At 46.8% G+C, this 286302-nt stretch overlaps 5 protein-coding genes, 1 long non-coding RNA gene, 1 other non-coding gene and 1 pseudogene across 21 annotated transcripts; 3 read left to right on the top strand and 5 right to left on the bottom strand.

The window, feature by feature from the left end:
- Window positions 1-25631: 25631 nt before the first annotated feature.
- On the top strand, window positions 25632-64940 carry Gna13 (G protein subunit alpha 13). The gene is made up of 4 exons (XM_075990275.1): window positions 25632-26089; window positions 28412-28638; window positions 56041-56091; window positions 59830-64940. Exons 1-4 carry the CDS (start codon window positions 25807-25809, stop codon window positions 60400-60402), a joined length of 1134 nt encoding a protein of 377 aa, XP_075846390.1. The 5' UTR covers window positions 25632-25806; the 3' UTR covers window positions 60403-64940.
- Window positions 64941-98519: 33579 nt separating this feature from the next.
- Amz2 (archaelysin family metallopeptidase 2) lies at window positions 98520-109499 on the top strand. Of its 6 annotated transcripts, XM_075990268.1 has the most exons (9): window positions 98554-98606; window positions 98987-99080; window positions 99353-99435; window positions 100114-100396; window positions 101043-101216; window positions 101299-101427; window positions 105450-105613; window positions 106578-106754; window positions 109093-109499. In XM_075990268.1, the coding sequence occupies exons 4-9, from the start codon at window positions 100114-100116 to the stop codon at window positions 109243-109245; spliced, it is 1080 nt and encodes a 359-aa protein (XP_075846383.1). In that variant the 5' UTR covers window positions 98554-98606; window positions 98987-99080; window positions 99353-99435; the 3' UTR covers window positions 109246-109499. The 6 variants fall into 6 exon arrangements, with proteins under 6 accessions (XP_075846384.1, XP_075846386.1, XP_075846383.1 ...); XM_075990269.1 differs by lacking the exon at window positions 98987-99080 and having other exon boundaries at window positions 98520-98606; XM_075990271.1 differs by lacking the exon at window positions 98987-99080 and having other exon boundaries at window positions 98528-98606; window positions 100097-100396.
- Window positions 109500-113088: 3589 nt separating this feature from the next.
- Arsg (arylsulfatase G) lies at window positions 113089-244754 on the top strand. Of its 5 annotated transcripts, none has more exons than XM_075990259.1 (12): window positions 113089-113317; window positions 163054-163950; window positions 188522-188709; window positions 192963-193010; window positions 196688-196799; window positions 199197-199334; window positions 204668-204864; window positions 206109-206189; window positions 217384-217492; window positions 231588-231708; window positions 238638-238728; window positions 243345-244754. In XM_075990259.1, the coding sequence occupies exons 2-12, from the start codon at window positions 163733-163735 to the stop codon at window positions 243617-243619; spliced, it is 1578 nt and encodes a 525-aa protein (XP_075846374.1). In that variant the 5' UTR covers window positions 113089-113317; window positions 163054-163732; the 3' UTR covers window positions 243620-244754. The 5 variants fall into 5 exon arrangements, with proteins under 5 accessions (XP_075846374.1, XP_075846376.1, XP_075846375.1 ...); XM_075990260.1 differs by lacking the exon at window positions 113089-113317 and adding an exon at window positions 146666-146835; XM_075990261.1 differs by lacking the exons at window positions 188522-188709; window positions 192963-193010; window positions 196688-196799.
- On the bottom strand, window positions 125445-147188 carry Slc16a6 (solute carrier family 16 member 6). 4 transcript variants are annotated; one of them, XM_075990255.1, is made up of 6 exons: window positions 146659-147188; window positions 138065-138303; window positions 134631-134774; window positions 133341-133469; window positions 129311-130123; window positions 125445-127978 (listed from the first exon to the last, which is right to left on the bottom strand). In XM_075990255.1, exons 1-6 carry the CDS (start codon window positions 146904-146906, stop codon window positions 127728-127730), a joined length of 1824 nt encoding a protein of 607 aa, XP_075846370.1. In that variant the 5' UTR covers window positions 146907-147188; the 3' UTR covers window positions 125445-127727. The 4 variants fall into 4 exon arrangements, with proteins under 4 accessions (XP_075846370.1, XP_075846373.1, XP_075846372.1 ...); XM_075990258.1 differs by lacking the exon at window positions 146659-147188 and adding an exon at window positions 146351-146561; XM_075990257.1 differs by lacking the exon at window positions 146659-147188 and adding an exon at window positions 145910-146344.
- On the bottom strand, window positions 137286-137383 carry LOC142832025 (U6 spliceosomal RNA; annotated as a pseudogene).
- On the bottom strand, window positions 174081-174187 carry LOC142832023 (U6 spliceosomal RNA). Its single transcript, XR_012907118.1, has one exon. It is a non-coding gene; the product is annotated as a U6 spliceosomal RNA (small nuclear RNA).
- LOC142859831 (uncharacterized) lies at window positions 194586-201191 on the bottom strand. Of its 2 annotated transcripts, none has more exons than XR_012912264.1 (3): window positions 200616-201191; window positions 197653-199041; window positions 194586-195630 (listed from the first exon to the last, which is right to left on the bottom strand). It is a non-coding gene; the product is annotated as an uncharacterized LOC142859831 (long non-coding RNA). The 2 variants fall into 2 exon arrangements; XR_012912263.1 differs by having other exon boundaries at window positions 200767-201191.
- Wipi1 (WD repeat domain, phosphoinositide interacting 1) lies at window positions 244709-285324 on the bottom strand. Of its 2 annotated transcripts, XM_075990265.1 has the most exons (13): window positions 285126-285324; window positions 278066-278148; window positions 276708-276877; window positions 269798-269894; window positions 256976-257073; window positions 255985-256077; window positions 255277-255347; window positions 254571-254678; window positions 251374-251538; window positions 249965-250072; window positions 249201-249319; window positions 248252-248352; window positions 244709-245246 (listed from the first exon to the last, which is right to left on the bottom strand). In XM_075990265.1, exons 1-13 carry the CDS (start codon window positions 285203-285205, stop codon window positions 245199-245201), a joined length of 1341 nt encoding a protein of 446 aa, XP_075846380.1. In that variant the 5' UTR covers window positions 285206-285324; the 3' UTR covers window positions 244709-245198. The 2 variants fall into 2 exon arrangements, with proteins under 2 accessions (XP_075846380.1, XP_075846381.1); XM_075990266.1 differs by lacking the exon at window positions 254571-254678.
- Window positions 285325-286302: the final 978 nt, after the last annotated feature.

Raw genomic sequence — 286302 nt, 5'->3', positions numbered from 1 at the left:
TAATTAAAAATAACACAAACTGTAAACAAGAAGAAAGGAACCGATCAAATGTACATGCTGATTCAGCATTTCTGGGCTAACCTCCAGTGGTAGGGGATTTCCAACTATTATTAAACATTGTTATTAAGACCCGTTTTGAGAAAAAAAAAAGAAAGAAAGAAAGAAAGAAAAAATTGGAAAAGAAAACTTATTTGACCCAAAACTTCTATCAAAACTATTCATTCTTTCTATTATAGGAGAATTTTGTTCAAAATTAAGTATCAAGGGTGGAGAAGATGGTTCTGTGAGTTAAGGCACCAGGCCCGAAGACAGGAGCTGTATACCTTGGATCCACACGGCATTAGGAAGGTTCCTCATGTTGTGGTGACCCCTAACCATAAAATTATTTTGTTGCTACTTCACAACTGTCATTTTGCTCCTGTTATGAATTGTAATGTAAATATCTGATATGTGAGATCTCTGGCATGTGACCTCTGTGAAGGGGTCCTTCCACCCTCAAAGGAGCCGTGACCCCTAAGTTGAGAGCCACTCCCCTCAATTGATTAGCACTGCATAGCAGAATGTGAAGGTCTTGGTGCTGCAAAACCCCCCTGCACCTCCATCATGTCCAGGAGCAGGGAAGACACCGAGTGGGCAACAGGACTTCGAAGGTTCCTTGAAGAATTAGCTAACCTAAGACCTCTGACCACTCCCTATAAGAAGGGCTGCTTTGTTCTAAGTAGTGGAGTGTCTGACGTGAGGCCAGGGCATAGCTGGCCAAGAAATGCTGGTTAGGAAGTACCAAAGGCAGACATGGTCATACTTTCTACCATGTTACAGGTTGCCTCCTTAAGCAACAGCCACATGGATATTACTCAGTAATGCTGAATATGTCTCTGCTTTGGCAAGTTTCCTGTGCCCTCTACAAATGCTAAGTATGTTTCCTACGAAAATCTAGAAAATAGATACAAGCAGGTGTTAAAGGCTAATAGTATCCGCTGTGGGAAATGGAGCTGAAACCCTTGTCTTTGGGCAGTTAATGGGAAAGGAGAAATGAGAGCCAGAGACTTGGAGTATTGTTTTGTCTGTTCTACAGCCGTCCGGGACGTCCTTGATGGTGGTTACTTAGACGTGAAAGGAAAGGTTAGACCAGCCATTGCCACTCTGCTGGCACGCTGGGCTCACAGCGTGGTTAAAGCCTGTCATGGTGCTGCACGCCTCTCACCCCAGCACTCAAGAAGCAGAGGCACGTGAATCTTGATGAGTTCTAGGCCAGCCTGGTCTACATAGTGAGTTCAGGACAGCCAAGCCTACACAGGGACACTTTGTCTCATAAAAAAGAAAAGAAAAGGGAAGGAAGGAAGGACGGACGGAAGAAAGGAAGGAAGGAAGAAAAGAAAGAAATAGCCAGGTGGTGGTGGTGCACACCTTTAATTCCAGGATTTAGGAGGCAGAGGCGGGTGGATTTTTTGTGAGTTTGATGCCAGCCTGATCTACAAAGTGAGTCCCATGACAGGTAGGGCTGTTACACAGAGAAACTTTGTCTCAAGGAAAAAAAAATACCAGCAACAAACAACAACAAAACCCATCATGGTTAAGAGGGAGATAGCAGCTAAGCCTAGCATTCACTATATAATCTAGGATGGCCTTAAATCTGTGAATTCTCCTCAGTCCCTCAAGCACCTGGATTATAAGCTTGTACCACCACACCCAGATTTTTTGTTGCTATTGTTTTGAGAATGGGTCTTGCTCAGTAGCCCAGGCTGGTCTCAAACTCACAGTCCTACTGCCTCTGACTCCTGAGTGCAGGAATTATGTGTGTGCCATTTTTGAGTTGTTTGATCACGGTAAATTTCACAGCTTATCTATGTTTTAGTGTCCCCAATCTTTAAGCTAATATGATCTCAACTCTCACAAACTGATGGGTGCTATTGTCACCACCTCAGTTGTGGCCTAGCCTACCTTTCCAGCTACAGCTCATGTCACATGCAATGTGTCTTCTGAGAGGCACATGTCCGCCGTTGACACTCAGCAACATCATGATGTCATATGTCATCTGGAATCTCAACCTTGTGATGTCCAAAATGGAGTGGGAAATCTCGGTATACATCCAACCTCCTGCCTCCTTCACTGTTCCCTGTCACATAAATAGGACAAACACCTGCTTGTTCATGCCACAACCTAGAGGTTGACCAGATACCTCTTTCTCCTTTGCTCCTAAACTAAGCAATCACCAAATTGCTATGTTTTTTGATGGTTAGTTTGTTGTCTTGTTTCATTTTGTTTGTTTGAGAAAGGATCTGGCCTTGCCTATTCTTCCTGCCTCCACCTCTCAAATACTAAGACTACAGGCATGCACCAGCCTGATTTGTTTTATTTACTACATCTGTTTCCAGGAAGAATTTCCAATGACTTATAGTTGTGCCTCAGATAAACCTCACTGGCTATGATACTTCCTCTGCACAAAGCTATGGTCCCTTCTCTCTCTTATCTCTTTTCTCTTTTCTTTGAGTAGTGCCGAGAGTCTTGCACATGCCTGGCAAGCATTTTCTCTTTGAGCTCCATCCCCAGCTCCTTCTGCTACCCACACTGTTACCAGCTTAATTCAACCAACCAGCACCTCCTGCCTAGGTAACTATCGTAGTACCTCACTGGGCTCTCTCTGCTCTTCACTCTTGCCCTACATCCCTTTCCAGAATCAAACCATTCTTCCCACTGTGGCTAGGATGCTTTGTTTTTTTAATGATAGACTTTAGGAACTGTCAAGATGGTTTAACTGTTAAAGTTCCTTCCATGCGGGCCTCTGAGTTTGAATCTCCCACAGCCACATAAAATAATGTCTATAGTAAGGTGTGTGTGTGTGTGTGTGTGTGTGTGTGTGTGTGTGTGTGTGTATAGAGCAGACAGATCTTTGGAATTCATTGACCAGTCAGCCTAGCTGAATCAATGAACTCCAAGTTCAATGCCAAATCCTGTTTCAAAATAAATAAATAGACAGGTATAATGCCATAAACCTTTAATCCCAGCACTCAGGAGGCAGAGGCAGGAGGCTCTCTATGAGTTCAAGGCCAGTCTGATCTATATAGCAAGCTCCAGGGCAGCCAGAGCTGCCTATAGATAGGTAGATAGATAGATAGATAGATAGATAGATAGATAGATAGATAGATAGATAGATAGATAGATAAGTGGAGAGTGACAGACACCGGACATCCACCTCTGGCCTCCATAGACATGCACAACCACACACACCCATGCTTCTCTCTCTCTCTCTCTCTCTCTCTCTCTCTCTCTCTCTCTCTCTCTCTCTCTCTGCCTGTGCGCTCTCTCTCTCTCTCTCTCTCTCTCTCTCTCTCTCTCTCTCTCTCTCTCTTGCTCTCTCTCTGACAGAAAGAGAGACGTGAACCTCTATATTTAGACATTCACTCTTCTGCCAACTGCTCTCTCATTGTCTACCGTAACTCTTAGGGGAAGCCCGTTTGTAACTGGTCTACCATCAGCGCCATCAGCAAGGGTGCAGCCCGCCCTGAAATCTCACCCATGTCCTTCTCGGCCTTAGTCATATGATTCCCCTTCCCAGGGCTGAACTAACCCGGCACTCTTATAGCCTCAAGATGTCATGTGTGATGGACACTCATCCTCACGCTTACATTTAACTCAGCTGATTTCTCATCCTCTCATTTCCGGAAGAGAGAAGGAAAAGCGTTGCTTCCCCCCAGGGAAGCTATCTGAGATCTTTCCATTTTGCCTCTTTTGAGGTTGTCTTTCCTTGACTGAAAGGAAAAGGTTTGTGCACCCAAGTTCACGGCAGCTCTTCACACTAGGACAACTGCGGAAGCAGCAGCAAGGTCCATCATGACTGACAGAATAAGCAATATGTGCCATCCATCATACAGTGAAGCATCATTCCGCCTTCGAAGAGAACCCTGGTGGAGAACTCTGCCGCGGTGAGCTTCGTTACAATGGGTTGTCACTGTGTTCTCTTCTCCACTGTCCATGGCCTCCTGAGAGGCCAGGCATTTGATTCCCTTTGGGCATGTCTTCTCAGGATCTGGCTCTGTGCCTGGGATAGGACAGTCTCTCAGTATAGAGGAGAAGGGAATCTTGGAAGATGGAGGGAGCTCAGATTAGGGTCAAGTGGCTCCAGGAGCCTGGGTTTCGGCCGGTTTAGTGCTGGCCCCTGAGAAGCACAGCTGTCTCTCCTCTTTGTTGCCTAACCCAACACAGACTTAGGATTAAGATTCCTTTACTTACTGTGCCCTGAGCCTTCCTTTGTCTGGAGGGCTGTGACTCTGGCTTCTCCTTCCTCAAACCCTCCTTGAAGTCTTTTGGACAATCATAGCACACACTCTTAGAGCCAACCTTCTGAGCTAGTCTCTGCTTTAAGAGTGTTTAGAGACCCCATACAATCTGCATTTCAGTTTCTAGAGTCGATCGGGTTGTTCAACGGGAAACCTGAAGCCTTCTTGGGGGACGTTGTACTGAACTGGAAGATAGTCAAGTTCAGATTCAAATGGAGGCCACCTGGTTTCAAAGTTCAACCACCGGAGCTAGGAGCTACCGCTGCTTGCCATGCCCCTGGGTAAGCATCACCTAAGGGCTTGTGACTAAAGACAGAAGAGGCTTGGTGGAGCTGAGCACACCCACTCCTGGCCAGCTGTGAGCCTCCAGCTGTTGCCTCCCGGAGGGGGGACTGACTCACCTGTTTAGCAGATTTGGAAAATTTGCTTTCCTCTCAGGCTCTGAGCTACCTGAAGCTGCATCGGCTAGTCACTACCCACCCTGAAACTCTCTATCCTGGGCCCATCGTGGGTCCATCAGTCCAACCTGGAAGAAAGGCGTTCTCTTGGCTGACGGATCAGAGGCTCTAGAACTTTCTGAGAGGCCTGATATTCAAAGCAGCGGAGTACATGCAGTTCTAGGCTCCTTTGACCGAAGGCAGCCCAGGCTCAATTCCTAGTAGTGTCTACCCAAAATAAGCCCCCCTTCTATCCTTGTGAGACCTCCATGTCAAGACATGCCTCCCCTTGAGTTGAAAGTGTAGCTCAATGGTCAAGTATTCTCATATACGTGTGTGTGTGTGTGTGTGTGTGTGTGTGTGTGTCCTGCGCGTACGCAACTAAGAGCCACCCCCAGGACTGTCACTCACTTTCCAAGTAAAGCGGGGCCTGGCAATGCTCCCAGAGTAAGTTTCAACATCTGAGCCATAAAAACCAGCTTGTCTCAGCTGCTGCTGTCTTGAGCCCAGCAGGTCTCACTGCATACAAGCTGATGCTGTGGGAGGACAACACCCTTTCACCTGAGTGTGCTGAGCCCCCTCACCCTTTCCAACTCATTGACTTCTCACAGCACCCCCATGGGGGAGCTACAATTAGGAGTCACAGAGTTGGAATCCTTTGCCCCAGGATCTTAGCCTTGAAGGGAAGGCAGAAGGACTGAGAATCTAGTCCCAGGTTGGCTGGTTCAAAAGTCACTCTAAGCTCAAATGGGGACCGGCTGAGGGCCATCTCAGGCTTCAGTGCCCTGGTATTCTAATGACAATGCCCACATCCTCCACATGACCCAAGTAAAGAGGCTCTTGGGGCAGTGCCAGGCTGGAGCCCAGCATAAACTCAAGCCACACCACCAACCCTGGCTGGTTTCAACCACAGCTACCTTGTACCCAAGGCTTCCCTGCTATCAGGTCTCCTATGGACTCATGGGTAGGACTCGGACTTCCAGAACTCCCAGCCCCCTCTGTTGCTCTCTTGCAAGTACAGAACAGAAGTAGGTCAAGTGTGTCCAACCTTGACCTTCCAAAGTGAGGGACTTTCCAAAGCTCCTGGCCCACTCCCTTCAGCTCTGGTTTCCTGAGAATAGGAAGGTACAAAAAGATGCCATTCAGGAGAAAACAAAGACATGACCATCTGGTAAGACTTTGCTGAATGTCCCCAAGTTCCACTTTTTTATTTAGACTGAGAGTTTGGAATTCCATCTCATTCAGTCTTGGAGTTCTCCCACTCTGGTGACTCTGATGACTCACCCCCAAGTCCCCTACAGCTACAATCACTCTAGAACAACCCCAAGGCTTACCAAGATCTGATAGGAGTCCTCAGGCTAGGCACCCCGTTTTGGAATTCTGGCTGTTCTCACATTATCTTTCTTCTCAAGTCCACAACCCAACCTCCATCCCTACCCCATCCTTGGCCAACAGGCAACAAAGCATGGTGTCTCCTGGGCTTGGCAGGTAGCCCCGACCTGAAACACACACACACACACACACACACACACACACAGAGAGAGAGAGAGAGAGAGAGAGAGAGAGAGAGAGAGAGAGAGATTGAGCTTCATCTGGTTATGTATGTTCCTGTCCAGGGCATCACCCTCTCCAGTTGTGGGTGTGCACTTGAAATGCTGATATCTCTCTCTCTCTCTCTCTTCCTCCCTCCCTATTTCTCCCTCTCCCCCTTTCCTTCTCTCTCCCCTTCCTGTCTCCCCTTTCTATCTTTCCTTCTCTCCCCCTGCTTTCCTTCCTCCCCTCAATTTTCTACCTCTCTCTCACCTTCCTTCTTTCCTTTCCTCTCTCCTTCTTTACCTCATTTCTATCTCTTTTTTTTAAAAAAAATGTGGATCTTCCTCCTTTCAACTGCTTTTCTATCCTTCCTGGCCCTTCCTTCTGGGCTTTCCCCTCCCATCTTCTTACTAACTTCCTGCTGTATGAGCTTGCCCCTGACCACTTCAACTGCTTAAAGCTAATTCCAAGCCATATATTCTTTCTCTCTCTCTCTCTCTCTCTCTCTCTCTCTCTCTCTCTCTCTCTCTCTCTCTCTTCCTCCTCCTCCTCCTCCTCCTCCTCCTCCTCCTCCTCCCTCCCTCCCTCCCTCCCCCCTCTCTCTGTCTGTCTCTCTGTCTCTGTCTCTCTCTCTCTCGTACCCCAGGCTGGCCTTAGACTCACTACATAGCTAAAAGGATCCTGAACTTCTAATCTCCCTGCCTTTGCGTCCTGAGTGATGGTGTCACAGGCCTCTGGCACCGTGCCTGCTTTATGTAGTGCTGGGATTGAACCCAGGGCCTCATGCATGCCAAGCAAGCATTTTACCAACTGAGTTCCATCTCCTGATCATTTCGCATCTTTCATACCACTCCTCTTTCCCTTCCTGAGGGCCCCTCCTTGCTTTCTGGGTCATGGCACTATTTGGCTACTTATCTTTTATCTCACAAGAACTTCTTGGTTTCCTTTGAGAATTCAGCAATCTGTCCAGTCGGTGTATATGCTTTGTAAAGAGTCCGTATTGACTCTACTTTCCTCTTCATTCCCTATTCATTGGGCAGCTCGTCAATGGCCATCTCCAGTTCCAAGAGATCCAATGACGTCTGGCCTCCACAGACACCCACATACACTCACACAGACACGCACACATAAATAAAAATACATCTTTTAAAATGTGTTCCTGGTGTTTTACATGGCTCAGGTTTGGGTGCTCTGGTATGGCAGTCCTGGGAATCACAGGCAGCAGCAGAGGCTGTGGACCCTGAGAATGGCTTAAATACCTCCTTACTGGGACAAGAGTGTCTTGGAAGACTGAGTGAATTGCTAGTCCCCAGGGGCTCTGTTGAGAATGCTCAGTAGACACTGACCCTTCTTGATTCAAACTTGTTCTTACCTTTAGACTGCAGCACTCCAGGTGCTTGCGACGCGTGGTGCTTTGTAAACCTGTGATGCCCTGAGGACCTACTGGAAAGGGTGCTCAGACCTCCAGCTCCTAGCTCAGGTTCTAACCCCCCCCTCCGGCTTCCACTGCTGGACATCCAATTGAAGGGTTCAACTAAGGCAGTGGGTATCCAGGGAGGGCTTGGGGTTCCCGGGGGAGTCTATGAGCCTGGCATGGTTTCTGTACACATGCACACGGACTAGCTCCTGGGACTCCTATGACATCCGTGGTCTCATGGTGTGGTCAGGACACCCTGGTAGGTTCTTTGTCTCTTTCCCAACAGTGACTCACTGCTCCATGCAGAGAAGCAAGCTGGAATTCAACAGCCTCTGTTTCTTCTTTCTACTGTCTTTCCAGGAAGCACTTGGAACAGGATATAACGGCAGCATTTTCCACCCAGCCTGACATCCTGCGTCCAGATGCAGTCTGAGTGGGCACGAGCCCTGCAGCAGCTGCGAGCAGGGAGCTTGAGGTTCCGATGTGAAAATCTGAGCCTGGCAGCTTCCAGCTAGACCCTCAGTTTGTCTTCATTCTCCCCTTTCCTGACCCTCAAATGATCAGAATAAAGTATTTCACTCTGTAGTGATTTGCCTTCGAAATGTCCCCCATGGGGTCTGGCATTCGAACGCTTGGTGTGGTCCCCACTTGGTGGCACTGTCTGGGGAGGCTATATCACAGTCTACTCTTAAACCTTCATTCAGCTCCCTGAAGTTAGCGGTGTCTGGTATCACTAACAGGAAATTTGCAGAAATAACAAATTCAGCAGTGTCTTCATTGACTAGAGTATATGATTATAATTGTTCTATTTATTATTAGATATTGTTAATGCCTAATTTGTGACTCTAACCTTACAGTTACAGTGTCCATATTGGGAAATAAACATTGTACAGCTGAGATTCAGAACTGGCTACAATTTTAGGCATCCTTGGAGCATCCTGGCCCATGTCTCTCTGGATAAGGGAGGGTCACTGCACATCAAATGGGAATGATGGCAGTCTCAGCCCCTGTGTCATGGGACATGATACCTAACTGTGTGCTGGGAACTGACTCAGGTCCTCTGCAAGTTTTGTATGCAGTCTTAACCACTGAGCCATCTCTCCAGCTGAAAAGTGTATGTTGCTTCGTTTGGTTTTCTTTTGAGAGAGGGTCTCATGCCCCTATCTCCCAGGCTGGCTCTGGTTAGCTGAGATGACCTTGCACTTCTGATCCTCTTGCCTCCCCGTCCCAAGTGCTGAGATCATAGGCATGCGCCACCACGCTCCGGTTTATGTGGTGCTGGGAATGGAACCCAGGGCTTCCTGCAAGTGAGGCAAGCCTGGTACCAACTGAACTACACGTCTAGTCCTCAAAGTGCATCTCTACCGTATTCTAGACTTCTCAGAAAGTGCTTTTAACGTAACAATAAACATTACTTAAATAGTTCTAGCAGCTCCAGAATTTGGAAGCGATTCAGCTTCATGGTTCCACCCAGGATCCCTTATGGGGTTATAGACATTGCTACCTGCTTAGGGGTTGTCCGCAATGGTTCTCAACCTTCCTAATGCTGCAACCCTTTGTTCAGTTCCTCGTGTTGTGGTGACCCCCAACCATAAAATTATTTTGTTGCTACTCATAACTGTAATTTTGCTACTATTGTGAATTGTAATGTAAATATCTGATATTCAAGATATTTAATATGCGACCCCCAAATGGGTCACATCCCACAGGTTGAGAAGCCCTGGACTAGAGTCTGTTTTTGAGGCAGGTCACTCATGTGGCCTTGCTGAGGGACAATGATGTTGTACCCTGGAAAGATTTATCAGATGTATTGCATTAATAAAATGCTGATTGGCCAGTAGCCAGGCAGGAAGTATTTGGTGGGGCGACAAGAACAGGAGAATTCTGGGAAGAGGAAAGGCTGAGTCTGCGGTCGTCACAAAGGAAGCAAGATGAGGACGCCTCACTGATAAGAGGTACCAAGCCACGTGGCTAACACAGACAAGAATTATGAGTTAAGATGCAGAAATCAGTTAACAAGAAGCCTGAGCTAATAGACCAAGCAGTTCATAATTAATGTAGACCTCTGTGTGTTTCTTTGGGGCTGAACAGCTGCGGGACTGGGCGGGACAGAAACTTCTGCCAACATGGCCTCTATATCAGTGTTGGCTGTAAGCAAGAGGCCTCTTCACCACCACACAGTCTCCTTCAGAGGGCCAAGAATGTGAGGAGACTCAATGTTACCTTGCGTCTGTAGTCAGGAAGCTGAGAACAGACAGGAAGCAGGGATACCAGGCTACAAAACCTCAAGGTCAGGACCCCCAGTGACTGTCTTCCTCCAGTGAGGCTCCACCTCCTAAAGGTCCCACAATCTTCCCAAACAGTGCCACCAGCTGGGGCCCAAGCATTTGAATGGGGGACATTTCACAAGCAAACTGCATCACAAAAGGGGTGGCCAGGCTGAAGTGCTAGCCTGTGTCAGATGGGAGGGGGAGTAAAGAAAGAGAGCTGGGGAGCACCAGATCCTTTTTAGTTCCAGTTTGGTGATATCCTTTGTCTTGCCTTTCCCCCACATTCTTTCCTTCTATCTGAGGTGAGGACTGGGACTGTCATCATGGGAAGGGCATGCGGGAAGGCAGAGAAGAGTGAGATGTTTACCCAGGCAAGCAGAACCTTCATGAGGTTGGGGGATGAGCGAGTTCCAGTTAAATGCTGGCTGAGTTTGGATTGCCAGAACCCACTCCAGGCTGAACAGGGTAGCATGCCTATAGTCCCTATACTCCTAAGGCAAGATGTGGAGCAGAGACAGGAGAATCCATGGAGGCTGAAAGGCCGGTTAGCCTGGTGTTCACTGCAATGAACAAAAGACCTTATCTCAAACATGGAAGAAAGTAAGGACAGACACCCGGAATTGCCCTCTGACCTCCATGTGCTCACCACAGCGTTCAAGCCTATACTCTTATCCATTAATACAAACACACGCATACACACACGTGCACATGCACACACATGCACACACACTTGCACACGCCTGCACACACACACATGCACATGCGCACACACACACAATTTTTATTTTAAAACAACTACGTGAGGGACTGAGAAGAGCTCGGCAGACACTGAGTAGGGAAAATGTTTATAAACATGGGTGGAAGAGGCAGAGGGACAGTTTAAAGAATCAAGCAAACACATTTAAGCCAGCCGGAGTAAGACAGTGAACATCAGGGCATAGGGTTTGGCTAAAACATGTTCAAAGTTCCTGCAGGCTTGTTTGATGTGGGGATTTGAGGAGTGCGAAGAAAAAAAAAATCCCCTTCAAGGGAAATTTCAGGAGCTTGTCCCAGTAGGGTCAAGGCAATACCAGGAAACGGACTTTAATAGCTTCCTTATATCAGGGTAGGAAACTGAAGTTGATAAGGAGTTGGAAGAGAGTCTCCCAGTTGAAGGAGCTTCCCCAGAAGGAAACTTTGGAGAGGGAGATAGTCTGTGTTTACACAGCATGCCTTCGAGGTCTGCAGTTTACACAAGCTGTATCCTAGGGCCAGGCCGAAGATAGAACCGCCTGACCTAGAAAAGCCTAAGTCTGGGCATCGCGCCCAACCAGCACTGGGAGGGACCTTCTGCCCAGCCCCGCCCAGCCCAGGGGCTCAGCATGGGGGTGGGGATTCCCTGTGCACTGTAGACCCTACACTGGATGAATTCAGGACCTAAGCAAAGCCGTGACAATTCAACGCTTCTCATTCAGGCTAGGGATGTAGTAACTCAGTGGTAGTACCATGCTTGCACAGCGCACTAGAAGTCCTAGAACCAAGGCCCAGCACCACTAAGACAGTGAACAGGGAGGGAGACTCTTCTAGGTCATTCCTGTTAGCAACAGGGAAAGTAAGCACAAGCCCCTAGTGTCTGACACCTGTCCGCCACTCAATAATAAAATTAACAAAGATTAGTGTAGTTTCCCTAAATGCTCCCAATGGTATGTTTGGAGCATTCCCAAAAGGACCGTCCATGGTCTGGAGGTCGGTGGGCTTGTTCAAAGAGATGGGTGAGGAGTTTCATGATTTGAACCCACACCCCCCTTGAAGCTGACCTTGGACAGCTGCACTGTAGGGCTGGGAGTCTCTGTGCTCATGCAGGACATGAGAAGACTTATCAGACCCTTGGACAGTGCCTAGCACACAGCAAGAGATCAGGAAAACAGAACCCACCAGAGCTGGCATGATGGCATCTGCCTGTAATGCCACATTCGGGAGGCTGAGTAGAAGAATCGTTCATGAGCTCACTGGGCTCCATAGTGAGTCCTAGACCGGTGTGGGCTATATAAACAGTCGTAGCCTGTCTCCGAAATCAAGCCAGGCTTCCTGGGTTCAGATGCCAAGTGACCGGCTGCCTTCTACTCCTTCCTTTACACCTTCCCCTCCACGATGGACTCTAGCCTTGAACTGAAAACTGACATGACATTTTAATGGAGTTCTAAATGAAGAAAATACCATGAGAAATGACCTCATGATAGAGAAAACTCGACAGCTTTGAAAGAGACACACTTTTCAAGTAGTTTATTACATGACCCACAGTGGACTCCCTGGGAGACTGGGGGTCAGGGGTGGGGAGAGTTGGCTGTTGCAGAAGGTGACCACAAAAGGAATAAGACATATGTGAAATAAACTACCACAAGGAAGACTGAGCAGCTGCAATAACAAGAGAATTAATATCTTAGGAACAGAAGTAGAACAAAACAATCTAAAAGGAATCCGAACATTTTTTTCATGAAATAAAAAAAAAGATTTTTAAAAATTTGCCAATGGGTTGGGCAGTGGTGGCACATACCTTTAATCCCAGCACTTGGGAGGCAGAAGCAGGTGGATCTCTGTGAGTTCGAGGCTAGCCTGGTCTACAGAGTGAGTTCCAGGACAGCCAGGACTGTTTCACAGTCTCAAAAAACAAAACAAGAGAACAAAACAAAAATTTGCTAATGGATTTTAAAGGGGGTGCTGGAGAGATGCTTAATGGGTAAGAGCCCTTGCTATACAAGCATAAGGACCTGAGACTGAATCCCCAGCGCTCAGGAAAAAGCAAAGTGACCACATGTGCCTACAGCGCTGTAGGGGATAAGGACAGAAAAATCATGGGCTCTTATTTTGCATACACAGAGAAAAAGAGATTTAAAAACTTTTGAAATAAAGAAAAATAAAACCCCAAAAGACAAACAAAAAAGGGGGGCTATCCTCACGGACTAAAGCAATCAGTCCATTATCATTCCATGCCTTCACCCACTGTGACGCCACAGCCCAGGAGACTTATACCCACCTCCTAGAAGGTTCAGATTTTCTAACTCTCATTGCCCAGGCAGTTGTCCCTGATGCCCCTATGGCATAGGACACTAAGCACAGCAATGGCAGGTTGGTCTGTCTACCATGCACACTTTAAACTCCTCATACTCTCTGCCCCACTGGTACAACATCTCACTCGGGGCAGGCACGCCTCACACTTCTGGACATTGGCATCTTGGAGTTCGCACTTAGGTGGGGTAGCAGGAAGCACAGTCTGTGGGTTGATCCCCGACTGTGCCAGCAGCCCCAGCCACTTGCCGCTGATTTGGATCACACATATAGGAAGATAGGATTGCAGGAACTCAGGGCAGAAGGGGGAACAGGGAGGTTGAGGGGAACCCCGGAAGGGTTCCTTCCCTTTCATTGTAACAAAACTTGAACTCATCTGAGGAGCGAAGCTTCTCCCTGGGAGGAAGGGAAGAGGGTCAGCTAGGCAGGAAGCAGGGGGCTTTCCGCTGCCCTGGCTTCTGAGAACAAAGGGCCCTTACTTCTGTTCCAGGCTGGACCCAGCACTCCAAGTTCCAAGGACTAAGGAGTGTCTCTCGCAATCTCAGACACAGGGTAAAGTCCAGGGTCACCCTTGTGATTCAGAGGGTGGGGCTGGAGCAAGAACTTGCACCTTTGTTTTAAATAAAAAAAAAAAAAACCAGACTCCACTGAAGGCTGTAGTTCAGCTGTCCGTACTAGGGTTAAATTTTCAGTCAAGCCACTTCCCGGGCAAAGTCCCCCAAACCATGCCCACCCCTTTCCTCACCCACCCTAAAAAGTCAGGCTGGTTTCTAAGTGCTGTTGACGCTGACTTGGTAAAGACCTCAAAGGGTTCTGGTCTCTCATCCACAGCCAGGCACTGCCTCAGCACCCCTTGCACCTCTGACTGGTGTCTCCCTGTTCTCCACAGTCTCTTGGCACCGGCCACATGATTTCACCTGGTGTACTGGTGATTCTTGTTGTAACAAAGTAGCCACAAAGAAGGACCCTGAGGTCTTGCTTCGGGATCCAAACTTGTCCCTCTGGAATAAACTCATAGCTCTCCAGCCTCAGTTACTCCGTTTTGAGCAAACCGTTCTGCTTGGCACACGCTGGTTCTCAGACTCTTGCACCTGCCTAAAATGCCCTGCCGTCTAGCCAGTCACTTGCAGCACCTGTTGTCCACTTTCTAATCACTGGCCTGGGAAACGGCCACCAGCTGCACACAGCTACTAGCGTGAAATGTGACAGAGAGTAACTGAACTTTCAATCTTATTTAACGTGACAACATCGTAACATAAAGACGCTACCCGCAGTTAGTAGAAAACATTTAAATACATTTCTTTGAAACTTGGTTTCTGGGATCCAATTTGCCAACTATAAGTTTTACAGTGTCTAAACAAGGCATGATGCTGCTGTATCTCAACCGTCCAATCCCATCGCAAAAATGCATGTATGTGCTTTTCATTACCTGAGCACCCACAATGTGGCCATCCTAAACTGGCATAGCATATAGCAAGATTGGGACCCTGGGTTTGACAAATGAGTCTGAACCAAAAGCTATGCCCCACCCTAAATCATTTCCTGGGACTCAATATTCCTGGTGTCAGGTCCCAGAGAAACGGAGGACTTTGCTCACCTGTGGCTCCTCCCATGCCCCCTACTCTAAACATCTCCAGCCCAGCTTCTCACTCCTATGAAAACCTGCCATTTTGGTCATGCTTTCTCTTGATCCTCTGCTCTTGGCTCCTGGTCCCCTCTTTTGCCCCTCTCTTCTCTTCCTCCCCACCCCTCCTCTCATGCCCCAGTTCAGTCTGGACTCATGTTCTCTGGACTCAGGCTGTTCTCTCCTTCATATCTACGATAAAATCCTTCTTCTCAACCATACCCGGAAGCAGTCATGTCTTCCTTTACACTGCCCTGGTGCTCCCCAAACCCAGCTAATACCCTCAGAAGGGCTAGCAAAGAGCAGACTGTGGCCAATGACATAGCCAACTTGGATACGTGCTCACCTACTGAGACTTTCTCATATGCCAGAACCTCAGAAGCCAGGCACCTTGTTCATCCTGGGGTAGGATGGAAACCAAAGTGGGGAGAGCTTTGTTTATTTTCCAGTGCTAATAGCCATACTAGTGGTATGGCCAAGGAAGGTTTGATGATACACTCCTATAATCCCAGGTGGTTGGGGGCAGAGGGAGCTTGTAGTAATATGGGGCGCGGCGGGGCTATGTCCCCAAAATCCCAGCCGCCTGCTCTGCCCGGCTAGCTTATGCCCCGAAATAATTACACAGACACTGTATTCTTTTAAACACTGCTTGACCCATCTCTATCTAGCCTCTTCTAGGCTAACTCTCGCACCTGGACTAGCCCATTTCTTATCATCTGTGTAGCACCGGTCTTACCGGGAAGATTCTAGCCTAAGTCCATCTTGGGTCGGAGCTTCAGAGCTTCATCGCGTGTGTCTGCCCAGGAGCCGGGAGCATGGCGGACGTCTGCTCCCGAGAAGAGCGCTGTGGAGTCTGAGCTCACTTCCTCTTCCTCCCAGCGTTCTGTTCTGTCTACTCCTCCCACCTATCTTCTAACCAATGAGATGGGCCAAGGCAGTTCCTTTATTGCTTAGCCAATGAAATCAACAGATTGACATATGACACTCCCACATCAGGAGCTGTTAAGGCAAGAGGACTCTTAGCCAGTTGAAAACCCTGTCTCAAAAACAAAACCAGCTGGGCGATGGTGGTGTGCGCCTTTAATCCCAGCACTCAGGAGGCAGAGACAAGCAGATGTCTGTCACTTCCAGGACAGCCTGGTCTACAGTGAGTTCCAGGACAGCCAAGACTGTTACACAGAGAAACTCGGAAAACAAAACAAAACCAAGGGCTGGAGGGATGGCTCAGTGGTTAGGGGAGCTTGCTGCTCTTGCAGAGGACCTGGATTCAGTTCCCAACATCCTCATCAGGAGACTCACAACTACCTACATGTGAGATAGTTTGTGTCAGTATGACCCGAGCTAGAGTCATCTAAAAGGAGGGACCCTCAATTGAGAAAATGCCCCCATAAGATCCTGCCATAGGGCATTTTCTTAATTAGTGGTTGAAGGCGGAGGTCCCAGCCCATTGTGAGTGGTGCCGTCTCTGCGCTGGTCCTGGGTTCTATAAGAAAGCAGGCTGAGCAAGCCATGAAAAGCAAGCCAGGAAGCAACTCCCATCCATGACCTCTGCATCAGCTCCTGCCTCCATTTAAGTTTCTGTCCTGACTTCCTTCGATGATGAATAGTGATATGGAAGTGTAAGCCAAATGAACCTTCTCCTCCCCAACTAGCCTTTTGGTCATGGTGTTTCATCACAGCAATAGAAACCGCAACCAAGATAACTTGGAACTCCAACTCCAGGGTATCCGATGCTCTCTGGTCTCTATAGGTATTTACAGGTTTGTGGGCACATAAAGTCAGGCTTTTAAAACAATATATATTGAATACATATTATAACAACATATATAACATATGCTGTATATATTAAAGCAAACAGTATATATTAAATATATTCTAACAGTATATATAACATATACTATATATATATACATATTAAAGCAACACACAAACTGAAAAAGGAACTGCTGAAAAGGGGGGAAAGATTAACCAAGAGAGCAATTTACTACAGAAATGTCTCTTCAAGGACATGTTGCTACTCTCCCAGAAGACTTGCTAGGCTCCGGCAGGATAGCGTTGTAGAAACACCACATGGATCCTAGTTATTAACAAAGTTCCCCGTTTATTGGGATTTCATCATTCTCGCTAGGGCATGGAGGAACAAATCTTTCTGGAAACAGGTCTAAGTTGAAGGCACATGGTTTTAGCCTTGCCTTTGGAATTTGCTGTGTTTCCCCTGGCAAATTTATCCTGACATCTCTCTGTCCCAATCGGGGTTAAATGGCATCCCCACTCCCAGTCCCTTAACTGTTCAAACAAATGAGTCAGGAGTTCCGGTGACCCGTTCATTTCTTAGAAAGAAAACCAGGACAGTATCTTTTTTTTTTTAATTCCTTTTTAACTTTAAGTACTTTGTTCTTTTTATCCCCACCTCTTGACCTGTCCCTTCCCTGGAGATCAAACCCAGGCGCTGCCACATGCCGGGCAAGCGCTCTACCATTGAGTACACCCCCAGCTCCCCGCTTTTCATTTCATAGGTCGTTCAGCAGAGGAGGGCAAGTTTTATGGGTGTTCCGCCCTGCCTCTGGCTGCGCCCCTGAGAAGAAGCGAAGCTACCTCTTCTTGAAGTGTGTTTAACTCTTGGGATTTTTATCTTGAGCAGAGAACCAGGGTGATCAGATAACTGAGGGTTAGTTAAAAAATAATTTATATTATGCTCCTGCTTCTTCCATAAATTGTTTCTTTGGCTTGCTGCCCGGGGTGACCTTGGGAAGGGCAGGACTAACCAGAGCCTCTCCAGACTCCCGTGGGAAGGGCACTCAGCCCCTAGTTGAGGATCAGCTCACAAATGACTGTGATGGAGGGACTGGGCTGAGATCCACTTCCAGAGCCTGGGAACTCGGAAGCTGCTGAAGTCTAGTCTGGCCTCTGGGAGAGGGGCATCTTTCCAGCCAGCAGCACCTTTCACTCCAGGCAAGAGAGGCCTCCAGTGGACCTTGACTCCTAAGGTCCATTCTCGCTGTCCCCTGTATGGGCCACGGTGAAGAAACCCATCAGGACCTTCCACACCAAGCTGCTGATACCAAGACCCCAGACTACTTTATTCAATCAGGCCGTGTCTGCTTCCCTGAGTACTAGAGTTGGCCCCCAAGGCACTCAACTCTAGCCTGAGGGCAGTGTAGTGGTGGCTGTTGAACTCGTGAATGTAGGATGAAGAAACATGTGTCCTTATTACCCATGACCTTGATGACGATGCCAGTTCATCAGTTGAACTGTACCAACAGATCCAAGTGTCTGCCCTGCCATCTTGTGAACTGCTACAGGAGTTTTGTGAGGATACTAACCAGGCAGAATGGATGGGAACACTCCCTCCCTCCCTACTTCTTCCCTCTCTTCCTTTCTTTTGAGACAAAGTTTCACTAGCTAAGTAAACCAGGCTGGCCTCAAACTTTCAGTGACCCTCCTTCTTCATAGACGTGTGCTACTATGCTGGCAAAAGTCCAAGCCCTTAATGTACCATTCCAAAAACTCCACTTACATCTGTTTTGGTTGATGAGACAATTCTTAGGCTTCTGGTGGAGATTTGCCTGTTTTTCGTTTGTTTGTTTGTTTTTTTTACTTCTTGTACCAGGCCCTTGCAACCAGAAATGGATCCTACTGGGAACTCATCAGCAGCTGTGGGTAAACCTGAGCATGGGAAAGAGGAAAATAAACAAATAACCATGTTTAAAACACCGATAGGAAAGCTTAGGAAGGATCCAAGAACATTCTTGTTCTTTTAATTTTTTTTATTACATGTATGTCTTTTGTGTTCCTATGTGGGCATGCCTGTGAGTCACGGTGTAACTATGAAGGCCAAAGGACAACTTGGTGAGAATTAGTTCTCACCGTCAACTGTGTGGTTCCTGTGTGGTCATCTGGTTTGGTGGTAGGTGCCTTTAACCACTGAGCTGTCTCTCTGGCCCCCACGAAGAACATTCTGACAGTGACAATACTGCTAAGTTTCCTAAGGCTTTCCAAACCATTGGCTTACTTCTTCTCTGGTAGTCTAAAATCACACCTCCCATTTATAGAAAAGACACTGAGCACGTATGTTTATTATTTAATCTTCATCACTCTTTACATGTGATGACTCCCGTTTTACAGATAAGAAGGGAACCACCAATGAATTTCTTACCAAGTTCCCCCCAGTGTAGTCAGAGCCTTCTCTGAATTAGAAAATGAATAGCCAGCAATCTACTATGAGTCACACTGGTTCAGATAGCAGCAGTGGCTGAGCTCTCTACCTAAAGGAGTTCCTATGTCAGCTCAAACAGTCACAAGCACAAAATTCCTGGTCACATCTTGAGCCACTTCCCCTGGCTTCTGCTGCCTCCTGTCCTCTCCCTGTTGGATCCTGGCAGGGCCGCGGAAGGCTAACACTGAAGCAGAGAAACCTGGCTTGACAGTGTCTCTTCTAAGCTTTCCAACACCACCATTCTGACTCAGCAGCTGCTGCCTTCCCCTGAATCCTTTCTTCCTCACCGTTTCCCTGAGCAGCTGACGCCGGAGTCTGAAGGGTGAGCTGATGAGATTATTTGCTCCAGGAGCCTTGTTACAGGCAGACAAAAGCCACGTGAACCACTTCTAAGCACCCCTGGATGGGCCTTTATGGCTGTGTGACAAACAGCCAGCTGACGTAGTCCTTCTCGGCATTTTTCAGTGAGGCAAAGGCCAGATTAGCAGGCTGTGACATGTGACAATACCTGAAAACTGAGCCTGCCAGCCAGCCACGGGAGAGTGGCTGCCAGGTGTGGCAGGTCCGAGCCTGCTAACCCAGGGTTCCATGGGAAAGCTGCTGCCACCCAATGGGGAGCAGATTCAAAGTTCCCTCGGGAAGCAGAACTGGTGTTTAAATGATTTTTGTTTCTGTCCAGAAAACAAGAACCTCCCATCTTTCAAAGTGACAGGAGAAGCAGGCATGGAGGCACACACCTAGTGCACACTCAGGTGGCGGACGTGGGAGAATTGATTTCAAGTATGGGCTCCAGAGTGAGACCCTGTTTCAAGGAGGGGAAAGTGGGGGATGGTTGGGGAGATGGCTCCGCGAGCAGGAGTGTTTGCTCTGCAAGAATGAGTTTCAGTCTATAGCACCCATGTCAAAAAAGCTGGGCATCACTGAGTTGCCGATAACCCTCAGGGGACGAAGAGAGTGGCTGTCTGGGTCTCAGTCTAGATGAAATGGGGAACTTCTGCTTCAGTGAGAACTTGTCTTGACACCCTTCTCCGGCCTCTGTTTGCTTATCCCGGGGGGGGGGTGCCTGTACCCCTCCATACGTACACACACAAAGTGGTGGGGGAACATAAATGAGACAGAGCGAGTGGCATGTTTGGGGGACTCTGGAAAGAGTATCAGATGTGTGCACAGGGCTGTGTGTGGTGCTGTATGAACCGGTAGCCTGTACATGGCTGTGTCTGTGGACACGGATACAGGCCTTTGAATAGTACCGGCCCCCGATGGAGGATGAGCTGAGGTTTCAGCTGGTCATCAGCAGCTCATGGATGTTTCTTTGGAGGCTGAGAAAAATACACCCAAGCATTAAAGTCATGTTTTCCATTATTAACAACAACAAACAAAATCACCCACCATTCAATTCCACATGTCTAGTTTCATATGAGTCTTTCCACATGAGAGGCTTATTCTGGGAAGGGCCACATCAAATTGCATTACCGAAACAGAAACATTGCCTTTTTAGATCTAGCTCACGCTGAGTGAATAACATATGGGGTTTACATCCCAGGTAAATATTGCCATAAGCTCTGCTTCCCTTCCTCCCCCCATCCCCTACCAGCCACCTGGAACATTTTACAACCAGAGCCTGAGCTCAAAGTAGGGAACGCTTTACTAGAATCAGTCTAACAGCTGGAGAAGTTCAAGATGGCAGCCAGCCTGGAAGGGGCTGGAAAAACAGACAGACCGACCCACAAACAAAACTAGAGAACACCACAGTGCCTCAAAGCTAAACACAGTTGACTTCTTGTCTTTAGGCTTGAGCTTCACACAGCCAGGGATTCCGAGCGTTAGGATTGTCTGGTTGTACCGGAGAGCACTGTGATAAGAGTCAAAATAGGGCCTACACATAGCGGCTCATATGTGTGACCCCAGCTTTCAAGGGTAAAGAGTTCAAGACCAGAGGCTGGGGAGATGGCTCAGTGGGGGGGGGGGAGTCCTCACTGTACAAGCATGAGGACCAGAGTTTGAGTCCCCAGCACCCACGTTAAAAAGTAGGGGTTTGCTGGCTGGTAGCCTAGCTCCAGGCTCAGTAGGAGACCCTGTCTCAAGGGATCAAGGGAATAAGGTGGAGAGCTAGGGAACAAAACAGCCAAAGCCCTCCTCTGGCCTTTACATAAGCAAGCACAGCTGTGCACACCTGTACATGTGTGTGAGTGCAATACAGACAATGGAAGGCATTCAAAACCATCCTCGGCTACACACAGGGTTCAAGACCAGCCTGTGCTACCTCACATGAAACCCTGTCTCAGAATACACATATAAGGAGGTGGAGATGGTGCAGCAGTTAAGAGCCCCTCTTGCTCTTGGAGAGGACCCAGGTTCAGTTCCCAGCACCCACATGGTGGTTCATGACCACGTATAACTCCAGTTCCAGAGGATCCAATGACCTTTCTGGCCTCCTCAGGCACCAGGCACACACGTACAGCATGTACGCACACGCAGGCAAAGCACTCATACATATACAAGCGATTAAAAGTTTATTTTAATCAATTAGTCAAAACAATAACAACAACAACAACAAAAAAGCTCAAGATCAGCTTGTGCTGCAAGAGACCCTGTCTCACGCCCTCCCTTCCCCCTCCAATCAAAATAGGGTGCCTCCAGTTCTGGCAGGCTCTGCCATTGGCTGCAGAAGTTTAAGGGAGTCCTTTAAGCTTTTCCTCCTGGCAGCTCGGTGCAGTGGCCAAAGAGCGTGAGGCTGGGGCCGGGTGTTCCTAGTCAGGCCATTGTGAGGAGTGAATGAGATAAAGTAGGTCAGAGTGCTTGCAGGCATTTTAAACACTGCACACTGCAAGGCTTGTGTTATTGGGCCGGTGGGGAGGGGAGCATACTTAGGAATTCCCTATTCCTCTCCCTTCCTGGAAGGGAGAAGGATACAGAAGAGAACTCACGCCTGCTTTATCTGTAAGGAAAGATTATAATCCATCTATTTTAGACTAAGGGTGAGATGGCAGAGTCGAGAAAGGCGAGTGCTGGATGTGTCATTGTCCCCATTAGAAAATTAACTCAAGGTCTAACTACCCGGTGATGTGACTGATTTTTAAATAAACACTTCTAAATGGGTGTTGCCCCACTTTGACTAGTAAGTAGTCACCTTGGCAGGCAATGCATTTATTTAAATTATATTTCCCATCATTCAAATGAAAGACCTTTCTTCTTTTTTTTTTTAACTGCTCTTTGGAACTGGTCCTGGAGCCTCTGGCACATTCTTTTGAATATGTCTGAGGGTGACACATTTTTTGTCCTTTGGGGATAATCCTGATTTTTGTAAACAGGCCAAAGTTATTTGGCACAAAGACTGGTAAATAAGCTAAGTAATACCGTTTTTTAAAAATTAAAAATAAACCAGGACTACAAAACAGGAGCTTTTCAGCTCCTAGAGAAAGACTACGCGTCGATTCGAGGAAGACAGCAGGCGGGGAAGGGCTCCTTCATCTTGCCTCTAAACTTTGACCTTCCAGAAAGAACACCACAACTGCTCAAGGGTTCCTATCACCGCAACCCAGCTTGGGGGGCAGGGCTGGCCTAAACCATAAACCACTCTTTTGCATATGGATTAACTGGCTGGCCACGATGGCAACCTTTCCAGCAAATTAACATTTGGACCTGTTAGAGACAGCATCCAGCGGGGTCAGTTCACACAGGGAGACTTGGCCCTCCCTTAGAAGCTAGGCTATTTTATTTTTCTTTAGGAAAAAACTTAACTGAAAATACCACCAATGCCATGTCAGTGAAGTGGGGGCAGCCGCGTCTGCTGTCAATCTCTTAAGCTGTATTTAAACGCAATGGCACCTCCATTCACGACAGGTTGCACCCCGTAGCATTTTCATTCATTAGAGGTTACACAATGGCCCTTTCATTCATGAATGTTACACACGAGGGCACTTTCATAACTTCAGTGTCAAATGATGCCAGATAACATTTACATAAAATAGCTCTTTCTTGGTTTGCTTTTTCTTCTCCTTCTGTGGTGAGCAAGATTCGCCTAACATATAGAACCATCATTCGGCTGTCTTCACATATGCAGTTCAGCCCTGGGTTCATTCCCAGTGTTCTGTCACCAACGCCATTATCTGGTTTCCAAACACTTCCATCACCCTCAAAGGAAACAATCTATTTAAGCACTCCCTCCCTTTCTTCCCTGCCTCGCAACCCCCCCGACAGCTACTGCTATGCTGTTTCTGTAGGTTTGCCTCGTCTGGACATTTCACAGAAACCAGGCGATACAGTATGAGCCTCCCACGCTAATGTTTTCAAAGTCATTCTTGTAACATATGTCAGTGTCGTTGTGTTCCCCTCCTCCCCCACACCGTGTGTGCATGGGAACATGTGTGTGCATGTGAGTGTACTTTATTCCTCGAGGCAGGTTCTCTCACTTGGCCCCAGAGCATGCTGATTTGACACGTCTAGCTAGCCAGCTTGCTCTGGAATCCTGTCTCTGGCTTCCAAGCCACCATGCCCACCTGGCATTTTCATGGGCTCTGGGGGATTGGAACTACAGGCCTCGTGATTGGACAACGGGCACTTTAAACCCTGAGCCACCTCCCAGACCCTTCTATCAATACTGTCACCCTGTTTAGCACTGCACAATCTATTGCTTGAATGGATCCCCATTTTGTTTGTCCATTCATTCACCAAGGGGCATTTGGGTCGCTTAAATTTCATTCATTAATTTTGTTGTTATTCTTAATAGCGCTGCTATGAACACGGCTGCCCAAGTTTTTGCCTGAGCCGCGTTCAGGCATACCCTAAGATACACACATACCTAGGATACATACCTAGGCGTGGAACTACTGGATCACGTGGCAATTCTATGTTTAACTTTTGAAGAACCACTAAATGGACTCACTTTCATGTTTATGATTTACAAAGTATCTTGATCACCAGTTACGAGCAGCAGCCAAACCCCAAGCTGGGCTTTAAGGATTTCTTTTCAGAAACGCTGGTTAGAGCAGCCAGGCTCAACATGAGCCAAATTTGTTCCAAGGCAAGGTTCCACTTGGGACTGTGAACAGCTTCTCTGCTGTACTTACATGTCCCAACAAGAACTGGCTGGGCCGGAATCCCTTCCTGCCTCCTAGGCATCCTTGCTTTTCCATTATGTTGTGCACACCTCAGGAAAATGAAGATGGTTAATCTAACAGACATATTTCCCTTCTCGGTTTTTGCAAAAGACTTCATATTTGAAGCTGGAGGTAACTCGGGGGCTTCGCACTACCTGCCTGTTCCTGGGTGGAAGCTACTTTTTTTCCCCCTGGCTCTAGAACAGGGCGTCCCTAACGGTGGTCAAGGCTTTATAGCCATTATTCATTCATGACAGGCTATTGTCTCACTTTAGGCCTGACCCTAGCAATTCGTGGATGCTAGACGTGCGCTGAGGCCCCTTTGCAGATGCTCTACTCCGTAGGTTCAGGGTCACTCTCTAGTTTGGGTGGGTGTAGCCGGAGATAAGTCCACTCCAGGTATTGTTTACTGCAGCCGGTGTCCTGAGTCATGAGCTTCTCTGTCACCAACCCAAATGACAGTAACTGATTGACTTCGTTTTTAAGTTTAAACTTGCGCTCAGGCCTCTCACTGAGCTGACCTCTTACCCCTGGCTCCCTAACACACAGGAAGTTTGCCAGCTGCACGAGGCCAAAACCAGGAGCAAAAAAATATCGAGACAAAACCAGACAGACATCCACCGCCTTTCCCCTTTGAAACTGACAGAGAAAGAAGAAGCTGGCTTCCGAGGGCCTTGCTACACCGTCTCTCAGGCAACGCAGCTGTCATTTGTCACGTGTGTCTTCAGGAGTCTTTTCAGGTGTCCTGGCCCGATCTGCTGTTACGACAGAAAAAGAGCGTCTCTTGCTAGTCATATCCTCTGTAATCGGGCAGGAAACCTAAAATGTGCCTGCTGCAGTCCGAGGCCGCTCGCTTATCTGCTTCCTTGGGAAGAACGTGCATCACAGTGTCCGGTTTAGGGGGATTTTTCAACATGACCTCACCCTTTCCACCATCCACTGACCTCAGCCGGCATGACCCAAGCCATAAATGCGCTCGAGTGGGATCCGCATTAGTGAGCCAGCCACCAGCGCACTTCCTAACACATCTGTCACATGAACATCAGCCCCAACTCTCCTCAGACCAGGACAGGAATCAAAACGCCCTGAATCGCTAGAGAGGGGTGTTGATCCATAAGACATCTGACATCTAGTTAGCCTTCTAGACTCGGGATGGTAGAATGACGAGGGAGTCGCTACCAATTAAATGCGTCAGTTTGGATTAAAGCGCTTGCCTGAAATCCCAGCAGTGGAGAGGGAGGCTGAGGCAGGAGGATTGCCACAAGTTTAAGCCAGTCTTTGCTCTAGGATGAGATCCTGTCTCAAGAGTTTAAAAAAAGGGGCGGGGGGGGATCAAAATGTAAGAGGCACTGAGGAACCTTCCAGGCTTGAGCTGGTCGTTGCGGCAATGTCCCAGCCAATGGTCTCAAAACGGGGCGCCTAGAGGTGACAGCACCGGCTTTACTCGCCTCGAGGGGCGCGGGAAGCGACTGCACTAAAGGGAAACAGAAACTCGGGATTCGCAGGCGCGCGCCCAGCCCGGCCCACGTGACTCCGGGCTTCCCGGCTCCCCGCGCGCGCCCCCGGCCGCAGCCTCCTCCGCCAGCGCGTGACGCGCGCCGGCCTCCCCAGCGCTGCGTGCCCGGCGTGCGCGTGTCCGGCAGGCAGCGGGCGCGCGCACGCCCGGGAGGGCCGCCGCCCCTCCCTGGGCCCGCCTTCCCACCCTCCCACCCTCCCCCGGCCGGCGCGGCCCGCCCTGGCGAGTCAGTCCTCGGGTTCCCTCCCTCCCCGGGCGCGCTCGGGCCGCCGCTGCGCTCCCCGCCCTCCAGCCGCCTTGCCGGAGCCACCCGCTGCCGGAGGAGGAGGTGGAGGAGCCGCAGGGGCCCGCCGAGGCGGCGGCGGCGGCAAGATGGCGGACTTCCTGCCGTCGCGCTCCGTGCTGTCCGTGTGCTTCCCGGGCTGCGTGTTGACGAACGGCGAGGCCGAGCAGCAGCGCAAGTCCAAGGAGATCGACAAATGCCTGTCGCGGGAGAAGACCTACGTGAAGCGGCTGGTGAAGATCCTGCTGCTGGGTGCGGGCGAGAGCGGCAAGTCCACCTTCCTGAAGCAGATGCGGATCATCCACGGCCAGGACTTCGACCAGCGCGCGCGCGAGGAGTTCCGCCCCACCATCTACAGCAACGTGATCAAAGGTGCGGGGACGCGGCGGGGCTCGGGGACCCGGGGACCCCTGGGGAGCGGGGGCCGGGCACCGCCCTCACCCGCCAGTCCCGAGTCTGTGGAGGCTGGACCGGACCAGATCGGTCGGGCGAGCGAGCGGGTGGGCGCGCCTCGGGCACCGTCCTGTGCGCCGCTGTGCCCTGGTTCTTCCGATCCGGGACGCCCCGCTGTCCCCCCATGCTACCCCAGCGTGGGTCACGGTCGGCCCCGCACCCCGCCGCTGGCCTCGCCCCCTCCGAGAGGGAAGTGCGGCGATCAGGGTGACTCCGGGCAGCAGGGCGACTTGTGTCCTCCCTGCACACCGGACTTGCCCATCCATCAGCAGTCCCAGGTCCTACACTCCCATTCCTTCCCTCATCTCCCGTCCCTGGTGGGTGACCCTAGTAACCGGGTCGGATACCCTTCCAGCTCTAGGCTTCCTAGGCCACCTCTTGAGTTAAGCAAGTTCTGGAACGGTCGCAGTGAGGAAACTTTTTTTTTTTTGCCCTGAGACTCTTGTCAAGGGCATAGAGTGACAGCCTCTGGGGCCTTTTGGGGCAAGAGTATGAAACTTAAGGGTGCTGCGTTTACTGAACTGGCATCAGGAAAGCCTTTTTTTAAAAAAAAAAAAATTTATCAGCGCGAGTGGTTTTATTCCCCCCCCTCCAGTGATACAGGATGTTTGTAATCACAGTTCAACATGTTGCACACTTTCTACCTTTTTTTTTTGCTTAATAACTTGGGACAAGAGAAAAAAACGGCATCATTTCTAATACTTAAATGAGTGTGAGTTTAACTGCAAAGACTCTGGCTTAAAAGTCGTAGGAGACCATACAGGAGGTAGTGAATATGGGTAGTGTTGAATCATGGACTTTACAAATTCTATTTGACAGTATTTTAAAATTAAAATATTGTTCCTCTTTGTAAAAGACACGAAGTCTTTTTTATCATTCAACGAAGCCATGGAGGTGGCTTTTATTTTGTCATTTAAAATGTCACCTTTCGTATATTTTCTTTGGTGTCAAGTATCTTCTACATAAAAGACATCGGCAAAGTTGAGGTACAGTGCCTGATGTTTTGTGTGATTAAGGAGTCACCCTGTTTTATCTGGGACTTGGAAACAAACTTTAACATTGTAGGTCTTTTCAGGTTGTTATGTGGCTGCTTTTTTTTTTTAAGTGGGTTTTTGTTGTTCAGGAAGTACATAAAGCAAGCCCCTTCATGTCCTAACTCCTTCAGGATTTCGATTGGGGGGGAAAACTAGAGAGGGGGGCATTGTAGGGCAATGAGGGGAGAAGGCTGGACCAGGAGCTCACAGTCCGTGGCTCTTTGCCATGTATCTCTGCAGTTAAACTGTAAAGGATGGTTGGGTTGTATTTAGTCTGCCTTAATGTTTAGCACAAAACTAATTAAGGTCTCTTCTAAGGCTGTAAACTGTACCTTGCTAGTCCATAATTGAAGGTACCTTTGTATCCTGCTGCAGTTGAACTTAAAGAATTATGTTAATGAATGGACTCAGGTATTCACTGTGGGTAAGGTAAAACACCTGGTTTTTGATAGACACTGGGCCTAAGAACTACTTTGAGCATTATTGTGTGATCAAGTTTAAGTCTAGCTAGGCATCTTATTTTCTTGAGCTGGTTATGGTCAGAAAACTGAAAGCAAAACAGTTTGGTTTCTTTTTTTTTTCAGTATCCAAAGAAATGACTTCCTAATAGACTAAGACAGAAGTAACAGTTTAGTGATAGTATTGAGTGCGAACTGACCTGAGTAAGTGGAAGCCCCTGTTTGTGTATCATCTTGCGATTGGTTTTCCTATTAGACTCCTGTAAAGCCAGCAGATGGCTGTACTGATTTGAGGCATGGTCGTGGGAGGCTCTAAGTGTGTCGTAGAAGACCGTGTGGGTAGGAGCTGCAGGACCCTGTCTGCACAGCGAATAGTTCTTCGCCTGTGCCGGGCTGTCTTGAGCCTGGACTTGGGGCTAGGCCGCGTTATTTACTTTTCCGTCTCTGATTTTGACTGTCTTCCACTCCAGAAGTGGTTTTATGATTGCAGTGTATTAAAATCCTTCCGAAAGAGTGATTTTTGTTAGTGATATTACTTTCCAAGGCTTCTAATTTTAAGACAGCAAACAAACATTTTTTAAACTTCTGAGAAGATAAAGGTTCTGTTTCTGGTCTCCATTTTGGAAGTGGGGGTTCTGTAATAGCTAAAAAATATTTAAGGAACCAATACTGAATAACGCAGGGGTCAAAGATCCTGATGGTATCTTAATGACTCTTCCTCATTTGTCTTTTTCTCTTTTTAAACAAAGGTATGAGGGTGCTGGTAGATGCCCGAGAGAAGCTTCATATTCCCTGGGGAGATAACAAAAACCAGCTCCATGGCGACAAGTTGATGGCATTTGATACCCGTGCCCCCATGGCTGCCCAGGGGATGGTGGAAACTCGAGTTTTCCTGCAGTACCTTCCCGCTATAAAAGCCCTGTGGGAAGACAGTGGCATACAGAATGCCTACGACCGGCGCCGGGAGTTCCAGCTGGTAAGGCATGCCCTTCCCTAAAATGTATCTATTTCTGTTTTGTGTGTGTGTGTGTGTGTGTGTGTGTATTTATGTGGGGGAGGGCATCTGCATGCCATCGTACACATGTAGATGTCAGAGGACAACCTGTGGAGTTGGTTCTCCTCTAGCGTGTAGGTTATGGGCATAAAACTCAGGTTCTCAGGCTTGGTGACAGATGCCTCTACCTGCTGAGCCACCCTCGCTCTGAAGGGTACTTTTATTAAATGACTTTTAGTAATGTCTGGTTTAGCACCTCTTACAGACTTCCACAGTGTAATCTATTAGGTAAATGATGTAGCCTCAAATGTTGGTTTGCTGTGTGTGCTTTTTACTAAGCAAGATTAAAAACTATGGTCCACTCTATAGATTTAATGAAGCTATTATACTGGCTAGGACGTAAAGTCATAATGACTTTCTGGTGACCTTTCTTTTTAAAATAAGTCCTGTGAGTGAGTCTAGTTGTTTGTATGTGCCATTTAGCCTCTGAGGTTCTTATTTTATAACAGAGATAAGTTTGATATAAAGAGATGAGAACCTTTTTTCCTCTTTGCTTTGTAGACCGAGCTGGCCTTAAACTTACAGTGACTCTCATTTCTCTGGCTCCTAAGTGCTAGGATTACGGGCATGAGTCCCCATGCCCAGCTGAGAGACTAAACTTTTAACAGTAAATACTCTATAAAATATTTTATAAGAAAGGAAATACTGTTGCTGTGCTCTTGTTTTACATGGGAAATAATTTCCATTTATTTTTCCTTCTTTATCTTAAAACAGATTATGAAATACTTCATAGCTTTTATGCACTATTGAAGGGTAGGAAAGAAGGATCTAAGCCAAAGTTAAAGATACAGCATGTTTAGGGATGGCTCATACCTATGTTCTTAGCTCTTTGTAAACGAGAAGCAGAAGAATCATAAGCTCCAGGCCAGCCTGGGTGACACAGCAAGGCCCTGACTTCAAAAACACAAAACCAAGAATTGAGACAAAATTTTTAACCAAATGTTTTATAATTTAATTGTGAGCACTTTGATCGTATTTGGTTCTGTTTGCCAAATTCCATCGGCAGTAGCCAGTGCACAGTTTAGAGATAGTTCAGATCTGAAGTGCTTTTCTGTAATATAATTAAAGTGACAGTTAAAAGTAAAACTGCCTAGGAAATTGTTTGAGGATGTGTGTCGCTGACGTTTGAGTGACTCCCAAGGGTGTGACCAGGCAAGGATGCACAGCAACAGTCTTCCTTGTTACAGTCCAGGCTAGTCTAGAAAAGTTATAAGAAAGGTTTATGATACCTTTTTTACAAAACCCATGTCTTACATCCTTAGTGTAGCATATGCTATGTGCTGGCTAGGACAGTTCATTCCTGTATACATCATTTCTAATTCATGTATTGAGCATCCAGCAGCATTATACATCAAAAAGGATGAATTCCTCAAGTCACCAGATTTCTGGTATTTTTGACCTTTGGTCCCTGTTGTCATTGTATTTTCTGTAGACTTGGTTGCTCTCCACATATTCTTTCTCATTGCTCCCTTCTACCACCCTCCTGTTTAAGGGCAGCTTATTATCCTTCTTGGTTTATTTTCTCAATAGACACACTTTCCACTGTTTTCTCAGATGTTTATCTTCCCAAGGCCAGGGAAGAAGCAGCCAGCTCCACAGTAAGCAGTCAGTACACCCTGAATGAATAAAGGAGCAACAGTGTATCTGTTCTTCCCCTCTCGATTGTCCGAGGCCTATCTAATGGAAGGAAGTTGGGATGTCACAGTTTCAGAGTCTGTGCTCTCACATCTTATTATCATATCAGGGTCTGTGTCATTGTTGAGAAAGGCACATGTATGTGTTTTATTTATCGAAGAGCAAACAGAACCACTCAGAATGAAGACCTCTGTATTCTTGACTTGACCCAGCTAATGTTTCAGTAGAAGAATGCTATCAACAACAGGGAAAGGCGGGTTCCAAAAATACTTTTTTCTCTGATAAAGAGTAGAGGCACAAGAAATGAGAATAAAGCGAGATCTACTAGTAAGCTGGAGGCAAGGATCTCTCACCTGAGTGTATTTTCAGCACTGTCAGTAGTATCTGGCCCGTGGTAGGCACTTGATAATTGTATTGTTTTAGTGGGCTGTGGTGTCTGGCACTAAGAAAGCATGCTGCTAATTTAAACTCTTCCACCATCCTGCCGACCCCTGGGTGCTGTCTTCTCATCTGTAACTTATGATGTACTCGCCCCCGCTTTCTTCCTGCGCTGTCCGTTATTCCTCTCAGACTCTGATAGTTCCTCTGCTGTTAGAACATGCCTGTTGTGGGTAAAGGCTCCAGCTAGCTTCACTGTGATTTCAACAGTATAATTGATAGGCAGCAGGACATACCCTATAACCTCTTGATTCCCATGTGTCCTGATTTTCCACTTCCCTAGCTCTCTTTATATTGTTCTTCTGCCAGGATTTTTCTGGGTCATGTGTGTTCATTAGCTGTTCCTTCAGTTGGAGCAATGGTATAATCAGATTTTAAAATATTTTTAATTGAAAATTTTTAATTTTTTTATTATTATTATTTTATGTGTGTTTTGCCTGCATATGTGCTTAGTGCCTATGGCGGTCAGAAGAGGATATTGAACTTCCTAGAACCAGAGTTATGGATGATTGTGAGCCACCATACTTGCACTGTTCCCCTCCTCGACAAATAATTAAATAAAGATCTTTTAAAGGTTTTTCATTTTAGCCATTGGTTGATTGTATTAGACTTCTTACTGCAAATTGAAATGAGAAAAATTACTGACATTTTTAGAGATCCTTTCATATCTTACATTTTGCTTAAGCTGAGTGAGTACCTCTTGGTTTTCAGACAAGGAAAACGGTAGCAATGCTGCAGCAGACCGCTCATTTATTAGTTGTAATTTTGGGTGCTAATAGGATTTTTTTTTCCCAAAATTCTCACGTCAAGCATTTCCTTTTCTGGTTAGTTTCCATTGTGGGTAAACTAAATAGCTTATGTGGAAAAGAATCACATTGTTGTCCAGATGTCAGGTGCTAACACATCGAGGGCAGTATGTTGGAAGAAGTGGTCTCTTAGCTACTTACACTGAACCTTGGCTGTCAGTTCATGGTCGCCTATCGCTGTGCTTGTGACATATCTTGTCCTTTGAAACACTTCTACAATGACAGTGGCTAGGGCACTTGGTAATGTGGATGACAGCCTAGGTGAGTTGGCTGGGTGGAGGACTGGCTGGGTATGGTACAGCTGACAAACTGCCTGGAGTCACCGCCCGCTGGTCTCTTAGTTCAGCTTGCAGTTACAGTTAGGCAGTGTAAGCAGCACCGGCCATAGAGGACAGGACCGGGTGTGTGACAGTGGGAGGAGCAGGAGACAGCTTCCTAGTTTCTGTAAACAGTTTAGCTTTGTCAGCATTAGTACAGTTTCCTGTAATGGCCAGTCTGCCCTTGCCGCTCTTGAAATCAAAACTGTTCTTGTTAATCATTCATTGTCCCTTCAGGGGGGCTTGAGTTTTCTTGCTCAGATGGTACAGTTTGTTACTTCTCTAAGCTGATACGGTTATTGATGGAGACAAATTGTCCTGCAGTCCATTTGCTAGATGAGTGGTCTGTAAAAAGGAGCTGAATGTCACTTAGTCAACTAAGTAAAGCTTAGAAACTTGTGTTTTGGTTGGTAAAATATTTTTGCTTGCACTGCAGCACTTATTAGACACAGAATACCATCTGAGTCTTTTGTTTATTGTTTATTCTTTAACACAAATTTGGATTTGCTTTAAAAGGTGATTGAGGCCAGGCTGAAGCAGGAGGATCTTGATTTGAAAACCAGTGTAGGCTGTATAGAGAGTTCAAGGGTTCTATTGGAGACCCTGGACAGGGCCAGGGGAAAAGAACCAGAGACCCCAGGGTATGCCTGGGCCCTTGACACTTTAAAGGGTAGTACTGTGCCTTCACTATCACTCTGACAGAAAGCAGTTACTGCTAAGTAGTTGGTGCTGCTGCTAATGTGTTTATTAAATAGGAAAGTCTCGCTATGACTAGTTTAGTTATAATTGGGCTTTAGTTTCAGAATTGTGCTTCGTGGTGGACCTAATCCAAGACAAAAGTTTATGAGCTCACTTTAAAGAAAACACAGTTCAGGCACTTCCTGGGTGGACTGTTCCCGTTCTTCTTTACAAATCGGCTTCAGCGTAAACAAGCTGGGGGTGGCTATTAATTTTCTAGAGAGTTAATTGTTTAGTACCTTAATGTTTGGGACAGTCGGTTGGTAGTTTTCAAATCACTGTTGCATAATTATCCCCTGATTCCTCAGTAGCAGACAGTGATGAGATACTTGCCCTTGTTCTCAGCTCATAGATGGAAAAAGTCTGAGGCCTCTGCATAGGTTCCTTGATACTTTGGTTCCCGGACCTAGTAAATGATAGTAGACTGCGAAGTGGGAGTCCTGTCTGCTCATCCCTGCTCCATCACTCCTTGCCCTGTCACTGAACCCTTCGGCAAGCACTCAAGCATTATGTCCCTGGAACAGTTGTCTTTCCACTCATTTCCAGCCTTTTTTGGATTCCCTTTGCCCCAAATGACCAGCATGCTTCTGTTGAGTTCTAGTGCATTGCTTTGAGTATGTGGAAGGTTTGTTTATGTTTGGCTTTGCAGTGATATTCACGTCCTTTTTTACACTCTGAGTGTTCATAATGTTTTGTTAACTAACTTAGAGTTAGGACAGATGTACTTTTACCTGACATTGATAGTAAGCTTGCCTACTTGGAGTGGTTCATTAACTGCATAAATGATCTTGGGGCAGTTTGAGGCTTCCCTTCCTTAAAGCTCATTGCGGTAAGAATCCTCATCCAAGGTGGTGTCTTTTCTGGAGACGCCACTGAAGACTGCCTGACTTGTATCTGTTTCCCGGATTTGCTTTTGCTTTGGGGAGAAGAGTATCAGGACAGGCTCTTATTGACGTGCTTCTCATATAGAGACGTCATGTGACCATACTGTGTGTGTATGAGCATCCCAGCCAGATTGCTGCTTGTCACAGATCTGTGTTTTGATCAGAAATGACCTAATTTTAAAAATTGTATTTCTGGATTTATAGTCACTTTCGTTTCCTTGCTTGAACATACTTCATTCTTAGTTCTAGCCTTGTGATACCGTTTATCTCTGTCTGTATTAGGCCTGCATTTTTACAAGATGCTGCTTTTCAGAAGACTTTACAGCCACAGGAGCAAAGCTGCATTAGCGTGGTTGACAGATCAAGGAAATAGTTTTGAGGACTGGACTTTACTGGACTTGACTAAAGTTGGAGATATATCATAGTGATGGTAGTTAATCTTTCACATTTAATTGGTCTTCGTTTGGAAAACTGCATCCAAGTTTTTGTTTATTTGTTTGGGGTACCCTGTGATACTCTTGCTCAGACTCCTGAGTGCAGGGAATACAGGCTTATTGCACCATGCCTAATTCAAGATTTCTGAATCAGTGCAGTGGATGAACTTTCTCATCCTTATTGTGTCTCTAACGGGCACAGATCCCTTGGGCAGAATTTCTCTGTTGTTTTACTTTGCTTTGTGGTCCAAGCACTCCGGCCCATGTACTTCGTTATGCTTTTCTTTCCCATACTCGTTAAAAAGTTAACCACTTTCAAAGAATGAAACCTTTTTACATAGGCCTTAATGTGATCCCTTACTTTTTGAGGTGGCTTCTGACTGGTGGGCTAAATGTAGAGCAAGATAGCTTGTCAACAAGAATCTTCCCTGACTGTCAGTCTAGGTGTGAGCTAGGGCAAGTTCCTCAGTCTCTCTCAATCGGTTTCATGACTATGGAATACAGATGACTATGGGATGTATTATCTGTTGTGAGGATTACATGGGGGATGAGCCATGTAAGATGATAGCATGGTACCTGGCTGAATATAAATGACAGTGTTATTAATATTAGCCATTAATATTCCTTATATGCCATGTGCACATAAGTAGCTGTCAAAAGAAGTACTGTAAGCTTTGATTGGTCTTACTATTCTGAACTGGATTGCTAACATAACAGTCCTGAATCTGAATAAAGTAGAATGTATGACTTACATTCTTGGTACATCATGTTATTTATTTCCACAAGGACCACACATCCAAAGGAACTGAGGTGCTCTTTGGCACATTGGCTCTTGCTGCCTTTTAATAGAACTTTGCTTGGTTTTCAGATAAAATATTTATGTGTGCCTGTGTGGGTTTATGTATAAATTGTATAGACCATGTCCAAGTAGGTGCCCACAGACATCGGAAGAGGTCATTGGATCCCCTGAAACTCAAGTTATAGGCAGTTCTGAACTGTCATTGGGTGCATATTTGTAAATGGTTTTAAGAATAAATTCTTTAATTCTAAAGAACCAAGTGTAATTCAGGTCTAATATCCCTTGTCTGAAATTATTGAGGTCAGACATGTTGGGGTTTTAGATTTTCCATCTTTTTTATTAGCATACATATAGTAAGGGTGAAAGCCAAGCCTACATGTGAAACTTCACCTGTACTTCCTACACACTTTGCCTGCATAGCTGAAGGTAACTATATAGTTTTTTAGAAGTGTGCCTGTGTTTTGACTGGAACTTGTCACATGATGCTAGACATGGAAATTTCCACTTGTGGCATCATGTCAGTACTTTAAAAGTTTGTATTTTGGAGGGTTTCAGATTTTAGGTAATCAGCCATTAATGAAAATAAAAATGACTTTCTTAGCATTGTATAGACTTTTGATGAACGGAGTCACCATGATCTCATTTTCACAATGGAATTTCTAGCCAGAGTTAAGTAGTTTGGAAACCATTTTCCCGAGAGCTTTAGCTGGGTAGGGAGAAGGGCTCAAATCCCTGTTCCTGCTGGGAGTGTGCTAACAGGTGCCAGTGCCCTGCTTGCCATCCCACTGAATGCTTTCTTTCTCTTCCCTTTCCCCTTTGTCTCTGTCCCCTCTCTATGACTGTCCACACACAGAGAAGTGTACCCTTTCCTGCTCTGTCATTTCCTCTGCTTGGCAGAGGTCCCACGAGTTCCCAGGTTACAGAGGGTAATTAACCTTCATTTCCAAGGTTAAAAAAAAAATTCCTACATTCCTATTTTTTAAATACTCTGTTAAAAATGGTTTTAAGTGTTAGGGATTTTTGTGAGATAAACAGCGTTTTGTACAAAAATAACTATAAAAAACCCAATTAGTTTAATTGAGAATTTCTACTTTGTCTTGATAAAGAAAAACAGATTTCACATTTGTTCTCCCTAAACAAAAAGAAAATAGCTCTTGATGACAGCGTTTAAAGACAGTATTGATGCCTGGGTGATGTGGTGCACACCTTTAATCCCAGCACTCAGGAGGCAGAGCCAAGCAGATCTCTGAGTTCGAGGCCAGCCTGGTCTACAGAGATAGCCAGGTCTATGCAGACAATCTGTGTCTCAAAAAAAAAAAGTATTAATAAACAAAAGCTGTCTTATTAATAAATTATCCTGTCTTTACATCCTCAAAGGTTTTGGGTTCTTTGAACCAGAAAAATATATTTATTAAGACCTTTTTTTTTTCTTTGAGACAGGGTTTCTCTGTAGCTTTGGGGCCTGCCCTGGAACTAGCTCTCGTAGACCAGGCTGGCCTCAAACTCATAGAGATCCACCTGCCTCTGCTTCCCGAGTGCTGGGATTAAAGGTGTGCACCACCACCACCTGACTAGAACATTTCTTTTTTAAGAAGAAAAAGAGCTAAAATGAATAAGTAGAGTCTGGGACTTTCGTTTTTTAACACCCTGGGGTACTATTTTCTAGTCTTTGAGTAACTTTTAAAAATACGAGTGTCTTGCCTGCATGTATGTTTGTGCCCACTTACATGCAGTGTACACGGAGGCCAAAATAGGGTGTCAGATCTCCTGGGATAGGAGCTCTGGATGGTTATTAATCGCCATGTGGGTGCTGGAGATTGAACCTGGGAGAGCCGCCAGTGCTTTTAACTGCGGAGCCATCTTTCCAGTCCAAAATAACTAAAATTTTTCTTCTGAATTTCTTCCATCTCTACCTCCTTCCTGTTTGTTTTCAGGTAGGGGCTAGTATAACTCAGTCTGACCTTGAACTGTGTAGCCAAGGGTGTTCTTGAACTAATCCTCCTGACTCCACATCTCAAGTGATGGGAATATAGATATGTACCACCACAGCTGATATTTATCTACTCATTCATATGGAGGGTTTGCCTGCATGTATGTCTTTGTAGCACATGCTTGCCTGATGCCCTTGGAGGCCAGAAAAGGGTATAGGAATGGAGTTACAGATGGTTGTGAGCCAATTTGTGTTGCTGGGAATCAAACCTGGGTCTTCAGGAAGAGCAGCCAATGCTCTTGATTGCTGTACCATCTCTCCAACCCTTTTCTACCTCTATCTGTTGTCTGTCTGCCTGCCTGCCTCTGGTTGTCTGTCTGTCTATCTATCAATCATTTGTCTATCTATCATCTGTCAGTCTATCTGTCTGTCTGCCTGCCTGCCTCTGTCTGTCTGTCTGTCATCTGTTATGGTGGTAGGGCTTGAGCCGAAGCATCTAGCACAATGGACAAAGTGCTCTACCCCCGAAATACATGCTCAGTGTCTGTCTGTCTGTTTTTTTGGAGAGAGGCTCTCACTGGCTTACCTGGCCTAGAACTTGTAAACCTCCTTTCTCAGCTACTGTGCCTGACTCCCAAGTGCTTTTTATTCTACATTCTACTTTGAGACAGAATCTCACTACATTTCTTTTTGAGACAGGGTCTTACTCTACAGTGCAGACTTGACTGGAGCTCACTAGGCAGCTCAGGTTGGCCTCTGTCCTCCTACCTCAGTCTCCCCGGTGTTGGATTACAGGTGCAAGTCATCCCTCACGCGATGCTTAATTTGTTTCTAAGTTCAAACGGCCTTGACCTTAGAATCCTCCTGCTTCAGTCTCCAGGAATTGGGACTGTAGGTGTGCTCTCCCAACTTAAAAATGTTTTTGTGTGTTAAGTAGGGTAGAAATTATAGGGAGAATTTGTCACCTTCTATTATTATGTGATTTTTGCTTAGCCTTCAGCCTGAAGGATGTGTAGTTTGTTATCCATTCGCTATTAAGAAAAAGAGTTGTGGCTAATACTAGTAATGAGCAGCTGCCCACGGTTCCCACATCGCTGGGGGCGGTTTGCTTGTGGTTGCCCAGCTAACTGCTGCAGTAGACCTGACAAGTGAGGCAGTGGGCATTTACATGATGTTTATTCCAAATAATTAAATTCTCTATGTTCGCAAAGGCACAAAATACTAACTATCCTAATCAAAAATGTTGAACAATGGGCTGGAGATATCATACATTTGCCTGGTATGAGTAAGGTCCTGAGTTCAACGCCACATACTTAAATCTAAGATGAATGATGGGATTTAGCCAATTCAGTTATAAATCTTGCTATACAAATGATTGGCTACTTTTGACTATTGCTAATTTGCCATGTTTGCAAGTAAAACTTATTTCCTTCAGCTTTAACCTTAATATATGATCTCTTAATCTGATTTAAAAGTTTTATTTCATAACAATTAAATTTTTATAGGAATATGTTTATGTCTGATGTTTTATGCGGTGTGTATGTGTGTGCACATGTTCGCTCAGGTATTAAGGTATGGAGTTATTACTTTTAATTGTCTAGTTTCATTATAGTCTGTTTTCTTTCCTCAAATGTGGAGCATAAAAAGTAAATGTAAAGAAGATGATGAGGGTAGGAAAGCCCGGGGCAAGAGAAAAGCGGGTTGTAGGGTTCCTAACAGTTCTGTGGGCACACCTGGCAGGCTTACAGTCACATGCCGCTGCACAGGCATCGATGGGGCAGCTACCAGTCACACACCATTGCACACCCATTGATGAGGCAGGTATCTTTTTGCAGGCTTATTTGCGAGGGGACCAAGTAAAAATAATCTCTTTGTTGGTCACAGATGTTAATTGGAGTTAATTATGGTAAGTAGGCAAACATATATATTTATACGTACGATCAGTACTCCAAATGAAACCATTAGGAAGGAAGAAGAGACACCAAGAATTTGGTTCAAAAAAGGTGCTTTTTTTTTTCTCTCTCTATAGCTTTAGAGCCTGACTGTCCTGGAACTAGTAGACCAGGCTGACCTCAGACTCACAGACATCCACCTGCCTCTGCCTCCCGAGTGCTGGGATTAAAGGCATGTGCCACTACCGCTGGTTTAAGGAGGTGACATTTATTTAAGACTTCATGGATGAGAGGCATATCAGCCAGGCATGGGGGAAGCTGGAAGAGTTCCTCAGGCAGAAGGAGGAGTCCTTGTGTGAAGTTGGAAAAGCTAGTTGCTCATCAGAAAACTTGTTCACCGTTGTGGAGCGCAGAGCATGCAGGGGGCCTGACCAGGTGCAGGAGGCTGGTGGCTGCTGGTTACTGTCTGGCTGTAGTTTGAAGTTGGGGATTACTGAATGCAGTGGGAAGCCACCAGAGGACCTTGGCAAGACAGGGAGGCTGTTGTGTGGAGAGCCCTGCTGGGCCTGTGCTGGGTGTAGCAGTCTGACTGGGGGAGCTACAGGAGGAGCAGTGCCTCTAGGTGGGTGAGACACTTCGGAGTTTGACACACGAGTCTGGAGTCCAGGGTAGAGTTTGGGACTGGAGAAGTTTGTGAACTTTTTGTTTGCATTGTACGTGATTTATCAGAATATAAGGTGTACAAGCAGAGGGCTACCCTAAGGAACCTTGGCGTCTTTTGAGAATGTTCAGAGGCAGAAGTCATATGAAAAGGAGAAGTGTCCTGAAGTGTAGTAGCACAGCACTTGGGAGGTCGAGGCAGGAGGATTGCCTGTTGTGAAGTCACCTAGTTACATAGTGAGACTAAACAAACTAAACACTTTTTTTAAAGAGAAGAGTTGCTGCAGGGATTGGGAAGTGTTTGCACAGAACAGCGGGAAGCTGGTAGCAGGAAGACTCTGGCTGGCAGGTGACGTGGGGAGGGAAGGGGAGGCCAGACTGGACGTGCCTGGGGAGGGAAGGGAGGTGAGGAAGTGGAGAAGACTCACTTCAAGCCGGGCTGACTGCTCTCATTTCCCTTTTGCAGCACTTTCAAACACCTGGCTTAGCAAGTTGTGGTTTTTCAGAGCTTTTTAAAGTTCAAGCACATTGTGCTTGCATTAACCAATATCTTTGAATTGCACTCAAAGAGTTAAAAATGTATTAATAGGCCAGATAAGGGTTCTGGGTGTAGCTTAGTTGGTAGAGAACTTACCAAGTATGCCCAAAGCCTAGGCTTTGATTCCCAGGACCACATAAGCTGGGCACGGTAGTCCCATACCCATAATCCTGACACTTACACATGGGAGAACATGATCTCAAAAAATACAGAAGAGTTTCTCATTTTTACAGCTGTTCCTTCATGTCCTTAGGAGTCTGGTAACCATCTCAGATAGGAAAATCTTAATGTGCAGTCTCTGGTATAAAATGGTGTAATATTTGCATATAACCGAAGTACAACTTGCCATGTGCTTTAAATTGCCTCTGGCATAATAATGCTGCATACAGTGTAATACTGTGGAAGCAGCTATTGCACGTTGTTGTTTTAGGAATAATGACAAGAAGAAAAGAGTGTTTTCAGTGCACATGGAATTCTTGCTTTGCCATGTAGTCTAGGCTGGCCTCTTAATTTGCAGTCCTGTGTACCACCATGCATGGCTCCAGATGGAAACCTTTTTCCTGGCATTTTAGACTTGGGTTGGTTGGGTCTGTAGATATGGAACCTATGAATGAAACTGTACTGGAGTGTTTTACATGGGACCCCTCCCACTTAGAGAAGTGAGGGCAGCAATGTGGTCAGTGTATACCTGATGCCCTTCAGTTCTTCATGAAGCATGCTTTGAGTACTTGCTGTAGCTAGTGTGTTGCGGGCCCAGAACTCAGGTGGATTGCTAGTTTGCTGTGCTGGAGTTCTCAGTACTAATGAAGAGGAAGGAGTACAAGTTGGCCAGATTCGTGCTGTTATTCACTGCTCTGTTTGTAACTGGGTTTAGCTTAGAAAGGACCTCAGAGAAAGCAGTTTTGTTCATGATTCAAACCCAAGGCTGTGGAGCTCCATAGCCCATTTGTGATTGGTTCTCAGTTCCATGCTTTTCTGCTTCTCATGCTAACAGAATTGGCCAGATCGTGATTTAGAGACAGGAACTGATGTGATCAGATACGTTTTGAGCTAATTTGCACATTCGGCAGTATTTGAAATATTTTCAAGTCGCCTTGCTTTGCTGTCTGATAGGATTCAGGGATGAGACAAATAGACTGGGTGGAACTTCACTGTTGGCAAGAAAGCTTAGGAATATGGAGCTCAACTAGGAGCGAAGCCGTCTGGGTTTTACTGTCACCTGCTTCTCATTTATTAGTTAATGTTAATTATTCTGAAGTGTTTGAGTTTGGGGTTTGTAGCATATCCTTGATGAGCCAAACTTCCCATAGGGTCTGTGGGGTATCAGGAAGCCTCTGACCACTGTCCCCGTGGAAACCACAGGAGATTGACCCAGGGTGGGGGATGTTGGAAAGTTGCATGTTTCCCCCTTTCTCCCCTTTCTTCCTGCTTGCTTGCCAGCAGTGGAAGGCATTGATTTTTGGAAAATGGCAAAAAGAAAAAAAAGTGTAGTACCAAAGACTTCTAGTTGTGGCAAAGTGTGATTTTTTTTCCTATGTGTGTGTGTACGTGTGTGCATGCACGTATTAGAGAGCATTTACACAAACATGTGTTTGTGAAAAGAGGTCTGTGAGCATTTGTGTGGGGGGCACTTGTATGGAGGTCAGAGGAGAACTCGTAAAGTTGATTCTGCCCTACTGTGTAGGCATGGGCTGTGCTCTGGTCGGCAGGCTTTGACACACTAGTGCCTTTACCCACTGTCCTTTGCTTCTGTATTGCTGTGATAGGACACGTAGGGGACGACAGGGTTTACTTTAGCGTGCAGGGTATAGCCAGTCCCTGAGGGAAGGAAGCTGGAGACAGGAGCAGAATGAAGCGGGCCATGGGTTGCCCAGTTTGCTCTCCTGTACTACCCAGGATAGCCTTTCCAGGGTGGCACTGCCTCTAGTGGGCTGGGCCCTCCTAGACTAATCAAGAAATATTCCACACATTTGTCTACAGGTTATCTGGTGACGGTAATTCCTCGGGTAAGGGGCCTCTTCCCAGATGATCCTAGCTTGTGCCAAGTTGACAAAACAGAACACTAACCAACACATGCACTGAGCTGTCTGTTCTTTATATGGTTTTCAGGTTGTGTATGATTGGCTCTTTTCAAAAGTTTAACATTGAAGCATTTTTCAAGGCTCAGAACTTTAACCTTTATTGTATTGAATGTATTACATGAAAACTGGAGAGTAGGAAAGTTGTTCGCTTCTTGGAGAAGATGACTTAAATTTTATTTTAAGGTTTATTATTTTTTCCTTGTGTGTGTCTGAATGTACACGTGATGCATCGTGTGCACACGCACCCAGGGAGGCCAGAACAGGGTGCGAGACCCTGAAAATGTCACAGGCAGCGGTGGCATTCTAAACTATTCATGCTCTCTAGGGGTAAAAAAAAAAACACACAGTGATGCTCTATACCATCTGAGACATCCTTGTTGACATTGGTTTTCTTCCGCTGGTATTTGAATACATACTGGGTTCTGAGATAAACTCTTTGGTACTCTGTCCAGCTTCATATCCTGCCCTTTATGGTTGCAGCATTAGCATCTCCTGGAGGTTATTTTTCTCCATACCAGTAGATTCTTTAGATATGGTGTGAACTTTTTGCTTCAGTGGGAGATTCTTAGGAAGCCAAAGTAGTGATTCTAAACAGTACCGTATGGGATAAATCTTACCATACTGCCATCCTGTTGGTCAGAGCTATCCCACATCTGCAGCGTGAATGTCCTTCCCATGTAAAGTGGGTTTTACTTTCATGAGATACTGGCAGAATTGAGCACCTTTGTAGGACACACATTTATAAACGCAAGTAGGGATGATTGGATATCTGTTCTTCCAGGGTAAATAAAGCATTTTAATAAAGTAAGGTATTTTCTTTTTATGACTTCTGTAGCAGGGGAATTACTTTTAGTAGATAAATTACATCAATTAAGATTACTAGCCGCGTCTGAGCAGTGGTGGCACACGCCTTTAATCCCAGTGCTGGGGAGGCAGAGGCAGGCTAGTCACCTCTGAGTTCAAGGCCAGCCTGGTGGTCTACAAGAGCTAGTTCCAGGACAGGCACCAAAGCTACAGAGAAATCTTGTCTTGAAAAAAACAAAACAAAACAAAAACAAATAAATAAAAAGATTACTATTCACAAATGATTTTGGTGGTAAATCTAAAACATTTGACATAAAGCACTTACTAACTGAGAGTCATGGCAAGTTAGCAGCCTGCATAATAAAGTTGATGGCGTGGCTCTTTCCACGGGTGTCTCTCACACGCTGCTTGTTATTACAGTCTGTGCGGTAGAAGAAGTAGACTAAACTTGGGTTTAAATAAGCCAAAGGTATTATTCTTAAGGAAATTTTTTTAATATTTATTTATTTGTTATGTATACAATATTCTATCTGTGTGTATCCCTGCAGGCCAGAAGAGGGCACCAGACCTTATTACAGATTGCTATGAGCCACCATGTGGTTGCTGGGAATTGAACTCAGGACCTTTGGAAGAGCAGGCAATGCTCTTAACCACTGAGCCATCTCTCCAGCCCCCTTGAGGAAATTTTTGCTTTGTTATAAACTATCTTAGATTGGTTTAGGAAGATTTATTTTGAAAAACAATTCAAATACTGAGAATTAATGTAACTGACTAATTTTGACTCTTAGAATTGTTAAATGTGATATGGAAAATGCTAGAAAGAAATTTGAAATTTCATTAACTTAGAGAGTAGTTGGTTTGGTATACTGACAGAGTTAATCTAACTAACTTAGAAGGTAGTTGGTTTGTATACTGACAGAGTTAATCTCACTAACTTAGAGGGTAGTTGGTTTGGTATACTGACAGAGCAAAGGGGAGATTGCAGTTTCTTTTGCTATCAGTAAATATTGTTGTGTTCCTGTGATGGGAGGTGCTTTACATACACTTACAGAGGTGACACTAGTGTACTGTTTGTATAACATCAAATATTTTTCTCCAGAGAAAAGCGAGATGAAAACTAAAAATAAAACTTCAGAGATATGGATCAATAAAAGAAGTTCCTTGAAACCAGGCAGGAGGAGCTGTTAGAAGGGCAGAAGTGAAACAGACCAGGATTAACAGGCATACTGTCCTCCCCAGTCTCTTGAGTTAGGATCTTGCTCTGTAGCCCAGCCTAGCCTTCATTCTAGAACCCTCCTGCCTCAACTCCCCAGGCTTCTAAGAAGCTGCAATTACAGGCCTATGCCAGTAGGCCCTGCAAAGTGAATAATGATTGATTAATGATTGATTGATTACAGACCTATACTACCATTCCCCACAAAGTGAATATTGATGAATGGATAGATTTTTCTTTTGAATTTTGATATTTTTTAATGATTTTTGACAGAAGATCAAAATCTTATTAGATGATGGCATAACAACTGAAAGAGGCTCAGAAAGAAAAAAATGTGACCCTTTAAAAATCTTTTTAATGCTTTTCAGTGAAAACTTTTTCTCATTTAAAAGCATACCTAATTACCTTGCATTTAAGTTTTTCACATTTTATGAGATGAAGCAATGATGGTTTGTCTGAGTAGATGTTTTATTCCCCCAGTGCTGGGGATTAGGTTTGCTAACTAAACACTGAAGCACAGAGCTAATTCCCAGTGTACAAACAATCAGATTTTAGTTCGCCTTCTGACTCTCCTCATAAAGTCTGGTACGGTGAAGTTAAGACATATATAATACATGCTACCTACAGTTCTTATTGGAATTTGACATCTGTCCAATGTCCTTGTGTGTGTATTTAGAATGTCTGCTTGTGACAAGAACCTTCCACATTCCATATGATCTGTGGCTCCCCCTAATCCTGCAGACGGAGACCTGAGCTAGGCCCTACCCTGCCTGGCTATTGGTTAGAAGACAATTATTCAGAAACCTAACTATCCGTACAGGTTTCACCATCATCCAGTCCCTTCAGTCCTGTTGGAAAGCCAATGAGCTGACGCAGTGGGTAAAGGAAGTGCTTGCTGCCGAGTCTGACAGCATAGCTTTAGTCCCAGTACCCATGTTGTAGAAGGAGTTGTTCTCTGACCTCCACACATGCGCCACAGCTTGTGTATGTGCACATGCATGCACACACACACATGAATAAATGTGATTTTAAAATTCTACTTGTATATTCTCTTTTGTAGCCCTCATCACTTTTCTTATGTGTCTTTTTGTTTGGCAGTAACATTTAATGATTGCCCTTACACTGAAGATCTTTGAGTTTTGTCTTTATATCATCTTGATACTGTAACTTCCAATAATGTTTTTCATGAAATCAAGACATACTAAAAATAAATAAATGGACTTTTGCTTTGGAAGAACTTAGCCATATACACTTAAGTTCACCTCTTGTTTTTCTGTGTTCTGTGCTTATCTTTATAAGCAGATAATAAAACTTAGTATTCATACTCTAAAAACCATCATTCCATATGTTACAGTCTCAGTGACTGGCGTTTGTGGACATACAAGATAGAAACAGGATGTCAAAAAGGGGAAGTTACAATACAAAGCATCCAGCAGATGTTCTTCTAGCTGTTGCTATGTACAAGATAATAACCCCATTCTGGAATACAGAGAGCAAAAGTTTAAGTCTAGGTGTTTCCATAGGAGACCATTTATCAAACGAAGGTACTCTGGGATGCACAAACCCTCAGTGCAAACAACAGAAGGGTATGATTCCTAAGGGCGGGCAGGGCAGCTGGGAGAAATGTAGTCAGTGGAAAGAAAGAGTAAAAATGAGTGTATCTTAAATTCATGTTTCTTCAAGAACTGATTCTTACTGGGGAAAAACCAAGAATTTGAATCTTGCCTCTAAAATAGTTTTCTTTCAATCTCTGCTCCTTAAATTAGTCTTGGATAAACCATACATAGCTTCTGTCCTTCAGATTTTTAAGTTCTATAAATTGGGCAAGTCTAGCTGCTCTGCAGACTCTTCAGCTTGGATTCTCTCCTCTCCCAAGAAAAGTAAGGTCTTTGGGTAGAGACTGGAAGGATTTGTGTCTGACACTAGTGTGGGTACAGAGGAAGGAAGCAAAAGCACAGGTTGAACCTCCAGCTTTTCTTTTTCCTGGGTTGGCCTGATAGTCGTGTAGTCCAGGCTGTCCTTGAACTCATGGCATCTTTCCTGTCTCAGCCTCAAGTGCTGGGATTTACAGGCATTTGCCACCATGTCTAGCTTTGGGGCTCATTCTTAAAATAAAAACAGGAGATAGTATAATCCCTTGGTGTTCAAACTAGTAATTCTGGCCCACTGGGTCAGTATTTATCACTGAGAACAATGTCTTCTTCTTGTTCTAGGCGATTCCTAATAAATAGGGATTTGGTTGGGTTTGGGTTTGTTTTTTTTTTTTTTTCTGTTGTTGTTATTGACAAGGTCTTGCCAGCTGGCTTTAAACTCACAGACCCTCCTGTTTCAGGTTTGGAGCTTACAGGTGTGGCTCACCACAGTTGCCTGGTAGATTTTAACCAAGCAACATAAGTAGATTGGATCTTTGGTCCTTCTCTATTCCCAGAGTTTTCTTCAAAATCATTCCCTTACCAATCCCAGTCAGATGAGCTTCTCGATAGTAAACCTGTGTCTAGCCCTATCCTCGAGCCTCCATTCAATCTTCATTCATTCGTTCTTTCATTTTAGACCAGGCTGTCCCTAAACTCAAGTGGAGCCTTGATTTTTGTGTGAGTCTGCGTACATGTGTGACTTAATTGAATTATGAAGAATATGCAGTGTTGCTTAAAACCTACTCTTGTAATAAAATGAAAGTAAATTAAATTTCTAACCTAGAGTCTTAGTGGCTTGGCATTTTTAATCACACCTTTTTATTATTATTTAATTTTATGTGTATGTGTATTTTGCTGCATGTATGCCTAAATCACTTGAGTGCCTAGTGTATTTGGAGACTAAAAGGGCTTCAGATCCCTTGGAACTAGGATTACAGATGGTTGTTAGCTGCCTCATGGATGCTGGGAATTGAACCTGGGTCTTCCGGAACGTAGTGCTCTTAACCACTGAGCAATCTCTAGCCCTTTTTATCAGGCTTTCAAAGCTTTGTTTTTTATAGTTTTTAACTTAGTTAAATTTAATGAGTGTGTACACGCATGTGACTTGTGCAAGCGCCTGTGGAGACTAGAGGCATTGGGTCTTCTGGAGCTGGAGTTACAGGCATTTGTAAGTTGCCTGATATAGATGCTGGGAACTAAACTTAGGTCCTCTGGAAGAGCATCAAGTGCTTTTAACCCCTGAACCATCTCTCTAACCCTTACCAGGCTTTTTAAACGTTCATTTTGTATAATCACAAAAGATGAAGTTATTTTTAAAATGTATGTGGAGATGTGAAGTGATGCCAAGGATGACTGCATCTGAATCTCTTCTCTTGCAGCTTCTAAGATTTTGGCATGACAAATTTTTAGTAGACCGGAGAACCTGTGTTATGTTAATAAGCACGTCAAACAGTTCTGGTCTGTACCAGTAAGGACCATTTACCTAAGCTGGGTGTGGTTGCACCAGCTATGTAGTCCTTAGGCTGAAGCAGAAGGATCACTTAAGCTCAGGCATTCGGGCTTCCGGGCAACATAGCATGACTCACCTCAAAACAAAATAGGTGTTTGACATGCTACCACACACCTTTAATCCCAGCACTTCCGAGTCAGAGGCAAACGGGTCTCTGAGTTTGAAGCCAGCCTGGTTTACATAGTGAGTTCGAGGACAGTTTGGTTTACATACTTACACACTATGTCTCAAAATAAACAAAATAAATTTCTAGAACACATTTACTAAAGGGCCAAATAATGTAGTTGAAACTTCTCATGCCAAGATATAAGATGAAAAGCATTACTGTGCTAGTCATACCTAAGTATTATAAGAGAATACAAGTTTCTGCAAACTTCCGTAGCAGTACAATTCAAAATGCAATAAAATTATGTATAGCTTTTTGTAAGAGTGGCTTTACTGACCAGAAGAATCAAGTTGTTTTTGCCTGTTCAGGCTCAATGCTTACTGTTACCTTCAAAATCCGTTGTAAATATTCACCCATTAATGATGATGTGTAATAATATTTTACACATCTGACCCTTGAAAATGTCTTTGGTTAGGGATGTAGCTCAGTATGTACCTAGCATGTGTGAGAACCTACTCTCCATCCTCAGAGCAGCAAGTGCAGACAGACATTGCCACGTGAGCATGCGATCTCATTGAGTGCAGTTAATTCTTCAAAAAAAATTGCAGGTTTTTCCCACTGAGCTTCCTAGCGTGCTGTCATTGCATGCTAACCTCTTCGGCTAGAAGGCTGGGAGAAGCTTTAGTTTGCAGTTAAATGGATTTTGTGCCTGTATTAGGATCTGAAGGATGCTTCAGGAATTGAAGTTGGAGTTTGGAACTGGACATGCGTCGTAAATTTATGTGACAATGGGGATTCACTTCCTTTTTACCACAGCGAGTGTATAAAAACAGTTTGACGTTGCTAGAGATTCAGTCATAATGCCAGTTGTTGAGATGGATTTACCAGAGTATAAGCGTCTCTAAAATAGACTGCTTTGCCTTATAATTTTAGGTTGAACTCCTTCAAGAATAGAATCTACTCTTCCCAAAGCTAATTTCAAAAACCAGTGTTCAGCAGCAGTGGTTAAGGGTAGTGTTTGTCTAGAAGAAGAAAGTCCATTTCAAACCCATGCTCAGAAAATTTAGTAAAATGTCTCCACTCTTGGGCCACTGAACTTGTAGTTTGGTTGTGAGCCTCGCCTTTAGTGGCTGAGCCATCTCTCAGCCCACGGCACTGAACTTGCCAAGGGTGCATCAGAATACTCATTTCACCCTCCCTTCATCTTTTCTCTGTTAACACTGGGTCACATGTTGTTCATTTTGGCCTCAAACTTGCTATCAAGCAGAGGATGATCTTGAACTTTGGTTCTCCTGCCTCCTTCCAAGTGCTGAGGTTACAGGTGTGTGCCACTGCACCTTGGTGCTGAGGGTCAGACCCAGGGTTTCATGCATGCTAGGCAAAGTGTTCTACCAACTGAGCTATGTTTCCAGAATACTGACTGTCTATTTCTGACAAAATTCCTGGATGTAGTGATGGCCAAGTTTGCAAGAGTAAATTAAATTCCTCATTGGCACTGTTGGACTTAATGTGTTTCCCACCTGGTACCTGTTGACGAGGAATTCAGTGCCTCGCTCTTTTCGTGGCTTCGTGTTTATCCCTCCACTCCCTTCCCTGCTCCACCCATACTTTCCCACCATCAGAGTCCAGTGCATCTGCACTGATGTGCTGTTGTCTCCGTTCTTCGGCTACTTAAAGTTACTTAAAACTTGACATGACTGACTGAGCACTATTGATAATAAATTCAGCAAGAATGGAGGAAAGTTCTAGAAATCATTAGTCTGTTTGTTATTGCTTCTAATTTTGTTTTGAAACAGGGTCCTGCTCTGTAGCCCTGGCTGGCCTGGAACGTGATATGTATGTAGACCAGATTGGCCTCGAACTCACAGAGATCCACCTAGTGTTTAGGTTATTCCTACTGTGCTCAACCTTGAGTTCTCACTGAAAGGCTAAGTCTGTCATCTTTGGACATGCTTGTTTGGCTGCTGCAATCAAACATGACTTAATCAGCTCTCCAGCAGTAAATGACACTCCTTGCTTGGAAAACAGTGAACCACATGGAAACTTTGGAAATAGGTGGAGATGTTTAGTCTGTAAGTGCTGACCCACACTGTATTCTTATAGTTAGCTACAGTGGCATTACATAGTAAACATGGTGCTTTACCATCTAGCGTAATCACTATGCAAGTACTGATGTTGTGGTGCATATTAAAAGCCTGGCATTCAAAATCCTCTTTTGTCTTTTTATTGTGCATATGAACTTGTCAGTGTAGCTGGCGGAGGGGGTGGGCGGAGTACCGTGGCAGTACTGGTGCTGTTTGAAGCATCCTCATCTTAAAACTTGCTCACCATCACCCTCAGTGCCCTGTGCAGTGGTACACAAAGAGGAGAGTGAGCATGGGCTTCCTCTGTTGCCCCCTTCTGCTGCAGGGTGTGGAAGCAGAGATGAGTGTGGCTGTGCATCAATATAGTTTTATTTTTAGACTCTAAAATTTGATTTCACACCATTTCACATGTTAAAAATACTCTTCATGTTTTTCCCAATCATTGAGAAATGAGCCTTAAAAGAAGCAGTGGGCTGGATTTGGCCTGAGGAGTACTGTCGTTTGTGGGTAGACAGCTGAGCTTCAGTCTGGATAAATAAAAATGATCCAGTGGTTCTCTATCGTGGCTGAAGTTGCAGATTCTTTCCAGTATCACTCCACAGACAGTCTTTGTTAAAGGCATTGCTACATTTTCCCCGATTTCATTCTAGAGTAAAATATTTGTGTCTGCATCATGTGGAACACACAGAGCTGGAAGAGGGTATTGGATTCCCTGAAGCTAGAATTATAGATGTGAGCCACCTGACTTGGGTTCTGGGATCTGAACTTGGGTCCCTGGAAGAGCAACAAGTGTTCTGAACCACTGAACCCTCACTAAGGCTTTTAAACCTCTACTTCTTAACTACCTCAAATAAAGTTGCCTTTTCCCTATTGGCATAAAGCTGTCAGTAGTTTTGATTGTTTTCCCTCAAAGAATAGGTGATTTCTTCTTGTATATTCTTGGACTATCCAGCTGAAGTGTGATATTCTTCAGAAAGGAACACACAGTCTTTGGCTAGTTCAGGTTGTAGAAGAGCACTTGGAATTAGCATCTGAGGCAGTAGGTGTCAAGTGTACTGGGTCTCTCAGTCTATTTGCTTTTAGAAATTACTTTCTAGCATAGGTTCTTAGCTTTTGGATTAACTTCTGGCCCATGTCTTTACAAACAAAGAAAGTACGTTTATAACATGATTCTCGGGAATGGGGGACAATGTAGCTATCTGTTTCTAGCTTAGCTACAACTTGAAGGTTTGTGGAGTCTCTCAGGTGATGTGCATTGACTTGGCCAACAGGATGTTTGAGGCTGGAATCAGGTCTACAGGCTACAGTGCCGTTGTCTACACGTTTACATGGATCCTAAGTGTCCATAGCCAAAAAGTTACCTCCCTGCTTTGCAGAGGAAAAAGAATTAGAAGTGACACTATGAGGTTTTAAGTCTGAACCAGGAAATGGATTTTTTTGTGAAATTTGATTTTAAATTTCTTTTGGTAGTAGAGACTGGACCAAGAAAAGCTAACTCAATTTCAAGTTAGGATCAACAAGTCTTTATAGTGTTCCTTATGCACCCCATGAAGTCCTCTGTTGTATTTATAGAGACACTAAGCTGCATGACTTGGATAATGAGACAGTAAAAGCAAAATTCAGGTTAATATCATGACCTATACTGAAAAGAGAATCCAACTTTGTTTTGAGACTGGTCTCATTCTTTCTGTGACTAGCCTGGTACTCTACGCGTAGATCAGGCTGGTCTTGAACTTATATATCTCCCTGCTTCTGTTTCTTTGTTTATTACTTCTTTCTGTTTGTTTGTTTGTTTTTTGTTTCGTTTTGTTTTTTGAGACAGGGTTTCTTCTTGTAGTCTTGGCTGTCCTGGAACTTGATCTGTAGACCAAGCTAGCCTTGAACTCACAGAGATCCTCCAGCTTCTGCCTCCCAAGTGCTGGGATTAAAGGTGTGTGCCATCATGGTCCAACATGAGAATCTAACTTTAAGTCAGTGTACTTTGTACAGTGAAGAATTGATTATTGAGCCTCTGAATTCTGTCCACTGTTGGGGAAATAGGGACCTAGGAAAGTTTGGAAACTTGGTCAAATCACTCACTCAGGGTTAAAGAAAGAACTCCAATTCCCTTCTATTTCTTCACACCAGCACTAGTAAACTAGAAGACATGAGTACTGAAATTGTTAAGAAAAAGTTAGTTAGGGAGCCTTCTCCCAGCCCTTCCTCCTTGGTTCACACATGCTCTTGAAGGTGAACATGTCAGGCAGCCAGCATTGGACACAAACAACAGGGACCATCAGAAGCCTGGGGTCAGAAACCATGCTGTGTGTTCATAGCCTTCAGGGGTACACTGTAGATTATAAACAGTTTGTGCTTTTTTAGTTTTGTTTGTTTGCTTGTTTATTTGCTTTTGAGATTGTAAGAAGAGTTTTCTCCATGGTTTTACTTCTCTTCAATGCATTTAAAAGCTACTGGTTTTTAGAACTCAGGAGGTGTCAACAGGAGTATCTTGAATTCAAGGTCAGCATAGGCAAGACCTTGTTAAGAAAGAGAGTGGTGGGGGGGGGAGACCAGATTGCCTCGCCTCTCCAGCCCCAACATAACTGTTTTGATTTGAGACAGTTTTAACCAAGATGTGTTTTCCACAGAAATAACATAGAATGTATTATGTCCTTGAGTAGATACGGCTGAGATAGGAAAGAAGGCAAGACGGGAATAGTCGAAGTCCATCATATGCTTAAATGTGGGGAGTGTAAATTATTTTAATTTCCAAGTCCCGAATGCACTCTCATTTAGTGTCTGTAGAAGCCAAGGTTTGATAGCAATTGCACCATGACTTTTTTCTTTTTCCTTCATTCTGAGACAGGATGTCACTATACGGCCCTGACCTGTTTGTCTGTATTACATGACTTTACTGTGATCGTTACCACTTATTTGGTTTTCATGAAATTTTGAATTTCTAATAAGTTAGGAACTAATCTGAGCCCACAAAATTTCAGATGAACCCTTCAGTCAGGTGTGGGAAGCATTCTGCTGAAGTCCCAGCACTGAGAGACAGGCACAGAGGTGGTGGAAAGTGTGTAGTAGCTTTGGTTTTAGGATGTGCCTTTATTGGGGCTAGACAGATGTCTCTTAGGTTAAGAGCCCTGGTGCTCTTGCAGAGGACACCCATGTGGTCAGTTTCCCGTACTCACATGGTAGTTTACAACCATGTAGAATTCCAGTTCCAGGGCATCTGACATGTCTGGCTTCTGTGGGTACTGCAGGCACATGGTGCACTAACATACATGCAGACAAACACTTGTACACATAAAAGTAAATCTTTTTTAAGATTTATTTTTAATTATGTATGTGTGTATATGTGCAACAAGTGCAGGTGCCCACAGAGGCTAGAAGAGGGTGTCCGATCCCCTGAAGCTAGAGTCACAGGTGATTGTGAGTACAGGTAAGTGGCTGTTGACTGCTGGGAACCAAATATAAGGCCTCGAGAAGAGCTGTATGCACTCTGAACTGTTTAAAGTATTTGTAGTTCTAAAATTGCCATGATTTCTTCTTCTTTCCTCCACCCTCCTTTTTCTTCTCCTTTTTCCTCCTATTCTCTCTTCTTGCTCTGGGTCTTATTGGATATCCTAAGCTTACTTGGAATTTACCCTGTAAGGAAAACTGGCCATGAACTCATGGCAATCCCCCAGCTTCAGCCTTTCTAGATTATAGGCTATACTTACCTACAATGCTGCAGTTACCTTTACCCATATTTTAAAGAGTTAATATACAACTGAGCTAAGTCTCACAGCTCTTTGAATCAACATGTGCTGCTATAGAATTAAGATCTTTTTAACAATAGCAAGGTAAGTCCAAGCACATACGAACAATGGGGATGGGTTTTTTCCTGAAACGTTTGTATAGTTTAGCCGTGTATGATAAAGGACTAAAGAGCCTGACATAAACACGGGTTGGACTTTGCCACTATGTGAGTATTGTGCCACATTTGCAGGAACAAAAGTTAAAGAACGCCTTGCAGGTCAAGGTTGTAGGCTTTGACTTTATGACTATGAAGTATGACTACTTCAGTTTAGCATTTACTAGCACAAGTATTTTATACGTGGCGGTGATCTCAAATATTTATATTTGATAACACAATATTTTAGGTTTAAGTATACCTGGATTCATTACATTTCTTTCCTAATTCTGTGCGGAAAAATAATGTTCCAAATTTTATTGTTGTAATTGGCACTGAATCAATGACATTTTATTTATTTATTCCTTTTGGAGTGGCTCTAAAGCTGTTGCTATTGTGAACTCCTGATCTCTGGTGTGGGCCATCACTCCCAGCTTAAATGTCCTTTGGTGTGCATCCTTTGTTCATGCCGAGTAAGTTCTTGGGGCAGACCAAAGGCCATTAGAGATTTTATGGGGCGTAGTGTTCCTAACTTTCTAAGAGTTTTGTGTGTGTTTGTAATGCCTCTGGGATGTGTACTGTTTTCTGTAAACCTCAAACAATAGGGTGGTGTAAGTATTTACTTGGAAGGGAAGGAAGGATGCTGCTTCAGATAGTACTCACGTCCTCGTGGTGAAGGCATTCTCACTTTCATGTATCTTACCTTTGTAAGATTACTAGTCTTAATGCTTTTTATGTAGTTGAAGTTTTACTGTCGACTCGTACATGGGTTTCTTTTCTTTTATTGTTGTTGTTCTTTGAGGCAAGGCTCACATAATCCAGACTGCACCTCTGATTCCCAAGTGCCAGGATCTCAGGCTGTGCCACCAGTAGGCTTCTTTTATCTTTGTCTAGATTCTCTATTGAAGAATGAACTCAATGTTTCCCCTGTATGGGAAGGAGGAACCAGGAGAGCTTAGCAGTTAAAAATGTTTAACTCTGTCCAAAGGATCACTGTGGATATAAATGGAAAGGTACCGAAAGCTGTGTACTCAAAGTTGGTATTGAAACGCCACACAGTAGCTCATTCCTTTAATGTCAGCACCCAGGAGGCCTCAAAGTCCTGCTGTAAGTTCAAAGCCAATTCTGGTTATTCACTGGAACTCTGCCTCAAAAGAAAGAAGGGGGGAGTATTAAAACTATTTGTTAAAAAGTGAGAAACCCTACCTCAAGAAGAAGAGGAAGGAGGGAGGGAGGGAGGGAGGGAGGGAGGGAGGGAGGGAAGGAAGGAAGGAAGGAAGGAAGGAAGGAAGGAAGGAAGGAAGGAAGGAAGGGGAAGGGAAGGGAAAACTTGGGGCTGAAGAGATGGCTCAACACTGTCTGCTCTTCCAGTGGACCCCCTTCTGGCAGCTCACAACCATCTGTGCCTCAGGTAAAGAGAAGCAGATGAGTATGGGAGCCTCCGTCCATATTGCTGTGTTCTTCATCCGCTTGTTTTTGTGGCCAGAAGTGTGTGTGGGCGTGACACAGCCCCAAACCATAGCTGGTTTCCCTGGATGAAGAAAGACTGCCCTAGATTGAACAGTAAAATGGTTACTTATGTTCAGTCTTCACCTTGAGTATCTTTCTGATGACTGTGTGTTGAAACAGAAACTGGACGACTGTCTCAGAAACTGAAGGATGTAGACTTACTTTGAGCTGTTCCAGCCATCATTTTCCAGGCCATGCTGCTTTTGCCTAAAGTAGTGGCTGGCATTTGGACACTTGGCTACCCCGCTATCTCAAGGAAAGTAGTTGAAGTTTTTGTTGCTAGAAGTATAAAGCTTGAGCTTCCAGCTAGTGTTCAAATATAGGAAACCCCGAATCTGCCCGACACTGGGAATGTGACAGCCTTCCACAGACTTGTGATAAGATGGGCATACTTGTTGGCAAATACGGTTTTTAAATGCTGTATAATAAAACATGCCAGTGTTTGAAAGCTTTGTATAACTCAGTTATCTGCTGTGTTCCCATTGTCCAGTGTCAGGTGCTACTAACCTGTGGCCAGATGACGACCCATTCATAATGCGGGGCAGACAGAGCCCTCAGTGTAGCGGGACCTGAGAAGGAAACTCTTTTCTAGGCCCACAGGGACCCAGCCTTCGGGAAACTAGGCCTACCAAATTTGGTGTCATGACAAAAATCTCTACAGTGACTTGGAAACTTTTGCAGTGACAACTTTTGTAATGCAGACATTGTTTTCCTTTATTTCGGTCAAGCTAACCTATTGTCACAGGTCAAGTGCAGGAGCAAATGTCTTGCTGTCATCCATTAAACCATAACAAATGTAGGTGCCTGTTGTGGGCTTCTGGTTGGCTGTGTATTTGTTTAATGTAGTGCTGAGGACTGACCCAGGGCCTAGAAGTGCTTTAAAGTTAGTATTTGTCAAAGTAGTTTCTTTGTTTCCTGATTGCTTTCTTCTTTTTTTCTTCTCTTTTCTTTCTTTCTTTTTTTTTTTTTCCTTTTTTTCTTTTCGAGACAAAAGTCTCCCTTATGTATCCTGACCTGGCCTTACACTTGGTAGTCCTGCTTCAGCTTTCCTGAATGTGACTGAGCAAAGTATGCTTGGACCAAGTGTAGGGCCCCAGAGCACAGCATAAACTGTAGCATCTAAGCCCTTGTAACTTTGTTTTCTTCTTGTTTTCAGGGTGAGTCTGTGAAGTATTTCCTGGATAACTTGGATAAACTTGGAGTACCAGTAAGTTTCAAAGCAATGGTTCTGGTCATTGATGCTTGGAAGCAGTTATCAGGATCGCATTTTCCTTTTTTTAATTGGGGGGCAGCTTGTTAGGGAAGTTAGAGAAAATGCTAAGCATCCTGCCTTTTCCGTTACTTCTGGTGGCAGTGCCATTCATGCTCTTTAAGAAGCTTCGTAGCTACAAACACTGACAGTTTTCCTCGTTTTTCAACATGAAAGAAATTTGTGTTTCAAAATGAGATTGCACATCATCTATTATTTTTCCAATATTGTTGGGGTTTCTGTATCAGAAATAGAGCAAGACTCCTTTGTATTGGAGTCAGGGAAATAGAGCTCTTTCCTCAAGGTCTGCTGAAGAAACTGAGGGAAGAGAGTCACCCTTGGAAGGAGCTTGTTATCTTCCCAGTGTTTACTCCAGAGTCTGACTCAGCTAGGCTGAGGCCTGCTTATGGCTTTCCTGTACCCATGGCAGGCAGGAGCTCCACTGTCTGCTCTCTGCATTGGCGAATACCCAAGAGTCGTTGGAAGTAAGGTTTTCACTGCTTAGAGCTGTTGCCCGAGAGGTAATTTGTTAGTCACAGACTCTAGTGCAGCTGCTTTTGCCTCTTCTTAGATTTCTGTTGTGAGAGCTTCTGGGCGCTGAGGCCTCAGTATTAGCGTGCTGATGAAAAACCCAGAACTAGTCTGCTGCGGGTGGGAGAGTCGCATACCATGTACTTGGGGTGCCAGGACCTGTACTTTTTTCCCCAGCAGGTTCATGTTCACATTTTCCTTATGTTTTTCCTACTGAATTTGCCTGCTGGGTGTGATGTGATGGCACACATCTGCAATTCTAACACTCAGAGGGCTGGGACAGAAGATCTTAAGTTTAAGGCCAACCTGTTTTAAAAACAAACTAAGGTTTAATTACATTTGTTTGCCTTTAAAGGAGTATTTTTTTTTTACTTGCTTTCCCGCATAGATATAAGAACCTCCCAGGACTTGGGTTCTTTCTAACTTACTTTGTGCACACAATGCCTGTAAGCGGAGGAAAGCACTGGGGGATGATGTGTAGGTGGGGATGTGGATGCACGTGTGCACACGCGAGTCGAGGTGCCTGCTTTTGGGGTTGTGTGTCTTCTGGTTGTTTGAGACAAGGTTTCTCCCTGGTACCGTCCTGTCCCCACCTCTCCAACTCTGGGATGTAAGTGGGGCTCTGCTAACACCCACCATTTTGATGTGGGTACTGGGGATCCAGACTCAGGACCTCAGGCCTATGCTGCGTGCATACACTTCACTGAATGAGTTTACCTCCTCCACCCTAAACATTTTTTAAAATGTATTTATTTTTATTTTTTGTGTATAAGTGCTTGTCTATATGTGTATATGTGCACCACTGTGTTTACCTGGTCCCCCAGGAGCCCAGACAAAGATGGTGGTTTTCTTGGAACTGGAGTTACCTCTGCCATGTGGATCCTGGGAACTAAGCCCATGTCCTCTTCAAGACTAGCTCTTATTACACAGCCCTGGAACCTGCTTTTTAGACCAGGCTAGCCTTGAACTCATTGAGATCTGCCTGTGTCTGCCTTCCACCGGAATTAAAGGCATGCACTATCATGTCTGGCTAATGATTTTCTTTTTAAAGAGTGCTTTCTTACAGTTTAAATAGAGCTAATTTGATCTGCTTTTCTGTTTTCAGTTAGGTTTTTCTCTAATCACACCATTCACATACATCTTTTCATTGTTGCTGGGGTTGTATTTTGAGGCAAGGTCTCTTGTAGCTCAGGCTAGAATTGAACTTACTGTGTAGTCAAAGACGACCTTGAACTCCACCGCAGGTCACTTCCATAGCTGTCATCCTTTTCCTGTCTGTATTAGTTAGCCCTTGTTTCTTTGTTGCATGTATCACAGTTGATGGTTACTTTGTCTTTTACCCATTCTTTCATGAGGACCCGGCTTCCATCTTTATAGTAAGAGTTAAGTCCCTGGTGCCTAGTGACAGTGCCTGGCTCAAAGTAGGCAATCAACAAATAGCTTGTAAATAAGTAGCCAGTCCCAGCCATTTATAGTAGGTGCTTAAACTGCTGAACTGAGAAGAGTTCTGAAGCCCAGAGAGCGCAGAGGAGAGCTGTGTGGTCAGCGCATTGTTGGGAAGGGGAGGAGAGTAAAGCTGGCCGGGCTGTGTTGCTCACCCATCCTGTGAACTTAGGACAAGTCACAGAATCCTGTTTGCTTCTCTCCTGTTAAAGCTGCAGAGACCCTACTATGTGTTGAGCCCTGGGAAAGACAAAAATGCAGACAGCTTGTAAAGTCAGTTTTCCATCCTACCTTGACTTTTAAAATATTTTGCCCATGAAGCTAAGTATTAAAACTGCTCCTCTTTGAGTTTTGCCAAAGAGCCATGGGTCTTGTGGAAAAGTACTAGCCTAAGAAAGAAGAACCAGTCAGGGCATGTAAGGAAGTGTGCCACTGGGGTGCAGTTACTCTCCGGCAGCTAGCAGCTGCCTTTGTTCAAGAGCTTGTTTCCATGCTCACAAGGTCTGGAAAGCCCAGGATGGTGGTAGGATCTGCAGTCTTAGAACGTGTAGACTAAGGCAGAAGAGTTGTCAACAAATTCCACGTCAACCAGGACAGCATAGCAATACTCCGCCTTAAACATGAGAGCGTGCACACGCGCCTGTGCAGGCACACACTCACACACTCGCATGTGCATAAATGTGTGATCCTAGCACTGAGGAGGCAGAGGCAAGAGTACAGGTCAGCCTAGTCGTCGTGGCGTAGCCACATGAAGGGTTCGGGAAGAGCTAACCTTCTTGACAGTGATGCTCTTCCAGGACAAGTGTGCGGGTGTGCATGTCCTGTTCCTCAGCAGAGTACTGGTGCTCAGACCCGAATAATAACACAGAAACTATTTTAATTACAACGCTGTTTGGCCAATGGCTAAGGCATATTTCTAGTTAACTCTTACATTTTAAATTAACCCATTCCTATTATTTTGTATTTTACCACGAGGCTCATGGGTTTCCAGTAAGGTTCCAGGGCATCTGTTTCCTTCCGCAGCTATGTGGCCTTTCCTTGACTCTGCTTACTCTCTCTATATATCTTTTCTAGCCTAGTTATAGTCTTCCCTGCTATAGACTGAAGCAGCTTCTTTAGTAACCAGTGGTAATAAAACATATTCATAGCATACAGAGGGGAATCCCACATCAAGTGAGTAAGAGCTGTTTGAACCGTTGCCTGGAAACAGACTAGCCATGCATGCGCACTGATAGTCACTTGTGCTAGGTTAAAGGTTTTTCACACGTATGACAGAATGGGGCTTATTCACCGTCATGAAGGAGGTGTGTACAATGAAGAAGCTTTGTAACAAATTAGAGAGTAGGTCAGAACCAAGCATGGAAAGTGAGCCTCGTGAATTATATTCTCAGATCCTCCTGTTTTTAGAGGGGCGAGGAACAGCATGGAGAAGCGTGGGCCTTGAAATGATTCTGGCCTGACCTAGGAGTGGGTACTAGTGGCGGTGCAGGAGGGTGAAGTCAGCTGGGAATTCCACCTACATGTGAGGTGCGCCGGTGGTGGGGCCTCACACCTGCAATTCTAGCCCCTGGGAGGCTGAGACAGGAGGATTGAAGGATCTCAAGCTAGAGGCCAGCTCAGGCTACTAGTAAGACCTTGTCTTTTTTTTTTTTTAATTATTTAATTTACACATCCATTATTGCTACTTGTGGACTCCTAAGTGTAAACCCTTTTCTCTTCCAGGATTACATTCCATCACAGCAAGATATTCTGCTTGCCAGGAGACCCACCAAAGGCATCCACGAGTACGACTTTGAAATTAAAAATGTTCCTTTCAAAATGGTTGACGTAGGCGGCCAGAGATCAGAACGGAAACGTTGGTTTGAATGCTTTGACAGTGTGACATCAATACTGTTCCTTGTGTCTTCAAGTGAATTTGACCAGGTGCTTATGGAGGATCGCCTGACCAATCGCCTTACAGAATCTCTGAACATCTTTGAAACAATTGTCAATAACCGGGTTTTCAGCAATGTCTCTATAATTCTCTTCCTAAACAAGACAGACTTGCTTGAAGAGAAAGTACAAGTTGTGAGCATCAAAGACTACTTCTTAGACTTTGAAGGGGACCCACACTGCTTAAGAGACGTCCAAAAGTTTCTGGTGGAATGCTTCCGGGGCAAACGCCGGGACCAGCAGCAGAGGCCACTGTACCACCACTTCACCACCGCCATCAACACGGAGAACATCCGCCTCGTGTTCCGCGACGTGAAGGACACAATCCTCCACGACAACCTCAAACAGCTCATGCTCCAGTGATGACAAGACTTGCTATTTTAATACCTTGTTGTGGTTTTGATTGTTTCTGTTTGTCTTGTTTTTGTTTTTTAAATAGCAGTTTACAACAGCGATTAGAAAAGTCTCAGTTCTGTGTCTAACTTCTTAGAGACCTTGTCCTTCTGCGGCCTTCAGTGTGGGACTGAAATCTGCTCTCTTAACACATTGCCAATATCTGCTGGAATCCAGGCTTTGATTGCTTCCACCTCGGCTTCCATTCAAGTCTAGGTGTAACTTCCTGGTCAGCCTCACACTAGGTGAATTTCAGGTTTGAATTCTTCTGCTTGCTAGCCGAGTTTTCCTGCAGTGCCAAGAGTAGGCAGCATCCTTAACTCTTTGTAGGGACGAGACTAGGAATGTTCAACTCTAAGATGAGACCCGAGAGAGAGTGCCTTACACAGCGTGAAGGGGCTGTTAGAGGAAGTTCAGTCTAGGGCCCGGCAGCCTAGGTCTTCGGAGGCTGAGCTGCGCTGTGTCGCACTTGCTTCCACACGCAGCAGTAGTTTTCTCGGTGTCTGTAGCTTCTGAAGGTAATGTCTTAGTGTTTAAGTTTACAGTACGGAATTCGGTCTGATGCTGGTGCGCTCACAAATGGTACATGGACTATATTGATCTAAAATAACCAGTGGCGTGCAGTTTGCCTTTTCCATATTTAAGTAGCAGTAACTTAATATGCTGTGTTAGAAACATTTTTACCATAACAGCAACTAGAAAGGGCATGCACCATAGCTGTTCCAGAGTGCCATGTGTCTGTCTCAATTGGTTTCGTGCCTTGCTGGAGGAAAACTCTGTTGGGTCTTCTTTCTTTTGCCCTCCTGTCTCAATCTCAGCAGCTCTAACTGTGGTGTTTTGGGGGTTCTTTGTCACCAAGAGCTTGGTGGGCAGTATTTTCCTGTGAAATAGCAAGAAGTCATCCTTTGAGTATCCCGTTCATGCTTAGTGTCCCTGTGGACACAGTTTGTATGTGTTGGTGCTGCTGTTGTGTAGGAGATGACAACCTTATTGAGGTACATTTGAATGTCTTAAGAATGCATCTAAGGACAAGTAATTCTTTTGGTCCATACTTAGGAGGTTTGCCTTTCACACACACACATGCGTGCACACACAAACACAAGCACTGCTAAGTTAAACCATGCCCATAAAGTAGCTTTGTGATTAGAGATACCCATAGTGACTAGCATACGAAAGCATTTGTCATGTTCCAGCTGGCCCGTGGAGTTTTCATAGCCTGAGCACACCCCTGCTTTCCCTGGAGAATGCATGAGGACTGTGGTGCCTCTCACGTTACTGTGTGACTCTTTTCAGGCAAGAAATTGGGCCCTCAAAGACTGGTCAACTTGGTGGCTCGCAGGCAGTGGTGTTCCTTAGTCCTTGATGGCCGGTGTGAGAACTGGGCCTCTTAGTGTCCTAACGAGGGATGTGTTCTCAACAGACCTGACTTGTCTTGGATTTGAACTCTTGCTGTCTTTTTATTTATAAATTCCAGTGTTTTCTTGCCTCTGGTAATACATGAGCTTAAGACATGTAGTCCAATATCACAGTGCAGGTGTTGGTAGCATAATTTATGTATGTTTGAAATGTTGTACATCTAGTCCTTTTTGCCAAAAAGAATGTATTATTTAAGTGTATGGGTTAGCATAACTCCAGGGCTGATGGACATTTGAGCACGTGCACGGTAACACTTGGTTTGTTTTGTGTTAATTTAGCAAGCATTACTGTGCATTGGCCACAACTAACTGCAGTGAAGGTAGAAGTCAGTCCCTCCAGAAAGCAGTTATGTCCAGTTACACCTGACTCTGGTGAGAACAGAAACCGTGCCTGTCAGAGCAGATCACTGACTTTCTCCATTGTGACTATTGCCAAGAAAAGACGAGAGCGCCCAGCTAGACACAGCATCCTTCTGGAGCATGCAGACGCTCAGAACCAAATGCAGTCTAGTACATTCTGAAGCAGTGGATTGCTTACTTGCAGTTTATACCGGGTTGTTTAGAATTCAAAGAACTATCAGGCTCAGCCAAAAAGTTCTGGTCCATGTTTGAAAGGAATCTTACAGCTGAAAGTCAGGTCCTTTTGTGAATTGAATTGTGTGAAGAGGAAGGCAAAATTTAGCCAACAGAATTGAGAAGGTGCTCCACCCTCCCTGCGCTGCCTCTGACTCCCCCAGTCCCTAAAGTGAGACTTGGAGTCGAAGCTCCGTGGGGCATTGGACTTTGCATGTCTTGGGCAAGTGGATTGACCCGTGCCTAACTACCCCTTCCTGCATTGCACGATCACACAAGTGTCTTGGTTGACTTTGAAATTTTTTTACATTTTACAGAGTTGCCTTATAAATGAAAGACACCATAGATTTAACCTTAATTGTTTCTAACGGGGAAAGGGCTTCTTATCATCTTGAAGGTGCGTTTCTGCCACTTAAATATGCCTAATCTTCTGAAATGCTGCTTTCTGCCAAATGCTGTCTGTATTAAATTGATGCCTCCATTTCAGTTTTTCTATCTGGAAAGGGTTTTGATAGCCAGAGGGCAGCTGCAGCCAAACAAGCCAGGGCACCCTGAAGAGGAGCACGTTTTCTCTCACAGTGCCCTGGTGGGTCCTTGGGAGGCTCTCCAGCCCAGGCTCTCCAGGGAAATGCCTGCTCAGTTGGTGGCAGCTGTTGATTTCAAGTGAGAGAAAGTAGGACCACATTGGTGCCAGAAATGACAAGTGTTGTCAGATGCAGTGCAGCCTGTACCCTCTAAGTGAACCAACCACCGTCCAGTGTAAGCCCAAATGCTGACGGGATGTGTTCCTCAGCGTTGGTGTTCACATCCGGTTATGCCTCGTTTATATGAAGAATAAAATCTCCCAAGTTATGTGGTTATATCCTGAAACTCAAGCTATTTGGAAATCCCTCAAATTGGTGCTTTCATTATTTAATGATACATTTAGGCAAAACCCAAACAAACCATTTGAAACGTTACTCTGGATCACAGTTTGTAGTGATGTCCTATTTCTCGTTCGAGGAGACCAAGTGTCAGTGTTAATCTGAATTTCCTGTATGAACTCATGCACCCTACCTGTAAAGCCCAGTCAAACCTTTGTAACAAATTCCCAAATAAACCTAGAGAAAGCCGCTCTGCTACCTTTTCATTTCTTTTAATTTTATTAAAAGATGGAGAGTACAGTCTTGCAGGTCCTCTCATTTGGAAATAGGCCTTGGCTGTATCTTCCTGTGGTTTCAGCACATTGAATCCCACGAGCCCAGCGAGCCTGTGCTGTGCTGCTCAGGAGAAAGCTCTTTCTCCTTTCTTTTCTTCCTTTAACGCTGGGATGGCTTTTCAGTCTAGAAAGCATGGGGCACATGATGCCCGTTTGCTTATGGTACGACGTTAGGACTTAGTCAGTTTCCACTAAAGATTGAATTCTGTGTTCAAACCTGATGGTGCCTTCTCAGATGCCATCAGCTGGATACCCCTAGCCTCGCCTGGCAGGCGCTTGCCCGATTCACCAAAGCGGTGTGTGTCCACTATCATTCTTCACCCGCCTGAATGTATATGAGCATTGAATTGACCTGTTCATCCCTATATATAGCGTTCAGGTCTAACCATCCAGTTTTAAGTGCCAGGGAATGGCACAGAACATTGTTTTCCATTTGTTTGTATAGCTGTGTGCTTTAGAGATGGGGTCCCCCTGTCTACTCTTCATCTTGAATTTGAGATCTCCTGACTCCGCCAAGAGCAGAGACTACCGCTTGCCTTTTCAAGCACACGTGCCTGTATCTTGTGGGCTATCAAGAGACTTTTGTGACCTTTGCTGTGTTAACGGTGATGAAACTCCAGATGGATTGAAGCCTACCTGAATGCAGGAAGCATAAACTTCCAATCTGTGACAATCACTGATCCTAAGAAACCACCTTTTTGCTATGTGATTCTGATTTTATTCACAGATACAGCACTGCTAAAAAGAGTGGCGATTTTGGCCCTAACCGTACCCGTTTGATGGTTGCAGGAGTGCCGGGGAGGAAGGAGGCAATGCGTTCTGGTTGAGCGCATAGGGTGATGAAGCAGACTGCACTGTGTAACCTCTCTTTACCTCTTTCTTACTTGAAAGCAGAATCGCAAAATACTAGATGGCTTTTCTCTATTACGTGTGAGCTCGCGGGGCACAAGAAGCCTTATCCGAAGCACTCAGTGCGACCGTGGCAGATACCACTCCTAACGAGACATGGTTTATTTTACCCTGAATAAAAGTATTTGTGGCTTAGATTTTTTTTTCTGTACATCTTTTTATAACTTTCCAGGAACTAGGCACATTGTCTGATACTGTTGTAAATTTCTTTTGGCCAGTGCTTTGGTTCCAGAGTAGCAGTAAATTATTTCTCCAGGAGGTCTGTGAGTGGAAGGAATGGTTTCTTTTTATAAAACGAGTTGCTATTCATTTAGGCTTTTTACTTTTGTACATATTTTTGCAAAAATTTGTTTCCTTACTATTAATATTTGCTTTGTAAAAATTACTGACATTTAATAAACATTTATAAACGATTTGATAGCATGATGTTTCAACTCTGACCCCCGAGTGAGCTTCACATTTGAAAGCAGAAGCTAGCACACCCTGCTGAAGGCACGGGGGTCTACCCGCAGCCTTCACGGAGTCCTCACTCAGGCCTCTACTGTCGTGAAGCAGAAAGGGACACACCTGTCCTGTCCCCCCCCCTCCCCGCGTTTGTGTCTCTCGGAGGCGCTGGGTCTCTGAAGGCTTCTCCACCCCAGTCTTATCCAGTTACAGCAGGATTACTCCTAAGCCTGCTGTCGTCAAATTGGCATTTAAAACGCAACACGTCTCCACTCATTTTTCTCCCTCCAGTAAACGGTTGGGCGGTGGAGGCGTGGGTAGTAAGGTTTCCCAGCATCTCACGTGTTGCTGCTTCCCCGGTGAACACCAGGCATTCTTTGGTGTGTTTGTCACTACTAACGAGCCAATAATAAGCTGAGCTTGGAGTTTACAACTGCTAATCCCGGCTCCAGGAGGGCTATGCCAGGAGGATTGACCCAAGTGCCTGGTCAGGCTGACTGCAGTCTGGTCTAGAACGAGACTGTCACAAAGAGCCGGTACGAAAAGGATGGCTGTATATGAAAACCTCACGTGATACCTCAGTTTCCCCTTGAAGTCCTCTTCTGGAGGCCATGCGGGATCCTGCATTGCATTTGTCCTCTCTTCTCAACTGTTGCTTGTCCCTTGTTCTCCAGACTTTCTTGTTTATGCCAACACTGGCAGTTTTGAGAAACGCTAGCCAGGGATTTTGTGGAATGTTCTATTGGGATTGGCCTGACGCTGGCCCAATACTTTCTCATTAGACTGTAGTATGGGGTTTAGAACCACCAAGTATCCTTTTTACGTTGTCTATTCCCATAAATCTATTTATAAAAATAGATGGTCAGCCCAGAGGCCTTAGACGATAAGAGACAGCCGTTCTCTGCTGGAGAGATGACTCAGTGCCTGCTTCATAAGCACGAGGTCTTTGGCTTGACCTTCAAAACTCGCGTGAAAAGCCAGGCATGGTAGTTCACACCTGTAATGTCAGGGCTGGAGATAGATTCGTGAAGCTCATTGGCCAGCCAGCCAGCCTGGCTTAGTCCATAAGCTCCAGGATTGGTGAAAAACACTGTCGCTAAAAGTTAGAGAGTGATAAAGACCATGATGTCGGCCGCTGGCCTACACATAGAATCACACACTCACAACACACAATATATGCTTGGATACACCCATGTACACACCCATACTCACAAGTACATGCACAGACCACATACAACAATTATCTGTGCTTTCTGATGGCCTAAGGCAACTCCTCCAAAAGGGTTAACTGGCCCAGAGGGTTGACCCCACAGGTGGAGAGCCACTGCCTTCCCGTTTTATAAGGCGCAAGTTAGAAGTCATTAACTTTTTCAAAATCTTTTCCTAAGGGAACCAAGAAACTTATGTAACCCAAGCTGGTCCTGAACTTTCAATCCTCTTGTCTCGGCATCAAGTGTTGGGATTACAGCTATGGCTCACCACCACTGTATATGCCTTTTACTTGCATCTATATGTTTGTGACTTATGTGTTCAGCTGTATGTATGCATGCATGCATCCATGCATGCATGTGCCAGACTCAGTGTTACCATGGGGTGTAGTAGTTATACCTCTCCCCCTTATCGTTGAGGCAGAGTCTCTCTACTGACCCCACAGCTCACCAGTTCATTTCCCACCAGGCCCACCTGGCATTGACATGGGCTCTGGGGACCCCAGCGCCAGTTCTCACACCTGGATACCAGTGCTCCATCCACAAGCGTCCGTCCTCTCCCTCTCCTGCGCCCCCCCCCCCCCCCGAGTCTTGCTAAGTGGCCTTAACTGATGTCTGTCTTCTCCCTAAATGAACTTGGGTTTCTCCCACAGCTGGACCTGCCCAGCAGCTGTAAGTAAATGCCTAGTAGCAATGCTGGCTCCCCAGCCAGTTAGCTCCAGTCCCTGGCAAATAAAAATTCTTTTCTAGGGCCTCGCTTTCACATGATATTTAACTCTGGATCCTGAAAAAAAAAATTATGATATAAAATTTGGACTTTATGTAAATGTTGGAAAACATATTTCAGAGACAAGTTTTTAAAGGCTTTCTGCAAGGTTTAAGAGCTTTGGAAAATGAAACTAATTTGAACATTGGAATTCCCCCTCCAACAAAAAAAAAAACTAAAAAAAGAAAGAGAAAGAAAAAGGCTTTGGTGAGGAGAAGGCCCAGTGGAAGAAGTGCTTGTAGCTCACCTGTGAGGTCCTGAGCCCCGGTCCCCAGCACCTGGCAGGTATGATGGGCACATCTGTCACCCAGCATGGGAGGAGACAGGCTGCCAGCTCACCTCACCAGAACAGCAAGCTTGAGGTTCAGTGATCCTGTCCCCCCAAATTTTCCCCATCCAGATGCATGATAGGAACACAGAAGCAGTAGCAACCTCTTTAAGGTCGGTAATAGGAAGCCAGGCAGTGGTGGTACACGCCTTTGATCCCAGCACTAGGGAGGCAGAAGCAGGTGGGAAGCTAGGGCTGTCCTACAGAGAAACCCTGTCTTGGAAGAAAAAAAGACAAAACTTGGTAGTATGGGTCTGGGCATGTTGGCACAGGCCTTTAATCCTAGCCCTCAGGAAGCAGAAGCAGATGGATTTCTGTGAGTTTGAGGCCAGCCTGGCTTACATAATGAGTTCCAGGTTAGCAAAGGCTACATAGAGAGACCTGTCTCCAAAAAGAAGAGAGAAAAACATAATGGGGGCTCCTAGTTTAATTGCTAGAGTGATTGCCTTAAATCCATGAAGCCCTGGGGTCCGTCCACAGCAAGGCTGTTTGAGCCCAGAGTGGTTGTGTGTGCCTATAATCCTAGTACTTGGGAGGTGGAGACCTGAAGATCAGTCGTTGAGGTCATCCTAAGCTACAAACTGACTTCAAGGCCAGTCTGGGCTACATGAGACCTGGTCTAAAACAAAACAAAATACTTGGTAATTGAGGGCAAGGAATGCAGGTCAGTGATGAAGGCCCCAGGTGGGCTTTGCTGGTTAGCGCTACAAAGAAGGGTGATTTTCTTTGGGGGGATTATCTACTTATAGCTTTTAACAGGCTTATTTTTCTGTCCCTGTCATGTGAAGAAAAGTCAAGTGGGAAAGATGAAGCTGAAGGTCAAATACTGCTGACCAGGAGAAGGACTGGCTGGCTTAGTTCACTTTCCTGTTGCTTTACAGAAAACCCCCAGCGTTAAGGTCCATGAATTTAACTAGTGGGCTTGTTTTCAATTTTGTTTTGTTTTGTTTTGTGGTTGGTTGGTTGGTTGGTTGGGTTGGTTAGTTGGTTGGTTGGTTGGTTGGTTGGTTTGGTTTGTTTTTTTCGAGACAAGGTTTCTCCTTGTAACAGCCCTGTCTGTCCTGGAACTCGCTTTGTAGACCAGGCTGTCCTCGAACTCACTATGCCAGCCTGCTCAAATAATAATCCAAGTGCTGGGATTAAAGGCATGCACCGCCTCCACCCGGCTCCAGAGTGAGTTTAACAAAAGTGAGATATCCTGGGAATGGAGAGAGCACAGTGTTTAAGAGCTCTGGCTGCTTCTCTAGAGGACCTGGGTTTGGTTCCCAGCTCCCACGTGGTGGCTCACAGCCATCTGTCACTCCAGTTCCAGGGCATCTGACACCCTCTTCTGGCTTCCACAGGCACCAGGCATACATGCAGGCAAAACACCTATGCAAATAAAGATTAAAAATTAGCCGCATTTGCGGGAAAAGTGTGTGAGACAGGATATCACTATGTAACCCAGGCTGGCCTAGAATTCAAAATCCTCCTGCCTCAGCCTCTCAGATGCTAGAGTAATAGGCACAAGCCACCATAGCCTGCAGGTTCAGCCTCACAGTATTCTTGTATCCTTCCATTTAGAATTCTGAGGTTTTGTTGTCTTTATTTTCATGTCTCAGTTTGGTTTCACTTTTTTTAAATCTATATTATAGGAAAATTTGTGCTTGCTGCACCATCATTGGGACTGGGGTTCCAGTCCCAGCACCCACATAGCAGGCTGGATATGCCACACACCCATGCTTGTAACCCATCCAAGGGAGGCAGAGACAGTATTGCTGCAACTTGGTGGCTTTCAGGCTACCCCAGGAAATACGAGCCATGTGTAGAAAGAGAGACCCTGCCTGAAAAGGAGAAAATCAGTGAAGGACGACACAGGAGGTCACCTGAAAGTCCACCTCTGTCCCTGGTGTTTGCAGTGGTGGGAGCACCCATACAAATACATAGACATACATTTGCACAGACACATCTATAAAATACATATTTTGAAAAGAAAAATCGAAGAGAGACGAGGATAATAAGCCCACTGTTGTGGGAGCAAAAAAAGTCCCCGGCTACAGTCCACACCTGCCACTCAGCTTCAAGACGCTGGGCGTGGTGATAGGCACCTATAATCCCTGTACCTGGGAGGCTCAAGTAGGAGAGTTGCTGTGAGTTGAAGGCTAGCCTGGACTACCTAGTGGGTTCAAGCCTTGGCAGAACTACACAGCAAGACCCTGTTTCAGAAAACCCAACCTACCAGGCAAAACAACAAAAACTCACTAGTTCGTGGTCAGTCTTGATACCGTCCTCTCTGAATCTTGCCCTACTTCTAATCTGGACTATCTTGAAACAAATCCCAGACTTTGTATCGTGTTAATTATCAGAGACGCTTTTCATTATCTGTCTCTAAAAGACAGGCTACTTTTCTTAGCTTGAAAAAAAAAAGTTTGGAAAGAAAATTTTGAAATGTGGTGTTTTCGATTTCTAAGCATCGCATAAGCAGTTGTGAAGGCAGACTACTCCCAGATCCTTATGTCAGACAACGATGCCAAGAATCAGAAGGGAAACGATTGTCACAGGTCAGCTTGTGGTCGAGCTTTGGCTACCTAGCCCCAGTGGCTGAAGATAACACCTACTTTATTCTTCTTGATCCATGAGTAGATTGAGTGGTTCTTCGGTCTGGGCTGCCCCATGAACTCTGGCCAGTTGAGAGCTTGGCTAGAAGTCAAATGACCAAAGTTGGTGTTATGGGACTGGTGCTTGAGACCTGGGTTCTCATCTCTGGCAGGCTACGTTATTTCAATCATGTTTGCATGAATGTGTGTTTGTATGCATGTACATTCATTTATGTTGGCTTGAGGGTTCCAGACACAGTAGACCCAAGGCCCTGATTTTTGAACACCGTGAAGGCCTCAGCCTGTACTATATCTTTTAAAAAGAGTCCAGTTGGAGATGCGGCGATGGCTCAATGAGTAAACTCTCATAGCACCTACATAAATGGGAGCCTTACATTCGGGGACAGAGTCTGGGGACCCCTGGGGAAAGTTGGCTGGATGAATCTGTGAACTCTGGTTCAAGTGAGAGACCCTGCCTTTGAGACAGAGTTTTACATAGCTTGGGTTGGCCTTGAGCTCATTAAGTGTCCAAGGGTGAATTTGAACTCCTGATCCTTTGGTCTCAACCTCCCAGATACTCAGATGATAGATAGACCTGGGCCACCTAACTGCTGACCAATTTTTTTAAATTACTTTTTATATATTTATTGTGTGTATGAGTGCATGTATGTGCGTGCATGTGTGTGTGCGCGCGCGCGTGCGCGCACGCGTGCATGTGGGGGGAACAGCTTGCAGGAATCAGTTCTCTTCTAACATGTGGATCTCAAAGACCGAACTCTGATTGTTGGGTTAGGCATTAGGTGCTTCTGTCTGCTGAGTCATCTCGTCAGCCCTGCGATTTTGGGAGTGGGTGTAGGGAGGAGATTCCTGCTGTCCTGGAACTCACTCTGTAGACCAGATTGGCCTCAAACTCACAGAGATCCACCTCTCTCTGCTTCCCTGGGTGCTGGGTTGAAAGGTGTGTGCCACCATGCTGAGATGTTTTATTTTTAAAAAGATTTATTTTACTTTCAGCTATGTGTGTATGTGTGTGTCCATCTGAATGTATGGCCCTTGTGTGGGGGTGCCTGTGGAAGCCAGAGGCATCGTAACCCCCTGGAGCTGGAGTCACAGGTGCTTGTGAGTTTCCTGACCTCGGTGCTAAGAGACAAACTCCCTAACTGCTGGGCCATCTCTCCAGACAGGATTTATTTATTTTTATTTTATGTGTATGAATGCTTTGTGTATGTGTATGTATGCACTCCATGTGTGTGCCCAATGCTGTCTGAGTTCAGAAGAGAGTATCCGAGCTTCTAGAGCTAGAATTACATATGGTTGTAAGATGCCATATGGATGTTGGGAACTGAACCTTGGTCCTCTGCAAGGTCTTGTACTGTAGCCTTAGTAAGTGATCTTCATCACTGAGCCATCCCTCAAGCCCATCTGAGATTCTCAACGGGAACAATTTGTAGCCTGTGATGGGTCTATCACTTTGTACTCTTTGTCAGTCAAGTCCGAAGGCAACATTAGGGTCCAGCGCTATTTTCACAACCTTATCGTGGCAGAGAAGCATGCGCCTTAAAAGGCAAATCAACTCCCTGGCTCAGATGCCAGAGGGCTGCTGTGCTTTGAGCCAAGGAAACCATTTCTCTATTAGGGCCACAGGCAGGCGGGATGTCCAGTGACATTCTCTGGCAGTGTCGGGCTTATATTTAAAGATGTCCTCGTGATTGTTTACACAGCTTAGCTCAAGATCATCAGTGAACTGGGTGTCAGGAAGGACACTTGGCCTCCAAAACACAGGCTTCATTTCCTGAAAGTTGAGCCTTACTATTAACACAGTCCTCAAGCAACCGAGATCTGTGCAGTAATGATTCCACAGATGCTGAGATTTCAGCCAGGCGTGCTAGCTCTTGTGTTTAATCCCAGCACTCAGGAGGCAGAAGCAGGTAGATCTCTGTGAGTCTGAGGTTAGCCTGGTCTACATAGTATATTCCAAGCCAGGCAAAGATATGCAGTGAGACCCTGTCTTTAAAAAAAAAAGAAAAAGAAAAAAATTTGAACTTTCAGATGGATGACATATCTATAATCTCAGCATTCAGGAAGCAAAAGCAGGAGGATTGCCATGAGTTTAAGAGTTTAAGACCGGCCTGAGCCGCATACTGAGTTTCAGGTCAGCCTGAATTATATAGTGCCAACATCCTGTTTCAAAACAAAACAAAACAGAGGCAGGTGAGATGGCTCAATGAGTGAAAGGGCTTGCTGTGAGGAAGGATGACCTGAGTTTGATCCCTGGATCAAATGGTGGAGAGAGCTGACTCCCACAGATTGTCCTGCTGTCCTGTGGCCTCTACCTGTGTACTGTGGTACATGTACACACACACACACACACACACACACACACACACACACACACACACACACGAGGGAATAAATAAATACAATAAAATAAAAACAAAAGCAAACAGGAACCTTCAAGGTCAAGATGACTCAGGAGGTAAAGGTCTTTGTTGCACAAGCCTGAGTTCAGTCCCTAAATCTGTGTGGTAGAAGGATGTTAACAGAGGTTTCTGTCTCACCCGGTCCCACAGCCTTTCAGTCCCAAAGAGACACACAGAAGCCTATATTAATTATAAACTGGTTGGCCTATTAGCACTGGCTTTCTTATTAACTAGCTCTTACACCTTAACCCATTGCTCTTGTATGTGTTAGCCATGTGGCTTGGTACCTTTTATCAGTGAGGTATTCTCTCATCTTGCATCCTCTGCATCTGGGTGACGACTTCAGACTGAGCCTTTCCTCTTCCCAGAATTCTCCTATTCCATACACCCTACCTATACTTCCTGCCTGGCTACTGGCCAATCAGCACTTTATTAAATCAGTGCAAGTGACCAATCTTTACAGGGTACAAGACCATTGTCCCACAGCAGAAGGAAAGAACCAACTCTCAGAAATTGTCCTTTCGTGGCATTGCACAAGTGGGGACACGTGAATGCCTATGCACACATACATAAAATAAGCAAATAAAAATGGAGAAAAATTAAAAAAAAAACAAAGCAAACAGAATTTGAACTTTCAGTCAGGTGATAGTGGTGGCCCATGCCTTTAATCCCAGCACTTGGGAGGCAGAGGTAGGCAGATCTCTGTAAGTTCGAGGCTAGCCTTGGTCTACATAACAAGTTATCATCCAGGGCTACATAGTGAGAATCTGTCTCTAAAACAAACAAACATGGGGAGTGGGGAATAATTGGAGGGTTCTATGGGATTCTATTGACATGGAAAGCCCATCCCAATGTGAGTGGTACCACCCCTGGGCTGGTAGTTCTAGGTGGGAGGCTCATCCTCATTCACCATCAAGGCTGTGCAAATCCATCCAACAAGAGCCCACGCCATACCTGCTAGGATGACGATAACCAAAACATGGGTGGGTGGAAGCATCGACAAGAATGGAAAGAACACACAGCCCGAATACTCTGCTGGAGTCTGTGAAATGGCGTGACTCTTTGGAAAACAGTTTGGTAGAGTTTCGAAATATTTCCGTTACTGCCTAATGTTTATGTCAATTTGACACTGGCTAGGGTCGTCTGGGAAGAGCGAAGCTCAACTGAGAAAATGCCTCCATCAGACTGATCCAACTGTGATATAGTTTCTTCATTGATTGATTTGGGTGGTGCCACCCGCAGGTTGGTGGTCCTGGGTTCTATAAGAAAGCAGGCTGAGCAAGCTATGAGGAGCAAGCTACTAATCAGTACTCTTCCATGGCCTCTGCGTCAGTTCCTGCCTCCAGGTTTCTGCCAAGAGTTCCTGCCCTGGCTTCCCTCAGTGACAGAGTGTGAGCTGAGAATCATAAAATGAAACAAACCCCTTCCTCCCCAAGTGGCTTTCGGTCATGGAGTTTTATCACAGCAATAGAAACCCTAACCGAGACAGTTAACCTATGTGGTGGCCATTTTAACCCCAGATGTAGACCCAAGAGAAATGAAAACATTTACATGAAAATGTGTGCGTGAATGTTCATAACAAAATCATCTACGATCATCACAAAGTACCAGGAACCAATCGTTTATGGATAGCTAAATAAATCATGGTGTGTGTATCCACACAACGGACTGCATTCAGGATGCAAAGAGATGAAGGAGTTAGAGATGCTGCAACATGGGCAAGATGCAAAAATGCTACGCAAAGCGAAAGAAGCCAGTTACAAAATGATTCGGTCTTCTAATCAGACCATCAGGTCATATAAAGAGGAAATGTCCAGAATATGCAAATATATAGGCGGCAGTGGAAACAGGTGAACATCAGTGGAGGCAGCTCTGGGGCAGGCAGAGTCATATTGTCATCATGGTTGCGCAACTCCGTAACTTTGCTACAAGCTCCTGAGTGGGTTTTATAGTGTGAATAATATCTCAGTAAGATTACTTAAAAAAAGAATTTGAAAATTAGGCTAACCTCCGTGGTAGAGTGTTCGTTTAGCATGTACAAGACCCTGGGTCCAGTCTGTTTCCCAGCGCTGAACTAGGATGTGGAGAAGGAGGGAAGGTAAAAGCGGAGAAAGGGAAAGAGAAAGAAAAGGAAGAAGGAGAGGGAAAGGGGAAAGGAAGAAGGAAGAGAAGGAGAGGAGAGGGAAATGGAGTAAAGGAGGGGGAAGAAACACAAAAAAAGGAGGAGAAGGAAGGAAGAGAGGAGAAAGAAAGGAGGGGCATGGTGTAGGGGAGAGGGAGGTGTAATTCTTTTCCAGTTAACTTCTAGATCAGGGTTTCCGCTCTCAAAGGACAGAGACTGTTCATCTTCTCAACCAAAGCTCGGAATCTAATAGCTTGCTGAATATATATAGGAGTTCAAAAGTCTGTAGCATGAAACAGAGTTTGCTAAGTGTTTGCTCTGTCATTTATGTGGTGGATACCATGAGTGATAAAATGGTCTTTGTAACAGGCATGGTGGCACATGGCTTTAATTCCAGTAGAGGCAGAAGCAGACAGATCTCTGTGAGTTCCAGGTCAGCCAGTCAGGGCCACGTAGTGAGACCCCAAACAAACAAAACAACCAAAAAGATCAATCAGCTTATGGAATGGAATTTAAGGTACTCATAGTCAGGCTAGAGAAAAAAGGCAGACAGCTACGTCATTAAAGTGAGATGTGTGGTAATTCCTAAGAGACATTTGAAAGGACCAGAAAGCCTTTGCTTCTGCCTAGGTGGATCCAGGAACACTGGATGGAGGAGAAAGCATTGGTGCCAGGCTTTCAGGATGCTTTTAAAGATACCTGGTCATGCCAGATGGGGTGAATCATGCCGCTAAAGCCCAGGGGTAAGAAGGTTGCCACAAATTCAAAGCGGAGCTGGGCTACAGAGTGAAATCCTGTCTCAGAACCCACAGCAGCATCAAACAACCACAACAAAGTTGCTAGGCTGTGAGGAACAGCACAGGATGCATGCCCGTTAGACGGACCAGCGCATCAAGGAGGAAGCTGCGAGCTTACCATGTGTGGAGCTCCGCCTGGGCAGCTGCCTTTGTTTTTAGCAACCTTCTGTAAGGCGCCAAGAACACAGAGGATGGCCCCAGCCTCCCCCAGGGAAGTACGCTGGGTACCCACAAAAGAAAAATACAGCCGGCTGTGGCAAGAGAAGAGAGCGTTACAGATAGGGAGGGAAGTTCTATGGAGACAGGACAGCATGTGTGAGCGGACCGAGGCACCGTGGAGCCTATGAGAGAGAGGTCAGAGCGAGAACTCTAACTGGTTTTTGGAAACTAGGAAGGTGTGGTATTTCTCTCACCGCTGTGACAGTATCTGACAAAAGCCACTTAAGGGAGGAAGGGTCAGTTTAAGAAGGGATACAGTCTTTTGTGGTGGGTGGGGAAGACACGGTGGCAGGAATATGAGGTGACTGGCTACATTGTGTCCACATAATGTAACATGGAGGGGAAAAGGAAGCCCATTTGGGTCACCAACCCTCAAGGCCCCTCCCCAGTGACTCACTTCTTCCAGTGAGAATCGATCCACCCCCACCTCCTCCACAGGTTTTCAGCCTTCCAAAAGAGTGCCACCAGGGGGGCACTGGGTTTTCAAATATGAGAATTTATGATGGACATTTCACATTCAAGGCAGAAGAGAAGGTTATGAAAGTGTGGCAATACGGGGAGCTGGGAAGTGAGCAAGGGGCATGCATTTAGTTTGATCTCTGAGAGTACCCCACATCTAAGCAGTCCAAAGTCTCTTCTGAGTCTAGGGCAATCCCTTTGCTGTGAGCCCTTCCCATATATGTTAGCACAGTAAACATCCCATTCCACGTAGGAGGAACGGGATAGCAGAGATTAGACTCGAAGCCGGGGCAATGGCTCAGTGATGAAGAACACTCACTGCTCTTCTAGACGACCTGAGTTTGGTCCCCAGCACCCGTGTCATGGAGTCCATCACTGCAATAGAAACATTAAGACACCAAAGCAAGACCAAATCCAGCAGGGAAAAATACCGTACCCTATCGTTCCATGTCCAGCATCCTGGGCTCTTGGGGGCATCCTCTGGTCCTCAGTGGGCGTGGCTGTCCATCCACCCTAACTCTAGTTTCATCGTCTTAAGCACAGGGCAGCCTCTGGCTTGGGCTGGCTCCACTCCATGGCTGCTGCTTTCCTCAGCAAATACCCCCATGGTCCTGGATCTCCAACACTGTGGGATCTCTGTTGCATTGTAGGTCTTACCTTCATAGCTTCGCACAGTGGCCTCTCAAGGCCCCCTTAGAGTAAATCCAGTGCCGCCACACATTACCAGGCTTCTGGGGCTTTCCAAAATCTGATACAAGCCCCACAACCCTCTAACTCTTGCATCTCCATGCCTATAAATTCAGTACCAAGTGGATGGTGGTGCTGCTAGTTTAAGACATGGCCTACTCCATTGACCACAGCTGCAATGATCTCTAAGTGTCTGGTTCGAGGCTGAGAAAATGTTTCCCTAGATTTTGTTTTTTAGAACAGGGGTTTTTTAAACCCATTTTCCTTTCAAACGAATTTCTATGCCCTGGAGGCACGAATGGGTGGGGGTCTTGCCCCCAAGGCTCTATGCTGTCTTGAATTCCCTTCACCAAGCAACTTAGCCCATTATTTTTGGGTTCGGTCTCACTCAGTCTTCAGAATGCAGGCTCAATGCCAGCATATAACACACATGACCTCTAGTCCAGTTTTTGATAGGCTCCTGGCTCTCCTCTGAGATCTAGTGAACTCAGTTCCCACTGTCAGCATCTGTGTGTGTGTGTGTGTGTGTGTGTGTGTGTGTGTGTGTGTGGTGTTGTGTGCGCGGGTGTGTTGTGTGTATGTGTGTGTTGTGTGTGCGTGTGTGTGTGGTGTTGTGTGTGTGTGCGGGTATGTTGTGTGTGTGTGTGTGTGGTGTTGTGTGTGCGGGTGTGTGTGTTGTGTGTGTGTGGTGTGTGTGGTGTGTGTGTGTGTGGTGTGTGCGGGTGTGTTGTGTGTGGTGTTGTGTGTGCGGGTGTGTTGTGTGTGTGTGTGTGGTGTTGTGTGTGCGGGTGTGTTGTGTGTGCATGGGTGTGTGTGCTTTCCCATGCAGGCACATATTATGGAGTCTAGGAGTTGGTGGGATATTGTCTAAGTTGCATCTCCGCTGTTTGTTTTGTTTTCATAGAGCGGATCGCTCACAGACCTTAGCAGTTTGGGCTAGACCAGCTAGTGAGAGAGTCCCAGAATCCACTTGTCTCTGCCCCCAAGCACTGTGGTTACAGATGTGTGTGTTCATGTCTGACTTTGACATGGCTTCAGATCCACGTGTTTGAGCGTCTCCCCACCTCCTACGGCCTGCGTTTCCATCAGCATCCTGGTCTTCAAAACATCCAAGAGAATGGCCCACTGAGCTGTTTACAGCATTCCGGGGCTTCTCTAGCTGCACCCTCAAACTTCTATATTCCTTCCCCAAGCCATCTCCAATGGCCTACAAAACACAGGGTCAATTTATTACAGCAGTAGCCACACTGCTCAGTAACAGTTTTTTAGGGTGTGTGTGTGTGTGTATGTGTGTGTGTGTGTGTTTAAAGTTATCACGTAGCCTTGACTGACTTGGAACTCGTGGCATAGATCAGCCTAGCCTCAAACTCATAAAAACCTGCCTGCTTCTGTCTCCCAAATGCTGGGATTGAAGGTACGTGACATTCTGCCCTGCCTCAGCAGCAATTGTCAAAGTTGGCGATTTTGTCATTTCTGCGACAAGAGAAACTTTAACCCATGGGTATGATAGTGGCACAAATGTCATGGGGGTAACCAACCACTTTTCCAAAACATTGGATTTGAGCCCCCACCCCACAGGAGAAAACGCATATCTGCACATGTCTGGCACTGCAAACCTGGCCAAGAATCCCTGCTCAGAAAGCTCACAAGTCCCAGAGGTAAACCTGCTACTATTATTTTGCCAAATATACAGAGCATCAAAATGCCTTTTATCATTTATTTATTTGTTTGTTTGTTTTTGAGATAGGGTTTCTCTGTGTAGCCTTGGCTGTCCTGGAACTAGCTCTGTAGACCAGGCTGACCTCAAACTCACAGAGATCCACCTGACTCTGCCTCCCAAGGACTGGTATTAAAAGCATGCACCACCACCGCCCAGCCCAAATTGCTTTTATTTCCTATCTCTCCACTCACAGATAAATAAGGTTTTCAAAACTCACAGAAGACGTTTCACCATACAGTAGACAGTGGCTAACACGGGAACTCAGAACTGTTCAAAACGTAGAGAGAGTCCGTGTTTCTGGGGTGCACAGCCACAAGTGAGACCGCTCTACCACACCCACTACTCCAAGGCTCTTAGACCATCCAGCAAAGATTCTAAGTCAGAGACTGGGGAGAACCAGCGTGAAGCAGTGTCTTCGGGATAAGACAGAACTGCTGTACCCATGAACGCATAGCCGGCGTGACTGTCTGCACCGCATCTGCACCAGATCAAGCGAGTCAATATTCCGTGTCCTGGTGGAATGGAAAAGACTCATGAATTCCCACCCCTGGCTGAGGAACAACTGATAGCTGATGGCTTCCGGGCAAGAGAGAGTCCATTTTCTTTGAGAGTGTGGTCCCTGCTAGGTTGGTCATGCTCCGGTGGATGGCCCCGAACCCAGAAGTATATGAACAACACAAATTGGAGTTAACGAAATATAAGGTTTTTAAAAAGAGAAAAAGTAGCTACAGGGAGAAAAGGTGATGTGGGATCTCCCTCTGTATGCTGTGATTACCATTAATGACTAAAGAAACTGTCTTGGGCCTGCGCAGGGGATAGAGGTAGGCAGAGAAAGCTAGGCTGAACACTGGGAGAAAAGAGGTGGAATCAGAGAGAAGCCATGGAGCCGCTGCTGGAGACAGATGTGTGAAACTTTGCTGGTAGTCCACGACCTCATGGTGATGCACAGATTAATGGAGATGGGTTAAATTAAGATGTAAGAGTTAGCCAATAAGAAGCTAGAGCTAATGGGCCAAGCAGAGATTTAAATAATACAGTTTTTAGATTGTTATTCAGGGCTAAGCGGCCAGGAACCAACAAGCAGCCTCCTTACAACAGAAAGGTTTGTTTGAGCTCACCACTCAGGGGCGTACACTCCATCGTGGTGGGGAAGCATGGTGGGTGGTGCAGCTCCCGTTCTGCCAACACAAGACAATTTGCTCACGTCTCAGTGGACCAGGAAGTAGAGAAAACAGAATGCCGGTGTCCCAGCCAGTGATTTTTTTTTATTGTTGTTATTTTGAGAAAGAATTTTCTTAATATATCTCATGCTAAATTATTAATTTTTTTTTAACTCATCACATAGCCCAGATTGCCCTCAAACTTCAGATCCTCTTGACTTGGTCTTTTGAGTTCTAGGATTACAGACTTTGCGTTGTCCTGTCTCTTGAAGTCTCTCTTGGCACCAGCTTTTCCACGTGCCGAGTTTCTCCATGCTGATATCTGTACACTCTTCACGTAATGATCCAGGCTTTTTTCCCCTATCTCAAGCCTTGACCTAATCCTTCCCTCCCTCCCTCCCTCCCTCCCTCCCTTCTCCTCCTTTTCCTTCTCCTCCTCCTCCTTCTTCTTCCTCTCTCTCTCTCTCTCTCTCTCTCTCTCTCTCTCTCTCTCTCTCTCTCTCTCTCTCCTCTTTCTCTCTTCATATAGGATTAATATCCACAGGTTCTGGGGATTAGGATATAGACATTTGGTGGGTGACTGATCTTTCCTACCCCATCATATTACGCTTGAAAGAGAATGCCCTATTGACTGCGCTTCTTGACATTATTGCATGTTTGCTGTGGAGACATGTCCTCATGTCTCCAAATTTCCCTAATATTAAACACGTCACCTTCCCCCCTCTTGGCTCAGCAAATCTCTACTTCCTTTCTTTTTTTTTTTTGCCAGACAGACACATCATTTTCTCCATAGCCCCCTTCAGGGCTATCTTTGACCTTACAAGCTCCTTCCTTTCCCTGACACCACCCACGCACCCACCCTTCTCATGAGTCACCAAATCTCAGTCCCACAGTCCCAGAGCAGAAGGGAAACTTCTCGTTTCCCTCCTCACTTCCTAGGGATGAGGCTAAGTCCTAGAGAGGCAGAGATGTGCCCTGGCTGCTCAGGGCAAGGCAGGACAACAGTCCAGGTCCCCGCCACCTACTCCACCTACCACGCTGGCCATGCAGGTGACAGAGGACGACGCTCCCTCCATTGCTAGTGCCAGCTCTGCTGCCCCCTTCAGAACCTTTCCTTGGGCTCTTCTGGGGAAACTACAGAAGCCTCCCAGCTGACTGTCCAGGCTTCCTCCGACCCAGTCCTTCAACTCTCTGCATCTTGACCTCCTTTTGGGAAACGAACTCAGTAGCTCCCATTGACGGAAATGCAGGACCGCCTGTTGGGTGAACCTCTCTTGAGCATGCTGTGCTGTGCTAACTGTTGGGAGATGAACCAGATGCAGGCCTAGCCTTCAGCCACAGCCTGCTGCATCTTCTGCTGAGGCCTGGCATTCATGTTTCTCCCCTGCTTTTCCTGCCACCCACACAAACCCTCTGCAGCCCCACAAGGCCTGCGTCCACCACAACTAAACGTCTCCATTTTTAGGGTGCTGTGCTGGGTAATCAGAATGCCCTGCCCTTCCTAACCCCTAGAACCCTGTGTAGTCTGTCCCTGCCTGGGAGGCCTGTCCTGGCCTCCTCTCTAGGCCCTGAATAGAACCCCTCCTTGTGTGGTCCCCATTCCTCTGCAGCAGAGTGATGTCCTGTTTTCTGTCTTGGGCTGACTGGAGGAAGCTTTAGCAGCTGCCTTTGATACTTTTGGTGTGTGTGTCTGTATCTGTGTGTTTGTGTGTTTCTGTGTGAGTGTCTGTGTGTGTGTGTCTGTGTGTGTCTCTCTCTGTGTCTGTATCCGTGTGTTTGTGTGTGTATGTGTGTGTAAACCTACACTCCCTTCTCTTTCCTTCTACACTAATTTTTTGTCTTTGCTACTTCTCCTAGTTTCTGATTTTCATTCCAACCAGCAAAGCCTTCTAAAGACATACATGTACTTATCTTTAATATTTGTTATTAGTTACTTGAGAATTTAGTACACTACCCCCTTCCCTATTCACCCAACTTTTTTTTTTTCGAGACAGGGTTTCTCTGTAGCTTTGGAACCTGTCCTGGAACTAGCTCTTGTAGACCAGGCTGGCCTCGAACTCACAGAGATCCACCTGCCTCTGCCTCCTGAGTGCTGGGATTAAAGGCGTGCACCACCACCGCCCCACTGTTCTTTATTTAATCCTTTAAAACCAGTTTGTAACAGCTGCCCATATCTTCTTGGCTGTGTAGCCTTCCACTGGAACACAGCTGACTCGTGGGGTGGGGGCACACAAGGCAGGCCTTTCATTTTGCCAGACTTTGCTGCTGAAGTCGCCAGGCCCCGGTCCACACAGGGGATATGTTTGCTATTTTTGTGGAGTATACTTTTTGTACGTGGAATTATCTTGCTTACTATCTTAGTTAGCTTTAAAAATGTTTTTATTGTTTTATTTTTATTTTATTTTGTAAATACTTTATTTACTTTTATTTCATGTGCATTTGTGTTTTTGCCTGCATGTATGTCTGTGTGAAGGTGTTGGATTGCTTGAAACTGAAGTCACAGGACTTCATGAGCTGCCATGTGGGTGCTGAGAATTGAACCCAGGTCCCCTGAAAGAGCAGCCAGTACTCTTACTGCTGATCCATCTTTCCAGCCCCATATTATTTTTAATCATGTGAATATTGTGCGTGAGTGTCTGTGTGTGTGTGTGTGCTTGCGTGCACTCATGCGTGTGTGTGTGTGTGTGTGCTTGCGTGCACTCATGCGTGTGTGTGTGTGTGTGTGTGTGCGTGCATGTGTGTATGTATGTGTGTGTAGGTACCTGAGGAGGTCAAAGGCTTCAGAGTCCCTGGATTACAGATGGCTGAGAGCTACCTGACATGGGTGCTTGGAAACCATGTGGGTCCTCTGGAAGAACAACAGGTGTTCTTAACTGCTGAGCCATCTCTCCAGACCCCTGTCCTCCTTAGCATTAATTGTCAGCTTGACACAGTTTGGAGTCAGCTGACAGGAAAGCCCCAGCTGAGTAATTGCCTAGATCAGATTGGCCTGTGGGTGCGTCTGATGAGAGACTGTCTTGGTTGTTAATGGACACATGAGGGCCTAACCTGCTGTAGACAACACCAAACACCGTCTCTAGGCAAGTGGTCCTGAGCTAGCTGAGGCTGAGGAAGCAGGGTGAGCCTTCAAGTTCCTGCTGTGACTTCCCTCAGCGACGGGCTCTGTGACCTGAAAGTGTAAACCAGATAAATCCTTCCCTCCCTCTCATTGCTTCTGGCCAGAGCATTTTATCATAACAACAGAAAGAGAAGTAGAGCTTGTCAGAAATGTGTGTAGGTTCTGTAGCATCCAGAAGGTCATCACTAAGTCTGAGAAAGGGAAGTAGGCTCGTCAGAACTGTGTGTAGGTTCTGTAGCGTCCAGAAGGTCATCACTACGTCTGAGAATCTGGAAAAAGGAAATAAGACTTCCTTGGTTGTCATGTTTAGCAAGCAAAAGCACGGACACTGGACCAAGAAGTAGCCCAGCAGTGTAGTGTTGCCTTACAGTGCACAATGCCCTGGGTTCCTTCGCTAGTACCATCAAAACGGGAAAAACACGGAAAGTTTATTCCCTTAGAATTTCAGGTGAACAAAATACTTTTTTTTTAGTGCAAGTATATCCTGTGAAATATTTGGAACATGTTGTACCAAGAAATCATTAACTATTCATGTGGAATTCAAACGAAGTGGAGAACCCTGTATTGTATCGGAAAACCCTTAGAAAACCCAACTTTATGGGCTGGAGAGATGGCTCAGAGGTAAAGAGCATTGCCTGCTCTTCCAAAGGTCCTGAGTTCAATTCCCAGCAACCACATGGTGGCTCACAACCATCTGTAATGAGGTCTGGTTCTCTCCAGGCATACACTCAGACAGAAAACCCAACTTTAAAATTATTAGCACACAGGGGTCAGAACAAGGAAGCGGAAGTCACCTTAAGTCAAAACAAGCCCTTCAGCAAGGTCGCATCATAATCATAGCGTAAGAAAAGTACATTTACAAAAACACTTCTAATTTTCTCTTGTATTGTAAGAATGTGTCAATTGGGGTGAACCGGAAGGTCAAAGAGACAAACTAACCCTGGAATAATGGATTTCAGGGCTGGCTCAGCATGGACCTGAGTCTCACTGTCTTTGGGTTGCTATCATAGACTTCCTTTAATTGTGCACCTCGTAAGCTTTTGTGACTTACTGCAGAGGCTGGGAGTCCAAGACTGGAGTGCCAGCATGGTGAAGCCCCTCTTTCCAATGCGAGATAGCCAACTTCTCGCTGTGTTCTTACACAGCGAGTGTCTTTGTTTGGATTTCTGTTGCTGTGAAGAGACACCATGACCTCGTCAACTTTATTTGTTTGTTTGCTGTTTAGACAGGGTTTCTCAGTGTAACACTCCTGGCTGTCCTGGAACCCACTTTGTAGACCAGACTGGCCTCGAACTCATTGAGATCTGCCTTCCTCTGCCTCCCAAGTGCTAGGCTTAAAGGCGTGCGCCACCAGTGCCTGACAACCACAGCAAACAAATCTTATAAGGGAAAACTATTAATTGGGCCTGGCTTACAGTTTCAGAGGTTTGGTCCAATTATCCTTCTAATGGGAAAGATGGTGGCATGCAGGCAGACATGGTACTGAAGAAGGAGCTGAGAAGCTGGAGAAGGAGTTCTGCCTTGTGATCTGTAGGCAGGAGAAAGAGACTCTGTGCCACCCTGGGCATAGCTTGAGCCCTGAAGACCTCAAGCCCCGCCTACAACAGTGACAAACTGCCTCTAACAAGGCCACACCTATTAGGAATATTTCCTAACGCGAGCTCTCTGCCAACGCAAAAATCCCAATCAAGCCAAATCAAAATAAGCCAAATTAAGAAATATCCAGGTTTAATGGGAGTTCTATACTCTCGGGAGGTCCCCCAGGGGGAACCGGGAAGCCGCAGAAACATGACCCCCCCCAAGGGAGACCTTTTGGTGTTCCTCTTTTGGGAGATCACTTAAATACCCTGGGGAGTGGTCCTGACTCCATCCCCAGGGAGGGGTCAGGACCTGGCCTGCTGGGATTTGGAGTCCAGACCAGGCCTGGGGGCCTACGCTCCCAACTTGACAACACCTACTCCAACAAGGCCACACCTCCTAGTAGTGACACTCCCTAAGGGTCCATTATTCAAACCACCACAATGAGGAAAAAGATAAAGAAAGAAACCAATTTTGAATGTTGAGGGCTATAAGGGTTGTCCAGCAAATCCACAGTTTGTGTTTACACAGAACGCGTGCTGCAGTTTGCCTTCCCACGCCTCCTGGGAGCAAAGGGAAAAAAAAAATCTATGAACATTTGTGTTCAGTCCTGGATGTGTATGTATCTATGAACATATGTGTTCAGTCCTGGTATGTGTATGTGGTGGGTGCACAGGGGGCTCAATGGCATTGGGGTCCCCTTCACACCATTTTCTCTGTCAGCTTGGGTAATTACTATGAGCGTAGCCCATGCTTGCTTGCTGAGTCACTGATGGTGACACTCAAAATCAGTTTTATTCCAACTAAATTAACACTTTGAAACATACATGGTGACCTTTAGTCCCAGCACTCAGGAAACAGAAGCAGGGAGATCTCCATGAGCTCAAGGCCAGCCTGGTCTACGTGGTGAGTTCCATACCCTTGGAGTTTCATAGTGAAACCCTGTCTTAAAAGAAAAGGAAGCCAGGCAATGGTGGTGCACACCTTTAATCCCAGCACTTGGGAGGCAGAGGAAGGCAGATCTCAGTGAGTTCGAGGCCAGCCCAGTCTACAGAGCAAGTTTCATGACAGTCAGGACTGTTACACAGAGAAACCTTGTCTCTAAAGACAAAAACAAAAGCGGGGGGGGAGATCACTTTGCATTTTTACATCTCTATTTTAACGAATGGCATTGCCCACTTCTCTGGGGTAGAAGTGAACAGTACAATTTTACCCAGCGCTTCTTGGGGGCTTCTGCTACCTAAGGCAATGCCTGTGGTGGCACCCTGCCCCAGCTCCAGAGGTAAAGACACAGCCTTAGGTTCCATAAGCCCTTTCTCCCAGCCACACAGCCAGGAGGGGACACAGTTGAGACTCGGCTGTGCCTACCTGAGGCCTGCCTGAGCTCTCTCACCACCTTGAAATGTCAACAAATCCTTTGGCAGTGAATAAGCTTGAGACACTCCAGATAAGAAATCCAAATATCGCGGAGGAAAAACTTGACGTCACCACCCCCTTCCCACCCAGATCCTTGCATAGAAACCTAATTAGGGCCAAAGCCACTTCACAGCCGGGGCTGCTCAGGTGAAACAGAACGTTCTCGCATTTGCATTTTGTAGCTCTCTGAATTACCGTTTAAAATATTTTCCCCAGGCTACAGGCCAGGCCCCGGAATCAGAGGTGTGTGTTAAGAGTCCAGACTAACGCTGAAGGAGCCACAGGGGAAGTAGGAGGGAAGCGATTTTTGCCACCTGCCATCAGAGCAGTGGGGGCTCTACAGGCTGGAACTGAAAACTCCCTGGGCGCTTCATTCAAATGTGATTGTCTCAGCTCCTGCCCGGGGAACAGCCCAGGCCTGAGGGCTAACCACCCAGTGACTCACACCCAGAGACTGGCCGTTCAGTCAAAGAGTACTTCTGTAATTAGACTTTGTGACCAATGTGTCCAGCCACGAGGCTAAGTCATGAGGCCTCGTGGCTACTGTTAGCTTCCTGGCTAAAGGGGGCCTCCCTGCTGACCATCAGGGAACCTGGCTTCTGCCATGATGTTATTACGGTAGCTGGACCATCAGCTAATCCACAGCCGTGATATGCTGTTCTCAGGGCTTCTTACTATTTTCATTCAGAAACAAGGACACCAAGTGAGCCACCAAGGACCCAGAAGGGTCTCAGCTTGAACCCAAGCTCCCTCTCGCCGACTTAGTGTTCTCCCCACGGGCGGTGCTGAGGCCTGAGCTCAGGAACACAGGAAAACAGGCTGGTTGACTCCTCACAGCACCCCCATCCAACAAAACCACGGGGAGCCTGCACCTTACTCCCTCAGGGCCCCTGTAGGTACCTGGTTGGTTGGTTGGTTGGTTGGTTGGCTGGCTGGGGAGGATGGTGACCCAGAAAATCCAAAGGCACAGTGTCAAATGGCAGAGCAAATGTGCCAGCAAAGATCCAAGCTGGATTGTGACTTCATGCATTGGGCACCTGCTGTTCCCCCAGTTGCTGCTGCCCTGGGTCAGTCTGTGCCCATCCACAACTCAACCCCAAACATTACTCTGTTCTCACCAACATGGAGTATCATTATTGTTAAGTAAAAAATAAGAAGAAAAGAGGCAGCTCCGCCAGCGCTCGAAATCCAATTAGGTCAAATCAAACCAAATCAAAATGCCCATCGTTTTATTAAGTATGACGTTCTTGGGTGGCCCAGGGCATGGCAGGGAGACAGGAAAGCAGGGAGCCCATGCAGACCCGAAAACCATGTGCTTCTCCTCAGAGAGCACACTTAAATACCCCGTGGGAGTGACCTGACCCAGGGGTCAGGACCTGGCATGCTGGGATTTGGAGTGCAGACCAAAGCAATTCCCAGGTCAGGGAGGCTGGGATGGATGCCAGGGACTAGGGACTACGCTCCCAACTTAACAATTATTGCTTAAAATACAAGAGATAGCCAGTGTTTTATATGTAATTTATTTAGCAAATTAATGTTTTTATTTATAAGCTTTAATCTAATTGCGTAATTTATTATTTATTTATTTTTGGTTTTTCAAGCCCAGGTTTCTACATGTAGCCCAGGCTATTCTGGAACTTGCTCTGTACACCAGGCTAGCCTTGAACTCGGAGATCTGCCTGTCTCTGCCTTCCAAGTGCTAGGATTGAAAGCGTGTGCCACCGCTGCCTGGTGTAACTCCTTTTTTATTTATGGCGCTGAAGATAAAACTCATCAAGGTTGTAACTGGGTCACGGCAGTGGGACCCTCATGAATAGGACCGGTGCCGCCATAAGGACCCGGGACCCCAGAGGGGATGGAGAGATGCGTGGAGTTTAAAAGCCTATAATAGAAAAGACTCAAGTTTGGTTCCCAGCTGCCTTGATTACCTGTGACTCTGGCTCCAGGGGACGCTGCGACATCTCTAGATGCCTCCATGGGCATCTGCAAGCACATACACATTACCCCCCCCCATATACAGAGTTAAAAGTAGAGATTTTAAAAAATTTTAACTTACAATAAATAAATAAAAGACCCCAGAGAGCTAGGCATTACCTATAAACCAGAAAGTAGAGGCTGATCAGACACCAGATACCAAATACCAACACTTGCCCGGCAAACCCTCTAGAACTGAGCTACATTCTAAGAGCCAAAATATGTATATCTACACAGAAAAATATAAAATGGGGTCATGTATGTGTTTTGTAGCCCTCATTTACACTCTCTATATAATGATTATACTTTACATCAGTAAGAACAGATTAGTATAATTGTTTTAATTTTTATTTTTGTTATTTATGTGCGTTAGTGTTTTGCCTGCTTGGATGTCTGTATGAGGGTATCGGGTATCCCAGAACTGGAGTTACAGATAATTGTGAACTGCCCTGTGGGTGCTGGGAATTGAATCTGGATTCTCTGGGAGAACAGCCAATGCTCTTAACCGCTAAGCCATCTCTCAGCCCACTATATAATTTTTTAAAAGTGAATAGGTTTTTGAAAATATGAAACTAATGAATGCTGACTGCAGAAGAAATATAAAATAATAATAAAATACAAATGAAATGCATAGAAATGCCACCTTTTAGACAGATACTTTAGCAAACATGCATCTATATCCATGTTTTTACATACATAGTATCAAAGTTATATAGTGTTCTGAAATTAAAAAATTCTTTTCAAGCCAGACATGGCGGCACATACCTGTAATCCCTTCATTCAGGGAGGCTGAAATCAAAGGGTCCTAACTTATGCCAGCCAGGCTAGATAGCAAGATGCTGTCTCAAATAGCCAAACCAGAACAAAACAAAACTTAGAGACCTTGGGGACAGTTTTCTGTGTGACTGCAGTGTGGAATTAGTCTTTCGAATGTCTGCAGAACCTTTTGTGACATTAGGACTTGATTGGATTTCTTTGCCACGTGATCATTGTCTAGTTCTCAGAATTGTAAACAGGGCTGCAGCGAACATCCTTAATCTCCAGAGCATTGTTCTCTCTGAGGTAAGAAGTAAACTGAAAAAACAAAAGTAAAATGTGTGATTGGTAAAGTCTCATGATGTCCCAATTTTGTTTAAAAAAAAAAAAAGGAAAATTTTTCTGGGCAGACATACCGGGGGGCGATTTTGATTGTTCTTTAACTTGCTTCTGTCCTCTTCTAGAATGCCTTACGGTCTTCCTTCAGGTTGTTGGCTAAAGTAGAGTTTCCTACATTGCACAAGAAATATGCTTTTAAAGCATGCTAATGTCACATCTGGTGACATGCCTTCTGGTTTCCTCTCCATCACGTTTGTTTCCATTCCCTGACCCAGGGTGCTCAGAACCTGCAGCCAGTGTCTGATGTATGTAGCAAAGAGAGACAACCCCCCCTCCCGCCCACGCCCCAGATATTTGATGGGGGTGTTGAAGACTGTCCAGAGAGTGAGTTTGACAAGGTGTGGTGGTTCGTGGCATTAAGACAGCCTCTTCAGATCGTATGGCAAGCAAGGCAGACCCAGGTACCACATCCCTGGGGCTAATTGGTTTTCAGCTTGTGAGGGAGATGGTTTAACGTGCCCTGGGAGGAAGAGGAGAAGGTTGGCGTTCTGCTTCCAGGCAGGTGCTACCGTCTGAACTGGCTCTCCACTCACCTGGCCAACAGGAAGCTAACTGTTGCTGGGCAACAGGTTTCCCCCGCCCCCAAGAGTCCGAAAGGACACGGAGGACGTGTTGTGCCATGTTTCCATAGAGGTCACAGAGAGAGTGGGTGGCTACGTTGTGCTTGCTGAGTGCTAAGACACTTCCTCTTTCATCTGTGCGCCTCGGTCAGGCAAACACCTTCCCATTCCACCTTAGAGACAGCCAAAAAGGGGAACCCAAACAAAACACTGAACATTCAGAGGAGCTGTGTAGTAGGGGACACTGTGCTGTCATCTGAGCCGCAGCTGGGAAAGTCACTGGGGGAACCGTTGGCATCTTCCTGCCGTCACAGGGGAAACTGCGCTGACGCTTGCTGCACCCGCCCATCCATACAACAAACCACTAACTTTTCCTTTCCTTCTGTTCGCTTTGTTTCGGGAGGCAGGTTCTTGTTATACAGCCTAGGCTGGCCTTGAACTTGGTGTGTGTAGCTCAGGCTAAGCTCAAGCTCCTCCTGCCTCAGTCTAGGAGGTGACATTCTGAAAGTAACAATAATGGCTGCCTTCATTCAATTTGGGTTGCTGTATTCATAAACAGTATGTACGTTTATTTTTCCAAATTTATATAGAGATTACAGACTCGTATGTGTATGTGGGTGTGTCTACGTGTGTACATCGGATGGCAACAGGATTTAGAAACTGTCAGAAGCACAGAAAACAAGGCATCAAAGGAGGCCAGGAGGCCACAGCACACAGGGCTCCCGACTGCTTAGCAATCTGAGCTTGCCCGCTGATAAGCATCTATTTTGCTCCAGTAAACAAAAGCTGCAGCAGAACCATAACACTTGTTCCGGGAAACGGTAACTGCAGTCACGTCATAAATAATAAAGGGGAGAAAAAAAACCCTCTTTTAACTTAATGGACTAAAAGATACCTTGCTTTTCATTTTTACTAATGGCCCTTCTCCCCGGGCACTCCCAGGGCTGGCCCATTATGGAAGAATCTGACTTTGGCTTGCAAGTAGGGCACGGTCCCAGACATGAGCTGTAAGCTAGCTGTTTGGGACAAAAACAGTGTTGTGCTGGGTTCTGTAGTTCCTCTGCATGAGGCAGTGTGGCCCCTGTGGGCTCGAGTTCTAGGCTTCAGAGGGCAGGTTCCCGGCAGAGAAGGGAGGAGACAGGTCAACTCCAGGTCTTTTACGCATGGCCTTCCTTTTGAGCATAAGGAAAACATAGGTTAAGATGATTTTTTTTTATCAATTATCTTCTATGATCTTGCCTCCTGGTAGGGTTCTATTTCCTGTATTGTAACACCCTCCCCTTATCTGCTGTCCTCTCCTCTAGGCTGCTGCCCTGCTTGGGTCGTCTGTAACCCTAAATTACCCACCTGTTCCTGCTTCCTGACCAAGCAAACTTTCGTTTCCTCAGGGCAGTGGAAATCGGCTACCATCCTGAGAAAAAGGAAAACACAGCAAGCATGAATTCATAGCAGGGAGTGGATGGCTAAGAACCCCTTAATCCTCGTAGTGCAGTCTCAGGCTTAACTAGGTTAGCTAGCTGGGTGTGGCATGTCTGGAGCGCCAGTACAAAGGAGGCATAGGCAGGAGACTGCCTTGAGTTCGAGGCCCACCTGGGTTTTCTGGTAAGTTCCCAGTCAGTCTGAGCTTCAGAATAGCAGCCCGACTCAAAGAATAACAAAAAATAAAAAAACAAATAAATAAAAATCAAAATCACAAACTATGTTGGTTGTGAGACTTGAAAGTTGTGTGGCAGGACGGGATGAAAAGTAGGGAGATAGGGGGTGCTGGAGAGACCGCTCAGCAGTTCAGAGTGCCTACTGTTCTCACAAACAACCTACATCAATCAGTTAACAACTACCTTTAACTCCAACTCCATGGGATTGGACGCCCTCTTGTGGCCTCCACAGGTACCTGCATGCACGTGCACATATCTACTTACAGGGACACACATACCTACCCACCTACACATAACCAAACCAAAACAAACAAACAAAAAAAAAACGCAAGGATTTCAGACTCAGACTTCTGGGCCAGTGAGACAGCTCAGAAAGTAAAGGTGCTTTCTGTGCATGTCTGAAGACCCGAGTTTGATGCCTGGAACCCACCACAGAAGGAGCGAATCATTTCTTTTGACCTCCAGCTTAAGCCAGAGGCAACCATCACACTGTGTCCACAGTAAGGAAGGAGAGAGCTATGAATGCTGGTGTTTGACTTGCTTTATTCGGGACCCCTACTCATGTCCTGGTGCCACCCACAATTAAGCCAGGATTTTCTACCTTACTTAACCCAGTCAAGAAACTCCCTCTCAGACATGCCCAGAGGTCTGTTCCAAAGGTGATTCTAAAGCCTATCAAACTGATAATCAAGATCAGCTATCAACTTGGCAGAACTTCACCTGACTCTGTCTCCTGCAGTGCTGGGTTTAAAAGTGTGCACCATCACACCCAGCAAAATGCAACCTTTTAATAGCTACAGTGATATATATGCAAAAAAAGAAGAATAGCAAATATAAAGATGAGTGTGATGACACAGACCTGTGATCTTATCATCCAAGAGGCAGAGGCATGTAGCATGAACAATAAAAACCCAGAGACAAATGTTGTGGTTCAACCAGAAGATCAGAAAATCAAAGCAGTCAACCACTGGCTCTTATCTCTACCTCAGACCAAAAATGGGCTATCCTGCCTCCAGGAATCCTCAGATTGGGACTGAGAGTGAGACCTGTCTCCTCCTGTTTTATATTTTTCTCTAGTTCTGGGATTAAAATGTGCACCACCACCGCCACGGGGCCTCTATGGCTAACTAGTGCGGCTGCTGGGATTAAAGGTGTGTGAACCGCTGTTTGGCCTGTATGGCTGACCAGTGTTACTGCTTTGCAGTGATTTTCAGGCAAGCTTTACTTATTAAAACACAAATAATATACTACAATATTTCCCCTTTTGTGTCTAAAATAAAAAAGAAGGCTATAGCTAGTGTAAGAAAAACTATATACAATAAGTACAATAACTATATTCAAAATATACATCAACAATGTCTGGTCCATTTGCATTTCACAGATTCAGAGAAAATACTCCATTATCCTATCTTGGTGAATCCAAAATCTTGTACCTAATTTACTTTCTGTCATAACTTGCTTTGTGCATCTGGTAAACAAGGAAAACTATAACTCTCTAGTCTTCAACTCCCTCAGAGACACAAGAAAGAAATAATATTAACTGAGTAAGCATAAAGTGCAACCAAGCTACTTCCAAAAAATGTGAGAAATAACAAAACACCCAGCTGCCTGGACAGTCACCCAAAGTTCCTCTGCAATGTTGGGGCATCCATATTTGGCCTACAGGTCTAGCATATTTGACAGACTTTTCTATGAAGCAGGATATTCTGAAGGGCTGTCCCACCTTGTCTTGACAATGCTTGGCAGTCACTTTCTTCTGTGTCCTGCTTATCCAATTAGGACCTCATTCTGTCAGCAGTCAAGGCAGGGGTACTTTCTTTGACTAACTTTGCCACAAAGAAAGTAAACTCCATGTGGACTTTTTTTTTGATGCCCATTATCTTCTCTGAAGTAGATGGGTGCTGCCAGAAGCAGACATGTCTCATTGTCATAAAAAAAGAGCCTATGTTATTAAAACAAATTAAATGCCATATTCTGTAGTGTTTGAAGATAATTTGTCTACCTAAACTATATCTTTGTTTGACCTTAAAAACATACCTAATGTGACTGCAAGTTTGATTATAATAGGTGATTAACTACTAATTTGCATTTTTTATTATCCTAAACAATTGGTAATAATAATTTTCAAGGACTAGAAATTTGCATTAAATTGCTAAATGAGTTGTATAGGTATAATACCTTGAACAAGAGTAGAAACTTATGTAAAGTATGTTCCAAAAAAATTAATCTCAGATTTGTAACAATATAAAAAATTTGTATACAATATACAAAAATACAATCCAATATAAAACATTTTAAACTAGTAGTTACTTTTTAAAAGTAGATTCAAATAATTTACTTTTTTATCTTATTATGGCTATAGCCTCCCTTTTGTCAGAGTAGATTCAATAAGCTACCCTTTTATCCTATCATATCTATATCCCCCTTTTTTCTTTTCAAAAAAAAAAGAACCCTGAATCTATCTCCTTTGTTTAGCTTTTTTTTCTTGACCATTACCAATAACAACTTGTAACCAATACCCCTAAACAATGACAAATATCCATAACCCATTGAATGACCGAAAACCATCCACCTCACCTCTTTGGAATGTGGGTGTTGTATTCTCAAATTTACTTCCTGCTGTCTGGGTGACAGTATCTTTAGGGGATCCTGAAAAGATAAATTTGGATTAATTATCAAGTCCTGGAGAGGTAGCTGTAGAATTTGTTGTCCAGTTTCTACATAATGGGAAAGTGCAGGGTTTGTCTCAAATCCTGGCTAGTGAGGCTGGACCTGTCTGTGAGGCTGGACCATCTCAGCTAGCCACTTCGAAGTTGTGCTGAGCAGTTTGTAGTACAAAGCTGATTTTTATGTGGTGTTTTTCAGCTTAGTGGTGTTATCATAGTCCTGAAGGAATCGTCATTGTGGGGCCCCCATCCTCCTTATGGAGACTTCAAAGGTCACTGTTAAGAGTGCTCATGGTTCACTGCAGATAGACTCAAACTTAAAATTATATACAGGATGATATATGAAACCTTTTTCTAGAATTTAGTTAATAGTCTAAAAAAAGTTTGTAATAGATATGTATATAATCTTATACCTTAAGAGAATCTGTTAAAAAGTCAATATAAAACCAAAGGATTATGAGATTAGTGGCAATAAATTAGTCCTTAAATATTTGTTGTTGTTTTTTTTTCTGTCCCATATCAGGTGCCTCTTCTGACATGAGATAGAGATTTTGAATTTTACTTTAACAAGCTTGCTTAGATTTAGAGAAAGAGAGAACCACATTCCAACTTCAAAGCCAGCTTTAATCTTTAATTGGACTGGGACTACAAAAAGACCATTTGCATTATATATCTGTAGAGAACAGCAGAAACACATGTTTGGGAAGATTTATAAAATTTTACCCTGTTGGGAATGTGATATACCAATAGGTCAATTTACTCTTTTTCTTGAGACATTTTTTTTCCTGGATGATTTGTCCATTTTATTTAGATGTCTCATTTTTATAGGAGTCTTCAGATTCCTTAGCTAGCTACCCTTATTCTCCTGAAAAGACAGAAACAAAACCCTTCCCCAACCCTAATTTTGGGGAGATTTTCTTTTGACAAGTTATATCTGATGAAATGAAAAGCATTTGTTAGATTTATAGGTTAGTTTATATAAAATAGCCATGGCACTTAAAGAACTGTCATCTCTTCTAATTAAGAGGCATCTCTTGTTCAAATCAAATCTTTATCGGTTTTGATGGTATCCATAGCTTTTCTTCTCCTGTGGAAACAAAAGCTGAACCCCTTCCCCAATGTAACACATGTCCTGGTTTCCATTCTGAGGTCAACACATATTTAAAGTATAGTGGCTGATTTAGTTCCATAGGTTTTTCTGCTATCCAATGTCTCTCTGAAGCTGTAATTCCTTTCTCATTAGCATTTAGAAAATTCAAAGTTAATAAAACATTATGCACTCTATTTATGAGAGTATTTAGCATCCCTTTCTGTTTATTTAACATACTATTTAGAGTTTGATTTGATCTTTCTATAACTGCCTGTCCTGTAGGATTTTGTGGTACACATGTAATATGTTTTATATTATAATAAGCAAAAAAGCTGTTTCATTTGCTTAGAGATATATGCTGAGGCATTGTCTGTCTTTATTTGTGCAAGTATACCCATGATGGTCATAGCTTCTAGCAAATGTGTGATACTGAATCAGCCTTTTCCATTGAAAACCTGAATAGGTGTCAATGTTGTGGTGTATATATTTTAGTTTTTCAAATTCTACGAAACAAAAAATATCTATCTGCCAGATTTAATTCCTTTAAATACCCCTTGGGTTATTTTCTGCAGGTAGTGGTGTTTGGTTATATAAAGAACAAGTAGAACATTTCTTTATAATTTTCCTATTTTGTTGCCATGTAATGGAAAGGTCTTTTTTTTAAACCTTTGCTATTGACATAATTTTTTAAATAAAATTCTGAGGCCTTCAGCACATTTCCAATCAATAATTAATTGATTACTTTGTGCTAGAGAATCTGGTAGACCTGTATGGGATCATATGTGTTTATATATATATATATATATATATATATATATATATATATATATATATGACAATTCTTGTTCCTGATTGTATCTTCTAACTGAATAGATAATAAAGTCAATTCTGTATCATCTGATATAAATTCAGCAATTTCAGTATGTAAAACAACTCTTTATGCATATTGCAAATAGGTAATTATGTTGAGAAGTTCTTTAAAATCCCTTAGTACCATAACAACAACATATAATCCAGACTTTAGACAGAATCATAAGGGCTCTGATCCACTTTACTTAAATCTTTTGATTTGTAACCTGTTTTTCCTGATTCATTTGCATCAGTATAGAATCTAGGGACTCCAGTTGTTGGTGTGTCCCTTACAATGCGAGCTACCTAGTTTGGCAGTAGTAACCCAAGAAGGGAGTTCAGGAAGAACCCTCAAAAAGAGAAAATAAAAGAAAAACCTAGCTGGTAGGTCAGTGCTTCTGGTCACGTGTAACTCCAGCCTATGACGGTGACTGTAAAGTTGAAGTGGCATAATAACCAGGCTAGCTTAATAAGAAACAGCAAAATTAAATGAAGGGATAGCTTACAACACCAGGGATCCAGCGATGGGCAGGAAATACAAAAGGACTGGCCGGGCTCAGGCCCACCAGATTTATACGTAAACATTAGCCTGAGGCAAATACGCCCCCCATTGGGCTGGGCTTCCCTTACATAAAGCCATATGCAAATGGCTTTTTCATGAATTCATACCCCAAACACTGGGCACCAAATGTAGCATGAATAATAAAAAACCCAGAGAAAGATATTGGGGTTCAGCCTGAAGATCAGAAAAGCAAAGCAGTCAGCCACTGACTCTTAGCTCTGCCTCAGACTGAACTGGGTGATCCTGCCTCCGGGAATCCTCAGACTGAGACTGAGAGCGAGACCTGACACCTCCCATCTTATATTCTTCTCTAGTGCTGGGATTGAAGGTGTGCACCACCACCATCTGACCTGTGTGGCTGACTAGTGTAGCTGCTGGGATTAAAGGTGTGTGCAACCACTATCTGGCCTGTGTGGCTGACTAGTGTAGCTGCTGGGATTAAAGGTGTGTGCCACCACTGCCTGGCCTGTGTGGCTGACTAGTGTAGCTGCTGGGATTAAAGGTGTGTGCCACCACTGCCTGGCCTGTGTGGCTGACTAGTGTAGCTGCTGGGATTAAAGGTGTGTGCAACCACTGCCTGGCCTGTGTGGCTGACCAGTGTGACTGCTTTGCACTGATCTTCAGGCAAGCTTTATTTATTAAAACACAAATAATATACCACTGTAGAGGCAGGGAGATTGTTGTGAATCTGTGGCCAGCCTAGGCGACATAGTAAGTCCCAGACCAGATGTGGTGTTAGCCTGAGTAGGGAAGAATTTACTCGGGTGACGTCAACCGTACAGTATACTATGTTTCCTCTGGCTATAAGGGACCATGAATAATTTCTGAACTCTTGTTGGCAGGACTATTTGTCTGCAATGATATGGATTTGTTATTCTGAAATTACTCTCAGTGTGTATTGTACCACAAAGCAGTTAAATTCAGAAGCAAATTACAAATAATGGGAGACAGGCTTTTCATTACTAAGGAAGGGCGTAGGGCCTATGGGAAAAAAGGAAAGTCAGCAGGAACGCCGTGGTCTTCAGAGAGATTGGTAGGACTTCCCGGTGTGGGTGTCTCGTAACTAAATTTGTTTGTTTAGAAACACACCCTGCTGTGTTTAGAAGTAAAGGGGCATCATGCCTACAGAGGCTTTGAAAAATTATTTACGAGGAAAAAAAAAATCTGGCCATTGGGGAGGGATCTGGTGGGAGAGGGAAGAGGCTCAGAGAGGATCACGGGCAAATATAACCAAAGTACGTTAAAAGTATGAAATTTGGAAAGAATATTTTAATGTTACGGGAGTTAAAGCAAGATACAATGGAAATGGTCAGAAATGGGGGCGCTGGAGGCTAATATGACATAGGATATAGTAAAGCTGGTATTCTTGACAGTCTTCTGTGAGGCTAAATTTCATTTTTAAAACAAGTCCTTATTTAGCCCAGGCTTGCCTCTAACGTAAAGATCCTCCCGCCTTTGCTAACAAGGATAACAGGTGTTTACCACCACACAGAACCTTAAGTTATTTAAAAACAAAGTTTTGGGTGGGTTTGATGGCTCATAACTGTTACTCCAGTGTTTGGAAGTGGGAGACACGAGCCCATGATCGTCTTTGGCTACATAGTGAGCTCACGGCCTGTCTGGTTAACATGACACCCTCCGAAAATAAACTACTTTGTCAATTTGGTAAGGGCAGTTTGGTTGAGTGAGGACAGTATGAACCTTGTTACAGTAGCTGCGACAAGGATATTTAGAGCAGAATGCACAAGGCAATGAGAGCGCAAAGCTTGAGGGGTAGAAGAGGAGGGGTACAGAGATGGGTGTGTGAGGTCCTTAACTTCCAAGGATGAGAAAATGTTGACAGGGTAGTGGCATCTCCTGCTCTGACCGGCGGTGCCTGAAGCGCTCAGAGATGCGTGAAGGGGACGGGGAATCAGGAGATCCGGGCTCTGGGGCTTCCCCCGGAAGGTTCCTGGGGGTCCGAGCTCGAAGCTCTCAGTTCCCCGAGCTTGAATGGCTACCCTAGGTCTCACGCCTGGGCCGCAGCCCTGCTTCCTGACAGCAGGTGAGGCCACGACAGTCGCGCAAACCAACCGAGGGAAAGTCCAGCGGGTAGGATGTGTCAAGCCGCGGACACGGCTGACTTATTTGGACCCGGTGGTTAAATTACTCAGGCTCAGCCCACGGGTCGCTGAGCAAACCCAACAGGTGGCCCCGTGACCCTGCACTGCCCGCGGGGGAGCGGGCCGCGGTGCCCCCGCGAGGGCAATAGGGGAAAAGGCGACGGCAGGGGGTTGTCTAGCACTACCGCGCCCTCTAGCGTCAATCACACCGCGAGCGCTAGAAACGGGCGGGGTCTTCAGGAGGTGGGGCGGGGCCTTCACGGAGTGGGCGTGGCCAGCGTTTAGAGGCGGAGCCTCAGGAATGAAGAGTACGGTTAGGGGAGGGACGATGGTCGAGGGGCGGGAAGGCACGGGCTTTGTGGGCGGTGCCGGTCTGGTGCGCCGGCGCGAGACGCATGCGCAGAAGGACCGCCGTGGGAGCGGGAGGGCGGCCCAAGGGCCCGTCCGGGTGAGGGTGGTGTGAGGGAACCGACAGGGCCTGACAGGGGAGGAGGGGGAAGGTCTTGGTCTCTGGGGAGGGGCGGATGTGGGAGGGACGGTTGCGGCGGAAGCAGAGGGGACCTCGGGGGCGGGATGTCTCCTGGGAACGACGCCGGCCTTTCCGGTTGCTTCCGGGGGAGAAGAGGCGAACCCTGAGTTCCGGGGAGGCCCCCACAGCTCACCCAAGCGGAGACGGGGTGGTGTCTGCAACCAGCTAGCATGTCTGACGAGACCCAGTTTGCATGGGGTGTGTGGGGGCGTCCTCGGCCCCCAGCCCACTGCCGTGACTCTAAAATGCCCCCTTACACACGGGGACCTCCCGACCTTCCACTCTGCCCTTTTCGTTAGGGTAAAGGCGCCCTCCACACCCCTTTGCTGGGCATGGCTGCCCTTAGAAAAACTTAAGTGGGAAAAAGCAACTGGAGACTTATTCTTTATAAAGGTAGGTAGACTACAGGGGCCACGTCTGTTTTATATTTCATCCTGTAAAGGTAAAATTTCAGCCCAGATGTGTAGTGAGGGTGAGCTCCATTCACAGCTTAGTCTATAGAGGCCTTTTTAGTCTGGAGTTAGCGCTCCAGAATTCATGTGAGCACAGCGCTAGCTAACATTTCAAAATCATTTGTCAATAAACTGGAAAAGCCCTTAGGTGATTAGAAAACACAGAACTGAACGGAAATCTTTCATCTGGTTTTTCTTTCCTAACTCGAAAAGCCTCGTGGGGAACATCTGCTTGACCATAGGAAGGATGGAAGTGCCACCTAAGGACTCGATATGAACAGAAAAGGCCCGTCAACGTGAGTTCCGCATCTCTTTGTCATCTTAGGGCTTCCCTGGTGTTTCATAACTGACCTGAAAAGCTTAAGGGACTGAGATGTATCTGCCAACATGCAATTAAATTACGGAACTGGGCACTTACATTACTTCCCTTTTTATTATTGAATATCCTTGAGTAACATTGGTAGGGATGGGTTGGTCATCTGTCCCAAGTGAGCCAACTCAGAATATTGTGATTATTGTCAAATGACAGAGGACATTGGACATCAAGTTAGGCTCCCCGGGTCACCGCTAGTTTTGTTTGTTGTGGTTGTTAGTTACTGTTTTTGAGGACAGTCAGGCTGTTCTTCAACTTGCAGTCTCCTGCCTCCTCTCCTGAATGCTGGGTTTGCAGGTGTCCTCACCATGCCCAACTTATCAGTAGCTTTTACGGTGGGAGCAGCAAGTTCTGTAAAAGATGGAAGGATGGGTTGAATAATTTTCCTTTTAATTCTTTAGAGACTCTTCCCCAGTGAACCGATTGGATGTGGGAATGCTACTCCTAAGTGTGATACGTGAAGACATTAGCAATAGGTCACTTACTCTGGAGAGAAGCTAGAGGTGTATATGAAGGATAGTCCTGAGTATGGATGGATGAATTTTCTATCTGTCTTCTCATTTTCTTTTCATTCTTAACTTTAGTCCCTCTTTTCTGGCAGATGCAGGTACTCCGGCACTCTGAGCATACCCTGAAGACAGCTCTCATCTCTAAGAACCCAGAGCTTGTGTTACTGTATGAGAAGTTCAACGCTGGGGAGCAACGTTTAATGAATGAAGCCTTCCTTCTGTCCAGCAACCTCTTTGGACCTATCTCTGTGTATTCCCGGTCAGATTGGATCACCACCCACCCTGAAGCTCCCCAGGATTTCGAACAGTTTTTCACTGATCGCTACAGAAACAAACCGTGTCGGGAGAAACACGTTATCTATATACAGTCCATCGGTATGTCCTGGGAATGGTGGTGGTGGCTGCTGCCCAAATGCAAGTGAGCAGGGTTTTTTTTTGTTGTTTTTTTGGGGGGGGTGGTGTTTCTTTTTTTTGTTTTTGTCTATAGATCAGACTGGTCTTGAACTCACAGAGATCCACCTGCCTCTACCTCCTGAGTGCTGGAATTAAAGGCGCATACCACCACTACACAGCTGCAAGCGATTTTTATCTTTCTTTCTTTCTTTCTTTCTTTTTTTTTTTTTTTGTGCTGGGAGTTGAACTCAGGTCTCTGTGCGTGTTAGGCATTATATCATATGTGATAATTTAAAATACTATTATTGTGTGTTGTGTGGGAGGGGATGCAGATGTGCCATAGGACCGCTTTTGTAGAGTTTGGCCTCTGTCCCAGTGAGGCTGTCAGGTGTGCAGCGAGCACCTTCCCCTCCTGAGCCATCTTCATGGCCCTGTGTGTGGCCCTTTTGATACTCATCCCAGTGGCTGAACAGCGAGATTCTCTTCCTTTGACTCCATGTTGCCGTCAGTTAAAAAGTATGGAAGTTTTAGAGCAGCTTCTGTTTCTGTTCCAGTTTATAGAATAAGGTGAAGAATGTTTCCATCACTTTTAAAGTGTCCTCATTTTCTCCCTTCCCCCATACCATAGGCTCTCTAGGCAACACCAGAGTTATCAGTGAAGAATATATTAAGTGGCTCAAGGGCTACTGCGAAGCTTTTTTTTATGGTTTGACCGTAAAATTCTTAGAGCCAGTGTCCGTGTCTGCGACGAGGTGTGCCTTTAGAGTGAATGAGCACACACAGAACTTACAGATCCATGCAGGTAAGTAAGAACCTTTGCAGCTGGAACGTACAGAAGGGATGTGTGTGTCATATGTATTATACATGCCTTTCTCTTTAAATAGGGCATATCCTGGCATTCTTGAAAAAGAAGAAACCCCAAGATGCCTTCTGCATCGTGGGGATAACAATGATCGACCTGTACCCCCGGGACTCCTGGAATTTTGTCTTTGGACAGGCCTCTTTGACAGATGGTATTCCTTTTTTGATACTGTTTTGATACTGTTCAGCTTGAGGATGTGTGAAGAAATTCAGAGGGTGGGAAGAAGAAACCCGACCAGTAGTGTTTTCAATTAGAGCCGTGTCTTCAGTGAAGTGCCATGCTCGGCCTAGTGCAAAGTGTGCTCTGACAGACTGGTGATGGGGGTCCTCTCCAGGAGGCCACATCCTCCCCGCCTGGCCGTGGTGTAATAATGCTTTTCTCACAGCCATTGGGAGAGCATTTGTGTTACAGTTACTACCCATAAATAGCGCTTGAGATGCCTGGTACCTACCCCAGGCGTGCAGCTCAACATCTGGGGAGTTTAAGTTATGTGTTAGCAAGATAAACACCTTAAGGAAATTAGAGCTATCATTAACATTTGTGAAACTCTTGCTAATTTTTTCCATGTGTATGTGGGGGGAGCGATGGTGCATTAGCACAGTACATGGCTTCAAACCCAGGCCTGGCTCAAGGCCAGGACTCTACCACTGAATTACATGCATCCTATCTTAGTTAGGGTTTCCACTGCTGTGAAGAGACAGCAACTCTTATAAAGGAAAACACTTAATTGGGGTGGCTTACTTACAGTTCAGAGGTTTAATCTGTTATCATGGCAGGAAACAGGGCAGCATGCAGGCAGACAAGGTGCTGGAGAAGGAGCTGACAGTTCTTGACTCACAGGCAACAGGGAAGTGGTGAGACACTGGGCGTGGCTTGAGCGTGTACATGAAACCTCAAAGCCTGCCCTCATGGTGACACACTTTCTCCAACAAGGCCACACCTTATAATAGTGCCACTCCCTATGAGCTTATGGGGCCAATTGCATTCAAACTAGCAGATATCCCTAGCCCTTGCTAGTTGATTTTGCTCTTTTGATCAAGCACAGATGGAATAGCCATAAACAAATATGTAAGTACATATTTCCTTCTTCAGCCTGCATGTGGCTGCAGCACAGTGGTAGAGTACGTGTCTGGAAAACCAGCTTTGGGCTACGTGTGGTAACATCGCATAACATATGATTGGAGCATCTGGGAAGTGGGGGCAAGTGGATCAGGAGTTGAAGGGTAGCCTCAGCTACCTCGTGAGTTTAAGGTCTGCCTGGGCTACAGACACCTTGTCCACAGCAGCCCAGCCAAGCATAATCAGCAGCAAGAAGCCAAAGTTCTTGCAAGGTGTGGAGCTCATGCCTGTGATTTCAGCACTGGGGAGGCAGAGGCAGGAAGACCACAAGTTTACAGCCGGCCTGAGCTGTACAACAATCAATACCCTGACAGGAAAAAAAATGCAGCGAAGGAAAAAGAGACCCAACCTAAACCTCGACCTGAGATATTAAACCTCAGCTCATTAGAAACTGCTGGCAGCATTAGAAGGGTCTGACAGTGTCTGCTTATTTTTCTTTCTCTTTCGTTCTTCTCATTTTTCTACTTTGTTCTCTTTCCCCCTAATTTTTGCTATTTTCTGTCTAACTTCAACTACACACACATGTGTGCATACATGCAGTGTGCACCCCAGGATCTAAGGCAGGCTGGAAGGGGAAAGGCTAGTAGACTAAGGGAGTGGGCATTAGCGTCCTAGGGAGGAGGCAGTAGGAACCAAGGGCAGGAGAGAGCTGATGGTCTGTCGGGATGGATGCCAGGCTTTGGGCCAGGGGCTTCCCCGGCAGCTGTTTGTTTTAGAGGTGGGGCCAGGCTAGAGCTTCATCCTTAGTGCTCCATCTCTCGAGGACCTTCATCGTACCCCTGGATCCTCCCAGCATGCGCTTTTGAAGTCTTGGATTACTGTACTGCTCTGTGTTTTTATCAGATGTCTCCTTTTGTTAGCATTATAGAAATAAAAACATTAAAAGCAAATGCAAAACAATTTATTCATTGACCTAGATACCACTAGTTAATTTATTATATGCTTCTGAGGGTAGTGGATGAGGAAACATGGCCCAAGCTTTCTGTGTTAATTATTTTGTGGGGAAGGTTAAGTTTTAAATATATTAAATGACATAAAACAAGACATGTCAGGGTAGTGGTTGATCTGATATGAAATGAGTGTGCTTACAAGGGGCCTGGTTTTCTCCAAGATTAAAGACTGTTTTTAAAGAAGAACATTTAAAACGTTATGGCTGAAGGGATCACATGAAATAGGCTCACACTTGTTGGAGCAGAGCGAGTCCCTGGTGATACATGAAGAGATTTGCTTTTCCTGTTAGAATACTCTTTCCCTAAATTTCAGGGGTCAGTCTGCAGATCCTGAGGGTGAGGTGAGGAGCACCCTTTTGAATCAAGTTGAACTGGACAAAACCACGAGTTTATTTACTTACAAATAAAGATTTCATGAGCTCGGTGGGAGGGGACTTGCTTGGTGTGACTCTAGCCCTGGCTTTGCTCCCTAGCAAAACCATACCAAACCAAACCATCCATAAGGTGGGAGCACTGCTTCGTGTGCTAGGTTCTGAATCCTAGCAACACATACAAATTCATTAATAGTGAGCTGCTGTATGGGTGCTGGGAATTGAACCCTGGGTCCTCTGGAAGAGCAGTCAGTGCTCTTAGCTGCGGAGCCATTTCTCCAGCCCCAAATTCATGAATAGTAACGATTGAAAGAGACATAATGAAAAGTTTGTGTAGGTGAGCACGGTTGTAGGTCAGTCCCTGGACTGAATTAGGTGTCCAGGCCTGCAGAGGTGGCATCTGTGCCTCTGCTCTCACCCCCAGGAAGTCAGCCGCGAGACTGTTTATTCTGGTCACTTGTTACCAGCCTCTTGATGGAGTTGCCCTGTGCTTTAAAAAGGAGACAGGGCGTGTGAAGAGGCTCTGCTCTCTGGAGACAGTCTCCAGACAGGACAGTGGGTGCTACCTTCGGAAAAGCCAGAAACTTGACTGGTGTGTGAGGCCGAGTCTGCCCTTGAGCTCCTAATAGCCAAAAATCCTGACTGCTTAAGTCACCGTTGATCACGCTCTTCTGGAGTCCTTCCCTGAGGGAAGACTGGTAGGAGGAACTCAGTGAAGTTCCCACTTTCGATGTTTCTAGGTTTCTTATGTTTTATTAGCATATCAATTATGCATAATAGTGGGATTCACTGACGTTTTCACATATGTATATAATACACTTAGCTCATATTCACCTTCCCATTCCTCTCAGGTGCCCCTTCCACCTTTGTTTGATTCCTTCTATTTCAGTCCCCCTTCTAGTGCTCTCTCTCTCTCTCTCTCTCTCTCTCTCTCTCTCTCTCTCTCTCTCTCTCTCTGTGTGTGTGTGTGTGTGTGTGTGTGTGTGTGTGTGTGTGTGTGTGTGTATACGCGCGCATGTCTGGGTATGAAGTATGGTTACTTAAGGGAGCATGTGTGAGAGGTTACTAAAGAGAACAGGCATGTTAGCTGTAGCTACACCAGTGGAAAAAAATGTCACTTCCCTCCTCCAGTAGGTCCTTAGGAAGGGTCCTGGACCTGGTGCATCCTCCTCCCTACATTGAATTTTTTAGGGCAGGGGAAATTGGTTGATAGGTAAAGATGGTTGTGGGAATTGGGTCTCATAAGCCAGTGGTACTGGGTGACTAAGCCTCATGGGTGTGGTCTTCTCAGTACTGTGAAGGATAAGATCTGAGGATGGGGGTCGCGTGTGCTCTCTTTGGGACAGTGAGGGCACTGGCAGAGCTAAGGCTTGGAGTTCCCTTTGGCCTGTTGGGAAAGAGGTTATGGTGCGGTGGCAGAGCTGGTTACCCAGTGGGGTCCTCAGAGCAGCTGGTGACGCCAGCCAGACTCCACTTTCTGTCTTGTCATCATTGTGCATGGTTTGATTTAATAACAGATAAAACAGTCTTAAGGAGTCCCGCTTTAAAAGATCTCGATAAGGAAGTCTGGGACAAAAGTTGTTTGTGTTGTGTTGGCAATCTTTTAAGTATTTCCAGTGGTGTGGTGTCAGTCCAGATGTGCACTTACTGGCCAGATGTCTGAACAGCCGGCCTTTGTCTTTCCTCCGTGTATCTTACCCAGTGATAGGGATAAGCTTGTCTTCTCTTTGCAGGTGTGGGGATATTCAGCTTCGCCAGGTATGGCAAGGATTTCTACAGCACACGGTATGAAGGGACAGTGACGCAGGCCCGGCGAACGTCCTCCAGCGACTATTCCATTTTTGATAACTATTACAATCCCGAGATCACTAGTATTTTGCTGTGGCGATCCTGTAAGGTAAGTTGTTTGGAAATTTTTTTTGTTGTTGTTTAGATAGAAATTTTGCTTTTCCAGGATTGTTTGTAGGTTTCTCCTCGTAGGAATACATGTACAGAGTATGTTTGAAGGGCCCCACAGCCAGTATGCTCATCAGCAGTGCATGGGTGCTCATCAGCATGCAAGTAAAGTCTGTCTCTGGAGTGAGGGAGCCCCAGTGAACTGCTAGAACCCTACTGGTGGTCTACAGCAAACTTAACTATCCTCCTGCCTCAGCCTTTAGTACAAGGATGACAAGCATATGCCACTTTTTCACAAATCTGAAGTCTGTACCGCCATCTAGTGGGTAGAGCCCGTTTGTGAGGGTTCCCACACATGGAATCAGCCAACATATTTGGTGTCCCAAAGGGGAAACCCTGGTGCAGGAAGTCATGAAATGAGCATTGCTAAGTGTAGAAGATCTGGGCAGAATGGAGGTTTGGTGATGGTGACTCTCCTGGCAGGTTTTGTGTGTCAATTTGACCCAAGCTAGAGTCAGTAGAGAGGAAGGAGCCTCAGCTGAGGAAACGTCTCCTTGAGATCCCGCTGTAAGACATTTTCTCAACTAGTGATCCTTGGGTGAGAGCCCAGCCCATTGTGGGTGGTGCCATCCCTGGGCTGCTGGTCCTGGGCTCTATAAGAATGCAGGCTGAGCAAGCCAGTAAGCAGCACCTCTCTGTGGCCTGTGCATCAGCTTCTGCTTCTGGGATCCTACCCTGTTTGAGTTCCTATCCTGACTTCTTCAGTGATGAACAGCAATGCTGAAGTGTAAGCCAAGTAAACCCTTTCCTCTCCAACTTGCTTTTTGGTCACGGTGTTTGGCACGGTAATAGAAACCCTGACTAAGACAGTTGCAATGGTGTTGATCCTGTAAATGTGTTTCTTGGAAAAAGTGTTGTGTAATTGCCAATGGTGGTGCCATAAAGCAGTGACAAATGTTTTGCAGACTTTAACCCATGAGATCGGACACATATTTGGACTGCGACACTGCCAGTGGCTTGCGTGCTTGATGCAAGGCTCCAACCACTTAGAAGAATCTGACCGGCGTCCTCTAAACCTTTGCCCTATCTGCTTACGCAAGCTGCAGTGTGCTATTGGCTTCAGTATTGTAGAGAGATACAGAGTAAGTAGGAAGGGGTGCAGAGGTAAGGGAAGTGGTGAGTTCTAGTAGGTCTTTGAGAGCTGTGGTTTATCAGAGGAAATTAGGTAAAGGTAAGCAGGAAACTGTTTTTTTTTTTTTTAAAAAAAAGTAGAGAGAGGGCAGGCAAGATGGCTCAGTGGTGGATCCTTTGCTGCCTTGCCACAAAAGCCTGAGGGCCAGAGTCTGGGGCCCTAGAGCCCACGTAAGTGCCCACCTGTAGTCCCACTACATGGGACGTGGAGACAGACTCTGGAGGCAAATGAATTAGCCAGACTAGTAGACAGCAAGCTTCGGGTTCATCACGAGAGATCCTGCTTCAGTGTATAAGGTAAGAAAAGCGTCTGAGGTCAACCTTGGGCTTAACACATGCACACACTGACCACATCCATTGTGTGAAGCCATGAGAGACCTTGAGTTTAGGAAGAGAGCACAGCTCCCCCAGCCATGGTGCTCCTCCAACCCCCGCGATAGGGAGACAGGAGTCAGTCCTGGAGCCTTGGTGCAAGAGAAGACTGACTTGTGCACATGTCCTCTGGCCTCTCCATTCGTGCCGTGGCACATATCCCTCCCTCTCAACACTATAAATAAGTTCCATTGCGGTGGCTCATACTTGTTCCCAGTCTCCTGCGGAGGACCTGAGTTTGGATCCCAACATCCATACAGTAGCTTACAATTACATATAACTCCAGTTCCAAGGGATCCAACATCCTCGGAGGGCACCAGGCATACATGCAGTACACATATGTACATGTAGACAAAACACTCATAAAGAAAGAAACTTTAATTTGACAATGACTGTCTTATTTATTTATTTTTAGATATATTTATGTATGTTTGCCCTCTGAGACCAGAGGGGCTTGTCTAATTCCTTAAGAGTCAGAACCACCTGATGTGGGTGCTGGGATCCAAACTCAGGTCCACTGGAAGAACAGTAAAGACGCTTGTCTGTCTGTCTGTCTCTCTCTCTCTTTGGTTTTTCAAGACAGGGTTTCTCTCTGTAACAGTCCTGACTGTCCTAGAACTCCTTTGGTAGACTAGGCTGGCCTCGAACTCACAGAGATCCTCCTGCCTCTCTCTCCCAAGTGCTGGTATTAAAGGTGTGTATCACCACTGTCTAGCTTAGTAAATGCTCTTAACCATCTCTCCATTTCTGATGATGACTGTTTTATGCTTAACATTCAGTGAGAAATGGTAAAAGGAATTTATCTGTTACTTGTCCATTGGGTCAAAAGGGATTGGTTCTATAGAGCAAAAGGCATGCTGATTTGTGTGGTAGTTTACTTTATATTTTGGTTGTGAGCCTAGCCTTTAATGCTGAGCCATCTCTCCAGCCTGAGTTTACTTTTATAAGTATAGAACTGTGTAACTATAATTTTCCAAATATGTGACAGACACGAGTCTGTTAGAAAAAGAGTGGATGTCTTTAAGAATAGAGATGACTCTCCGGGCGGTGATTGTGCAGCCTTTAATCCCAGCACTTGGGAGGCAGAGGCAGGCGGATCTCTGTGAGTTCGAGGCCAGCCTGGTCTACAGAGCTAGTTCCGGGACAGGCTCCAAAGCTACAGAGAAACCCTGTCTCGAAAAATGAAAAAAAGAAGAGAGACGACTCCTGGTATCCTTGTGCACACATCAGTACACATCCCGGTGGTTACCTGTGCTCTGCCTGCTCACGCAGGGACAGCATTTGACTTTCTCCATCCTGTGTCTTCACATACATGTCTGCTCTTGCCTTGGGGTATAGTTACGTTATATGCACATGTACCTTAAGTTAAAAGCACAGTGCAGTGCCTTATAGAATAAACAAATGGAGAAGAGAAATTAAAATTACTTTGTCATCCTAAAATAGCGTAAGAATTAGTATAGTTCTTTTTCCTCTGCATATTTTTTGTTGTCTTCAGGTTTTGTTTGTTTGTTTGTTTGAGGTGGGGTGGGGTTTCATAATGTGGCCCCGGGCTGGTCTGGGGTTCACCATGTAACCCAAAGTGGCTATGAACTTGTAGCCATCCTCTTTTCTGAGTGTTGAGGTTATAGACGCAAGGAACCATACCCAGCTCCTGTTCATAGGTTCTGTTCTCTGTAGTTTTGGTCCATGCTGTTTCTCTCAGTGTTCACTCATGTCTTGTACTCCTAGCCCACTCCATCAGATTCAGACTGTTCGTGGGGGGCACAGCCACGGGTTTAGATAACCTCACTCTGGTACCTGCTATGGTGCCTGAGACTGTTCATGGGGGGCACAGCCACGGATTTAGATAACTTCACTCTGGTACCCGCTGTTGTGCCTGAGACTGTTTTGTTGAAATGCAGTGTTTGTGTTTTCAAGGCACTGCTGAGATGGATTGACGATGAACCTAGCCATGCATCAAGAGCAACTCCCAGAAATAGTTCTGTCCATGTGAATTTGCTGAAACCTGTGGAAGCCTTTAAGGACTGGAGAGAGTGGATAGTAAAGTGCATTGCTGTTCTGGAAAAATAAGGACTTTGACGTAGGAGTAACTGAAATAAATACTAGCACCCTGGGCGTTTGTGGATAGAGTACTTCATTGGGATAAACCATCTCCTGGTTCTGTGCTGAGGCCAGGGAGCAGACTAGAAGCTTCTTTGAAGTTCCTGGACCAAAATAAGGTTCACTGAGAACAAGGAAAACCCTCTCTGCCCTTCTCTCCTGTGTCATTAGCTTCAAATTGGATTAGCTGAAGCTAGAAGGTAAATAAAGATTAAAAAAAGTGACCATCCTGTATTCCTGTATTCATGCGAGGAATGAATGAACACTTTGCAGGATTGCTTTTGTTTCAGAAAGAGTTACTGCCTCTTGTGTATGTGTGTGTGTGTGGGGGGGGTACAGCTAAGTCACCAGCAACGTGAACTTCAGAAAGAGTTACTGCCTCTTGTGTGTGTGTGTGTGTGTGGGGGGGTACAGCTAAGTCACCAGCAACGTGAACTTGCACGAGTTGCTGCCTGCAGCTTCCTCTCCTGACCCGTGGGTACCCTTCATTCTTTCCTGGCCATTTACGGGCTTGTCCCTGAAAGAAGCGCCAGCTTATATCAGGTCTTCGCGGTGAGGACACCAGTGGTCCTTTCTCAGCAGCTGCTGGTGGGGAGGGGTGTTAGTGCCGTTCTCTGCTGTAACTGCTGTGTCGTGTCTGACGGCCTTTACAGATAACTCATAATGGTGCTTTTGTCCGTGTCGGTCGCATTCATTCTGTAGGGCTAGGTGAGATTGAAGTTTGTTTTGCCCACTCCATTGCATTGTGACTTGTTTGAATAGGAAGAGAGTGAGTGGGTTACTTGCCTGTCAGGATGCCAGCCATGCCTGTGGTGGCCTGTCAGCCTGTGACATCAGTCAGTTGCTGTGGTAGTGAGCAAGTGGACAACCTCAGGGCCAGCAAGTCTGTACGGTCAATGTATCTTGGGAAACCAGAAGCTACTGTTCCTTCATGCCAGTGAGACGGTAGCTTGGCCTACTTTTATTGCCCATTGGCAGTGTTGGTTTTTGTTTCTTTTGTGTCTTCCTTTGAGACAGGGTCTCTATCCAGCCCTGACTAGCCTGGAACTCAATATATAGACCAGGTTGTCTTTGAACTCATAGAAATCTCCTGCCTCTACTTCCCAAGTGTAGGAATTAAAAGGCATGTGCCACCATACCTAGTAATACTGGGGTTTGACCCAGGGCCTTGTGCATGCTTAGTACTCCACAGTTGAGTGACAGCCCCAGTCCCCCTTTCTTACTTCTTATCTGATCTTTAAGGTAAGACTTACATTCCTTCTTTTCGCTCTCATTGTCTTTTTTTCTTTTTAAATGGTTGGGAGGGGGAGGGACAGCCGCAGGTATCATTCCTCAGTGGTTAGGTCAAGCAGGCTGTCCAGTGAACTTCTTCACCCCCATCCTATGGGTGCTGGGTCACCCTTGGGCCTCTGTTTACACAGCAAGCACTTTAGTGACTGAGCTATTTCCAGCTCTCTTTTCCCATTTGAAATCTAAATTCTTTCATTGTTGTAACTTAGATGGTGTAATTAAAAGCATGCTTGCCAATCAAACCAGTGGTTTTCCTTAGATTCCCTTTCTTGGTTAAACGCCTTTTAAATCAGTTTTGAAAACGGCAGCTTGTCACTGGCATCAGTTGGAGACTGTTGATGATTGTTGTAATATTGAAAAGAAGCAGATGGGTTTGACGTGTCTTGTTTATGAAGTTTAATTCTCCCTTGAATGGTTACTCCTAATTATTCCCAGTTCTATGTTTTTTTTTTTATTTTCCTACCAGGTAAATGCAATTCTCCTGTGGGTCAACATTAATCATAAACCTAGAATGGATATTTGCCTAGGTTAAAAAATTGGGGATTATAATTATATGGACAAGATAAAGAATCCTTTTGGGCCTACTCTGCCAAGGAGCCAGGAATAAGAACTTCTGGAAGAAATTACTGTTGCTGAAAATAAGACTGAACAACTAAAAATTACATAGCAAACATTTATTATGTTTGCTAATAAATTTATTAAGCAGTCTTCATTTAAATGATGTTATAACAAATTAGATTGTATATACTTTTGGAGAATTTTTAGGATTAACTTTTAAAAAATACAATCTAGGGACTAGTGAACTGGCTCAAAAGGTGAGGCACCTGCCACCAAACCTGAGGACTTGAGGCTGATTCCTGGGACTCACAGGGTAGGAGAGCGCCAGCTCTCCCAAGATGCCCTCTGACTTACTGCGTGGAGAGACAAAGACACACACACACACACACACACAACAGAGAGAGAGGTTGAGGAATGTGTTATTTACTGTGCCTGCAACTCAGTGGGAGAGTTTTTTCCTCCAGAAAGCAGGAGAGACGGCTTGAGGCACAATGCACATTGCACTAGCCAGCACCTGGAGGTTTTGCTTTGCACATGCTAAGTGAACACAAGGTTAAAATACTGATGAAAATCATTTCCCAATGTCTAAATACCGCCCTAGAAATAAGTGACTTTGCTTAAGGAAATGCTCAACATCCTTAATCATCAGAGAAATGCAAATCAAAACAACTCTGAGATTCCATCTTGCACCTGTAAGAGCGGCCAAGATCAAAAACACTGATGACAACTTATGCTGGAGAGGTTGTGGGGTAAAGGGAACACTCCTGCATTGCTGGTGGGAGTGCAAACTGGTACAGCCCCTTTGGATGTCAGTGTGGTGATTTTTCAGAAAATTAGGAAACAACCTTCCTCAAGACCCAGTAATACCACTTTTGGGTACATATCCAAAGGATGCTCAATCGTGCCACAAGGACATGTGCTCAACTATGTTCGTAGCAGCATTATTTGTCATAGCCAGAACCTGGAAACAACCTACAGTGAACAACAACCTTCCCCTTGACTGAAGAATGGGTAAGGAAAATGTGGTACATTTACACAATGGAGAACTACACAGTAGAAAAAAAATGACATCTTGAATTTTGCAGGCAAATGGATGGAGCTAGAAAACATCATTATGAGGAAGTAACCCAGACCCAGAAAGACAATTATCACATGTACTCACTCATAAGTGGTTTTTAAACATAAAGCAAAGAAAACTAGTCTACAAATCACAATCCCAGAGAACCTAGACAACAATGAGGACCCTAAGAGAGACATACATGGATCTAATCTACATGAAAAGTAGAAAAAGACAAGATCTCCTGAGTAAATTGGGAGCATGGACCTTGGGAGAGGGCTGAAGGGGAGGGGAGAGGCAGGGAGGGGAGCAGAGAAAAATGTAGAGCTCAATAGTGTTGACATCTCAGACCACGAAAACTTAATAGAGACGGCCGAACAGGAGCAATAGGCAAGGATTTTTATCTAGTTTGTACTTTTCCTTCATTATTCCTACTTGGTTCTGTGGGACCCGTATGTAGCTTTTTAAATGGTTGGGGGGAGGGACAACCTCAGGTATCATTCCTCAGTGGTTAGGTCAAGCAGGCTGTCCAGTGAACCTTGGGATCCACCTGCCTGTTTCGTCACCCCCATCCTATGGGTGCTGGGTCACCCTTGGGCCTCTGTTTACACAGCAAGCACTTTAGTGAATGAACTATTTCCAGCTCTCTTTTCCCCATTTGAAATCTAATTTTTTTCATTGTAACTTAGACGCTGTAATTAAAAACACACCTGACAATCAAATCAGTGGTTTTCCTTAGATTCGCTTTCTTGGATAAACGCCTTTTAAATCACTTGGTATCCTTCTGCCTCAGAGCCTCTTCAGGGCTGACATCACAAGCGTGCCCCGGGCTTGCTTTTTGAAGCAAACACTTCCCTGACACAGGGCAAAATGACTCATCTCAAACCCGTGGAGGAACAGAGGGCCGGGGTTGTTGGTTGTTTCTTCTCCGGAGCCCCAATGATAAAATCCAAGCAGGCAGAGGCGGGACGGCTATAGCCGCGGAGCGGGCCCTTCCCGGGCAGGAAGCGCGTCGTTGTCCCCGGCTGCGCCCGGGAGCCATCCCTCCCGCGGACGGCTTGTGGCGGGCGACACCTGTGACCGCCCCTGGGAGGAGAGTGGAGTGGCAGCGTGGCCTGCAGGGCGCCAGGAACCCAGGTAAACCACCGCAGCCTGACACACCCCAGGTCAGGATGCCCCAGCACCTGAACCGTGGGTGGAGTCGGTTCTCCTGTAGAGCACTTGCAAAACTCTTCTGCCGAAAGCTCGAATATCCGGTTGGGGGGTGTAGTCCAGGGCAGTCCTCTTCCATACAAATTCATGGGTTCGTTCCCCCCAGCACCGCCAACAACAGACAGACAAACAAACAAACAACAACAAAACCCAACTAGTCTTAGTCACCTTCTGGGTTTATCTGGAGCAACTCCGTCCCATAAAGAACAAGTCATGCATGTAATTTTAACTTGTCTGGTAGATCCTCTGACCAATGGAAAAAAACGGGTGGAGTTCATCTCAGTGACATTCGTCCCAGTGCCACCAAAATGCCATCTTAATACGTAATCACTGTGAGAGCTGAGAGAGACTTTGTTTTTCTTCCAAGTCTTCAAAAACCTCACCTGACATCTCCACTCCGGTTGGCTGCCCCGTGTGACTGTGGACTGTGTTGGACAGCGCAGCCCCGGACTCCTACTATCCCGGAGTCTGAGTGGGAGGCTGTGCCCTTAAGACCCAGGCGGCGGTAGAGAAAGGCCGAGCTGGGGATTTTGCGGTGCAGGTACAAGTGCTCCAGGTGAATGTGGCACAGGCGGCCGCTGCTTCACCTCCAGGGGGCGCTCTGAGAGTTTCCCCTCCATCCCTCCCTCCTGGCCTCCTTTCCTTCCTGTCTGTGTGAGACAGGGATTCACTATGTATCCTGGACTGGCCTCAAACTCACCATGTAGCCCTAAGCTGGCCTCAAACTTAGGTCAGTCCTCCCGCCTTAGCCTCCCCAGAGCGGGATCACGGGCATTCACTACCATTCCTGACTTGTAGATTTTGTTTTTTTAGGCCTTCCTTTCATTGCCTAGGGCCTGGCACTTCCTTGGCATATATTTCAGTTTGGGAAAGCCGAATTGTGTATTTATGAATGTGGAGATTGTCTTGTCTTAGACTGTGGGTAGCAACCCCTCACGGGCTCCTAGAACTGGGTGGTGGGGGCACAAAATCAATCGGTAACTGCCAAAGGTATCTAGATGGTAATTAGGGCTGGAGAGATGGCTCAGTGGTTAGGGACACTGACCGCTCTCACAGAGGACCCGAGTTTGATTCCCAGCACCCACATGGTGACCTACAACCATCTGGCACTCCAGTTCCCAGGCATCCAATGCCCTATTCTGTCCTCTGTGGGTGCTGAATGCACGTGTTACACAGAAACACGCGAGGCGAAATGTCTTTGAAAATCAAAGTGCAATGTCCAAAAATGAATTTAGAATCAAGCGTGTAATGAACCGAGGTGCTTCTGGCAGGGCATGTCTGTGTCACACTGCAAGTTCACACACAACACACACACTGCAGTGCACATAGCATCACGTCACATGTCTCCCGTGAAAACCGTCCCAGATTCCCCAGCTGAGATCCCGGACCATCGTATGTAAAGAGTTGTGGTGTTTTGGTGCGTATACAAAGTCTTCTGCTCCAACAGAAGCGTGGTTTAATTGTAGAACACACTACTTTTGCTATAGTCAGGCCTCAGCCTGTGTCGTTAGTGTAGTTAAAGATTTTATTATGTTAAATGTTTCCATTTGAGTGGCTGACTTCAGTTTCGTTACAACAAAATCCCTAGGATGAGTTTGTCTTGAGATTAGGACAGAATTTCTATCAACTTCCCTAACTGCCCTAAATACACTTCTACCTCTTGGTACTTTTTTTTTTTTTTTAATGAGAGGGGACATTTTCAGCACTGAAATTTAAATCAATCAAATGCACAAGCTGTGGAAAGTGTTGAAGATGCTGTGGACACTCAGCCATGATTTAATCCCCCTCCCTGTTTGCATGTGTCTGTGTGTGTTCTGGGGATCAAGCCCATGCCTTTATGCATGCTAAGCGCTCTACCACAGCTCCACCCCAGTCCGAAAGTTAATCCTTTATGTAGAAAGAAACAACTACCTCCATCTCGTTAGTATACAAGTTTGCTTTCATCTTTAAGAATTGTTTTTAAGTGAATTTATGATGATTTATTACCAGTAAATGCTTGATCTGCATACCTCTTTGATATGCCTACATACCTGGGCATTTCTCAAACAGAGAAGAGGGGTCCCAAGTGCGACTGTTTAAGATGCCCTGGTGTTGTGCATGTGGAGATAAGGCCGTAACAACCGAGGGAACATGTGACATTTAAACCAGGGGCAAAAGTTGGACCCAATCCAGGTGGTTCTAATGCCAAGGTCTGTGATGCTTTCGGGTGTGACTGCGTGCAAGTAAAATACTCTTAGTGAGAACCCAAGCCACTGTTTTGCAGATTGTTTGTAAAGGGGTTTATGGGATCATGCTGTCCTTCAATTTCTTTTCTAATCCAGATGGGGTCACCTAGGGGGTTGGTAAAGAATCAAAGGAGTCAGACTTGGGCCTTAAGGGAGGAGGAAGAGGTACAGGGTCAGGAAAGCACTTGCTATCAATGGAGGGATAGAAGGGAAACTGGGCTGGTGAGATGGCTCACGGGGTAAAGGTGCTTGCAGCCAAGCCTGATGTCCCGAGTTTGGTCCCTGGGTTATCCTCTGGCTTCCGTCTCTACACTCTATCACACCCCCCATACACACACACACACACACACACACACACTACACATAATAATAATAATAAAGAAGAACCATGGACTATACATACCCCTCAGTAACAGAGTGCATGTCTAACATTTGTGAAGCCTGGGGTTTATCCCCAGCACCACATAAAAGAGAAGAGAGAGAGAAACAGCTAAGTTTTATTTTGTTTGTTTCGCTGCCCAGGTCTTTCTGTGTGCTAGGAAAGTGTTCTAACCCCAAGCCACATACCCGATCAGTAACTGTGCGTTGCAAAATGGCTAGTGGAAAGGACTTGAAATGTCACCAACACAAACCTAAGGAAATGTCCCGGACGGGAGATAGGCCAGTTACTTCGGTTTGCCCTCACTGCCCATTGTACACACGTACTAAATCGTCACGCTGTGCTCTGTAACTGTGTACGGTTTCCGTGTGTCAGTATCTATGGGGTCCCAGGCGTGGGTGTACACACCTGCAACCCCAGGATCTGTGAAGCTCTGGCAGAAGAATGGTGACTATAAGGACAGGTGGGACTATTACATAGAAAGTTCCGGGCCAGTTTTGGCTACATGGCTGTGGGATAGGAAGCAGACTAAGTTAAAACAAAATGTGCATGGGAAATATGTTAATCTCTACTTAGCGTTCCTTTCTTCCACCTGCTGTCTTCAGTCTCTGCTCATGGATCCATCAGTGTTTGATTTTTTATAGCCAACATGCTATACAGTACTCGCTTGCTGGGTGCTTCGAGCCCCATCTTTGGATCTTGGAGCAACCATGGTTTCTGTGCAGGATGTTTTCGGCTCCCTGTGACTCACCAAAGTGAAGTGGCACCAGACTCCTGGGCTCTCATCGTATATAGATACCGGTTTTGAAAACTCATGTAACAAAGGGGTCTGTCAATCAGTTAAAAATAACAAAATCATTTATTCACATGTTTAGTCTCTTAATAATATTTTAATACTAGGCAGTATTGCTAGGCCTTGCCAAAGCCTTCGGGGTATATATAGCAGTGAAGAAAAAAATTTCCCCTAACTTTCTAGACAAAGAGACAGAATCAAGGTAAATCGGTGCTTCTATAGCACAGACTCAGTAAAGGAAGAGAAGCAAATTCACTTGGAGTTGGGGGTTGAGATACATTCTCATGTATGTAGTCCAGGAAGACTTGAACTTGCTGTAGCCAAGGATGACTTTGAACTCCTGGTCCTACATGTATGTGCCACCACACCTGGGTTTATGCTGTGTTGGGGTTGAGCTCTGGGCTTCCTGCATGCTAAGTGAGCCCTCTGTCAGTTGAACTGTGTCCCCCCAGCCCCAAATATTCTTTTGGGTAGGACAGTTAGAAATGCCTCCATAGAAGCCGGGCGATGGTGGCTCACGCCTTTAATCCCAGCACTCGGGAGGCAGAGGCAGGTGGATCTCTGTGAGTTCGAGACCAGCCTGGTCTACAAGAGCTAGTTCCAGGACAGGCTCCAAAGCCACAGAGAAACCCTGTCTCGAAAAACAACAACAACAACAACAACAAAAAACCAAAAAAAAAAAAAAGATGCCTCCATAGGGCTGACATTTGGAATTAAGCGAATTAAAAGGATATGTCATGTGTTGATTGAATAGAAGGGTGTACCAGGCACAGACAACCTCAAGCTGAACAGTAAGAATCGGCAGGTGCTAGATTGGTGCTCAGTAGACGCGTGGCAGGCAGCTCCAGGACCAGAGAACCTGGCGCCCTCTTCTGGCCTCTTCAGGCACTGTAGGCATACACGCAGGCTAAACACCCATAGACAAAATAGAAATAAGGGGGTGGGAATCGATTAGAGGTCAGCCTAGTTGGACCAAGGGGGAAAGCAACAGCATCATGTGGTTCATCTAGGGTCCGTACTTGAAGAGCTGTGGTTCGCCATGACTGCTATGTGGGAATTTAAGGAGGTGTCAGAGTGTGTAGCAGGCAAACAAGCTGGAAGATTATTGTGATCATAATAGTTAAGACAATATTAGCTTGGATCAAAGAGAGATGCCAAGATGACAATGCAGACAGATCCTGGATATATTTAGAAAGTAGAGCCAGGTGCCAGGGCACAAGCCCATAATCCCAGCACGTCAGAGACGGAGGCAGGAGGATCTGTCCAAGGTCATCCCTGCTACGTAATGAGTGTGAGGCTAGCCTGAGCTACATGGGCCCTGTCTCAATAATAGCCCCCCCCCCCGATAAAACCAACCAAAAGAAGAACCTAGCTCTGATGGAATGTGTAGAAATAGCAAAGGTCAGTGTGGTTTCGCAGAAGAGGGGCCAGAACACACTGTAGTCAATACAAGACTAGAGTTCAGCAGCGAAGACAAGACTAAGGGCAGCGTGGAGGGGAGAGAGGGACATCAGGTTTGATCCTAAGGAAGAAGGTTGCTAAGGTCCTTAACCTGATTGTCTCCTTGAGTGACTGGAAAGGCAAGTAAGTGATACAGATGCATGGCCCAAGTTATATTCCCTCTCAGTATCTTAGTGATGTGTTCAGGAACAGCAGGCTTGATGTGTGATTTCCCCCTCCAGGGAATCCGTAAGCACAGGAGTAAATCCAATTTGGTTTTTAAGTTTTAGTTTTTGTGTGAAAACCCAGACTGCTCGTTCCGGGCCACTGTTGTTGTCTTGTGCCTTTAGGAATGTTGTAAAAATGAACACCAGGGGGCCCTAGTCTCTGGCCCACTTGGTGGATGTGAGGGACCTGGCTTAGAGACTCGCCTGGAGACCAGGACTGCTTCTCTTTCCTTGGTCTTCTGTATAGCCGTAGAGGTGCGCCAGCCTGTAACGCGTCTGCATTGCCTTTTAAATGGCCTGATTTTAATGACTTTAAAACTTCAAAGCTATGGCTTCTAAACACTGGATTGCTTATCGGCGGACTCCAAAATGTGGGGGCTTTGGAAAATAAGGATTGTGCCAGACAGGTAGTACAGGCCTGTAATCCTTGCAGAGGGAGATGGAGGCAGGACAGAAGTCACAAGGTTGTCCCTGGCTGCTCAATGAGTTCAAGGCCATCCCTGAAGAGAAAGGCGGCGGAGGAGGAAAGAAAATGAATTGTGATGGTTTTGATTTTTAGTTTATTCTGGACAGAATATGTGTAATAAATACCTCTGGGTAACTTGAATTTAGTCTATTGAAACTCAGACTTGGGGCACAGTTTCTACTCTGTACCAGATATCAGGGAATGCCCTGAAGCTATGCACTGCTGGAGAATAAAATTGGTGACTTTGTGGGCCGGGAATGTAGCTCAGTTGGTAAGAATGCCTGCCTAGCATGCACCAGGGCCTGGGTTAGATCCCCCAAACTCCATAAAATGGGGCACAGTAGCTATGCCTATAATCCTAGCACTTCGGGTGTAGAAGCAGGAGGATCAGACGTTTTAGGTCCTCCCTTCATAGTCAGTTGAAGGCTGGCCTGGGCTACATAAGACCATGCTTCAAAAAAGAAAGGATAAATTTGGTAAGAGGTTTGGAAACAGTGTATGAAGACATTCATTTGCCTCTAGAGGGCATGAGACCTTAACAACTGGACAGGCTCACAGCCTACATTCATACAGAAAGGACGTGGTAGATAGACAAGGACAAAGAGTGACGGGCTGAAGAGTCATCATGAAAAATTAAAAAAAACATTGATTAATGTATTGGCAATTGTCTGATCTTGCCTGTATTTGACACCTATGGTCTGAAAATTGCTTTGATGAGGGGCTAGAGGGATGACTCAGTAGTTCAGAGCCCTGGCTGCTCTCCCAGATGACCCAGGTTCAATTCTGAGCACCCACATGGGAGCTCACAGTGTCTGTGACTCTGGTTCCGGAGGATCTGACACACTAGTCTGACTTCTGTAGGTACTGCACACAAGTCATGCACACACATACATTCAGACACCCCACTCATACACGTACGATACAATGAAAAACTAATTTTAATGCATGTGGGTGTTTTGCCTGCATGTGTGTCTGCACACCATGCCTGCACCTGTTACCCTCTGAGGCTGGAAGAGGGCATTGGATCCCCTTGAGCTGGTGTTACTGATGGTTGTGAGCCAATGTGTGGGTGCTGGGACTTGAACCTGGGTTGTCTGGAAGAGAAGCCAGTGCTTTAAATTGCTAAGCCATCTCTCTTGTACCAAAATAATGGGCATTTAATAAAAACATGACTTTGATGATCCTGTGTGTGTTGTACGTCGGGGGGGGGCAGTTTTCACATTTGTAAAGGTGGGCTCTCCTGTACCCGAGTGTGTGGGTGTCAGAGGTCATTTGTAAAGGTGGGCTCTCCTGTACCTGAGTGTGTGGGTGTCAGAAGTCATTTGTAAAGGTGGTTTCTCCTGTACCCGAGTGTGTGGGTGTCAGAGGTCATGACTGGGTGCCTTCCTCCACTACTTTTCATCTCCTATTGAGGCATGGTCTCTCACTGAGCCAGCTTGCTCTTTCAGCTAGACTGGCTGACGGTTGAGCTCCACTCCCTACCTCCAAAGCTAAAGCTACAGTTGGCTTCTGTGTATGAACTAGGGGTTCAACTCAGGTGCAGCAAGCACTTCACTTATGGAGCCCCCCCTTTTAAAGACAGGGTTTCTCTGTAACTTTGGAGCTTATTCTGGAACTCGCTCTGTAGACCAGGCTGGCCTTGAACTCACAGAGATCCATCTGCCTCTGCCTCCCAAATGCTGACATGAAAGACGTGCACCACCACCGCCCTACTCAAGTTCTTTAGTTTTATTACTTCACTATTTTTTTTTCTTTCTTGGTCTTTTATCAGTCAGTTAAGCAGTGCAGACTGACCTGGAACTTGTGATGATCTTGCCTCAGCCTCCTGAGTGCTGGTGCTACAGATGTGAGCCACTACACCAGGAATGGCAAGAGCTTCCCATTGCCAGAACTTGGTGTTCAGAGCTGTGCTGCGGGCCCATTGCAGTGCCCGATAGATGGAACAGGCTTATGAATGGTCTGAAAGCCAAACTGAGTCCACTACATACTCAGTGTTTAGTTTTGGTAGTTGATGAGACCCCAGAGAGTTCCCTAATGAACTATATCCCCTATAAGCTGTCCTTGAACTTGTGGTCTTCTTGACTTTGTCTTCCAACTTCTGGAATTATAGGTGTATGCCGCTAATCCTGCTACCAAATCTTTCTTTTTAAGATTTATTTTATTTTCAATTATGTATGTCTGTGTGTGTGTGTGTGTGTGAGAGAGAGAGAGAGAGAGAGAGAGAGAGAGAGAGAGAGAGAGAGAGAGAGAGAGAGAGGGGGGCAGGTGCCCAAGGAGTTCAGAAGAGGATGTCAGATCCCCCAAAGCTATAGTTCCTTGCAGGTGTGAGCTGCCCCACTTGGGTGCTGGGAACTGAACTTGGTTGGGTCTTCTGCAAGAGTGACATTGAGCTATCTCTCCATCACCAATGTTTATTTTAATAGATTGTGAGTGAAAACTGTTTTAACATTTCCCAATAAATCAAATATGATTTGATGATATATGATTATTTTTATAAAATTCAAATTTCCAAACCGTGGTAAAAATGTTGTTGAAGGGCAGCCATGCCCCTTCATTTACAGACTGTGACTTCTTTGGACCTACAATGGCAACTGAATTCTTTTGGCATAATCTGTGTAATAAGAAAGGCCTCAAGAATTTACTCTCTGGATCTTCATGGTAAAAGCTTGCCAGCCCTTGACACTAGGCACCTGTGCTTAGAGAGTTAGCATTCTGAGCAGACTTCCGTTGGTGGAGTGTCTGCTAGCATCTCAAAACCCAGGGTTCAACCCCTAGCTCCAGCTAAATCAGGCATAGTGGCTCACACCTGCTATCCCAGCATTTGGGAGGTAGAGGCAGGAGGATCTGAAGTTTAAGATCATTCTTGGCTGTATAGTAAGTTTAAGGTCAACCTGGGCTCCATGAGATCCTGTCTCAAAAACAAGCTAGGAAGCCAGAAAATGCATGGAGCAAAACTAGAGATTTGAAAAGTTTCTTGGGACTTTCTGGAACTTTCCATTCCCTTTGGCAAAGTAGCTGAGACAAATCTCCCCTTCAAGTGCATGCCCTCAATAGCCTGACTCTCTTCCACTAGGTCCCCACCTCCCAGTAGGGCCATGGCCTGGGGTACATTTAACATCACAGCATTTTAACATTTTTTGTTTGTTTTTTTAAGAGGATCATAAGATGTAGCCCTGGCTAGCTTGACCTTGAACTTACTACCACCATCCTCCTGCCTCTGACTTCCAAACGCTGGGATTACAGGCATGTACCACCATGCCCAATGTTTTTATTACATTTGGAAAACTATGTTTTATCTCAAGTGCACGGGGATGGAAGAACACATATGCCGTGGTTTCTGTGTGTAGGTGTCCGAGGACAGCGCGTACAACTTGGTTCTCTCTTCCATTATGTAAGATCCGGAGATCAGACTTGAGTTATTTATTAAGTTTACTGAGTAATCTTGCTGCCCCCCCCCATGTGCACACACTTACAAGTGCACCCATTTAACACACACATGCAAAAGAAGATAGGAAGAAAGAAAAAGAAATGAAATTGGTTGACGAATGTGGGCATTTACCCTATATAAAGAATGTACCTTGCCGGGCGGTGGTGGCGCACGCCTTTAATCCCAGCACTTGGGAGGCAGAGGCAGGCGGATCTCTGTGAGTTCGAGACCAGCCTGGTCTACAGAGCTAGTTCCAGGACAGGCTCCAAAAACCACAGAGAAACCCTGTCTCGAAAAACCAAAAAAAAAAAGAATGTACCTTTAATTCTTGCGTACAAGAGGCTGAAGCAGGAGGACTGCCATGACTTTGAGGTCAGGCAGGGCAAAGTTGAGACTTGTTAAAAGAAGAAGAAGAGGAGGAGGGGCAGAAATAATAATAATAATCAGATTATCAGGTTAAATTCTGTTTTGTTCTTTAACTGAGATTGTTTCTTTTCTGTGTGATTAGGCTATTTAATTTTCATCTGTCCTGTTCTCCATTATTTCATTCTTCCTTTTCCTTTGAATTATTTTCTAAAGCATTTCAAAATAATTTATAGGAAAGAGTCAGCAGAAGATAAAGGGTCAGACTCATCATTGTGGTGTGCACCTGTTGGAGGAAGGCCGCTTGTTGGTTCCCAGCTGCTCAGCCCTGAAATAATCACATATTATTTAAATCACTACTTGGCCCATTATTAGCTCTAGCTTCTTATTGGCTAACTCTTTTTTTTTTTTTTTTTTTGGTTTTTCGAGTAAGGGTTTCTCTGTGGTTTTGGAGCCTGTCCTGGAACTAGCTCTTGTAGACCAGGCTGGTCTCGAACTCACAGAGATCCGCCTGCCTCTGCCTCCCGAGTGCTGGGATTAAAGGTTATTGGCTAACTCTTACATCTGAATCTAACCCATTTCTAGTAATCTGTGTATTGCCACGTGGCTGTGGCTTACCAGGTAAAGTTTCAGAGTCTGTCTCCGGCAGCAGCTCCAATTACTTCAAGAGGAAGATGGGCATCGAAGAGGCTCCTGATGGAGTTGGTTAGCCATTTGGGCAAGAAACTGCTCTTGCCTGGACTGCTTGATGGTATGCTATGTGAACTGGACATACAGGACCCACAGAGAAATGACTGCTGAACTTGCCTAAAGGTGAGAAGGTCCTTCAGGGTTCCTGCTTCATGAAAGAGACTGCCAGACACAGAAGAAAGTGACTGACAAACTGCCAGTATAGGCAGAACTGTCTTTAAAATTTCCTGCTTCATGGAAAAGTCTGCCGGACACTATGGGCCTGTGGGCTGAAGATTAATGCCCCAACAATACAGAACTTTGGGTGACTATCCAGGCAAAGAGATATGTCTGTCATTTCCAGAGCTTTGGAAGTTTCTTACAATGCACTTCCTGTTTATTTAGGTAATATTATATACTTCTGGAGTCTTTGATGGAGTTGAAGAATTTATAGTTATAGTTTTCCTTAGTTATAATAAAAGATAAAGTGGATATACATATTATAACTGTAATTCTTGCTTGATACCTGTTTTGTTATATGTAGTTTTACTATGTTAAAGTTAAAACCTTCCTTTTTTATTTAAACAGAAAAGGGGAGGTGATGTGGGATTTCCCTCTGTGTGCTGTGATTATCATTAATGAATAAAGAAACTGCTTTGGACCTATAGCAGGGCAGAACTTAGCTAGGTGGGGAAAACTAAACTGAATGCTGAGAGAAAGAAGGCTGGAGACAGATGCCGGAATTTACCCTGTACGCCACAGCCACATGGCGATACACAGATTACTAGAAATGGGTTAAATTCAGATGTAAGAGTCAGCCAATAAAAAGCTAGAGCTAATGGGTCAAGCAGTGATTTAAATAATATGGTTTCTGTGTGATTATTTCGGGTCTTAGCTGCTGGGTGGCCAGGAAACAAACAAGCAACCTCTTACACACACCTTTAATCCCAGCACTGCAGAGCCAGAGTCAGAGCTAGGTAGATCTCTGTGAGTTTGCTGCTAGTCTGATCTTCAGAGCTAGAGTTCCAGGACAGCCAGGGCTGTGTAGAGAGATCCCATCTCAAAAAAAAAAAGCTGAGCGTAGTGTACATGGAGGCTGAATGTGAAGTTTGTGATCAGCCTGTGAAACTAAGTGAACGGAGCATTAGTGAGCTTTAGTGTTATGCAGAGACTATGTGCCAGTGGAGTGCTAAGGCACAAATGGGCATCTGTGCACCACCACCCACTAAGACTCAGGGACTATCTTGGAAGTGGAGGTGAAAAGATTGTTAAGAACCAGAAGTCAGGGAGAACCAGAGCAAAACCATTGTCTTCTGACACCACGGCCCGCTGTGTTTGTGAACAAACAGGGGCTATGGCTGCCTACCCAAGATCGAGCCAGACAACATTTCAGCACCGATGGGGTGGGGCTCATGAGCCCCCACCTAAGCTAAGGAGCTATTGATAGCTTCTGGGGAAGGGAAAGTTCCGTTTCCTTTAATGGTGTGGGCTGTGGTAGGTCCATCTTGCTTCAGAACCAAACTACACAAACTGGACTCCATGGGTTATAAAACAAAAACAAAATAACCCGACAATACGAAGTAGGGGTGGGAGGGAAATGAGGGTGAATTTGGGAGGAGTTAGGAAGAGGAATGAGGGTTGACTGTGCTCAAAAATACACTGTATGGGGTCTGGAGAGGTGGCTCAGCAGTTAGGAACATTGTTCTTCCAAAGGATCCAGGTTCAATTCCCAGCACCCACACGGCAGCTCACACCTGTCTGTATCTCCAGTTCCAGGGGATCTGACACCCTCATACCACACAGACATACATGCAGGCAAAACACCCAATGAACATAAAATAAAAATAAATTAAAAATATTCTGTATGAATTTTTTTTAAAGAATTAAGGAAATGATGTTTTAAAAAGTTTCTGGGCATTTTTCTCTGTGTCTTGACTATGGATGAAAGAAAAAAAAAAAAGCAAGATTGCATTACCCATGACTTGTGTGTCCTGGAGAAGCTCAAAGACTTTGCAGTTTCTGAAATCATTAAAAAGCACTCAATACAAAAGAGCATCAGACTCTTTAAATAAAAAGCCATAAATTTATTGTAAATCTAGAAGTACCGGAATGTGACTCACACAGAACGGATCAGCGATCTGTGTTTTTCTTTTTTCTTTTCCCTTCCCAACATTTACACCCGATTGCTGACATCCTGAAATTGGCATCCATTTTCTTGTCTCATGCAGTAAACAGAATAAACTTAAGAGTAGGTCCCTCAGAAATCAGTTACAAATATTAAATCGTATCGAACATTCGTAGTACAAAATAGGTCGTAAAGTGCTGAAGTCACGGACGTCTGCGAAACTGCCCACAAGGCTGAAGCGCTTCTCGGGGCGGCCCCACAGAACTTTGCTACATCCACCTTGTGTAAGGTGTGTCCGCTTTTTTTTTTTTTTTGGACAGACACTTTGTCAAGTCACTCACCCTCCCCAAAGTTTTACAGATTGTCCTATTTCTATGGCTGATAAGATGCTGTATAAAAGGTAGCCAGTGGTGACGAACTACGCCACTCTCATCTTAGTGCAGAGAAAGATTCAAGCTTGTGTGTACCTGTAACCCAACTAGGCTTGTTCTATGTTCCCCCTGAGTTGTCTCTTGAACAGTAAAGATGAGGAAATATTGAGCAGCAAAGCACCAGCCACCCAGTTGGGGAGATGCCGTCAACCAGGCAAGGAGGCAGCCCCCTCTCATCCTCGCCCTGCCCCCTTTACAGAGAACTGCTAGAATGCAGACCACGATACACACATGTAGTGGAACTTGCCAACAGCAGTGACCGGGTACCTGGTACCCATGGCGACGTAGGACAATCAAGTTCTATGGAAGATGTAAATTGCAACTTGGAACTCGTGATAGTCACAGAAACATTTCTCCGACTGCAAATGAAACCAAGAAATGCTTCAACAGTTAAAGATTGAACGACGATGACAAAGAAAAGCACTGGAAATGTTCTAACAATTCATTGAACTATAATTCTGACCAAAGAAGATCCTCAAGTATTCTTAGGTGATCAATTAAAAACGGAGGCGATTTGCCATCCATTAGCTCCCCCGCCCTTAAATAGCACACATTGCTTTTCACAATGCTGAAGAATCATTACAGCTTGGGCTGTCAGGAGATTGATGTCATGAGACAAGAAAAGCTCTCTGAAGCCTCTAAAGAGCTGCAGAAGGGAGGTTAAAAAAAATCCTGTAAGCTAGGCGGTGGCGGCACACGCCTTTAGTCCCAGCACTCGGGAGGCAGAGGCAGGCGGATCTCTGGGAGTTCGAGGCCAGCCTGGTCCACAAAGCGAGTTCCAGAAACCCTGTCTCGCAAAACCAAAAGGAAAAAAAAAACTTTTATTCATTTTGATTATTAGATTTTTTTTATGTTTTAAATTGTTGTGTGTGTATATGTGTGTGGGTCCATGTATGTCACAGCAGGTGTGTGGGGGTCAGAGGACGATTCCAAGTTGGTACACTCTCTTTCTACCATGTGGATTGAATTCAGGTCATAAATCTCGGCTGAAAGTACCTTCACCCACTGAGCCATCTCACCGGCCCTTCTTTTGATCATTCTACTCAACCTAGAATAACTTAATAATAAATATCGATTTAAATTAAAGACACTACAGTCACTTATTTCTTGAATTATGAAAAACAATAGGAAACATGAATGCAATTTAACATTTCTGTGGAAATACTTGTGGTGATGGCTGGTCATAAAGAGAAGTAGTTGTCTTTGAAGTTCAAGTTGTTATATGTTTTTAATTTTTTGCATATTAATCAAATGCTTAGTTTTTAAGCGTTGCTTTCTTTCCATGCAGTATTTAGGAAACTCAGAAGCCATAGTTTGTCAATTTAAACTTTAGTAGAATTTTTCAAATTGTTTAAAAAATAATTTGTTTGTATTTCTGAAAATTAGCAACGTATTTAATGATTCAAGATTGTTTTTTCTTTTTGGAATGGCCAATTCATTTCCATGACTTGGGCTGGATGTCGCTTTATAAAATAGTAGTTTACACACATGAACACATTTAACACCAGTTTGCCAGTTAATTCATGGCATAGTTTTGGTGTTGGGATGTGAACCAGCATCCTTCCATGTATCTGTGTATTGCTACTGAATAGGGCTGGGTTCCTGTATGGAAGTGTTTGGTTGTTTTGGTTTTGGCTTAAAGAGCAAGCAAAAGGGACTTGGGAAAGATGTTGGTACTGCTGCTCACACATGCATTCCCTTTCTGGAATTTGAAGGTGGGGTCCAGTGGTCGGCGCCTGCCCCACGGGCTCTTTTCCCAGGCAACATAGAAGCTGTGACATGAAAATGTGTCACACTGGATCCATTTTCATATGAACCCTGTGCTCGCATTTCCCAAGATCCATTTCGAGAAAGTCTTCTGGAATGTCCTGTAACGTCTTCCTGTGATGACTGTCTGTCTGGCTGTCCCCTGAATGAGGATGCTGACACAGACCCTTTTTACAAGGTCTCACCAGGGCGAGGCACACAGCAGCCGCGGACATGCCTGCTGCGCAGGAGTAGAAGGCCCTGCTGTAGATCTTGCTCTGGTCGACCAGTAGGCCTAGAAGAAAGCGTTGGCACTGTTAGTGACATCACTGCTATGCCTAGCCTCTCACTTGAGCTTCTATCCAATCCAAAAACTCCTTCTTCTCCTAGCATGATCTACCTACTACCGTAGTCTTATTATTTTATTTATTTATTGAGCAAAGTCTCACAAGTAGCCCAAACTGCCCTGAAATCCACTATGTTGTTGAGCCTGGCCTCAGAGTCACAGCAGTGGTCATAGGTGAACCAGTGACTTCAGTCAAGATCATAACCGGTGTCTGCGAACCCAAGCCTCTCACGTGTTTTGTCGAAGGAAATCATGCAGGTTATAACCTTATTGCCGTCTGACTTTTGGGTTAATGGAACTACAGGACCACTGTGAATCATTCTCACTTTTTTCCAGGCAAGGTCTCTCTGTACAACCTGGGGGACCTGGAACTCACTATGTAGCCCAGCCTGGCCTCAAGCTTATGACTGTCTTGCCTCAGCCCCCCGAGTACTGGAATTATAGGTGTCCACCACCGCGCGCACAGCTCTTTTTCTCTTCTTAAGCCGGGCGATGGTGGCGCACGCCTTTAATCCCAGCACTCAGGAGGCAGAGGTAGGCGGATCTCTGTGAGTTTGAGACCAGCCTGGTCTACAGAGCTAGTTCCAGGACAGGCTCCAAAGCCACAGAGAAACCCTGTCTCGAAAAACCAAAAAAAAAAAAAAAAAAAGAAAGGTATTATCTAGGAGGCCAGATAGATGGCTCAGAGGGTCAGAGCTGTTCTTCCAGAGGACCTGGGTTCAATCCCCAGCCCACATAGTAGCTTGTGACTGTCTGTAACTTCAGTCCCAGGGCATAGAGTGCCCTCTTCTGCCTCCAGAGGCACTGTATGCACACAGTACACATACATGTATTCAAGCAACACCAACATGCATAAAATAAAAATGACCACTGCCTTAAATTTTAAGGCTTTTTTTTTTTTTGTTTCTTTCTTTTTAAAACCAAGAAGGTTAACTATTGTGAGCTCTAATCTGGGAAAACTAAAATTTAACTCAAGTTTAAAAATGGAAGTAGACTTTATAATCGGTCCCATGAAGCAAGTCAGCACAACTAGGAAGATTAAAGTAGACAGGCTTGCATTCTGTGTTCTTAAAGTACCTGGCAGGGGCCATCATGATGGCTCAGCGGGTAAAAAGTGCTTGCTGCCAAGTCTGACAACCTGAGCTCAATCCCCAGACCCACAGGTGGAAGAGGACCAACTGCCCCCAAGTCGTCCTCTGCCCTCCACATGGACACGATGGCACAGGCATACTCTGGCGCACGCACGCCCACAAGTAAATAAGGAAAAAGCAATTTCATTACCTGCCAAGGGTGGTCCTGCCAGCCCCGAAACGCTCTGGATGAAGACATAGACTCCCGCCGCGGAGGACATCTTCTCAATGCCAACGACATCATCCTCGGCCAGCAGTGGGATGTGGGTCCCTCCGATGGTCCCAACCATGATGCCAAAAAACACACTACACAGCATGAGACCCCAGAATTCAGTGGCAAACGTGAAGGCGAAAAGAGACACGGTCAGTAGAATGACGCAGATGAGCTCAATGTAGATCTTCCGGATGGGCTCTCGGTTGAGGACAAACCCGGCCCCGATCCTTCCAAACACTTCCGCAATCGCCATGGTAGAGAGTAGAAACGCGGCGCGGTCGCGGTCAATGCCTAGACTGATACCCAGAGGGATGATGTACAGCGAAGGGGCGAAGAAGCCCAGCGTGGCGAAGAGGCCAAACAGCGCGTAACAGATGAAGCTTTTCTCTTTCAGAATGGAAAAGTCTAACAGCGGGGCTTTCTTCTGGTTGTGCTTGGGGACAGCCACCAGGGTCTGCTGCTGTTCGGCCCTGGCTTCCTGCTCCGTGGGAGCTTGACTAGGCACGTTTTTCGGTGAGGTAGTTAGTTCTACTCCTGAGTCGATCGAGTCTATTGAGGTTCTCGTTTTCTCATTTTCGAGCATATATTGCACTTCCCTCCGGGGTTCGTGAGCGATTGTTTTCGGTGACCCTGGTCCTTTGATAATGATTGGTCTTAGCAAGGCGCCGCAGACCACGATGTTCAGCTGCAGCAGGCCCACGAAGAGGAGGCTGTAACGCCAGCCAATATGCTCCTTCAGAGCTGTGATGGCTTGAGGAGACAGAAGCAAAAGAAAGGAGAAGCCAAGGTCAATAACAGACTCCCAGATCCAGCAAGCAATTCCCGGAAGAAATATGGGTAAAAATTTAATAACAAATTTTGCTCAAAGGTAGGGTGAATGTAGTCATTCTAGACGATAGTTTGGGTGGGGGTGACAAGTATGTGCTTGCAATGTGGAGGTCAGAGGCCAATGCTGGGTTGCTGGCTGGCTTTCTTGATTGCTGTCTTTTTTTTTTTTTAATACAGTGATAGGGATTACATTTAAGGCCTTTCTACCACTGAGCTATAGTCCTTGCCTCTTTACTCTTGGAGACAGACTCTCTTATTGAATCTGGAATTCAGCAAGAGCAGTTGATCCCAGGATCCCTCAGTCTCTATCTCCCTGTGGCTGGGAACACAGGCATGTGCCACCATACAGCTGCAGGGGATGCAGACTTAGGGTCTTACGCTTGCGCTGAATGGAGACATCGCCCCAGCTCTGTAGATTACCCTTTATTCTGAGTTCTGGTGCATTTTATGACAGTAAGAAAATGTGCACACTCATTATTATCATGTTATAAGAACTGTCAGCCTAGTTTTTCAAAGCTTTGGGATTTTCAGGCGGATGCCTAAGAAGGAGGCTATGCCTGCAGTCCCCATTAAGGCTCAACAAACAATAGCCCACAGGTCAAATCTCAGCCACTGTCTGTTTTGGTTAATAAAACTGGGCTGGAATTGAACCATGTTTGCATGTTCACATAGTGGCTGCTCTGTGCTGAGACAGCAGAATTGAGCAGTTCACACACACACATACACACACACACATACACACACAGCAGAATTGAGCAGTTCACACACACACATACACACACACACACACAGCAGAATTGAGCAGTTCACACACACACATACACACACACACACACACACACACACACACACACACACACACACGGTCCCCAAAGCTGAACGTATCCCCAGGACTGAGCATATTATATCTTAGTGGTAGGCACTCGCATGCAGGGGGCCCTGGGTGCTATCCCTCAGGTACCACAAAAATTAAGTATTTTTTTAAAATTTTCTAGCTGACCTTTGGTAAGCATGATTTATCTGACTCGGAACTGGGTCACTAAACATCCTATGCTCTCTCTCCATCTTTGTAGCTATGAAGTAAATAAAAAATAAAATAAGAGGCAGTTGCCAAGACCCTCACCAGGAAGCTTGCCTGCTTTTCTGAGTTCTAACTCAAAAAAACGTGACATTTCCTAGCGGGGCAGTGGTGGCGCATGACTTTAATGCTAGCACTCAAGAGGCAGAGGCAGGCGGATCTGAGTTCGAGGCTAGCCTGGTGTACAGATCAAGTTCCACGACAGGCTCCAAAGCTACACAGAGAAACCCAGTCTCAAAAAGGAATAAAAAAAGCTAACATTTCCTTTTGGCTGTCTCTTTTTTGGACACCAAACTCCTAAGCACAGTTGCCCTGACACCCTGGGCTTTCTCACTGTTTCCTGGGGCTGTTCACCCTTTCTACAGATGCCTGCAGACCTCCACTGTGGACCCTAACTCAAAAGACAGACTTTCTCTCTTATCCTAGCATTTAAGGACACAGTGCTCCAGTTTCTCCCCGATCATGTCCTGAGCCACATGGTGCTCGTCTCTCTCACTGTGAACCCAGGGCAGGGCGGAGGCTGCTGACCAGAAGCAGCCGAGAGGGAGATGGTCAAGAAGGGCATGCATCTCCATCACCACAGTGAAACTGTGAAAAAACAAACAAAACAGGGGCTGGAGAGATGGCTCAGAGGTTAAGAGCACTGGTTTCTCTTCCAGAGGTCCTAAGTTCAACTCCCAGCAACCACATGGTGGCTCACAACCATCTATAATGAGATCTGGTGCCCTCTTCTGGCCTGCAGGCATACATGGAGGCAGAACACTGTATACATAAGAAATAAATAAATCTAAAAAAAACAAAACAAAAAAATAGAACCCCTTTTTTTGAGATTTTATTTGTATTTTCTGTGTGTGAGACTGTCCGCCGGAATGTGTACCGCATGCATGCAGTGCCCTCAGAGGCTGGAAGAGGATACCAGATCCCCCAGGAATGGAGTTACAGGTGGTTGTGAGCCACCACGTGGGTTTGCGGGTGCTGGGAATTGAACCTGCGTCTTCTGTAAGAGCAGTGAGTACCCTTAACCACCCAAGCCATCTGTCCAGGTCCCCATGGAACATTTCTTAAGTATGAACCAGATGCCAGGAGTAGTGCTCAGTACTGCTGAATAATATGCTTTTCCACCCTCGGGGGCTCGCAGACCACTGATGTCGTCTCTTGTCATTACTCTATTCTTTTAGGAAATAGAAACACCCTTCACCTAAATTCAACAACTAACATGATTTCTCTGTCTGTCTGTGTATATATTATATATGTATGTCTACGTATATAAAGATATATATGCGTGAACCATATCTATTTCAGGTGTAAATCACATGAAAAGTTTCAGATATGATAATATTCCGCTCCTAATCACTCCTGTTTGCAATCTCACAGCCCACCTGATGCATTCAAGAAAGAGCGTTGGGTCAGGATGCAGCAGTTCAGTGGTCGAACGTTCACCTAGCCTGCTAAAGTGGTCGAGGGCACGCCTGGCCTGCTAAAGTGGTCCAGCGCCTGGTCTGCTAAAGGTCCTGAATTTGATCCTCAGCAAGGACAGGGCAGGGCAGGGAACTGGGGAAGGAAGGAGGGAAAGAAAGGAATCTGGGTGTGGAAGGCTACCTATCCACTACATCACTTTCCTTGTATTTCTTGTATTAACATTAAGTTGGCAGAGATAAACCAGGGATAAAGTGTTGGCTGCGAGATTATTCGTGGGCACACAAGAAAACGGATTTTTGTTGGCATGATTTAAATCTACAGCGAATGTAGCTCTTTTGGAAAGGGGATGATAATAATGTAAACAGTCCAAATTACTAAATAACGTAGGGATTATCGTTTCGTGTTTCGAGAAAGCCTTACCACTGATTATGTCCCCGTTTATGTAAAACGCGGACTAAGATTAACGCGGTGTGAATTCCTAAAATAGGGGAGGAGGAGGAGATCCTAACAGCGCGCCGAGGGGAGCGCAGTGACAGCTCCTTATGCAGAGGGAGAGTCACCCACATGGTGGGAACTTGTTCGCACAGCAATAGTGCCGGAGTGGCTTACCTGGTCCCTGGCTCATGAGCCACTGTCACTCACCTGGTGCAAAAGCAAACACAGCAAAGCATTCTCCTGTGGACGCCACAGCAGTGACCACTGAACGCCTTTTGTCAAAGTACTGTGACAAGATGGTGACAGTTGGGAGGAAGCTAAAGCAGTATCCCAAACCTGTGGACGACAACCAAAAGGGCCAGTGAGGACCATCCATGGTCTGAGCCTGGAGGGCTGGCTAGCGTACAAAAGCTTTGTACGAGTTCCGGGAGCCAACCCATTCATCCTACAGAAAACGACGGCAAAGAAAATGGATTTCATCTCAGCCCTGAAGGGCGGCGGGTGTAGCTCGGTTGGTTTAGTACTTGCCTAGCATGCACAAAGCCCTGGGTTCAGTCCCCAGTACCCAGAGAAGCGGGCACAGTAATTAATGTATACTTGTAAGCCCAGCACTCAGGAAGGTCTGGAGTTCAAGGTTACCTTTGGTTACTGCACAGTTACTTGGAGGCCAGCCTGGGATACAGGAGGTTGCCTCAAAAATAAATAAAGAAATACTGCAACAGTTATTTAGAGATACTAAGATATAAGAACTAAGAACTGGCCGGGCGGTGGTGGCACACGCCTTTAATTCCGGCACTCGGAAGGCAGAGGCAGGCGGATCTCTGTGAGTTTGAAGTCAGCCTGGTCTACAAGAGCTAGTTCCAGGATAGGCTCCAAAGCTACAGAGAAACCCTGTCTCAAAAAACCAAAAAAAAAAAAAAAAAAAAAAAAAAGAACCAAGAACTGTTCTCCAGAGCCTCCCAAATTTATATAATTCACAGTGGAATCAATTATCAATAGTAGTTTTTATGTAATATTTGTATTTGAAATAAATGTCTTTTTTCCTTTATTCTTTTGAGACACGTAGCTCAGGCTGGCCTCATGCTCTCCCTGTCTGCGCCTCACCCTCAAGTGCTGAGATTATAAGCATGTGTCATCCTGTCTGGTCAGCATAGGCTTTTGATGTGTGCAGGGCTCCATACAAAATTTAAAATTTGCAAACTAGGCATACACACACACATATATATATATATCACCCACCATCAGTGCCTTCTTAGACACCGCCAAGACTAAGTGCAGCGTACTGTTTTTCCCTTACGAAGCTCTGGGTGCTTGGAACCCGAGAACGTATTTTTACCCGGGACCCATATCACCTGGCTCAAAAATCACTGATCTCAGACATAGTTAACTTGAAAGAAAAACAAAGGAAAAGAAGAAATACAATTCGGGTTCAATTTCCTCCCTTCCTCAAGGGAAGCATGCAGAGAGAACTTCCCAGGCACGGAGAGAGACACTCACCCGAGATGACCCCGATGGAGATGTACATGTGGTAGACCTTTTGGGAGAAGGAGGCTGCAACCATTCCCGTGCTGATGAGCAGCCCTCCTGCCATTACCACCAGCCGATGTCCAAAGCAGTTACTCAGGACTGTGGAAAGCGGTGCTGCAGAGGGGGAAAGGGACAGAAAGTGACCTGTGAACTTGGGCTTCTGCGCTGGCTTCGCTGCGATTCCTTCCTGCAAGCTGTGGACTTGAAGGGGTGATGTAAGAACCTAGTTTGTTTCCTGCAACAGCTATGGGTCAGGCCAGAGGTTATTTCAACATTCGCTCCAATTTAAAACACAAAGAACCAGGTCCTGGTACAAAAATGCAATCTCAGCTGAGACAGGAGGATTGCAAGATCAACGCTACCCTTGGTTGGGGTGAGGGTGGGATGCATGGGCAGAGCAGTAGCTAGCAGCAGCCAGGTCCTAGGTTCAATCCCCCAGTACCTTAACAACAAATTAACAAGAGGAAAACAAGGGGCTGGGGTAGAGCTCAGGGGTAGAGTGCTTGCCTAGCACGAGCAAAGCCTTAGATTAAAGCATCGACGAGGGTAGGGTCATCGATGAGGGTAGAGTATACAAAAGACATTTAGGTGAACTGTCTTGGCTTGCCATGTGAAAGACAAAGTTACGTATGCATTTTTCTTTGGTTCTCCAGCATATACTGGCTTTCCTTGGGATCTTCTATCATCCCTGCTTTGGATTCTTTTAAAGAATCTGTGGTCGAAGTCTTCTTAGTTTCCTTTGATTGATACAGGACGGGGATAAGGCCAATTCTCAGACATGTTCACTTAAAAGACGATGGCAGAACACTGAGGAATCTTAGTTTGCTTGACTTTCTATACACTCTATCCCCTAGGACACAGAAATCTAGCAAATTCTTTCCTCCTTACGTGCTATTTAACGCTGGCAGGAGGGACAGTAAGCTATGTGAACCACTGAGAGTTGCGTCAAAGAGGCACACACTAGACAGAAGGGATGGGAGGGGAAAGGAAGGAATTCTGCTCTGTTAGGATTCAGAATGTAAACATACATATTTTTAACTCCTAAAATTGTATGTGTGTATGGATGTATGTGAGTGTGTTGTGCTGTATGTTGTCTGTGGGAGCACCGGCGGTAGCTGGAGGACAAGTTTCGGGAGCTGTTTCTCTGCTTCTACCACGTGGGTCTCAGAGATCAAACTCTTGTCACCTTGGCCACTAGCACTAGCTTATGTTGGCAGAGGCTGATACAACCAGTTCTCCATAGTGAGATCCTCTCTCAGAAACAAACCGACAGGAGAGAGAGCATCCTTTTAGGAGGTTTCATGGCTAAAATGAACTGCATTCAGAGAGTGGTTCTAACCTCAGCAGTAACCTCACAGGCGACGCTGCGCGGCAGTGGTGTTGAGTCAGGGAAGCGCTAAGGGCAGCCTGGCTGCCTTCCTGAGGCGACCTCAGCACGCTGCCCTCTCAGGAAAGCCTTGGTGCTGGCTCTCACAGACGGATGAGCATCAGATGTCAGCATATGCACTCAAATCAGGCCCATCCAAGCAACACCGAGTGTGTAAGAGCGGCACCAGCCCTCACCCCCATCTTGTTTCATGCTGCTGGATTTGGGAGGATTATGCCGTGACGGATCAGGTTTTGGGGAGTCAGGTGATGGGACTCCATGTCCCCAGGACAGTAGTTGTAATTTTACAAGTGGGGTTGTAGCTTAGGGGTGGAATGCTTGCCTAGCATGCATGAGGTTTAGTTTCTAGTACCACAAAAATAAAGAAAAAAAACACCAAACATTATACTCTTATGGGGAATGTTTCTGGGACTCCCTCTCCTGTAAGGAGACCCAAATCCACGGGTATTCAGGTTTCTTATGCCGACATAGTATTTGCACATAACCTAAGCACATCCTCCGTGTGCTTACATCTCCAGACCCTTACACTCCAATACAAGGTAACGGCGTGTAATCACCTGTTACAGCATGCGTAGGGTGGACTAATGAAACAAGGAAGACTTTTGGTTGTCTTAACCGTGGCAGACCTAGTACTGGTCAAACAGCTGTGTAACATTTTCAGCCTGGCTGGCTGAGTCTGTGAGTGAAAACCCTAAGACAGAGGGCCGATAGCCTACCCCTTACCCATCCCATCTCTCTTCTTCCTGTGTCCACCGTGAAACGTTTCTACTGTTTCCTCGGGAAGTCACTCTGAGCCCAGAGCCTTAGTACGCTAAGTGAGCGTTTTTAAAGATATATTTATTTATCTTATGTCTGAGTGCTCTATCTGCATTTACAACTTTAGTCAGAAGAGGGCATCCGATTCCATTATAGATAGTTGTGAGCCACCATGTAGTTGCTGGAAATTGAACTCAGGACCCCTGAAAAGCAGCCAGTTCTCTTAACCTGTGAGCCACCTCTCCATCCCCAGATGAGTTTCTTTTTAAAAACAGAGAGGGGCTGGAGAAGTGGCTCATCAATTAAGAGCACTGACTGCCCTTCCACGGGACTCAGGTTCAATCCCCAGCACTGACACGGTGAATCAAAACTATCCGTAACTCCAGATCCAGGGAATCCTATATCCTCTTCTAGACTCCTTTTGGCCCAGGCATGCCCATGGTACTCAGATATACATGCAGGCAGAACACCCTTAATCATCAAAAAGAATGAGATGCTTCATGGCTCTGCCCGTTACTCTTGCTCAGGGGCCATGCTAATCTGTATGGCTCCATTTTCAGTGCATGGGCTGATGAAGCCAGTGCCTAGGGACTTTTGGATGCTGCTTCCTTAGCCAGTAACTACGTCCTTGGAGGACTGGGGTTTACCACTGTCTTCAAAGTGCTCTACCGACTACTAGCACCATACACATTATAGATATCTTACTTCCTTTTCTTTTTGTATGGTGCTGGGAATTGAACCTAGGGTCTTATATTCCCCCAGTGAACTACCTCCCAAGCTGCAGACTGTACATGTCTAATGTGTGTGCTAGACTAAAGACATTACATTTGGCAACTATGGTCTTTTCTTCAATGTCTCCAAATTCTTGCCAGTCCCCAACCCTCTGAAAACTGCATTCCTTAACTGAGACTGGTCAGTCCAACAGGACGTATGAGAGACTGCACCACAGATATACCAACTGTTGTCAGGTAGGCGGGCAGATTAAAAGGGCCGGGTGCGAAGGCTAAGCTTATGCTGACAGATATACTAGTATGTAAATGTTAACCCAAACACACATATCTTTTCTTTTTCATTTTTTTTTTTTTTTGGTTTTTCGAGACAGGTTTTCTCTGTGTAGCTTTGGAGCCTGTTCTGGAACTAACTCTTGTAGACCAGGCTGGCCTCGAACTCACCGAGATCCGCCTGCCTCTGTCTCCCGAGTGCTGGGATTCTTTAATTCTCTACCACTGCCCGGCCCAAACACACATATCCATGTACTCACCTGTAAATGTTAACACAAACACGCATATCGATATTATCCATGAGATCTTGCTGTTGGATTCATCGAAACTGTCCATTAAGTCATTAAAGAAGACACCGAATGACTTGATGATGCCATAGGTAAAGACTTCAACGAAGAAGAAAGCAACAGCTATTGCCCAGCCCCATCCTCCATCAGGCACTTGGGTATACTCATTGGCTCCGGAACAAAGCTTTGAATTCTTTTGGGTCATTCTTGATCTGAAATTAAAACAGGAGAGAAAGAATTCAGACCAGCCTGGAGGGTTGATCATTCTCCTCTCTCCTCTTCATCTTTGTCTCTCTTGTGAGACAGAGTCTCACGCAGACCAAGCTGGCCTTGAATTTGAATTCGTGACTGCAAGAATGATCGCTTCTGATCATCTTGCCTCCACCTTCCAAGTGCTGGGATTAAAGGTCCATGCCCCCACACCCATCTGATCTAATCATCTTTAGTAAACATCACTGGTAAGAACTATTTACTTTTAAATCATGCAGAGTTAGTGTAGTCTTACGCAATTTTATATCTATCTTTGAATTATACATGGGGCCCAGAAAGAATTTGAAAATAAGGCCTGTCATAATTAAAAGGGAGAAACAATAAGAGACAAGGAGCCAGAGATTTTTTGAAGGCCCTTTGAAAGACACAGAATGCCACCAGACCAAGCATCGGTGCTGATATCCAAGAATATAAATCAGATGAAGAAAATGAACTGGAGCCAGGCATGGTGGCACACACCCAGCACTCAGGAGGCAGAGGCAGGTGGATCTCTGTAGTTTGAGACCAGCCTGGTTTACAAATGGAGAGCCAGGGCTACACACACAAAAAAAACCCTGTTTTAAAAAAACAAAATAAAAACAAAAAACTAAGAAAGAAAGAAGGAAGGAAAAGAAAGAGAAAGAAAGAGGAAGCAAACACTGAGGGGATTGGCCACACCTTCCACGAGACAAGCCCTTGTGGCTTGTGACTTCCTATACATTTCTCCTTAGTAGCAATTCACCCAGCCAACCCTTCTAGCTACCAATTCCCCCTCGGCAAACAGCATCCAGATTACTGTTCCTTGTCCCACGTAGACGTACCTTCCTGGACAGAGGCAACTCTCTGTCCGTGAAAACCTAAGCGTTTTCTGAATTTAATTTTGTTCACTTAAGATCGGCTAAACGAGGCATTCCAGACGTGTGAGGCCCTTAGCATGTCAACTTCAGTTACTTCTGATCTCGTTATGGCTTTCTCTCCAAACAACGGAGTAGACAGTCCTGAGTCTTTTTTTGTTTGTTTGTTTGTTTTGTTTTTTGGTTTTTCAAGACAGGGTTACTCTGTAGCTTTGGTGCCAGTCCTGGAACTAGCTCTTGTAGACCAGGCTGGCCTCGAACTCCCAGAGATCCACCTGCCTCTGCCTCCCGAGTGCTGGGATTAAAGGCGTGCGCCACCACCGCCCGGCAACAGTCCTGAGTCTTAACACAGCTAAAAACACTAATTTAACGCTGGAGGGAGATGGGTCAAGTTATTGTGGAGACAAAAATACCCTGATAAAGGCAATTTAAGGAAGAGTGGGTTTCTTTTGGCTACAGTCTAAGGATGCAATCCATCAAAGGTGGGAAAATCAGGAGCTGAAGAGTTGGTCACCCAGAGTCACGAAGCAGAAAGCAATGGCTCTCTTGGCTCAACCCGTGCTCCCTTTTATGCTGCTTCAAGAGAGGGCCCCGCCCAATTTAAGGAGGGGCTTCCTAGTCAATTAGCCTAATCCTTCACAGACAAGTATCTACTGGGGATTCTAGAGTCAATGGAGTGATAAGATTAAACTATATGCCAGGCGGTGGTGGCACACACCTTTAATCCAGCACTCGGGAGGCAGAGGCAGACGGATCTCTGTGAGTTTGTTCGAGGCCAGCCTGGTCTACAAAGTGAGTTCCAGGACAGCCAGGACTGTGACACAGAGAAACCCTGTCTCACAAAATTAATTCTGTGCATATGTGTGTGTGCCTATGTGCCTATGCATGCGTGTGGAAGTCAGGGGACAACTTGTAGAGGTCAGAGGTCACAGCCTGAGAAGCATTGCACTAAGCATGCGTGTGGGAAGTCAAGAGGACAACTTTCAGAGCTCAGTTCTGTCCTCCCACAGTGTGGGTCCTGGGGATAAGAAAGGCAAGTAGTCAGGCTTGGCACAATGGAAAGCAAACACCTCATTGGCTCCTGGTTCCCAAGTCTTAAACAGCGATATATCAAACCCAGTTTATTCTCAGTCGGCCTATTGATATTTCCCCCAAGGTAGTCTGGTATTTGAAGGAGCTATGTCCTCACGTTCTCAAATTCTGGTCCTGTTAAGTATTTGGCTGAGGGAAACAGGACATGGGCCGTGTTAGGAGGCCCAGGCTCACTGCAGCAAAGGTCTTTGCATGCTGTTCACCGTGCCTGAGAATGAACGAAAAGGCAGCATGGGCTGGGAAAGAGCTCCAGATTGGAGTCTGGGCCGTTTCAGGGCAGCTATTAGTGTTTTGGGCATGGAAAGTATTCGATCTATGATAGGAGTCGCCAGCAAAGGAGGTTTCTCCAACACCCCTCCTTTATCGGCCTTTCCAAAGTCACCCCTGAAGGTGGGCAGCTGGGGCAGAAGACCGCACACAGCCATCAAGCACTTCCTAGTGTTGGCTTTGAGACAGCGGTCGTCCACGGGGAAGGGAGGTCATAGTGGTGGTAAATCAAGACCTTGGCTGTCATTTAATCCATCTCTTGGACCTTCTCCTTGTGAAGTCCACAGGTTTCTCCAGGCTAACATTGCCTTGCTAGGTGTGTGTGCTTGCCAATTGCTTTGCTCTTTCTGAAAGATAAAGCCTACTAAGGAGCCTTGCTTTCTGTGCGCCTCATAATCAGAGCCCAGTCTATCTTCAGTAGCCTTTTTCCTTCTGGTGGCTCTTGCTGTTTCCCGCTACCTTGCCTTTAGCCGTCATTTCTTCAGGCTGCACGCGCAGTCTCTATGGCTGCCGTGGCACCCTCCACAGTCCCGCTCATTCTGGTTCTCCTTTTCCATCAGGCCTCCTCTGGCAAACTCAGCTAAGGTGGTCTGATCTTCATTGGGGAGGACCACATAATGGGGAATTATCTCCTTTCATGCCTTTGTCTTATTTATTTGCTCAATTAGAGTATAAGGTCTCAAAATCTGACTTTTATGTCTTGACTACCAACTCACACCTAGTTTTTCTTTCTTTCTCTTTTTTGAGATGGGGGATCTCACTATGTAGCTCTGGCTGTTTGGTCCTGGAACTCACTCTGTAGAACAGGGTGACCTTAAACTCCCAGAGATCCTCCTGCCTCTGTCTCCCGAGTGCTGGGATTAAAGGCGCGTGCCACCACCGCAAATGTAGTTTGAGCTGAACTGGAGTTCCCCATCACCAGAAGGCTGTGTCTAGACAACCTCAAAGTTGCTCTTGCAGCAGCTCACACTACTGTTTAAAAAGCTGGGTGGTGCGAGGACCAACCCACAGCCTTCAAACGAAATTAGAATTACAGGAGGCTGAGGCTGCAAGGGAGCCCAGAGTCAGCTTGTTCTCTTCCTCATTGGCAAAACAGGGAAACAGGTCCAGGGAGGTAAAGGGTTTTGGCCCAAACAGTCCAGAATCAGACTGTCCAAGCCAATAGAGCAGCAGACTAAAGGGCAGGGAGGGAAGTGCTTTCCATGTTCCCTGTGAGGAAGGCATTTTTGTCAAAGCACCTTTGTTTTGACGGTCTCACTTAGCTCAGGCTGGTCTCTTAACTGCTATGGATGACCTTGAACTTCTGACCCTTCTGTTCCTCCAAGACTTCCTAAGTGCTGGGATTGTAGGCATCAGCCATGACTCTTGGTCTATGTGATACCAGGGACCTAAGGCTTCGTGCATGTCAGGCAAGCAGTCTAACACCTAAGCTACATCCCCAGCCTGACAAAGCACTCTTCAATTTTTTAAACATTATATTAACTTATTTATTTAAAGGTATGTTTGGGAGGAGTGGGGGTGTATTCATGCCATAGCTCACATGTGGAGGTCAGAGAGCAGCTTGTGGGTGTTGGCTCTCTCCTCCCACCAGCTGGGTTCCTGAGATTGAATTTAGGTTGTCAGTTTTACCCACTCAGCCACCTCACCATCCCCAAAGTGTCCTTGACCTCTATATACAGAGGTCTTCAACTGCTTAGCCACGCAACTGTGTGATTTGAGCTAGTCAATTCCCACCTCCTCCACACTCTTCAGGCAAAGGAAAAGCAACTGGGGAATCTCTTGGTTGTTGTTTAATGAGACGGGGTCTCTCTACGTAGCCCTGACTGTCCTAGAACTTGATGTGGACACAGACCAGGCTGGCTTTGAACTCATAGCGGTCTGCCTGCCTCTGCCTCCTAAATGCTCGGATTAAAAGCGTGCTCCACCAAAGCCAGCAGTGACTGGAGACGCCCCTGCATCACCCAGCCAACACTGTCTGACTTAGCCTTTAACTCTATTCGTCAGCTGACTTCTCAGGCTGAACCTAGTGGGTGGCCCGAGGAAACTGAGCTAAGAGGAAAAACACGAACCCTGGAAGGGTCTTGCCCAAGTGGGCGTGAAGCAGCTGGACATCAGATTTGATCTGTGGCAGCTGCCAGAAGACAGTGGACTTCTGGCTTCTGTTTATTTTCTGAGCCCCGCTGGGTGATTGTGCTATTTATTTATTTAGCTTTTAAGCCTGTCCTGGAACTAGCTCTTGTAGACAAGCCTGGCCTCGAACTCAGAGATCCGCCTGCCTCTGTCTCCCGAGAGCTGGGATTAAAGGCGTGCGCCACAACCGCCCGGCTTGACTTGCATCTTTTAAATCCTGCTTTCCATCTATGCCTCTCTGTTCTGGTTACAACCAAATATAACTTTCACTTGCATCTATGATATAGCCCCAGCCAGCTTCCTGTCTCAGCCTTTCACGTGCTGGAATTAAAACCATAGACCAGCCATGCCCAAGTAATCCAGGTTTAAGGGGAACAAAACTTGCTTCCTTGTTCCTGGGATCATCATAAAGGTAAGATGACCACACCAAACTAACTCCGAAGTTTATTCCTTTATGATTCTGGAGCATCCTGTGTCCTACTACTATATGTGAGCTAAGACTACACTGTAACCCTAATGACAGAGTGGAAGCCTTACTGGGAGATGACACAGGCATGCGATATCTAAGACTGAACATAAGATCTTGGGCGTGGTAACACGCTACCTAACAGGTGGGGAGGTGGAGGCACGAGTGTCAGGAATTCAAGGTTACCTGTGGCTATGAGGCAAGTTTGAGCTGGTTTGGGTTGAAATGAGCCCCTCTTTCAACACCAATGGGGGAGGGGGCAGGGATTGCACAAGGCAGGCAGGCAGGCAATCAGCTCCTCTCCCCAGACTGGCTGCCTGTATAACATTTTGTGTATCACATATGCTTGCTAAAAGTTTACCAAAAAAAAAAAACAAAACCCAAACTGGGTATTGTGGTCCACTCAGAAGACTGAGGCAGGAGGATTACCGGCTTGGTTACACAGCAAGACACTGTCTCAAAAAAAATTAAAGTTCAGTCTGGTCTACAGAACTGTCGACCTTCTTCCCCCTCAAAAAATAAACAGCCCCCCAAAACAAAACAATAACTATTAAAACCCAACAGAAACAAAAACAGGCCCCGTCAAAGTTTACTAAACACAGTAAGAGTCTTGGGACACCCCCAAAGCAACGCACACCTAAGATGAGGAAGTGTCTGGTTCCTGAATAAGCAGTTTCTTCAGCTCTCCTCCTCCTCTGCCATTTGTTCAGCAGGCTGTCTAGCTCCACAGACTGTCATACTGAGCACAAAGCAACTGAAGCCTAAGTCTTCAACCTGACCACTCAAGAGCCTCTCTAAGTAATAGAATGCAGACGGCCCGCCCCTTTGGTTTATCGGTTGGTATGGCGGGAAGGGCCTTGTGGGGATCTAACTGGCAAGGCTGCTTAAGCAACCTGACGATCCTGGGCGACCACCTCACTTCTTGATTTTCAGGGTTCACAACACGTGAATTCTGAACCTAATTAGTCTGAGTCCAGATCTTTTCTCCTAAGGAGAGGCAATTTCAAAGATGGCCTTTGACCCGGACTGGCTCTGAGTTACCATCTTCAGGGAAGCTAGCGGGTTTCTCTTCTGAAAGCCCTCACTCCCCGGTGGAAACAGTTTCATCTGTGAAAGCAGTCTCTGGTATTATCTGACTGGAATGCTCCACTAGTCTGACTGGCTTCTTCCCAAGACCCCCCAGTGTCCCGTGATATATTTCCTAGTGGCTTTTGGTTCCCGCATTGTCTCCTGCAAGAAGGACAAAGGAGAGAATGTAAAATAAAACCAGTCAAACGAAACAAAATGGAACGAGGTTCCTTGCTCATAGACCTATAGACGCTGCGCTCAGGAAGCCGCGGCAGGAAGTGAACTATGAGTTTGAAGCCAGGCTCACTTACACAAGTGAGTTTCACAGGCCATTTCGGGGCTCCTCTGTCTCACAGAAGGGGGTGAGTGGAGGAGGCAAGCACTAAATGAATGGATATCCCTCAAGACTTGGAGATACATGTTACCTGGGACTTTCACTGTACTTTAATATGCTGTTGTAAAGATTTGGCATGAAGGCAAATACTGGATTATCATACAGCCTCTGGGGTTAGCCTAGGGTCAGTGCCGGTCGAAGTTCAAAAGACTGACTTGGAAGGCAGTGAGATGGCTGCTGACGTCCGCAGAACCAAAGCACTGGGAATCTCCTCCAAGATGTAGCCTGGAGGATATGGCTTCCGACAAGTTGTCTCTAGTCCCAGTTGTCCAGACCAGTCTAAGAGTGGGGGAAGTTCGTTTTAAGTCTCTATTTTAAAAAAAAAAACAAAACAAAACCCAACTCTAACCTGGTAAGCTGCCTCAGCCACGTTGTATGAATCACTGGCTACAACCAATTCATCCGTTTTGCAAGACCATTGAGTTGAAACCCAAGCCCCTAATTTAAGTGTCTTCCCCGGGAGTTCCACTGAGGAAAAGTCCTGTTTCTGGAAACCACAGAAGGAAAACTCAGGGCTAGTGGTACTCATTAAGACCATTTTTCCACTTGGCTGCATTGTTTATTTACGAACTGTCAGTTTCTATCTTAGACTTCCTTCCCTTCGTTGCCAGAAAAGGTGTTTCGACGGTGTCCCCACCCCCACCCCCTAGAGCCACATAATAGCGCTGGTACACGGGGGATCTCAGCACAGGATCTGGCAGTTTCTTGCAGTAAAGACACTCATCAGTACGGTTTTTCAAAAACAGTCAGATCACGGAGGCTGAAATCTCAATCCAAAGGTAAAAGCCTCCTTCCGCAAAAGGAGCTGGCACAGCGTCTAGCTGTGCAAACAGAACCAGGTTAACAAGTTGTAATTGCGTTTCCCCAGTTGGAACCGAGAGCTTTTTCTACGACCCTCCCCCCACCCTCGTGTTTGATGACATTTTACACGCCACCTAACAAACTTCTATCACTTGTCTGCTGAGGTGCAGGGAATGAAAACAACCAAGAAGGAAATTAACCTATTTCCTCTACAAAATCGTTTTTTCCCTCCCCGCCTGGAGCCGCTCAGCTCAGACACTTCGCTGCAGCTGGTCGCCCCGCGAACCTTGGAAGTTGCGCGGGACCGGCTGGCAGTGGGTGACAGTGCAGACCGTCAAGGTGTGGGACCCACGCTCTGAGGAGAAATCTGTCTCCCCCTAGGATCGCCCTGGGGAGTGGGGTAATAGGGGATGGAGACCCGGAGTCTCTCTTTCCCTCGCGCTGCCTCAGTGGCCGCCTTGTGCGCGCGCGCGCGCGAGCTTGGGGAAGGAAGGTACCTCTCTTTTGACATTTCGCTCTGGTGACGCACGAGCAACTTCATGTGGAAAATCCACAGACGATCTGAGACGGTTGCCGGACTCTCTTCACTTCACAGCCTAGGTCCTTTCACCCCGGTTTGGGGACGATCAAAGCCCAGGCCACCCTTTAAGGTATTTCCCAGAACCCATCTGTCTAGGGTCATGGATATTCAACTCTCAGCTGCTCACAACTGCCCGAGAGCGCGTCACGCTGGTAGCCCCCCGCACTCCCAACTGTCAGAATATTTTTCGGATTAACCTCTTCAAAATGTTAAAATGTTAAGTGCTTTCCTCTTCCTCCCCGCCCTAAAAAAAAAGGCCCCAAGACATATATTTAAAACAAAACAAAAACCCCCCAAAAACCCATACCCCCACAATCAAACTTTTAAGCATGTAAAATAATAAAAAAAACCAACTCACCAAGTTAGAAGGGAAGAGAATAAACCCCAAAAGGCTCCCAATAAGCCGGAGGCTGGGCCTCCCGAGCCTTCTTATAAACCGCTCCGCAACATGAGAAAAGGTTTAACCCCTTAGGGCGTGGGCCCGAGTCTCTATCAAGTTGGCTCTGGCCGGGGAGCCTGGAGCACCCTGGCCCCCAACCCACGCCAGCCTCGGCCACCGGGCCACACCCTCCCCCCGCCCCCCAACCCGGTCGCCTCCTCCCGGGTCGTGCGTGCCGCCGCCCGAGCCCCGGCCCCGCGTCTCTCTGCCTATCTCTTATCCTATACCGGCTGCAGCCGGTCTCCGCCGGCCTCGGGGGCGCGCCGCCGCCGACCATGTGCTGGGAGCGCCGAGCGCCTGCAAGGAGGGGGCCGGCCTGGTGCGCGCGCGCGGGCCCACGTGGATCGGGGCCGCGCAAGGCACGCGCCCCGCCTGCCGGCTGCCGGGGCTGGGGGTCACGGAAGGTAACCGCGTTGCCAGCGCGAGTCGCCCATCCCCGCCGACGCCTCTGGGGTCCTTGGCCCGACGCCCTCATCCCCTCATCCGCGCGTGCCCGTGTGATTCCCGGCCCGGTCGGAACCCGGCACTTGGCTGCCGTGAAAGCGGGAGCGCGATCGAGCTCGGGGCGATGGAGTGCGCCCCAGCACCCCCTCTCCGAGCGCAGTTCCCGGGTCCGCCCGCGCCCTGAGGATCTGGGGAGACAGTGAGGAGGATGGGGGGCAGGGGAGGCGCGCGTCGGGGCTGGTCCCGCGCATCGCTAGTCCCGGACTGAACAGGTTCCTTCCAGTTTGGGTGTGAGCAGAGCACGCGCGGGCTCCCGAGTTCCTCCTCCAGCCACCACTTCCCCCCAAAATTTCGTCAACTCGCGCGCCCCGCCAGTTCTCCTTCCGGGCATGGGGAGGGAGTGCCGCAGTGGGCCCCAAGGAGCCCGCCGCTCGTCTGCTGCGGGTGCATTGCCTTCCCCCCGCCTAGGCTGCAGGCGCAGCAGCCAGCATCCGCGCTGCGCGAAAGGGAAGGGAAAAGCATGGCTGAGTCAGCATCCCCTCTGCTCCGTGCGCGTGCACCCACCTAGGCGGGAGGTGACACCGGCACAGGTGCAAGGCTACCTTACCCCCTCCCCCCCCGGGAGTCCTCTGTAGGGGATCGGCATCCCCACTTCTCCAAGCCCCCTGACTCCAAGGTCACTATGAACTAAATGGATGCTGCCCGGGAAGCTGGAGTTAGGAGTTTCTCCTGAGAACAACGTGCGTCTGACGATTAGGGACAGTTCAGAGCCAGAGGGGGCGCAAAGTTGGTTTCCTGGACTCCATCTCACACCTCTAGGGGAAAATTTGGGAACTGCTCCGCCGCAAAGGCTGTGTTCTCTGCATTTCCCTGCAGATTTCACCAACCGGTCTGTTGCTTGGTTGTGGTTTAGAGAATGTCTTTCTGTTGTTAGAATCTCGAGACAACCTACTTTGGGAGTGTGCCTGGAGGGTCGCCACTGGGAGGAGTCGCCAGTTGTAAATTTTAATAGAAACCTTTCCCTTGCTCTATGATTCCCCCGCCCCGCTCCATCGATTTGGGGACTCAGTTATCTAACGCTATTAACACCCTGTGTGGGCTAAGTGGGGAGCAGGTGTATTGATGCATAGTGTGTTATTAAGGCCACTGCAGTCCTGCCAGGCTACCACAGAATAATAGCTGGCAAGTTTGTAGGAACAATTAGCACCACTCACCCCCCAGCAGGGTCTCACTCAGGTAGTTCGGGCTGGCCTCAAACTTAAGTTTGAACTCCTGATCCCATTTTTGTTTGTTTATATTTTACATGCACTGGTGTTTTGCCATGGGTGTTGGATCCCCTGGAACTGGAATTACAGATGGTTATGAGCTGCCATGTGGGTGGTGGGAGTTGAACCGGGGTCCTCTGGAAGAACAGTCAGTGCCCTTAACTGCCAAGGGCAGCCCCCCCAATCCTATTTTGTTGTTTGTTTGTTTTGCTAGCTTTAAAAAAAAACAAAACAAAACATGATGTCACTAGCTAAACCAAGACAGGCCTAGAACTGAAGATCCTCCTGTCTCAGCCTCCCAAGCAGTGGGGGTCCCAGGCTTTCATCGCTGGCCTGTAGCGCCTAGGCTCATGCCATCCTCCAGCCTCAGCCTGCTTCAGTAGCCGTGACTACAAGCACAATACACTCTGCCTGACTGGAAATGGCATGCTTTAAAGACAGTGTCATGCTATGTAGCTCAGGCTGATCTTGAGCTTGCAAATCCTCTTGCCTCAGTTTCCCGAGGGCTGAGATTACTGGCATGTGCCATGATGCCTACTTTTTCAACATCTTCACTGTAAAAGTTAGACAATGCGTCAAGTCCTAGTGGTCACTGAATGACTGACCCGATGAAATCTGGCTGTTGGGGGCGGTAACAATTATGTACAGTTATTAATAATTAATAATAATATAATAATAATTAATAATGCATTACAACTATTTTATTGTAATTATAATTTTTAAATGTTTGTGTTGTCTCGGATGCTGAATTAAGTGCCATCCATGTTATTTTATTTGTTTCTTTGGACCCCCCCGACCCCCAACAGGATTTCTCTGTGTAGCCCTGGAATTAGCTTTGTAGATCAGGCTGGCCTCCAATTTACAGATACCCGCTTGCCTCTGCCTCCAGAATGCTGGGATTAAAGAAGTGCGCCACCGTACCCAGCTTGTTTAGGTTTGTTTGAGATAAAGGCCCCCAAAATGACCTTGAAATCCTGATCCTTCGAATTGACCTCTCAAGCGCTGGGATTATAGGTCCGCTCCATCATGCTTGGCTCATCCTTTATAGCCTTCTCTGAAAGGCAGGCGTGATCCCATTTTAGAGATGAGGCATGTTGAGGCCAGAGCACTGGTCCAGTGACATCTGTAGAAACTCTCGGGCCTGGTTTGCAAAGTTGGCTTGGCCACTTGTGTTTCAATAATGGAGAAGTGGGTGGAATCCAGCCTTGCTGGCCACTAGCTGATGACTTTTGCTATTGCCGGTTAGAGACTGGCCTCACGTCTTTCTCCTCAAGCCCTGCTGGTCCAGTGAAAAGATGAAAACCTCTGCTTTTCTTACTTCTTCAGGAAAGCACTGCATTACCATGCTAATCAACGCCCCCCCAAAACAAAACTAACTTTGTTTAGTCCTAAATAAGAACAAAGGGACCTTTGCAGTCTGGGGTACAGGACCAGAAAAATCAGGAAATTAAGCTAAGAGCTGGGGCCCTTACTGTTGGCCTCTGCAGTAGGTCAGTGGGAGCCTGTGCGGCAGGCAGAGCCCCCTCTGGCTCTTGCTTTGCTGTCAGCATCTTCTAGGGGGAAAACAGCTTCCTCAGAGCTGCCCCGGGCTCCCTTTTTCTTCCCTAGCCCTCTGGTTTAGGGTCATTTGCATGCGAACAGATCCCTTTGTGCAGAGTTGGCCTGCCTGTTCCCTGTCCACACTTATAGTCCCTCAAGTCTTCGGGTTGGGTTGCTAGGCAGATATGACCCTAGCTTGCAAATAAGCTCACCGCTTTTTACCAGCCTGTGAGAACTTCATCTTGGGAAGTAGACTGAAAGGAATCTCCCCTGGGGTTCAGAGGGAGGGTCTTGCAAGCCCCGCTTTGGGCTGCTGGGTCTTCAGGGTAGGCTCAAAAGAGGGGAGTAGGTGAGGGGGCTATTAAGGAAGGCCTCAGTCCCTCATAGTTCCCCCTTTCCCTCTTCCTGTCTCCATTCCACCCACCTGACGCCTACCTAAGACCTTACGTTCTGCATGAGTGGCTTAGATTCCATTATAGTTCATTCTTGCTTTAAAACGCTAATATCCGTTTCTCTAGTGGGCAGAAAAGCTGACATCTGTGTCACCTAGGACTCTTCAGCAAGTTCAAGTGTCCAGGTAGAAGGGCTGTGTGTTTATCTTGGGGAAGGAGGGAGGGGAAAGTCCGCTGAGGGACTGTGAATATTTGGAAAGGAACCGCTAGTGATGGTGTTACAGAACTTCGGGTCACAGTCTGTACCTCAAAAGGCCAAGTACAGCAAGCCGTCCTTAAGGAGCCAATTAAAGCAGCCGGATTAATAGAAAGGGGAGCAGAGGGCAATTTAATCAACATGATCACATTGGAAAGAGGAATAAAGAGATCCAGTGAGGCCCTGTCTCTGACTTAAGTCCGTCTTCAGGGCCCTGAAGTGAGAGCAAAGTTTAAATACAGGGCCAGAGACACCTAAGCAATTCCTCTCTACCTGTGATGTTGCTCATCATTGTCTGAACTACATTCCCACCCGTAAGGTGGTCTGACCAGTTGTTACATCTGGGAGACAAGTTCTCCTGAGTGGTGTCTCTTCCTTCACCCAGCATGGGATTCCTGGGCTGGGCGGGGCGGGGGGGTGCCCTAGTTTTTGAGGTCCATTGTTTAAATAGTTTGATAGTCGGATGGAGAGAGGGTGTCGTTATTTCTGTCTGGTTATTTGTCATGGACAAGGATAGTGATGAAAACAGGGGCATGACAAGGATCCCCAGGACACAGCGGGGATCAAGGAGTGAAAGTCTGGGGGCTCCCTGCTGTGCTTGGCTCCCAGGAGGTGTCCTCCCAGGGAGGATCTTGGGAAGTTTGTTGTTTGTGTATGTGTGTCGGGGGGGTGAGCCAAAGGAGGGTTTCATGGAGTGACAGGAAGCCAGGAGTGGGTGAGAGCATGCTGTATTTGGGGACAGTGAGGTCACTCCCAGCAGTGGGGGCCTGTGGTGATGCGTGTTCTATCACACCCAGTTATCACTCGGTGCCCTATTGATGACTTGCCCATCCACGGCTGTGTCTCATTAAGTCTGGAGCAACTTTGGTTTCAACACCCACCACTTTTCTCTCCCAGCCTCCTCCGGCTCCCTAGCCTACCGCTCCAGTCGTGTGTCATTCTCTCATTGCTTCCAGAGGAAAAAACCAGCCACACGAAAGAGAACATAGCCTTGGGCCTGTTGGACAAGTCCTTAGAAAACAAACCCAAATTGTCAGAGCAAAGTATTGATCACGTTGCTTTTAGGAATGCATCCATGTGATATTAAACTTTATAATGTGGATTGAGGTCGTGAAAACGAATCTGAAATGTTGGAAAGCTACGTATGGAACCACTGGCCTTTTCCCCAGTGAAATCTAGCTTCCCCTGGACAATCGCTGAGGTGGCTCAACCTGCCATGCTCCTCTCGGCTTAAGGAAATCAAAGCCTGCTTTTCTATCTTTGCCTCAACAGAGTCGCTGACTTCACCTGCCTCGTCTAAACAGACACTCATGAGTTCCCTGGAAGACAGCCCTCTTGAGCCTGTTTTTAACTCTTTAGGAACAGGTGGACAGCCATGTTTTTCCTGATGGCTGGAGAAGTTTGGCTAGCACATGATTCTAGGACTGTCCTATGGAGGAGAGGCTGGGAGGGGCTGCCTGGTTGGAACTCTGCCGTGTTCCATTGAGGGTTCCAGCGTTAGGTGGGCTTGGGAGAGGGGCACAGCAAGAGAGTGGAGACATATCTGTGCTTACCCTCCACGGCCAGTCATCACCCACAAAACCACACCTAGAGGATGTGCTCCCTCCTCTGAATTCCTTATGTTCAGATGATAGGAAATATGTCTGTCACTGAAGGTAGGCTTTTTATTCTTTCATGTGTGTGTGTGTGTGTTTACGCACGCCTGCACACACATGCCTGTATGCACATACAGACCAGAGGCCAGGTAAGTTCCTTGATTGCTCTCCACCTTAATGTTTTGAGTCTTCTGTCAAACCTGAAGCTCATCTGCTCTGCTAGCCTGGCTGGCCAGCGATCCCCAAGGATTCCTCTTGTCTCCATCTCCCCAGGATCACGCACATACAACGCCTTGCCTAGCTTTTGTGTCTGCGTCGGGATCTGAACTCAGGTCCTTATGCTTGTGCACCGAGTGCTTTACTGACTTTGCCATCTCTAGAGTCCCTGTTTTTTCCTTTTTTCCCCCTCTTGGAGCTGGGGATGGAACCAGAGTCCTGACATGTGTTAGGCAAGCACTCGGCCACTGAACCACACCTCCAATCCCTAAGACAGCCTTTCAACAAGTAAAGTTTTACAAGTGAGTATCTGGAAGGAGAAGTAAGAAAGGTCACCCGAGGTTAGGGAAAGCGAGGAGATGAAGCTGTGTTTTCAGGGCAGGGCCCGTCGGGCTGGGACTTCATTGTTCAGTGTGAAATGCCCTCATTCTGCAAATATTGATTGAACACTCTCTGGGCAAGGTACTGGGATTAGGTCGTGCCATAAAACATACTGGAGTGAGTTCCTGCCATTGCTGAGTTGCTGGCATGCTCAGACAAGCGGATGAGTCGTCTAGCTCGTATGTTCAATAGGAAGAGCGTGAAAGGGAAATTCCCCTTCCGCCTCCCACCCACCGGGTCATTTAGACTTCATAGCTGTGCTGCCCCAAACCAGATTTGCTGGACGAGAGCTTCTCCCAACAACAGGGTCAGCTGTCAGCAAACGCTGCCCAGCAAAGGGACCTAGCTCACGTTTACCAGAGATAACACCGACAGTGACGGATTGTGTGACAAGGAGCCATAGTGTGGACGCTGGAGAAGGCAAACCAGAATAACCTTTTTCACTTTTGGGGTGACATTACTTAGGATGCAGGTGTCTGGGACTTCTTTCTTTTTCCAGAGGCCTTCACCAGAGCTTGCTGACCCGCAGCTCCAGTAAAGACCCGCGAATGACCGCAGGAAGTCTGAATTTCACCGCCCCGCGCTGGGGTTGCCTTTGCTCAGTGGTGATTCCAGTGAGGCTTTGAGCTTGCATCGCCTTCTTTTTTGCACAGCTTTCTCAATTCTGGCATCTCTTCTAGTCCTCAAAGCAATGGAGATGTCGAATCTGGAGTGAGGTCAGCCTTCCTGAGCACAGCTTGCCTTGTCTTACTCTCCTGTATTGTTGGAGGTGAAGGAAGTTAACTATGGCTCTGTTTCCTGGTTAAATAAGAAACAGGAGACGCGTATTCGATGTCGCCCCGCTAGCAGGTGACTACGCTGGACTCATGGGGTGTAGGACATAGCATTAATGGTAGAATGCTTATCTAGCGTTCAGAAGGCCCAGGGTTTGATCTCCAGCTCTCTAGAAGGGCAAAAAGAGGTGGGGAGGTGGCTCAGTGGGTGAAGTGTTTGCCAGGCAAACGTGAGGGCTGTAGTTCAGATTCCTGGCAGCCATGTAAATGCCAAGTAAGCACGGCAGGCTACCACGGTGTTGACGGGTTTCTGTCCTGCCCGGTTCCCGCAGTTGTCAAGTCCCAAAGAAATCACATAGAGGTCTACATTAGTTATAAACTGATTGACCTAGTAGCTCAGGCTTTTTTCTTTTTTTAGCATTCATTTAACTTTGTTTTATGTGCATTGGCATCAGATCTCCTGGAACTAGAGTTACGGACAGGTGTGAGCTGCCATATGGGTGCTGGGAAGAGGAGCCAATGCTCTCAACCACTGGGCCATCTCTCCAGTCCTAGCTCAGGCTTTTTTTTTAATTAATTCTTATAACTTATATTAGCCCATAAGTCTCATCTATGTTAGCCACGTGGCTTGGTATTTTCGGCGAGGCAGTCACATCTTGCTTCTTTTGAGGCTGGGTCAAGACTACAGACTGAAACTTCCCTCTTCCCAGAATTTTCATTGCCCCGCCTCTACTTCCTGCCTGGCTACTGGCCAATCAATATTTTACTAAAAATAATACAAGTGACAGGGTACAGACCATTGTCCCATAACACCATGAAGCCATTCCTGGGGCCCGAGACCCCGGATGCCCTCTTCTGACCTCAGCAGGTTCCTGAACTAACTTGGTGCACATACATACAGCCAGCCATGCCCACATATCCATCATAAAATAAGTAAATAGACTTGAATCCACATCAGCAGGTGCTAGAGAGATGGCTCAGTGGTTAAGAGCACCAGCTGCTCTAGCAGAGGACCTGGGTTCCATTCCCAGTTCCCAGTGACTCACAGCTGCCTGTAACTCCTGTTCCAAGGGATCTGATGCCGTCTGACCTCCACCGGGCCCGGGTACACATGTGGTGAACAGGCATACTTGCAGGCATAACATTCATAGAATAAAAATAAAGGTATATAAAAGTACGTAAGTTGCAATGAAGCCTTTACCACAGGAACCTTTGAGGGAGGATAGTTCATATCTAAAACATAGCACATGGTGTCTGGGATTTACTTCAAAATAATCTAGCATGGGTCTGGAGAGATGACTCTGTGGTTAGAAGTGCTTCTTGCTCTTCCAGAGGACCTGAGTTTAGTTCCTAACACCCAAGTCAAGAGGATCACAACTTCCTCTTCCTCAACTCTAGAGGACTTAATGCCCTCCTCTGGTGTCTGAGAACACTCGCATCCACAGGCCATATACACATACAGAAATACACACACACACACACACACACACACACGATTAAAACAAAGAGACACCATCCCATATCTATTGGGGGGGGGGCAGATGGACAGGGTGTCAACGCAACCAGACTGGCTATGTGTTGATTGTTGGATCTACAAGCTAGATAAATATGCATGAATTTCTCAAGTGTGGTATGCTGTGCCATACCCGTAATAAAATATTTAGCAAATAATAAGTAATATGGCTTTTAAAGACATCTTTAAAGTTAACTCTGTTCTGGGGGTGAGGTTCAGTTTTGTGACCTTGAGCCCTTTTGATTTGTCTTCTCAGACGGAGGAGAGAGGTTTTAAGAGAAGGTGGGATTCAGAGGGACAGCTGCTCCCTCTGGTCTTCTGCTCTGTGCGTCAAGATGAGGGTATAATTTCCGAAGGGCTACTGGGTTTTTAGATGCATGGCATGAAGCCACTTTGGCTCTCCCAGATTGGCTTCTGCCACGTGGTTCCTTCTGCGACAATCACCACAGGTGGTCTTGGCTTAGACCTGGGCAGGATGTCCTTTCCTTCCTGACTCCCTGACTCCCAGAAGGGAAAAACAGGATCTGGCTTGAGCTGCCTAATACATAAGTAAACATGTAAATAAAGGTCAGCGAATTTAGTTGGATTGCTTTCCCAACCTCAGAGAAGGCATTCTTTTGTTTTGTTTTTGGAGACAGGGTTTCTCTGTGTAGCCCTGGCTGTCCTGGAACTCTCTCTGTAGACCAGGCTGGCCTCAAACTCAGAGATCCACCTGCTTCTGCCTCCTGAGTGCTGGCATTAAGGGCATGCACCATCACCATCTGGCTTCAGTAAAGGCATTCTATCAAAGATGTATCAGTTACTTTTCTCCTTACTGTAATGAAGTCCCTGATGAAAGGAACTTAAGGAGAGAAGGGAGGGTTTGTTGAAGTTACCCAAAGGCATAGTCAGTCTTTTGCGAGCGAGATGGGACATTGTCATCTGTGAGGTTTGGGCTGGAGAATCACAAAATTGAGTTGCAAACCCAACACTCCTGCTAAAAACCAAACAAAACCAAAACTTAGTTGAAATAAATCTCTTAATATTTTAAGGAAGTTTATGATTTTTGTGTTGGGCCACATGTATTGCTACCTCAAGGCACTGATTAGATACACCTGGGAGGGGATGTAGAACTCCGTCAAGGCAGTGGGGGGGGGAAGCATGATGACAGGAATGGAAAGTGGCTGGTCACTTTGTGTCTGCAGTCAGGAAACAGAGAGAGAAAGATACTCATGGTCTGCTCACTTTCTCCTTGTATTTAGTCCATGATTCCAACCTCAGTAGGATGCTTCTGCTCACATGCACGGTGGCACTTGCCATTCAGTTGTGTTTCTCTGTCCTGCCAGCCAGTTCCCAAATAACCACATGGAGACTCATTATTAATTATGAAAGCCTGGCGGATAGCTTAGGCTTGTATAGTTCCTATAACTTAAATAAACTCATTTCTGTTAATTTATGTGCTGCTGTGTGGTTCATGACTGTTAGCTCTCCTCCTGCATGTCTTTCTTACTCTCCGTCCATTTGACAACTCCTCCTTCCCAGTATTCTCTCTGCTCTGAAAATCCTGCATTGGCCATTTAGCTTTTTATTAAACCAATCACAGTGACATATCTTCACACAGTATAAAGGAATATTCCTCAACCTTCAGTTAGACCTTTCTGGAGCATGTTTGTAGACATACGCAGAGGTGTGTTGCCATGATGGTCATAAATATAGTCAAATTGACAGTTCAGTTCCCTACAAATATTTTTTGAACTGCACATAGAGAATGAGGCCTGAATTCCTAGACTCTGGAGGCTAAGGTGAGAGGACCAGAAATTTAAGACCAGGCTGGGCTACCTAATGGTATCCTGTCTTAAAAAAAAGAAAGAGAAATTAATTAGAGAATGTTCTTTGAGTCCTTGTTTGAGATATTGTTGCTTTTGCCATCACACATACACTCTCTCAGAAAGTAATCTAAGTTGAGCCAAGTACATACTGTAGGCAGAGTTTGTCCCAACCACCTGCTCTCAGATAACCAATGCAAAGACTTAAGAGTACTTATAAATGCTCAGCCAATAGCTCAGGCTTATTACTAACTAGCTCTTACAACTTAACCCACTTCTGTTAATCTATGTGCTGCCCTGAGGCTCGTGGCTTTTACCTCATCCTATTTTGTGTATCTGACTTGTTCTGCGACTGGCTGGTAACTCCTCTGACTCTTCCTTCCTTCTTCCCAGCATCCTTTAAGTCTGGTTTTCCTACCTAACCTCCTCCTGCCCAGCTATAGGCCAATCAGTTCTTTATTAGCCAATGAGAGTAATACATATTCATAGTGTACAAAAGGGTTGTTCCACAACACCATACTGACATGGGGTCTAGGGGCAAAGGAAAAGTCTACCAAGATATCTCTTAAATAACCTTTTGTCTGGCTCTGCTGGTAACTGTTTTTTTGCCATAAAGTAAAATTTAAGAAAGTCACCAGCCACTTAGGCACTTCAGAGTGTCCCCCGATAGAGTGCATCCTCTGCATCCTCCACTCTAGGTGCTTCTGCCCACTCCAGCCCAGCACAGCCCTCTGACCTCACCCAGAGATTCTGAAACTCGGCTTCTTCACTTACACAACATCTTACAGATACATTTTTGTATTCTCAACACAGCAGCCCACGGATTCTGTTACTGTCAGATCTTGCCCTCTTGCCTGCCTTCTTGTGGCTTCCCATCTGGGTTGCTCTCTGACTCCACTGGTCCCACGTTCACCCTCCTCGGCCAGGCTGGTTACACCAGTTTTTTTGTCAACTTGACAGGAACTTCAAAGGAATCTTGACTGAGAAAAATGCCTTCATCAGATTGGCCTGTGGGTGAGTCAGGGAGGGCTCAGCCCACTGGGCAACATTGTCCTTAGGGGGGAGATCCTGGTTGGTATAAGAAAGCAAGCTGAACAGGGCAGTGGTGACACATGCCTTTAATTCCAGCAGAGGCAGGTGGATCTTTGAGTTCAAGGTTAACCTGGTCTACGGAGCAAATTCCAGGACAGCCTGGGCTACAAAGAGAAACCCTGTCTCAAGAAAACAGTTAGATAGATAGATAGATAGATAGATAGATAGATAGATAGATGATAGATAGATAGATAGATAGATGATAGATAGATAGATAGACAGATAGGAGATAGATAGATAGATGATAGATAGATAGATGATAGATAGATAGATAGATAGATAGATAGATAGATAGATAGATAGATAAGATAGATAGATAGCAAGCACCAGGTACCCTTGGTCTAAGCTATAAGGTGAAATAAACCCTTTCTTCCCCAATTTGTTTTTGGCCATGGATCTTTATCGCAGCAATAGGAGGCAAATTAGGACACTTGTCTTGGTGCTTGCTTCTCTGTGGCTTGTCTGCCGCACTAGATCTTGGCCTTCCTTGACTTCTCTGCCTGTGGGACCCTCTTTGGGTGACTTCTTAGACCACCTTTTGGGTGGGAGTACCCCGAGCTCCCTTTTGACTGTGCCCCAGCCACTCCACACATCTGACACTTTTCTGCCTTGGTTTGCTCCAGGACACTCACATTTTCCTTAAGAAAACCTAAGTGGTGTGAGGGTGGGGGTTTTATCTTGTTTCACTTGTGGCTGTGTGCACAGAACCCAGATTAAAGCGCCAGTGCCCGTGCGGTAGGCCAATGATTGAGCGCCTGGGAGAACCACCCTAGACCACATGTGGACAGCTGCTTCCCAAGGCCCCTCCTGGTAAGTCCCCATGTGACTCCTGACCCCTGGCCAATGCGTAGACCGTGCTCTGAACTGGCTGGAGAAGCAGCAGGACTCTGCCATCGGGCACTTCTCCTTCCTCCTTTGTCTTTGTTGGCCTTCGTTCCTCAGACGCTTCGTTTCTGGAAAACCAACAGAGCCGCGTGCCAGAAAGGTCTGTCCAACCTCCTTGTTATTTCAGCTGTTTTCAAGGTTCTCTAGGAGGATGCTTGGCCACGAGGAGGTCTGTGGGAAGCCAGGGTCAGGTGATGGAGTGGACTTCCAGCACGGGGTTCCTCAGACCCCTGCTCAGCAGATCTGCAGATTGCCTTGGTCCATGCCTCTCAGCTTAGAGCCTGCTCGGGGGTCTTTTCTCTACCTTCACCCGTAGGCAAGCCTGGAAACTAAAGGGAAACCAGCCTTGCTTTGTAGTTGAGCTTGGGCTGGGGGTATAGGTAATAGAATAGCAGCTGCTTAGCATGCAGGAAGGGCCTGGGTTCAATCCCTAGAATCAAAACCTACAAAGTGTGGGTTGGAGAGGACAGGAATTGGTGAGGTTGATTGGCAGGTAAGGTTTGTTCTGCTGCCTTGGGAAAGTGGAGGTCTGGGGACAATACCTGTGTAGGGGACACCTGTCATAGTCAGCCATGCCACGATGGAGCACATGGACTTTATTTTGCGGCGTGTTGAGATAGTTGGCCCAGTACCTTTTATTGAAGTGAGAGAAGCGTGAATGCACCCACTTCTGAGAGGAGAGCTCCTGGCCTGTGTTGGTGCCCACCTCCTTTCCTGTGACATGTGTGTCTGTCTGTGGGTACACACTTGCTTCAAGACCAGACGTCAACCTCAGACATCTTTCCTGGGGACACTTCCTACCTTGTTTTATGTAGCAGGGTCTTTCACTGGTCTGGTGCTTGCTAATTTGGTTAGGTTGGCTGGCCAGAAAGCCTCAAGGATCTGTATGCTGGGAGGAGAAGCCTGGACCACCACACTAGTCTTTATGTGGGCTCTGGGGAATTGAACTCACGTTCTCATGAGTTTGATATTCCCAGAACCCACATAAAATTCAAGTATGTTACAAACTAAGCAATCTCAAGCACTTTTGCTGTATCCTTAGTCCTCCATCCTGAGAGAGAGTCATAAAGACTCAGTTGGGCACGTGATGTCCGATGAAGTCTCCAGTCCCCAGGCAGCACATGGGGCCACTTCTTTAGGACAGAGAAGCTCGCACGTGACTCTTTACTGAAGCCTGTGGTTCAAGTCCAACTTTCGACTGTCTAGTTTGTCTCTTTCCCATCAGTTTAAGAAACTAAATACATTCTCAGACAGTGCTTAAATGTCCCCTTGGCGATATGGATATGAAGAAATCTGCAGTAGTCTGCTGGCTGGATGAGTTCATTTCCATTCTATGAACATTCAAAGTGCGGCGTTCATACTTCCTTTTGCAAATCCTCAAAAGAATGTCTTGTCCTGGAACTCCAGAGGAAACCAATCTAGTTAGATTTCCATTTTAATTTTAGCTTCCTTCTTAAATGAATTTCTCCCCCTGGAATTCTTGCATGGCCAGGTCATCCTGAGTTGGATTAGTGACCAGAAATGGGGCCACACTAGTGCCCTAAGCTAAGCAGCTTTAAGAAGAAAAGCTTCCTGTGGCTGTTGCCCATGGTTAGACGCCAGGAGGAGGAGGAGGTGGCTGGGAATTAACCAGCAGGTGAGCAAGTGTTTGTTAAGCACCCTCCTTATGCAAGAGTCTTCCAGAAAGGGAGAAGTCTTTGGGACCTCAAGATCAGCGAATACCACTTGAATCTAATCAAATGCGAAAAGAACCCCTTTTGGGAAGTGGCAGGGCTTGAGTTTCCAAGCATTTGGCTCAGGAGTCTCCAGATGAACCATCCCCGGTTACTCAGACTTCCGTTTGTTTTGAACCAATTCTTGGCTTTTATCAAGATCTTCTAGAATTTATTGTTCCAGTCACCCCATCCCCTGAAGCTAACCAGGTGATTAGCTGGTGGGAATGCCTAGCTAGCTACGGGGATGGCTCAGTGGGTAAAGGCGCTTAGCACCAAGCCATGGAGCCTGAGTTTGGTCCCTGGGACCCACCTGATGGAAGGAGACAACTGAATCCTGTAAGATGTCTTCTGACCTCCACTTGTGAGTGCCACGGCTTGGGCAAGCACACGTATGCACAAAAACTTGTAACTAGGGTTTTTGTTTTCTTTTTCTTTTTTTTTGAGATGGGGTCTCACTATGCAGCCCTGGCTGGCCTAGAATTTGCTACAGAATGGCCTCAACTCATAGAGATTCACTAGCTTCTGCCTCCCACGTTCTGGGATTGAAGAGACCACCATGATGTCTGGCTTACAAAGAAACATAATCTACTTTGTTCCCCTGGGGGATGGTGGCTCATGACCTTAATCCCAGGACTCCAGAGGCAGATGCAGAGGCAGGCAGATCTCTGTGAGCTTGAGGCCAGCCTGGTCTACAGAGGTAGTTCAGGACAGCCAGGGCTACACAGAGAAACCCTGTCTTGAGACTCCCCCAACATGATACTTATTTGTTTGTTTGTTTCTTTATTTGTAAACAGCATGTAGAAATAGCCTTAGCCTATAGCATTTTTACATTTTCCTTATTGGTTTGTTGACTTCCGTGGCTGAAATTTGCTCTAGAATTTCAACACTGTGTCACCTTGCAGGTTTAGAGCCTTTAAGTAAAGAAAGAGTGAGTGACTGGACTTTATTCTTAGCTGTTTGCTGCCTCCAACTGAAAGTCGAGCCCTGTGTTTCGGAACTTTGTCTGATATATCAGCTTTGTCCCCCGGAGCTGAGTCATCTCAGTTAGGCCGTGCCGTTTCCTTTTTCTTTGAGGCCTTGAGTCAGGATGTTTTTATTCTCCAACCTCTTACTATTCCAAGAGTGAGCCAAGGACAAATGGTGTAGCTCTCACCTGGGAGCTTGCTCAGATTCGGATCTCAGAGCCAGACATGATGGCTCACACCTGTAATCCCAGTTTGGGGGAGGCAACAGCAGGAGAGTCAGGGAGTTAAGGTCATCCTGTGCTTGCGTACCAAGTTTGAGCTGTTTGAGGGCCTGTCTCAAAAAATCAACAAACAGAAAATGGTCCCAGACTCAATTAATCTTTCTTCTCTCTCTCTCTCTCTCTCTCTCTCTCTCTCTCTCTCTCTCTCTCTCTCTCTCTCTCTCTCTCTCTCTTTTATTTTTATCTTATTTACTTTTTTGAGTGTATCTCTTGGAGCCCAGGCTGGCTTTTTTACTGGCTATATGTTAGAGGATGACCTTGAATTTTAGATTTTTTTCTGCCCCTGCTTCCAGAATTCTGGGATCATGGATATATTTCACCACACACAGTTTATGGAATTCTGGGGACGAAACCAGGACTTTGTGCACAGGCCTGCTAGGCAAGCGCTCTATGAACTCGGCTCTGAGTTTGCTAATTCATATGCACTTCCAAGTGTGAAAATCGTCGGTTAGATGTGGTTTTTTGACTTGTTTGTTTGATTTTTTTTTTCTTTATTGTGAGATGGGTAGGGATGAAATCACGGCCTGTACACACTAAATCGGCACTCTGCCAATGAGCTGCACCTCCCAGCCCTAGATTTTCTTACCAAAACCATCATGACTAGAATGTACAGCGATGTGTTTCTATTAATTTTTTGGAACTTTTTTGGCAGTGTTTAATTATGAAAATTACAGAAAAGTGGAAAGCATGCTGTAGAACAGGCATATGTTCTCCACCTAGAGCCTATTATAAACTTGTTTTTCATAATTCTCTTTTTTTCCCCTAAATTAATTTCTCTGGGGGAGGCTGTTTGTTTGCTTTGAGAGTGTGTCTTAGTTATCTCAGGCTGGTCTCTAGCTAGCTGAGAATTACCTTAAGTCTCTACCTCTTGTCTCTACCTCATACATGCTGGTGTCACAGGCAAACACTAACCACACCTGGTTTAGGAGGTGCTGGGGGATCAAACCTAGGGCTCTGTGTATGTTAGGCAAGGATTCTACCAACAGAGCTATATCCTGAACTCCTTCTGTGAAGAGTTTCCTTTTCTTCTCTCTCTCTCTCTTTCTCTCTTTCTTTCTGAGACAGGGTTTCTGTCTTGAACAGCTCTGCCTGTTCTAGAACTCAGTCTGTAAACCAGGCTGGCCTCGAACTCACAGAGGTCGGCATGCCTCTGCCTCCCAAGTGCTGGGATTAAAGGCATGCACCACCACTGCCTGGCCGCAAAGAGTTTTTTTATGGAAACATTAGGTCATAACGAGACCGTTATAAACAATTATGTCTTGATAATGAGACTTTACCTTTTCTTCTAAAATGCTCCGTGGGTGTGACCACTTGTGGCGGTAGGAGTGGGGAAGCACTCAGGGAGGGGATCAGCAGACTGGGATCTGCTTGTATTCATCCCACCCAGGACACTGAGCTTCAACATCCTATAGCATGCGTGATGCGTAAGAAGTTGTCTCTAATGTTACCGCCAACCCTGTTACTATAGGTTCGTTGCAAATATTCTTGTCATCCCTGTTTTTCAGGTGGAAGAAACTGAGGAGCCAGCTGAGCATTCAAATAAGAAGGAAAACATCTGTTGGCATGGAAAAGTGATTATTTCCCAAGCTACCGAGTTCGGCACATCTGGCCTGGCTCTTTCGACTCTGTCTGCTTGTCAAATTTTGTTCTTTCAGGAAACCTTACAGAAACAAACCTCAACCATCTGGAACTCAGAAACTCATGTGGGGCTGACTGTGGCTTCGAGAACATCCAGGTGTTCTGCAGATGTGAGCTTACCCTGCAATCACCAGATGGAGTCCTGAGCAGATGCAAGGCTTGTGCTGTGGCCGTAGCCTCCCTGAGTGCAGAGGGTCGCTTACTTGCTAACTGGCCAAAGAATGGTTATTGACAACCATATGTGAATGCTGCTCCTAACCAGTCATCTTATTGACCTGTGATGAGAAGACTTCTCCAGGGGGCCAAGCCGATTTACAGTGACACATTTCCTGACTCTTGGATTAGGATTCCAGATGGGGCCTTTCTCTCTATAGCTCCTACCGTTCCTGTAGCCATTACTAACTCCAGTGTGTTTTTTGCCAACTGGACCCATGTTCCTTGGTGGCTTCCTGCACTCAAGGTGAACAAAGAGAAAACTCCTCGAGAAATCTGTGTTGGGCGCCCTTTGTCTCTTGATTGAGACTACAGGAGTCTGTGCGTGCCACCATGGGCTGGCTTTTTCTAAAGGTTTTGTTGGTTGGCATGACTTTCTCTGGATTGCTCTACCCTCTTGTGGATTTCTCTATCAGTGGGAAAACAAGAGCCCCCAAACCAAACATTGTGATCATTTTGGCTGACGATATGGGATGGGGTGACCTGGGAGCGAACTGGGCAGAAGCAAAGGGCACTACTAATCTTGACAAGATGGCTTCTGAAGGAATGAGGTGAGTCAAGCAATGTTTTGGGCTGTTCCAGTTTTTGTTGGAGGAGTAGACAGTGTAAAGAACATAATTATTTATTTAAATTGATTTGCTTTATGTGTATGTTTTCCCTGTGTGCATGTGTATGCACACATGTGCATACATGCCTGTTGAACCCTCAGGAACTGGGATCATAGATGGGTATAAGCCACCATGTGGGTACTGGGAATTGAACCCAGTCCTCTTTAAGGGCAGCAGATTTTCTTAGCTGCTGAGCCATCTCTCTAGGTCCCACAAAGCACTTTAATAATAATCAATTGATTAATTGGTGTTGCTTTCATTACTTTATTGATTTATTAGATTTGAAGTCAGTATCATGACAATCTATCCATATATCAATCTATACACTTAATTGCCTATCATGCATCCGTATGTCATTTGTTCATCCATCCATCTGTCCATCTTTCCATCATCCATCCATCCATCTATCCATCCGTCCATCTGTCCATCTTTCCATCATCCATCCATCCATCCATCCATCCACCCATCCATCCATCCATCTATCCATCCATCCATCCATCCATCCATCCATCCATCCATCCATCCACCAATCCAAATATTCCCCCACTATCTATCCATTCACTTGGTAAGATGTATGTATGTATGTCAGGAGTTGAGAATTTAGAAGTGGACAAGGCAAAATTTCTTGCCCTCAAGTTACTCACTTTCCAAAAGGGGAAACGGGTTAAGAGGAAGATAAACAATCAAGTCTTACGCACGCTCACACCGGGAGTTCTTGGAGTCCAGAGGGGAGGAGGTGAAACCCTTGCCTGGGTACTCCAGGAAGTAGAGGCCTATGATGCGCAATGGGAGCTACTGAGGACACACGTTTATTTGTGAGCGCACACAACTAGCGTTTAAGGGATTTACATCTAATGGACCACAAACGGGAGTGTGCGTGTGACCGACAGGTGTGTATTTATAAGACAGCCATCAAAAAGTCTCGTTCAAATTCCAGCTCCTTTCCCTACTTAGACCGACAAGTGCAAGAGCTCGCGGACTCCTTTGAGTCCTCCGTACCTCCTTGGGTCAGTGTTGATTCAGCTGGATGCAGGGGCATGGCTGGCTAGCGTGGATCCTGTCTGTATTTTGTAAAACACTGCATTTGGCTCTGCAGGAGTGGCTTCAGCTGGTTGCTAGGGACAGCATATGGAACATCTCCATAGAGTTTCTGCCTCATGCACTCTGGTGCTTGGAGCTTCTCCTTGAGATAAAGATCCTTGCATCTGACTTCACCATCGTACTCATCTCGGCCAAGGTGAACTTTCTAGATTATTCTATGTGTTCCAATCACTCGGAGGCATTTACAACCCAAACTCTATAAAACATCTTGTGAAGTGTTTTTTCTCCTCAGCTTCGCCATCTTCCAGCTGACTTCAGCTGTCACCTCCCTAGGTGGGTCACGCTTTACTAGTTTGTGTGGTGAACACTTCCTGTGCTCACTGTCCACCTTCCGTTTCTTGAGTTATTGATTATTACTTAAGTCTCAGTTTACTTAAGGTCAGGTACATCCTGTGCTCGCAGCTTTTCATGGTGAGTCTTTCCATGGCTGGTCACATGTTAAATAGCATCCCCCCTTCCATATTCACATCTCCCAGAGCCTCAGAGTCTTCACAAATGCGAGTCGTGAAGGATCTCAGTGACTCGATGCCAATGAGTTTAAAGTGAAGCGAATCTTAATGCCTGTGTCCTTGTGAAAAGAGCCGGGAAGCAGGGGCACAGTGGCACATGCCTGTGATTCAAGGGCCATGAATTTCAGGCCACCCTGGGCTACATAGACCCTTATCTGAAAAAACAAAACACAGCAATGAAAAAAAGAGGATTCAGAGGCGGTAAATACAAGGAGAGAGACAGGGATCAGAGGAATGTGTCCTCCAAGGACTGCTGGCAGCCACAGGAAGGTTTAAAGAGAGACAGAGGAGAGTCTCCCTCAGCTTCCCAAACAGTGGTTCTCAACCTGTGGGTCGCAACGCCTCTGGGTCATACACTAAATAGCCTGCGTATCAGATATTTACGTGACGATTTCTGACAGTAGCAAAATTACAGTTGTGAAGTAGCAACGAGATCATTTTATGGTTTGGGGGTCACTACAACCTTGAGGAACTGTATGGAAGGAAGGTTGAGGACCACTGCTTCAGAAGAAACCAGCCCCACTGACACCTTCATTTAGAATCTTTGGCTTCCTGTACCGCTGCTCCCAGCCGCCCAGGTGTAATTTGTTGCAACAGCAGCAGAAAATGCGCACAGGCCCCTCCTAGCTCTGGGCTCCAGAAAGAAAAGGAACCTGTCTTTTCCCCCACTTAGATTCCTGGCACCAGCACGGGGTTTCTTGTGTAATGAGCAATTACTATCTGCTCATCAATAAATAGACTTTAGAACCAGGCATTGTGGGCATACCTGTAACCTCAGCATTCTGATAGCTGAGTCGGGAAGATTGTAAGTTCATAGACATCCCGGGCTAAGAGGCTAAGACCTTATCTCAAAAACCAGGGTGTGTGGAAGCTGAGATAGTTTTTAAAATGTCCTCACTCCTTTCTTTCTTTTTCTTTCTTCTTTTTCCAGACAGGGTTTCTCTGGGCAGCCCTGGCAGTTCTAGAACTATCTGTAGACCATGCTGGCCTCACAGAGCTCCACCTGCCTCTGCCTCCCCGAGTGCTGGAATTAAAGGCCTGTGCTCCCACATCAGGCCCCACTGTTTTTGGAGACAAACTTTCATTATGTAGCCCTGGCTGGCCTAGAACTCACTCTCTAGACCAGGCTGACCTCAGCCTCACAGAGATCTGCCTGCCTCTGCCTCCCAAATGCTGAGATCACAGACATGTGCCACCATGCTTGTCGTCCATCTTGAAATGTCTCACTGGCGCTGTTCCCCCCCCCCCCCAGGTCTCTCTGGCTTGGAACTCACCAAATAGACTAGCTTGGCTGATCAGCGAACCCCAGAGATCCTCCGGTTTCCCCTAACCCTCCAGCTAAGTGGTCACCATTGCATCTCAAACGTTTCTTTTAAATGTAGATTCTGAGCACAGGCCTTGAGTCCTCCTACTTTCTCGAGCACAGGTTCTCCTGACTGAGCCCTTGCCCCGGCCCACCTGCACTTGCGCACTTGCGGGTGTATGGGAGAGGAAGAGAATGAGTGACCAGCGGCTGAGACGCTCGCAGCGAAGACAGCCCGCAGATCTGAACTGCTTGCGAGGCTGATGCTTGTTGTGTCCCCACGTACTCCCGCGCGTCGATTAGTAGTGCGTCTGTTCGCTTTTCATGCTCTTACTTCCTACCCTTTTCCCCGCCCCCAGTTTAGTTCTGGGTCAAGTCAATGCCTCTGCCGCTAGGGGTTCCAGGCAGTGGCTTAACCAGGCCTCAAAGATCGATAGTCACTACTCAAAAGGTCAGAGACTCCCAGGGACCTGAAAACTGTTTCTAAAACGGGCCTCAGTGAATAATGAATTGAGTTGTCAATTCAATCAAATACCTGGTTTGATTTTTGTTCTAAGAACAGACCACTTTCCCCGTTACCTCTCAACAATCTCCCTTCCTTTTTTCTCTCCCTCTTCCTCCTCCCACTCTATCCTGTCAGGAAGACTTGAGGGAGTATTGTAGTGACCTAAAAGAGGGTGCCAACTCTGCCAGAGATGGGTGAGATCTTGCTGTCTGGTATCCACTATGGAGACATTCTGTGTAGGAAGAGAATGCCCTTTCCCAGCGGTGTAACCCTTCCACAGAGGGAGGGACGGAAGGACCCTCACTGGGGGAAATCCGCATTTTCCTCGGACCTTTGCAGTCACCTCCAAGACGTTTGCTCCGGTTGCTTGTGTTCTGTCTCCTCGGGAGCTCTCGGCATTGTGGGGCAGGCAGCTTTCCATCTTTGCTCTTGGGTAAGTAGGTCAAACAGACATAAAAGTCATGTCATGAGCACACATCAGCTGGGACAAGATGAAGATAGCAGGAAGGGCTGTGTGCGAGCTTTTACCTCTCAGCCCTGTCTCGTAGATGGGGACAGGGGGAAGCACAGTGACCTAGATGGCAATGAATCTCAGAAGGAAGAAAGAAATAAAGGGAACTGAAATATTAACCAGTGGGGCCTCGGTGTCGGCCTGCTTTACGGAGGATGAGACCAAAGAAGCCCATTCGATTGCTATGATTAGTTGCTCTTTAAGACTCATGAGTACAGCCGTTCAATAATAAATCGCTAAGAGTCACGAGTCCAGTTCTTACCTTATGAGATACAGAATCCTAATGGCAAATAAAGATAAGAAAGGCCTTTGAAATGCAGGGTGGTGTGTTGCCAGAACTGAAACCGTTGTTCAGCTTCCTCACGGGGCGTGGGGGGTGGAGGGATGAATGGGAGAGGTGAGGGGGTGTTTTCTGCATGAACCGGATGTAACATGCTTGACTGCTTAGACTAGACAGACCCAGCACATCCCTTATGCCTTGGTCCCCAAGAGAAAGAAGAAACGCTGGGTTTCTCGCCTTCAGCGTGGTGACTCTGGGGCTCTAGGAAGAGAATGTGAAAAGAAGCCAGGAGAGGCGGAGATCTGTGTTGGCTGCTTTCTGATTGTGACAAAACACTCAACCCAAGCAGCACGTGGAAGGATGAGTTTAATTTGGCTCACAGTTTGAGGGCACAGTTCCTTGTGGCAGGGAGTCCAGCTGGCCATGGGCAGGAAGCAGAGAATGAATGCAGATGCTCAGCTTGCTTTCCTTTTATTCAGCCTGGGACCCCAGCCTAGGGAATGGCGCCACCCACGTTTAAGATGGGCCTTCCCACCTCAGTTATCCTGATTTTAAAATTCCCTCACAAGCAAGCCCCTGGGTTTGTTCCCATGATGATGCTAAATCCTACTAGAGTGACAGTCAGGATTAACTGTCGTAGGCCCAAATGCTGAGACCTGAAGAGAAGTCTAAAGTTGCCGGGCAAAGGAGGGTATGGTGCTTCAAGCAGAGCAGATGAATAGAACATTTTAGAACACTTGGAATGGCTCAAAACATTAGTAGGGAAGGCAAGGGAGTATATTTTGGGGCCCTCCAGGAAGCTTCATTTAGGGTGCTGCTGGTGGAGAGAGATGCCAGGTATTGACCCGTCTCCGTGTGCCCTGAGTGTGCCTGCACAGACACTTACAATGGGAGTGTGGAGAAAGAAGGGCCATTTGTCCAGGACACCACCTAACTCGGCTCTAGGGGTCTTATTCAGAAACGACAAACAAACAAACAAAACTAGACAGTGAGCTCCTGAATGGGAGACGGGAAGAATCATGAAGAACCCAGCCCTCTGCCTTTACCCACTGTTGGCTTGGAGTCGACTGTAGTCTGGGTGTCTTTTCTCAGGAGAGTCAGGCATCTTCCCATTAAGAGAAGGTGATGTGGAGGCCCGATTAAGCTGTCAGTCCCATTACTACGTCATCTCTGCAGTTCGTACCTCCCAGCCCTGTCCCCTCGACACACAAAGGCCACAACCTATGATTTCAGAAACTGATTTCCGCCCCCTCAGCCTTTAAATTATGAATGGAACAAGGATGGTTTTTATTCCGGTCACATAGCAATTTAGCTAGTTGCCACCGAGAGCCTCGTCATCTATTCTAAATTCTTGGTCAATGAAGGCTGGGCACGCTTGAACTCTGCGGTGTGGCGTGGCTCTGCCGCACCCGGGCTCCCGGCAGGCTCTCCGGCATTCTCATTCCGGGATTCTAACACGCGTAATTTATGCAAAGGCAAGCGGCTTGGCTTCTGTCTAGCCGTGTCTTAATTTGTACTGATTTTCTTGTTAGCAGCCTGCTGTAATGTCTGGCCGCCAGTTTCCAGCTTCGCTGTACAATGTATTTTCAGACTTTAATGAGGACCCCTGTTGGCGAACTGGCCTGAGCCTGCTTAGATAGATTTGGGGACGGAAAAAAAATCTTTCCAAATAACAAGGCCAGGTTAGTGCTTATTCGTTAGGTCCCTTCCAAGTGGACTCCGTGGACTGGAGGGATGGGATGGGAAGGTGATGCGTGGGCCATGGCTTAAATCTCTGTATTTAGGGGAACTGGAGAGATGGGAACTAGCAGGGCTTTCCTAAGACCCCGGCAAACCCCTTGGGTTTCTCTTTTGAAGTTTTTGTCATGTGCCAGATATTGCTGGAGCGGCCTCGCTCCACCAAGGTGGTGTGTCTGGGGCCAGAGCTGCAGGCTGAAGTCCTTTCTATCTAGAATCCACGGTCTGCAGAGGAGAGGAAAGCTACGTCTTGGTGATGTACGTGTGTGCTATGGCAGCTCTCAGTGATGACCTTAGGATGTCCACAGAGACATCACACTCAGGACAGACGCTACAGACGGGCAAGCTGGGATAACAGTTAATGCAGGTAGTCACCTGCCCTGTCCACGTCATTAGCGCAGGCTGCTGGAAGTCAATACATCCAGCGCGTGACGTGGGCACATATTTCTTATCGCTCTGGAGCCTGAAACCACAAGGCCACGGTGTCAGCCTGGTTGGGCTCGGGGGAGGGATACTCCTCCGGGATTGCAGACAGCTACCTTCTTGTATTCTTCTGTGGCAGAATGAAAGTGTGACGGGGTCTGTCTTCTTCTTTTTCTTCTACAGCGTCGGGGTCACATCCATGGCTTTGTGCAATCTAGGCATGGTGGGCCACTGAGCTATCGCCCCAGTCCCAGCCCTCCTCATCTTTAAATAGGATACTATTCTCGTCGTGGGCATCATGGGGGGATTTTACCCTGCGGACTTCAAAATTCAGGTGCCTTCTGAAGGCCCCACCTCTCAAGCCATTACATTAGCCACTAGGGTTTCCATATGTGAAATAAATTTTCTTTTACATGGACTTATTCCATCCTCTTCCTCCCCCTCTCTGTGTGTGTGCGTGTGTGTTTGCGTGCACCTGTCTATGCACACTCAAGCCATGGTGGATGTTAAGAGGATAGATAACCTGCAGGAGTTGATTCTCTCATTCCACCGTGTGGGTTCTGGGAATTGAACTTGGCTGATGAGATTTGGAGGCAGGCGCCTTTACTTCTTGAGCCGTCTCAACAGCCCCTGTATGTGAATTTCTAGGAACATATAAACCCTCAGCCCACAGTGCCAGGTGGGAGGAAGTAATGGTCAGAAGCTTTGGAACACTCTAGACCCATGGGTGACAATCCATCCAGGGGACAGAAGTCCCTCCTCGCTGGCAAAGCTGAGCTCATTTCCACACTCCGTCTGCACCCCCTGAGCACACAGACTTCACACTCTTCAGGGGAACTTGGAATTCTGGGTTCCCGCGTAACTTTTGCTGTTACAGGAATCCTGTTGACCATGCTGACGCTCTAGTTCCTATGTTGCCCTTGGAAGTGCAGAGTGGAGGACATTCCTCTGTCTTTCTCAAGCTTGTGTGGTTTGTGTGGATCTGAGTCAGGTCTAAAAACTGGGACCTCTGGGCATGGCCCTCAGGACCTTCCCAGCCAAAGAGCAGTTCCTAGTGACACCATGACACAGATGATGTCATACTCCGGGAGTGCTGTATAGGAGAGAGCCCAAGGACTAGGGTGGTTTAATTTCCAGCTCCATCACCTCCTGGCTGCTGATAATCTCCTATGCACGCAGGCGATTAGAAGCCTCAGTATAAAGATGCACAGCAGCACCGGGCTTGGGGAAGTAAAAAATCTCTGTGTTCCCTGTAAGCTCCCTCATCTGTAAAGATACCTATTTTACAGATCATTTAAAAAGGAGAAATAGGTGCCACTGGAAAGGCATAGACAGGTAGATCTCTGTGAATTCATGCCAGCCAAGGCTACACAGTGGGACCCTGCCTTCAAGCAAACAAAATAGAATGAGGATGTAGCTCGTTTGGGCAAGTGCTTATCTGGCATGCACAACTCTGGGTTCGATCCCCCACATGCCTGGAATCTTAGCATTTGGGAGATTGAAGCAAGAAAACGAAGATTTGAAGATGTATACCACCTCCACCACCTCCTGAGCTCAAGACCAGCCTGGGCTACATAGCAAGACCTTATCTCCACGTCTTGGAATAAACAAGAGTGAAAATCGTCATCCTGCTTGTATTCACACACATTAAGATGGCCCCCTAGCCACCCCTGTGCTGTCCCTAGAACCACCATGGTGTGTATACCCTCAGGCAGGGCATCACCGCATAGGTAAGATATAAATGGAGGCTCTTTTTCTGGTAAGGCAAACTTTAACGCCAAGTTTTACCTTCAGTGCTTGGGACTGAACCCTGGACCTTGTACATGGCAGGTTAAGCACTCTACCCCTGAGCTAAACTTCCTGCTCCTTGCACATAACTTCCTTTGAGGACTGCTTCCCGGTACAAATACTCTCAGAGTGTTTTGTGCTCGCTGTTCCCCCGTAGCAGACATGTCTGCCTTCCTTGTCGAGTCCCTGCTGTGTGATAATGCTCTTGGACACTGTAAAGATTTGTCACTCGTGTTGGTTTAATAAAACGCTGATTGGCCAGTAGTCAGGCGGGAAGTATAGGTGGGGCAACCGGACTAGAGAAGAAGGAAGGCAGAGAGTCAGTCACCAGTCAGACGCAGAGGAAGCAAGATGAGAATGCCTTACTGAGAAAAGGTACCAAGCCATGTGACTAAACATACATAAGAATTATGGGTTAGTTTAAATTGTAAGATCTAGTTAATAATAAGCCTGAGCTAATAGGCCAGTTTATAATTAATATAAATATAAACTGTGTTTCTTTGGGACTGAACTGCTGTGGGACCAGGCAGGATAGAAACTTCCATCTACAAGCTACCAGCTATTTGAAGTCAGGGGTTTGTCATGGTTCCCCCATATTTCAAGGTCCCCATCTTCCATTATTGGCCATACAGTTCCCAGGTCAGCAAAACTGTGGCTTATGCCCAACTCAGTCAGTCCAAGAACAAAAGGACTACAGGCTCCTTTCAAGGACTTAGCCATAGAGAGAGGTTGTTTCAGCTTACCCATTGGCTCTCAGGTGCCTCCGTAAGACAGGAAATGTATCTACATCCTCCTGTGCTGAGAATCATGGGAGAAAGGAGTTATTTCCTATCTCCTGATTCAGAAAATCCCAGGTGTAGCTTTGCTGTATTTTGTTTTAAGACAAGGTATCATTCTGTAGCCCAAGCTAACCTGGAACTCATTATGTAGCCCAGGCTAGCCTTGAACTTAAGGCACAACTCTTGCTTCAGTCTCCCAACAATACGAGCTATCACATTTGACCTCAGGATTGGATATTGAATAACCCTGTTTGGGTCCTGGGCTCAACAAGATCAGAGGAAGTCATGCTGCTTGGTCAGTTCCTGGGAAGGCCCTGAGGCCACAGTGTGTCCACGGTGGTGGGGCAGGGAACAAGCATCAGCGGCTCCATAGGAGTCACACGGAGGGTAGGTGTGCCGCTGTAAATGCCACTCAGGACTCTAATGGCCCTGGTACAGATGTTGACACATGAGTTAGGGAGAGCTGTGAGGACAGGGAGGACAGGACACGGGCTCCCAAAGTCACGGCTCACCATCCTGGGGTACAAGCAAAGACTGTGACGATGGTAGGTTTGTGTGGGTAGCTAGGAATCTGAAAGGGCAAGGAAAGGGTGAGCTGAGTCATCCCTTCATTTGTTCTTCCTTTTAAAAAGTATACTTTGGTTTTTCAAGTTTTTGTGCATGTATATATTACATGCCGAAGCTATTTTCCCTCGGAGCCACCTTTTCTTTCCATGATCTGGGTTGTCCCCCTAAACTAACTCTCTCTCTCTCTCTCTCTCTCTCTCTCTCTCTCTCTCTCTCTCATCTGGGAACCTTCATGGTGAGGAAAAAAATGATGTTTGTGTTTCTGTGATTGGCTAAATCTACTTAATATGATTATTTACAGTTGTGTCTATTTTCCTGCAAACATAACTTTGTTCTTCCTGACTGAACAACAAAACAATTCTATTGTGCACATACACCACTTACTTTTTTTTTTTTGAGAAGGGTTCCTTTGCATAGCCTTGGCTATCCTGAAACTAGCTCTGTAACCCAGGCTGGCCTCGAACTCACAGAGATCTGCCTGCCTCTGCCTTCCAAGTGCTGGGATTAAAAGTATGTGCCACAACCACCCAGTTTATATACCTAGGCCAACTCCACAGTTTAGTTATTGTGAAAAATACAGAACGCTTCACAAATTTGCATGCTGTCCTTGCGACGGGGCCACACTCAATCCTCTCTGTCTTGTTTCAGTTTCGGTTGTGTGTTGCTGAAGAGAGCACTCATCAGTTCCAAGACATGGTCTCATGTAGTCCAGGCTAGCCTTGAGCTCGCTGTGTAGCCAAGGATGTCCTTAAACCCCTCATTCTTCTGCCTTCACCTCCCACATGCTAAGATCACAGGCAGGTGTGTTCCATCACACCCAGCTTATGCGGTGCTGGGTGTCATGAGGGCCCTATAGCTTAGCTCTGTCCCCAGCTCGTTCAGTTTGCTTTTTAAGACATAATCTCACCTGGCCATGGTGTCTCCCCCCCTTTAATCCCAGAAGTTCCAGGACAGCCAGAGCTACACAGAGAAATCCTGTCTCGCTAAACAAAACAAAACAGGACGAGGTCTCACTGTTGCCCTGGCAGATCTTGAAGTGCGATTCTCTGTAGTCTCCCTAGTAGCTGAGACCATAAGCCTGTGCCACTAACCCTGCTGGATATCTGTCCCTTTAATGCTTTGAGAAGCAGGAAACCATAGACATTGGCTCTCTCTGTCCTGCAGACTGGACGATCAGAGTGTTTTGTTTGGGTCATGCTCCCTCAGAAGTGCTGGGAGGTTTCTCGTCTTCTTCCAGCTTCTGCTGGCTTCAGGCTGCCTGGACTGACTGACCTCACTACAGCCCGTCACCCTTTTCATGTGGCATCTGTCACCCTTTTCATGTGACATCTTCCCCCATGAGACTCTGGATCTTTGCACTCTGTCTTCCCTCTCGCTCCTCTTCTCTTTGAACAGTTAAAATGGATGAGAACCCACTCTGCTTCAGTATGACTCTGTTGAAACCACACACGCAGTGGCTCTGCTTCCACAGAGCTCGCATTGGAGACACTGGGATGTGAACTTCAACAGATCTTTTTACATTGATTTGTGGGTGGCTGGGTAGGCGGATACTTGTGCGTGTGTGTGCATACGGAGACCGGAGATCAGCCTCCAGTGTGATTATTCAGGAGCTGTCCACTTTGTTTTATTGATCTTTTTAAAGAAAAGATATATTTGTGCACACATGCACACATACACAAATATTTACCATAGTGTGGGTATAGAGGTCAGAGGACAACCTGTGGGAGTTGCGTACACCACATGACTCTCACAGATCACAGTCAAGTGGTCAGGTACAGCATAAAGTGACTTTACCTGCTCGATCATCTTGCTGGCCCCACTTTGTTTCTTTCTTATTTATTTACTTTGGTTTCTCTGCATAACAGTCCTGGCTGTTCTGGAACTCACTTTGTAGACCAGGTTGGTCTCGAACTCACCGACACCCGCCTGCCTCATCCTCCGGAACATTGGGATTATAGGTGTGTGCCACCACGACCGGCGGCCCGCTTTATTTTTTTGAGCCAGGGTCTTTCATGGGAAGCTGTGGTTCACTTGTTTGACTAGATGTGGTGATGTTCAGAGCTTCTCCTGTTTCCACTCCCACAGGACAGGGATTCCTCATCCGTGTTACCGTGGTCTGCTTTCTGTGTGCCACGTCACCGACCGAGCTCTCTCTCCAGCTCTCAGGGTATCGTCTCGAGGGATACAATCTAACTTGTAGCAGGCGGTGAGGGCTCAGAAGTCTGAGAAGGTAGGTTGAGGCAGAACACGATGGGTTCTGACGAATAAGCAGAAGTCAGCCCGTGAAGATGGAGGGACCAGAGATTCAGTGTCTGGTTGGTGTGCTAAAATGGATAAGAGTGGGGGACAGGGGCCATGTGAGCACGGGAAATGAAGAATCCGGAAGTGACATACAGGCTGTAGAGATAGCTCAGCTGGTAAAGCCACTTACTAAGAAAGCTTGATTACCAAAATTCAATCCCTGGGACACACACATACATGCACGCACGCATGCATGCACATACACACCACCACCACCACCAACAACAACAACAAATAGCTTTTAAAGTTATGTACACAATCAGGCAGTGCACTTCATGCCTTGAGAGGCAGAGCCAGGCATCTCTCTGAGTTCCAGGCCAGTCTTATCAACCTACATAGTGAGTTCCAGGCCAGCCAGGGCTGCACAGAGAGACTCTGTCTCAAAAAGAAAGATTTGAACACTTGGGGTAATGCCTCAGTTTCTAGTGGTTGATTGAGCAGGTGGACATGGGTGTTTGGAATGAGGGCTGCGAGGCTAACGTAGCAGGAACACGAGGCTGGTGCAGGATCACCAGCAGCCAAGTGCCCGTTAGTCCTGGGATTTCACTCTCTGGTGTGTTCCCTGTTCACTTCTGCCTCCTCTCCTTACCCTGTGCTGGGACGCTCTTTCTCCACGTTTGACTGGTGTTATCAGCCGACAACACGAGTTCTGAACGCCTGCTGCATGTCTGTCTGTCCAGATTCCTGGATGGGAACGCGATAGAGGGTCGGCAGTCCATCGTAATGACTTTGGATTGTCTTTGATTACAAAACAAACAAAAACTAAAACAAAAAAACCAAACCAAAACCAAGTAGAGGGTTTCCAGCCAGGGACTACTGTTAGCTGCTAAATGCTTTTCAAGATTACTCTGGCTGTCCCTCTAAAAGTGGAGTGGAAGTGGGGAGGGGCTAGAGGCAGGCACAGAAATGGGGAGCAGGGTTGGGCCCGCTATACAATGCCAGAACATAGTATATATGGTACTCGCTGGAGTTCGGCAACATGGCGGTCCTGGAAGGCAGGATAGGATGAAGCAAAGGTTTGTTTGCAGACAGATGGAGACAGAAAGCTAGGTGTGCGTGTGTATTGGTAAATTAGGGTCTGGGACGAGGGAAGCTCCATTAAGAAAATGCCTCCAGACTGGAGTGTAGGCAAGTCTGAGCGGCATTTACTTGGCTAATGATTGATGTGGGAGGGTTCTACATACTATTGGCAGTGCGATCAGGAAGTCATGGGGAGCAAGCCAGTAAGTCGTGTTCTCTGCCGTTTGTGCTTCAGTTTTGGCCTCCTGGTTCCTGCCTTGACTTCCTGCCCTGACATCTGTTGGTGATGGATTGTGACCTGGGAGTTGTAAGATGCAATAAACCCTTTCCTCCCTAAGTAGCTGTTGGTCATGGTGTTTATCATAGCAACAGAAAGCAAACAGGGACAATTTGGAAACAAAATACTGGGGAGGAGGAAGAGGGAGGAGGAGGTTATGGTTTTGTTGTTGTTTGATTTTTGAGGCAGGGTCATGATATGAAACCCACGCCTGTCCAAGAACTCACTGTGTAGCTAGCCGTGAATTAGAGACCCTCTTGCCTCTGCCTTTTGAATGCTGAGTTTCAGCTGTGCCAGACTCGGACGATGCTTTGAGTTGAGCCACTGGGTGAGAGGTGGTGGTGTTTCCTGAGAGAGCGAAGATTGGAGAGGAGGGCTGGGCATGCTGGGACTCATCTCAAAAAGAGTCAGGCATTCTTGGAGAGGAGGAGGGCAGCGTTGACTTTGGAGGCATGTGGTCCGGGTAGGTGCACAGAGGCTCACGCGTAGAATCTTCCCTGGGTCCTATTCCTTGTTGTCTTATTGAAATGGGTAGTGGGGTTCTGGGGTTCTGCTTTTCCATTTCCCCATGGGCACTGCAAATTGTGCAGCTGGTCCTACTGTGTTGTAAGCTTGGATCGTTCCATTCCAAACTACATACTCAAAAAAGAATAAACCCAAGGGCAACAGATGCTTATGGCTTAATGTGTGTGAAGTTCTTGGGAAAATGCCTGGGGTTAGAATACGTGCTTTATAAGCATTCAAGGTTAGGGTTATGAGAATAATCACGAGGACCACTCGGAGTGTGAGCTGGGAGGGTCCTTGTACTTCAGTCTCAAGAGGAAAGAAAGAATGGATGCTTGTTTAGAAGTAAAGTTAAGAGCGATGGATGGAGCTGTTTGGAGTTACTAGCGCAGCTCTTGACAGCTGCCTGCAACACCGGCATCCAAGCTTTCCCTCAGGAGTTTGAGCCTCGTGATCCCAGGATGCCTGGCTGCTGCAAGTCTGGAATAAACCCATGCTTGGGAATGTTATGCCAGGCACCTGGAAACTGCGGGAAGGAAGGCCACAAATACATTTTCCTGCACCCCGAGGAGACCAAGGGGACAGAAGGGAAGTGCTGGCAGGGCGGAGTTCCCTAGCTATGAACCCAGGATCTCCCGGAAGATCTGGAGGGAGAGCCTCACCCAGTTTGTGTAAACCTGGCAGTGCGCGTAGGCACAAGCACCATCCCTGTCCTCATTCTGTCATAGGATCATAGGAGGATCATAGGAGGTATCATCTGGCCTGCTGCCAAGAGCGGAGCTTCAGGAGCGGAACGTACTTCCTGGCCAGCCGGCCTGGGATCTCACAGTGCAGTTTCCTTGCTCCCCGAGGATGCCCCTAATTTGCTGTTTGTCACTTTGAAAAAAAGTCATTTCAGGCTAGGGAGATAATAAAGCCCGGCTGATAACGTGTTTGAGTTTCATCTCTAGAACCCTTGTATCTATATTTAAATAGATTTAAGTGTGGTGGCAATCCAGGTTCAAAATCCCAGTCCCAGGGTGGCAGAGAGGTGAAGATCTCTGGTGCTTCCTGGCTAGCCTGGTCTACTCTGACAGTTCCAGGTGGTTGAAAGACCTAGAGTCAAAACCAAGAGGGGTGACTCTTGAGGAACAACACCTGAAATTGTCTCATGGCCCCTACACACACGTGCACCTTGCATGTGCTTGAATGCATACAAGAGCAGGCACACATATTAACACACGCACATACAAACACGAACATGCATGAACTCTCACACACACAGCAACACCTTCCCCCCGCCCAACCACTCATACACATGCAGTTTCAGGGCCAGATGTAGTAGCCTGAGCCTGTAATCCCAGAATTCAGGAGGCGGAGGCAGGATATTGTGACTGAGGCCAGCTTAGACTACATAGAGAGTGTCAGGCCAGCCTGGGCTACACAGCGAGAATCTGCCTCTCTTTTTATTTTTAAAACAGAGTTTGATTCAGAATTAACCTGTCTTCTGGGAATAGCCCAGGTCTCTGTAGTAAGAAAGACCTTGCTATAGTGTGCAAAACTAGAGGGAACTGGTATTGTCCCGATCAGATGGTTCTCATTTTGGTAATTCCCATGTGGGAGCCCTCCAAATATTGTGAAGAGAGCTAGACGGTGCCTTGCTGTGAAATGTCGAATAACCAACTGAAAACAAAACAAAACAACCCAACAACAAACCAGATGGTGGTGCATGCCTTTAATCCCAGCACTCGGGGAGGCAGAGGCAGGTGGATCTCTGTGAGTTCGAGGCCAGCCTGGTCTATGGAGCGAGTTCCAGGACAGGCTCCAAAGCTACAGAGAAACCCTGTCTCGAAAAGCAAAAAGCAAACAAACAAAACAAAACAAAACAAACAACCAGCTGCCTCTACCTCCCCACTTGTACTGAGCTGCAGATGCCAGCCATTTTGTTGTAGCTCCGGACCCCCTTTCCTGGGTGTCTGTCGCTCTCACAGTGTGCAAGCAGATGGTCAGGATGGAGGACTGGGAATGACTTTGTTCACAGGGCTGCTGTCTCCGTGGTGATGACCTCACTGTGGAAGTCACTGGCCAGAGCATCTACAGGAGCCTTTCCAGTCTGGTGGTCTCATGACATCCCCAACGTTTATATGGTGGCTCACGGAGTGTTTCAAGAGAGAAAGTCTTACAAGGCCAGAGCCCAGCGACTGGCAGTGTTGCTTCCATGTTATTCTATTTAAAAAACAAACAAACAACAAACAAAAACCAACCACCAATCTGCCCCAGATTCAAGGCAGGGGACATAAATCCCACCTCCCAGTGGGAGATATGTCAAAACATTCATGGCCATCTTCAAACTTCCCTAAATAAAAGAGCAAAGAATTCTGTGCTGTCGATATGTCAAAAGGCATATAATTACCTGGAGGCTGAGGAGCTGGTTCCATAGATATGGCATATCATTAAAAAAAACATACTCATAAGTTTATTTAGGCTCACAGTTTCAAAGGGGACAGTTCCATCATGGTAGAAAGGCATGGTGGCAGAGGAGGCTCTGTTGATGGCCATGGGAGCTTGAAGCTAGACTGTTCACATCCTGGCTGACCAGGAAGCAGAGGACAGTCTGGAACAAGGGATAGCGTGACCGTCTGAGGCTCACTCTTGGGGATATACCTCCAGCAGGCGGTAAGGTCTAAAGCCGCCTTGGCCTTCACAGTAGCGCCATGAGCTGGAGACCACCTTCTCGAAATGTAGTCCTGTGGGGAACATTCTAGATTCAAACTATATCACACACAGCTGCCCCCTTTCTCTGCTGGTCACAGTAGTGTCCAAGCAAAAGAAAGAAATAAGTGTCCCTTTTCAGTTTCACATAAGTAACTTTGTCAGTGAGACCTGCTGTCCAGATGGGGAGAACTTGGCCCCTCCTGAAAGGGTTTCTGGGTATTTTCCTCTTAGTCTGTAGGAAATTTTTTTATATATATACAAAAGTCTATTTACACAACACAAAACTGGTTTCTTGAAGCTGTTAGAACCAGTGACAACTCAGTGACATTTAGTGCTGGTCCCCTGCAACCACCGCTTTATAGAGAGGCAGAATGTTTTCATCACTCCAGAAGAAAAGCCCACACCCATTCCCCACTCTTGCAAGCTCTTAGCATCTGCCAGCCTTTCTAGGTCGCACTGAATTTGCCTAGTCTGGCTAGTTCATAGAAATAGAAACACACACACACACACATCAGTCCGTGGCATATTGTTTCTAACATCTTTTACCCACCACTAGTTTTGTGTATGTGGTGTTGGAGATTGGAATCAGGGTCTTAAGTGTGCCAAGCAAGGGTTCTACAGCCCTGGTGCTTGGTTTCTTTGAGACGGAGTTTCACTGTGTAGCCCAGGCTGGTCTTGAACTCATGATCCTCTTGGTTTATCTTTTGGTTTATCTTCTGAGTGCTGGGGTCAGGGGCATGTGGCCGTCATACCTGTAATGTTTTTTTAAGGTAAATCATATTACTTATATGCAAACTCGTTCCTTTTTAATTGTTGAGTATTATTTCACTCCATAGACATAACACATTTTAAAAGCTGTCTGCTCACATAAATTTACAAAAAAGCTGAATGCCATTTGGGCTAGTCTCACCTTTTGGTTGTTGAAAATAGGGTTCTATGAGCATTGATTAGTATTTATTGGGTAATTCCCAGTAGTAGAATTTCTGGGACTCACAATGGAAATAATGATTTTTTTGTTTTGTTTTGTTTTGTTTATTTTTATAAATGTGTATGGGTGTTTTGCCTTCATGTGTATCTGTGTTGCATGTATGTGCCCAGTGACTGTGGAGGCCAGAAGGGGTCAGGTCCCCTGGAACTGGAGTTAGAGATGGCTGCGAGAGCATGCGTGTGTATGTAGGAAACCGTAGGTTGATGTCAGATGTGTTACTCGATAGTATCATACTTTGGCTTTTGAGTCAGAATTTATCAGTGAGCCTGGAGGTTGCTGTTTTGGCTAGGCTGGCTGGCCAGTGAGCCCCCAGGACCTCTCGTCATGTTTTCTCGACACTGAGATTGCTGATGTGGGCCCTGTAGACACATTAGCAATAGAGTCACCTCCCCGGACTCCATGTCGAGATGTTTCAATGTCACATTCCAGTGTCCACTTTGGGCCAGCCCCGCATCTCACTCAGTCTCAGCTTCCCTTCTGTGCTAGGTTGCTGAGATCTCCACAGTCCGGACACCATGAGACCGGGAGATGACATTACCCTTTCAGCCATCTTTCCCTCCCTCCCCACAAACCCTCTGTCACTGCCATGGTCATTCTAGACTCAGATCTGTAGAGGGTAAGAAGTTAGATGATAAACACAGAAACTCAAAGAAGAGTAAAATAAATACTGATCCACCTGAGCATTTTGTTTTGCTTTTGTTTTTTGTTTTGATTTTTGAGACAGGGTTTCTCTGTGTGGCCCTGGCTGTCCTGGACCTCACTCTGTAGACCAGGCTGGCCTCGAACTCACAGAGATCCGCCTGCCTCTGCCTCCCGAGTGCTGGGATTAAAGGCGTGCGCCACCACTGCTAGCTGCTGTTTCATTTATATTCACAGCTTTCCCTACGCATACACTCTTTCTCTGAACCTTTGAAGGATGAAAGCATCATGCCCCGTTGGGGATGGAGAGATGGCTCGTGGGCTCAGAGCACCTGCTGAGACCTTGCTCTGGTTCCCAGCACCTGCATGCTGACTCACAACTGTCTGGAACTCCAGTTCTGTGGGGTCCAGTGCCCTCTTCTGTCCTCTGCAGGCACTACACAGAACTGCTGCCCATACAAACGCATGCAAGCAAAACAGGTCTTTTAAAAAAATGCTCAATAATGTTTTAATAATGCCCATAGTGCCATTATTACACTAAAAACGGCCAGTAATCCCCTGATATCTAAAGCCCACTCCACATTAAAATTTCCTTTACTATGCCTCAAATGTGCATTAAGTGTATTTGAAGTGAGATCGCTTTACTTTTGCTTTTCTCTCTTTGGTTTCCTTTGATGTAGGCTGTTGCCTAGCCCTTCCCAGTTTTTTTTTTCCCCTGGCTCTTAGGAGTAGCTGGACCCTTGTCTCGAAACACCTGAGCACTGATTTGTGTTGAGAGTTGAATCTGTTGTTCTCGTAGCTGGATTTCCTGGACCGTAGAAATTAGATTCAGAAGTTTGACTAGATTCAGGTTAAGTGTTTTTGGCAGAATCCCCGCTTTTTTACACTTCATCTCTCATCCCATCAGGAGGCATAAAAGGCCACGGGTAAATGCTTAGAGACACTAAGTCTAATCCCTTTATGGACAGCTAATTGCTAGTTCTGCCCAACTCATAAACGGCTGGAGGGTGTCAGAGTGTGACAGTGTGACCACTTAGGGCCACTGGTCACCAGTTATTTTTTAGGACGTTGTAGACCTGGTCATTTCCCAAGGCTACTGTGCCCTTGGTGTGAGCTAGCAGATGCAAAGGAGTGTTCTCCCTTGTCACCTGGTCGAGGCTGTGGATCAGTCCAGAGGCCAGGGCACCTGCTTAATTATTTTCCTTTAATTATGAATATTTAGGACGTGGAATTGATAATATGTTCGCCTCCAGTGGTGAAAAATGACTCGGTGTACGTCCGTGTGTACCTGCGTGTGTGTGTGTGTGTGTGTGTGTGTGTGTGCGCGTGTGTGTTGATGGAGATCCAACCAAGGGAGTTGAGCATGCTTAGCACTGTACCAATGAACTATGTCTCCCAAGCACGTACTTATTCTTCTGATGCTCAAGTGATCTCAAACCTGGAGTTAGATATTTCTCCCAAGGGAGAAATTCCTTTAATGTGGGACTGTGCTGGAAGCAAAGACTGGGTGCAGGTAGGTTCGCTGTTTTGGGGGGCAGGGGAGAGCAGCGCTTCTTTCTGTCAGTTGGTTCGTCAGTTGGAAATCGATTGTTTATAGGATTATGAATTCATAACGACATTTTCTTTCTAGCTAAATGTTTATCTTGTGGTGCTGTCATTGAACCGAGAGCCTCGCGAGTGCTAGGCAAGCTCTTTGCCACTGCGCTAGCTGTATCCTCAACCTGTCATTACGCTGCTGGTAATTTTTATATTACAGGCTTTTCTTAACATCGTATAGCTCTTATATTTTCTGACATTGAAAATCTTGGTTCCCTGTTAGGAACATTAATATAATTACTTATTTACATTTCTCTCTCATACACATGAAAACGTCTCAAAAAAAATCCCTGTACTAACACTTCCACCAATAGTACAGCCACTGTGTAAAGTGTAAGATTTCCTAAGAATATACTTTTTGGTTGTTGTTATGGACAGCCTGAACACTGCGTGCTAAAGTCGCCTGAAATGGTTCTTCCTTCTGGGTGTTCTTCTTTGAAATTTGTTGTCTAGTGAGACTCGTTTGTTTCTTTTTTTGTTTCTTCTTATAGAGTCTGCTGGGTTCTCTTTGAAGCTTAACTTTGCATTTTGCCCAGATCTGACGTTCACCTGGTACAGACATCAATCCATAGACCACCATAATCCCAAGGATCTTGCTCCCAGCCCCTTACCCAGCCATTTCTCCTCCCTCTTCTGAGAAACCTTGTTTATTTCATTTTTAAGACTGGTTTTTGGCCTACTTTTTCTATCAGCGATGTAAAGAAGGAAGGGTTTCTTTTGTCTCCCAGTTTGAGGGTACAGCCCATCATGGCGGGGAAAGGAACATGAGGCAGCTGGTCATGTTGTCTTCACAGGCAGGAAGCAAAGCAAGGTAAATTCTGTCACGGACCCCAGTCCATGGGGTGGTGCATGGGATGGTGGCACCCACAGTCAGGCTAGGTCTTCACTGTTGAGTTAATGTCCCTGGAAATGCTCTCTCAGACACACACAGAGGTGTGTCTCCTAAGTGGTTCTGAATGCTTCCAAGTCGATAGTTAAGACTTAGCCATCTACTCCTCTATCTGCAAACTCTTTCTCCAGTGGAATGCCTGCCCTTGTCACTATCAAAGTGTCCCTAACAGCTCCATCTTTTAGATTCCAGTCTGGGTCCTGTCCATGCCATGGAGTCTTTCACGAAGCTTGGGTCCTTATCAAGTCCTTTGTCCCCATAAGTTCTGAAGCATGCTGGTCTGTATCCTATTGTCTCCGGGCTAGGGGTCTTATTTATGTATTTTTGTCCATGCTCTCTGTAGTAGGAGGCTGTTTGTTCGTTTCCTGGCGCCCAGGCTCCTGAAATAGCCACACAGAAACTGTATTAATTAAATCACTGCTTGGCTATTGGCTAGCTTTTACATCTTGATTTAAGCCATTTCTATTAATCTGTGTATTGCCACATGGCCGTGGCTTACCAGCAAACTTTTGGCATGTCTGTCTCTAGTGGCTCCATGGCTTCTTCTGACTCTGCCTCCTTTCTCTCAGCATTCAATTTAGTTTTCCCTGCCTAGCTCTATTCTACCCTATGGGCTCAAGACAGTTTCTTTATTAACCAATGGTATTCACAGCATACAGAGGGGAATCCCAATCAGCTGTCCTTTAAGTGATCCCACCCTTGCTTTCTTTATATTATTTTTCTTTTTTGATTTATTTATATGTATGAGTGTTTTACCTGCATGCATGCATGTGCATCATGTGTGTGCTTGGTGCCCTCAGAAGCCAGAGGAGGGCATCGGATCTTCTGGGTCTGGAGTTGCAGATGGTTGTGAACCACCATGTGGGTGCAGGGAAGCAAACTCTAGTCCCCTCCAGGAACAGCCAGTGCCTTTCGCTGCTGAGTCATCTCTCCAACTCCAGTCTTGTTTTACAGCCAGGTTGCATGTTCCTGTAAGGGTGGGGACATGCCTAGAATTTGTTTTTTACTCTTATCATATTTTATTCACATGGGAAGAGAACACATATATACAATGGCACAAGTGTGGAGGTCCCAGGACGACTTGTGGGACTTGGTTCTCTCGTTCCTTCATGTGGGTCCTAGGAATCGAACTGATCTTTGGTTTGGCAGCAGGCACCTTTAACCATTGAGCAATTTCACTGGCACCATGCCTAGAATTCCTTCCTTCCTTCCTTCCTTCCTTCCTTCCTTCCTTCCTTCCTTCCTTCCTTCCTTTATTTTTTTCCAGGCACGGTTTTTCCGTGATCAGCTCTAGTTGTCCCAGAACTTACTCTGTAGATCAGGCTGGCCTCAAACTCACGAAGATCCGCCTGCCACTGCCTCAAGTGCTGGGTTTAAAGGTGTGCACCACCACCGCCCAGCTCCTATGCCTATAATTTTTAAAGAACATGTTTATATTACTTTGTATTTATCTTGTGTACATATTTGGGGTTGGTGTTATATGCCTGCCACACCAATTGTAGAGGTCAAAGGACAACTTGTAGGAATTGATTCTCTTTTCCACCATGCGAGTCTCTGGAATTGAACTCAAGTCACCAAGCTTGGTGGCACGCACCTTTACCCTCTGAATCATCTTGCTTGCCCTAGAATTCTTTTATATTCCCTATATAAGGCAGGCATGGGTACACAACCGTATAGAGCTTGGCGGTTTTTGCTGTTAGCAGTGGTTACATTTTGCGTGATCACGACAAACAGCAGATACCGCAACCTTATCCTGACTGGAAGTGCAGCCTAACATTCTTGCGAGCCCCTGGATGCAGCGTTTTTATCAGTCAATTCATAACCTTGTTTTATGTGCGATTCTGTTTAAAGACACCATGTTTGTTTAATACATACTTCTGAGTCATTAGCGTTGGGCTCAGCCAACAGCGCTGTAACTCATTCCTGAACAGCTTGGGGAACATGCTCATCTCTGTAAGGCACGCTGCAGCTCTAGTGCATATGGATGCCAGGCAGCTCTTAGCATGTTACTGGGGGGCCATTGCACACAGTCGAATCACCCACAAAAATATGAAAAGCAAAAGCCAGGGACTCAATAGAGAGGTCAGAGGACACTCACTAGGAGCCTCAGAGCTGAAACAGGGTGGCAGAGAGTAATTTTGTCTGACCTTGACAAGAAATGTGTGCCTTGGAGCAGGCTCTTCTCTCTCTCTCTCTCTCTCTCTCTCTCTCTCTCTCTCTCTCTCTCTCTCTCTCTCTCTCTCTCCTTCCCCTGCTGTTTGCATGTGTGTGTGCAGTTATGTGTGCATTGGGAGACCATACATAGATGACAGGTGTCTTTCTGGACTGCTCTCCACTGTACTAAGACATTGTTTTTATTGCATGTGTTCTATGTATGTGTGGGGGCACCCTTGTGCCATATGTTCTGTGGGGGGGCACCCTTGTGCCATGTGTTCTGTGTGTGTGGGGGGCACCTTGTGCCATGTGTTCTGTGTATGTGTGTGTGGGGGCACCCTTGTGCCATGTGTTCTGTGTATGTGTGGGGGGGGCACCCTTGTGCCATGTGTTCTGTGTGTGTGGGGGCACCTTGTGCCATGTGTTCTATGTATGTGTGGGGGCACCTTGTGCCATGTGTTCTGTGTGTGTGGGGGCACCTTGTGCCATGTGTTCTGTGTGTGTGGGGGCACCTTGTGCCATGTGTTCTGTGTGTGGGGGGCACCCTTGTGCCATGTGTTCTGTGTGTGTGGGGGCACCTTGTGCCATGTGTTCTGTGTGTGGGGGGGCACCCTTGTGCCATGTGTTCTGTGTATGTGTGGGGGCACCCTTGTGCCATGTGTTCTATGTATGTGTGAGGGCACCCTTGTGCAATGTGTTCTGTGTATGTGTGGGGGCACCCTTGTGCCATGTGTTCTATGTATGTGGGGGGGGCACCCTTGTGCAATGTGTTCTGTGTATGTGTGGGGGGGCACCCTTGTGCCATGTGTTCTGTGTGTGTGGGGGCACCCTTGTGCCATGTGTTCTGTGGGGGGGGCACCCTTGTGCCATGTGTTCTGTGGGGGGGGGCACCTTGTGCCATGTGTTCTATGTATGTGTGGGGGCACCTTGTGCCATGTGTTCTGTGTATGTGTGGGGGCACCTTGTGCCACGTGTTCTATGTATGTGTGTGTGGGGGCACCTTGTGCCATGTGTTCTGTGTATGTGTGGGGGCACCCTTGTGCCATGTGTTCTATGTATGTGGGGGGGCACCCTTGTGCCATGTGTTCTATGTATGTGGGGGGGCACCCTTGTGCCATGGTGTGCGTGTGGAAGTCAGAGGACAGCTTCGGGAACTCAGTACTCTCCTGCCCCCAGTGTGGGTCCTGAGGATCGAACTCAGATCGTCAGGCTTGGTGGCAAGCACACTTATCTACTGGACTAGCAATCCGGTCCTGATTTACCAAACCTGGGGCTCACTTCTTCAGAAAGGCTGGAAGACTGGCCATCAAGCTCAGGGAATCCTCCTGTCTCCACTTCCCTCACACTAGGAGGGTTATAAGTGTGTTGACATGGGTGCTGGGAATTTGAGCTCACACTTATACTTCAAGTGCTTTACCGACTGAGCCGTCTTCCCAGCCCTGTGACTCATATTTTTTCTAAGTCTATTTCTTTCTTTAGATAAAAAAAAAACAAAAACTTGGTCAGTGTGTCTTTGTGGGTATATTCACACATAAGGGCATTTGCCCATGGAAGCCAGAAGAGGGTGTTGGATCTCCTGGTGCTGGAAACTGAACTCTGGTCCTCTGCAAGAGGAGTCTCTACTTCTAATCACTGAGTCGTCTCTCCTGTGTCTGTTTCTATCCATGGATGATTCTAACCTGGTTCAAATCTTGATTTTGAGGTTCAAAAACTCCCTGAAGTGAGTGACTTTGACATACGGGATCTATAAATAAAAAGCGTTGGCCCTGCCAGTCTGAGTTAACCTCTAACTAATTTCCTTCCAGGGCTTCCTTTTCCTTGCCCACCACAGGGTGGCTTCTACAGTTGTTCTCAGGGCTATCATTCCAGCCCCCGAGTGAGTCCCCCATCCCTTCTCATTTGCCTTCCTGTAGTTGGCCAAGTCCTGAGCTGCCTACCATTCCTTGCAGGTTTGTGGACTTCCACGCAGCTGCCTCCACCTGCTCGCCTTCGCGAGCCTCCCTGCTTACTGGCCGACTGGGTCTACGCAACGGAGTCACGCACAACTTTGCCGTCACCTCTGTCGGGGGGCTTCCACTCAACGAGACCACCTTGGCCGAGGTGCTGCAGCGGGCTGGCTATGTCACTGCCATGATAGGTAATGTCCCCTGGATAGTTGCTTCGAGATCCGAGAGCCGCCAGAGGGATGGCGGCTGCCTCTTCTGCTCGCTTCTGCGTTTTCCTTGGTTACTGTCTGGGTACAGATGGCAGGGATGCTCTTAGCTAGCTGTCTGTGACTGGGAAGGCCCGGCAGTGCCTGAAAACATGTATAGAGCTCTCTCCTCCCAGGGTAATAAGCTTTGTGGTAAGTGATTGCATCCATTAGGTCAGAGGCTCAAAGATACCATTGGGAGCTTTTCCGGACACTCTCTGCCATCCTGAGCGCGTGGGTTTTGTTCGTGTGCGTGTGGCTACGGCGTCTCGGTTTCAGGGTCCTCCATTGTAATTAGGTTCAAGGAGGGGAAAGAGAAGAGAAGGAATGGGTCCCAGGCACAATATACCCACCCATTCTTACCAAGAAATGGAATCTTTTGTGTAAGATAAGAATTACCCCCCCTCCAGAGTTCAAGGCCAGCCTGGTCTACAAGAGCTAGTTCCAGGACAGGAACCAAAAGCTACTGTGAAACCCTGCCTCGAAAAGTTAAAAAAAAAAATAATTTCCCCTCCCAGGGCTGGAGAGATGACTCAGTGGTGAAGAGCGCTGGCTGCCTTTCTGGAAGACCCGGGTTCAATCCCCAGCACCCACATGACAGCTGGCAACTGTCTGTTATTTCAGTTTGGGGGACCCTATGCCCTGACATAGACATGTATGTAAGCAAAACACCAATGTCCATAAAATAGAAATAAATCACTAAAAAAAAAAAAGAAGAAGAAGAAGAAAAGAAAAAAAGAATCCTTCCTTCCCAAGTACAGGGCTTAAACCGTACCATTCAGAGTTGGCTTAATCTGGGCATGATCGTCTTGAACAAACTGACAGCTTCGGGCTGCAGCCCCTACCTGGGATGCACAATGTACTCACTGGGTGCTGTCTCTGTAGAAAACAGTCCTGACCCTGCCCCCGCCCTGCCACCCTGCGAAATCTTACTAGAAGCGAAACTGAAGACGTGGATGTCGGGTAGGAAAACAGCAGTCAGTTCCCCGCCGTTCCCTCCCCTTCTCACTTCCTCCCTTCCCTCCTCTCTGTTTTGTTTTCTGAAACAGAGTCTCATGTATTCCAAGGTGGCCTCAAACTCATTACGTAGCTGAGGGTGACACCGAACTTTTGACGCTCCTGTCCCCACCCACCTCCTGAGCACTGGAAATTTAGGCACGTGCCACCATGTCCGGTTTTCCGTGGTCCTGGGGCTGGCACCCGGGGCTTCATGTATGTGAGGCAAGCCCTCTACCAACTGCATCCCTGTCCTTGTTTGTTCTTGAAATAGGGTCTCACTGTGTAGCCCAGGCTGGCCCCAAATATATAGTCCTGTTTGCAGCCTCTGAGTGCTGGAATTCCAGGCGTCGTTTCCTTGTACATATCTTCAAAGCACCTCTACTCAGCGTGGACTATGTTCTGGCCCTAGGGATGCATTCGTTCATTTACACAGGATTATTATTTTCCTATTGTAGAGCGAGAGAACTGTGTCTTGATCCTAAGGACATCTGCTTCCCATTCCTGCCTCAGGCAGGTCATGTCTGTGTCTGTACAGGATCTGACCCCAGATCCTGGGGCCTCTTTGCCTGCCTGTCTTGCAGACCCCGAGACCACCCAGCAGTTCCTACAGCCTCCTTGGCCTGTTTGTACTTGTTGACTTTCAGAGTTCTGGCTCCAGTGGGATTCCTGTGTCTCTCTGCCACAGTCCCTCAGCAAGGGAGGCTGTGCCAACAGACACGTGGCAGAGAGGGTCCTCCTGGGTGAGACTCTGGTCTCTGGAGCCTCCTGGGTTAGCTTGGAGGAGATTGCTTTACGCAGACCAAGGACGGGTATCTCCGCTGTTGCCTTCCCCACTCTGAGTTCAAAGGCTTTGCGTTCTTTTACCCGCCCGAACTGGAGGATGACATTCGTTGTCTCAGAAGAAGAGGAAGAAGAGACCAATAAAAGTTATTTTCTCTTTTTTGCTTCCTGTGTGGCTAGTTTTAGGTCAACCTGACACAAACTAAAGTCATCGGAAAGGAGGGAACCTCAACTGAGAAAAATGCTTTCCTTAGATCCAGCTTCAGGGAATTTTCTTAATTAGTGATTGATTGGCGGGGGAGGGCCCAGCCCATTGTGGGTGGGGCCTGGGTTCTATAAGAAAGCAGGCTGAGCAAGCCTTGAGGAGTGAGCCAGTAGCCAGCACTTCCTCTGCATCATCTCCGGCTTCCAGGTACCTTTCCTGTTTGAGTTCCTGTCCCGACTTCCTTCAGTGACAAACAGTGACGTGGAAGAGCAAGCCAAACAAACACTTTCCTCCTCCAGTTGCTTTTGGTCGTGGGGTTTCATTACAGCAATAGAAACCTTAACTAAGATGCTCCTTCCCGCTCCTCCCCTGAGGTATAATTACCAGGGCATCAGTACCAAGAGGGCACATGAAGCTCCCCTGAGGGTTGCCTGTTAGAGAGACCTATTAGATACATCCATTTAATCCCCAGAGCCAGGCGGTTTGGTCTTTGGACTGAGGCTAGAGCCTTCTACAAAGCAGGGGGCTGGGCTCTTCTCCGTCTGCTTTGGTATTATGGTTCCTTTTTGCCTTTAAACACAAAGTAAACAATTGATCACAGGTTTCTGTGTAACTTCTCCACCCCCACCCCCTTCCCTCTCTCCAGACTGCACCTTTTGTGAACCCTGGAGAAGACTCATACCTGCTTATGAATGAAACCCACCGAAGGGCTCTGGGGTCCGTTCACAGTGCTCAACACCGCTTTGGCTCTTCGTCTGTGTTCATGTGTTTTTACCCCTTCCCTCTTCATATTATTTTATATTTGATCATAATTTTACTTTTTCAGACAAAGACTTGCTATATATCCTAACTTTGAACTCTTATATTACCTAAACTGGCCCACTGTAAGCACAGACACGTGTCACCAGGCCAGGCTCCCCTCAATTGTTTCCTTCTCCCCCTTCTTCTTCTCTTTTTTTAACACAGGGTCTCACTATTCAGTCCTGGCCGGCCTTGAACTCACTCTATAGACCAGGCTGACCTAGAACTCGTAGAGATCCACGGGCCCCTGTCTTTCCAATGCTGGTAGTAAAGGTGTGCACCACCAGACTCGTCCTTAATTGTTTCCTTAAAAAACTTGCTTTTCAGCTGGGTGGTGGTGGCGCACATCTAATCCCAACAGAGGCAGGCGGATCTTTGTGAGTTCAAGGCCAGCCTGGTCTACAGAGCTCGTTCCAGGACAACCAAGTCTACCAAAAACAAGCAAACAAACAGCAACAACAACAACAAAAACCCAAAACCCTGTCTTGAAAACAAAACAAAAGCAAAATTTGTTTTTTACATCCACAGAATAGAGCTGGGCATGGTGGTATATGGCCTAGCTCTCAGGAGGCTGAGAGAAGAGATTCCGAATCTGAGGCTGGCCTGAGCTACATAGTAAGATCCTGTTCTGAGTAAACAGAAGAGTTTGCAGTTGCAGGAAGGGGATAATGGACTGATTCCGATTGGGTTTTACTAAGGCCACATCAAATAGTTTACGTAGTCACACCCTAAGTCTTCTCTTCTTCTTGCTGGCTTCCCTCGTTTCTGTTGTCAAAGGTTGTCGCAGTTTAGATCTTTGGATTGATTGTACATCGCTGGCCCGCTTGCCTTGGCAGTGGTTTCCTGGGATCCGGTCCTCAGAGCAAACGAGCAGATCAGAGGTTCTCACATCGTCAGCGCTCTGCCCCACGCTGGTGGAGCTGGATCTGCAGGTGGCTGAGTTTCTCATTTGCTGCCCGGCGGGTGTCTCAGCGCCAGAGCTATCAGGGGAAGTGACCTCTCCCCTGGCCTCTGCACACTGCTGACAACATTACCCAGAGAGGAAGATGCCAAAGCCAGGCAGGGTGGGGACCTGCATCCATCTTCATCTTTGCAGGATCCTCCACAAGCCGTATGCTCCCAAAGGAAGGGGCTCAGCTGGGCAGCATCACTGGGCTGCTGGGAAGAAAGACCATCCCCAGCTCGTCTTTCCCACAGGCTCCTGAGTCATCCGGTCCTTGCTTGCCTCCTGTCTCCCTGTAGGATCTCTTGGGGTCCTAGAGAGAAAGCTCAGCGAGCACACAGCACTGGCTGGTTCTCCTGTCCTCCCTCAAGTGTGAAACTGATGGGAACTGAGTATGTGATCAGCTTCTTTGAGAGTCTACATGTTCCCGCAGAGCCCCATCTGAATGTCTCTCTCTTTCTCTTTCGGCAGGCAAATGGCATCTTGGGCACCACGGTTCTCATCACCCCAATTTCCGCGGTAAGAATTCTTTTGGAGTTTGTTCCCTGGGAGCCAGAGAATAAGGATCCCTGTATAAAAGAGCTGTACGAGCATTTGAAGCCATTGTATCCCTGGAGATATTCTATGTTAGGACATCTTTGCTTCAAAAGTCCCATAGGTACATGCAGGGTACCAATGCCCCCATCCTCACATCTAGACCCTTTCCTGGTCCCCTACCTTGTCTGTCTGCCCACTGTAGACCATCCATTTCCTTCCATCTCCCAGTTCTTTGCACCTTAGGGAACTTTCTGTGAATTCCTGACAGCGCAGGTAGAAAGAAGTAAATACAAAATGGTCTGGTGGTTTGCTGGAGCATGAATGTGTCACGGACCCAGATAGAGGAAGCTGCCTCCTGGCCGCCTCCTGGCCACCTCCTGGCCTCCTCCTGCGGCTGTCCGCATCCTCACACCTGTCACCCTTGAAGAAGAAGGTCAAGACCAGGCTGTCAAAGTGGATTCTCTAATCCCTCGGTGACACTCTGTGAATGTCAGATTTGCCAAAATATGGGTGTTCTTTCCAGTTTGTCGTTTCTGCCTCTGTCCTTTCCCTAGCCCTTCTTGCAAACTGTCCCTTACAAGCCATTTACCATGTCAGCACATGCAGCCCTCGGCCCAACATGTGTCTGTCTGTCTTCACCTACCACTTGGTACACAAACAGGTGGGCTTTTCCTTTAGCGATAGTCCCTGACTGTTTTTGCAAGCTTCTCCCTCACTTTGCCCCAGTGTCTGTCCCTAACTGTACATAGGGCTGCATTGTGCCTGAAGGGTTCTTTTAAAGGGGCACAGAGGGCAGAAGACGAAGCTGAGCCTTTAAAAAAAAATGGCTGATAGAGGAAAGGAACACCGGGCCGGTTCACTACAAAACCTTATTCCAGAAAGTAGGTCTCGCTCCATGAGTGAGGGGTTGGATTAGATCCATTGGTGGTATCTTAAGCACTGTTCCTGGAGTCCTCAGCAGAGAGGCATACTGAGACTGTGCCCTTCTTAGAAGAAGAGGGTCCCTTAAGGATTGTGAGTCTGACCCAGGAGTCAGAAGTGGGAAGAAAGAGATCTCCTACCTATTTGCTGACTTTGCACCAAATAGTACTGGAAGCCTCCTTGCTTGGACATATGGGGTCTCTTAGCTGCTCTCTTCTGTCCCTCCTGCTTTTGTACTCTGCCCATGTACACTATCCTGGCTCCCACAAACCCCTGTTTTCCCTTCCAAATCCATCACAGATCACATCAAACATCACACTTTGCCACCATCCATGCTCCCCCTGGCTACTCTTGGTTAGAGACCAGGGCTCCTGGGAACACTGAGGCTTCTGCCTAACTCTGGGGTCTGAGGGCGGCCAAATCCAACACCCTGTTTCTGTAAATGCAGTTTTATTGGAAACAGTCTTCTTTGTTATGCCTATCGCCAAGGGTGTTTTGTGCTATAGTGATAGAGTTCAGAAGTCATCGTAGAGACTTCTTGTCAACAAAACCTGAAATATTTACTCATCTTGACAACAAGATGACAACAATACATGGCTCTGCCATTTCTTTATCCATGAGGTATTCAGATCTATTTGTACAAATGAGGTTGACATGGCACTATTGGGTTTTCTTCAGCACTAGTAACATTTACCAGCCACTGGTTTCCTTTCTGCTGTTAGGACAAATGCGAAGACCAAAAGGAACTATGGGAGGAAAGGGTTTATTTGGCTTATACTTCCAGGTCATAGTTCATCAATGAAGGATGTCAAAGCAGGAACTTGAAGCAGAAACTACAGAGGAATGCTGCTTGCTGTCTTGCTCTCCGAACTTTGTTTAGTTAGCCCGAACGACCTTGCCTAGGGGATGGTGCTGCCCACAGTGGGCTGGGTCTTCTGACATCAATGAGCAAACAAGGCAGTGGCTCAGTGATGTGCTCACAAGCCAGTTGGATCTGGGAGGTTCGTGAGTTGAGATCCCCCCACTTCTCAGGTCACTCCAAGCTCTGTCAGTTGATAGTTAAAGCTCACTGGGACATAAACCACATGCTGGTAGCTGAGGGATCAATGTTCCAACTTAAGGAGTACAGTACCGAAGAGGAAAACCTTTTCGTTTGTGCTGGCCGAGAATCTGAAGGCTGTGATTGGGCTTTGAGAAAGAAAGAGGAAGGGGCTAGCAGGAAGTGGTAAGGAGCGGCCGTTTTATAGGAAACTACACTAGAGCTATGCTGGGCAGTTTCTGTCTAGCTTCATTGGTAAGAGCTACAGAGCAGGTGGTTCCAGGCAAAGCCCCTGGGGTTCTAGGGTATGAGTCACATGAGAAACGGGACCTGAACCGCAGATAGAGCAGGCAAGAGGCACTTGCTGGAGGCTACCGACCCACCCTGTTTGCCAGGCCCAGTTAAGAGCTTGAGTTGTAGAAGAGATAAGCTGAGGGACAATGCCAGAAAAACCTCTGTACGAAGAATTTGGGTTATGACATTCTCGTTTGTTGCGGGAGCTCCTTCCAATAGCCGCTGAGATACCAGCCCACTGGGGCGTGGTCTCTCGCTTCCCTTCCGGCTCCGCTTCCAGCAAGTAGCCTCTGTTCTTGACTGTGCAGAGGGCTGTTGTCTGGGATGGTGATCTGTAAGTTTTTCCCCCTTAAAATAAATAATCTCTCTGATAATCATAATTCCAACCTGGTGTGGGATTGTATTTCCTCCATTCCAATCTACCTCCCAACCGTTAGAGTCCTGGCTGGCTTAGACACTCTTTTGGACTACCAGCCAGCTCCCAAATCATGACATGGAGACTTCATATTCATGACTAATGCTCAGCCTTACCTTATGCTTGTCCCACTGACTCTTATAGCTTAAATTAACCGTTTCTTCTCATCTATGTTTTACCCCAAGGCTCTTTACCTTTCTTTCATTCTATGTGGCCTACTCTGTGTCTGGCTGGCTGGTGACTGGCCCTGGGTGTCTCCCTCTCTTTCTTCCTCATTCTCTCTTCCCCTCTCTCTTTTTTTCTTCCTACTTATTCTCTCTGTCCTCCAGCCCCTCTTATCCCTTTACTGCCTAGCTATTGGCCATCCAGCTTTTTTTTTTTAGACCAATCAGGTGCTTTAGGCAGGCAGAGCAACTCATCTTTGCATGGTTAAACCAATGCGGCATAAACAAATGTAACCCGTCTTCACATTGTTAAACACATTCCATAACAGACGACTCTTGGGACTTAGTTCTTGTCTTCTATCATTTAGCTCCAGTGATTGGAGCTTACGTCTGTAGGTTTGTCAGCAAGCACCTTGACCTGCTGAGCCATCTCACCGGCCCCACAGAGAAAGCTTCCCAAGGACAGACTTTTGACCCCTTGAGCTATCAGGCATGCCGCGGCTCTGTCTCTTCTTCTAACCAAGCACTTAACCGCATGTATTACGACCGTGGAGGATGCTAGATGACCAGCAGTTCCTGATACTTCCTCCCAGTCTGGGTTAACTCACATCACAAAACATGCCACAAAGCTAGTCTTACAGCCAGAACCCGGCAAAGTGATTTTCTTTGTGTACTTCAAAGGGATATTAATCAAATCCTCTTTTAATTACACACGCTAGAGCGCTGCAATATTAAATCGCAGGAAATTGAATTTCGTCGTGAGTGTAAGGGGCAGGCATGCTGAGAAGCAGAGGGTGGGGGTGCTAACTCATTGCCCCTCTTCTAGGTTTTGATTATTACTTTGGAATCCCATACAGCCATGACATGGGCTGTACTGACACCCCTGGCTACAACTACCCTCCCTGTGCAGCATGTCCCCAGAGCGATGGCCTGTGGAGGTAAGAATGTTCAATGCATTGACGGTCAATGCATTGATGGTGGGCTTTAAGTCGAAGTGGAGACCCGAGTTCTAGAATAAATGAGATAGATGGGAAAGGTTGAGGCAGCACACGAGATAAAAAAGACATACAGGGCAAAGGGTTTTATTTATGCCCCAGTGCAAAGATGAGAACTACAGTATTTTTTTTTATGTTGGAATTTTCCAGGATCTCGGAATTGTTTAGCTCACCTGGGGAGAGCCTTGTGCCTGCCAAGATCTCACACAGGTGGAGCCTCCCTCCTTTGCCTGCTGGCTTTACTCCTAGACTACATCCTATTTCTCTGGCCCAGACTTGTGATATGGGGGAAGGTACAAATGGAGAGACAGGGACAGAAAGAGAGAAAGACAACACAGAGAAAGAGAGAAAGATGGGGAAGACAGAGAGAAAGACGCACACACAGATGGAGGGGGAGACACACAGAGAGAGAGAGAGAGAGAGAGAGAGAGAGAGAGAGAGAGAGAGAGAGAGAGAGAGAAAGAGATAAAAGAGATACAGAGACAGAGAGGGAGACATAGGCAGCAAGAGACAGGCAGAAAGGAGAGAGAAGTAGACAGACAGACACACACACACACACACACACACAGAAAGAGAGAGAGAGAAGGAGAGAGTCACTAAGCCTTACTGAGGAACAAATTAGCTCGGTCCCCATGCTCCTCCGTCTCAGAGCCTGTGCCGTAGTTATTCCTGAGGCCACAGGTGTCTGAACAGCTTGGAGAACGTCTCAGTTGACTCATTAGATAACATAATAGTTAATATAATAACGGTTTTTAATTGAGAAGTTGGTTCCATTCTGGGTACTCCCCACCCTTACCTGTAATCCACGGGACCAATTTGTCTTGCCCAGGTCACACCAGAGATGGCAGGAGATAAGAATCCAGATTTCAGTCTGCGTCTCTTTAAGTCGAGGGCCCATGGCCTTCAGGTTCACTCCTGTGGCTGTTGGACCAGCATTGTGGATGTCATCACCTGGGTACACACGAGACATAAAGCAACAGACCCCCTCCCGGGTGACAGCGTAAAAGGCTGTGATGTGCCATGTCACCTTACACAGCTGTGTGTGGCCTAGGTGGTCACATCTGCAACCATTATATGTGGCGCTATAATGGCATGAGATACCTCAACCAATGCCTCCCTTTCTCCCTCCTTATTCTTTCTCTCATCATTAACCTATATTATAATAAAGCAGAATTGAAAGCTTTGGCTTCTTGGGTGGGACTTGAAATGGCGGTGGAATTCAATCAAGGCAATAAAAAAAAACCCTGTAAATTCCAGCAAAAATACAGAATAACCAAGCCAACATCATAACAACCTTTTAATTTTGTAAAGATTTATTTTATTTTTATGTTTGGGTGTGTACGTCTGTGTGTCGGTTTGTGCACCTGGGAGCAGGGGCTCACAGAGGCCAGAAGCAGGTGTCAGACTCCTGGAGCTGGAATTACAGGTGGTTTTGAGCCACCTCATGTGAGTGTTGGGAACTGAACTTGGGTCCTCTGTAAGAGCAGCGTTCTTAACTGCTGAACCATCTTTTTAAAAAAAATGTGTTTGGCAATGATTTACCCAGTTTGATGTTACCCTCTAGACTTCTTCGGCGGGTATTACATGCATGTAGGTGTAGTAGAGTTTCAAATTGCCCCCAGCCCTTCTGTAACTGTCCTCGGGAGGACATGTGCGACGCTGCGTGACTCTTGTCCTTTCACCTACTTCTTGGTGATGAGCAGGGCAGAGGGATGCCATTTGTCATCCAGGCATCCCCTGTAAGGGGCACAGTGACACTGTGATGGGCAAGTCTAAGTCTCCAGGACTAAAGATTGCTCACTCAAGCCCGTGGTCAGGGGAGCTGTGCAGCCAGGAGACAACAGTCTGTCAGATTCACATCAGCCTTAGGACCTACGCCAAGAATTGAAAACACCCTAGGCCATCTTATATATTCTGCCCTATTATCAGATTCCCCACCTCCCGCATGAAATCCTGGTCACCGACTTAGGGCAGTACCCACAGAACCCAGTGTTGCCCACCATACACACGGTCACTGAGGGTGGACAGTGGAGAAAGCCAGCAGGAGGAGTTCTGGTGGGCTACGGGATTAACCTGTTCAGACCTCAGCGTGTCTCTCTGCAAAATGGGAACTGTCATGTCCCAGGCTCATAAGCATCTCGTCAAGTTTTACAGGGTGGCAGGCTCATCCAAGGAGCGTAGACATCTATTCAAAGGGAAGGGAAAAGCCACGACTGAGCTCTTCAGTCCCTTGGGATCAGCTGTTGAGTGTTTTTATCTGTGCGTATCGCTGCAGGGAAGCTTTCTGTGATTGTTTAGGGTGTGGAAATGAGTGCCCCCCTCTCTGTGTTTCCCACGCAGGAGCCCCGAGAGGGACTGTTACACAGATGTGGCCCTTCCTCTCTATGAAAACCTCGACATCGTGGAGCAGCCTGTGAACCTGAGTGGCCTTGCACGCAAGTATGCGGAAAAGGCAGTGGAGTTCATTGAGCAGGCAAGGTAAGGCCAAGTGCTCTGCTCTCTCTCCTCTTCCACACACGCCAAGTCCTCCCACTCTGGACCTGTCAAGGCCAAGGCAGGGTTCCATGCTTCAACAGGCACGCATGCGCATGTGTGTCTCCTATATTCTAGCAATGTGAGTGTTCCTAATGAACTCTCTGGTCCTGGGTTAGAAGCCCCTCAAGGACGTACTCAGCCTCCCTGTGGTCTTTGACTGTCCTGCCTTGCTTCGCACAATGGTTGTGGGCATTTTTTCTTCTTCTCCTACTAGAGTGTAAGTTCCTGGAGGGTAGGGCCTAGCCACTACATTCAGGGTACTTACTCAGGGTATTTGTTGAATTCATTTGCTAGCAGGCAGTATGAGTTCCTTTTTGCTGCTATAACAAATGACCACCAAAGTGGTGGCTAAAACCAACTGTAACCATAGTAAGTTCTCCTCAGGTCTGGATGAAAGATGTTTGAAGCCAGTCTTAGAGGGCTAGCATCAAAGTGTGAACAGGGCTCATTCTTTTTGGAGTCTCCAAAAATAGTTGTTTGTTTGGTTTTTGAGATGGGGTTTCTCGGTGAAGCCCTGGCTGTCCTGGAACTCATTCTATAGACCAGGCTGTCCTTGAGCTCAGAGATCCACCTGCCTCTGCCACCTGAGTGCTGGGATTAAAGGTGTGCGCCATCACTGCCTGACTTTCTTTTAGCTTCTAATGGCTGCTGGCTTTCCTTGGTTTATGGCGACATCTTTCTAATCTCTACTTCTATTGACCCCTTATTATTTCTACAGTAGTCAAACGCTCCTACCCTTCCTCTTTTAGACAGTTTCCCATAGCTCAGGCTGGCCTCTAACTTGCTATGCAGCTGAGAATGTCCTTGAATTTCTGATCTCCCAAATGCTGGAATGTGCCACCATACCCAGCCTTTTTAAAAAGACACTAGCGATTAATAGTCAATCAGGAACCAGATGTGGTAACACAGTTCAGCACTCAGGAATTCAGAAGGCAGAATTCATGGCTTGCCAAAAAAACATTAACCAGGAAGTATCAAGATGATCTCATCTCAAGATCTTTATCATAGTTATACCTGTAAAGTCCCCTTTGCTGTGGAAGGTAAAGTTCTCCATTTCTAGAGACTAGGCTTAAGGTATGTTTGGGGCTTGTTATCCAGGGTTCCGAATACGCACATCTATAGGGCCCACAAAGCAGGTCTGAAGAGTTAGCTCAGTGGTTAAGAGTACTGGCCGCCCTTCCAGAGGATCCAGGTTCAATTCCCAACACCCACATGCTATCTCACCAGCACCTGTAGCTCCTGTCCCAGGAAATCTTATTCTTCTGGCTTCCAAGGGCACTGCACGTATGTGGTGCAGGGACATACATGCAGGTAAAGCACCCATATGCATAATACAGAATTTAAAGAAAGCAGGCTGAGCACGGGGCAAACATACCCCATCTCTTGTAAACAGTAGCTACTTAGCTCCAGCCATTGATGATGGGTGAGCCTGGAACGTGAGCCTCCGGTATCAGATCTTCCCAGTTTCTGGAAGAGACAAGCCTGATCATGCAGACTTAAAATGGCTTCATCTGTGGATGGCTAAGCAGACCAACTCGTGACCGTGCGGGATCCTGCAGTCCTTGCTCAGCCGTGTTGGGCTTTCCTGGAGACAGCATCAAGGAGGGCAGAAGTAGCAGTGAGGTCACCTCAGGCTTCTGTGTGTGCTCTTCAGAACACAGGCCATTACTTCAAGCCCAGATTTCAGAGTAGCAGCCCAGGAGGCTAGGGGTTCTATCTGAATGAGTCCCCAGACTTCTCTGAGAAACACTGTCAGAGGTCTCAGTGTGCTGGTATAGGTGGAACCTTCTGATCTGGAAGGTTGAGCATCTCTCAGCTTCCCGCAGCTGTGAAATGGCCCTAGTTCCCTTTGCCCTGCGACAGGCAAATAGTTCATGGTTGGTGAGAGCCGTTTCCTGTTGTTTTACAGTTTTAGCCTTCTGACAGGAGGGATGGCAGCTGGCTGGGGCTGGGGACTGTGTAATTGTTGCTCTGCAGGGGTGGTGGAGCCTGGCAGCCATCAGTTAAGGGACTCATTAAGAGACAAATCAATTAATGTTTTCTCCATAGCAAACAAAGAAAATAAGAGTTGACCAATTTTTCAAAATGAGAGGTGTTGAGTTCATTGACTTTTTAACTTCACAGAAGGGTTAATCATAGGGCATGCAGGTTTCTTTAAGATTTGACTTGCCGATTCAGCCTGACTTTCTCACTGAAACAGAAAAGCCCCCTGGATTTGCTCACATCTGTGATGGATAATTTTATGTCAACTTGACACAAGCTAAAACCATCTGAGAGGAGGGAACCTCAATTAAGAAAATTCCTCTGCAAGATCAAGCCGTAGACAAGCCTGGAGGGCATTTTCTTAATTAGTGATTGATGGCGGAGAACCCAGGCCATTGTGGATGGGACCACCGCTGCCTGGTGGGCCTGGGTGCTGTGGGAAAGCAGGCTGGGGGCTGGAGAGATGGCATCTTCCTTCCCATCCCAGATGCCACCCAGCACAAACAGACAGATTTCTAGATTCAGTTCGAAGACCTATTTTTCACCCGTGGCCATCCCTATTCCTTTTCCTGTATGGATGCTCGTGTGAATAATGGATCTTTAAATTAATGAGCTAACAATCTGTAAGCAGTCAGAGCTAATTTCCCCAGTGATGCCCCTGCCTTGCAGTAGCTACCTGTTCCTCAGGTCTCATGTGATCCTCTTATCTATCTATCTATCTATCTATCTATCTATCCATCCATCCATCATCTATCTACCTATGATCGATCTATCTATCTGTCTATCTATCTATCTATCTATCTATCTATCTATCTATCTATCTATTTGTGATCTTTCTATGATCTATTTGTCTATCTATGATCTATTTATCTATCCATGTATCTATCTATCTATCTATCTATCTATCTATCTATCTATCTATCTATTTGTGATCTTTCTATGATCTATTTGTCTATGATCTATTTATCTATCCATGTATCTATCTATCTATCTATCTATCTATCTATCTATCTATCTATCTATCTATCTATCTATTTGTGATCTTTCTATGATCTATTTGTCTATCTATGATCTATTTATCTATCCATGTATCTATTATCTATCTATCTATGATCTATTTATCCATCTATCCCTCTATCTATCTATCCCTCTATCTATCTATCCCTCTATCTATCTATCCCTCTATCTATCTATCTATCTATCTATCTATCTATCTATCTATCTATCCTATCTATTCATGTATGTATCATCTATCTATCTATTTAATTTTTGAGTCAGGGTCTTATATCATATGCTAGCCTTGAACTTGATATGTAGTCGAGCATGACATTGCAGTTCTGGTCTTCCTGCCTTCAGCCATTGAGTGCTGGCTTACACATGTGCACCACTGTTAGGTTTTAAATTAGAGGACTCTGAAACAGATCACCGGGGAGTAGGAAGCCTATTAGAATAGCTGTTGATGCCATGGACCGAGAGAGAGTTACCTGCAGATGTGAGATGCCCAATGTGGGTGCTAGGGACTGAACCTGGGCCCTCTGTAGGAGAGCTAACTATTCTTACCCACTGAGCCATCTCTCCAGCACCACCCCAGGAAAATCTTACAACATCCCAGCTATATAGGTATGTAACATAGGTCCATAAGTCAAACATTTCCTGATAATAAGTCACAGAAAGATTATTTCTAAGCAATTCTGTGGCATACATGTAATTTTTACTATTCATTAAGGATGAGCTGTGTTTGTTTATTTTTACATGAAGATTTAAATCCTCTATGGTATAGAACCTCTTCAGAGTTCATTGATGTTACAGTCCTATAATCTTGTTGAAAATACCACTTCATACAAATACGTAGTACAAAGTGGGAAAAGTATATTTAACACCATTTTAGAAATGATTGGGAAGTCTGTCCTGATGGTAAGCCAAAATCCATCAAGTGATTTAAAAAAGAAAAATAACCCTCAAGTCAGCAACTCGAACAACCTTTTTTCTTTTTCTTTTCCTTTCCTTTTGTTTTTTTGAGATAGGGTTTCTCTTTGTAGCCTCGGCTCTCCTGGAACTCACTCTGTAGACCAGGCTGGCCTCAAGCTTGAGAATCACCTGCCTCTGCACACCTCTGACTAAAGGTGTGTGCCACCACCACCTGGCTCAAACAGCTTTTTTTAAAAAATTTTATTGTATATATGAGTGTTTGCCTGCATGTATGTATGTGCACCATGCATGTGCAGTACCAGAGGAGGCCAGAAGAGGGCATCAGGGTCAGATGGGGTAGGGTAACGGTAATGGAGGTTTAACTTCAGGCCTTGTATATCAAGCAAACAAACTACCCCTAAGTACATCCCCAGGCCATTTTTTTCTTTTTCATTTTTAGACAAGGGCTCACTAAGTTTCCTAGGCTGGTCTTAAATTCACCTTGTAGCTCAATCAGGCCTTGAACTTGTGACCTTCCTACCTCAATTTTCTAAGTAGGTAGGCCTGCCCCCATGAGACCATGGAGTCTTGGCTAGGAGGCCACCCCAGGTACCTCAAGCCTTTCACCACAAATTATCCAGGTTCAGTATAGAACAGAGCCTTGATCTAAATGTCCCCCGTGGTCACACATATCAAGGGATTCCTTGTGGTTATATCTTCTAGAACAGTGGTTCTCAACATATAGGTCATGACCCCTTTTGGGGGGGTCAAATGACCCTTTTATAGAGGTTGCATATTAGATATCCTGGATATCACATATTTATGTTACAATTTTATAACAACAGCAAAATGAAAGTTATGAAGTAGCAATGAAATAATTCTATGGTTGGGGGTCACCACAACATGAGGGACTGTATTAAAGGCATTAGGAAGGTTGAGGGCCACCAGAATTAACACAGTGGCCTGGATGCTTGGATTCTGAAGAGCAGCAAAGAGTGCAGGTTTGCTTCTGGCAGATGAGTTGAAATTCACTTTGTCTATTACCAGCTGTACAACCTAAAGGAAGTCCTTAAATTCCTCCATGTTTCTGATTCATTGCCTGAAAGGGACAATGGGGGTTTACCCTGGGGATGGACTTAGGCAACAGTCCTGTATAATAGCTCTTGCTATCACAGAATGTTATGGTACAGTACTTTTCCAATCAGCTAGCCAGATGACTTCCACTTTGCCTATAAGATTGTAGACAAATGCATTATGCTTGAACCTGCGGGACAGGTCCTGTGGTGGGGTGGTGGTGTGTTTTCTCTGAGATCAAAAGGAACTGTTGGGACCCTAGACAAGAGAAGCCTCCTGCAGAACCTCTGAGGTTTCCCATTTTTTTCCAGCACCCATGGAAGACCCTTCCTTCTCTATGTGGGCCTGGCCCACATGCATGTGCCTTTGTCCGTGACTCCCCCATCGGAAAACCCATGGAGCCAAAGGGCGTACCATGCAAGTCTCCGGGAGATGGACAGTCTGGTAGGGCAGATCAAGGACAAAGTTGACCACGTAGCAAAAGAAAACACGCTCCTCTGGTTTACAGGTAAAGTAGAAATGCTACCTGAACTGGCTGGAATCTAGTGGATAACTACACAGGTTCCATGGAGAGCAGAGGCCAGTCATGTGATATCTTTAACAGGGAGGGGCTCGCTGGGAACTTGGAGCCCTGATAATTGTCTGAATGCTGAATATGTTGTCTATTGAGTTCTCCATGATTGAGTCATGGAAAAGGATTTGTACTGATGGAGCATGTGCTTTGCTGGCCCCATAGATGTTGAGTAGGCCTGTAGACTATTCGTACTTGTTAGAGCTATTTCACATTGTGAGCTTGTATAGTCCTTGGCCATCTCCTCTGTGGTCCCAATGAGAGCGGTTGCTGCCAGTCATATCTTTAGTCAGGCTCCAGAACTGAGTTAACAATCCCTTTAAAGGGCTCACACATAGCCAGCCGTGCCAATGCATAGCTCTTTATAGAATTCTAGCACTTTAGAGTCTAAAGGCAAGAAGATCTCCAGCTCAAGTCCAGGGTGGGCTGTAGAGTGAATTTGAGCATAGTCTGGGGTATATACAACAAGATTGTGTCTCAGAAAAATCCAAAAGTGTATGCATATGGGAGGTTGTTACACAGATATTTTATGTCTTAGGTCTCTATGTAGAAGAGTGGTAGTTGCTTTGGATCAAATTAAAACTTGGTTTTTAATATATACTAATGGGAGAATTGAATCGACTCCACTGTATATTGTAAGGTTGGAAGATGGTGTATGTGGAGTTCTAGGTACATCAAGGATGCTTAGTGATGTGCTCAAGTGCAGTTCTAGGTACATCAAGAACGCTACGTGTGTGGAGTTCTAGGTGCACCAAGGACAGTGGTTGGGCTGATACTAATGACAGTGGTAATGGATTGCTAACCCCACCAAAGTGGGGTGTGGGAGCAGAGGTTAAGGATAGAGCTCATTGGGTCAGAACAAGCCCCCCTTTCTTTTAGAGCCTAGTAGAGATGGGATCACTGAGGCAGTTGTAGCTGGGTGGCAATATGAAAGCCCCGCACTTAGGAAGCATAGGAAGTGGGTCCGTGGCTATGCAGGGTAGGGGTAGCCATACACTGACATCCATGCCTACAAGAAACATTTCAAATATAGCGATCCAAGTTTGCTCTTCTGTCTGAATGATCATGTTTGTCTTTCTGTCTGATCCCTGCTGTGCACAGGGTTCTGACCAGAGAGGGGTTCAGAAAAAGTGTCCCCAGAGACCCACTGACCATCTCCTGTTCCTTTTTCTGGTTTCTAGGAGACAATGGCCCATGGGCTCAGAAGTGTGAGCTGGCAGGCAGCGTGGGTCCCTTCTTTGGACTGTGGCAAACCCATCAAGGTATTAGAGAAACCCATTCAGTGGGGTCATGTCTCTCTTGGGAAGCTGAGTGCTGGTTGGGTGTGGGGTTTTGTCTTGGGGACAACTGACTTGCGTCCTGGCCTTCAGGACACTGTTATGAACCAGGGACATAGTGGCTCACCAGTCACCAACTCTTAGAGAAGAAACACATTGGGATGGAGAGAAACTGTGTGTTCATTATGGGCCATCTCTTTCTGTCCCTAAAAGGACCAGCCTTCGTCCTGACAAACCAGTCCATAAACTGTCCAGTCAATATGATTTGCCTTCATTCATTCAGTTGCCCGTGTTTTCTTCCTCTGTCCATTTTCTTCTCTTCCCCACCCCTCTCCATTCAACCATTACCTCACATTATCCATTCAAGAAATACTTAGCGTATAGCTCTGTAAGGCTGGGGTTTGTCGCTGCTGTTGTTTCGTTTGACAGGGTCTCACACTGTAGCCCTGGTTGGCTTAGAACTCACTATGTAGCCCTGGCAGGCCTCGAATTCACCGAGATGCTCCTGCCTCTGCTTCTGGAAAGGTGCTTTAAATGTGTGTGCCGCTATAGCTGGCCCTCTGCAAGGCTATTATATCTGTCGTCTCTAAACCTTGTGATAGTGAAAGGTAACTAGCAATGGCGTCTTTTATAGATGAAGATAGAACCCCAAAGGAATTGAGTCACTTGCCCCACGGTCACACAGTTGGTGAGAAGACATCAGGCTGGCCAATGTAGTCAAAGTTGGTGCTATCCCCGCATACCCAGTGGCCCCCTACAGCCGTTGCTGGCTCTGTGTAAACACACTTGAGCCTGGAGCTCAGTTCCCATCTGTTCTGGAAAAGTTCTCAGCAAGGAAGGATCTTAGGTTCTGAGGGAGCAGCCACACTGGGGACAGGTATGTGGGGAAAGGTTTGCAAAGTTCCTTGTGCCTTTTGATGCACAGCCTCCTCCTGGAAGCATTTGTTTTGGGGAGCTAATTAGCCAAGGGAACAGCACGTCTGCATGATGCTTGTCACAGAAGGTTAAAGAGCTATCCAGATACACTTCAAGTACTCAGTTGAGGGGCTTGTTTGAAGGAGTTAACCATTTAGAGGGGCACCAAAGAATCCGTGGACTGATGGGCATTTGCTGGCTTGGAAATACTTACAGGAAATATTTCTCAGCGAATGAAACAAGCTATAAAATCATATGCAATGTCTGTGCATGTATTTTAGGTAACTATGTGCTCTCCAAAGTATAGCTTCATTATATAAAAGTAAGCTTATGTCTTAGAAAAATATTGAATGAGGTAACAAAACTACTGGGTTTAAAAAGGAGTTTATGTGTGATTCCCATCCCTCCCTCCCATGGCAAACTGTTGTTTCATAAAGATGTCAAAGAGGGATTGAAGGTTTAGCTCAGTGGTAGATTGCTTGCTCAGCACATGTGAGTTTGACATACAGCATTAAAAATATTAAACCTGTAGAAACTGGAGTGGGGATGTAGCTCAGTCAATAGGGTGCTCGCCTAGCATGTAGCTCAGTCAGTAGGGTGCTTGCCTAGCGTGTAGCTTGGTCAATAAGGTGCTCACCTAGTGTGTAGCTCAGTCAGTAGGTTGCTTGCCTAGTGTGTAGCTCAGTCAGTAGGGTGCTTGTCCAGTGTGTATTTTGGTCAGTAGGATGCTTACCTAGCGTGTAGCTTGGTCCTTTCTTCAGTCCCCAGCATCACATGAACCAAGTGTGGTGGCAGATGCCTGTAATCTCAGCACTCAGAAGTGGAGGCAGGGGGATCCAAAGATCATGCTCACCCTTGTCTATATAGTAAGTTCTAGGCCGGCTGGGCTAGGTGAGACACTGTCTCAAAACAACACTAAAAACAAGCCCAGTCCTGTCCTTCCTTCCTTTTCTGAGCACTTGTGGAGTACCTGCTGTTTCCTGTTCTTCCTATTCGTTGAGCATCTATTGTAGGCCAGGAGCAGTACTTGTTTTCCAGGGATACAAAGACAAACAAGACCTCTGAGCTGAAGGAATCATGGTCTATAGTACTACTTCTCAGGCTGGGTTGTGTAGACACAACAAGAGCCTATGGGGATCTTGCTGAAAGGAAGTTTCTACTCAAGACGTCGTCAATTGCTGACTGTGGCTTTGCATTCTTGTGGTACCCCAGGACAGTGCTGATATCACTGGTCACTTGGAGAACCACCAGCCTAGAATATTGTTGTCTATGATACCCAAATCTGTTGCTTCTTTCTCTGGACCTGTGGTTCCCCGAGTTGGGCATGGTGGTGCAATGGTTTTTAATTTCAGTACTCAGGAGACTGAGGCAGAAGGATTGCCACCAGATGGAGACCAAGCTGGGCTCCGTAGTGAGTTCAGAGTCAGCCTGGGTTATGTAGGCAGACTGTGTTATTCGTGCCAAAACAAATAACAACAACAACAATAACCACAACAACAAAAAATGCCTTGGTTCCCTGTGTGACTTACAAGAAGATGGTTCCTAGCAGCAAGTGTGTACTCCTCCTCTGTGTGTGTGTTTTCTGTGAACCCCAGCTGACCTTGAACCCTCTGGCTCCTCCTGCTTTTAGCCCCGTGACTGCTGAGATCACAGGCGCGTGCTAGCCTATCCAGTAAGCCAAGCATCATTCACAAGAAGAGCAGACTTAGGATCTTCAACATTCAAAGAATCCCAGAGTTGGAAGAGAACTTGAAGCCTGCACTCCTACTCACTTCCTAGTAGGACGGGGAGGCTTTGCCCCAGGTCAGCTGGTGATGGGCGAGGGTCAGATGATCTGGACTTATACCACAAGGCGCACGTGATTGTAGCTGCCCCCACCTTTCAAAACCTGATCATTGCTTAACTGTCTGGAAAATCTTGTGTTGTTTCTCTGAACTCCGTGGTTGTCAAGGTAAACATCACCATTAGCCCCCACCCCGACCCTGTGACCATCTGAATTGTTCTGCATCAGTGGGAGGAGGGGTGGGGAGATAAAGAGGCCTATGGTCTTGGAAACTCGCTTGGGCTTGAATCGCAACTCAGCTACGTAATAGGGGCTGGAAACTTAGTTCTTCTGTGTTGGAAGGTGATAAACCCTCTTCATTGCAGGATGAGCAGGGTCACAAGGAGTCATTTAACAGACACCCACCCTGGAGCGTGTGACTTCTACCACTAACCCCCATGAGATTCTGTTTCTTTATTCATAGCAGAAGCAACCTGGGCATCCTTCTCCGAAGGGAGAACTAGGTTTAGACTGGAACAAGGCCTGGGAAGGACTTTCTTACAAAAGTGCCAGACAGACAACCCATGGCTGACCTCTGAGTGTCCTGAGCTCTTGTCTTGGGAAATTGCTCAGGGTTGGGGCTGTTAATGCTACTTTGGGCAAGACTTTCTGATAACTTTGGTGACTTGCTGCGGTATCCCTGGGCATAAAACTTGAGCTGGTGGTGGGGTGGTGGCTGAGTGCCACTCTCTTGTTTCCAGAGGTCTCAAAGTAAACTTTGTTGGGAAACTCTGTAAAAGTGACCGCTCCCTCCCCCACACTCCTCTGGGCTTTCTGTACAGGATTCCACAGCTTCCTCTTCCTCGCTTCCTGGAACGCTGCAGGGAACTGACTCTAGGAAGCCAGGCATAAGCCTTCCTGCAGCTGGAAGGGAGTTAGGTCTGTGAGTGATGAGGGTTGAGTCTCTTTGGACCACCTGTTCCTCCTGATCTAGGTTTCCTAGGAAACCCACACAGACCTGTAAGGCCATTCTCAAGAGCCCATAATAGAGAAAAGACAATGTTTTCGCGACGGGGTAGGACAAACAGTCCTGGGAGGCCTGCTTCCTTCTCCCCGAGCCAGCTTGCTACGTCAAGCCACGTGCTCTCTTCCCCTGTTCCCAGGGCCCCCTCCTCATCTTCCCTTTCCTCTCTTGGCTAGTCTGGCCAGCTCAGCTAATGAGATGAGGCAGTGTCTCCTGGAGTCATCTTTTTACCCTGTGCTAGAGTGAGGATGCTCTACTTGGCGTGGTTCCTGCCATCTTGGGATGAGGGGAAACTGAACAGGGGTGTGTGTGTGTGTGTGTGTGTGCGCGCGCGCGCGCGGGCAGATACAAATCAGGCTTACCTTACTGCAAGTTCCCAGACTCCCGCACCTGCCTGTGCAAGAATCCTGACTGCCAGCCTATCACATCTCCTTCCTGACTCTGGACCTGGCTCGCACCAGCCTCAGAATCTACACCTTGGTGTCGGCCCCCCCCCCCCCCATCTGACTGCTCCTCTGTCTGGAAAATCTTCCCTTGTTTTATTTGAAGAACAGAAGTGTTCCTTCCTCTCCCTTGGTGATGAGAAAACATTCTGCTAACTTGGCATCATCTGCACTTCTAAGAGACCTTGCTTGTCTGTAATCTGACCCTATCAGGCTGTTGCGTAACCCTCCCACTGGGACACAGACCTCTCTGCAGCCTGGGCCCCCTCTCCAGCGTGGGATTAAAGAGAAGGTGGGGGAAAGGTCAGAGATACTGTGTGTGTGAGCTGGTAGAGTTGGGACAAGGAATGTTAGCTGCTGGGTCCGGTCAGGATAGGGCTTTTGGTAGGAACCCTGTGGAAGCTGAAGCTTGTCTTTCCCCAGCCTTTGGACACTGGCGTGGTGGAATATTCCTGTTGTCATGCTTCAAACCACCTCAGTCCGGCCACAGTTCTGGGTCCCACTGAAGCTTGGCTTCTCTCTGCTTTTAGGAAACTAGTATTCTATGGGTATCCTAGGCCAAGGATAAGAATTTATGTTTAGGAAGGAAGCTCGCTTTTCTGGAAGGTTGTATAGGATGTCCTTCAGTGTGCTTTTCCAGGAATTGCACACGGAAATGCCAGTTTCGGACAAGCAAGCCAGATAAAGGGATACACAGTGGCACCTGTCAGCCGCAGGCAGAGATCTGGCAAGCTGACCTTGTCCATGCTGTTCCAAATTATTTAAGAAGGAGAGTGTTAGATATCCCAGGCCCTCCGAGGGCTGCTACATTCGTGTGCCAGCCACCAGGCGGGACCCCTGACGAGGATTTCCATCTGTAGGGATCTTGAGTTTTGCTTTGCCCACACCGGTGGCAGGTGCTGTGCCAAAGTGCCTTGCTCTGGACTTTGTATCCGTGATCTTATATAAGTGTTCCCGCAGCCCTGTGAGGGAAGTGTAGTCATTTTCTACTTTGTGGCTGAGAGATGAAGATCAAGGGAGCTCATGAATTCTGCCCAAGACTGTCTGGTTAAAGGAGTAGCTCTGGAGTCGCCCTACCCCTAATTGGACTTGGCTTTGTCCGGTTCTAAAGGTGTCCTCACCCTTCAGTTCATACTTCTCAAATTCTGGTCCTTAGATCATCGCTGGCATTAGAATCATCAATCTCATCTTCTGGAGGAAGAACCCAGGAATTGAAATTTTTGAAAAAAAAAACTTTTATATTTTGAGTATGTGTGTGCCCCTGTAGTACTAGGTGCACAGGTGGAGGTCACATGATAACTTGCAGGAGGCAGTGCTCTCCTCCCGCCATATGAATCCCGGGGATTGACTGTATTAGACTTGGCTACCATCGCCCTTAGCCACCGAGCTAGCTCTTGAGCTTCTGTGTGAAAATTCTTTGAACTGACACAGCGTGTGTGTTGGAAGTCAGAAGACGACCTTCAGGAGTTGGTTCTTTCCTTCCTTCCACCGTGTGGGTCGCAGGGATAGAACTCAGGTTGTCAGGAGTGTGGGCAAGCATCCCTGACCTCTGAGCCATCTCACTGGCTCAGGAATCCAAGTTTGCATGAGTTCTTGTCTGGCGATGCTATCGTGTGCAGGGGTGGGCACACCTCTCGCTGAGCTGCTTGCCCTCCTGACTCAGTGAGACGTGGCCACGGAGCTCTTTTCCAAGAAAGCCTGCTTGCGATCCCTAGGCGTAGGCAGAGGGAAGTGTTGGTCGGCTTGCCCCTGCCGTGATACACCGTGGAATGTCACTTCACTTCCGAGGCCAGGGAGGGAAGAACAAGAAAGCAAATTTATGAATCATGGTTCTGTTTATGTTTTGGTTGCTGAGGCTAAATATTTATTGCTTCAAGTAAGAGGCTCTGCTTTAATTAGAATCATAACTAACCACAAATGCATTGAAATACATTGTCGGGGTCATAGACAAGCATCTCCGGACAGAAAGCCAAATACAGCTCACACTTTTAAATGTCCCAGGGCCACAGGTCGAAGTAGTAAAGCTTATCTAAATTAACAGCTAGCTTTTGGAATCGAAAAGTGCTTAGAAGTTTTTATGGACTTATTTTTCTTGCTGTGACTTATCAGGTCGCATTCTCGTGCTGCTGCAGCAGAAGGGATAAAGGTGTGGTCCGCTTAAAGCACACAAGCCTGGGGAGATGGCTCAGTTAGTAAAGTGCTTGCCTTGCAAACACGAGGACCTGGATTATCCTAGGACCTATGTTAAAAAGCTGTACCCGATGGTTCATCTCAGTGCCGGGGAGCCAGAGACAAGTGGGGCCCTGAAGCTTGTACCTCTCTATATTACCTTCCGAGTTCCAGGTCAAGTGAGAGACCCTGTCTGAGAAAGCAAGGTTTACGACGCCGGAGGAAGATACCCAAGGCTGACCTTGAACTGCTAACCACCTCTTAAAGGCTTTAAAGTTGAGCCAGTGGGAAGGCAGAGGGAGGTCATCTGACCTGGGTCTTCAAATCTGAGGAGTTGCCTGCTGTGTGGTTAGAACACAGGCTGTTCTGGGAAAATGAAAGGTCTTCGGGGCGGTCTCTTCTACCCCGTCTAAGCTGGGCAAGCAGCTGCTGATGAGGTCTGAAGAGCCTGGTCCAAGTGTGGAACCAGAAAGTCAGCCAGCTCTTCAAGGAGCGGCAGGGAAGTGTGGGGGTGTGAATCACTGCAGGGCACCTAAGGCCACGGTTTATGCACCTAAGGTGCTACGGGTTGATGCTGAGTACAGAGCAAGGGTCAGATCTTGCTCTTTGCCCCCTCTTCCACGTGGTCCAGCCAGCGGCCTGCTCACAGATGGCATGCCGGTGTGGCCCTGTTTTGGAGAACACAAAGGACAAGGGAAGATGTCACAAAGAGTGAAAGGTCCGGGAGACAGAGGAAAAACCTGGGTGGTGACCGTACTTCTCTGACTCCCGGGCGATTAGATTAGGTAAGGAGAGTGAAGTCCCAGCCATGACTTCCTCTCTTCCTGACCTCCTCAAGATTTTAGGCCAACAAAAACTCAGTAGCTTGGCCTCCCGTGCTTCCGCCACAGCCAAAAAGTCTTTGCTTCCTGAAAATCCCCAGGTCCCCAGCATGATCAGGAAACAGTCCAGGTTTTACTAATTAAGTCAGATGTGAAAGGGGGAGAAATGGGTCACAGGTCAAGTCTACTGAGGAATTAATTAATTAATTAATTAATCAATTTTGAGAAAGCGTTTCTCTCTAACCCAGTCCGGCTTGGATTCCATTATCTATTCCAGGCCGGCCTTGAACTTGGAGTGATCTTTGCCTCTCAGATTTCCAAATGCTGGGTTTACAGGCACAGGCCATTGTGCCTGGTAGATTCTCTCCCTTGTTTGGACATTACAGCCTCTCAACGAGAGAAGGCTGCTTAGCTTCCCTGGGCCTCAAAAGCAAAACCAAACCAAGCCAAAACCAAAACCAAAAGTTGATCTCTGGCCTCCCACCTATCCTCGTGTACACGGACCTACATCCCCACACCGACCTCGACGTATGAACACTCACATACAAAAAAAATAAAAACAAAACAAAAGCACATAAGCTACATTTGGCTTTGAAGTGTATCGTGTTTGATTCTTGCCTGGGAATGAGTCCTGCCCAAGTTAACGTTACTGGGAGAGCTTCCTAAGACCTTGATGTGCTGCCTTCCCCGCTGTCAGGCCAGCCAATCACAGCCTCTAGGGAAGGGCTTTACTGTGTGGTTTTAAAGGAACCCACCATAATTCTGACATGCATTCAGGATGTGAATGGCTATGGGTCTGGATTTACTATTTAACTCAGCCAGGGCTGGTGGCACATTCCTGTTATCCCAGCTACTCAGGAGATTTGACAAATTGAGAGTAGCCTGGGCTGTGTAGTGAATTCAAGGCATTTTCGTGAGACCTGGTTTCAAAAATAAAAATAAAAAGAAGGGGCGAGGCTTGTGGATATAACTCAAACTCAGTGGTCAAGTACTTTCTAGCATAGCAAACTCCCCCAAAGTCAGACCTCAGGACTGAGACTATTAACCCCTTTGAGCTTTTCACTTTTCCCTATTAGAAAAAAACGGGGAGTATAGTATGTAGCGCAAAAGTTTGCCATACAAGGGCTGGGGAGATCCCAGCACTCGGGAGGCAGAGGCAGGTGGATCTTGTGAGTTCGAGACCAGCCTGGTCTACAAGAGCTAGTTCCAGGACAGGCTCCAAAACCACAGAGAAACCCTGTCTTGAAAACAAAACAACAAAAAAAAAAGGGGCTGGGGAGATGGCTCAGCTGATAAATATGTTTGCAGCCAAGCCTAAATACCTAAGTTTGATCCTCAGGACACACCTGATAAAGAATAGAACCAACTCCCAGAAGTGGTCCTCTGACCTCCACATGCAACCTTGGTACACACACACACACACACACACACACACACACACACACACACACAAATAAATGTGCAAAAGAATGTCATCCAAATCCAATGAAATAACGCAGGAAAGTACTTAGTCACATGCTTAGTTTGGTGCTTGGTAAAAAGGCTCCATTAATAGACAGTGTTATTGTTAGCGTTACTATTATCTTCAGCTTGGAATGGGGAATAAAATAGCTGCCGAGAGGCAGTTATTCTGGACTCTGTTCTTACTAGTAAAGATAAACCACACACACTCAAATGGTTGAATAAGCACAGATAGCTGACGCTCGCACCCCGCCCCTCAGGAGGCCGATGGAAGATACTTTTCTCCACTCCAAGCAGGGCTGGTGAGAAACGGGGGCTTGAAACAGTAATGTCCGTGTTGCTGGTGATAAAATGTTTAGTTTTGTAATGGCTTGCTCAAGCTTGGGATTCAAGCTAAATTCCTTTCGCATACAAATGCTGTGGAACTGGGGTCATATACAAGGCTGGAGTAAGTACTCATGTCTTTCAGTTAAAACTAGAACCTTAGGTGCAACTGGATTGGCTGAGTAGCTCCGCCCACATGGTCATATTGAGGGGCCTCTATGGGCGGATCCTGACTCTCAGTTGCTGAACTTTGCCATGTGTTGCCAGATCCCTTTGCTGCCGGCACAGCCCCTTCTAAGCCCTCCAGCTTCTGACCCTTTACTGAAAGATGACAAACACAACGAAACCGTTTCCACTGAGAATCCCCGGGGGAGGTCAGCCACCTGCAAAAGAGCTGCCCACAGTCTCACAGAAACAGGTGTCCCTTTGCTTGTCACAGAGCTGAGCCAGAGCACCTGCCTTCTGGGTGGAGATAGCGATTTACTTCTTAGATCAGAAGCCTTGGCCTGGCTTTAGCATCTGGCCTCAAAGGTTAATGAGCAGGCCCTTTGAATGTCATGCGCCATGGGCTGTCTATAAAAGGGCCCTGTCTTTCCACCCACTCATACCAAAAGCATCCATGCAAATGTTCCTCCCAGCGCTGGAAAGACCCCCAGACTCCCAAGCACACGTCTGCGCTCTGACTCGTTGCTCTGCCACAGTAACGGATTTTCTGTTCCACGTGTGTGGAGGGGTCTTGTTCTGTGTGTGTTTTAGGGGAGAGAAGGCTTCGGTAGAAAGTGTGCACTTGAGAAATTCTGGATTAGATCAAAGACCTTTCCAGTCTGTAGTGACTGAATTTAGTTGGTCGTCTTGAGCCCGACACGCTTGAACATAAACAGTCCATAGGGTGGGAGCTGTTTTGTGTTTTGCTTCTTCTGTCAACACTTGGGGGACTCCAGAGCTCCTTGTGTGCTGGTCCCAGGAATTTGGAGCACTTCCGGTCTGGTGTATTGAGCCAGGGACATCAAAGGTTCGGTCTGTGGCAGTGAGAGCACAGAGGGAGGAAGCCTTCATCTTGGTCACCTCGCCTCCCCACCCATGATTGCTTTTATTATTTACACCAGCCAAACTCGGGGAAGTTGCATGACCGCAGTGTGTGTGTGAGCCACATACAGCGCTTGCCTTGGAAGAACTTCTTACACGCGAACCTTGTGGAATCCCTGGCCTCTGGCTCAACTGGGGATGAGGGTGGGGTGTGTGTGTGTGTGTGTAGGAGTGGCGGAGCCCGTCATGGTTAATTCAATGCAACATGTGTATTCAGGATGTTTTCTTAAAACATGACCTCATCTCTTCCAGCCCACGGACTGTCTATTGGTGGTCACTTTTAACTTGACTACAAAAATAATGTCTCCCATTACCAACGTGACAGTTCAGAGAGTGCACATGGGCTGTTCTTACCTCCCCGCCAAGAGGCAAACACTCGGGAAGATGACTGATACTGTTTCATCAGGACCCATTAATTCAAGGAAAAACAAAGCAAAACCAAATCAATCCACACGAGATCAGTCAGGCACGGGGTAGTTTGAACAGCTGAGGAAGCCCCCACTTCCAAAGAACTGTAGTTTTGCTTTAATTGTTTTTCGGCTCTGGAAATTGAACCAAGGGCTTCATAATGGGGGATGTGTGAACAACTTGGAGGGGTTTGTGCTCACTTTCTGTTCATCAGACAGGCAGATGATCAACTAGAGGACAAATTCATTTATTCAACAAAGATGCTTCAAGAGCCTAGGATGTCTTGAGTCTTGTAGTGCAGGGACACTTGAGAAGTAAAGGATAAAATGAAAGTTTCTTTCTTTCTTTTTTTTTTTTTTTGGCTTTTCAAGACAGGGATTTCTCTGCAGCTTTGGTATTTGTCCTGGAACTAGCTCTTGTAGACCAGACTGGCGTCGAACTCACAGAGATCCGCCAAAAATATAAAGGCATACGCCACCACCGCCCAGCTAAAATAAAAGTTTAAAGTGGGGACTGTCACAAGAGGAACAGGGCTCTGTCTATATATGTTAAGTCCAGTAAAATCAAAACACATACTGAAAGTTTTTAACTAGTTGGGGGATAAATAGCTGGACAGTAAAATATTTTATTTTTTTATAAAAAGCCAGTTCCTTGTTGAAATTGTTGGACACCCTTGGAGAGGTACTGTTCTCCCACAGGCTAGCTCTTAGCTGACAAAGAAATCTCGAGTTACTGATAGTCATGAAACAACTGCTTCTTCTCATAGGCGGAAGTTCAGCCAAGCAGACCACCTGGGAAGGTGGGCATCGTGTTCCAGCACTGGCTTACTGGCCTGGCAGAATTCCAGCCAATGTCACAAGCACTGCCTTGCTAAGGTAGGAAATCTGCATGGGTTTAGCTGTGGGAGTGTAGAGCCGGAGCTGATGGGGACACGTGGGTCGCTGAAGATCCTGGGAGAATCATTGCTCGCTAGTTTACCTGTGTTAGCCAGGGATTCTACATACGCCTGCGCTCTGATAGCAGCTGTGTGGATGGGTCTATACAGCAATTCCTTATGGGAAAGCAGGCTGCAGTGGTCCTGAGCTCATCCCTTGGGGATGAGAGTTGAGTAAACAAGGGGCCTTGCTGGTCCCTAGCCCTCGGCATTAGTTCTTAGCAGTGTGTGCTGAAGAGAAAAGCAGGCAAAGATGGCAGTCACAGTGAAGGTCCTGTAAACTCTAATTATTCGTCCCTGGGATTAGGGTGGATATCCTAGGTGACTCAGAAAACCTTTACATCACTGGTAATCAAATGTACCCAAGATGAGGTACAGACAGCTGAATGTCCTGGAGCCAGGAAGGAGACAGAGGGCCCCAGTGGACCAAGAGGGAAAGAATGAATCCTTAGATGAGGATGTCAGGCATGCAGCCTCCAGTCATAGGGCCTCTAGAAACATCGTTCATCTGGAGCACTGTGTGTGTGCATCTCTCCACTGTGTGTGTACATCTCTCCACCGTGTGTACATCTCTCCACTGTGTGTACATCTCTCCCCTGTGTGTACATCTCTCCCTGTGTGTACATCTCTCCACCATGTAACATCTCTCCCCTGTGTGTACATCTCTCCACCGTGTGTACATCTCTCCACCATGTGTACATCTCTCCACCATGTGTACATCTCTCCCTGTGTGTACATCTCTCCACCGTGTGTACATCTCTCCACCGTGTGTGTACATCTCTCCACCATGTGTACATCTCTCCACCATGTGTACATCTCTCCACCATGTGTACATCTCTCCCTGTGTGTACATCTCTCCACCGTGTGTACATCTCTCCACCGTGTGTACATCTCTCCACCATGTGTACATCTCTCCACCGTGTGTGTACATCTCTCCACCATGTGTCCATCTCTCCACCATGTGTACATCTCTCCCTGTGTGTACATCTCTCCACCGTGTGTACATCTCTCCCTGTGTGTACATCTCTCCACCGTGTGTGTACATCTCTCCCCTGTGTGTACATCTCTCCACCATGTGTACATCTCTCCCCTGTGTGTACATCTCTCCACCATGTGTACATCTCTCCACCATGTGTACATCTCTCCCTGTGTGTACATCTCTCCACCGTGTGTACATCTCTCCACCATGTGTACATCTCTCCACCATGTGTACATCTCTCCACCGTGTGTACATCTCTCCACCATGTGTACATCTCTCCCCTGTGTGTACATCTCTCCCCTGTGTGTACATCTCTCCACCGTGTGTACATCTCTCCACCATGTGTACATCTCTCCACCATGTGTACATCTCTCCCCTGTGTGTACATCTCTCCACCATGTGTACATCTCTCCACCATGTGTACATCTCTCCCCTGTGTGTACATCTCTCCACCATGTGTACATCTCTCCACTGTGTGTACATCTCTCCCCTGTGTGTACATCTCTCCCTGTGTGTACATCTCTCCACCATGTGTACATCTCTCCCTGTGTGTACATCTCTCCCCTGGGTGTACATCTCTCCCTGTGTGTACATCTCTCCACCATGTGTACATCTCTCCCTGTGTGACATCTCTCCACTGTGTGTACATCTCTCCACCATGTGTACATCTCTCCACCATGTGTACATCTCTCCACCATGTGTACATCTCTCCCTGTGTGTACATCTCTCCCCTGTGTGTACATCTTTCCACCATGTGTACATTTCTCCACCGTGTGTACATCTCTCCCCTGTGTGTACATCTCTCCACTGTGTGTACATCTCTCCACCGTGTGTACATCTCTCCCTGTGTGTACATCTCTCCCTGTGTGTACATCTCTCCACCGTGTGTACATCTCTCCACCATGTGTACATCTCTCCACCATGTGTACATCTCTCCCTGTGTGTACATCTCTCCCCTGTGTGTACATCTCTCCCCTGTGTGTACATCTCTCCACTGTGTGTACATCTCTCCCCTGTGTGTACATCTCTCCACCATGTGTACATCTCTCCACCGTGTGTACATCTCTCCACCGTGTGTACATCTCTCCACTGTGTGTACATCTCTCCACCATGTGTACATCTCTCCCCTGTGTGTACATCTCTCCCCTGTGTGTACATCTCTCCCCTGTGTGTATATCCTTCCCCTGTGTGTACATCTCTCCACCGTGTGTACATCTCTCCACCGTGTGTACATCTCTCCACCATGTGTACATCTCTCCACCGTGTGTACATCTCTCCCCTGTGTGTACATCTCTCTACTGTGTGTACATCTCTCCCTGTGTGTACATCTCTCCAGCGTGTGTACATCTCTCCACCGGGTATGTGACATCTCTCCCTTGTATTAAGGCAAATGGATAAGGGTGGTTTCTTGGCAGAAAATCTTGCTGTGAAGGATCTCTGGGAACATTGCCATGGAATCTAAGGAACCCTGACTTATTGCTGGGATCCCTTACATAGTCATTAGAAAAGTGTTTATTTATATATTTGGTGTATGTCTGTACATGCATGTGTATAGAGAGGTCAGAAGTTAGTCACTGGAGTCATTTTTCTGAAGCCATCCAGCTTGTGTTTTGTTCTGTGATTTTCTTTAATTTTCAAGATTTGCATGTGTGAGAGGGCTCTGCCTGCCTTCGTGCCTTTCATGTTTTCCATGTACGTACAGTGCTGTGGAGGCCAGAAGATGACATCAGAGCTGATCTCCTAGAACTGGAGTTACAGGCAGTTGTGAGCCATCATGTGGGGGCTGGGACCCGAGTGCAGGTCATTCGTAAGAGCAGTGAGTGCTCTTAACCACTGAGCCCTTTCTCTAGCTCCTCCCCTTTCTCTTTGAGACAGGGTCTCACTATAATCTGAAGGTTCAATGATTTGGTTAGGTTACCTAGCCAGCAAGCCCCAGGGATGCTTCTGTCTTCGCCTACCCATCACTGAGATTACGAGTGCAGGCTGCTATACCCAACTTTTTACATGGCTGCTGGGAATCGAACTCAGGTCTTCACACCTTGGTGGCCAGCACTTTACCAACCGCACCATCTCCCAAGCCCGACTTCTTACTGATCCAGCTGGATCATTCCTGTCTGGTTCTGCCTTGGATTCACCAACACAGCAGTCACCACAGATGTGCTTATGTGTTCTGAGTGGTACCGTTTGCCTGGCTAAGGGGTTCTTTGGCACCAACCTGATAGGTTCTGGCAGGAGAATAGTGCCAACTGGGGGAAAGCAAGCATCACCCGCACCCTCTGACATCTCCAGATCCAGCGGGGAGAAAGGGCTAAAACCGCAGCCAGGGACAGGAGGGGTGGCAGTTCTGACAGCCACAGAAATAGGCCAGTAGGCATCACCCCTGCCAGGCCTCCGGTGCCTCAAGGGTTGCGGGTCATCCCTGTGCTATCAGGAGGGCGCAGTGTGCAGTTCGAGGGAGCCAGCAGGTGTGATAACAACCACGCAGCTTGGAATCTGTGATGCCAGGCTGGCTGGAAGAAGGCCAGGAGGGCTGCTTTTGTAGATGTGACTTGGGCAGGTCCGGGTTGCTTTTCAAGGGCTGGGGGCAAGTGCTGGGCTACACATGCACCATTAGCTCCATCGACTCTGCAGGCCTTGGTTTTCCAGTGCTGTGTTTTCATCTGAGCACGGTGTGTGTACCTGCCACCAGCTCCTGCACCGCTATGAACTACCGTCTCATTGACAGTCAGGGGACAGTGACTGGGCTGTAGTTTGGAGACTAAAGAGACTTCTTGGCATAGATAGCACTTTTCTGGGGGCCTCCAGTATTTTATCAGAAGAAAACAAGAGGAGCCTCTCAGGGTATTTTTGGTGTGAAGTTAGTCTGATGGCAGTCGGGGTTTCTCTCTCCTGTTCTTCTCCCATGTCAATCATGCAGGTGACTGGGTGGGGCTTCTTTTTGCCTTTTTCCTGTGGCCCCCTCAGGCCAGACCCAAAGGGAACATGATTTTGATCCATGTTCTCGAACGGAGTGCTCCCGTTTCTTTTCATGGGAGTCCAAGCTTGTTACCTAGATTTAGCACTTTATCCTTTGAGGAGCAAGACCTTCTACAGTAGGGGTCACTTCTCTGTGGCCAGGGTTCTTTCAGCTTCTATTCAAACAGCCCACGAAATGGTGGCATCTTAAAGTGGTCAAGTTGACCTACACGCTGTCATGAATACAGAAAAGTTTTAAAGACAGTTTCCAGGGAGATATGTGCAGGAAGCGCCGAGGGGGCTCAGCTTACAAAGGTGCTTGCTGCTAAGCCTGGTGAACTGAGTTCCATCCCCGTTCCCACAGGCGGTAGGAGAGAGCTGACTCCTGTAAGTTGCCCTCTGACCTCTCCATGCACACTGTAGCGCTGGTGTGCCCCCCACATAATACAATAAACAAACAGACATAATAAAAAATTTAATTGAAAAAGAATGTGCTGGGGATGGGCTGAGAGATCGCTCAGTGGTTAAGAGCACTGGCTGCTCTTCCAGAGAACCTGAGGTCAATTACCAGCAACCACATGGTAACTCACAACCATCTCTAACAGGATCTGATGCCCTCTTCTGGCATAAAGTTGTACATGCAGACAGAGCATTCATATACATAAAAGAAAAAAAAAAGAATGGGCTGGGGGCATTTAGCAGGAACCTCATTGGCTATCTTTTAGAGGCACCCAGTGTTAATATTTGGATGTGTGCCCCAGTGGTATAATGATATTTTAGAAAGAGCTTGCACACGACTGCCCCTCAAAGCCTGAAGACGTGATTACCAAATGAAGACAACCCATTATTATTTTTTTATATTTATTTATTGTGTATACAGTGTTCTGTCTGCATGTATGCCTGCAGGCCAGAAGAGGGTGCCAGACCTCATTACAGGTGGTGGTGAGTAACCTTGTTGTTGCTGGGAATTAAACTCAGGACCCCCGGAAAGAACAGTCAGTGCTCTTAACCGCTGAGCCATCTCTCCAGCCCGACAACCCATTATTAAACAAATATTTTATTGCTGGTTGGTGAAGCGTTGCCCTGGAGACTAGGGAAGTAGTCATGAGCAGGTCAGCTTGGAAGGTCTTGATTTTGAGGAGTCAACTTTCCTTCAGAAGAATGGCTTTGGAGGCAAGTAGAAAAGTTGTGATACTTTTACCCTACAATTCTAGTGAAGGGTTTTCCAAACTTAACATTGTGTATTTTGAGCCAGGTAATTCTTTGCTGTGTGTGTGTGTGGGGGGGGGTCTGTCCTATGCATTGTGGGATGTTTAGCACAATGCCTGGCTTTTTCCTGGCAACTGTTTATGACAACCAAGGTTTCCCCAGGCAGTGCCTCATGTCCCCTGGAAGGACAAAAAAAAACCCAAAAAACAAAACAACAACAACAACAAAACACTAGTTGAGAACCACAGCTTGAGTAAAATTTCTCTTAGATTTTTGAAAGAAGGTGAGGAAGGTTCTGCTCTCTGCCCGAGATGGGCATCTCCATTCTTGTTCTGGAAGGAGGACCACACCTGACTCTGTGCCAGAGATGGGAGTCTCCATCCCTGTTCTGGATGCCCACACCTGGCTCTGTGCCTGAGATGGGAGTCTCCATCCCTGTTCTGGATGGAGACCCACACCTGGCTCTGTGCCTGAGATGGGAGTCTCCATCCCTGTTCTGGATGCCCACACCTGGCTCTGTGCCTGAGATGGGAATCTCCATCCCTGTTCTGGATGCCCACACCTGGCTCTGTGCCTGAGATGGGAATCTCCATCCCTGTTCTGGATGGAGACCCACACCTGGCTCTGTGCCTGAGATGGGAATCTCCATTCTTGTTCTGGATGGAGACCCACACCTGACTCTGTGCCTGAGATGGGAGTCTCCATCCCTGTTCTGGATGCCCACACCTGGCTCTGTGCCTGAGATGGGAATCTCCATTCTTGTTCTGGATGGAGACCCACACCTGGCTCTGTGCCTGAGATGGGAGTCTCCATCCCTGTTCTGGATGCCCACACCTGGCTCTGTGCCTGAGATGGGAATCTCCATCCCTGTTCTGGATGCCCACACCTGGCTCTGTGCCTGAGATGGGAATCTCCATCCCTGTTCTGGATGCCCACACCTGGCTCTGTGCCTGAGATGGGAATCTCCATCCCTGTTCTGGATGCCCACACCTGACTCTGTGCCTGAGATGGGAATCTCCATCCCTGTTCTGGATGCCCACACCTGGCTCTGTGCCTGAGATGGGAATCTCCATCCCTGTTCTGGATGCCCACACCTGGCTCTGTGCCTGAGATGGGAGTCTCCATCCCTGTTCTGGATGGAGACCCACACCTGGCTCTGTGCCTGAGATGGGAATCTCCATCCCTGTTCTGGATGCCCACACCTGGCTCTGCCTGAGATGGGAGTCTCCATCCCTGTTCTGGATGGAGACCCACATCTGGCTCTGTGCCTGAGATGGGAATCTCCATCCCTGTTCTGGAAGGAGACCCACACCTGGCTCTGTGCCTGAGATGGGAGTCTCCATCCCTGTTCTGGATGGAGACCCACACCTGACTCTGTGCCAGAGATGGGAGTCTCCATCCCTGTTCTGGATGCCCACACCTGGCTCTGTGCCTGAGATGGGCATCTCCATCCCTGTTCTGGATGCCCACACCTGGCTCTGTGCCTGAGATGGGAGTCTCCATCCCTGTTCTGGAAGGAGACCCACACCTGGCTCTGTGCCTGAGATGGGAATCTCCATCCCTGTTCTGGAAGGAGACCCACACCTGGCTCTGTGCCTGAGATGGGAGTCTCCATCCCTGTTCTGGAAGGAGACCCACACCTGGCTCTGTGCCTGAGATGGGAATCTCCATCCCTGTTCTGGAAGGAGACCCACACCTGGCTCTGTGCCTGAGATGGGAGTCTCCATCCCTGTTCTGGATGCCCACACCTGGCTCTGTGCCTGAGATGGGAGTCTCCATCCCTGTTCTGGATGGAGACCCACACCTGGCTCTGTGCCTGAGATGGGAATCTCCATCCCTGTTCTGGAAGGAGACCCACACCTGACTCTGTGCCTGAGATGGGAATCTCCATCCCTGTTCTGGATGGAGACCCACACCTGGCTCTGTGCCTGAGATGGGAATCTCCATCCCTGTTCTGGAAGGAGACCCACACCTGGCTCTGTGCCTGAGATGGGAGTCTCCATCCCTGTTCTGGATGCCCACACCTGGCTCTGTGCCAGAGATGGGAGTCTCCATCCCTGTTCTGGGAGGAGGACCACACCTGTCAAGAGCAGGAGTTGGCTGAACTGATAAGAAGATCTTGCAGCAATCTCATTGGAAAAACAGCTGGAACTGCAGAGAAGCCCCAAGCTACCCTAGGGAGCCCTGCTGATACTAGTAAGACAGTGGTTCTATGGAAGGGATGAAGGTCAGCAGATTCTGTCTTGTCTGTAGGCATAGAATTGGGTCCAGATGCAGAAGCTCTTAAGTCCTTGTCCACGTCTTATCCTGTGGTCTATATGATACATCCTAGGTGGTACCCAGCCACGCATCCCCTTTCAAGGCCATCTGCTCTCTCCTGGGTCTGGCAGTGGTGAGTGTTTAGGGGGAAGGGTCAAGGTCTCTTACCTGCCTCCAGAGATGCTGTCCATAAGAGACATTTGTCATTTGTTGTCTAATATCCTCTGATGCTCTAGGACCCTCTTTCTCTGAGGTAGGTGCTTTTAGGGCTATGCTTGCCTGTAGAAGAGACTCAAGGGGGGGGGAGGTGCAGAGGTACTGGGGTGGGCTGCCAGTCAAATGTGAACACAGGCTAGCCCCTGAAGCCTCTGCAGTGTGACTAAGACCAGGAAGGGGTGGATACCTAGCCTTTTCGGGATAATGAGAGGGAATACCAATACCGGAAGAAAATTAGAATGAAATGCTAAAAAAGAACCTGTTTCTGTGTTCTAGGGATAGTTCATTCCTCCACTGGAGGTGGTTCCGTTCTCATCTCTTCTATTCCTGGCACCTTTCCATTCCTACCTCTTTCCCTCCCGGGGGAGAGACGATGAGAGTCACTCCTTGATCCTGGTCCAAGTATGCTTTGCCCTTCCCCAATACTCCACTTCTCTCTTTCCATCTTTGGGTCAGATTTCCCCAGTTCATTACCCTTAGCTTCTAGGAAACCTTCCTTCCTATCCTTTCCCTGGCCATTGTGACATCTTCATTCCTGCCCACCCAACCTTGGATCCCAGGGCTGTTCTACCAGAAGGAAGCCTCCCCCTTCATCTGACCCTTTAGCTTTCTCCCTGCTGGTATATCTTGGGACCCAGCAGGCAGAACCCTTCTGCACCCTCACCATCACCACCCAGTCTCTACTCCCGTGACTCCTCGCTTGGATAAGAGCACCAACCGGTTGGATGGGATAACACAAGTCTAAGATCCCAGCTCCTTGGGAGGAGTGAGATAGGAGAACAATTGCTTGAATTTAGGAATCCAAGCAACCTGGATCACATAGCGAGATCTTATCTTTAAAAAAAAACAGTATACAGAAACACATACATCCCCTATGAACAAACTTCAGAGAAACATGAAAAAAGAAAATAGTTTCGTAAGGATGGAAGATGCAGATGGTATCCCCCTGCCTGCTGCCTGGCCAACCTTTCACTCACTGGGAAGATCCCTCTGTCTCAAGCCTCTCCTTTCATGAGTGAGCCCTGCCTTCTTCTCTTACTATCAGAGGGTCTCTGGAGGTGGTGCATTGGGGGGCAGAAACCCACTTAGACATCAGGCCCATGAAGCACAGTGCCAGAACCCATAAAATATTTACACGAGGGGTCCAGGCATGCAGCTCAGATGGTAGAGTGATTGCCTAGCACGCTTGAAGCCCAGGGCCTGATCCCCAACACTGCATACACAGGGTGTGGTAGCATGTGCCTGTGATCCCAGCACTCTAGAGGTCAGCCTTGGACACATGGCAGTCTTGTCTTTAGACAAGAGAAAAAAATCCTTGGGGCTGGGAGATTTGTTACTGGGTAGGAAAGCTGGTACAGCACAGGACCCGAGTTTGAATCCCCAGAACCCACATAAAAATCCTGGAATAGCTGAATGCATGCCTCTAACCCCGGCGCTCTGGGGGATGGGGACAGTAGGATCATTGAGGCTTGTCGGCTACCAGCCTCCCTCCGGATTCCGTGAGAGGCCCTGTCTCTAGGGTCTGCGTAGAGAGTGATAGATCAGGACACAAAACATCCTGTTCTGTGTCCTGGCGTATGTGCTGAGTGTGCATCTGCACATAAATGTACATACACCAATACTCCCCTCTCTCACACACATGTAAAACAAAGAAGAAAGGAAGAGAAAAATACTTTAAAGTGGAATAAAATGGTTTATTATATATTTGATATATTTTTCTTTATGTCAATAGCTATAAAATGTAATTTCTTTCTTTTTATTTCTGACATTTAAAAATTCTGCCTATGGGGCTGGAGAGATGGCTCAGAGGTTAAGAGCACTGCCTGCTCTTCCAAAGGTCCTGAGTTCAATTCCCAGCAACCACATGGTGGTTCACAACCATCTGTAATGAGATCTGGTGCCCTCTTCTGGCCTGCAGGCATACACACAGACAGAATATTGTATCCATAATAAATAAATAAATGTTTTAAAAAAAAATTCTGCCTATGCGACCCAGCAGTTTTGGCACACGACTTTAATCCCAATACTCGGGAGGCAGAGGTAGGCAGATCTCTGTGAGTTCGAGGCCAGCCTGGTCTACAGAGCAAGTTTCAGTACAGCCAGGGCTACACAGAGAAATCCTGTCTTGAAAAACAAAAGAACAAAACCAAAAAACTCTGTGTGTGTGTGTGTGTGTGTGTGTGTGTGTGTGTGTGTGTGTGGTGTGTGTGTGTGTGTGGTGTGTGTGTGTGTGTGTATGTGTGTGTGTGTGTATGCGTGTGCACACATGCACACGCTTGTGAGTGCGCGTGTTCACAGAGGATGGAGTTCCAGGGAGTTGTGGGCTGTATGATGTGGGTGCCGGGAGCCGAACTCAGATCCCCTGCAAGAGCTGAGCCCTCTTCCCAGCCCCTCTTTTTTAATTAGAAGAAGAAACCTGTGAAAGCAAAAATGCCCACCCAGCTGAGAAAAAGCTGAGCATCAGAAGAAACATGCTGGACAGGCAGCAGGTTTGGGGTTTTCTTTTGTGTTTGTTTTATCTCTTCAAGGTTTCAAAGACTTTCAGGACCTGTTTCTTGGGTTAAGACTGAGGTCTGGAGGGTCACAAGGAGCCTCGGTAGGACAGATCTGCCCTCCAGGTTCACGTGCAGGAAAGCCCAGCGTTGGGTCGGTGTGTTCCAGGAAGCGCTTCCCTGTCCCAGGGCTAACCTCAGGGGCTGGGCTTCTGCCATCCTTTGAGGAATGGCTTTCTGACAGCCCGGCATGCCCGTGCTGGACTGAGCTACCTTGAGCAGTGGGAGTCGCCAGACCTGTTGAAGAAGTTTCTTTTGTGGGTGAGAGTTCTCTTGGAGTTCTGGGGAGACTAGAAACCTCTGAAGGACATGCCAGACTGTCACACTGGGATTCCCTGAGCCTTAGCTTTAGTTTAGTGCTGTGTAGGTAGGATGCCAAACCTCACGATGCAGAGGAAGAAAAAGACGGAGGAGAGAAAGTATGTAATTCATTCTGAAAGTTCAGTGCCAGGTCTGTTTCCCTGGTTGGGCCTGTCTGTGATGCTGATGTCTCTTATGATGAACAAAGAAAGCCTACAGTCCACTTCAAATTTGTGTGAGTGAGTATGTGAGTGTGTGTATGTGAATGTGTTCGTGAGTGTATGTGTGTCTGAGTGTGTGTGTGTGTGTGTGTATGCTCTTGTGTATGGAGGCCAGAGGACTCCTGTTGTTCCTCAAGCACTGGCCTAAAACTCATCAATTAAACTAGGCTGACTGGCCCATGAGATCTGGGGATCCACCCATCTCCACCTCCCCAGTGCTGGGAGGACTCTGCTGCCCAGATTTCTGTAAACATGCATTCTGGGAATCAAACACGCGTCTTTGTACTTGCAAGGCAAACACTTTTGTGGCTGAGCTATCTCCCCAGACCATTTCACAAAATCTAATACGGTGTGTGTGTATGTGTGTGTGTGTGTTGGTCAAGAGGTGGCGTATTGGTCAAGAGTGTTTGTTAAACAATCAAGAAGACTGGGCTTTCGAAGCCAGCACCCACATAACAAGCTGGATACCCCACGAATGCCTGTAACCCCAACTCCACGGTGGGTGGGGTGAGACAGAGAATGAGGAGAATCACTAGGGTTTGCTGACTTACTTCCAGACTTGCAGAAAACACACCAGCCCTGGGTTCAGGGAGAGACGCTGCCTCAAAGGAATAGAGAGTGACAGAGGAGGGCAGCCAACACCTTTTACCAGCTTTGTGTGCATACAGGTGTGTAGACATCTCCGTACATGTGCTCGTAGGCACGCAAATTAAAACGATCCATTGTAGAGTGTAGATCCTGTTTTTCTTGCTTATGGGTTTGATACTGTTCTCTCTTAGGGGTACAGTTGAGAGAGAGAGCGAGCATGAGTTCTAACAAACAGCCTTTTCAGACCACGCTGTCGATAGATCTCTTTGCTTCCTGGCTTGTGGCAGGGACCGCGGACTCTGGACAGGTTTCCAGACTGTTCTGTACCCTGCTGAGTGCTGACTCTGTGTGCCTTGACTGCACACCAGTGAGGGATGCCAGCTCCGGGAGTGCCTATCTCAAGAGATAAGCCACCAGCCTCGTGAACTGTGAAAGCTGCGGGCAAACAGAAACACTTTGTCCCACAGTCAACGAGAAATTCTGCCGCAGGTCATAGGCAGAACCCTGGAGAGGGGAAGGAGCTGGGCCAATTGGAGACGTTACACACGTGGCAGGTCCTTTCTGTAGCCTCTGTGGGAGGCAGAGAGCCACTCCCTAGAACTTAGAGTGGATAAATTGGGAAGACATGGCCCTGAGAGCTTTCCCACCCGTGATCCTGAATTCTGATGCTGTCCCAGCCTCAGGATGGGACATCTTTTCTGGGAGAGTCTAACCCATGGCCCAAACCCCTGGCTATGGCAAGTCCCACTGTCTCTCAGGTCCTTTGGCTCTTAAACTGCTCTGTGGAAAGGGCAACTCTTCCCGATGACCTGCTCCCATCTCGTGACATGAATACAGTAGCTTTTGGGAGATAGGCATAGGAATTCCATGTGACTTAAAAAAAAAAAATCACACGACACAAGTCCATAATCTTAGCCCTCAGAAAGTGGAGGCGAGAGGATCAGGACTTCAAGGCTGATCCGGGTGTGTGAAACACAGTCTTGACAAACAAACAAACAAAACAGAAAGGAATAAAATCCCATTAACAAGACCCACCCAAAGTGTTAATAGCGGGTGGGGCCAGAGAGATGGCTCAGTGGGTAAAGTCCTTGCAGGCAAGGCCTGAGTTTGGATCCCAGCACCTGTGGTCAAGCTGGACACCAAGGTATATTCGGAAACCCTTGCTAGAGGATAAAGGATCCTGGGGACTCATTGGCCAGCCAAGCTGAAGTATCGAGAGACCCTGTCTCAGAAAACAAGATGCGGAGTGACAGAGGAAGATGTCTGATGTTAACCTCTGACCTCCACACATGTACACGTGGACAAGCACACACATGCATATACTGCACACACAGAATTTGAATTCTTCTATCATCTATCTATCTATCTATCTATCTATCTATCTATCTATCTATCTATCATCTCTCTATCATCTATCAATCAATCTATCAATTAATCTATCTATCTGTCATCTATCTATCATCTCTCTATCATCTATCTATCTCTCTATTATCTATCATCTATCAATTAATCTATCTGTCATCTATCTATCATCTATCTATCTATCATCTATCATCTATCTATCATCTATCTATCTATCTATCATCTATCATCTATCATCTCTCTATCATCTATCAATCAATCAATCAATCATCTATCAATTAATCTATCTATCTGTCATCTATCTATCATCTGTCATCTATCTATCTATCTATCTATCTATCTATCTATCTATCTATCTATTATCTATATTTCATGTGCATTGGTGGTTTGCCTGTATGTATGCCTGATGAGAGCATCAGATCTCCCGGAAGTGGAGTTAGAGTCGGTTGTGAGCTGCCATGCGGATGCTGGGAATTGAACCTAGGTCCTCTGGAAGGACAGCCAGTGCTCTTAACTGCTGAGCCATCTCTTCAGTTCCCAGAATTTGAATTCTTAAAAAAAATTAACAGTAGTTACTCAATGAACTAGTTATGTATTATTTTCTCTTTCTATGTCTGTATGTTCTAACTTTTCCCCAATGTTTTGTAATGGACAAAAAAAAAAAAGAGTTAAAGCCAAGTCTTGGAAGTGGAGTATTTTATATGTCATAACTAAAATGTGACATGCTTCAGCTAAAGATTAGCTATTCCTGAGAAAGAGAGACTCAGGCAACAAAAAGCGAAGCAAAGCCGGGCGGTGGTGGCGCACGCCTTTAATCCCAGCACTAGGGAGGCAGAGGCAGGCAGATCTCTGGGAGTTCGAGGCCAGCCTGGTCTACAAGAGCTAGTTCTGGGACAGGCACCAAAGCTACAGAGAAACCCTGTCTCGAAAAACCAAAAAAAAAAAAATGAAGAGAGTGTTTTCCTGTAGACACCTGCCACCTGCCACACACTACTCCTGATAAGGCAGCAGCCAACTCTTCGTCCTTGGGTTCAAAGGTGTGACCCTGTTAGTCATTGTAAGACAAATAGCCAGCAAGTGCCAGGCTCCATCTGTATCTCTTCCCTGTTTTACCCACGCATCCACCCTGGGAGGAAGCTCTTGTTATCAAAACATACATTTCACAGAATAGGAAGTTGCAGAATTGGATGTTAGCTAGGTTAGCTGAATCTGAGCCTATATAAAATCTGACCACCCCCTGCCTCTTGTAGCAGGAATCCAGGTAGAATCCCAAAGGGAGACAGACAACGTGGGCTTTCTGCTTCTGCTCAGTGCTGCTAAGGGTGGGGTTTGATCACAGGAGAGCCAGGGACAGTTGGAGGAGTTGAGACAAACCGTATCTTGTTCTTTCTGCAGCATACTAGACATCTTCCCCACGGCAATAGCCCTGGCAGGAGCCAGCTTGCCTCCCAACCGGAACTTCGACGGGCTTGATGCCTCCGAGGTGCTCTTTGGCAGGTCGCAGGTGGGGCACAGGGTAAGTGGAGGAGGCTTGTGTCTGGGCTGTGTCTCACATCTCACACCCGCTACCTTGATGCAAAGGGCCCCTCAGAAGGTGCATGCCAATGGCTGGCGCAGACTCTCTGTAAAAACTCCCAGTGAAGAATTTAGAGATGAACCGCTTCCAGTAATTCAGTTTGCCAATTGAAATTTCTACTTAACATTTTGGCTTAGGGTAGAGTTATGTGTGTCTAAAGTTTAGTATCCTTTTTCTGCGTGCATTTAATTTTCTGACGTAACTTGGGCACTCAGCACATCTTTGTTGGACAAGATGCCTGCGCAGTTGTAGGCTCAGCTAGAAGGGAAGCTCTCTGGGGGCAAAGGACCCATCTGTTGGGTTCAGATTACAGTTTTTATGTACCTAACAGCATCCATACCCAGCCGGCAGCCAATGCATGCAAAGTGGATGAGCGAACAAATGAATGAACGGATGAATGAATGAATGAAAGTCAGCAAGGTCACTATGTTCCCAGCATTCTCCCTGCTCTGGGAGGGCTCAGCACACTCTTCTCATCCTGTTATTCTATTGTTGTTTACTTGCTTACTTTTGAAAGACCCTCTTGCAACAGGCTGACCTGGAACTTGCAACCCGTCTACCTCAGCCTCTTGAGTTCTGGGATTGCAGGTATATGCCAAAAATAGCTGCCTATTCTTGAATTGGCAGCCCCTGGCCATGACTCAGTGGTACTTGCTGGGCTTCTGTGGTCCAGGATCCCTTCCTTATTGTCTCCTCCTTAGAGTGCTCCCAAGCACCAAATAGCAGCCAGGAAGTGTCCGTCCTGATGGACTTTTCCTGCCACTTCTATGAGTTTTCCATTTGCTAAAAGGAAGAGGAAGTGGCGGGGGGTGCAGGGGCTGGAGGATCTTGGAGACCCCTGAGTAAAGTCCAGTGAGCACCTAGCAAACCAGGTGGAGACCCGTGCTTCAAAGGGTCTATTTATGTCTTTGACGGGGTCACATGGGAGTGGTTCAGATGTTCTCGTGGGCACTGAGGCACCTTCCCACGTCAGTCAAAGCCGGGCCTTGAGTGGACCTCTGCATTTCTGCACGTACTGATGAAGTTCTCAGGGCTTGGCAGATCAGACCCGAGCAGTCCTCTGAGGAGTTTTGGGTCACTCTCCAACATCTCTCTCCGTAGAGCTGTAGGTTCTCTGGGCCTGGCCCTCTTCAGGAGCAGCCTGACATAGGAAGACATTTTCTGCCTTAAGTTGGAAGTGATGTATGACCCCTAGCTACAATAGCCAAGACTTCTGTGGAGGGGTGCCCCTCAGTGTTTATCGTCATGGCTACTAATAGAATAATGATCTTCTTGACATTGTCAGGCCTCCCATGGACACTAGCTCTGTCTTGTGCTTACTTCTGTTCCCAAGCAGAGCCTTGCTGTCCTTAAGCATAAGATCTGTGCTTACTCACTGGGTTAGGTCCAGGAGCCAAGTGGGAGAAACAGGTAAACAGGTACAAGTCTTGACACCATCAGGGACCCACATTGCCTTGGTAACATAGCTAAGTGGGGGTTTGTTTCCTCCACACACCTGCAGTCTAGCAAGTGGTGGTCAGCCTACTGCCTACGGGGAGCTTCTGGTGGCATCTTCACGTGGGTGCTGTGCCCAGCCTCCCAGAGCTCTGGTTTCTTTCAGCATGTGTTGTAGATACTCTAGAAAAGACCACTTTGGAATTTAAGAACAGGGATAATTGATGGCCATGAATTTGGGTTTGGTTTTTTTTTTCCTAGTCAGCCTAAACTGTTGAAATGAAGAGACTAAATTGTCTTGAGTTTGTAATAGTTTTAGAGGAGGGTCAGCAGATCCAAACAACAATTTTTTATATACCCACTCACCCACCTACCCGTCCATCATTCATCATCCATCCATCCACCCACCCACCTACCCATCCATCCATCCCATCCTTCATCATCCATCCACCCACCCACCTACCTACCCATCCATCATTCATCATCCACCCATCCACCCATCCATCATCCATCCATCCATCCATCATCCATCCATCCACCCATCCATCCACCCATCCATCCATCCATCCATCCACCCATCCATCCACCCATCCACCCATTCATCCATCCATCCATCCCATCCTTAATCATCCATCCATCCATCCACCCACCTACCTACCCATCATCTACCCATCCATCCACCCACCTACCCACCCATCCATCCACCCATCCATCCACCCATCCATCCATCCATCCATCCATCCATCCATCATCATCCATCCACCCATCCATCCATCCATCCATCATTCATCATCCATCCATCCATCCACCCACACACCCACCAATTCATCCATGCATCTATCCATGCCTATACATAATATGTATGTACCTCTAAAAATATTATATGTGCATTGTGTGTGCCTGAGTTTATGTGTGTGCACTACACATATATAGTGCCCACAGTCATCAAAAGAAGGTACCAAATCCCCTGCCAGGTGGAGTTATAGACAGTTTTGAGCCTCAGTATGGTTACTGGGAACCAAACCCCGGTCCTCTGCAAGAGCAGGAATTGTTCTTAACCCCTGAGCCATCTGTCCAGCCCCTTGGACCTCTTCATAAATGCAATTTGTATCCACCCACAGATCTGTCCTCCACTTAAAAGGATTCTGATATGGGTTGGCTTAGAAATCATTCCAGTTTCTAGAAGCCCAAAGAACTTCCTAGACAGTCAGCTCAAAACATGACTCAGATGCCTCTCAGCAGTTGCCTTCTCTGTATTGCAAGGGTAGCCCAGATCTGAAGAGAGAAACAGCCCAGAAACATCCTCATTCATCTCCCAGGGCCGTGGGATGAGAGTCTTAAAGAAAACAGTGGCTGCTAGCTTTATACCCATTGCTTTATAAATCACTGCTTGGCCTATTAGCTTTAGCTTCTTATTTGCTGCTAACTCTTACATCTTAATTTAACCCATTTCTAGTAAACTGTATATTGCCATGAGGCTGTATTGCTTACCAGATAAAGTTCCGGCGTCTGTGTCTGGCAGGGCTATGTGGCTTCTCTCTGACTCTACCTCCTTTCTCCCAACATTCAGTTTAGTTTTCCCCACCTACCTAAGTTCTACCCTATCAGGCCAAGCCAGTTTCTTTATTAACCAATGATATTCAGAGCATACATAGGGGAAATCCCACATCACCTCCCCTTTTCTGTTTAAATAAAAAAGGAAGGTTTTAACTTTAACATAGTAAAATTACATATAACAAAACAGGTATCAAGTTAAGAATTATAGTTACGATATGTATATCTACTTTATCTTTTATCATAACTAAGGAAAAACTTTAACTACCAATTCTTCAACTCCATCAAAGACTCCAGAAGGATACAATATTACCTAAGTAAATAGAAAGTGCATTGTAAGCAACTTCCAAAATTCTAGAACTGACAGAGACATCTTGCTGCCTGGATAGTCACCCAAAGTTCTTCTGTACTGTTGGGTCATCCATCTTTAACCTACAGGCCCACAGTATCCAGCAGACTTTTCCATGAAGCAGGAAATTTCAAAGATAGGTCCACATATATTGGCAGTTTGTCGACCACTTTCTTCTGTGTCCTGCAGAATGTCTGGCAGACTCTTTCATGAAGCAGGAACCCTGAAGGACCGTTTCACCTTTAGGCAAGTTCAGCCATCATTTCTCTGCAGGTCCTGCATGTCCAGTTTACACATCATACTATCAAACAGTCCAGGCAAGAGCAGTTTCTTGCCCAAATGGCTCACCAACTCCATAAGGAGCCTCTTCAATGCCCATCTTCCTCTTGAAGTAATTGGTGCTGCCAGGAGCAGATATATCTCACTGTCATGAAAAGTTCTAAGTTCTTAAACATTTTAAATGCCATATTGTGTAGCCTTTGAAAGGTTTAAAAAACGCCTATCCATCTGAAATACATCTTTGTACATCTAGAAAATCTAACTAACATGACTACAAGCTTGACTATTATAGATGACTCTCTATTTACCTATATTTCTTAATTATACATTAAATTTTTTAATGAGCTACACAAACACAATACCTTAACCAAGAGCAGAAATAGACATATAACAAAATTATCAGTGAACCAAGATCCATACCAATGTAAATTATTCATATCTATAGCAGAGAGGACTGAGAGCCTGAGAGGGGAGGGGTACCCATTCCAGAACCTAGTGACACACTTTCTATTCTCCTGACTCCAAGATGGAAGCTGGGGGTGGTGACATCATGAGTGATCAAGTCATGTCTTTCATGATCAGGTCCAAATATTGTCATCGAAGGGAAAGTTTCCTCAACACCTCTGCATTTGCATGGTCCACTGCAATACGGGCCAGCTGTGGGCTATGAACAGTTTGGCACAACAGAAGCCATACATTACAGAAACATGACCAGCCATCACTTCTCTTAGAGAGGCCCCTAGTGGTGACATATGTCATGAGAGTGGCAAGCAGACGGCTGACACCCCTCTCCCCTACCCCTGCTTTTGGAGGCTTGAAGCTGTATACGCCCCAGCCTGATTTGGTGCAGGACAACCCCTCAGGAGATAATACAGGGTGCAGGGTGACACTCCCGTGCTTGACAAAACAACAAAACTGTAGCAAAGCAGACCAGAACACAGGAAAGAAATGGAACCGGGAAATCTGTGCAGGATTGCGGAAGATAAAGTCACTCGGCTCTGAACTGTGGCCCAGACGTCTGGAGAGGAAGTATATGTAGCCATGATTGCGTGTAAACTTACAGCCTTCTCTCCATGTTTATGTAAACAATAATGCTGCCAACGGTCTGCTCCAAGCAGGTGGCTTATGTGAGTGTCTCGAAACCCACCCCTATCTCTAAGAACAAGCCAGCCCAGTTTTGTTTCTCGGGTTCTGGAAGTTTCCGCTAGGGCCATTTACACCTTTCGAATGTGGCAGCCTCTCCTTCGGGAGGTGCTGTTATTGAGCCCCAAATGATACCACGGTTTGAAGAGACCGACCTTGACTGTGTCTTCTGGGGGGTCTGAACATATCACAGATGGAAGACTCTAGATGGTCCAGGTCCTGTGTCCATCTGTGGTCCCCACCTCCAAGCCCTTCTCAAGGAAGCAAAGCCGTGTTTGGTTGTGACGGGCGTGGCTCTCTGGGGATGGAAGAAGTGAGGTTTTCAGTGATGACTTCCTTTCTTCTTTGGAGGAAGCCTGCTGGGGGTGTTCGTAGGTTTGATGGGGAGGGGCAGGGAAGCAGCAGGTGTGGGAGAGCCTTGCCCAGGGCAGCATCCTCTCAGGGTACTGAAACTGCGGGTGGGGTGGGGGCAGTGTTTCCCTCTCAAACAGATGTTTCTCATTATTTTTTCCCCAAGCCCCACGGAAACTTTGATTCATGTAAGTTCCTTCCCAGCAATATATACGGACATGATTCATACCAGGGCAGTCTCATGCCTCCAGCCCAAACCCACCAACCTACCAAGGATGCTGGCCTTTTATTTCCTACCAAGTCCTTCCCCCGGGACCTCTGAATTAGGTGTTTCCGCTCTTGAGGGTAATTCTTCCATGTCTGACTGAATCAGGAAAGATTTCCTCAGCAGCAGAGTGGGACTGAGTCATAGGTGTCTGTGTTCAGGCTAGGCTTGGGCTGGAGCCGTAACTCAGAGGTAGAGTGTGTGCCTGGCTTCTGTGTGGGGTCTGGGTTCGATCCCCGGCACTGTGATAAAAAGTCCAGAGGCAAAGCTATGCTTGGTGCTGGAGAAATCTCACACTTCTCATGCCATTCTTGCTGAAGAGACCTCGAGAGGTGATCCGGGGATGAAGGAGCCAGAGCTCCATCACCAGCCCCAGGATATCTGTCAGCCATCTTGTTTGCAGGCTGCTTTCTGCACCTGGGACTCCTGGGTGTATGACTCAAGCAGCTATAAGAAGTCCCTTTCTAGAAAAGGGCCCTGACCCGTATTTAAAACATTGCTGTGGCTGTGTTGGAATTTTTAATTTGTAAAGTTAGAAAGCACCGGTCCCCGACACGCAAACCTTGTGGATTACAGAGCCAGCATTGGGCCCATGAATGTAACCCAGTGAGATCTTTTGGCTTCTCAGAGTTGTAGACCATCCCCCCTAAGCCCCTAGTGAAATGACAGTTTCGTGGTGGCTCCCAGGAGCTGGCCCCCATCAGCCACAGGCTTGTGCTTGACAGTAAGTATTTTAGAGGTATGGGTAGGGACCATGGCACCTAGCACGATTTTCTTTCTAGTGTAGATAGGTATGTACGTAGAATGTGCTGGGGGGGGGGGAGCACATGTACCACATCTGGCTGAGTGATATTTTATTTGTATTTTAATAAATAAAGCCTGCCTGGAGATCAGAGTGTGAAGCTAAGCCTCTAGAGGCCAGGGAGTGTAGGCCACACTTTTAATCCCAGGGAGACTGAGGCAGTCGGATCTCTGAGTTCAAGGCTACCCTGGGCTACGCTAGGAATCAGATCCAGGTGGTAGTGGTTCACGCCTTTAATCCCAGCACTAGAGAAACGGAGATAGGAGTGATGTGGTTTGGCGGGGAGAGGAATATAAAGGAGAAGAGACTGTAACTCACTGGTGTGTGGAGTCTGAGGTTTGGTGGAATCGCTGCAGTCTAGGCTGTCTGAGGATCATCCCTGCGGTCTGAGCATTGGTAGAGGTAAAAGGTCTCTCTAGTGGCTTACTGGTCTGCTTCTCTGATCTTCAGCTTGAACCCCTATATCTGTCTCTGGGTTTTTATTATTCATGCTCCATCTGGCTGTGGCGGTCAGAGGACAACTTTGGAGAGTCGATTCTGCCCTTGCACTTTGCTGAGGTGAGATCTTTGTATATGGGTACCTGGGATCGAGCTCAGGTTGTCAGGCTTGCGCGTCAGACACGTTTTCCTGTGGTGCGGTCTTGGTGGCCTCGCGTGGCGTTCTTAGACCCAACCTACCCTCTCTTTCTCAGGTGCTGTTCCACCCCAACAGTGGGGCGGCTGGAGAGTACGGCGCCCTGCAGACCGTTCGCCTGGATCATCACAAGGCCTTCTTCATTACCGGTAAGTGGAACCTCCCATGTGTACACTTTGGGGGTTCCCTGTGAGAGGGGGTATGGCTCTCTTTTTTGAGGAGCTTCCAGCGTGCACCTCTGACTCTGCCGACTGAACCTGAGGGACATGAGGGCATTCTGGAACCATCAAAAAGGAGACGAGGCCTTCCTGCAGCAGGCTCAGGGCTCTGGCCTCTTCTCTCTCCCTCTTTTTCACACAGAGAACGGTTTGCTGCCAATTAGGCTTTAAATGCCGCTTTGGCTGCTGATGAAACAGGAGCTCAGAGACCCTTAAAAACATTATTCCTTGGCAATGAACTGTTCCAGAGTTTAAAAGTGTACGTAGCAGACCGACAGAAGCCTCCCTACTCCTTGGTTCACTCAATGACTGTCTTGCAGGTATACGTTAGAAATGTCACATGGGCTGGAGAGGTGGCTTAGTGGGTGTTCCAGCTGGCTTCCTACTGCTGTAATGAAAACCGTGACCCAAAGCATCTTGGGGAGAAAAGGGTATTTGGTTCATCACAGAGGGAAGTCAGGATAGGAACTCAAGGCAGGAACCGAGGCAGAGGACATGGAGAAATGTTGTTTATTGACTTCTTCTCTGTGCCTTGCTCGGTTTGCTTTCTTACACCTCCTAGGACCACCTGCCCAGTGGTGTCACCACCCCTGGTGGGCTGGGCCCTCCTATGTCAGTCATCAATCAAGAAAATGCCCTCCCGATTTGTCAAAAAGCCAATCCGATGGGGGTATTTTTTTATTTTTATTTTTTTCCAGTTGAGGTTCTCTCTTTCCGAATGAGGGAACTTTCTTTTCCAAACTCTAGCTTGTGCCAAATTAACAAACACTTACTAGCACAGTGGGTCAAGGTACTTGCTTCCAAGCCTGCCGATGTGAGTTTGACGCCAGGCATCCACATGGTGAAAGGAGAGAGCCATCCTGTAGGTTGTTCTTTAACCTCTACATATTTGCTGTGGCATAGATACACACACACACGCACATACGCATGCACATATGCACACGCGCACACACCACGCATACACCAATGCACAAGCATACGCACATGTGCGCGTGTGTGTACACAAACAAAATGAAAATTAAAAGATTAGGCTGTCTTGAAATGCTTGTCCCAGGATTTTGCACTTAGTTAGAACCCTAACATTTTGAAGTTAATCAATGAAAAACAAAACAAAACAAAATAAAAATAGATGAGAAACTCCCGCTGGGACTCAATGGCGATTTCAGTTTGATTCAGTTATTTCATGCTGGAGATTTTCAAAGAATTATATAATTTAAAAAAATAAAACCTACGAAATTTGTTTTCTGAGTATAAAATGTGGTTGCAAAACCAGAACAAGCCCTTCGAGTTCATAGCTCCAGGGATCTTAGATACGATCCAAGAATCTGTGGTTCCTAAACCTCAGACAAAACAGTCAGATCTTTGCTATGGTCTAAGGGACAGTTCGGGGTCAGAGCCCCTTACATTACATGATCTCAGAGGCATGGGCCCTCCAGGCTGAATTGATTTCATGCAGGGAAAACCCTGCCACAAAGCCCTTGGCACCACAGTACTGGAATCGTAAACCTTACCACGAAGTAATAGGGCTGTGTAAAGTGATCACAGGCAGACAGGAATTACAATCTCAAACTCGAAAGAGCCAGGGTGGGGACGGGGACACTGAACACTGGCCGCATCTGAGGAAAACTGCAAACGGGGGAGAAGGGATGCTGCCATTTTCTGGATCCTCCCCAATGCCTTTTAAAAATTTGCATCTTAATTACTTAAAACTGGGTTTGGGAAATGCAGATGAGGCAGAGATTGGGTACCTGAGTGGGCACCTACTCCTTCAGGATAGAGAACAATTTGTTCTTCCATGATGGGGAGATGCTGTTGTGGCCTCGAGCATGGAGTGGCCTTGGAGGATAACCAGTCTTTTGGTGTGCAGCCTAGAACTAGGGAAGTCCATGAATTTTCCTCCCTACCCCCTTTCCACAAGTCATCTTTCTTCCTTTTCCTTTTCTCTTTTAACGTGTGTGTGTGTGTGTGTGTGTGTGTGTGTGTGTGTGTGTGTGCGCGTGTGCATCCTATACCGCGAGGCGGAATTCCTCACTTGAACCCAGACTTCACTGATTCTGCCAGCTTGCTCCGGAGATTCTGTCTCTGCCTCCTGAGTGCTGGGATTATAGGTGGGCTTCCACCTCCACCCACTGTTTTTGTGAGCACTGGTGATCGGATCGTGGCAAGCATTGGTGAATACTGTGGAGCCTGACTACTGGGTGTTGGCTTTTATTAGCATGGGAAGTCAATTGCGGTTCATTCCCTTGAACATGGGACGGCTTTGCTGTACATCCTTCGGATTTGCCTTTCAGATTTTGCCCTTCAGTTTAGAAAAGTCTCTAACCCCCGGCTCTGATTTCTGTTCCTCCCCTGAACTTTGTGGGGGATGTCAGTAGCGAATAAGAGGGAGCGTTTTGTTTTTCTTTTGCTTTTTCACATCTACATTTTTTTTCTATTGAGAGAGGGTCTCACTCTGTAATTCAGGATAGTTGTGAGCTGTATAGGCCAGGCTGGCCTGGGACTCTTGGTCCTCCTGTCTCTGTCTCAAGGGCTGAGGTTTTAGACTTGCTCCACCATGCCTGGCTCATTTCTGTCATTTAACAGCGCTCCACACCTTTCTTCCGTGTGGTTACAGAAGCACCTGCTATTTTGGTCTTCCATTTGCTGGTGTTCTCTCTCTCTCTCTCTCTCTCTCTCTCTCTCTCTCTCTCTCTCTCTCTCTCTCACTCACTCTTTCAGGGGTCAGCCAAGGATCCACAGGAGTTCATATGAAGCTTTGAGGCTTTGCTCTACGGCTGTCTTCCTCTGAGGTTCTCACCTGTTGTTTTCCATCATCATCGCCTCAGCCTTTCTCTGGAATTCTGCCGGCTCCACACTGCTTGTGTGGCCCTCCCTGGGGGCGGGGCAGGGAGCACGATGACACAACCTAGCAGGTCCAATACCGTGTACCTTTCCTTTCTGCAGGGTTGAGTCCCTTGCAGCCTCTGCCTGTCTTGCTTATTCCACTACAATGTTTTTATTGCTTTGCTAAAATATGTCTCCCAGAACTTGATTTTGCTAGCTAGAGGATGGTGGTTCAAAGCACACTAGTGTGCTCTTGCTTTAAGAGAGATTTATTGTGACTGTGTGTGATGTGTAGTATGCTTGCAGGTCTGTGTGTCATGGTACACATGTAGAGGCTACCGTGTGGCCTCTGTACCATTCTTTGTGTGCATTCAGAGGGTCTGACTGGTTTTTGGGTTTTGGTTCATGTAGTAAGCATTTTTGTGTGTGTGTGCTGATCCATCCATCATGGTTCTGGTGTTAATGTTTTATAATTATTTTGAAGATTAAGTCTCATGTAGTTCAGGCTGGCCTCAGTATACTTTGTAACCAAGGCTGGTCCTGAACTCCTGATCTTCCTGTCTCCACCTCTGGATTCCAGGCGTGTTCCACCATGCCCCATCTTGGATAACACTCCAGCTTGGATCTGGCTGTCTGTCTGTCTGTCTCTCTCTGTCCCAAGTGACCTCGAACTCACAGACATCTGCCTGCCTCTGGCTCCCACACGCTGCTATTAAAGGCTTGTGTCACCATACCCAATGAGACTTTTATGAGTCTCTCCCAGCTTTTGCTTGATTGACTGTCAGGGCTTGTGTAACTTCAAGTGTTCCTTGCTGGTGATGGAGAGTCAAACTTTTGTCGACTGTAGACAAAGATGGTAATTCCTGCTGAACCCAAGTGAACTCCATCATGGGAGGAGACTCGTAACGGAGGCTTTGATCTGCTGAAGGCTGTGGAATCGGCTCATTCTTCTTGAGAGTTCCCATTTCATTCCCGTCCATATTGAACCAGAAAGCCGTGTCTCTGGAGTGCTGGCTTTGGTCCCTCTAGATATGTTTTTGCTGAGTTGAGCTGTGGCATTGTGCTGTCGTCTGGAGGTGAGAACACACCCCAGCTGAGCCCTTCTAGTCACAGTTATATTCTGTCGTAAGCCTGTCCTCAGACTGGGCAAGGGTGTTGATACCTGTCGTCCTGGCACACAGCACTTGGGTCATATAACAACATCCTCTTCGGCTTAGGGAAATGGACCATCTTGACATCCATCAAGCTCAACAATCACCATGGGAGGAATCGGAATTCAAAAATGTCAGATTTAGGGGCCAGTAAGATGGCTTGGTGGGTAAAAAGCTCTGGCCACACAAACCTGAAAACTTGAGTTTGTTTGATTGCTTGGACTCACAGTGGGAGGAGAGAATTGACTCCACAAAGTTGTCCTCTGACCTCCGCGTGTGTCCTGTGGCTCCCTTCTTCCCCCAATTCCATTTTTAAAAACTCCATGAGATTTCCTCTCAAAGGCCAGAAACGAAAGATATTTGAAACAGATGTCTACTGGTTCAGACGGAAGGCAAGTCCAAGGGGGCAGACCTAATCCCTTTGGACAGAAGATGGTTACTGGAAAGGCAGGCTACAATCTCAAGGTAATTTATCTGGCAGGGAGAACAATCATTTGAATCTCCAGGGCTGGCCTGTGAACCACAGCTCAGGGTGAAGGTTGGGTTTAACCGCTTTGGCCATCCTTCCTGTAGGTGGAGCCAAAGCTTGTGACGGGAGCATGGGTCCTGAGCAGCGCCACGCTTCCCCTCTCGTTTTCAACCTAGAAGATGATGCTGCAGAAGCCATGCCCCTACAGAGAGGAAGCCCCGAGTACCAGTCGGTGCTGCCGAAGGTCAACAGCGTTCTTGCCGACGTCCTTCGAGACATTGCTGATGACAACGTCTCCCGAGCAGACTACTCTCAGGATCCTTCGGCGACTCCCTGCTGTAACCCCTACCAAATTGCCTGTCGTTGCCAAACAGTGTGATAGGTGTTTTCTCCCCTATGAGAAAGACTATCTGGAAATCGTAGACAGGTTAGGTTGACTTCCAAACTACTAGATGTCTACTTTAGGACGGAGGTTACACAATCTGGTTTGGAAGCCATGGCTTTCCCTCTCCCTGTGTAGACTGCCCCCTCCGCATGCAGGTTTGAGACGCGTCAAGTGGGCACACTGGGCACGGCAGGATTAAGCACCAGTGGGCACACGGAGTTGCGGAACAGGTCCAAGCCCTAGGTTTTAAGCCTGGGCGATGACTTAAATCTCAATTGCAAATTGATTTTGAAAGTTAACACATGAAGTTGCCTGTGTATGTCCCCAGCACCAAGCAGGTCCTCAATGTTTTAGTTTCTATCTTGTGTCCCCAGTTCCCCAGGTCACTGGAGCACAAACCTTCTAGCTGGTATGCATTGCTCGGCCATCTCCAGTACACACACAGACCACCAGGGTCTGACCAGAATCTGGCTCAGGGGATCTGGAGGAAGGTCTGGGAGACTTCAGTGTTGCTGGATTCCTTTGAGATGCCTTGAGCAGCACAGAGCTAAACCGAAGCTATGTCTTCCTGGGCCTTGGAGCAGAAGAACTCATGGGCCTTCTCTCTTGTAAATCCCAAATGGGAAGGCTATAAAGATTTAGGAGTTTGAGAGCTGGCCCATCAGCTAAGAGCACTGGACCTGGGTTCTGTTCCCAACACCTACACGGTGGCTTAAACTCTAACAGCAGTTCCAGGGGACTCACTACTCTCCTCTGGTCTCTGAGAATTTCAGGCATGCGCATGGTGCACATACATACATACATGTAGGCAAAACACTCATATAGTAAAAAAAAATCTCTTAAAATAAGATTTAAGCCGGGCGGTGGTGGCACACGCCTTTAATCCCAGCACTCGGGAGGCAGAGGCAGGCAGATCTCTGTGAGTTCGAGGCCAGCCTGGTCTACAAAAGCTAGTTCCAGGACAGGAACCAAAAGCTACAGAGAAACCCTGTCTCGAAAAAAAAAAAAATAAGATTTAAGATTTCTTTCCAGCCCCTACAACTTCTAAGAAATAAAACAAAAAAAATGTAAACAACTCACAAATGCATTGCCATGATTTTATTTCATTAGTGTCCTGAATGGGACTCAGGGTAATAAACGATTTATTCCAATCACTGCAAAAATACTTTGCCTGGTTAAAATAGTTTCTCTCTCTATATGTCTGTAATATACAAGAAACACAATTCAAAGAGATTTCCCACTACATACATTTTTTTACACAGCATACATTTGACAAGGACACCCTTATAATATATATAAAATTCCGGCTATATACCAATATGGTTAGTTAGCATTTACACTGTGGTTTGAAGGTATGTGACTCCAGCGTTCTCCTCACCCACTGGCAGCCAAGGCTGAGGGGGCTGGGTGGAGGGCTGACCATGTGCTATGGCTCAGGCAGCAAGGCACTCAGGACCCTTGCCTCCCTCCCCTCTCTGCTCACACAACTGATTGCACTCCGTGTCTTCCACTGTCCTTGTTCTTGCCAGAACCACCCGACTGGGGGTGTCCTGACTTCGGGGTGCGCTTCTTGTCAGGACTGCTTCGCTTTGCCCTTCTGACTTCCGCGGCACAAGATTATCTACCAAAATCAAAACAGAATGGCCTTACTCCTCTCAGGAAGAGGCAGGGGAGGCAGGCTGGGTCACCCAGGGGTCTGTGCTATGCGGATTAGCAAGGGAGGCTGGGCCTTTTGAAACTTTTCTATATGGCCCCAGACTGGCGGTCACTCATGACCACGGAAAAATCCACCCATCTTACATTGGTGTGGACAATTGTGGCACAGATCCCAGCAACACTGTTTAAAAACTGCATGTATGCACAGTGTGCTCGTATGTACATGCGCAATTCTTCTTCTGAAAGGCTCGTCTTACTTGTAAACACTGACTGCTAAATGACTGTAGAAAGAACAGAGTGTCAGCACAGGTTCTTGGTCCAAGTCGCTGTTCTTTTGCTCACAGGGTTAATATTATGTCACAGAGCGCACAGACTGCATGCTGGCTTGCTAACGGAGCAAAAGCTGCTGGCCCTCCTTAAAGCCTCTTCCCAGGGTACGAGAGATGAGCAGCTGGCTTTCCTCTTGCTGGTCTTGAAGCGAAGTCAATCCCAAAGAGGACAGTGGTGTTGGGAGGGAGGGCAGTGGCAGTCTACTTTGTAAAGTGAGCTCACTATTCCTACCCGAAAGGGAAGTGATTTTGGCTAATCCGATCCTTTTGTAGTCTCGGAAGCTTCTAAAGAATTGTGAGTAAAGATGGGGATTCTGGGAAATATCTGCAAGAGGCATGCAATTCAGAACACAGGCAGAGAGCGGGGCTTTCCTAGCAAGCCCAGCTGAACTCTTAGGCTCTGGGGCATGGCTGACAAGGCCGCACTGAATGGCGACCCAGCAGCGCTTCTGCCTCTGCTCCTTGTGCCTCGAGATAGAGAACCCTGCCTGCTGCTGACCCAGGACTTTGGTTGGAACACTGGCTCCTCCTTCTCCATCTGCCTGCAGGTTGTGGGACAGGCGGGGCCTGGCGGCCACCCTGACACCCAATACCCCAGGCACCCAGAGGCTGTGCCACCTTAGCTGAACTCTAATAGTTCTGGGAACTTGTTTTCTGACAAGCACTTACTGGCAGGGAGAATTTCTTGTGTATAAACTTTTTTTTTAATGCCAGGGATGGACCCAGCACCCATTGCTTCCTGAGCTAGCCATATCCCTAGCCTAGACAAGAATCTAAATGCAGTTTAAGCCAACTTAACACAGATTTGCTCTTTGAGAAGGAGAAAGGACAGTTGGCTTGTACCTGATGTCCTGGCAGTGTTGAGATGAGCGTGTCTAACAACGCATGCGAACATTAGTAGTTTTGGGTGTGCATGCATGTACGTGTGTGCATGGAACTCAGAGCCTCTTACATGCTAGGCATATATCCCATCATTAAGCCATACCCTCCAACATTCCTTCTTAAATCGAGCGTCTCTGATTCTCCTCAGCTCCAGGAAAACGGCTTACTCGGGGTTATTTTATACGGGATTCCTCTGGCAAGGAGCCACCTCCTGCATGCCAGTGTTCATATTACTCAACTTCTGTAAACATGAAAGCTTGCGAGCTCTGCTCTGACTACAGCGAAGACTAGTTTGAGATGTATCAATCTTCCACTGCAGTCTCAGAGCTTTACCAAAATTGCCAAAACAGAACTGAGCGAGCATCAGACCTTGGCAGAATAGGATGCTCTGGTCATGTTTGTCCCCACTGTTCTGACCTAGAGTTCTCTGGCTCCTGGAAGATGTGATACCAGTTAAATAGTTAAATATAGCCATTAACTTTCAGAAGACACAAGATCTCCTAATAGTTCTGGGGGGCATCGTGGGAGCCCACAGGCACCATTGGTCTAGGCAGCAACTGTTAGGCAGTAGGCCAACAGCTGTCGTAAAATGCATAATTAAAAAGTTTTTTCTTTTTAAAGAACTACTCCTTCCCACCATTAATATATAACTGTCACTTGGCGGCAATATATTTGGCAGCTTGCCATGAAAGTCCAAAAATGTAAATTTCAAACTGCAAGCTACAAAACCAGTATGGAAGTCACAAATACCTCCTATTTACACGGAAAGGGGCCTCACCCACTTCAGGGCCCACAGGACCACGCCCCTTCTATTCCCTAAGTTCTGACACGGCATTGTATCCATCTGAAATGATCTCAAGTCGCCTATTGGGATTTTTTTTTTTTTGAGACAAGGACTCGTATAGCCCAGGCTGGCCTTGAGCTTACTGTGTAGCGAAGATGACCCTGAACGTCTGATACTCCTGAATCCCAACTACTAGGATTACAGTTACCATGCTCGGTTTTCTGTGCTGCTGGGAACTGAACCCAGGGCTTCATGCACAGCCAAGCATTCTAGCAACTGAGCCGCATCCCTACTCACTCGTATGCCTTCTAACTGACATTCACAGGAGGGGTGCACACTGCTTAAAGATGCAGCAGCCAAGGAAGCCCTGAGGACCTTTCCTCCAGCTGCTGGTGGAAGCCAAGTCCAGTGCTCAGGCACCCCTGGCGCCTCTCACTGCCAGCAAGCCTAAGTTGGATGCCGGGGAACCTTGCTGAAGATGTGCAGGTGAGCTAATGCCACCCACACTGGCTTTGTACACGCGGTTTCCTAGTGAGTGCAATGCTTAAGAGTGCAATGCCAGAGCTGCAGGCAGGGTGCAGGTCAGTTCCTGCAGACATGACCTGGCCCCTTTAACTGACCATAACAAGTAACAGGCAGCATTCTACAAGGGCATTCCTAGATGCTTCGGAAACCCCGACCTCACCAACAGCAAAGGCAGTGTATGCATAGAGGCAGAGGCAAGGAAGGAGTCTGGGTCCATGGCGACCCAGGTTAGTATTTGGTTATGGCAATGCTGCCAGGCTCCAAGCATCACACCAGCTGCCTAGCCCGTGGGATCTGAACCTGCAAGGTGGGTGTCCTATGACTCTCTGCATTTGGAAGATTAGTGGTTAGGAGCAAGAGCAGGGGCAGTGACTTTGCCTCTTGTGGGAGGCACTTCCTTCTTCCAGGCACACTGACGGCGCAACTCTGTTAAGGGTTCCGAATGCTCACAGGGGGAAACTCATTCTCGTCGTCAAGACACACTGGTCCCGTGGCAAACTCGTGTTCTGGAATAACTTCTCCGCGGAGCGCCCCACCATCCTCAGAGTAACCTGGAGGCAAGAATTAGAAATGGAACAGGTGGCACCCCGCGGGGAGTGCTGGGGGGTCAGGACCTGAAAGGGGGAGCATGGAGGCAATGCCGGGTGCATCTCTGTCTCCCAAATAGAGGGATGGTTCAAGGTGAGTCTAAATCCTCTCACTATCTAGTCCCTGAGCCCTGAGAGGCGGGCAGGTCTCTCCCACCTCCCATCTGCAAGTCCAGCTCTTTGGAATTCTCAAGAAGTAAAGGGTTATTGTTTATTAATTGGTGCCTTTAGCCCCAGAGGCAGATGGATCTTTGTGAGTTCCAGGCTAGCCTGGTCTACACAGTGAGACCCTGTCTTTAAGAAAGAAAACAAAAAAGAAAGAAGGGAGGGAGGGGGAGAGGGAGGGAAGGAGAAAGAAAAGAAAGGAGAGGGAGGAAGGAAACCAGCCTTGGGCTACATCCTCCAGGGTTAGGGACCCAAGGTTGAAGACTATTACCTGGCCTCACAGTGAGGAAGTAACCATGGAGAGAGTGCTCATCCCGAGACCCCAGCGTGGGAAGAAGGCAGCCCCATAGGAGCCCCCCCCCAGCGTGGGAAGAAGGCAGCCCCATAGGAGCCCCCCCCAGCGTGGGAAGAAGGCAGCCCCATAGGAGCCCCCCCCCCAGCGTGGGAAGAAGGCAGCCCCATAGGAGCCCCCCCCAGCGTGGGAAGAAGGCAGCCCATAGGAGCCCCCCCCCAGCGTGGGAAGAAGGCAGCCCATAGGAGCCCCCCCCCCAGCGTGGGAAGAAGGCAGCCCATAGGAGCCCCCCCCAGCGTGGGAAGAAGGCAGCCCATAGGAGCCCCCCGCCCCGCCCCCACAACCAGCCACTCACCTGGCACAGTGGAGGCTGCAGATGTGCTGGGCCTTGCTACAGTTGCTGCGTAAGACGGAGGTAAGGAAGGTTTGAGGTCGTTCTCTTTGTTTTCGTCTGCTGTTCCTGAGCTGAGCAAACTGCTCGCAGCAGTTAAGAGAGAAGAGAAGGAGTCAGCACAGCTCCAGAACACCTTCGCGTTGAAAAGGGCAAGGGGGCTTGCGCTCTGCTGTTTTGTTATTTGAAGGTAAATTACAGACCCGCTGGGACGCTGTAAGACCAGCAGCATGTACCCAAGGAGGTCAGCCAGGCCCCTTCAACATGATCCATCCCTTACACCAGTAGGCAAAGCCCTGCCCTCTGCTCTTCGGGTGGATTTGGGCAAGCACGCCAAGAAATGCTCACAAGGTCGTGGGTGAGGTGCCCTGACAGCTCACAGTATCCGGCCCACCACTGGTCAGCCTGCATATGTCACAGGATTCTAGGAACTCTGAAATCTGATTCTGTGAACATTTTTGACTCTTCACTGTGTTCCTAAGGGCTGTGCTAGGGGGACATCTCACTTGTGGTATTACGCTATGTATCTGGGTGCCGTCCCAAAGAGGACTGGGGGTGGGTACCTGACCGTGGGACTGAGATGAAGCAAAGCCAGCTGGGGCCTTGCCACAGAGACTGCCAGGAGGGAGCAAGAGCAGCAAGAACACTGGAGTGGGTCACTGTCCCCAGCACAGAGGCAGCTCTGCACACTTGTTCCTGGACAGCTGTTTGGCAACTAGAATCTTCACCTGTGGGTTTTGATTAAGACGCATTCCCCTCCATCCTGAGGATCCACATTGTAGATGTAAAGGTGTCCATCGGAGGAGGCCACCAGCAGCCGCGGCAGTTTCTGGATCCTAAGACACAAGTGATGGATTGCTGCAGATGTGTCCGCTGGCAAAGCCCCACTCCCCGCCTCCTGTCTCCAAGACTTCTGCCTTTGAAAACCCCTTAGCCCAGTGGTCCAGAGTTGGGACATCCGGCCATGCCTTTACATTCTCACCCGATCATCTATCTACTTTCAGGATGATTTCGGGCTTTGTATGGGACGGAACAGAAGTAATGGATGTAGACAATAGCACCGGTGGAAGGCTACAGCCAGCTTAGTGGTGTCCCCGGACGGAATGTGGTCTCTGTGTTATGTGTCTGTGACTTCAGCAGTGATAGGAAGTGGAACAGAATGCAGCCGGCTCACCGTCTAGGTTTATAAACTTGTGTGTTTTACATGGAAGCAGGTGAACATGCATGCAGAGGCCAGAGGGCAGCCTGAATTGTAGTTTCTCAGGCCCTGCCCCCTTTTCTTGAGACAGTTTCTTACTGGCCTGGAACTCACTGATAGGCCAGAGAGCTCCAGGGACCACCTGCCTCCCCCGTCCTATGATGAGACGACATGACAAGCACATGCTTCCACATTCAGCTTTTTTTACGTGGGGTCTAGGGCTTCAACGCCAGTCTTTTGCTTCCGTGGCAAGCATTTTACTTACTAGGTTATCTCCCTAGCTCTTAAGATTATTCTTTTTATTGTCTTCTGAAATAGGAGTTTGATGCTTATTCTGGGCTGGCATTCTATTTGCAAAGCCCCTGATTAGTCCTCCCGAGTGCTGGGATTCTGGATGTGTACCACCATGCCCAGCTCATGGGTTTTGTTTGTTTGTTTTGTTTTGATTTTTTAACAAATGCCCACAAACTTATTAAATTAAAGACACCTGTCAGCCCCATAGGCTATCAAGCTGGAACGCCATTATTTTATCTTACAAGACCAGAGCTTGTTTATCCGGCATCGTCATTGGGGCTGAGATTTGATGGTCACATGCCAACCCCCAGCTGCCCCCTGAGAATCCACTCTTAAGCCAGCAAACAGATTCCGCTTGCCCTTCCTGAGGCTGTTCTGCTTTTCTTTATTTCTAGTTATGTGCATATGCGCATGCCTGCTTGTCTGCATGTGTACTACATACATGCAGTGCGTGCAGCGGCCAGGAGAGGGCGTAAGACACACACACCCCCAACTGGAGTTATAGGCAGTTATGAGCCATCGGATGTGTGTGCTGAAGCCCGGTTCTCTGCAAGAGCAGTAAGGGCTTATAACCGCTGAGCCATCTTCCCAGCCCTGCCTTTTTTTTTTCTTTTCATATCTCTGAGTTGGTGGCACTGTACATACGTGGACAGGGTACAGATGTTCTTCTGCCCAGAGAAGTTCAGGCGTCCCGTGGCGAAAGCCCTGTCCTGGTTCATCATGTCTGACACCTGGGCGGGGAGGTAGTTTGTAGCTGCCATGAACATCTTTCCCATGTAGCCGCTCCAGGTGGAAGGCTCTTCTGGGCGGCTAGGGGAGGCAATGCAGAGAGGAAAGGGTGGGTCTGGGCTGTGGGCACAGGCACTGTGCCAGTGACTGCTGTGGTCCAGCATTGACCTGAGCAGGCAGAGGCTGTGCCTGAGCACAATGTTCTGGCCACCGAGACACATTATCCCAGCAATAACTACAGGGCACCAGGGCCTGCATGTCCTTCAGAAGAACCACTGTAACCCTGTTAAGAGGTTCCCCGTGCTACTGCGTTCTTACATTAAGACTGTTGCTGATGATTAGTCTCATTTCTGGGTTTCCAAAAGAGGGCAAGGGTAGAGATTCTGATGGAATAGATATATGGACCCTGGAAAATGAGCTCAGGAGCCCAAATGGGGTTCAGGGAAGAACAGACAGATCTCTGTGAAGGCTTTCTGAGCCAGACTGAGTAGGAAGCAAGCCTCCAGGCAAGATGCTCAGGGTGGTGTCTTATGATGGCTCTGGAGCCGTGTGGTACCCAGCACTGAAAATGCTCAGGTGCACCGTGGGAATCTGGGAAGTACCCTGCACTCACTGGACTTCATCCCAGGCCTCCAAGGAGCCCATGAACGAGCAGCACTGCTGTCTTGGTGTCCCACACCACGGCTGGCACCCTGGGGATGGGTGCCACCAGGTGTGTTTTGGGAGTACCTGCTATTAGGCCACTTGTTGGAGGGACCTGATCCTGGTGCTTGGCCCATTTCACACTGTTACCAACTGGCTACATGGTCTTCAGCCTAACTTCATGGGCCTTGTGTTCTTGACCACAAGGGACACTTTTAGATACACCTGTACTGAGAGCTCTAGGGCCTTGTATTCTGATTAAGAATCTATTAAGAGGAATAACACCAAGACTTTACATTAAAGGCTGAGGCACAGCACAGATGTATAGAAAGCAAAGCAGCCCGAGTGGCTATGCACACGGTCCAGACAGGAGCCACAGAGGACCAGAGGGCAGAGAGAGGTGGCGAGGGTCCTTAGCCTCCTGGTTTCTGTTTCCTCACTGGAAGGTAGGAATCAACTGAGCTCTTGGCAGGCTTCCTCGGGGGAACTAAGGCAGACAGCCAAGCGGATGAGACTTGTGTGGTCTCCTAGGCAGTGGGTTTCGGGGCTTGTGGGGTGGCAGCTGCTGGACTCTGCAGGTAGGGGGAAGCTGAGATTTTATTATCGAGGAGAAGAAAGAAAGGAGTCTGAGAAGGAGGAGAGCACTTCCTGAAGACTGATCCGGCAAGAAGACACAGAAGGGCAGCTGCTGTATGGCATTTCCCTCTGCAATGAAACATTCTCCTCAGGAGGGAAGGGGTGTGTGTGTGTGTGTGTGTGTGTGTGTGTGTGTGTGTGTGTAAGCCCTCAGCTTCGGGAAGGGAGAAACTTGCAAGGCCTTACAGAAGCACTAAACAGTTGGTGGGGGAAGAGACTCTGACCAGCCCAGTTGCCCCAAGGAGATCTCTCTGGGGATGCTGCTTGTGGGAATCGTCACCCCTGCTTGGTGGCCTTTTCCTACTGTAGCTGTATTTGAGTCGTCTCTGCTCCTCTAAGTAATCCCGCACCCGCACTCATGAGCATCCCCAGGAAAACCTCACTGGTTCATAAAGTTGGGTTTCAGTCAGTTGTTACGTCGGATGTCATGGTTTCCCTTTCTGAAGGTGAGTAGATGTGTGTGTGTGTGTGTGTGTGTGTGTGTGTGTGTGTGTGTGTGCATGTGTGTACTATCTCCCACCACAAATGGTTAAAGAGAGCTGGGAAGAAACAATGAAGTTAAAGATGTGGATAAGGGCAGCGGCCAGTGAGGCAGGGCGAAGATACAAACGGAAGCCATACTTCCCAATACATACACGCTTCACAGACAAGCTGAGAACGAGAATCTGCCCCTGGCCACTGCTGGCCACTCACACACAGTAGAGCTGGGAGATGGTGGTGAGTTCCCTATCTTAAACACTGATGACTGGGTGGGAGGTGGGGGAGGGGGCGGGGCTTGAGAGCACTGCCTTGGCTGCTGCACTGACGATTGACAGGGGATAGGGCTTGGGGGCACTGATGGGGGACAGGGCTTGGGAGCACCTCTGGTGCGGTGCTGGCGAAAGTCTTATAACAGATGGGCATGCCTCTAGGGTCCAGGCTGCCAGCACAGGCAGAAGCTCACAAGCCACTGACGACTTGGAGACCGTTAAGCAGAGTCTAGAACATAGACAAAACACGAGGAAAGCGTGCAGAATAAGCATCTCAGGTTTAAGTTTAAACACATGTCCTTCCTGGGCAGTGTTCAAAAGATGGAGGGGCCTTTAGGAGGTGAGGACAGGCCTATGGGAGGTAGGTCCCAAGGGGGTGGATCTCTGAAGGTCATATCTGTCCCTGGTCTGCAAAGATAAGAAGAACCATGACCACGTGCTCCTGCCATCCTAAACCCTGCATGCTTTCCCCACCACGGCGGGCTGGAATCCTCTGAAATGGTGAGTCCAAACAAGCCTTTCCTGTCATCGTACTTTCTATTAAGTATGGCGGTCGCAGAGGTGAGACGGGAACAAATACAAAGAATGCCAGCATCCCACAGAGGGAACATCTCGCCAAGCCTTGCCCGCTGGTGACAGCAACAACACCAAATATGCTCTCCTCTCTTTCATTCCACTGGTTAACACGGCTACACCAGCACGCTGCTGTTGGGGGCACCACGAAACACTTTAGAGCAACAAACTTCCTGAATCCCCACGTCAAGCTTAAGGTACAAACACAATGATTAAGCTTGTTTTTTATGGGTGAGGAGAGAGATTCAGAGAGACTGAACAAGCTTCCCAGAGTCTCCCAGCTCCAAAGGGGGCCGAATTGAGTTGTAAACTCAGGACTGTAGGCACACCAGATGTTTTGCTTTTGTGCAGGACGTCCCAAAACGTGCTGCGAGCAGCTGCGAGCACACACTCTACATTGACAACAGCACAGCAGCAAGGCCAAGTTTTCCAAGTGGAGTTCCCATGCCTACGGGATAACGGGGACCTGTCCCCTCAGCCTAGTAGCTATTCTGTGCCTGGTGGCGCACTTGCCTGTCAGTCAGGTGTTCCAGCTTGAAGATGTGCACGGTCTCCGTGTTGCTGGAGGCACACAGGAACTGAGAGTCCATACTGAACACCAGAGAGCTGATTGTCACGTACCTAGAGACGGCAACACACAGGCCAATAAGCTGTTCTGACCGGGAATGTTGTCTCCTCACAGTTCTAAGAACAGCTATACGAGGAGGAAATGAAAAATGTGTCCTGAGGAGGTTGAAACCCCTCCAACATTATTCTGTTTGTATTTAAAAAGCAATGTGGGAGAGATTCAGGGAGAGCCACAGTCTGAGGAACAAACACACACACAGGGCCTGGCCTTTTCTCCCAGCCAGGAGAGATGATGACCTCCTTTCTTAGTATGTGACATCTCCCAGCTGCTCTCCACAGACCCCGCTACAAAACCCACAGCCAAAAAGGTCCCAGTCGCTGACGCCTGAAGTGGTCCTTCATTTCCCATTTGTGGAAGGAAGCAGATTGTGGATTGTGATTCCTGGCTCTCTGCTTTCCCCCACTGCCGGCAGGCCTCTGCGGTACGTCTGCCTGCTTTGACGTCTGTTTGTAGAAAGCCCCCATGTAGCCCTGAGCCAATTACCGGGAAAGCACCTGAATCTCTAGGCGAGGAGGGACAGAGCCTGCCTCCACCCTCTCCCTGATGGCTGCCAGGAAGGGTTTTAGAAGAGGACAGACACTGAGCACAGACCTTTTCATTCCTCGACGAAACTCATAGAGTTTTTGCCCGTCAGGTACAGAGAACACGCGGATGACCGTGCCCTGGAAGAGAAAGCGGGGGACTTTTCCCAACCACAAATGCTTCACACAGGGATGTCCCTTCTCAGGGCAGTGGCTTTACTGGTTTTGAACACCTGTCTCTAAGTGGCAAGCATTGGGCACAGGGGCATTTTTATCTGAATATGTGCCAACTAAGTGTCTTTCCCTTCCCGTCCTTACGTCTCATTCAGTGTGTGCATGTGTGTGCGTGCATGCGTGTGTGTGTATGTGTGTGTGTGGTCACAAACTGTTCAGATTTTCTAGACTATTCTATCTCCGCTTATTAAAAATATATCTGCTTTGCATGGCACTTGAAATATAACTTGATCACTTTATTTCTTCTGGTCAACAGAGTCTGATCTCTCTCCCCATCTATGGACAACAGGCACATGTAACATCTATCCTTATCTGGGGACAACAGGCACATGCATTTCTTAATAAGGCCACAAGTTTTTGTGCACAATGTCTTGCATCTTGTGTAATGTCACAGTTTGATAGGACCACAGCAGGTGGGCCCAGACAGACGGCAGGCCTAGAGACCAGCCCATCTTCACGCCCCATCATGGGTCCAGCAGCTCTCAGGGCACCTCGGCAGGCATCCTGCAAACCCCCAGATGGGGGGAAGCCTGCGAACACTTACTTTCTCAGACGCACTTGCTAGCTTGGAGCCTGAGGAGTTGAAGGTGATGGCGGCCAGCGTTCCCTCGTGAGCAGCGATGGTGCACACTGATTTCTGTGTAGGGGAGAATGGAGATGGATGTTGCTGATGGGGGAAGAGGAATTTCCTCCGTGCCCCTTGCTCTCTGCCTTGCCTCCCTGGGCCACTTGCATATAAGCTGAAAGCCCTTTCTATGGAGTTCTGCTATACTATTCTCTCCTCTGGCTCCTCCCCTTGTTGTGGTGAACCAATGGGTTTAATTGGGGCTACTTACAGGGCAACTCAGCAGTGTCTATACTACTAAAAGAATGTCTACCCCAGCCCTAGCAGATTAATAGCCTATATGGGGCTGGCTCTCATGAACCTCCCCTTCCATGACAGGATGCTGACAGGCTCAATCTAGTGCAAGTGTCAGGGTGGCTGAGAGCCTGAGGGTGTGACAGCCACATGCCTAGGAGAGAGCATTCTATATAGCAAGCCACCCCAGATTCTGTGACATTCCCTGGGGTCTCTGTGTTTGGGGGGAGGGTGATAGGGAGGTGGAGGGGTGTCTCATGCCTGGTCCTTTCCCTGCCTTTGGGAAGTAGATGGCCAGCTGTGTGCCTGATACAGAGCCCGGCTGTTAGGGTTCTTTGTGCTTGCTTCTTCAGGGGTTTCCCAGAGTGCCCCTGCCCTGCTCTATGATGCTCTACGAAGCTGCAGGGAGCAGAGGGCAGGGGATACAGGCTTGTGCGCTATCTCGTTGATTCCACTCCGGGCAGGTGTTCTGCCTTGTTCTGGCGCCTGCCTGTCAGCGGTGTTGACCAACACCGACTTTGAGCTTCAGCATAAACATCATTTGTCTTCCTTTGCCCAACTGTTGTGGCCGGAGAAACTCCCCCACACAGCTTACCCCACTGCAACAGGGACTCCTTATCTAAATCTATTCACCAGGGCAGGCGGGCTGGTGCACCAGGGACCGCGGTGAACTTACCAGGGAGTTTCCATCATAGAGAACAATCTCGCCTGTAGTCTGGCTTCCAGGATAGGCCAGGTAGGAGTTGGAATGGTTGATAGAGAGGGCACAGAGACCTGGCAAAGAGCAAACAGAGGATGAGGAGAAAAGAGCTCAGCTAGAAAGGGCACCTGAAAACCACGTGTCTGGAGCGCCACCTGCTGGCGAGGGAAGGAACACCTTTGAGTATTTCTGTAGATTATTATAATCGCGGGTTTCTTAAATTATACATAGTCACCCACACAGCGAGTCACAAAAGCTGGCAACAGTAAAAAGTTTCTGAAGGCACAACAGGCAAAGAATTTTGAATTGAAGCGCGTAAGGAATCTGAGGTGGCTCTGCAGCCCCGGCCATGGTTGCATCTCATCGCCACTGCAGCCTTGCCTCTGAACACACAGCATGCACACACTTCCTCGTGAACGCTATCACACCACACAACACCAACATACACTTTCCCATGCATGCTACCACAGCACACAGCAGACACACACATCCCGTGCATGCTACCATAGCACACAGCAGACACACACACATCCCGTGCATGCTATCACAGCACACAGCAGACACACACATCCCGTGCATGCTATCACAGCACACAGCAGACACACACATCCCGTGCATGCTATCCCAGCACACAGCAGACACACACATCCCATGCATGCTACCACAGCACACAGCAGACACACACATCCCGTGCATGCTATCCCAGCACACAGCAGACACACACATCCCGTGCATGCTATCACAGCACACAGCAGACACACACATCCCGTGCATGCTATCCCAGCACACAGCAGACACACACATCCCGTGCATGCTACCATAGCACACAGCAGACACACACATCCCGTGCAAGCTACCATAGCACACAGCAGACACACACATCCCGTGCATGCTATCACAGCACACAGCAGACACACACACATCCCGTGCATGCTATCCCAGCACACAGCAGACACACACATCCCGTGCATGCTATCCCAGCACACAGCAGACACACACATCCCGTGCATGCTATCCCAGCACACAGCAGACACACACATCCCGTGCATGCTATCCCAGCACACAGCAGACACACACATCCCGTGCATGCTACCACAGCACACAGCAGACACACACTTTCCCGTGCATGCTACCACAGCACACAGCAGACACACACTTTCCCGTGCATGCTACCACAGCACACAGCAGACACACACTTTCCCGTGCATGCTATCCCAGCACACAGCAGACACACACATCCCGTGCATGCTATCACAGCACACAGCAGACACACACATCCCGTGCATGCTATCACAGCACACAGCAGACACACACATCCCGTGCATGCTATCACAGCACACAGCAGACACACACATCCCGTGCATGCTATCACAGCACACAGCAGACACACACATCCCGTGCATGCTATCCCAGCACACAGTGTCAACACACACGGCCTCTGAGCACCTGAGCCCAGTACCGTATGCCATGAACTGCTGGGTTTTCACTGTACAAACTGTCCTGCTCTTATAGAAGAGCACCAATGAACAGGAAACAGAAACGTTTAACATTTTCCTACATTCCTCGTGATGTTAGTACCAAATTGGCAATACCCTGATATTGTCTTGTGTTAGAACTGTTGATTTTAGACATTGCTGGCTGGGCTGCTGATTTGAATTTCTTTTCAAAGTGGTTAAATGAACTTTTGCTTGGGATTCAGACAAAGCTTATGAAATGGTCCTAAGATACTTCTGCCAGTTTGTATTATGCATATATATGAAGTAGTACTTTGGGCACTAACAATTACAAAATAAGATTACTGATGAATTCTGAAGAACATTTAAGATGATTTATGTCTTGCATATCTATCACATGTCCAGCTGAAATTTAAATACTCATGTAAAAAGAAACAAGTCCTTTTGTAGCATCAGTGCGAAAATTTTATTGTTTTCTTTCTTTTTTTAAAAAGTATTCTGCCTGCATGCATGTCTGCAGGCCAGAAAAGGGCACCAGATCTCATTATAGATGGTTGGCAACCACCATGTGGTTGCTGGGAATTGAACTCAGGACCTTTAGAAGAGCAGGCAGTGCTCTTAACCACTGAGCCGTCTCTCCAGCCCCATTTTATTGTTTTCAATAAATGTTAAGATTATACCCAAGAATTATTTTAAAGCAAATTTATGATACATTATTAGCAAATGTCTGATATGCGTTCATATTTTATATGCATGTATGCTTGGGGTCATGTAAAAATTTCTTGGACCAGCTGGGCTGTGGTGCATATTCCTTTAATCCCAGCATTCCGGAGGCAGAGGCAGGTTGGTCTCTATGGGTTCGAGACCGGCCTGCTCTACAGAGTGAGTTCTCTAACAGCCAGGGTTATATCTCAAAAGACCAAAAAAGAAAAAAAAAACCCAAAACTTCCTGAGCCAAAAAACGGGTTGGTAGTGTGAAAAATTCAAGAAGCCCAGTTCAGATCCAAGGATCTGAGTCAAGGAAGTCTGCAGACTTCCCAGCTTAACCTGGCAGTGACTCTCCACTGCCAGGCAATCAGAACTCATATCCTCCACATTTTTACCCCGAAGACAGCTCCCTCTCTTCCGAACCCATTACCCTCTAGAACTCTGTGTGCTCACAACAGGACTTCCCAGTGGGAGAGGTCAGTGTGCTTTAGCTTCTTCTAAGAGTGATTAAATAGTTAGCAAGGAATTCAAGAAGGACGACAGGAAAGGCAAATGACCTCGTTTCTCGGCGTGCTGTCTGCTCTGATAGGGGAGAGCAGAGCCTCCTGGGCAGAGGGTCCCTGGGGGTCTGCATCTTGGTTGAGACAGTGAGCTTGGCTTTTTTTTTCTTCTTTTTTTGGTTTTTTGAGACAGGCTTTCTCTGTAGCTTTGGAGCCTGTCCTGGAACTCACTTTTGTAGACCAGGCTGGCCTCGAACTCATAGAGATCCGCCTGCCTCTGCCTCCGGAGTGCTGAGATTAAAGGCGTGCGCCACCACCGCCCAGCAGAGCTTGGCCTTTGGCAGTGAGACTTTGCAATGGGTTATGTTGGATGCAAAATGCTCCAACATCTTCTGAAAATGTAGGAAGCTAATCAGGCTCCTTGTGACAAGCCATTTTTATTATAGGGCAACTCTGGGGTTGTCCCTGAGCATTTAACCAGAGACTCTTCACAACTACAACTGAGATTAATAGTCGAACATGGTAGGGACTCCAAGCCAAAGCATTACCGGAAAAGGATCTTTAAGAAGACTATACAAGAGGCATCTTTTTAAATAAATGAATAAAAGTAATGCTGGCCAGCTTTGTTGCAGACTGGCGTATTTAGTACGGTCTTATAAAAAGCATTTGTAAAACTTTAGACCAGGCTAAAAGGCTCCTTACTGGCTGGGCGGTGGTGGCACACACCCTTAATCCCAGCACTCAGGAGGCAGAGGCAGGTAGATCTCTGTGAATTTGAGGCCTGCAAAGAAAGAAGACTCCACAGATAAGGCTGCACTTCCTGGTTCTAAAGGCAGGCACGTGAGGTCAGGCCCTTGGGCACAAAAGGCCCCGCTTGACCCACGGGCAGGCATGCGCATGCGTGGTTACATCCACGTATGACTCAGCTAAACCCTTGTGCGCATGCGTGAGTCACCCGTCACCTACATCATCAGTGTGACATAGTCACGCCAAACCCTGTGCGCATGTGTGGGGCAGCCTTTAAAAGTGGCGCACGCCTTTAATCCCAGCACTCGGGAGGCAGAGGCAGGCGGATCTCTGTGAGTTCGAGACCAGCCTGGTCTACAAGAGCTAGTTCCAGGACAGGCTCCAAAACCACAGAGAAACCCTGTCTCTAAAAACCAAAAAAAAAAAAAAAAAAAAAAAAAGCTGGAGGCGCCAACTTTTGCACCTCTCTGCACCTTGATCTCCAGGCCTGTGCACATGCCCCTCTAATAAACTAAGCGGGTTTGTTGGTGTTCCTTCTCACTTGTGCCCAGGTAATTTCACCTAACCTATCCTGTATAGGAGGAGATGAAAAAGGAGGAAAAAAAATCAGATGACTTCCAATTAGGCCCTGCTTCCTGCTCTGGCTGTCCTCCCTGAGTGTGCGGCCAAGCTTCGGCCCTTATCTGTCCCTACACAGAACTCCAGCAGGAGACTGGCTGGGCACCCTCAACTGCAGGTGCTGGCCCGGGTATGAACCCCTACTTGGACAAGGTCACTCGGGGCCCTTGGCATTATAAGAGGCCACACACACCTTCCCGGCTCTGCTCTGTGGGACCCTAACTCCTCAACTGAGCTCTCTGTAATCTAAGCAGCTGGGACGACGGGGTGCTCTGGTGCTCAGAAATGAAAGAAGGAGAGGAGACTGCATGGGCTCGAGTGGGTGTGGGGGTGGGGTGACAGCGGTGGGAGAGAGGCTGAGATCCAGGGTGTAGAAGAACTGCAGGATCAAACCAAAGATCGTACAAATAAGGGACAAATGAGGGCTTCTGAGCATGCGGCCTTGTGAAAAAATGAAAAAAGTCTTAAAACCATAATGAGGCTGGGCAGAATGCTTGCTTTATAAGTATGAGGACCTACATTCAGAGCCCAAGATACATATAAAACAAATAAATATATGCAAAAGAAAACCCACTAAAACAAAGCTCTGGCATAGCTGCGTGTATTTGTAACCCCAGCTCTAGGGAGTGTTGGAGACAGGAGGATCACTGGGACTTTCTGGCCACCAGCATATCTCCAGTTGTATGACTTTTGTTTTATTTTTTTGCTTTTTTATTTTCTTTTTTGGTTTTTCGAGACAGGGTTTCTCTGGAGCTAGTTCTTGTAGATCAGGCCTCGAACTCAGAGATCCTCCTGCCTCTGCCTCCCAAGTGCTGGGATTAAAGGTGTGCTCCACCACCGCCAGGCTTGTGTGACTTTTGTTTAAGCTGCATTTGTTTATTTAACTCTTGTGAAGCTATGTAATGGAGCCTGTCCCAAAACACCTGGTGGTCCTAACAGCCAATAGTGAGGTAGGAACAAGGATAGGTGGGGCTTGCAGACGGAGGAGCAGGAAGAGGAGGAGGAAAGAAACGAGAAGCTGGGCGGTGGTGGCGCAGGCCTTTAATGTCTGCAGAGGCAGGCGGATCTCTTGTGAGTTTGAGTCAGCCTGGTCTACAGAGCAAGTTCCAGAACAGGCTCCATTGCTACTGAGAAACCCTGTCTCAGAAAAAAAAAGCGGGGGTGTGGGGGGGGGGGGGAGAAAACAAGGAGAGGAGGGCATCAGGGGCCAACCACCCAGCTATACAGCCAGCCAGGGATAAATTAGCAAAGAAAGGTACATGGAAGATAACAAAGATAAAAGCCCAGAGGCAAAAGGTAGTTGGGATAATTTAAGATAAGGAAAGGGAAAGCTGACAAGAAATTAGCCAAGCTAAGGCCAGGCATTTATGACTAAGAATAAGCCTCCGTGTGTGATTTATTTCTCTCTCTCCCTCTCCCCCTCCCTACACACACACACACACACGCTGAGCAGTCACTTCATAATTACTAAGATAGCTATGATTTAAAGAGGCAGCCAGGGGACTGGGGCAGATGGCTTGGCAGTTAGGGGCACTGGCTGCTATTCTAGAGGACCCAGGTTTGATTCCCAGTTTGAACACAGCTACCCTGCAGGGTGGAGGATATGCCCCCTAGAAGACGTGGGTTGTTAAATGAAAATCTCAGTGTCAGGCATGGGGAACCTCCCTATGAGTAATTGATGAGGGAGGCTCCCGAGGCCTTCTTCCCCAACAACAGACTCTCGATTGCCTGCTATAACTAGATGGTAAGCTGATGACTCAACACACACTGATTACAGAATACAGAGAAATCAAGTAGGAAGTGGCCTGGAAACTTCCTCCTAGCTTATAGTGCCAGAAGGTATGACGCAGGTCTCTGCAGGAGGAGAGTCATCAGTAGCATTACCCAGTGGGAAACCCTGCATGTTATAAAACCAACCTTCTAGACAAGATGTGCCCATCAATGCAGCGGTGGTACAAAGACTACGGGTAGGCAGTAACTTTGAACTGAATTTGAGGCCTACTCTACAAGAGAAAATTTATGCTTGGTACTGTAAACCTGGTCAAAAACACATAGCTCAGGAGGTCACAGGCCCTAGAGAGATTGTTCTATTGTGGTTTTCCTGAACGGAGGTGTTGTCAAACTGTTTTTAAATATTTATGCTTATATAATTAGTTCTGCCGGGGGCTGGAGAGATGGCTCAGTGGTTAAGAGCATTGCCTGCTCTTCCAAAGGTCCTGAGTTCAATTCCCAGCAACCACATGGTGGTTCACAACCATCTGTAGAGGGGTCTGGTGCCCTCTTCTGGCCTGCAGGCATACACACAGACAGAATATTGTATACATAATAAATATAAAAAAAAATAATTAGTTCTGCCTTCAACCTCAGCCATAAAAGCATCTCTCTACAGTTATCATCAGACAAGGTGGACTCAGAACTGGTCAAAGTGCTGAGCATAAGCAACTATGGAGTACTCAGCCCGAACTGGGGCATCTATAAGGACGTCCTCTACTCTAAGGCTCAGAGAACATTACAGAAGGGGGAAGAAAGAACATACGAGCCAGAGGATGGGGAGGAGTGCTGTGGAAAGCTGTCCACTGGATAGGACCACTGCACACATGAGCTCAACACAGCTGGGGTGACCTGCACGAGACCCACACGAGATCAAGCCAACAGCATCAGCCAACATTCCCACAGGCAGCACTAATGGACTCAGTAGGTTACAAAAACGGCGGTGTGTGTGTGAAAGGACATGAAGCAGGGAGTGGGAGATGAAATTGCCAAATAATAATAATACATACTCTATTTTTTTAAAGGTGGAAACAACCCATGTGAACCAATTTGTGGACGGATAGATAGGTTATGCCATGTCCTTCTAACAGGATAGTATTGACAATAAAAAGGAATTAAGTGTGATACATGCTACGATACAGATAAGCCTTGAGAGCAGTAAGTGGTAGAAGCCAGTCACGGAAGACCACATGAATGTTAAATTTACAGTGACAGAAAGTAGATCAGGGGTTACCTAGACCTAGGGGAATATGAGGGAACAGCTAAGAGGCATAGGATGTCTCTGGGGGGGAAGGGTGATGAGAATGTTCTAAAATTAAATGTAGGGCTGGTTTGATGGCTGTGGAGGCCTGAAAATGTGAGCCAATTCCACCTTGACCAAAGGTCAGAGAGTTCCTCCAAGGTTATTCGGCTTCCACCTCAAAGGTTCCACCTAGTTGTAGATTTAAGAGTTCTGTTCTCTCGAGGTTACTGTCAACAGGTGTGGCTAATTGTCAGCCCTTGTATTCTAGGAATAGACCAGGAAGAGATCTGTTCCTACCTCAAACAAAAGTCTAAGGATCCAACTAAGTTCCAGTTCCCTTTATGGAGATAACTTTGGATTCCACCCAGGGAGTGGTTTGCCTATAGGATGTTCTGGTCTAGGGTGTGAGTGTGACTTGGTGACTCTTTTTGTTCTAGCAACAGAATGTTTCACTATGGATGTTCATTTCCTTGTATCATGTTAATGCAGTCTTTGGTCTTATTCCTATGTTTTGGGGTCAGGGGTATTTTAAGCAGTTGGAAATTAAACATGGGCGAATTTTCAGTACTCATGGAAATTCCCTCCCAATACTATCCTATATGTTTCTCCGTTTTATTATTTTCATTCACCTCTTCATATTCTTTACTATATATCTAATCCCCATGCCTTTACCCTAGTGAGAGGTATTTTTGTTGAGGCTGGATCCTGAAAGATGGCCCCATGGGTAAAGGTGCTTGCTGCCAAGGCTGACAAGCTGAGTTAGATCCTTGGACCCACATGGCAGCAGAAGAAAAGAGAGTATAAAAGTCGTCCTTTGGCCAGGCAGTGGTGGCGCAAGCCTTTAATCCCAGCACTCGGGAGGCAGAGGCAGGCAAATCTCTGTGAGTTCGAGGCCAGCCTGGTCTACAAGAGCTAGGTCCAGGACAGGCTCCAAAGGCTACAGAGAAACCCTGTCTCGAAAAGCCAAAAAAAAAAAAAAAAAAAAAAGAGGAAAAGAAAGAAAGTCGTCCTCTGACCTCCACATGTATGTATAAATAAATGTAATAAACACACACGAATAAACATAATAAAACAATGGTTATACCCTTCTGTGAACATACTAAAGTCTATTAAATTATGCACTCCACTTATTTTTAATTTTTGTGAGTGTGTGAGTGTGTGTGTGTAGGTACCCGAGGAAGCCAACAGAGGGCACTGGATTCCTTGGAACTAGAGTTATGGACAGTTAAGTTGTCTGAAGTGGAGGTTGGGAACCAAACTCAGGTTCTTTGGAAGAACAGCAAGAGCTCTTAACTGCTGAGTCATCTCTTCAGCCACAAACTGTGACTTTAAATGAGTGAAATCTATGATACATGGATTTTGTATTTGGCTTTTGGAGGGAGTGGTAGAAATCATGTTTACTAATGTGCGTTAATTATACAGTGATTATGACCATTTCATGTAAACCTGTAACATTTTAATTATCTCCACCTTACTATTGCCATCTTTACCCTTCCCCCCCCCTTTCTCTTTTTTTCTATTTACCTTCCTCACTCTCTTTTGTTCTGTCTCCCTCTCAAGGGAGTACAGAATTTTGGGAAGCTTTGCGTGACAGGGGCAGGTTGAAGACACAGATCCCCGACATACACCTTCCCTGTACCACTTGGCTCTTTTAGGTTTGTTTCCCACCATGGGGTTCTCTAAGAAAGTCAGGGCTTCATTTACCTAATTCCCACCTCCTATGGAACCTATAGAACGCATTCTTGTGGCTGAGCGAGTCAGGAGGCCTGAAACAGAACCTTGGGCAAAGGCTGGCAGTTGTCTTTTGGAATTTTAGGTCAAGATATAAATATCCCTGGGAGGAGACAAAAGGCTTGAACAGTTTAAGCTAACTTTGAACGTTCTGTCACACCCAGCGCAGAATTAGACAGCACTGAATTAGACAAGAGAGGGACAAAGGGTGATGGCCAGGACAGGTGTCCTGTCACAGGTAGCCCTTACTACACAGCCTTGTTCCTGGACCTGCAGCTCTGCCACCTCACCTGACTTCAGAGAGGCCCCAGCCACGCCTCATTTCCCCCCACCCGAGTCTCAGAGCTCCACCCCGGTGCAAGGCTGTGTTTTCTGACCTGCTTCAGGCTTAGCTATGCCCATGCCAGTCTTTTCTGTCACCAGTGCCACACAAAGTCGCTCTGTGGGAGCAAAGCAAACTTTGTCTTTGATATTATTTTCTAGCATGAAAGTGCAGGGTGGCAAAGGGAAATAAAAGGCAGCTGATTTTGAAAGGTGGGGTTTTCTCCTTTCAGCATTTAAAAATGTAGTCTTTAAGCTATTTTTTCTATGCAGGCACGGGGTTGTGAAGGTTTTATATCTATTTATTAAGGGGTGCGGGGGAGACACAAATGTGCCATGCTATGCATGTGGGAGTCAGAAGACAACACGGGGAAGTCAGTTCTCTCTTTCTATTATGTGGGGTCCCAGGGAGCCAGCTCATGTGATCAGGCTTAGCAGCAAGCAACTTTACCTGCTGAGCCACCTCACTGGCCCAGGCATGGGGTTTTAATGTGGCGTCTGGCCTTGTTTTATAACTGATGCACATTTTCATAAATAGCTGCTATTTCAGTGAGATTTTTGGCCTGTAAATCTCCCCCATCTGGAAAGACGGGCCTTGTTGGTAACTCAAGAACCAACAGCACCACGAGGCTGGAATTGTAAGAAAGTCCCTCGGTCCTCCTCCTTCTGACTTAGCATCTACTAGATTGCAAGTCCAACTTTAGGCAGTTCAGTGAAACTGGTTTATAAAACACGGCTGGTTAATGCCTCAGGGGACACTTTCCAGGGCTAGAGGATGCGGCTCAAAGGTGCTAGTGTGTGTGTAGTGGGCACAGCTCTGGGTTCCAGCTTCAGCACCATCACTCAAGATGCTTTCCGATTTCCAGCACAAGTCAAGAAATCCACTGAGCATGGTGTGGTAGTGCACACCTGTCAGCCCAGCACCTGGGAGGCTGAGGCAGGAGAATTGCAAGTTTGAAGCTAGCCTGGATGAACAAGACTGCATCTCAAAAGAACCAGAAGGAAAAAAGAAAAAAAGAAGAGAGAGAACTGACCCAGGTACAACAAACACCCGGATGGTGGGGATTGTTTACACTCCCACTATTGCCATCTGCGGAAAGGCACTGACGTATTATCCAGAACATTCCGTCTGTCAGAGGTGGTCAGTCTCGGACCTTCCACCCCATCTAGCTGTGCTATGACTGGCAGGGCTTTTGTGGGGATTTCCATCCCTCACTGCCCAGGGCAGACTGCTGGCTGGTGGGACATTAACTCTCAGCTCGGGCTAGTCCAACCCTTCAAAGGAATCAGCCCGCAATCGTTGGCACAAACAGAGAGGAGGAAGGACATTTATGGTCACCTTAGTCGCTGAGCACCAAACAAGGGAACACCCTAGAGCCAACTGACCCCTAGCCACTAGATGGAAACATTCAGAACTTGGTGGTAAAGTCAGTTTACAAGGCGTTCTGTTTTTCTGGTGTTCCCAGATTTCTAAAGCCAAGAGGCAGTGTTTCCATAGAAAACAAAGAGCACACACAAGGAGGCTCTGGGCATCTCAGGAGCCATGCTCTCCACAGTACAGCGTCCCTGAACCTTGCTGAGAGGAAGGAATGTGCTGTCCTAACTGGGGCTGCCCTCTGGGAGGAAGGGGGGACTAGAGCGCCAGGCTGGCTGTTCACACAGACGCAGATGGACTTTGGCTTATTCACACACGTGATGTCAGTCTCCCTCCATGCCATGCAGCTCCGCAAGTCAGAAACCATCACCCCAGCTCACTGCCATGAAAAAGCAGTTGAGAGGAAGCAGCGGTGGGAACTGGGAATTTGGGATCTGAGACTAACTGAGGCTATTCCTCTAAAAGAGCATTAGGCATCTAAATGGATATGCTGTGATTAAGTTGCCTGTCTTTTAAATGACTCAATCAACATATCCCAGAATCCTGTTGTAATGTTTATCTGAAACCAAGAATTTTTTTTTTCAGGGAGCAAGGAACAGGGTCCTATCCTGGAACTCGCTATATGGCTCAGATTGGCCTCCTATTCATGGGTAATCCTTCGGCTTCAGCCTCCTGGAAGCTGGGATCATGAATGTGCATAACCACTCCTTGCTCCAGCTTTCTGAGAAAAAAAGGGATTTAGTTTTGGCAGGGGTGGGAATGCACACCTCTAACCCCAGCATTCCAGAGACAGAGGCTGGATGACTGAGGGTTTGAGGCCAGCCTGGGCTACACAGTAAGACCCTGTCTCAACAAGCAGACCAAACAACACTTATTCCCTTTTATCAAGGGCACAAATAGCCTCTTGCTTTTAATTTATTTTTCTCCTGGCTTTTACCTCACTGCAAAAATTAGGCAACCAATGAGTTTTCTTGGCTGCAAAGAAACAAATCCATTGTGAACCAACATCCCAGCCAAGGACAGACCATATACACAATAGTGTGCCTACAGCCCAAGCTTACTGTGTTATACCATCTAGGGCTGCTCAAGGATAGCGGAGGTTTGCCCATGATGAAGTCACCTAATGACACAGCTCTCGGAACTCATCTGGTCATTATGGGACATAGGATGGCATGCTGGGAAACTGAGAGTGAGAAGGGAGTTGTTGCCTTTTCCCTATGCTGGGGCACGCCTCCGCACTGAAGCTGCTCTGACGTGAAGCCCAAAAGGCCAAGGGAAAGGTGAGTGTGAGGCAGGCAATGGGCGAACTGCACCCCAAATGCACTCTCTTCAGAGAAGTGACAGCCAAGGTAGCTTTCTACGTGTTGAGCATCTCTTCCCGAATCCAAAGTGGATTCAGGCCCTCTCCTCTCGGGACTCTGCTCAGATTCCGGCATTTCTTATGCCCATCGTGAAAGCATGCCTTCTCGCACTGTCCACAGCCACAGTGAGGGCGTTTCACCCCTGCTTTGTCCAGACATGGGGAGGATCTAGCAGCAAGCCCTATGCTGGTCACCTTCATGAGCCTTCCCTGGTTTAGTGCCCAGCCTAGGCTGTGAGATAAATCTCATTATCCTTATTACAACAAGGAACCCCAGGCTCAAAAAGTCCCTCCAACTTGTATAATAAACTCGACACAAAGTCATGGGATCGGGAAACACAGTAAAATGAAGTAGTCATTTAGTGACACTAAGTTAGAACACAGCTTCTTGAAAACTAAATGTTAGTTTTCATTAAAATGCTTTTAACTTTAAAATTCAATAGTATAAATGTTTTTCTTCATGTATGATGTGCACCATATATATGTGTACGCCACCTATGTTGAGAAATGTATTTTTAAAAATCATGTAATAAAACACCTTTGAAGTTCAGATGGTCTGGCTAACTAACCATGCTGACAAATCAAGTCAAAACTTGCTTCTAATTATCACACCTACTCTGCAAAGAACAGTCACAAAAATGCATTAGGGGTAAACACCTTTCAACATCGGATGCATGAAGTCTCCCACGCGTCCATCTGACATGCCCCGGCCCATTTGCTTGTATGTCTCCCAGAAGAAGGATGCTTCTCTTTCTTGGGCTATCAGGCAGGCTGCACAGCTTCCCACTGGGACCACAGGTTTCTATAATTTGAATCTATCACCATTCAAATGTATCTTCAACTCAAACATCATTCAGACCCCCAAAGCACACCCTGGGATCAAGGTTTTCAGGCCAGGTAAAAAAGGAGTTTGGGAATAAGCATCTTCACATTGGGGAGGGGAAGGGTTCGGTTCTGTGGCTGGAGCTCACCTGTTGGGTTTGAGGGGATGTCCAGGAGGGTCTTCAACAGCTTCATATCTTTAATGTTATGGATATAGATGGATTCTTCCAGGCAGACCAGCAGCCTCTGTAATCAGACAGAACCGTCAGCCTCCCACACAGAGCCTGTGAAAAGGGACCCGCCAAGTCCTTGCTCATCTGTGAGTTCTAACTTGGTTCCCATCTATTGGAGGAGGAATGCTAATGAAGCCTTCTGAAGGCTATGTTTATGAATGTAAACAGACACAGCCTCGCCCACTCGGGCAGACGCTTAAAATACTAAGTCCCAAATTTTACCTTAAAGATCTCTCTCTCTCTCTCTCTCCCCCTCCCTCCCTCCCTCCCTCCCTTCTTTCCCCACCCCCTCCCTAGAACAAGATGGTTCAGGGCACTTCTGTTGTTCTGTTCCCACATTCAGTGTTGGTGACTGAGTTCTTCCTCTTACACAAATGCAGGTTTCTCTACATTCTCTGCATTGCTAAACCTTGGACTGTTTTCCCCTTCTCTGTTTTGTATTCTGACATAGGGTTTCACTAAGTTGCCAAGGTTAGCCTTGGACTCACTCTGTAGCCCAGGCAAGTATTGAACTCATGGTCCTACTGCCTCAGATGCCCAAGTAGCTGGGACGACAGGGCTGAGACACCTTGCCCCATCCCAACCTCACCCCCAGCACCCTTCTCTATTTTAATTAGAGCACTCTGGCCACAGTGCTAAACCTGTATGAAAAGTAAATTCTAACAAGATCTCAAAGTTGGGATTAGTGAGATGGTTCAGTGGGAAAACGGACTCGCTCAAGTTTGTGGACTCAAATTTAATCCCTGGAACCCACATAAGGACGGAAGGAGAGAATCAACTCCACAGAGAAAGTTGTTCTCTGACCTTCACGTGTTCCCTGTAGAACATACACAACCCTATCCCTATTACACACAAACACACACACATAAATAAACTTTAAAGATAAAAAGGGGGCTGGAGAGATGGCTCATCAGTTAAGGGCACTGCTGATCTTTCAGAGACCTGGGTTCAGTTCCCAGCACTCATGTGGCACACAATTGTCTGTAACTCTAGTTCCAGGGAATCGTATGATGCCGTCTTCTGTCCACCTTGGTCACCACATGAATGTGGTGCACATACATAAATGTTGGTAGAACATACACAGAATAACTTTATTTTATGTGCATTGGTGTGAAGGTATGAAATCCCCTGGAACTGGAGTTACAGACAGTTGTGAGCTGCCATATGGGTGCTGAGAATTGAACCTGGGTCCCCTGGAAGGGCAGCCAATGCTCTTAGCCACTGAGTCATCTCTTCAGCCCCCCAGAAATTTTTTTTAAAATTTACCAAAAGATACTTTAAATATTTTTCAAAATATTGCCACTTCTCTGTGAAGAGGTCACCTGATCACTTTGCCTTCTGCCAGCCACACCAGGGTTTGTTTTTATCTTTTTCTATCTGAGTTTCTAACAGCCTCTGGTATCCCCTTCCGGCCCTTGACGCAGTCCTCAGGAGAAGAGTGGCCCTCACAGCTCCTCCTGTAGGAACATCATCTCCTTTAGGCTCATGTGACATGGTCAGCATCATGACAGTGCAGTCAGCTCTGTGGACCACTCATCTGGACCCCACGGGGTCACCACCATGCTGGCCAGAGGGAAACAGGAAAGCAGGAAGGGTATGGGGAAGTACTTGTCCGGAGTCACATAAGAGCTGGCTTCCGGTACAAGCTGGCAACTGCTGTGTCATCGGCTGCTCCATAGCTCCAGCCACACCTGTCTTCGGCTTACCCCTGCAGTTCATCTTGTAGCCCAGGCTGACTTTGAATTCTGGTTTGCCCATGCCTACTTCCCAAGTGCTGGGGTTACAGTTACAGGCATGCCTCATCAATTCTGGTTTTATGTGGTGTGGGAATTGAACCTGGGGCTTCGAGCATGCTAGGCAAACACTCTTGTCAACTAAGCTACATCCCCTGCCCACTTTTACTTTCATCTTACATTTTATAGTAGTTAATCGACTAGAGAACTAGATATCCGCCTTAAGATCTGCCTCAAAGGCTTCAATCCAAATAACCTGCAGTAGGCTAGGGGGAAGCTGATGGTTGAATAACTATAAAAGCTTCCATAGATAAAGACATCTGGTTTATGGTTGTCATCTAAGAGAATACATTTCAGAGTTAACCACAACAGAAATAATGACATTAACTGAAAATGGAACAAATCCTGCCCTTTCCTTTCTGTATATTCAGAGGGATTTTGTGGACGGGTTACATGCATGGTACATGCACAAATGTGTGAGGGTGAACATGCAGAGCCAAAGAAGGAAGTCAGGTGCTCTTCGCCATCATTCTCCACTTTGTTCTTTTAAGGCAGGGTCTCTCACCACATCTGCAGCTTGAACTTTTCATCTAGGCTGGAGGTCAGCTGACCTCAGCTTCCCATAGTACTAGAGTTACAGGTTTGTGTGTGCGCATGCCCGTCCAACCACATTTAGCTTTTTACAAGGGCTTTGTTATGTTTGTTTTGAGGCACAGCACTATTCTGTATAGCCCAGGCTACCCTTTGATGTGCAACTTCCCTGCCTCGGCCTCCTAAATGCTAGGATTACAATAGTGCACTAGTAGGCCCTATTCAAAAACATGGATTTTGCTTCTTTGTAATTTCTTATATAAATCTGTCATTTGTCTTGTTTTTTTAAAAAGGAGCCACAAGTCTGAAGACTTGACACCGGCAGGATAATTACTTAGAGCAATACATGCTCACCCTATGTATGCCCTTCACTGTTGCCCTAGGCAGGCTGCTCCTCGGGCACTGGGCACTGTCAGACTTCCTTGCAGCAGATGAATTGCCTGAGCCAAAAGTTAAGTCAAAAGTCTGGTGACTTTAAGAAAAGAAAACCTGAAACCCTTCCAGATCTGCATCAAGTCACCTTGGAAGACAAAAAGCTAAAGGGAGGTACAGGTGTTAGCTCTGGCTTGCTGATAGCTTCAACATCCGTGTTCTCTAGAAGACGGTGGGGTGGGCTGAGAACCTGAAGTCAATGAGTGTTCTGTGGAGTGGAGGCTGTGCCTAAAGTGGAACACACTCAGACCCTTAAATAGTTCTTTCTTGCCTCCTTTGCTGTTGAGATTACCTGAGAAATCGTACCAACAAATTCCATGGGTACTACTCGAGAGCTCTAGTCGGTGATAAGTAAATCATTTTTAAAAGGTAGCTGTTATGCCCAAATCTACAAAGTCCCCCAAGAGCCAACAAGGAGACCAAGTCCCATATGTAATAGCAGAGCCTTTATTGTATGCAAGTTTCTCTGCGTGTCCAACGTATTGGAATAAACGAGAGCGCAGAGCTCAGTTAGAGTTGGGTTTTTATAGTAGTAAAGGTGGGAGTGAGGGGTTTCTGAGGTTCAGGACCCCTGATTGGCTGACATTTGTCTAGGGGTGTCCTGGTGAGTGTGTGCTAGCAGGTGATCCTATCTACAAGGCATTTCCTTGGGACGGTCAGTTCTAGGGTGGTGCTCAGGTAATCTCAGTTTGTGGTTCTTCTTGCAACCAGGTATTGCTTCAGGGTAAACTATTGAGACTCAGGGCTCTATTAAACTTATCAGTAACCAAGCCCTACTCTGGCAGATGATAATGGTTAGAAATAAAGAACTTCCTTTGGGTGATCTGTTCACGTTTAGCTTATCATGGCTGGCTCCTACATTTCCCCCTTCACAAGCACCGAAGACAGGACCCAATCTTGGGTCCTGCTTGCCCCTGGTTTTAAGGAGGTATGGAACTATTTAAATTAATAAATCCATTAATTGACAACTCTGGACCCCCCTACCTTTGGCTAGTCTTTCAACCTGCTTGGGTCCAGATAACAACGTCCCAATGTCAGCTTGAAGCAGTTGAGGAAAGGAATATGCCGTCCCATACCCCTGCCCAGAATAGGTTAAAAGGCTGAGACGAGGGGGAACTCCCTGGCACGGAGGACAAGAGAACTACCTATAGTGCCTGTTGATATACTAAAAAAATAGGACCAGGATGAAATCCAGAGAATCATTAGGTCATATTTTGAAAACCTATACTCCACAAAATTGGAAAACTTAAAGGAAGTGGATAATTTTCTGGATAAATGTCTCCAAAATTAAATGAAGACCAGATAAGCAAATTAAATAGACCTATAACTGCTAAAGAAACAGTCATCAAAAGTCTCCCAACCAAAAAAAAAAAGCCTAGGTGGTTTCAGAGCAGGATTCTACAAGATTTTTAAAGAAGAACTAATACCAATACTCCTCAAATTGTTTCACACAATAGATCAGAAGGAACATACCCAAACCACACAAAGACATTACTAAGAAAGAGAATTACAGACCAATTTCACTCATGAACATTGATGCAAAAATACTCAATACTGGCAAACTGAATCCAGGAACACATCAGAAAAATTTTCCACCATGATCAAGTTGGTTTCATCCTATAGATGCAGGGATGGTTCAACATATGAAAATCTGTCATTGTAATTCACCAAATGAACAAATTGAAAAAATATAAAAACTGCATGACCATTTCATTAGATGCTGAAAAAAACCTTCGACAAAATACAACATCCCTTCATGATAAAAGTCTTGGAGAGAGCAGGGATACAAGGAACATACCTAAACATAATAAAGGCAATATACAGCAAGCCAACAGCCAACATCAAACTAATTGGAGAAAACTCAAAGCAAACATACTGAAATCAGGAACAAGACAAGGCTGTCCACTCTCTCCATATCTATTCAATATAGTTCTTGAGGTTCTAGCTAGAGCAATAAGACAACAAAAGGAGATCAAGGGGATACAAATTGGAAAAAAACAAGTCAAACTCTCACTATTTGCTGATGATGTGATACTTTCCATAATCGATTCCAAAAATTCTACCAAGAAACTTCTACAATTCATAAATACTTTCAGTAATGTAGCAGGACACAAGATTAACTTGAAAAAACTCAGTAGCCCTCCTGTACACAGCTGATTGACTCAAAGCAATGAGCCAGGTGTGGCGCTCACTCACCCAGCATTTGGGGGAGTAGGGGCTCAAGCAGGAGGATCACTTTGAGTTCCACGCTAGCCTAGGCTACTGAATGAGATTATCTCAATGAAACAAAACAAAAAATTCAAAGTATCTCAGAACCTTAACAAAATACTTGATCTCATTATTTAAAAAATAATAATCCTAGGGTTAGTGAGAGAGATTGGCAGTTAAGAATGGTGGCAAGAATGGTGTCTTCTCTTGCAGAGGATTTTGAGTTCAGTTCCCAGCAATCATGTGGAGGAAATGACAACTGTCTGTAATTTCAGTCCCAAGGGATCCACCACCCTTTCGGCCTCATCAGGCACTGTACACACGTGGTATACATACATGTAGACAAACTAATCATAGACATAAAATAAGTATTAAAATTATTAATCTGCATTTAATAGTTCAGATTCAAGGAGAAGGAGGAGGAAGAGGAAGAAGAAGGAGGAGGAGGAAGAAGAGGAGGAGACCACTATCCTCTAGGAATGTCACTGGTTCACTGTTCCTGAAATACTGAACCAAGTAGATAACCCTGCATATCCCAGGAAGAGTCTCTTGAATAAGTGGATACACTTATTTAACAAGTAGGCCCAAAAATTGTTCAGGAGCTCTCGCCCATCAGGTGTTACAGGAATGAACAGAATTGCCACAGTCCCAGATCTCACAGGATGTAAAAATCCAGTCGCTCTAGGGAGAATATGCTAACATGCTAAATACCTCCTAAGTGCTGATGTTTTTTCTTCAAAGGCATACTGCATATTTGAGATCAGAGTACTCTTCCTTTCAGCAATGAAAACACTACAAGACTATATCCTTAAGGGTTAGCTGGAGGAGCTGGAGACCTGATAGCTCAGAGGTAGAGCTCTCGCTCGACTGAGAGACGTCCTAGGTTCAATCCCTGCAGGGCAGGGAAGTGGTGGATATTAGTACAGCTGACTGATAGCAGAAGGTCAGATTCACCTACCTGATTTCAGAGCAGACCCAGGGAGACCACACCCTTGTCTCCAGTAAGCCATTTTCAGAGGCAGGGCCACTACGCACAATCAATCTTACTGCCTAGGGCCAAGACAGGAAGAGGTCGTCCTCTCCTTTTAGATGTCCTAAGGCATCAACACAACAGACCTGTGTAGGCTCTCCAACCTACCTGTGCTGGTGCCCCGCCTGCCTGAAGAGATGGCGAGCTTTGGCAGGCAATGGCCAATGCTGGAGAGACATCAGGCAGTATGACTAGAGAAGAGTCACATCACAGAGCCTTGAGCCCAAGCCTGCAGTTAAAAGCTCTGTTAAATGATCTACAGCATTTGATGCTGGCTTTAGAGTCATTTACTTTTTTTTTTTTAAAGACAGGGTCTCATGTAGTTCACACCAGGCTCAAACTTGCTACATGCTACACTGCCAAGAAGGATGGCTTTGACCTCCCGATTCTCCTGCCTCTGCCTACTGAGCGCTGGCATCACAGGTTCCCTCCTGGGTTTATCCTGGTTTCACAGGCTCACACCACTTCTCTACTCTGTCTATGGGGAACTGGGGATCAAATCCAGGGCTCTGCAAATGCCAGCAGGAATTCTGAGCTATACCTCTTAGACATTCACCTTAAAACTGTCTATTGCATTTATTTATTTCTGTCTGTGTGCGCATACCCATGTACTTACTACATGTATGTGGGGGTCAGAGGACAACTTGTAGGAGTCAGTTTTGTCCTTCCACCATATGGGTGGTGGGGACTGAGCTCAGCTTACCAGGCTTGGTGACAAGAGCCTTTATCTGCTGAGTCATCTAGTCAGCCCAAAGACATTCACCTTTAGAGATGCTTTAGTTTTGTTCCAATTCGCAGCAGCCTAGAAACCATGCAGATTCTGCCTACTCACCTGCCGGTTCAGCCGTATGGACAAAATGTTGCTGGAGTAGCTGTAATTACAGATCTCAGTGCCTTTCTTGAAGTGGTACACGTTCATCTGCCGAGGCTTCGTGTGACTGACCACCACCACCAGGCTGCTTGAGAAGAGGCGTTCCACAATGTACACGTCGGGGATTTCATCTGCGAGGAGACAACGGTGAGGTCACACAGACGGCCTCTCTGAGAAAGACTGGACTTTGTGACACTGGATACCACATGGGCTAGCTCACACATGGACTCTCGGTCTTGGTCTTGCTACTGGGTATCCTCCACCAGTAATGCTTGTTATGCACACATGAGGACCCGAGTTCAAATCCCTATAGCCCATATAAAGTTGGACGTGGTAGCACAGGTCTCTGATCCCAATGTTCTATATGAGAATCCCTGGCAGGCCATGGCCCAGTTTGCTCAGGACACACAATGGCAGGCAATAAAGAGACTGTCTCAAGAGGGAAGGTGAGGATGGACACACGTGAATGGGCACACATCCTCTCATGCACACATTTCTATCATACGCAGAGACTAAAAATAGATAGATAAATAATGAATTAGGAGCCCCAATTATTATTTACAAAACCAGTTTCTTTCCAGAAGATGCAGAGGTGAAGTATTTGTCGCTACGGCAACAGCACAAATTATTACCCTGAAAAAAAAAATCACAGCCACATCTCTAACGTGGGGTTATTTTTAATACTCACTAGAAATACTTCAACATCCGTAATATGTGCTATGCAGATATGACCGTGTTTCTTCATTCAAGCGTATAAAACATGTCCCTCCAAAGGGAATGGTGTCAACAGGCTACAGAGCCAGTGTAGCGGCAAAAAGAAGCAACAAGTCCCTCTTTGGGTTGACAATGACCAAAGCTGATCACCATGAGCACAGATGTATAGAAAAGCACCAACAACATGATTCCAAACAAGGACCTTCTTCTTACAAAGAAGAAAATGTCACTTAAGTTATTGCCAGATTTCAATAGGCGCTTCATTGTGGCTTTTGTGCAGGAGGAGACAATGGCTTGTATTCAAATCTGAACAGCACCAACTCTTGAGGCTGATGGCTAAGACAGAAACCAGAAGCTCAAGACTGAAGTCTACGGCTGGAGCATACCCTTGGTGGTCGGATGCTTTAAAGAGGTCGATGGGTTCAATCCCCAGAATTCCAAAAAGAAGAAAATTAAGAACAAAACCAAAAAGGATTGATGTCTAAGGGGAGGATTTGGTGTTCCTTCAACCAAATAGACACACATAGACAGACACACACACAGAAAGACAGACACACAGAGACACAAACACGCATGCACACACATGCCCATACACATGTACTTACTGCTTCCATGGACTTGGTCAAGTTGCTCCACGGAACTCAAAGAAAACAGCTTGTAACCGGCCTTGGTTCCAATTGCTAGGGATCTGCGGAAGATAATGACATCACAGGAATGGCGACAGACACTGCATCCCAACCACAGCCCTGTCTGAGAACTCACAGCCCTTTCCCCAGAGGCTGCTATGACACCGGCAAACATCTTCAGAACTCAGATCCTTGATAGCCTATTCAAGGCAAAGCAGGCTTTGGCAGGTAGTCATGAGGAAAAGGGAAAAGGTCAAAGGAGACTTTCTAAGAGACAGAAATTGCCTGGGCTCTTTCACTGAACAAAATGTCAAAGCTCCCACAAGATCTTGTTTTGTTCCTAGCTGGGCAGGCATAGGAAAAAAGGAATGCTCAATTGTACCTCCACCTCCACGATGCTTGAGGGACCGTCTTACTGTTGGGAAGCCCTTTATTGGAGGGTGAGTCATTATCATTATGAGTATGTACAGGCTCCTCTGTGCGTGTCTGTGTGTGTATGTGTGCAGGTACACATATGTGGAGGCTAGAGACAAACCTCAGGGTCTTTCTCAATTTATATCCACCTTATAGTTTTATGATTGGAGGAGTCTCTTTCCAAACCTGATACTCCCTGATTGGACTAAGTTGGGCTGTAGTGAACCCTAGAGAGCCTCTTGTCTCTCCGACCACTATGGTACGATTTGAGTCTCCATGCCTGGCTTTTGAGGTAGGTGGCCAAACTCAAACTCAGGCTCCTGGCTGTGGCATGGGGAACATTTTTACCAACAGAGCCATCTCTCCGGCACCACTTTATTTTTTTCTGCCCTTAAAAAAGGAAGTTATTTCTGCTTTAATTGAAGAAATACGCACCAGGGGATGGAGATGGCCCAGCACTTGCCACCAAGCCCGGTGAATTGAGCTCCATCGCTAAGCCCCACGTAGTGGAGGAGAGACATTCCCACCAGATGTCTTCTGGCCTTACACACATGCCGCGGCATGAGTGCACCCCGCCACACGCATACACACAAAATAAATTAATGAAGTGTTCAAAATAGAAAATAAATACACAGCATTTTAAAAATACTTCCTTTCACCAGTATGAAAAATACTATATATACTTTAGAAACTCTATTGGAGAGCTTAATTGTTTTGTTTTTAATTCAAGTTCTCTAACCTCCAGCTAGATTTGGGAACTGCTTTATGCTGTGTCCTATAAAGCTATTACCATAACCAGTAAATAAAATAAAAAACACTTATTTGCTTCAAAGTGGGCTAAGAAAAAGTTTTTAATTTTTACACTTTGTGTCTGTGCGTTCATGTATATGTATGTTTAGGCCTGCGTGCATGCGTGTGTGGATGTATGTGTGTGCTGTCCACACTTCAGAGAGCTCAGTGGAGAGGCAATGCTGGCTGGCTGTCGAGGGAGGGATCCGCCAGTCTCCACCTCCCCAGAGCTGGGATTACAAGCATGTCCCATCTCATCCAGCTTGCTTTATTCATTTATTGGTGTTATTATTACTATTAATATTATATCGATCCTGGGGCTTGAACCTACTACCTCTCACTAACTTGGCTATCATCCCTGCCCCAATTTTCCACTTTTAACCATAAATAAAGGGATGGTGTAAACCCAAGTGTGCTGGTTAGATTTTTTTCTCAACTTGATAACAAGCTGGGAAGAGGGAACCTTGCCCGAGAAAATGCCTCCCTATCAGACTGGTTTGTAGGTAAGTCTGTGGAATATTTTCTTGATTAATGATTTTAGAGGCTCATCCCACTGTGGGTGGGGCCATGCCTGGACAGTGGTCCCGGTTTACTAAAACAGCAAGCTGAGCGGCTCAGTACGAAGCAAACTGGTAAGCAGGCTTCTCCATGGCTCTGCTTCCTTTCCTGTCTCAAGCACTGTACTGCCTGCACGTGCCTTCATGATGGAAGGTAAAGCTATGAGGTGAACCAAGCCCTTTTCCTCCCCACATTGCTTTTGGCTGCAGTGTTTATCCCAGAGATGGAAAGTTATCTAAGATACTAGGGATCCTTGGCGGCATGTTGGAAACAAACTGAGTGACCAGGTGGAACCCCAGCCCTCAAAAGGACAGTAAATTCAAGGCCAGCCTAGAACACGTGACAGGACTACCTCAAACAAGGAAAAGAGAAAGCAAATTTGTTGCCTCTAGCAGGAATTTAAAAATCACCTCTCCCCAGGCGGTGGTGGTTCGCACCTTAAATTCCCAGCAAGGAGGCAGAGGCAGGCTCTGTGAGTTCAAGGTCAGCCTGAGACACCTTACAAGACTAGTGAGTTCAAGGTCAGCTGTGACAAGACTATCTCAAACAAGAGAAAGCAAATAAGTTGCCTCTAGCTGGACCTTAAAAATCACCTCTCCCACGCAATGGTGGTACTTGCCTTTAACCCCAGCACTCCAGCACTCAGGGGGCAGAAGCCTGTGGATTTCTGTGAGTTCAAGGCCAGCCTGATCAGTGGAGCTAGTGCCAGGGCAGCCAAAGATACAGGGAGAAATCCTGTCTCACAAAAGAAATCACCTCTCCCCTCTCCTACTTTGTTCTCAAAAACTGGATGAGACTAAAACCTTAATTAGAACACTCTCAGGAGGAGCGCTATTACCACAAGCACTTCTGCCCTAGTAATATGGAATGTTGGGGTTGAAATGAGCTTTTCAGTGGTTCAGTCCAACTTCCTCATTTAAAGCAAATACGTGCCAAGCAGAGGCCCATTCTTCACGGAGAAGCATATACTAAAATAAGCAACTTAGAAGCCTGGATGCCAAGGCTCTTGTTTCGCTACCTAAAAAAAGAAAGTCATGTGATTTTAGAATTCCCTTTACTACACCAATATTTGTTCTTTCCTGGGATCCAGGAACAGCATCTAACTGTCAGCTTGTAACCAGCGAGGCACACATGAGCCCTCCGACCCGAAGAGTAGCTGTGCTTGTCCTGTGGACGGCTGCCTTGCTGCTGCAGTACAGTGAAACTCGGGGTTTGGCACCCAGCACTGCAGACAAATGCCAGCAGTTATAAAAGTAGGCGAGGAGCATCTCTGAGCTCTAAAATATTCTGGAGTAGTTACTACCTTGGGTTTTTGTTTTGTTTTCTGATGCAGTTTTCATGTAGCCCAGGCTGGCCTTGGAATTGCGCTAGAGAAGGAGCCCAGAGCTTCATTCTTGCTAGACAAGCATCTACTGATTTAGTGACATCCTTAGCCCTGATGATTGCTTTTAAACTTTCTTCTTGTAAGTGTAGACACACTTAGTTGTAAACTGAAGGTGTAAAGCTTGCACACAAGGGAAAAAGATACTGTGGAGTCCTAAAACAAAACTAAAAGAGATGCGTAATCCCAGCACTTGGGGGAGGAGGCAGAGGCAGGCCACGTTCAGTTGGAAGGCATTCAGAGCTATGTAAACAAAATAAAGCAGGCACCAGCCCAAACAGCAGAAACAAAGTAACCAAAAGACAGCCATTTAAAGAGTCAAAGGCTGATGAGGTGGTTCAACTGTACACCACGCAATCTGGATTTGAACCCCAGACCCAGGTGGAAGGAGAAGGTCTAACTCCACAAACTTGTTCTCTTGCCTTCACTAGCGCACTATAGCTGCGCTCCCCCCACATGCACACCGTGGTCAGTGCGCTCCCCCACACGTACACTGTGACCAGAGCGCATGCGCCTCCCCCACATCGTGTGTGTGTGTGTGTGTGTGTGTGTGTGTATACACACAGTAATAAATAAGTTCAAAATCATAATTTTCAGGCATAAGTTCTGACAACTGAGTTTCTTAATTTTGTGTTTGTGAAGGGGCCTTTCTCTGCTTCTCACGCTGCCTCTGAGGCTGTGGGCTAAAGTGATCTTTCTACATCTTTCTCCTCTTGCCTCAGGAGCATCTAGGATTCCTCACAAGTTGCCACACTTGGCTCAGAAGGGTTGCGTTCGTGAGAAAAGGTAACGATGATCACCGTTTTGTTCTAAATGATCGCTCTATGACCCTAAACGACTCCAAATCAAGGACTTCGGGTTTATGTCTTATTTTATCCATAAGTCCTTTTTTAGTTTTTGTTTTTATTGAACTATATATTTTTTCCTCCACTCCCCTCCTTCCTCCCCTTTCCTCTTCTACCCTCTCCCCTTCTACCCTTTCCAGTGACCCCCATACTCCCAATTTACTCAGGAGATCTTGTCTTTTCTCCTTCCTCTGTAGATCCATATATGTCTCTTAGGCTCTTCTTTGTTGTCTAGTTTCTTTGGGGTTGTGGCCTGTAGGCTGGTTTTTCTTTATGTCTAAAAGCCACTTATGAGTGAAATCATATTATATTTATCTTTCTGGGTCTCAGTTACCTTACTCAATATGTTTTTTTTCTAGATCCACCCATTTGTCTGCAAATTTCAAGATGTCATTTTTTTCACCGCTGTGTAGTACTCCATTGTGTAAACGTACCACATTTTCTTTTTCTTTATCCATTCTTTAGTTATGAGGCATCTAGGTTGTTTCCAGGTTCTGGCTATGACAAACAATGCTGCTATGAACATAGTTGAGCACATGTCCTTGTGGTATGATTGAGCATCTTTTGGGTATAAACCCAACAGTGGTATTGCTGGATCTTGAGGTAGATTGTTTCCTAATTTTCTGAGACATCACCATACTGATTTCCAAAGTGGCTGTGCCAGTTTGCACCCCTACACATTCCCCATCACTGCTTATAGAAGTGGAGGTGGAGACAAACCTGGATGACAAGCTTTAAAAGACCCCTGAGGTTTCTAGCCCAGCTCAATGCAGTAAGTATGGGTAGCTGACAATTTAATTCTCTTTATCTACCTTCTCTAGAAAGACTAGATGTCAAGCTCAGCTCACACAGATAGAAAAAGACAGACCAATTCTCCAAATGCATCCAGCAAAGAAGATGACTTCTTTCATCTCATAACCTCCAGGCCTCCGAGCAACTGACTGTGACAAGACCTTTATTTATAGGTGAGGTAGAGCTGCCCAGCACAGCCTTCATCCAGGAAAACAGAGCTGCAGCAGGGACCTAGGAAACCAACTTTCAAAGCAGTTTTGAGAAACAGTGTTTTTATCCGACCGTTACTCTGTATTATTCATAGCTAGAGTAGAAAATAACATTTGCTTCCCAGATCCACTGATATCGGGAAGTGTAATTTAGTTGTCTGATTTACTATTGTAAGTGAACCAACTCCCCTCTTTCACCTAGGTTCAATTAGGAAGGAAAACGTTGCCCGGCATTACAACAGACAACACTCTTGCAAAAGTTTCTTACAAAACTTCAGAATTTTATCTATTCTAGCATGCATTTGAGTCTCCATCTCGAGAGGATCCCCCAAGGCAACTCAACAGCTTTACAACAGCTTTAAAAACAACAACAACAAAAAACCCATAAAAATTCTAGGGCCTGGATGCTGTAGCTCAGTGGTAGAGTCTTTGCTAAGCGAGATTGTGATGTTGGGTCTTATGCTCCATACCCTGCACTCCGTCATACCACACACAAACACAACACACACACACACACACACACACACACACACACACACACACACAGATGAAACAGGGTTGGGCTTGTCTAGCACACACAAAGTCCTGGATTCAATCCCCAGCACTGTCTGAAGGGCTGTGTGGTGATAACAATACTTCCTATAATCTCAGCATTCCAGAGCAGGAGACAGGAGGACCACAATTTGAAACCTCTACTACTAGGGAGTTCAAGGCCATCTGGATTTTGTGAGACGCCTCAAAACAGAACGAGAACAAAATACCAAGAAAATGCCCAGAACACACCAGGCTTAATAATAGTTTATGAATATTATTCCACGTCTATGGCTATTGGGAGATGTTGTAATATGTACTTTTTATTGTGGGTTGCGGTCAGAGGCAGCCTGAGAGTCACTCATCCAACCAAACTGTCGAGTTCCTCGATAACACGATTACACACACAGATTTTTCAAACAAAGACATATTGTTCAGAGCAGAGGTTTTCAGACAGAAACACAAAGGGAATGGAAACCAGGACTGCTTATGGCCTTAATTACACCACTGAGCGTTCAATATTAGCACAGCTCAGCCACCGGCAGCCAAAGCCCAAGCCTGAAGCTGACTCCAAACAAGGAACAAGGCAGAAACTGGTACAGCCGGAAGTGGGGCACTGGGAAGTAGTCATCTCGGCCCTGGCTGTCTGATGCTTCAGGGCTCCACATTCCAAAGAGATTATTCCATATGGTCCTCAGGCTGGCTTCCATGAAAACAGGGAAGGAAACAGAAGTGTGCTTCTGTTTAGATTCTAAGATCTAATCCTGCATAAGCCTAGAACACAGGCGAGCAATTCCTTGTTCGTGGACCAAAGTCCAAATGGTGACCATCAAAGTGAAACATTAAAAATCCACTTAAAAGCAACAGGATGGAGCGCCTCCTTCCGGGATGGGAAACTGTCTGGGACTAAGAAAGGGCTCCCGAGCTTCCCGGAGGAGATTCGTGCGACTGGGTGGACGGCGAAAAAAAAAAACACAGTGAGGGAAAAAAAGAAAAGCTTCCTACAGCCAAAGCGACCAGCCAAGATGCCCCGTTCCTCGGGCTGGCCTGGCCACAGGGATAGGCTGCTTCTTCGTCGGAGGCCCTGCCCAAATGCCACGTTGAGATACTCAAGGACAAATGGTAAAGTTTTCCTCATCTTCCCAACTAGCATCCTCTCCAGTCAAGTTGCACCTTCCCCCCTCCCGTCGCCTTTGTTTTGGTCCCAGATCTCCGTTTCGGTCACTAGGTGGCCCACGCCAGGTCCCCCACATTCAAGGCCCCCTCCACCCTACTCCTTGCTGACTTCTTCGGGTCTCCCTGGCCAGCCCCTTCTGGCAGGCGCTGGCAGTGGAGGGAGGGGTCGTCTGGGTGGGTTCGACCCCCACCGCTAACCAACCCCGCTGGCGCTGGCTACCCCTCCGAGGTACCGTCCGCGCGCCGGCCTTGGCTAGCCACCAGTTGCGTTACAGGACAACACCCTTTGGTGGCGACATTCTGTCCCCCACTTCCCCGGCCAGGGGGCTGGCGCCTTGGCTTACGTGCAGTCTTGGTTGAAAGAGAAGCAGCTGAGCGCCGCCTCCACTCGACCCGGAGGGGCATCTGCGGCTTCGGCCTCCATTGGGGGCTCGACCCGGGAAGCCGCAGCTTGGAGCGGGGGACAGCCACCTCAGCAGCCCGCCCGCGCCGGCTCCGTCGGCCGGCTTGCCGCCTGGGTCCCGCCCCGGCCTCGCCCCCGGGCAGGCCCCGCCCACTAAGAGCCCTTTAACCCCGCCCCCTCCAGACCCTTCCCCTCAGAGCTGCGGCTTCATCCTGGACCAGCCGGGCTCTGACCCCGCCCGAATCAAACTTAGCCCTGCCCCTTCGACTAGCCCCGCCCCCTCACAGCTCGAGCCCTGCCCAGAGCCAACCAGGTCCCGGCCCGATCCACTTCCACTTAGTTCGACCCGCCTCTAGCCCCGCCCCTTCAACAGCCAGCCCCTCGACTCACCCCGCCTCTTATCTCGGGAACCGAGCCGCTGACAGACCAGGACAGGGTCTCCCCAGCCAGTCACGATTGGCCACCAACTCTTTGACCAATCAGTGATGTTAGTAGGCGGGACCATTGCTTAAGACCCGCCCCCGATCCGTAGACACCACTTGCTATTGGTCGAAGGTGAGTGAGGCCAAGGCGGCAGGCCACGTGGTGGTGTTTTCATTGCCAGAGCGTCCAGGGTTGGGGAGGAGGAGTGGAGCTGCGGGCTTCAGAGCTGCTAGAGCGTCGGGGACGACGCCGAGGAGGCGGGACGACGCCTGCTTCCCCAAGCCGGTCCAGGCTGCCTGCCCATTAAGCTTACTGAAAGTAGTTCAAATCAGTATGCATCAAAGCCCCGCCCTTTTGGAGAGTCCTTTAGCTTCTTGGAGAGAAATTCCCCGAAAGGGCTGCTGTGGTCAGGCTGATAAGAAGCCACCCACAGCCCTACAGTTGAGAAAGAGCTCTTGCTCATCCCAAGCATTGCATTAACAGGACATCACCTCGTTCTTACGGAATCTTGTGTGGAGGATGCATTCACACCCGATTGACGGAAGAAGCATTTGAAGCACTTGTTAGACAACGCATCTAAACGCGACAATATGTAGTGGCGTGTAACTTGGTCTTCTTTCAAGACTTGTGTGCGAAACAACTTTGCTCAACAGTATTTGGCAAGGCATGCGATCTGTAGACATGAAAGAAACTAG

Source organism: Microtus pennsylvanicus, chromosome 11 (assembly GCF_037038515.1).
Source record: "Microtus pennsylvanicus isolate mMicPen1 chromosome 11, mMicPen1.hap1, whole genome shotgun sequence".
In the NCBI taxonomy this organism is placed as follows: domain Eukaryota; kingdom Metazoa; phylum Chordata; class Mammalia; order Rodentia; family Cricetidae; genus Microtus; species Microtus pennsylvanicus.
This window is presented reverse-complemented; position numbering and strand designations above follow the sequence as displayed.

Coding starts and splice junctions, on each gene's coding strand:
- Gna13 (XM_075990275.1), top strand. CDS start 25,807: ATGGCGGACTTCCTGCCGTCGCGCTCCGTGCTGTCCGTGTGCTTCCCG. Junction 28,639..56,040: donor GGCGCCGGGAGTTCCAGCTG/GTAAGGCATGCC, acceptor TCTTGTTTTCAG/GGTGAGTCTGTGAAGTATTT. Junction 56,092..59,829: donor TGGATAAACTTGGAGTACCA/GTAAGTTTCAAA, acceptor TTTCTCTTCCAG/GATTACATTCCATCACAGCA.
- Amz2 (XM_075990269.1), top strand. CDS start 100,114: ATGCAGGTACTCCGGCACTCTGAGCATACCCTGAAGACAGCTCTCATC. Junction 100,397..101,042: donor TATCTATATACAGTCCATCG/GTATGTCCTGGG, acceptor CCCATACCATAG/GCTCTCTAGGCAACACCAGA. Junction 101,217..101,298: donor GAACTTACAGATCCATGCAG/GTAAGTAAGAAC, acceptor CTCTTTAAATAG/GGCATATCCTGGCATTCTTG.
- Slc16a6 (XM_075990255.1), bottom strand. CDS start 146,906: ATGAGGGCGTCGGGCCAAGGACCCCAGAGGCGTCGGCGGGGATGGGCG. Junction 133,470..134,630: donor CTCCATCGGGGTCATCTCGG/GTGAGTGTCTCT, acceptor TGTCGTCCACAG/GTTTGGGATACTGCTTTAGC. Junction 127,979..129,310: donor GGCAGGACCACCCTTGGCAG/GTAATGAAATTG, acceptor GCTTTCTTCTAG/GCCTACTGGTCGACCAGAGC.
- Arsg (XM_075990259.1), top strand. CDS start 163,733: ATGGGCTGGCTTTTTCTAAAGGTTTTGTTGGTTGGCATGACTTTCTCT. Junction 196,800..199,196: donor CAGAGCGATGGCCTGTGGAG/GTAAGAATGTTC, acceptor TTTCCCACGCAG/GAGCCCCGAGAGGGACTGTT. Junction 204,865..206,108: donor CACGCTCCTCTGGTTTACAG/GTAAAGTAGAAA, acceptor TCTGGTTTCTAG/GAGACAATGGCCCATGGGCT.
- Wipi1 (XM_075990265.1), bottom strand. CDS start 285,205: ATGGAGGCCGAAGCCGCAGATGCCCCTCCGGGTCGAGTGGAGGCGGCG. Junction 255,348..255,984: donor TAGCAAGTGCGTCTGAGAAA/GTAAGTGTTCGC, acceptor TTTCTCTTCCAG/GGCACGGTCATCCGCGTGTT. Junction 254,679..255,276: donor TTTCGTCGAGGAATGAAAAG/GTCTGTGCTCAG, acceptor TGCCGTCTCTAG/GTACGTGACAATCAGCTCTC.